General features: G+C 39.9%; 3 protein-coding genes and 1 pseudogene across 6 annotated transcripts; 2 read left to right on the plus strand and 2 right to left on the minus strand.

Moving 5' to 3' along the window:
- Positions 1-46856: 46856 nt before the first annotated feature.
- On the minus strand, positions 46857-137067 carry PLS3 (plastin 3). Of its 3 annotated transcripts, none has more exons than XM_019949484.3 (16): positions 136926-137067; positions 91620-91700; positions 74057-74220; positions 67926-68055; positions 67285-67417; positions 64990-65071; positions 63818-63983; positions 62421-62563; positions 59877-59972; positions 56021-56216; positions 54860-54938; positions 53935-54049; positions 53613-53746; positions 52838-52961; positions 52493-52617; positions 46857-50842 (listed from the first exon to the last, which is right to left on the minus strand). In XM_019949484.3, the coding sequence occupies exons 2-16, from the start codon at positions 91690-91692 to the stop codon at positions 50710-50712; spliced, it is 1893 nt and encodes a 630-aa protein (XP_019805043.1). In that variant the 5' UTR covers positions 91693-91700; positions 136926-137067; the 3' UTR covers positions 46857-50709. The 3 variants fall into 3 exon arrangements, with proteins under 3 accessions (XP_019805043.1, XP_073655224.1, XP_019805042.1); XM_073799123.1 differs by lacking the exon at positions 136926-137067 and adding an exon at positions 136269-136287; XM_019949483.3 differs by lacking the exon at positions 136926-137067 and adding an exon at positions 107118-107235.
- Positions 112034-112501, plus strand: LOC101322004 (ferritin light chain pseudogene; annotated as a pseudogene).
- LOC101321724 (heterogeneous nuclear ribonucleoprotein A3-like) lies at positions 128787-135692 on the minus strand. The gene is made up of 2 exons (XM_033849268.2): positions 135623-135692; positions 128787-130280 (listed from the first exon to the last, which is right to left on the minus strand). The coding sequence occupies exons 1-2, from the start codon at positions 135690-135692 to the stop codon at positions 129169-129171; spliced, it is 1182 nt and encodes a 393-aa protein (XP_033705159.1). The 3' UTR covers positions 128787-129168.
- On the plus strand, positions 135825-218573 carry LOC109552475 (uncharacterized). Of its 2 annotated transcripts, XM_033850177.2 has the most exons (3): positions 135825-136213; positions 217688-217855; positions 218265-218573. In XM_033850177.2, the coding sequence occupies exons 1-2, from the start codon at positions 136053-136055 to the stop codon at positions 217815-217817; spliced, it is 291 nt and encodes a 96-aa protein (XP_033706068.1). In that variant the 5' UTR covers positions 135825-136052; the 3' UTR covers positions 217818-217855; positions 218265-218573. The 2 variants fall into 2 exon arrangements, with proteins under 2 accessions (XP_033706068.1, XP_019805045.1); XM_019949486.3 differs by having other exon boundaries at positions 217688-218573.
- Positions 218574-288358: the final 69785 nt, after the last annotated feature.

The following is a 288358-nucleotide window of genomic DNA, read 5'->3' on the forward strand; positions in this document are numbered from 1 at the left end:
AGCACCCTGCAGACAGCCCGGAGAACGTGTCCTCGTTAGTGCTTGCTCCCAGACGCAGACGAGGAAGAGCAATGCAGGGGCGCTGTGCACGTTCCACCCTCTCGCAGTTGGATCTGGGTTTCGGTTTCTGTACTTCTTGCTCCCGCCATGGAGAGTCCCGATCCCAGGCCCCGCCGCATCCCGTGAGGCCCTTCCTGTGCCGCAGGACACAGGGTACCCAGGACCCACTGGCGATGGGACGCCAAGTGGGCCACGATCGATCGGTACGCAGAGAGGGACGGCACCGGCCGCAGCGAGGGGATCCAGGTCCGTTTTCCGCACCCGAGCTCACCTCGGGAACAGAACTCTGCGGCCGGGGGACGCCCTATTCCTCGGCCTCCCTCCCCCGTGGACGACCCGGGGGTCCTCTCGTTTGGGGAAGACTCCTGGGAGTTTTCACAAGCGGCTCCACGTTCTGCAGGTGCCGCCGTTGGCCCCGGCCAGAGGGGCACGCTGAGAGCACCTGCGGCGGGCCACCAGTCAGAGCGCCTAGCTACCTCAGGACCCTAGCTACCTCAGGACCCGGCCCCAAGGAAAGGCTCTGCCCACGTAAGATAGCCTGACAACGTGTCGGGCGACTCACAGGCGCGAAAGGAGAGGGGCGCGGGGAGGGTTTCGGCGCCCTTCCAGGAGGGGTACGTGTGGAGGGAGGGGAGGGGTCCAGCCTGGAGACTTGCTCCCAGTCGGAAGCCCTCCCCCACACCGCACCCCGCCCCGGGACCGGACCCCCACACACACACCAGCCCACCACGCACCCCCGCCCCGGCAGATAAGAGCTGGGCCAAAGGGCAGGAACGGGCCACCGCACAGCTTGCTCCAGAAGCGGCCTATCGGGTCGGCCGGGGACTCGAAGGCACCGCCGCGTGCCCAGGAGTGTGCACCTCGTTCCCGGCCTTGGCAGACAAGCTGGACGAGTGCTGGTCATGGGGGAGAGGGTGGTCAAGGGGGGCGGGGGAGGCGTTCCTCTCAGTCCATCAGAGGTGAGCTTCAGGCAGCTTCTTCAGACCCCTTCCCCTTGATTCCCTGGCTGGGCTGCAGGTGCAAGCACAGGGCCGAGACCCGGAGGGCCAGGCCGCAATGCAAGCCGGGGCCTTTCCTTCTCATCGCTGAACTGAGGCTCAGGGCCTCGTGGGAGAAAGCTGAAGCCTGCTGCAAATGCACGGCCCGGGGGTCCACTCGGCGGGGCTCTGCTCAGCTCCTCTCCTCTCCTCTCGTGTCCTGCCCTCTCCTCTCCGGGAGCCCCGTCCGGGAGCCCTCGGGACAGGCCAGGTCAGGCCTGGGCCACCATCCCGGAGACCGCGCGAGACGGCAGCGCAGCCACCGACTGACTGGACTCTTCGGCTCAGGTGAAGGCCTCCTCCTGCGGTGGCTCCTGCGTCCCGCGAGCGCCGTCCCCTTCTGGACTCGGACTGCCAGCTCTCGCTGGGCCTCGGCCGCCCTCGGCACCGGGTAGCCAGGCTCCACGTGTCGTCTCTGAGCTGGACACAAGAAGGTCGGTGGGCCCGCCTCGGCCGCTGCCGCCAAGGGCGGCGGGACTCCCGTTGCCCGCGGTGGTCTCTGGCTGGGCCGCACCGCGGCCCAGAGAGGCTTCCGGGGCCCTGGGCCCGCCTAGGCCGAACCTCCTCTGGCGCCGAAGGGAAGGGGGACACGCGGCCAAATGCCCGCAGAACCGCGGCCCGGCCTCCTTCGGAGCAGCTTCCTCCAGTCCCGCCCAGACGTGGCGGCCACCAGGGTCCACCGAGACTCCACTTCCTGTAGCCCCACACGCCAGGCGGCCGGGCTGTGCGCCTTGTGCCACTGCCCGTCTCTGGAGCGTCCACGGCACCGCCGGGCCTTGGGCCACGCTTCCCCCCCCTTCCCAGGCGGAGCCCTTGACTTCCCGGGGCCACTGTCCAGTGTTCCCGACTTCGATCCTTCGTCACTCCTCCCCAGGAAGGGACGGGTACAGGGTTTCGCGGGATCGGCGGACCGTTCCTCTTGATGGCACTACTGCACCACGAATGCCAACCTGCCCTGCCCCTTCCCCTCCCCCAGGCCCTCTCCCTCTGCCCTTTGCCGAGGGAAAAACGAAATGCCAACCTCTGCCCAACCTGCCAAAGGCAGGATGGCTCATCAACCCGGCCACTTCAGAGGGGCGCGCCTCAAACTCTGGCCCTGCATCCTGCGGGGCCTCGTCTCTGTGGGGTCCTCTTAGCCTGCCGTTACGACTCCCCATCCAGGCACCCAGCCGTTGGACCGGCAGCTGTGTCTGTAGCAGCCCACATTTGCCTAACGCCTCGGAAACACTCTGAGCGTGAGCACAGAGATCCAGTCACGTCTGGCCGGTGCCCGGCGAGGCACCTTCTCACCAGTCACCGAGGGGCAAGCAGCCCGAACGAAGCAAAGGGCCGGCAGCCCACAGGCACAGACGCGGTGCGGGACGAGCTCGGCCTCCTAGGCCAAGACGATGGACTTCCCCCGAGGACCTGGCTCTTCTCCCGCGGCGGCCCGGGGGCGGGAGGGTGGCAGTGGGGTTTGGTGTCCGGGCGTGGACGGTGGCACGCACGGGTCCGTCGGGAGGGCCGCCGGGCGCTGCCCCAGAGACGCCGGAGCGGGTCAGTCTCCTGACACCGCCCAGGGGAAGGCCAGGGATGGGAAGACACCCCCGGGTGGGTGTGTGGGTGGGTGTAGGCTCCCGCCAAACTCGCTGTGCTTTACACCTCGGAGCGACTGGGAGCCACCGCGGACTCCTCTTTAGTTTCTTTGCGGTGCACTGGCGAATGTGGTTTAGACACAGGTTCCTGCCCTTAAGCACCCTCTCAGCGCCTGCCTGGTCGCACTGACTTGGGTGGAGGGCGGGGTGGGGCCACTGGGGGCACTGCCGCCACCGTCCCCACCCATGTTGGCTGAAGGAACACACTCTGGATGCCAAGTGCTCCGCGGACACGAGGCCTTGGAAAGAGAAGAGAGCTCTGGTCCACCGCCGCCTCGGGAAGCACCACGCCTCCTCCGTGCTGAAAAGAACCAGAGGGACGGGACGGGACGGGACGGGACGGGATCGCATCTTCTCTCCTTTCCCTGGCTTTTGTCTCAGCACGCCTTCCTCTCTTTCTCTGACTCCGAATCTGCTGCGCCTCCGGGCCTTGGCAATTCTTTCAAGCCGCGGTACTGAGGTGCGTCGAGGAAAGAAAAGCCGCAAGAGCCCCGCCGTGCTGAGTGCACGTCTTCCGGGACCCACGCCCCACGCCGGAGGACTTGACTCGACGCCCAGATATTACCGTGAAGGGCTCTTGGGATGGCCAAACAGGGTCCTCTGGAAGGCAGTGTCACCCCAGAAATGCCACGCTGCCCTTGCTGCTCGAAACCCTGCCTCCGCCCTTCGCTAACCACGGAACGTCAGCCGCGCCGCCGACCCCTCGCTAAACCACGGCGCCACACGCTCACCAGCCCGCCTGGAGAAGCCTTCAATTACTCTGAGCCAGGGTAGGAGGCGTCCCTCCTCCCGGCAAGACTGTTTCAAACAGAAGACAGGAAGGAGAAGGGAGAACAGAGACAGAAAGAAAAACACCTCCGGCTGCCGGTCACGCACCCACTCAGGCGACATGTCCCACACGGAAGAAGGGGACGTACACCTCCCGGAAGGCCCCACACTGTCAAGTTCCTTGGTTTGTCAAGAGGCAGACTTGGGAGTGCAAGGAGCCCTACAGAGGGCTGCCCCGTGCCAAACCTCCACGCCGCCCAGCGGGCGCCCCCTCTTCATCATCCCGCAAGGGCACGTCCCCGAGTCCTTCCTGGCTTGGTGGAGGGCCACGGCGGAGAGAGCCGGGCCCAAGAGCGATCAGGAGAGGACGGGAGGAACGGCTATCACGGGCTCCACTCAGAGCACAGGAGGCAAAAAGCCCACGAGGCCTGGCTCCCCCTCAAAGGGTCTCCCCACCGCCGGCCCCCACGTCGGGCTGGGCTGGCACTGCTGCTTCTCGGGCGTGAGGTGGGGCGCCGAGTGATCACGTCACGGGCGGTTGGCTTCACGGAGGCTGGAGCCCAGACCGGGCCCTGGTGCCGGTGCAAGCGGCCCGGGCCCGATCCCTTTCCACTCTCCCCGCCCCCGCAGGGCACGGACCTCAAATGCTACGTACCGATCACCTAGGGTAACCGTACACAGATGCTCGTCCACGCACCTCTTCCTTCCGGCCCCCCCAGTCAGGATCTGACTCGAGAGCCTTTCCTACCGTGGCCAGGAACTCCGGCACAGTACACCAGTGTCCCGTGCCACGATCCCACCTGGAGTCCTCCTTCTTGAGCCTTGCTGAACTAGCAGAATCACTGACTTTTTCCTCTGATGAAATAGACTATCTCGGACGGGGGAAGGGGAGAGAACAAAAGAGCACGCACTCACCCAGAACACCAGCGCCCTGGAGATGACCGACGTCCCCGGTTTCCCTCTTCCTCCTTTCCTCCCGCTCTGCCTCCTCTGCAACGAGAGAGAACCGAACGCCCATCACTCAGTGTGGGACCACCCACGGTGCCGGTGAACGGGGGGCTGGGGGGGTCCGCGTACACCCCCGCCCGCGCAACCTCGAGAGAGAGTGCCTCCGGTTCCTACTCGAGTGTACCGGCACCCCCGGGCCAACCAAAAACTTCCGAACGAGGCGCAAGCGTGAAGAATCAACTCCACGCGTCCTTCGGAAATGGCACGGATGCCAGCCGGGGCAGGGGGGTCGTTAGACAGACGCAGTTTGTACACAAAGAAGCGCGTCCAGTGAAAACCTTGATCCCGTCATTCCCCCTAAATCTCCTTCCGGCGGGAAGCACAGCCATCACACCCTGGCGTTGACAGGCGCGGAGCTTGTCTCCTCGGCTCTGCACACGTGGGACTATGGCGGGACACCCCAGGTATCTTGGCAAGCCCGCGCGCGTCCTCCACAACTTCCCAGCAGTTCCTAGGACGCGTGGGTAAAGGGGCACCCACTCGTCTCCCCTCTGGCCACACAAAGGTCCACCGCACGTACTTTCCGGGCATAAAGGGCACGTGCTCTGGGACGTGGCCCACGTGAGATCTACCCTGCTCCTCTCCTCTGGGTGGACGCCGACGCCGGAGAACGTACCCTGGTCACGCTCACCCCACACCCTGGTAACGACGGACTCGGTGGCCCGCGCCTCAGAGCCACTTCCGTGGGAGACAGAAGAGGAGAGGAAGGAACAAGGCGGAAGCCTAGCGTCCAAAGAGGAGGAGCCACGTGAGACACCCTACGCTCCTGCCTCCGGGCACAGACAAGGGCAACCCTACCCTGGGCAGCTGTCCGAAAAGAAACGGAGGGGACCTAGCAGGACACGACGTCGACTCCGCACAGACGCGCCGACGCCACGGCACGCCTATAGCACCGTGAGAGCAGCCGAAAAGGCAGAAGACTACCTATCGCTACCTGAGCCTGCTGGGGGCCGGGGAGCAGGCGACATGCACACAGCCCTCTGCGGCCCCGCTGCCCCCACCTGCATTCAACCCCGGGAGCACACATACGCACGCAGAAATGACGCGTGCTTCCCTCCGCAGACGGGGACAACTTGGGAGCGGCCATCGAGCAACGGCCAGGGCTTTGGCTTTGACCGGGAGAAAGTTCTATCCACAGCGGCACCCCCGAGGCGGTTACAGGGAGAAAGTACGAGAGAAGGGACCTTTTGTACACGCTCTATAGGCGCACGTACACGAGCTTACGCACGACGCACACGTGATACGCACGCGCGCCCACGCACACGTTCGTGTACCTGCGTGCTTACGAATGAACGAGTGAGCAGGGAACGAGTGAATGAACCGACGAACGAGTCCGGGGGGGTTTGAGGCGAGAGTACAGACACACTCCCATGGAGAGCTCCCCAGAAGGGTCTACTGAACTGATGGCCCTCCCCAGGGTCATCTGTCTGTGCGGATGGAGGGGAGCCGCTGGGATGTACACCTGTCCCAGCAACTCCAAACCACCTCCCTGCACCCCCGACCCCGGGCACTCCGTGGCAGAGTGACCGCCTGACGCCCCTGGAGGTGAGCAGGGGCAATGTGCCCCAGCTCCCTTGGGTCCCCGTCAGTGCCTCCCGCTGCCACAGTGGCCTAGACCCTCTCGGGCCTGCTCCTGAGCCCTTAAAGCCAGTTCACGTAGCGGGATGAGAACAGCAGAGAGGCAACCACGCGGGAAGACGAGGAACCCAGGTCCCTGTGCCACCTCTGGCTCTGAATCAATGTCCTGAGAGAGCCAGGGTTCTGCCCGACACGACCCAGGTGGATGCCCGTCCCCAGGTGTGCAGACATGACAGGGTCCCGGTCGCCAGGACCTGTGGGCCACGCAACGTGGACTCGAGACCCCTCCCAGAGGGGTGTGGAGATGGACCCACCAAGGCACGGATTCCTTGGGAGGTCTTTACCTGTGCGCTCCTACTGCCAAGGAGAAGCCCCAAAAGGAAGAGACACCGCCTCCCCCAACACCCAGTAGGTCCCCCCCCCACTCGGAAGGCTTGGGTGGCTCTTGGGCCTCCCTGGGCCTTTTTCCCTGGGCCTTTTTTGATCCGCAAAGGGCGGAGGGAGAGGCCACGCTCGCGAAGGCGCTGGGCATTTCTGGAGCAACAGTGCCATCAAGCGGAAGCTTTTTCAGCACGGCCTCCAGCCCCTGCCTGTGCATACCGTGGGGAAGGCCCGTGACGGGGAGGAGGGCTGGCTTCGGAGCACTGGGAGCATTCCCGGGCCGAACCTGGCCGCCCGGCACGCCTCCGCGGTAGGTGTGGAAGCCACACGCGGTGGGGTTCGGGGCCGGGCTCGCCCACCGAGGAGCCCCTGGCTGCCAGGCCCGCCGCGCTCCCCACCCTCGGGGCCGTGGCCTCGGCAGCCGCCATGTTCAGGAACAGGGAGCTGAAGCTCCCACCCCAGGGCATCTGGCCCCTGGATCCTGGCCCTCCCTGCAGGAGCGAGGCCGGCCAGTGGGGTCCCTGGGGTCTCAGGGCCACCGGGGACCCAGGACCCCCTGCCGGTGCCCCGGCGGAGGCCCCGGGCCCAGCCACCGTGGACCACGGGGAAAGGGGAGGAGGTGGCCGCCCGGTCCCCTGTCGGGGGCAGCACCCTGCAGACAGCCCGGAGAACGTGTCCTCGTTAGTGCTTGCTCCCAGACGCAGACGAGGAAGAGCAATGCAGGGGCGCTGTGCACGTTCCACCCTCTCGCAGTTGGATCTGGGTTTCGGTTTCTGTACTTCTTGCTCCCGCCAATGGAGAGTCCCGATCCCAGGCCCCGCCGCATCCCGTGAGGCCCTTCCTGTGCCGCAGGACACAGGGTACCCAGGACCCACTGGCGATGGGACGCCAAGTGGGCCACGATCGATCGGTACGCAGAGAGGGACAGCACCGGCCGCAGCGAGGGGATCCAGGTCCGTTTTCCGCACCCGAGCTCACCTCGGGAACAGAACTCTGCGGCCGGGGGACGCCCTATTCCTCGGCCTCCCTCCCCGTGGACGACCCGGGGGTCCTCTCGTTTGGGGAAGACTCCTGGGAGTTTTCACAAGCGGCTCCACGTTCTGCAGGTGCCGCCGTTGGCCCCGGCCAGAGGGGCACGCTGAGAGCACCTGCGGCGGGCCACCAGTCAGAGCGCCTAGCTACCTCAGGACCCTAGCTACCTCAGGACCCGGCCCCAAGGAAAGGCTCTGCCCACGTAAGATAGCCTGACAACGTGTCGGGCGACTCACAGGCGCGAAAGGAGAGGGGCGCGGGGAGGGTTTCGGCGCCCTTCCAGGAGGGGTACGTGTGGAGGGAGGGAGGGGTCCAGCCTGGAGACTTGCTCCCAGTCGGAAGCCCTCCCCCACACCGCACCCCGCCCCGGGACCGGACCCCCACACACACACCAGCCCACCACGCACCCCCGCCCCGGCAGATAAGAGCTGGGCCAAAGGGCAGGAACGGGCCACCGCACAGCTTGCTCCAGAAGCGGCCTATCGGGTCGGCCGGGGACTCGAAGGCACCGCCGCGTGCCCAGGAGTGTGCACCTCGTTCCCGGCCTTGGCAGACAAGCTGGACGAGTGCTGGTCATGGGGGAGAGGGTGGTCAAGGGGGGCGGGGGAGGCGTTCCTCTCAGTCCATCAGAGGTGAGCTTCAGGCAGCTTCTTCAGACCCCTTCCCCTTGATTCCCTGGCTGGGCTGCAGGTGCAAGCACAGGGCCGAGACCCGGAGGGCCAGGCCGCAATGCAAGCCGGGGCCTTTCCTTCTCATCGCTGAACTGAGGCTCAGGGCCTCGTGGGGAGAAAGCTGAAGCCTGCTGCAAATGCACGGCCCGGGGGTCCACTCGGCGGGGCTCTGCTCAGCTCCTCTCCTCTCCTCTCGTGTCCTGCCCTCTCCTCTCCGGGAGCCCCGTCCGGGAGCCCTCGGGACAGGCCAGGTCAGGCCTGGGCCACCATCCCGGAGACCGCGCGAGACGGCAGCGCAGCCACCGACTGACTGGACTCTTCGGCTCAGGTGAAGGCCTCCTCCTGCGGTGGCTCCTGCGTCCCGCGAGCGCCGTCCCCTTCTGGACTCGGACTGCCAGCTCTCGCTGGGCCTCGGCCGCCCTCGGCACCGGGTAGCCAGGCTCCACGTGTCGTCTCTGAGCTGGACACAAGAAGGTCGGTGGGCCCGCCTCGGCCGCTGCCGCCAAGGGCGGCGGGACTCCCGTTGCCCGCGGTGGTCTCTGGCTGGGCCGCACCGCGGCCCAGAGAGGCTTCCGGGGCCCTGGGCCCGCCTAGGCCGAACCTCCTCTGGCGCCGAAGGGAAGGGGGACACGCGGCCAAATGCCCGCAGAACCGCGGCCCGGCCTCCTTCGGAGCAGCTTCCTCCAGTCCCGCCCAGACGTGGCGGCCACCAGGGTCCACCGAGACTCCACTTCCTGTAGCCCCACACGCCAGGCGGCCGGGCTGTGCGCCTTGTGCCACTGCCCGTCTCTGGAGCGTCCACGGCACCGCCGGGCCTTGGGCCACGCTTCCCCCCCCCTTCCCAGGCGGAGCCCTTGACTTCCCGGGGCCACTGTCCAGTGTTCCCGACTTCGATCCTTCGTCACTCCTCCCCAGGAAGGGACGGGTACAGGGTTCGCGGGATCGGCGGACCCGTTCCTCTTGATGGCACTACTGCACCACGAATGCCAACCTGCCCTGCCCCTTCCCCTCCCCCAGGCCCTCTCCCTCTGCCCTTTGCCGAGGGAAAAACGAAATGCCAACCTCTGCCCAACCTGCCAAAGGCAGGATGGCTCATCAACCCGGCCACTTCAGAGGGGCGCGCCTCAAAGTCTGGCCCTCCATCCTGCGGGGCCCCGTTTCTGTGGCGTCTCTGCGCAGTGTGCTTGGCATCTGGGAATGAGTTCCTCTTGATGGCAGTATTGCACCAGAAATGCCATCCTGCCCTTCCTCACCACTAGTCCCCCATCTCGTAAACCTGTTCTTGTGCCTTTTGTGAGGGGGAAAATACACCAACCCCTGTCCAACCTGCCTCCAACATGGCGGCTCACCATTTTGGCCAAATTTGGGTAGCACTTCCACATGTGGATGAGCAGAGCCTCATCCCTCTTTGGTCCTCTTAGCCCGCCTTCTGGCCAGAAAAGGAAAGGATCCTCATCCAGGTAGCTAGCAGTGGATCTGAACCTATTCCCTATCCGTTCCTGTGTCTTTAGCACTGGAGTAGGGCAAGAGACCTCAGCAGGTGCACCACACGTGGTCCTAGCCCCTGCTTACTAGTGCTAGCTGAGGTACAGTCTAGAGTCACAGAGAGGCCAGCCTGATGGTTTTACACACAGGTCAGTCTAGAGGAGGCAGATTCCATATCAGAGACACCAAAGTAACCAGTGTTGGTGGAGGGTCACTCTGTTTACCACTGTTTAACACAATGCCAGGAATTAAATATAAATTGCTCTAGAACAGTGTATAAAAAGCCCTATCTTCAGGTAATGCCAAGTCTAGCATTTCCTTTTTAAAAACATTTTATGGCTTCCACCACCCACCCATCCAATCACTAATGTAGAGTCTCTGCGTCATAAAAGAACAAATAATATCAGTGGAAGAAGTCTTTCCAGAAGAAAATCATCAGTATTTGGTAACCTTTTGTTTCAATAGAGAAGATGTTTATCCCTTTCACTAGGCAATGCAAAGGAAGGGTAATGCAAATATATTACAGGTGTTTTGTTTTGACCCTTTTAATAATGTCTGGGTCTTAATCTCCAGAGTTTCTTAAGCCCATCTTGTTATGTATTGGGAAGGATGTCTCTACCCTTTCATTATACATTTATTGAGATATTCATCCTCTTCTGGAATCACCAGATCAAAGTCTGTTTTCAATACTTCTTGTCCATAATAATCAACTGAGCCCCTAATTCCTTGTTTCCCATTGATTTCAAGTTCCTCCTGTTTGGAAAGACACCTGGGACCTCAAGCAGACAGGCCTCTTTATATGTCCAGGTGTTAACTTTGGTGAAAAGGGCACAGTTAGGGCTTCCCTGGTGGCGCAGTGGTTGGGAGTCCGCCTGCCGATGCAGGGGACGTGGGTTCGTGCCCCGGTCCGGGAGGATCCCACGTGCCGCGGAGCGGCTGGGCCCGTGGGCCATGGCCGCTGAGCCTGCGCGTCTGGAGCCTGTGCTCCGCAACGGGCAGAGGCCACAGCAGTGAGAGGCCCGCGTACCGCAAAAAAAAAAAAAAAAAGGCCACAGTTATATCACCTTGCTCACAGCCTTGGGTAGGGAGTTTGTGTGGGTCAGGGCCTAGTCACTGGCTTAATAAACAGGAGGATCTCAGCATCCTTTCCACTTAACATTAACTTGCAAAATGTTTAGAAATCTTAGAAGTGTGTAGAAAAAGGGAAATCAAGGGTTTCGGTATCCCTATAACGAGGTGTTTTAAAAAATTAGTGATACTTGACTCTGCAACAGTGCGCGTAAGAGGGAAAACATTTCAGAGATGTTGATTTTTAACTTCTTTTCCCCCGACTTTACCCACCCAGTGCTCAAAAATCCAACACTCGGAGGGGTACGTTTCACAAAGTTCTAACCTTTCGAAGGGTTGATTAGAATATGGAAAATATACCATTCACTGAAACCGAGAAAATTAACGAAAGTCCTGACAATCAAGTGCTTTACGAATGCTTTTTATAAGCCAATTCCATAAATAAATATCCAGTTAGAAACAAAGTTTACAGGATTTTAAATTATCAATGATTAAAGATTATATGCTTAGGGTAATGTTAATACACACATGAAAATCTACAGGAGGAAAGTTAAAAATTCCCGTAGCACAGACAAGTAGACTTAAACAAGATGAAAGATGTACTACATTCTCGGATAAACAGACTTAGACTCAAGAACATAACAATTCTTCATCAGTTAATCAATCAATCCATTCTAATCCCAAAGAAAATCCAAAAGGCTTTTGAACACTTTGTTATTTTCCACTGTTAATAAGGGAAAACAAACAGGCAGAGATATCCAAGAGCGTTATGACAATGAATAGCCATGTTGTGAGAGAACTAGTCATACCACATGTGAAAATATATAGAACACAAAGTTCAAGAATAGACCTGAAGACATACAAGAATTTAGTATACACTGAGGCAGCCTCCCAAATCAATGAGTATAGACAGCCTTGGGACAAAGTGATACCCATCTAGAATAGGCTCATAGTTCCACACCTCTCACAATAAACCACGATGAACTGTACAGGGATCCAAGAATTAAAGGTACAATGCACAGAAGCACACAACTACTAGAAGAAATAACAGGCAAGATTCCTTTATAGCTCGGGAGCAGGAAAAGCCTTTTGTACGTCTGACCCAAAAATCCATTAAAAAAAAAAGAGGATAAATGTGAACACCTAAAATTTACCATGCTAACGAAAAAAGCATAATCGAAGTTAGAAAAGCATTGATAAACGGGAAAAAAATATTTAATTCACAGCAGTAGTCTTCCTAACACAGAGAGCAAGCTTCTAGATATCGTTTAAGAGTAACAACCAAGAGAAAGACATTACTAGTTCACAGAAAAAGAGCCACAAAAGGCCCTTAAATATACAAAAAGATTCCCCAGCCGCACATATAAAGGGAAATACAAACAAAAACTACTACACTACTGTATAATTTCATACAAAGTATGAGTTCCCAACCAAGACCTGCCCTTTCAGAGGGGCCTGTATTACCTACCATTTCCTCACCTCTCGAGTCTGACTTGTCTCAAATCCCCTTTACCCATGAAATGGTTATAATCGCACTGTAAACAAAGTACAGTCCTTTATATGAAAATCCCTAACCCTTTAATTTCGATTGCCCTCTCATGCCATCAAATCTCTACGGAAGTTCTTCGAATTTTTAAATTTTGGTAATAAGGCCAACCTGCTGCCAATTATCAGTAACAAGAAACAGGCATTTGCACGAACCCGCACCCTTAACGGTGTCATAAAAAAAACCTGCGGTTTTTTTCTTTTGGAGTTTTTTGTCCACATACAGCTTGCTCACCTTATTCACATTTTGTATTATTACCATGAACTTTTATCTTTGATAACCTGAAATTATTTCTTTAAAAAGCTTCATTGCTTCTTTCATTAATAAAAGGACTCCTGTTATTGCACAGAACTGTAAATAAATAAAAACATAAAGCACCAGTATTCCTATCACTTGCAGAGAGACCCTGAAAATTTGGGGGTTTATTCTTCCACGTGGTTAAATGCACACGTGAAAATGGAGCTAGAAGCTTTTTAGGTCAAAAATTCATGAAAGGAAATGTTACTTCTCTAGGGATACATTCCGGGGAGCCCAGTCCCTGTCGGCAGCGCACTCAATCCCACCCAACCAAGCCGACCCTCCTGCGGCCGCGTAAATGGGGAGGGAAGGGAGAAGGAGTTGGCGGCCCCGCACTCTCCTCCTGCCCGCCCCGCCCTCTGGCCACAGAGAACCGCTTCCCGAAGGGCTCTACTTGGACGCTCTCCCTACTGGCGCCAGGGCACAGAACTCAGGCGGCGGTACAATCCCGGCGCCCACGCTCAGCCAGCCTCGCCTAAACTCCAGACCCCGGCCGGGCCCACGCGGCGCCCCCTCGGCCCGTCCCCGCCTCCCCGCGAGCCGGCCAGGATGCAGCCACCATTGGCCGACGTCGCACGCCAGGCATAGGCTGCCCAGACGCTAGAGGACGGGGAGGGTCCCCGGGATCAGAAAGGCTGCCGGACGGTGCCCAGCCCCCGGCCCCGCGTCGCCCCGCGTCAGGGAAAGGAAACGAAGGAGGCTGAGGGGACCCACCTGGCTGAGACCACGCTCCAGCGGGAAACACCCGGTCAACTCTGAACTTCGCGCGGGGGCCGGCGGGACTCGACTGCGCCCCACGCCCACCCCTGCCGTAAAGCGGCGCCTGCGTGGCCCCGCGTAGACGACCCCCCGCCCCCTGTCGTCCGCGTCTCCTAGGAGAAGCCCGGGTGGTGGGGCGCGGCGGGAGGGGAGGGGGAGAGGAGGGGTGGGAATACGGGTTCCTCGGTGTTGGCCCCGCCCAGGGGAGGGGTGGGACATCCTCAATTGGTCCCAGGTGGCGAGAGGTGGGAGAGGTGAGCTTGGGAAAGTCTGAGAGGAAACCTCAGGCGTTTTGCTCTCTGCTCGGGAGAACCAACTTGTCCCCCTTGTAGGGTCCCTGCCGCCAACGATGTATGCGAAGGAACAGTAAAACGGAAATTTTACCGTTCAACAGTCGCAAAACTATTTAGAGGAAAGAAGTTTAAGTACACTTGCAAACGACGTGACGAGTTTGTATCCTTCATATGCTTGAGGTTATTAATACTTGAATTGCTCCCTCCTCAGGTGAGGGGCAGAGTCCCAAGAGCAGGCACGCCCTGCGCCCCGTCACCTCCCGCTCTTTGCCAAGGACCTGCTAGGGAGCCAGCGCCTCTGAAGCGGTTTTCCGGGGCTGCTGCTGGTGGTGTCCACACCGCCTAGGTGGGTGGAGATGTGCTGGGTCCGAAGGAGTCGCAACGACTCGCAGGCTTCTCCTGCCTGGCGGGTGCCTTGACTTATTTTTTTCCTGTTGAGAAAAGGAGCACGCTCCTCTAGAGAAATAACGTTCACATCAAGGAGACACACGTAGCATAGAGAGGAAGAGGAAGATGACAGGTGATGCCGCCACTCAGAGATGAGGGGTGTTAAATTGGGGCTTGTATCCACCCAGTACCTTGTTCCCTGCAGAGGGGTGCAGCGGAGGAGAGAGAGCACGGGAGAGAGATTCAAAGAAAGATCTTTAGAAACAATTGTCTCTAGGATCGTGGGTAACCGGCAGCTTTTTGGTGACTAAAACAGTCGAGGCTGTGAAGATGTTTTTGTTAACTCTTTATTTCCGTTGACAAATGTAATTCTTGCTTGGTTATTTCTTAAGAAAAAACATCTCCAGAAATACAGAAGTTTTTCAAGGGAGAACTGAAGTCAGCCCTGCCCAGATCTACTCCCCAGTGTAACCACCCTTCCAAGAAACACTTAAAAGAAATCCATGGGCTCTGCAACGACCCCAGGGCAGCACAACTGGCCTGCTGACTGCCCCTAACTCCTCAGGATTTCCTGCCTCCACTCTGCTCCCCCACCGAGGACCTGCACGGGCCCAGGCCCCCCAAGACAACCTGCTGTCCGGCTAGTCCCAGCCTTGGCTCAGGCTCTGACTCACAGCCCCTCTTCTCACCCATTCCCTGCTGTTTGGGCAGAGCTGGTGGGAATTTCCGGGGCAGAAGGGAGGAGGACAGTGAGGACCCTGAGGTGCCTAGTTCTGGCCAGGCAGCTGCCTTTTTGCATTTCAGGTCAACACAGGGAATCTCACAAAGCGCAGCTGCCTTCAACTCCTAGGGAGTGAGGGGAGGGCTTCATGCTCTGCCGCAACTTGCCCTCCTTCTTGAGGGTGGAAACTGAAGAGAGCTTCCACCTCCTCCCCACGCGGAATTACCTGACCAATCCCTGGGCTCTGGATCTCAGCTGGCCCTCTGGATTCCTCTGTCAGTTTCTTCTCCTTCACTCTGGGGAGCAGTGGCTGTTTCTCCATGCAGAGATGCAAGTCAAAGTCTTTTTTCTGTCTCCATTCCCTGGATGAACACAGATGCAATAACTACTCATTGTGCCAGGAAATCGAGGTCCAAAGAGGCTACGTGGCTTTGCCATTGTGAACCGGGAGTGGTTCACACACACAAGGGGCGGAGGGAGGGAGGGTGGGGATGGGGGGGGTCTTATGCTGCAAATCCATTGCTCTCTCCATGCAAATGGCCACTGAGGGCAAGAGAAGATGTCCAGCGTCATTAGTCATTAGGGAAATCAACATCAATATAACAAGAGACACCACTTCACGTCTACCAGGGCAGCTGTAATTTTAAAAATGGAAAATAAGAAGTGTAATAAGGATGTGCAGGAACTGAACCCCTCATACACTGGCTGGTGGGAATGTAAAATGGTGCGGACATTGTGTAAAGCAGTTCGGCACTTCCACCAACAGTTAAACATAGAGTGACCACATGATCAGCAAGTCCACTCTATCCAGAAAATGGTCAATGTTATGTATTGTAAGAAAGGAAAACGTATTTTTTCATCCTTCCTAGGGTCCCTGTCTAGGTCTGAAAATGAAACTGATAAAAACAGATTAACAGAAGAAAGGTGTACAAATTTATAAGTTTTATGTGACATGGGATCCTTCATGAGCAAATGGTTAGACTTGTGTATCTTATGCTAGGTGTGATGAAGAGTGTACAGTCATGGAGGAATATGATAGATTAAGGAAAATAAGGTAATTGTAGTAAATGGGGAGTCATTTAGCAAGGCCTGTTTGTTTGGATTCTTCTTGGCGTCCCTTCTAATTCGGAGATAAAGAGGCTCCTTTCCTAATTCTTGTATGGACTAGTCAAATTGGAAGAACATAAAAACAGCAGTTGGAATTTTTTAAATGATAAGGATCATTAAATGTTCGATTAAAACAGTTTTTGGGGGTTTTTTTGTGGTATGCGGGCCTCTCACTGCTGTGGCCTCTCCCGTTGCGGAGCACAGGCTCCGGACATGCAGGCTCAGCGGCCATGGCTCACGGGCCCAGCCGCTCCGCGGCATGTGGGATCCTCCCGGACCAGGGCACGAACCCGTGCCCCCTGCATCGGCAGGCGGACTCTCAACCACTACACCACGAGGGAAGCCCAAAACAGTTTTAATTTAACCTCATATCCTCTTCTTTCTCTTTTGCAAAACCTTTTAAATACTGTTTCAATTATACACTACTTTATACTTCTGGACCCAACCCATAACCTCCGAAATTTCTTTTTCCTAATAAAGTAAACTTACTGTGTAATCTACTGTTCCTTCCTCTTCAGCCTTAATACATATTGAAGAAAAACACTAGCCATATTATATTAAAGTGACAAATGAAATGAAGTTAGATTAGATATGATTAGAAGCAATCAACCTCAATACATCCGCACTGGGTTCCTTCAACTTTCACTTCCTTACAGTGAGTAGTTCCTTGGAGATGTGTGAGATGGCTATCTAGTTCTACGTTCTGTGGTCTCTAAAGTCAGCCTTCTCGATAGCAACAAACACCAAGTCCCCCCACGCTCTCTGCTTAAAGTGAGCTCATTCAGCTTCTTCGGATTGTCTACTACACATTTTAAAAAGGATATTGCTAACTCATGTAGATTTGGTGAAAGTTGAGGTTGTCTTTTAATGTTAATGTCTTACACAAATGCTTTTGAGCAATTGCCAGCCTTTTTTTTTTAATTAAGTAATTTATTAATTTATTTTTGGCTGCGTTGGGTCCTCGTGGATGCGCGAGGGGTTTCTTTGTTAGTTGCGGTGAGCGGGGGCTACTCTTCATTGCTGTGCGCGGACCTCTCATTGCGGTGGCCTCTCTCGTCGCGGAGCACCGGCTCTAGAGTGCAGGCTCAGTAGTTGTGGTGCACGGGCCTAGCTGCTCTGCAGCATGTGGGATCTTCCTGAACCAGGGCTCGAACCCGTGCCCCCTGCATTGGCAGGCGGATTCCTAACCACTGCGCCACCAGGGAAGCCCCATTGCCAGCTTTGTAAATACCTAGATTGTCTTTTGCTTGTTTCATGAAAGCACAGCTACAGTTATACTAGGTGCTACCCAAAGTTTCATGCCTTTTCTTTTTACTATACTAAAGATTCATAGGATGTATTTCTTTCCTGTTGGTAGAAGGGAGAAGGATTGAAGCAGAAGCTCAAAACTCTAGTTTTCATCTGTCTGACAAGAAACTAAAGTGCTTTCATATTTCTTCAAAACTGTGTTTTCATGGAGATTAAATTATCCCTTTTCGTCTATCACTCCAGCATCACAGAGCAACACAGAGGTTACTTAAGGGTTTCTGAAGACATGCCTTTGCTTTTTCTGTCACTAGAATAGATTCTAACAACTTGAGCATCACATTTGCATGAAGCTTTCATTTACATTGGTGAAAAAAATGCATGCTTTGTGATTAATAGACCTTTATATATCCAATGTTCTTATTTTAAGTAGCACATTCAACACTCACTTTGAGAATCTTAGAATCCACTTAGTTTTAGGCACTTTGACCAGTCACACAGGACTGGAGCAAATTGTGACAATCTATCTGCGAAAATTTTCTGTAAGGATATATTTTGGGGAAAGGAGCACTGAAAAATAATAACAAAGTCATTGTAGTGTTTGTTTGATGCTTTATTCTCTTCACCAACATTTAGAATGAAACCATGTATGTTCTCCCAATGACTATTTGTATTCCTCTCTTGTTCTGTCATTTAAAGAAGCAATATAAAGCAAAAAAAAAAAAAAAAAAAGAGGGGCTTCCCTGGTGGCGCAGTGGTTGAGAATCTGCCTGCTAATGCAGGGGGCACGGGTTCGAGCCCTGGCCTGGGAAGATCCCACATGCCGCAGAGCAACTAGGCCCGTGAGCCACAACTACTGAGCCTGCGCATCTGGAGCCTGTGCTCCGCAACAAGAGAGGCCACGACAGTGAGAGGCCCGCGCACCGCGATGAAGAGTGGCCCCCGCTTGCCACAACTAGAGAAAGCCCTTGCACAAAAACGAAGACCCAACACAGCCAAAAATAAAAATAAATAAATTAAAAGAAGGCTCAACATTAAACAGAAAAAAAAAGAAAAGAAGTTAGTTATAGAATGATAAGCAGTAAGATCTTATCTCAGCAATGCTACTACCTGGCTGTGGCTTTAAGTAAGTCACATCCTTGCATTTTAGCTTCTTCATCGTTAAAAGTGGAGGATAAGGATCAGTGGACTTCTACGAAGGCTCTTCCCACTCACATATTTCAGACCTGTGTGATTCCGATTCTATGTGTGGTTGATTTTAAATTACAAGCAGAAAGATTGTGTGCCTCTCTGCAAAGGTAGCAATGGAACATTTACATTAGGAAGTTGTGGACAGTGTGCTTGTGTAGGCACTATGCTGAAGAAGCCCACGAGGAGAAGCTAATTTCAGGAGGGAAGATGGGAATGTGGATTCAGAGAAATCATGACACGGAGAGTAGTGAAGCTGAACAAGCTGACTTCTCAGGGAACTAGGAAATCAGATCACTGATTGATCATGAAAGCTCTGGGGAGGGTTTGACATTTAATGAAACTAGAGAAGATTTGGATCAGCCACTTGTGGCACATTTTCCAGGGATTCGGGTATGAATGGATAAAACAATTATTAAGGAGTATTTCAGGTTTGACCCCGTACTGCTCACCCACTCTTTCTTCAGACTTGGATCTGAATGCCTTTTATAATTTCTGAAGTTCAAACATACTCTAAGAATGAACATTTACTAACAGTTAATGTAATTTTTATTGTTCCACATGATCTGTCACTCTTAGAAATAGAAGTAGCATTATTGGGATATGCTCCAGCTTTCTAAAATGACTTGAGGTGACCTTGCAGCAAAGGTGAAATAAGATGTCTTTCCTTAGCTGCACTTAAGAAGTGTTCATGCTAAGTATGCAGGCTTGTTTGGACTTGCTTAGAGGCTTGAATGAGATAGGAGTTTTGGTAGGGCACTGCAGAAGAATGTCCACCATTCAGCTGATGTCTCTGGCTTAACACTGGATTTTAACCTCTCACATTCCATCTCATAACATTTTAGACAAGTGTTTTGATTTGCCATCTCAAGGAGAATGCCGTTACGGCAAATATCCTTCTACTGTCTGATTTCGTGGTGCACATCTTTTAGGAAGCTAGAAAATTAAGAATGAAAAAGAATGATTATAATTTGTGTTAATGTGCATCGATTTGAATGTTCTAGAAGTGTGATCTCTTTTCAAGGTTAAATATATTTAAGAAGTCGAACTGACAGCTTATCCTTAGCCTTCATTTTCCAATTGATTAAACTTAAATACATGGTATATAACATGAAAAAACAGCATAAATTATTAAGATCTAATCTTCATCAGTAAACAATAAAAATGTCCATGATACTTGAAGAAAAACGTGGCCCACCCATTTAAAAATGTTTTATAATTTTTCTTTTCCAGCGCTGAAAATGGTGTTGTTTGCCTTGGGTTGAGGGCATATTTCTGCATTTCTACCACTACCACCACCAGCACTAGCCCCGTCCCCACACAGTGGTTTTAAATTTTCATGAAAATAATCATGAGTGAAAGGCTGGGAATTAAAGAAGCAAAGAATGTTCCATTTACTTTATACGTACTATTGTTTAATGCTTTCAGGAAATTATATGTTATCAAGTGTGTGTTTATGGTGATGATCGTTGCAGATAAATGAAGAATTCAGAGCCTGAACCTAAGCTGAACCCAGGTAATGAAACTAGATATATATTCTATCATGTCAAGATATGATAGAAAATTACCTTTTAAATGGAAGGAAAACATGACCAGTAACAGACTTTCTTTTATATCAACATTTTAGTTTAAATAACTTTACAAATCTGATTTCCTAAGACAGATCATTTCCATGTGTGGAAAGACTCAAGCATTAGTTTTTTTTAATTTGCCTAAATATTTTGTGACAGAATGTATTATACAAGCAAAACTGTTTTTGAGAGGAAACTTTCATTTTAATTTGAAAACTTGCGTCCCGTTTTGTATTACTTTCAGCTCTCCATAGAAAAAGAACCAATAGGATTTTATATATATATATATATATATATATATATATATATATATATATACACATATATATATATATGTATATGTATATATGAGTTGGCTCACATGATTATGGTGGCAGGCAAGTCCCAAGATCTGCAGGGTGAGTTGGCAAGCTGGGGACACAGGAGAGCCTTCGGTGTAGTTCTAGTCTGAATCCAAAGTCCTGAGAACCATGAAAGCCAATGGTTTATAGTTGGAAGGCCAGCACTCTTGAGACCTAGGAAGAGCCAATGTTTCAGTTCGAGTCCTAATGCGAGTCTAGGTATGTGGGCTCAATAGTTGTGGCTTGCAGGCTGTAGAGCGCAGGCTCAGTAATTGTGGCGCTTGGGCTTAGTTGCTCCATGGCATGTGGGATCTTCTCGGGCCAGGGATCGAACCCCTGTCCCCTGCATTGGCAGGTGGATTCCTAACCACTGCACCACCAGGGAAGCCCCCTAATTGCTTTTAGATATGGTAATTGAAACTATCTTTCTGCTGAATATTATTTTACTTAATCATCATCAAATAATATAACAAAATTTACCATTTTAACCAGTTTTTAAGTGTACAGTTCAGTGGCATTGAATACTTTCACAATATTGTGCAACCATCACCACTATCCATTTTCTGAACATGTTCATCATCCTGAACAGAAACTCTTTACTCATTAAACAGTAACTCCCCATTTACTCCTCCCCTCCAGCCCCTGGTAACCACTTTCTGTCTCTATGAATTTGCCTATTCTAAGTACCTCATATAAGTGGAAGCATATAATATTTAATAATGTTTGTCCTTTTTGTCTGGCTTATTTCACTTAGCATAAGTACTTATTCAAGCCCAGATCTAAGTGCTACATGAAGACTGGATATCATCTGGCTCTGAGCCATAACACTAACAAACCAACTTAAAAGTCAACTTCTAGGGGACTTCCCTGGTGGCGCAGTGGTTAAGAATCCACCTGCCAATGCAGGGGACACAGGTTCGAGCCCTGGTCCAGGAAGATCCCACATGCTGCAGAGCAACTGAGCCCGTACGCCACAACTACTGAGCCTGTGCTCTAGAAGCCCCTGAGCCACAACTACTGAGCCCGCGTGCTGCAACTACTGAAACCTGCACACCTAGAGCCCATGCTCCACAACAAGAGAAGCCACTGCAATGAGAAGCCTGCGCACTGCAACGAAGAGTAGCCCCTGCTCACCGCAACTAGAGAAAGCCTGCACGCAGCGATGAAGACCCACCGCAGCCAAAAATAAATAAAATAATTTTAAAAAAGCGTCAACTTCTAGAGGATACAATTAATCAAACAGCCACATGGACCTTCTAAACTAGTAATCAATAAAATGAAACCAGACTACAAGTAATATTTGGCTATGAAGCCAGAGATAGAGAAATCACTTATGGTCAATAGGTTCCAAATAGACAGTGGAAAGACCATATCCAAGATCAAATGTTGTACCAACAAAAGACAGCTTCCTTTGTTTCGAGAGTCTACCAAAGGATATAGGCTTGGTGATAAGGCAATGCTCAAATATAGGAACCCCAAAACAGCAAAAAGTATTCATCTGGAACTTCATGTAGCCATTGGCCTGTACATGCTGGTCAGTGTACGTGTCGAAACAGAAAGGGGGCAATGAATGTGGCCCGTTGAGAGTAGAAACAAACCAAGAGACAAGGTAATGAACGAGGAGTTGCCCTGCATCAGAAGAAAGACTTTCTTGATGAAAGGGACAGCAGTGGACAGTGTGAAAGGTGATATAAGCAAGTGTGCCAGGAAACCAAGGTCCAAAGAGGCTAATTGCTTTTGCCGTTATGAGCCAGGGTTTCACATGACAAATTCACACACACGGGGCTCTCATGCTACAAATCCATTGCTCTCTCCTTGCTATACATGGACTTTCTGATTTCATCTTAGGGTTGTCGGGGAGGAAGACATTTTCTCCTACTCTTCTAGGTTCTTCTGCCTGGTCTAAGAATTAAATTGGCATGAGACAGATTAATAGGAGAAAATCAAACGAAGTTTAATAACGTATTCATTGGAGGGACCCAGGAAAAGTGAGTAATTCACAAAAATGGCTGAAACACTCACCTTTAGTACCATCTTCAGCTAAAGACAAAAGAGGGTATTAGGGGTAGTGGTTTGGAACTTCAAAGGGGAGGAAGGCAATTCACATGGAGATGGAAAAGCAAACGTTTGGTAAACAAATGTATGCTGGGCCAGGCACAGACAGTGGGAGACAGAGAGGAATTGTAACAAACAGACTTTGCTAGGTTCCTCCCTGTCTACACACCTAGTTCATATTATAGTTATCTATGGGGATAGCTCCCTTCCTGGAATAGGTCCTCTATCCACATTCTTTAGGGAAGGTCAAAGCTTCTTCCTGAGTCTTTTCGTCTTGAATATTTTCAGCTCGAGATAATCTGCATGCCAAAGAGACATTTTGGGGTGACAAATTTTGTTCCCCTACAGAGCCAAGAGCAACTTGACCTGCAAACCTTCATAACACTTGATGCTTCTAGACTCCCAGCCTCAGCTCGAGCTCCAACTACCCTTCTCGGGCTGGGCCAGTTTCAATGCCAATGAAGGCGAGCTCAGTATACTCTAATTCCTTTCTCAGCCACAGGCCAGGACCATCACGACCTGCTTTCTGACTTGCTTCTGTTCTCTCCAGTTTTGCCTTGGTTCAGGTTCTTTTTTTTCTTTTTTTTGAAGATAAAAGGAAGCACCAAGTTATTGAAAACCTAATTTACGTACTGTTCTGTATGGCATTCAGATTAATAGGAGAACAATGGATATAATAAGAAAATTATACAAGGATTGAATTTCACATGGATCATTTGATATTCTACCTGTGCTGTGAGCAAGTCATGTTGCATTAGATCACATCCTGATTTTATTACGTTACCGAATATCCCATTGTCGCATCCTCACCTTTTGCCTCTTCATTACAGGGATGTAATCACAGGATGAACCCCTCAGAGCTTGTGTTCAACTGCCTGTGTGTGCCTATTTCACAATCTGCCATTGTTACAAGACACTCTGGTTAATAAGCAGATAATAGGATATGCAAATTGCATGTACCTGATGAGGAAGGAAAAGTGTTGGGCTCAGGTTCTTGAAGATTACTTCCATTCAGTGTCTCCACCCCTGCCTGTGGATGGATTTTGATTTACAAGCTCAATACGAGGCAGGAGATAGATGGGCTCCAGGGTGAGCAGCTGGAATTCGTTCCCTGTGGACTGATACTCCAAGATGAGGAGAGGCTGAGCCCAGATAAGAGATAAAAGACCACGTATTTCTCATTCTCAAAGTCGAGGAGACGTTCCTGACTATGAAGCTCCTTGGAGGTCAAAAGGGGAGTGATGTCAAGCTACCCATAGGCCTCTTCGCTGGAATCCATCTTGGCTAAGAGATGCATGCACACACGGGGGGACCCTGAGATATACCAAATATGGACTCAGAACCAGACAAATCAAAATGATTGGCCAAAGGAAACCCGGAAGAAATACCCCATATAAGTGATTTAAACTACCACGAGGGCACGATTCTCTCTCTCTGAGTCCACCCGTGTGTCTATCCACATGTACAGTACTCTTTTTCCTCCTATTAAACACTTTGTTTCACTACTTCCCATCTTTGTGGGAATTCTTTTCGGCAAAGCCGAAGGGCCAGGGCCTTGTCACTGGCCACTGGTCTAGCGGCTAGGGTTCAGCGCTCTCTGCCGCGGCCCAACCTCAATCTCTGGCTGGGAACCAAAACCCCGCTTCAAGCCGCTGCAGGCTGAGGCCACCCGAGATCAAATACTGAGTGCATCAAGCTCACTCCCTTGGCCCCTACATCTCCTGGAACTCCACAATTCTCTCTGGCCTTCTGGTAAGGCAGGAGAGAGATGGGCTTCAGGTTAGACATTTATAATAAGCCTCCTGTTTATACTTCGAGATAGAAATAACAACAGGAACAGGGTAAGTTAGCTAGACTGTGTCTCCTGTGGACACTTTAAGATAACAGTAATGGCAGGGGCAGAGAGGGGCTAAACCCTGCTTGGGCAAAAGGTCACATACTTCTCATCCTTGGGGTTAGGGAGACCTTGACTGCACATGCACAGAAAGGCTCCTCGGGGATCAAAAAGGGGAGGGGACACCAGATCAATAATAAGTTTTGCTAACTTCCCAAAGGTCCTCGCGCTGAAATCCACCTTGGCTAAAGGATGCACGTGCACATAAGGGAGGGCCCTGAGACAAATCAGCTATTGGGTCAAAACAAGACGAATGGCCAGAGGAAAACAAAGACCTGGAAGACTGCCCCCTTATAAACGATTTAAACTTCCCAAAGGCGTGACTTTCTCTGAGCTCACCTGTGTGTCTGTCAGCATGTACTCTGCTTTTGTAATAAATACCTTACTTTCCTCTCTACCTTCTGTCTCTTTGTAAAAATTTTTTTCAAGGCAGACAAGAACTGGGGCACAGACCCTAGCCCCTGGCCCTGGTGGTCTAGTGATTAGGATTCGGCACTCTCACCATCGCAACTAGAGTTCTATCTCTGGTCAGGGAACTAAGGTCTCACTCCAAGTTGCTGCTCATTGCTGTCTCCCCGAAATCACTGGGATACAAATCCTGGCCCCTTCATGCTTTGCTGCACCCTTGTAGGAAGCAGGGGAGGCCTAGGCTGACAAATACTGTTCCTGAAATCTACGTGCTCACCAATTCTGCTCTCAGAATCCTGCTGCCTGAAATGTATCCCATCACGATTTCAAGACAAATACTCACACACATGGTCATATGTAGTTGGGATTAAAGGGAACCTCAGCTTCAATAACAAGTCAAAATCCTTCCCAGATGAAGACTTTTATCTTCCTACTAAAGGCAGACCATTTCCCCAAAGTTTAAAGCGTTCCTTGCCTTCAGTTCAATTTTAAGTAAGCAAGTTGCATTATGCAATTTAGCCACTAGATGGCAGGACCTCTTCAACCTGAGTGTAACACTAACTGCTCAGAACATCTCCAGGTGGTCACAAGGGAGAGCCCCAGACAAAGCAAGAGGAATTTACTAGGTTTTGGTGAAAGAAGCTCTTTCCAAGCGTATCTTTATCTTGATAATGATGTTAGCAAGTATAATTTTGATCACCTACTTTGTTTCCACATTGATAAATCTCTCCTCTTTACATCCTCTCTCCACATTTAGGAACTCTTTTAAGGAAAACCACTTTAATCAGGAAAGAAAATCTGAGACTTTTTATGGAAATACAGGGCACACACAGAGGCTCCACTTTTGTTGAAAATGTATTTCAGAGGAAGTCCCTAGGGCTCCTCAGCAAGCTTGCTGAGCACAGATCCTTTCAAACACAGAAAAACTGATCCAAATTTCACTCAATTATTCACAGATCTTTAAAATTAGTTTCATGCTAAGTATTTTGAGCTCTTTCCAAGGGTGAAGTAGGTGTGTTGCAAAATTATTTTCCTCTTTTTTAGAAAATAAAGCCAGAGGAGACGAGAGAGTGGGCTGAAGGAAAACTGGAGGCAAGGAGACCAGTTCTGGGTATGTGAGTAGAGGTGAAACTTGAATATATTTTCTCACTCTCCTTGCAAACAACCTGAAGATGGAGGCTGTTGTTTCCAGCATTAAAGAACACTAGAACCATCCATCCCTGGAGTGAAACAAGTGAGATTTATGGCTTATTGAATGAACCATGGATTGTCTCCATAAAAGGTTGAAGAAAGTACTTAACTTGGGGTTTTAATTTGTATTAGGTGGTTTTAGAGAGGGTTTAAAGAATCAGTGCTTTGGTCTAGATTGGATGCTGTGATATAATAAGAAATAAATATTTAGTCTTTGTCCCTGGTTGCTGGCACACAGATTCTAAAACCCTTGGAATCTCCCAGATAATAAGAGTGTGTTTTGTATGCTAATTAGATGACTGATGCCTTAGGGCTGCTCCCAGAAGGACCAAGGCATGATTAAAGGGTTAAACTTTCAGCCCCATCCTCTGACCTTCAGGGAGGGGAAAGGGACTGGAGATTGAGTTCAGTCATCCTCCAGTGTAAGCTGGCATCATCCAATCTGTTGAGGGCCCAAATAGAACAAAAAAGGAAGAGAAATGGTGAATTCTCTCTCTTCTTGAGGTAGGACATCCATCTAATCCTGCCGTCAGACATCAGAGCTCCTGGTTCTTGGGCCTTTGGACTCCAGGACTTACACCAGTAAACCACCTCTCACACTGAAACCGAGCAGGACCCTGTGGGGTCCCGGGCACAAAAATCTTTCTGTGTCCTCCATTTCTTGTTTGTAGGAAATAGGCTTCATTCAGCCTCCATGACCTTCCCTGAGTTCCAAAGGGCAGGTTCAAAGAGTTGCTAATCAGGGAAGGAAGGGGGATGCAGAAACAAGGGAGGAGCAGGCAAGAAACAACAGTGCAGCCTTGGGGCAGGGTCCTGGTTCCTCCTCAAGGGATACACAGAACAGTATCCCTGAGCTCTTCTGCAGAACTAAAAATCCCCACCAAATGGAAGATGTTAACTACTTGATGGAGCATTCTTTATTCCAGAGAGAAGGTCACAGTTCAATAACCTCGATAACCACAGAAGCCCATCACGAGACCATCTGATACCAGATGATCTCTGGATTGAAGAAATGCAGGCCCTGCATGCACCCTGACCCTTATCAGCAACCCAATCCCTTGACTATAAGACTCCTCACGACCCCCCCAGCCCCCACCCCAGGTTGGAACACAGTTTTGAAGGCATTAGCCCACTGTGGCCCCCTTTGCCTGGCAAAGCAATAAAGCTATTCTTTTCTACTGCACCCACACTCTGTCTCCAAGATTCAGTTTGGTGCCGGTGTGCAGAGCATGACTTTCGGTATCAACCCCCACCCTGGTTTCTTAGGCCTTTGGACTAGGAGTTACACTATTGTCTCCCCTGGTCCTCAGGCCTTCAGACTTCGACTGAATTGTACCACCACTGGCTTTCCTGGGTCTCCAGCCTGCAGATGGTAATTAGTGAGATTTCTTGGTCTCCATAATCACATGAGCTACCACCAATTCATCATAATATATATACATATATATATTTCCCATTGGTTCTGTTTCTCTGGAGAACCCTGAGTAATATAATCACCAATGACCAATGACTTAATCAATTGTGCCTACATAATAAAATCTTCATAAAAATCCCTCAACAATGGGGTTCAGAGAGCTTCTGGGTTGGTGAACACATCAGGGTGCTGGGAGGGTGGCATGCCTGGAGAGGTCATGGAAGATTTGCACCTCCCTCCCCACAAATGCATGTCTTCCATTTGGCTATTCCTGAGTTGTATCCTTTATACTAAACTGGTAAGTATAAGCATTTCACAGAGTTCTGTGACCTGTTCTAGTAAATCATCAAACCTGAGGAGGGGGTCATGGGAACCCCTGATTTATAGCCAATTGGTCAAAAGTACCAGTGGCAACCTGGGGCTCGTGACTGGTGTCTGAATTAGGGGCCGTCTTTTACATTAGCATTCTGTAGATTGACAAACTTATAAATACTATTTACAATTTCTAAAACGTGTGTGCTTTCTTATAAAAAATGTAATGTGGCATGCAACATATTTATCAAGAGTCCTAAATATCTTTACTTTCTCTGTAAAAGGAAGCCTATGTTCAGTATTCAATGCTTCAGTATCTTATTTTATTCTGGAATGATCTAGATATTCAATAAACTTCCATCATTTAACTTAATTTAGCAAAACTCTAAAGTTTCAAGTTACTAAAATATCTGGAGAAACTATTTTTAAATAGACATACCAAAAAACATAATTATTCTTAAAGAGTTCACCTAAAAACTCTTATCTCATTTACATTTAATTTACTTATGAAAATATCATACCAAGTTATTTTTCTTGCTGACAAATTACATAATAGAAATAATATCTTATTTGACTTCTATTAAACCTAGGTATAATAAAAGTATTGTATTTAATGTTGATGACTCTAAAGACATGTCTGGGGCTTCCCTGGTGGCGCAGTGGTTGAGAGTCTGCCTGCCGATGCAGGGGACACGGGTTCGTGCCCCGGTCCGCGAGGATCCCACATGCTGTGGAGCGGCTGGGCCTGTGAGCCATGGCCACTGAGCCTGCGTGTCCGGAGCCTGTGCTCCGCAACGGGAGAGGCCGCAGCGGTGAGAGGCCCACATACCGCAAAAAAAAAAAAAAAAAGACATGTCTGTATTAATTAAACCAACAAACTTTAACTAAATTTAATACCAAATATTACTTTAATACTAAATATTTCCAAGATCACGTGAACCTGAAATTCATTTGGGTTAGTTTCTTTTATATTTCTGAGAACTTACTTAAGCACTTAATTTCCTTTAAGCCAATTAAATAGAGCTCATTTACAAATTAATTTTGTCAATACCATTTGGGGATAGAGACACATCATATCTATAATGTACACACAGACATATAGACAGGCACAACTAGAGACCTCATAGCTTTGTTTTGAAACTTAGTCATAAATCAGATATTACAATATAAAACTCACTAGTTTATAAATAACAGTTGAAATAAGTTAAGTTTACTTGCTTGAGTTTAAAGTTTCTCCCTTTTTTCCCCTCAGTCTCAGGAATTAGAGATGGTCTAGATAAGAGTAAGATAAGAGTTCCTGAGAGCCTTGGTAGAACATTTACATCTCAAAGGCACAGGGAGAGAAATTTGAGCTCCTCCTAGAAGAGTTTTGTTCCTTTAGGGTCAGAATTTGGAAAAGATGTTTTATCAAGCTGGCTTTCTCTAATTGCATAAGCAAAAACCAGTTTTGGAATGTCAAAAAAGAGCCTCATCTTGGCCATTTCAGGGCAGAATTTCCTTAGTTCCCAACTAAGTATATACTTGTGGAGGGTGGCCAAGATGGTTGAGTAAAGAACCTGCGCTCACCTCCTCTCACGAGCACACCAAAATCACAACTATCTGCAGAACAACCATCAATGAAAAAGACTGGACCCTACAGGAAAAGAGCTTCTACAACTAAAGACATAGAGAAGGAATCACAGTAAGATGGGTAGGAGGGGTGGACTCACGATGTAATCAAATCCCATACCCACTGTGTGGGGACCCACAAACTGGAGAATAATTATATTGCAGAGGTTCTCCCACAGGAGTGAGAGTTCTGAGCCCCACATCAGGCTCCCCAGCCTGTGGGTCCAGCACGGGGAAGAGGAGCCCCCAGAGCATTTGGCTTTGAAGGCTAGTGGGACTTAATTGCAGGAGCCCCACAGGACTGGGGGAAATAGAGACTTCACTCCTAAAGGGCATACATAAAACCTCATGTGCACCGGGTCCCAGGGCAAAAGCAGTAATTTGATAGGAGCCTGGGGCAGACCTCTCTGCTGGTCTTGGAGACTCTCTTGGAGAGGCAGAGGTGGTGGTGGTGGTGGTGGTGGCTGTGGCTCACAATGGGGACATAGACATGAGTGTCAGACATATTTGGGAACATTCAACTGCATGAACACTCCTGGTTGCTGCCATCTTGGCTCATTAACACCAAGACGTGGCCCCACCCAACAGTCTGAAGGCTCTAGTACTGGGACGCCTCAGGCCAAACAACTAACTGGGAGAGGACATGGCCCCACCCATCAGCAGACAGGCTTCCTAAAGACTTCCTGAGCCCACAGCCACCTCTAGACATGCCCCAAGACATGGCCCTGCCCACCAGAGGGCCAAGACCCAGGTCCACCCACCAGTGGGCAGGCACCGGCCTTTCCCACCATGAAGCCTGTATAAGCCTCTAAACCAGCCTCACCTACCAGGGGGCAGATACCAGAAGCAAGAAAACTATAACCCCACAGACTGTGGAATGAGTCTGCTAACAGCAGGTTAGACCCTACCCTAGGACCAGCTGGGACCTGGTCCTGCCCACTAGCAGGCCAACGCAATTTTTGGGACACCCCATGCCCCATAATCAATTGTGTAAGGAACCGGCCCCCACCCCAACAATCTGAAACAAGCTCTGGGATCTCTGGGCCCTGCAGCCAGACTCCAGGAATCAGCTCTGCCTGCCAGTTATCCAGCACTAACCCCAGGATCTGGCTTTACCTGCTAGTGGGTGGGCAACAGCCCCAGAGTCTTCAGGACCCTGAACCTGACCACCAGTGAGCCAGCTCTAACCCTGGGGTCCCCTAGGGTTCTGCAATCAGCCACCTCCAGACGAGGCCCCACTATACAGCCAGCAGCATCTGCACGAGGCAGAGCCTGGCAACCAACCGGACTAGGGGCCAACCAAGCCTACCAGACCATCCACATGGTCAGCCAGCCACAAGAGAAGGGCCCACGCAGCCCTCTTGGGGGAGTCCCTAGGGCATATGTCTTGGGTGACGAGAGGGAGTGTACTGCTGGAATGCACAGGACATCTCCTACAGAGGGTCACTTCTCCAAGGTCAAGAAATGTAACTAACCTACCACATACATAAAAGTACAAATAGCAACTTAGAAAAAATGAGGCAGCAGAGGAATATGTTCCAGACGAAGGAACAAAACCCCAGAACAACTAAGTGAAGTGGAGATAGGCAGTCTACCCAAGAAAGAGTTCAGAGTAGTGCTCATAAAGATGATCCAAGAAATCGGGAGGAGAATGGATACACAGAGTGAGAAGTTAGAAGTTTTTAACAAAGAGTTAAAGAACAATCAGAGATGAAGAACACAATAACTGAAATAAAAAACACACTACAAGTAATCAAATAGTGGAATAAAAGATACAGAAGAATGGATCAGTGAGCTGGAAGACAGTAGTTGAAATCACTGCCACTGAACACAAAAAAGAAAGAAAAGAAATGAGGATAGTTTAAGAGACCTCTGGGACAACCTCAAGCATAATATTCACATTATGGAGGTCCAAGAAGGAGAAGAGAGAAAGGGCCTGAGAAAATATTTGAATAGATAATAGCTGAAAACTTCCTTAACCTGGGAAGGAGAACAGTCCCACACGTCCAGGAAGCACAGAGAGTCCCATACAGGATTAACCCAAAGAGGAACACGCCAAGATACATTGTAATCAAAATGACAAAATTAAAGATAAAGAGAGAATATTAACTAGTAACTGTAAATATATATACACCCAACATAGGAGCACCACAACATACAAGGCAAATATTAACAGACATAAAAGGAGAAATCAACAGTAACACAATAATAGTGGGGGACTTTAACACCACACTTACATCAATGGACAGATCATCCAGACAGAAAATCAATGAGGAAACACAGGACTTAAATAACACATTAGAACAAATAGATTTAATTGATACTTATAGAGCATTCCACCTGAAAGCAGAAAACACATTCTTCTCAAGTGCACATGGAACATTCTCCAGGATAGATCACATGCTGGGCCACAAAGCAAGCCTCAGTAAATTTAAGAAAATTGAATTCATATCAAGCATCTTTTCAGACCACAACACTATGAGACTAGAAATCAACTACAAGAAAAAAACTGCAAAAAACACAAACACGTGGAGGCTAAACAATATGGTACTAAACAACAGTGGATCACTGAAGAAATCAAAGAGGAAATTTAAAAATGTCTAGAGACAAATGGAAATAAAAAATACCTAGAGACAAATGAAAACACAACAATCCAAAACCTATAGGATGCAGCAAAAGCAGTGCTAAGAGAGAAGTTTATAGCTATGCAAGATTACCTCAGGAAACAAGAAAAATTTCAAATAAACAACCTAACCTTGCATGTGAAGGAGCTAGAGAAAGAAAAACAAACAAAACCTAAAGTTAGTAGAAGGAAAGAAATCATAAAGAGCAGAGAAGAAATAAATGATAGACACTAAAAAAATAATAGAAAAGAACAAGGAAACTAAAACCTGGTTCTTTCAAAAGATAAACAAAATTGATAAACCTTAAGCTACACTCATCAAGAAAAAAAGGGAAAGGGCCAAATCAAAATCAGAAATGAAAATGGAGGAGTTACAACCGACACCACAGAAATACAAAGGATCATAAGAGACTACTATGAGCAACTATATGCCAATAAAATGGACAACCTAGAAGAAATGGACAAATTCTTAGAAAGGTACAATCTCCCAAGACTGAACCAGGAAGAAATAGAAAATATGAACAGACCAATTACCAATACTGAAATCAGTAATTTAAGAACTTCCAACAAACAAAAGTCTAGGACCAGATGGCTTCACAGGTGAATTCTATCAAACACTTAGAGAAGGGTTAACACCTATTCTTCTGAAACTATTCCAAAAAATTTCAGAGAAGGGAACACTTTCAAACTCATTCTATGAGGGCACCATCACCCTGATACCAAAACCAGACAAAGATACCACAAAAAAAGAAAATTACAGGCCAATATTACTGGTGAATATAGATGCAAAACTCCTCAACAAAATACTAGCAAACTGAATCCAACAATACCTTAAAAGGATCACACACAATGATCAAGTGGAATTTTTCCCAGGGATGCAAGGATTTTTTAATAACCACAAATCAATTAATGTGATACACCACATTAACAAATTGAAGAATAAAGAACATGATCATCTCAATAGATGCAGTAAAATCTTTTGATAAACTTCAACATCCATTTATGGTAAAAAACAAAACAAAACAAATAAAACTCTCCAGAAAGTGGGCATAGAGGGAACATACCTCAACATAATAAAGGCCATATATGACATACCCACAGCTAATATCATACTCAAGGGAGAAAGCTGAAAGCATTCGCTCTAAGATCAGAAACAAGACAAGAATTCCCACTCTCTCCACTTTTAATCAACATAGTTTTGGAAGTCCTAGCCACAGCAATCAGAGAAGAAAAAAGAAACAAAAGGAATCAAAATTGGAAAGAAAGTAGTAAAACTGTCACTGTTTGCAGATGACATGATACTACACATAGAAAATCCTAAAGATGCTACCAGACAAGTACTAGAGCTCATCAATGAAACTGGAAAAGTTGCAGGATACAAAATTAATATACAGAAATCTGCAGCATTTCTATACACTAACAACAAACTATCAGAAAGAGAAACTAATGAAACAATCGCATTTACCATCGCATCCAAAAAAATAAAATACCTAGGAATAAACCTACCTAAGGAGGCAAAAGACCTGTACTCTGAAAAATATAAGGTGCTGATAAAAGGCCACACAAACAGATGAAAAGGTATACTGTGTTTTTGGATTGGAAGAATCAATATTGTTAAAATGACTATACCACCCAAGGCAATCTATAGATTCAAAGCAATCCCTATCAAATTACCAATGACAACATTTTTCACAGAACTGGAACAAAATAATTTTTAAAATTTTTTATGGAACCACAAAAGACCACAAATAGCCAAAACAATCTTGAGAAAGAACAGAGCTGGAGAAATCATGTTCCCTGACTTCAGACTATACTACAAAGCTACAGTAATCAAAACAGTACAGTACTGGGGCGTCCCTGGTGGCGCAGTGGTTGAGAGTCTGCCTGCCGATGCAGGGGACATGGGTTCGTGCCCCGGTACGGGAAGATCCCACATGCCGCGGAGTGGCTGGGCCCATGAGCCATGGCTGCTGAGCCTGCACGTCGGGAGCCTGTGCTCCGCAACAGGAGAGGCCACAACAGTGAGAGGCCCGCATACCGCAAAAACAAAACAAAACAAAACAGTATGGTACTGGCACAAAAATAGAACTATAGATCAATGGAACAGAACAGAAATCCCAGAAACAAACTCACACACTTATGGTCAATTAATCTACTGCAAAGGAGGCAGGAATATACAATGGCGAAAAGAATATCTCTGCAATAAGTCGTGCTGGGAAAACTGGACAGCTACATGTAAAAAATGAAATTAGAACATTCTCTAATACCACATACTAAAATAAACTCAAAATGGATTAAAGACCTAAATGTAAGACCAGATACTATAAAATTCCTAGAGCAAAGCATAGGCAGAACAGTCTTTGACATAAATCACAGCAATATTTTTTTGATCCATTTCCTAGAGTAATGGAAACAAAATCAAAAATGAACAAATGGGGTCTAATGAAACTTAAAAGCTTTTGTACAGCAAAGGAAACCATAAATAAAACAAAAAGAAAATCTATGTACTGGGAGAAAATATTTGCAAACAATGCAACTGACAAGGGCTTAATTTCCAAAATATACAAATCACTCCTACAGCTCAACAGCAATAAAACAAACAACCCTATCAAAAAATGAGCAGAAGATCTAAGTAGACACTTCTCCAAAGATGACATACAGATGGTCAACAGGCATATGAAAAGATGTTCAACATCACTAATTATTAGAGAAATGCAAATCAAAACTACAATGAGATATCACCTCACTACAGTCAGAATGGCCATCATCAAAAAGTCTACAAATAGGGCTTCCCTGGTGGCGCAGTGGTTGAGAGTCTGCCTGCTGATGCAGGGGACGTGGGTTTGTGCCCCAGTCTGGGAAGATACCACATGCCGCGGAGCGGCTAGGCCCGTGAGCCATGGCCTCTGGGTCTGTGCGTCCGGAGCCTGTGCTCCGCAACGGGAGAGGCCACAACAGTGAGAGGTCCATGTACCGCAAAAAAAAAAAAAAAAAAAAGTCTACAAATAATAAATGCTGGAGAGGGTGTGGAGAAAGGGGAACCCTTCTACACTGTTGGTGGGAATGTAGATTGGTGCAGCCACTGTGGAGAACAGTATGGAGGTTCCTAAAAAGCTAAAATAGAGTTACCTTCTGATCCAGCAATCCTACTCCTGGGCATATATATGGACAAAACTATAATTCAAATAGATACATGCACCCCAATGTTCATTGCAGCACTATTTACAATAGCCAAGACATGGAAGCAACCTAAATGTCCATTGACAGATGGATGGATAAAGAAGATGTGGTACATATATACAGTGGAATATTACTCAGCCATTAAAAAGAATGAAATAATGCCTTTTGCAGCAACATGGATGGACCTGGAGATTATCAGACTAAGTAAGTCAGAGAAAGATAAACATTATATGATATCACTTGTATGTGGAATCTAAAAGAATGATACAAATGAACTTATTTACAAAACAGAAATAGATTCAAAGACAACAAATTTATGGTTACCAAAGGGGAAAGGGCAAGAGGGATAAATTGGGAATTTGGGATTAACAGATACACACTATTATATATAAAATAGGTAAACAATAAGGACCTACTGTATAGCACATGGAACTATAGCCAATATCTTGTAACAACATATATTGGAAAATTATCTGAAAAAGAATATATGTGTGTGTGTGTGTGTGTATTACTGAATCACTTGCTGTATACCTGAATCATTGTAAATCAACTATACTTCAATTTTTAAATATTAAATTATTAAAAATTTATGCCAGATATAAGGATTAAAAAAAGTGAGAATATTAAAAGCAGCAATGGAAAAGCAACAAATAACATAAAAGGGAACTCCCATAAGGCTGTCAGCTGATTTTTCAGCAGGAACTCAGCAGGCCAGAAGGGAGTGTCATGATATATTTAAAGTGATGAAAGGGAAAAACCTACGACCAAGAATACTCATCCAGCAAGGCTCTCATTCAGATTTGATGAAGAAATCAAAAGCTTTACAGATAAGCAAAAGCTAAAAGAATTCAGCACCACCAAACCAGCTTTACAGTAAATGTTAAAGGAATTGTCTAGGTGAAAAAGAAAAGGCCATAACTAGAAACAAGAAAATTACAAAATGGAAAAGTTCACTGGTAAAGGCAAACATACAGTAAAGGCAGGAAATCATGCACACAAAAACCTAGTATGGAGGATAAAAGACAAAAGTAGTAAAATCATCTGTATCCACAATAAGCAGTTAAGGGATACACAAAACAATTAGATGTATGATTGTATTGTATTTTACATACAATTAGGTGTCTAAAATATGATGTCAAAAACAGTCATCATGAGGGGAGGAGAGTACAAATGCAGGGTATCTAAAATGCATTTGAAATCAAGAGCTCAGCAGCTTAAAACAATAATATTAATATGTATTTATAGACTGCTATAGAAAAACCTCATGGTAATTGTAAACCAAAAATCTATAATAGACATACATGCAAAAAAGAAAAATGAATCCAAACGTAATACTAAAGATAGTTATCAGATCACCAGAGAACAAAAGAAGAAAGGGGGGAAAAAGACCTATAAAAACAAATCCAAAATAATTAACAAAATGGCAATAGGAACATACATATTGATAATTACCTTACATGTAAACGCCGACCAAAGACTGGCTGACTGGATATTAAAAACAAGACCCGTATATATGCTGCCTATGAGAGACTCACTTCAGATCTGGAGACACATACATTCTGAAAATGAGGGGATAGAAAAAGTTATTCCACGCAAATGGAAACCAATTAAGTAAGTACTTGCAAGTATACATTTTGTGTGTACCTAAACCCGGCTGGGGTATTAGTCAGAGGTTATCTGGTGCTCCTTTTACTTCTGTTTGGGAGACTCTAGTATAGTACTCAATTTAAAGTTGTTCTTTTGCTGGGATAAAATCACTGTTGAAAACTGTGTGATGGGTAGATGGGCTGTAGGTAAGATTAACTCTTCTAGGTGTCACGCCGGAGTCGTTTCAGCTCTTTCACATGTCTCAGTTTCTCTCCCCAGCAGCCTAAAACCACCATGGGCACTCAGTGTCTTCCAATTGAGCAAAATCTTCCCAGTGTCTTTCAACCGGAGAATCCCTAAGTATCTTTCAACTGAGCAAAATTTTAGTATCTTTCAACTGACAGATCTGGTTCCTTTTTAATGCACCACCAAATAAAACTCAGGATCATCAACCAAGATGGGTGATCCAAGACCAAGAGAGAGTCACCCAAATTTGTGTGGACTTGCTGGGGAGGAGGATGGGCACAAGGTGCCCTTGCTGGTACCAAGGCTCCAGATCCTCCTAGAATTCAGGCAAAGGAGAGATGTCTGCTCTGGGTTCTCTCGTGGTCACCAAAACTGTCAACTGAAATAAAAAATGCAGAACATGAAAGCTGTGAGTTTCAATTTTATTCAGGGATTTACTGAGGACTAGAGCCCAGGAGACAGCCTTTCAGATAGCTCTTAGGAACTGCTGTGAAGCGGTAGGGGGGCCACCAGGATATATATGAATTTCGGGTGCTGGGGAATACATGTAGTCAAGTATACATCTTGGTAAAAGATTACCACTAATCACAAAAACAGATCTCTCAAGTTAATGATTTTGGTGCTAATCTATGTATGGGAAGATGCAAGAATCTGGGGTCATTAAAATTCTTCCTGAGATATGCATCTTAACTATCTAGGGGCCCATATATCCAAAACACAGATACTTCATCCTGTTTTTCATCCTGAATTCCTTTCAGGGTATGCTGAATGTCAGGGTCTGCAGCAGCTAATGACTTGATCCTTGTAGAACTGGATGTGGGGAAACATTCTTTGTTTTACAATACATACACATACATACACAATACATAGACATACATACACATACAGACAGATGCAAGCAGAGATCTTAGAGCTTTTGTTTAAAAATGTTTAGCCATGAGAAATGTATGATCATATAAAATTCACTAGTTCATGAAAGAACAGTTGGATTGAAATTGTGTTTCCTGCAGATGGAATAAGTTTACCTGCTCAGATGGCTAAAGCTTTTTACTAGTACTCAATATTTGTGAAGAAGACTTTTTTTTAAAATAAATTTTATTTATTTATTTATTGGCTGCATCGGGTCTTCGTTGCGGTGCTCGGGCTTCTCGTTGTGGGGGCTTCTCTTGTTGCGGAGCACGGGCTCTAGTAGTTATAGCACGTGGGCTCAGTAGTCGTGGCTCGCAGGCTCCAGAGCGCAGGCTCAGTAGCTGTGGCACACGGGCTTCGTTGCTACATGGCATGAGGGATCTTCGGACCAGGGCTCGAACCCGTGTCCCCTGCATTAGCAGGCGGATTCTTAACCATTGTGCCACCGGGGAAATCCCTCAAGTACACTTCTTAAATGAATGATCTTGTCTAATTGGAATGTACCACATAATGACCACTGTGATTCTAGATGGTCTTAGTAAGATTTTGCCATTTTTGTAGATATTGACAGCTTCTGGGACCACAGTTCTTAGACACAGAATTAGCAGGTGTGCCACAAGGTGGTGTGCTTAATTCTTTGAAACTTGAGAATCCCGTTTCTTTAGCTAAGTCTTGGGTATCTCAGAGCGAAATTAATACCTAAGAGGAATGTGCCAGTGGGTTGGGGATTTTGTGGTGTTTTACAGCATGCCTGTTTGCATAGAACTCCTCTTTGGTTTTTTTTTGTTTTTTTGCGGTACGAGGGCCTCTCACTGTTGTGGCCTCTCCCGTTGCGGAGCACAGGCTCCGGACGTGCAGGCTCAGCGGCCATGGCTCACGGGCCCAGCCGCTCCGCAGCATGTGGGGTCTTCCCAGACCGGGGCACGAACCCGTGTCCCCTGCATCGGCAGGCGGACTCTCAACCACTGCACCACCAGGGAAGCCCTAGAACTCTTCTTGAGGTTGGCGGGTAAGGTTAGAGTTAGGTGGCAAGCACTCTAACGGCTTTTAAGTGCTTGACCTGTACCCACCAATTTTGTGGCTATGGCTTCTGAGATTCCTGTTAGCAATAGATCTATTATTCCTTTCATGAGAAGGTTTCTTTACAGTGGCAGACATCCTAATGGTTTTTAATAGTCTGACTTGTACCTACTTAGATTTTGATGTGCCATTGGTCAAAACAGTCGAATTTCTTGTCTTAATTTGTTCCCCCAAGTCCCACTCTGGCTTATGCTGTGGACTTACCTTGAGGCTTTGTGACTCCCCTAACAGCTGCCATCTTGCTTTCTTAGATTGAAGAGTACCCATTATTTTCCCCTGTCGAAATAATCCTCCCTAATTCAATGAGACTTACTGTTTCTGGCTGCCTGTGCCCAGTTCTTGAGACCTATGAGGACTTCCTGAAGGCAGCTCACCTTGTAGATGAAGCTGGCAACAAACTCAAATGTTGTGGTGCAGTAAGTCTCACCCAGAACAATCTGGAGTCTTTCACATCCTAATTTTCCACTCAGAAGGATGAGGACAAACAAACTTAAAGAGCTCAGAACACAAAATAAGCAGGGATAAACCCAAGAGAAGCTTACCAGAGATCCCGGAGAGTGGCTGAAGAGGCCGCAAACTAAAAGGGCTCTGTGGGTAACTTCACCTGTGTTTTGAAGCGGTTCATGGGATCTTCAGTAGCTGTCTTCAGGTCCCAACTCATTGCCAAAACCATCAGTTGACAAAACAAAACAACTTAGTAATGAGCTTGATGTCCTTTATTTACAGGAAAACAGTCCACGGATTGGGGGAGTACAATGCCTCACATGTAGTGAAGCGCTCTTCCTAAGGGATTTTGGCAAGAGCGAGTTTTATAGAGTTGAAAGAGGCAGTGCCAAAACAGGGCATGATTGGCTACGAGGTCGGGGATTTCCTTATAAGGCTAGCAAGTCCTGTTTTCTAAGGTAAATTGCTAAAGCTGAGCTGGAGGATAGTGATTGGTGTATGATAAAATTCCTTGACAGGTGTTTCCTATAAGTGCTGGCTGATTTAGGTTTAGGTTTGTGATGTGGGCCCGGCCACCCGGGTGGGCTTCACTATATGGGTCCTGATATCTGAATCACCTTTATCAATAGGTACAGCAATAGTGTTTGCTGTAGCATAACTTCCCCTTTGGCTGGTTAAGAGGGAATTAAGGACTGCATGATTGTCCATAACAATCCTAACTAATGGGTTTAGACTAGTTTGTCTTTCGAAGCTGAATTTGTGTCACTTATGATTTTTGTTAGGGTCTAAGGCAAGTTTTGAGCCGTGTTTGTCAGTGATATTATCCCTAATGGGGGAATTGCCAGTTACATAGTATGCATGAAAACAGAGTTACTTATACCTTCTGGGAGTTTTGTTTTGTTTTGTATTTTGTTTGGTTTTTTTGCAGTACTCGAGCCTCTCACTGTTGTGGCCTCTCCCGTTGCAGAGCACAGGCTCCGGACGCGCAGGCTCAGTGGCCATGGCTCATGGGCCCAGCCGCTCCACGGCATGTGGGATCTTCCCGGATCTGGGTGCGAACCTGTGTCCCCTGCATCGGCAGGCGGACTCTCAACCACTGTGCCACCAGGGAAGCCCTCTGTTTTGTTTTTTAATAAGCTTGGGTGCACTGCATTTTGAAGGTTTCTGGGTTGTATTTTTTCCAGAGAAACAGGATCCACAGGAGGGATGGTACCTCTAAATATGTAAAAGTGTCTCACAATTATCCTGAATACACAGGATAAATCAGTGTGTGGCAGATCGGTGTAAGCCTATCCACATAAAATGGAGTACTCTAGTTGGAAGTAAACTGTACTGGACGTATAAGTATCATTTATCACAACAGGGGTAAGCCAGTTTGGTGTCCTTCGAGGCAGACAAATTTTTGAGTGGAACTACATAGTTCAGCAAAGCAGGGTGTTTTCTGAAGAGGACGAACTGACTGTCGTGGTCAAGAAAGCCTCAATAATGTTGCCTACTCCTGGTTGGCAGGTCTCGCTGATGGTATTATAATAACCTTAGCAAAAGCCTTCTGATAATGTGAGGTCAAGGTCCATTTTTATAAGGCTGAAGGTTGGGATTAATGATATGAGGGAAGCTTAAGTGCCAGAAGGGGCCTATAAAAGGGAATCTGTCTTCCGAGATGTTTAAAGGAAGTGATATTATATTAGTGTCAGCAGGGTCTGGTGGAGGATACTAGATCCAGCAATCAGTTAAATTCAGAGCAGCACCTATGAGTGGGAAAAACATATAGGAGAGTTTTCCCTGAAGTGGCAGAAGAGGGCAATAGGGGTTCAAAAATAATAGGATGAAGATAAGGGAGATCACATATCGTTCTGGAGGGTGTAAAAGTGTCTTAATAGGTAATATTAGAAGGGCAATAGAAGGTAATATTAGAAGGGCAAAGGGACAGAAAAAGAATGTTGAAAAATGAGAAAATTAATCTCACTCTGTCATCTTGGGTGGAACCTATCCCCTTCCGAAGACAGCAGCTTTTGTTGTCTCAGGGAGAAGTTGCCCACTTCCGCTGTTAGAGGCTTCTGGAAGATTCCTAACAATCCTTAGTCTAAGGTCTTCTGATGAAATAGATGTCCAGTAGTGTGGGAGGAAGTGATGTATATCTTTTAAGTTAAACATTTTATATACTGAAAAAAAATCTAAGTATCAATACCTTGGAGTTTTACTGATATATCAGTTGTTAATAGTACCAACAAGAAAGTTTTCACTAAGGGTCAATGGAAGTTTTATTTCTGTTGCCTATTTCAGAAGACCAGACCTCCAGGTGGCAGATCACACGGAGGATGTGGTCATAAAGTTGGAGATATTTTATGAATCTCCTGGAATATTCAGTCACATTAGCTTGTAATAGAGTAGAACCTGGGATTGGAAGTGAAATTCCCAAATGCATGAGGCAGTTTTTTATTAACATATAAGGAGGAAACTTGTGGATCCTTGAGTGGTTTATCATCATCGGGCTAATCGTAGTACTTTGGGCCTGGGAAGTCTGAGGGTTTTTGAGAGCTTTAATAATTAAAATTTTAGAATTCTGTTAATTTTCTTTATTTTTTTCTGAGTTTGAATATGGTATGTACAGAGGAATTTCTGAGTAAAATGTAATATTTTAAAGGATTTTAAAATGGCAATACCAGCAAAATGTGTGTCCCTGTTACTGGAGAGATACCTTGGGATTTCCCATATCAGGAGTGGGAAACCATTTCACTCAGCTCTCCAGCAAGCAGAGGCCTCAACCCACCCTAAGAATACACAACAATAACCAGAACACACTCATTGCCCATTTGGAGATGTTTAAGGGGACCTCGAGGCTCTGGTTCCTATTTCCTACCTTTACAGACTTTCAGGATTTGTGAGATTACAGGTAGGACATGCCTCAGCAATACCTCTTACCATTTCCCCACTACTGTTGGTTCAGTGCTGTGGCCAAACCATCTCTGCTATTAAGGGTGATACCATGAAGTGTTTTTGCTAAAATCTGTTTTTATCATGGTTATCTTAGATAATGGCAAAGCATCTCAAGGTCTTTTAAGTCACCATTTATTTTATAGAGGTTCCTAGAGAGGTCAGGAAATCTTCTTCTAAACCATGAGGACATCATGGAATTAACCTAAAATCACATATTTACTACCAGTATGAAATATCCTCTTTTATATTTTGTCAGTTAGTCTGAGCAAGGGCAATTAAGTTAGCTATCAGAACTGATTTAATTTCTATGAGAAGCTTATATTTCAAGGGGACATTTAAGTCCATAATATCATACCCTATTTAGCAATTTTTTAGTTTTACTTTTCCTGTTTGAACCATTAACAAATACAACTAAATCATAGTTATTTAAGAGTCTCTAGAAGGTCTGTCCAGGGCATAGATAATCTCCTAAAAGGCATAAGCAACCATGGGGGTTTTCTGTTTCAGGTGAAGGAAGGAGTGTGACTTACAGCTTGCAAAGTGGATATGTTTTGGTTATTGGATCTAAGCAATAGGACTTTCATGAGTCCTATGTAACTGAGTCAGTACCTCAAGTGCCTGTCCACAAATATTTTGAACAAAAAAGAAAAATGGTTTGTGAATCCAGAATCCTGGAAAAATGTTTGGAAGAGAGTCATTGCATCAGTCTTTGTGCTTAAATGTATGTTTCTTTTAACTTGAAATGTATTCAATCATTGAAAGATATAATTACCATATTTAATTATGCATAACTAACATAGGAAGATAAACTCTTAATTTGTTAAGTTTATCACCATTATTTTTACAGTTTGAACTTAATTAAAAGGTAGAAAAATTTATTCTTATTGTTCTTTCTTGTATAGAATTGAGAAGCAAATCTTCATATTCCCTAGTGGCCATTTCAGGAAACCCAAAGATAGTTTAGGCATAAAAGACATTTTAATAATTTTATTATTCTGAATTTGGAGCCTAGATTTGGGAGAGGCGAAATCAAGGCTAGCTGTCAGAGGAGATAAGGTGTAAGTCATAAGTATCTAAAGACAAGAAATATTTATAATCAACACTGTAAAACTACACTAGATTATACCAAGGCTAAAGCTGTATTGGGGGAAAAAAGACAGCAGCAGGGCCTCATATAAGCCAGTAGAGGAGGATGTTTGTTCATTTCTGAGATTTGGATGACATTCGTATTTTGTCTGTGTTCAGACATGATTACACAGTGGTCTTGGTTTTGTCTCACTTCGTTACCATCATAGAGGGGCCTTGTCAGACGTTGGTGTGTGAATTTCTCTATGCTCACAGAAGAACAGGCTGAGCCTTGAGTGCCAGGCCAGCTTCCATATGCCAGGGGCTGTTTTCCTCTTTCTCATCAGTGACATAGACTCTGAGAGGACTGTCTTATCTATATTTTAAGTGTCAGCTGTCAAGCCTTACAAGGAGCCCCTTCCATGAAATCTGAGTGTAGCAGTTTTGAAATAAGATTTTGAAACCCGGGAGTAAGTATGGGTCAAATCTGGACCTCAAGAAGAAGCCTGCAGGGTTTTTAAAAACTCATCTGGGCCCCTTTATCTCCAGTCAAATTTGTAAGAAATAAATCAGCAGCTAAAGCATCACTTTGCATTGGGGATTTTGCTGACCACCACGACCCCAACCCACACACATTTTGTTTACTCCCATCCAAATTTACCATTTTGGACTTTGTGCTCCTGATACAAACTTTCATAGACATTTTACTTAGTGATAAGTGTTTACGTCCCAGATCCGCAACTATACAGCTCAAGCAAAAGAACGTCTCTCATTCATCTTATTCAGGCCTTGGACAAAAGCCTGAAATTAAGCAGGTGCTCAATATTGTTTAATCGATTAGTGAATTATTAATGAAAAACATTTAAGCAGAAGACTCAACATAAAATGTAACTTTGAAAACTTCTCTATCCACAGGAAGTATGTTGAGTAAAAAGCAACAAACGAGGAAGACTTAAGTCCGAAGTTCTTCCCTGGGGACATTTCACAAAGTGGACAAAATCTGATCAATTCCTCAGGAGTCGCTGCCAAGTTCCTTTACCTGGTTTTTAATTTTTTAAAAAAAATTATTTATTTATTTTTGGCTGCATTGGGTCTTCGTTGCTGCGCATGGGCTCTCTCCAGTTGTGGCGAGCGGGGTCTACTCTTCGTTGCCATGCATGGGCTTCTCATTGCAGGTGGCTTGTCTTGCTGCAGAGCACAGGCTCCAGGCGCGCAGGTTTCAGTAATTGTGGCTCGCGGGCTCAGTAGTTGTGGCTCGTGGGCTCTAGAGCGCAGGCTCAGTAGTTGTGATGCACGGGCGTAGTTGCTCCATGGCATGTGGGATCCTCCCGGACCAGGGATAGAACCTGTGTCCCCTGCATTGGCAGGCAGACTCTCAGCCACTGCGCCAGCAGGGAAGCCCCAATGGTTTTGTTTAAAAACCTTTCACCAATACTATTTGTTTCCCACTAAGTGGTTGTCATCTCCCATCTTGTTGATCCTTAAAATACACCTTCCCATGAAGTGTTTCTGGGAAGGTATATGAAGGACAGAGGACCACTTCCCATTAAATTCGAAATGATTTGTTTTTATCTTTAAAAACATTTAACAGGGGATCTACCCTCTTAACAAATTTTTGAAGATGACACGATTGTATACGTAGAAAATCCCAAAGAACTTACCCAAAAACTCAAAATAGAATGAAATACTTACATATAAACTTCAAAAACTGTACACATTCTGTATACAAAGAAATTTTAAATGCTGATTAAAGAAATCAGAGAACACCTAAATAAATGAAGAGATACACTATACTCAGGGATTGGAAGAGTTATAATAAAGATGTCAGTTCTCCCCCAAATTGATCTATAGATTTCACACAATTCCCAGCAAAATTCCAGCAAAAAAAATTTTTGGTAGACATAGAAAAGCTTATTCTAAAATGTGTGTGGAGGGACTTCCCTGGCGATCCAGTGGCTAAGACCCTGCACTCCCAATGCAGGGGGCCTGGGTTCAATCTCCAGTCAGGGAACTATATCTCACATGCTGCAACTAAGAGTTCGCATGCCGCAACTAAAGATCCCGTGTGCTGCAACTAGGACCCGGCATAGCCAAATAAATAAATAGAGATTTAAAAAAAAAATAAAATGTGTGTGGAAAAGCAAAGGACCTAGGATGGCTAAAACAATTTTGAAAAAGAAAAATAAAAAATCACTAGACTTGATGTTAAGGCTTATTATGCAGCTATAGTCATAAAGATGGTGTGGTATTTATTGGCAAAGGGCTATATACATAGATCAGTGGAAATTAATAGAGAACCCCCAGATAGACCCCAGGGTTAAGGATGAAGGCTGGTGGGTGTGGCTATTAAAGGGGTAGCACTAAGGAGCATTGATTGTGGTGGTTGTTCCATGACTCTACAAGATACAATTGCACAGAGTTATACATATATACACATACACATACAAATGAGTGCATGTAAAACTGGTGAAATATGAATAAGCTCTATGGATTGTATCAATGCCAATTTCCTGGGTTTTTTTTTTTACTCTTTTTCAGTTCCTGTTTTTTATTCTTTAAATTGCAGTAATAACTGACATATAACATTGTGTTTGTTTTAGGTGTACAGCCTAATGATTCAGTATTCGTATATATTACAAAATAATCTCCACAATAAATCTAATTAACATTTGTCACCACACGTAGTTACAAATCTTTTTCCTGTGATGAGAACTTTTAGGATTTACTCTCTCAGCAATTTTCAAATATACAATACAGTGTTATTAACTATAGTCACTGTGCTGTACATTACATCCCCAGGACATGTTTATTTTGTAACTGGAAGTTTGTACCTTTTGACCCCCTTTACCCATTTCATCCACCTGGTGTTTGATATTGTACTATATACATATACACCTCATTTTATTGCAATTCGCAGATAGTGCATTTTTTACAAATTGAGGGTTTGTGGCAACCCTGCATCAAGCAAGTCTATCAGCACCATTTGTCCAACAGCATTTACTCACTTCAGGTCTGTGTGTCACATTTTGGTAGTTCTCATAATATTTCAAACTTTTTCATTATTATTATATTTGTTATGCTATCTGATCAATGATGTCACTATCGTGACTTGCTGAAGGCTCAGATGATGGTTAGCATTTTTTGGCAATAAAGTATTTTTTAATTAAGGTATGTACAGTTTTTTTTAGACATAATGCTGCTGCAAACTTAACTGACTACAGTATAGTGTAAACATAACTTTTATACATACTGGGAAACCAAAAAGTTCACTTTATTGCGGTGGTCTGGAACTGAACCCACAATCTCTCCAAGGTATGGCTTTATTGCTATATAGGACATTATTACTGGTGAAACTGGACGAAGGGTGCATGGGACCACTTGTTCACTTTTTGACACTTCCTCTTAACTTATAATCATTTCAAAATAAAAATTTTAAGTGACCCCCTCCCCCCAAAAAGCCATGTCACTTATTCAATTGTACCCACCTAAAACAAATGCTACAAACTCATCATAAGCTCATTTATACCAGGTTTTGTAAATATTATTTTGTCTAAATGGCAAATAATTTTTTTCCCTTCTTTTCACAATCAAATTCAGATGTGGGTCATCCTACTACAAAACTGGTCTAAACTCTTAACAAATGTCAATGGCACAAAAGACGAAAAGAGCAACAGATTGTTCCTGTGTCTTACATTTTAAAGGCAGAACAGGGACTTGACAATCAAATGCAATGTGTAAATTTTTATTGTATCCTGGATTAAAAAGAACATCTTTAAAGATACTTTTGCATATAACAAACCCACAGGTATCATCATTCTCAGTGGTCAAAAGCTGAAAGCATTCCCTCTAAGGAACAAGGCAAGGATTCCATTGTCACCACTTTTATTCAACATAGCTTTGGAAGTCCTAGCCACGGCAATCAGAGAAGAAAAAGAAATAAAGGGAATCCAAATTGGAAAAGAAGAAGTAAAACTGTCACTGTTTGCAGATGACATGATACTATACCAAAGAAAATCCTAAAGATGCTACCAGAAAACTACTAGAGCTCATCAATTAATTCGGTAAAGTTGCAGGATACAAAATTAATACACAGAAATCTCTTGCATTCCTATACACTAACAATGAAAGATCAGAAAGAGAAATTAAGGAAACAATCCCATTTACCATCATATCAAAAAGAATAAAATACCTAGGAATAAACCTACCTAAGGTGGCAAAAGACCTGTAGTCTGAACAATATAAGATGCTGACGAAAGAAACCGAAGACCACACAAACAGATGGAAAGATATACTGTGTTCTTGGACTAGAAGAATCAATATTGTTAAAATGACTATACTACCCAAGGCAGTCTATAGATTCAATGCAATCCCTATGAAATTACCAACAGCATTTTTCACAGAACTGGAACATAAAATTTTTTAAATTTTGTATGGAAACAAAAAAGACCTTGAGTAGCCAAAACAATCTTGAGAAAGAACAGAGCTGGAGGATTCACACTCCCTGACTTCAGACTATACTACAAAGCTACAGTAATCAAAACAGTATGGTACTGGCACAAAAGCAGAAATATAGATTAACAGAACAGGACAGAAAGCCCAGAAATAAACTCACGCTATGAACCTAAAATTGCTCTAAAAATAAAGTCTACAGGAATTCCCTGGCTGTCCAGTAGTTAGGACTCCACGTTCTCACTGCTGAGGGCATGGGTTCAATCCCTGGTCAGGGAACTAAAATCCCACAAGCTGTGTGGTGTGGCAAAAAAAAAAAAAAAAAGAAAGTCTACTAAAAAAGGCAATTCTTTGTTGGTTTCATTACTTTTTGAGAATCAGCATTTGCTTTTTATGTTCATTGGTTAATTATAGGTTTTAAGTTGGATATTTACCTCCTTTGCCCATTTTTCTAAAGGAACTTTCTCTTTCATAGATTTGTTAGTGCTTTGAATATATTAGTGATTTTAGCCCTTTATTTGGAGGAAAGAAGAAATGGTGTGTTCAGGCCAATTGCTTTATGTGAACACTTAACAGACCAAAGGTGCATTCCTACAGACTGTGGGCCTTGTGCAGTGAACCACCCAAGAAACCAGCTCTTTTTTTGAATAAAGGACAAGATGGAGTAAGCCTTTTCTCTTGCTTCAAAGGCATTTCAAGGCATTTGGGACGTAGTTACCTACAGAGAAGAACTTTTGTACTTGGAAGGAAACAATGTAGATAAGCATTGGAAATATAAGGTAGAAGATAGGTCGTAAGATACAGTCATCCCATCTCATCAGTTACCCTGGCATATGTTTGCAGAAGACTTGTCTTTTATTTATTCGTAAAAGGTGTCCTTATATTAAGAAAATCCATGATATGGGCACCATAGACCAAATGTTTGGGTCTCCTCCAAAATTCATATATTGAAACCTAATCTCCCAGTGTGATGGTATTAGGAGGTGGGGCCTTAAATTATAAGGGTGAAGTCATGAATGGGATTAGTGCCCTTATTAAAGAGCCTCCAGAGAGCTTCCTTGCCTCTGCCACCATGTGAGGCTACAGCTAAAAGACAGCCATCTACGAACTAGGAAGTGGGCCTTCAGCAGACAGTGAATCTGCCAGTGCCTTGATCTTGGACTTCCAGACTGCCTAACTGTGAGAAATAAATTTCTGTTATTTATGTCACCCAGTCTATGAATGGACTAACATATGGGACTAAACTTTTTTCCTTGGTCATCTATATTTTACTTTATTATATTTATTTATTTATTGCAAAAGCAGAATTGTCACATTTATCATTCTTTCATTTTATGTCTCTGGGGTTTGTATCATACTAAGAGAGGTCTTTCTTATTCTTAAGACTATAAATACAAACTATTTTATAGTATCACCATGCACTTCCTCAAAGGACTACATTTCATATTACTCATTCACACAAAACCTTGAAATGGTACCATGAACAACAGGTTGTCAACTAGGGATGATTTTGCTCCCACCACGGAACATTTGGCCAGGTCTGGAGACATATTTTATCTACACACTGGGGGTGTGCTACTGACATCTGTGGGTAGAGGCCAGGGATAGAGCTAAACCCCTGCAATGCACAGGACAGCTCCCTCCCACCTCCAACAAAGCATTATCCAGCTCAAAATGTCCATATGGTGATGAGGTTGAGAAAACCTAACGTAAACCATCTCTCTTCCCTGGTTGTTCTGATACCCACTGTTTCGATCTTCTGTATAAAATCAAACATTGAAAAGAGTGAATGAGATGGAAGAGAAAGAAAAAGGGAGAAATTGGATAAGGAAATTTTGGTAAGTTGGAGAAAACCATCTCACCCCACTGATCGTATCCTTAACTCAGTCAGCCCCTGTAATTCAGCTGCAAAAGCTTAAATTTAACAAACATCATTATAAAGTACACCAGAAAAAGAGTTAGAATATTGGAGGAAAAAACCTGGCAAACATTACTGGCATACTACTAAGGGACAGAAGCATGAAGAGACTAATTATTATGTAAATGCCTTTATTTGAACTAATACATTGCTACCAGATTACATCACTTTTCAGAGTTAGAGTAACATTGTGATCTTGAAAACTATAGCAAACAGCTTGACAAAGCAAGAGTACATTAAGTCCTACATATATGTTTATTTTTTAGTGACCGCATCTCCTTGTCTTAGGTGTAAAATTAGAAAATTTATTATACACTTAGCATACTTGGCCTACCGTATCCTGCCTAAATTCTGAGCCCACTCTCTCCTCAAAAGTGTCATATTCAACAGCACTTTAAATCTAAAGAGAGAGTTTGATGATACAGGTTTTAAAACAAATAAGCATATATTGAACCAAGTGTTTTAAGACAAAATATGTCAATTGTTTACAGCTTCGGTGTGAGAGGGAAGATGGAAATTCAAGGTACATTTTTCTTCTACCTATAATGTATGTTTTTTACTTACTTGAAGACCCCTTAAAAAAAGTAGCAAAATCAGCAGTCTTATTTAATGTAATCAAAATATTCTTAAATGTACAAAAAAGGATCATGTAGAAAGAATACTGTAAAAAGATACTGATTTTTAAGAATAAACGAATATGAAAAGCTTCTATTACATTCTACACAGCCAGTTACTTCTGTAAATTTTCAGTACTAGAGAGATAAGCGAAGGATACTCATATCCAAATACCCTCTGACCACAGTTCTTGAATAAGAACTAGCATACTGGATGAAAAGCAGAATTATTGTCTAATAATATTCATATCCAATCATCTAAGCAAGTCCCAGGAGGTGGACATTCTAAGAGGGAAACAGAAACAGAGAGAAATACGTACAGCAATGGGAAACGTCAAGGGCAGCGATCTAGGAGGAGCAAGTAAATGATTTGGCTATGACCACATTTCAGGTGGGCATGACAAATCCACCTTGACTACGGGAAAGAGGAGTTGTTATTAAAACTCTTTCCCCTGAGGGCTCCCATGATGAGCTTAGTCTTGTTAAAAGTCCTTTAAATAACCAATGGTTCCTTAAGCCATGAGCACTTCACCTGGAAATTGCTGACCTGCTAATCATGCACTTGGGAGCAAGGTTGTTTTTATTCAAATTGGTTATTTTACACTCTCTTCATTCCCCTGCCCATCAAGCATGCAAACACAGTCATGACCATCTTGGGCTTTACTTCCACAAGGTCTTCCGGGAGAGCGTACACCCTGGCTCCAATTCTTCTAGCCATTGACACTGCGTACCTATTTTTGGAGGAAACAATAATTAAGGTGAAATTCTGGTCAGTCAAGGGCACAACATGAGACATCTATTTCCTCTTATATAATCATTTGTCTAGGACGCAAAACTTCTATAGTGAAAATTCAAATCGGAATGATTTCATTTTTCGTTATTTTGTTTTCTGTTTTATTTTGTTTGCGAGGTCACTTATAAGTGACACCAGATTTTTAAGCTCTACTATTTTGGGCTGATAATATTTATTCACTCTTTTTCTACAATATAAAATGAGAAATAATTTTGGAGCACTGATTTGATATGAAAAAAATAGTTTTCTAGAATATATAATTACCCAGATTGATATTCTCGTTGAGCATGTAATAAGATAATAGTAACTCTCATGAGATCTTAGAGATTTGGGGTGGAAAAAATTATGCCAGACGCAAAATACAAGTTGGTAGATGCAGTGAATACTTCCAAATATTCAAAGGAGGGGAGAGAGCCTACATGGTACATGGCCAGAGTGGCCGAAGCAAGGAATGCAAAGTGTAGAGAAAGGAAGGGAGAAAAGAACATGACATGTCCAGCTGGGGAAATCTGCAGGAGCTTCCCTCAATTAATACACAAGGCATTTCTAGGTGTTCCGTAACAGGAATCTTTAAAGATGATCAAGCATCTGGAAAAAGAAGCCTCAGGAGTTCTCTATAAATTATGGATATTAAATCTTTATCATATTACGCTACAAATATTTTTTTAAGGAGGGCAGAAATGACGTGCTTAACCACGAAGTTTTGCAGTAATGTTTCTTAGCTATCCTGTGAAGCCCAGCTGGGGGCTGATTTTCAGTGTGTACTGGGAAAGTTTTCATGGGTTACCCGTGAAACCAGATCACAGTCTAGGTCTTTGGAGAAGGGAAGAGACAGGTGGAAAAGACCTCAATACTGTTGAAACACAGGAAACTTTCAAGGCACAGTTCCACCTGAGGGTTTAGCATCCTACCCACTTAAGGGACCAAGATAATAAACTCAACATACATAGTAAATTGGTCTATGCAAGTAAGAGAGACATCACTAGATAATGCGTGTTAAAAGAGTGCGACAGAAGAATACTCTTATCAAAGCCATGGTTATTCTTAGCTCATCTTTCACTTGTGAGTTTGCAGCTAAGTTGCATTAAAACATACATTATTTCTGTAATCTACTAAAGCAACGACTGACTGAGCACCTACCTACTAGGTCAGGTGCAACGCTAGGCTCTTACAGATTTTATACATTTCAAAATCTCCAAGGTAAGTATTATTATTATTATTATTATTATTTGCAGTACGCGGGCCTCTCACTGTTGCGGCCTCTCCCGTGCGGAACACAGGCTCCGGACGCGCAGGCTCAGCGGCCATGGCTCACGGGCCTAGCCACTCCGCGGCATGTGGGATCTTCCCAGACCAGGGCAAGAACCCGCGTCCCCTGCATCGGCAGGTGGACTCTCAACCACTGCGCCACCAGGGAAGCCCTCCAAGGTAAGTATGATCGAGCCCATTTTACTGATGAGGAATCTGAGGCTAGAAGAGGTTTCCCCCAGGTGACATCATTCTCAAGTGGCAGAACCTGAATGAGAATGCAGGTCTGCCTGACTATAACGCCTGTGCTCTTGCCAGGATATTATGCAGCATCCCTTACTTGGCATTATTGTGCTTGTCATCTTCTGTTAGATTGCCGCTCTTAACAAGGTCATAGTTTATGCAGCCTGGCTGGATGGCATCAATTAAATCCACAACTGCCAAACTGGAGCTGATCGTCTTGTCCTAGTGTAAAAGGACAATACATCTGAGAATTTCAATGTGTACAAATTAACGTGGATTACCTATATAAAGCTGCCAGAAACAAAGTCCAGTGAATTAAAAAAGAATCACGCCATTGGCCCAACAATGATTCTCACTCGCAAAGAAACCAAAAGTTAGCCTTCCAAATTACAGATACTTTCTAGAGCAAACAGTGTTTAATAGTCAAACATGGAATTCTTACCTTAAAACTCTGAATGGAAGTTGATTTTCCAGCTTCACTCAATGTTCTGTTCACCCAGCTTACAATGATGTCATCATTAGCTTTCTGACCGTCTCCAAGATCTTCCAGGACATTGAGGGTATATCTAAAAGAAGCAGAAGAAAAGGTCCTGATCTACTTCATGAGAAAAAATTCAATTAGAAACATGCTTTATCTTTAATTTCTTCTCTTTAGGTTTAGATTTCATGGAAAGAGAGTTGCACTGTATGAAAAAAAAACAACCAACATTTCAAGTAGTAGTGGCTTGCCATTGAGCTGCCTTTTGCACTGGTGGGGGGAAGATTCTCAGTGCTTTAATGAGTAAGCCCAACAGTCTACTGCAGTCTCATTTTGTACTAGTCCAACCATGGTAAGGACTTAAAATAAGCTGTGCTTTGGCTGGTACCCAGTTATAATGAATGCTTTTCAGCATTACAGTTAAGAGATCTTTCTCAAATGTATACATGGGGTATTCATAATTTTTGCTATTTTTAGTCACCGACACTAAATGAGGCTCAAGTCTGTCTGTCAGGCTTCCTATGCAAAAAGGGAAATAGTCACAGTTCTGCTGCCTCACTTTCAAGAAGCCATCTCTCATTGGCCATCCAACATATATTCATTACTTAAGCTCACTTCAGAGTCTAAACACAGAAATTTCAAAGATGTAGTCCTCGATACATTTGCTTAAAAATAATAAGGACTAGATCACAGACTTGTATTATAGTGAAGCTTAAACAGCTAAAATTGTGTACCATACCTTCTCATCAGCTGCCAGACTAGAGCTAAAGTCAGGGTTTGGTTCCCATCATTCAGGTCTTGCCCTCCAATGCCAACCAGGGAGAATTTGGCAGGATGCTTCCCTAATTCAACAGCATAGTTGCAGTTTTCTAGCTGCAAACACACAAAAGCAAATGCTTAAAAGATTTTTCACTTGTTTAATCTGTATATGGACGTGTGCACAAAACTAAGACACAGTTCCTTTCCTTAAGAAGCTCAGAGCCAACGAGTTTCCCAAACAAAAGAAACAAATTGTGAATTAAAAGTCTGTAAGAAATACGTGCAGCAACCTAATTATCTACCTTTTTCATGTTGGCTCCAAGTTTCGGGTATGGAGGTTTATTCACCTTACTCCAGTCAACAGGAACTTTAATTCGTTCGTATAACTGTAAGATTACCAGGGCATCTTGCAGGTCACTAATGATTTAAAAAGAATTTGATCAATGCTTTCAGACAGCTGGGCCTATGTTTCCTTAAAAACAATAACACTACACTGTCAAACAAGATATATAAAACCATAGATAATACCCAAGACTCCTATTTTTTTAATCAATCTGTGCTGAAAGTAGAGCTAACACCATCCAATTCTCTTAAAAATATTTATTGAGAGCTTATCGTTTGAAAAGTACTGTTCTAGAAGTTGGGCACATAGGACAAAAATCCCTGGCCTTTAAATCAGAGAGAGAGAGAGAGAGAGAGAGAGAGAGAGAGAGGGACAGAGAGAGGGAAGAAACAAGTATATGGATAATATGATTTGGGGTGTATTTAATTGCTATGAAAAAAAAAAAAAGAACGAGGTTAGGGGTTAGGTAGTGGTAGGTGGTGGTCAAGATCTGAATCAGTGGCTTGAATATAGCAAGGGAATAACGCATTAGATGTGGAAAAGAACATTCCGGGCTGAGAGAACAGTGAGTACAAAGCCTTCAAGGCATCATGGATGGTCTGCTTAAGGCACCCTCTGGTCTCTGTTTCAAAATATAAATATCTATTCCCTACGGTGTTAGAAAGACATTTATACATTCTTTCACTTAATGTTAATGATCATGTAAAGAAATAATCTGGGCTTTTGTGTATTTGGAAATGAAAATGGGAGTCACCACTCAACATTTTCCAATATAAGTAATATGCTACAAACTAACATTTAGGAAAGGTTTAGAGCTGTAATTATTTGTGTAGCGTCCATTCATGATGTTCATAACTGTTTACAATAGCAGTAGGAAGGCTTACGCATAGAGATGGTTTACATGGGGATTAACACCGAGAGAGTTCATCCAGTTACGGAAGGTTCTTTCTTCACGAGTTTCTCCTATTAAAAATATTCACAATGTTTATATATTCACTAAATACCTTGTATATGTGCATATAACATCAACCCACATATAAGATTATTTTATTTCTTCTTTACAGATCTAGAGCTTTTTCTCCATTGTGAGTCTCTAAGCAGCCTCTCTAAATACATTCTCTCTAGATACATGCTTCTTTTTTAAACTGGATGAATTTATTTTAAAAGTAAAGAATACAACCTTATTAATAACCAGTTAAGCAATTTAGAGGTGTATGAAGTTTTTAAAATCTCCTCCTCTGTCTAATCCTTCTCCAGTATCTCCCCAAATCCCCATACCTCTAAAGTAACTGATGTTATCAGTTTAGTTTTTATTTTAAAAATTTGCTAGGGTCATATCATATAAACCTCTATACTCATATTAATCTGCATCTTCCCTCTACCCATTTAACAAATACTAAACTACATATATGTACTCCTTTTACATGCCTATATTAGAGCAACAAATTATTTGAAACTTCAAAAGCATAAAATTTAAAGATTTTATAGTAATGATAGTAGACATGCAATGAACTACTATTTACATTTGTTAATTTTTAAGTACTATACTTCATGCATATATAATCTGGCAAAGGTAAACTCTGCCTTTCCTGAACTTAAACGAATAATTACCATGCATTATTATTATTTTTTGAGTAGGTTAAGTGTGAAAGGAACTGGGGCCAGTTTCAGTTAGTCTGACTGGAAGAATGAAACATAAATATTGTAAACTTATAAATTTTGTGCAAATGTGTGTAAATTTTATGCATACAGGCATTTTTCTGGTGAGAGGTTAAAAAAGTGACCTAATTCTAAAATATTAAAATAAAACATTGGTTTACTAAGTGGCCTTAAACTAAGTGACCCTAGGCTAGCTTACTTTAAAAGTTCCCTTGTATCATTCCTTTCTATCAGCTGCCACTTTTTACTCAGCCCTTGGGACTACTTCTAGCAGACGGTTGCTAAAGGGGATAAGGAAACTTATTAAAGTCAAGATTATGAAATCACTGTGGCCTATGTATTTCTACTCTGTAGTCCCAAACATAATTTAAGAAACGTTTAGTTACCTTCTAATAGAGTCCAGTCAATATCCTGGTTCTCTGGCTTAGTTAGTGCCGGGTATTTATTAAACAGGTTAGCCACAAAGGCTAAGTTCAGTTTGGGGTTTCCACTGACGACATCAGCAGGGGTAACAAACTGTCTGCAACCTAATTTGTCTGCTTGTTGAAGCATGCTCTCGGCTCTCTTCAAATCATCTGTTTCCTGTTGAAGTAAAATAAGAAGACATTTTTTAAAAGACCATACTAAAAATATAGAAATGTTTTCCTACAATGGTAGGCTGGGTATACAGTTCTGTTTTCTCTTAGTCAATATATGGTACTTATTGTTTTGAATGCAAAAAAAAAAAAAAAAAAAAGTTGGCTGTGCTGGATATGCAGTACCTTGAAAATACCCTAGATGGCACCAGATCGTATATCTAAGGACAGAATACATTTAACTCAATAGAGATTACATCTCTCATGGCAAAATTCATCAAGAAAAAAGCAAAACCTGTTCAGATTTTTAAATTAAGCCCTAAAGAAGGTGTAAGGCTGAAAAAGATGATGGAATTATGAGAAAATATTTTAAAAATAATAACCAGGGATACCAGGTTCCGATAATTTTATTTCAAGTTTAAATTGCATATTTTAAATCGTTGTTTTTCTCTTCAACTATTTTTTGTTTGTTTTATTTTACTTTTCCACCCGGGAAGCAAAGTTGTCCATTTCTGTAAAAAAAAATACTTACTTTCAACTAATTCCTAGGACTCCTAACTTTTCTTCTTCTCCATTTTGCCTTTCTTTTCTTCTGGAAAGATGCATGCTGATCTCTTGACTAACGTATGGTTTGGTGAAGATTTTTAAGTTATAGATCTGATGATTTCAGACCAATGTAAAAATAGTTTCCCAGGTGCTCACCATTCCCACCTCCCACCAATAAAAGTTCCTCCTCCTGGAGCTGCAGGAGAAACAGTTGCTTTTGGATTATTCCTTTCTAGTGACCTGCCCTCCAGACTGTTCTTGGCAGCTACAACAGACATCTCCACCCCAGTCTACCCCAGGGCAAAAGTAGCTCTTCTGGAAAACAGTGTCATGTGAAAAGAAAAGGGATTTTATAACTGGGAGGAAAAAAGAGAGAAAGGGAACTTGAGGAATGTTACTTCTAAACCAACACGGTGCATGCAGATTGTATAGTTTGAGAGTCTTAACTCTGTCTTTAATGGGTGGTGGTATTTTTAGTTTTTTAATCTCCAGTGAGGTGCCTTGACTGTCTGGGACTCCAGAACAATGTGTATTTATTGTGTTACCCTTCTCTGTTACCATCTGCAGAGCAATCAGTAACCACGAGCAGATGGGCAATTGAGTGGGATTCAGCCTTTCTTCAGGACTCTCTGTGAGCCTAGTGACTTCCTCTCACAGAGCCTATTTTATTTCTTGTAACCTATCAGTTGTTACTTTAATGCCCCTGGTTTATGCTATTTACCATCTTTATTTTAAAATCCCTTATTTATTGATCATCTTGGCATTCCTAAACAAAAAGCATTGATAATATTGGAATAGAAGGAAGCTTTAAAATAGCCCAAAATTTAAAAAATTCAAATAGTTAAATACATTGTAGAATAGTGAAACAAAAAATAATCAAATAAAAAATATACATATGCAAAAAAGAACTTCAGCCCATACCTCACATCATATTCAAAATTAACCCCAAACACACACACACACACACACACACACAAATGTATAAACCCAACACTATAAATCTAAAACCCAAATGTAAAACTAAATGTAAAACCCCAAACTATAAAACCTCTAGGAGAAAACATAAGGAGAAATGCTTGTGACCTTGTGTTAGGCTAAAAGTTTTTAGATACAACACCAAAAGCATGATTCGTAAGAGAAAAAAATAACTAAATCTGACTTTGTCAAAATTAACAACGTCTGTTCTTTGAAAAACACCGGGACTAAATATTTGCAAATCACATATCCAATAAAGGACTTGTATTCAAAATATATAAAACACTCAAAACTTGACAAGAAGAAAACAAACAATGCAATTAAAATGGGTAAAGTGTTTAAACAAAGATATATGGATGGCAAATAACTACGTGAAAAGATGTTCAACATCACTTGTCATTAGGGAAATGCAAATTAAAATCACAATGAGACACCTCTACACCTGTTAAAATGATTCATGTTTAACCACACTAAGGTGTCAGTGAGCATGTGGACGTACTGGTACTTTCACGTCCTGCTGGCGGCAATGTGCGAAGGTACAACTACTTTGGAAAACAACTTGGCAGCTCCTTAAAAAAGTTAAACACACACATACCATACTACCCAGCCATTCCACTCCTAGGTATTTACCCAAGATAAATGAATGCGTATATGCATACAAAGACTTGTATATGAATGTTCAGAGCAGCTGTATTTGTAATAGCCCCAAACTGGAAACAATTCAAATGTTCATCAACAGGTGAATGGGTAACAAATTATAGTATATCCATTCACTGGACTATTATTCAGCAATAAAATAGGAATGAATTTATGATACATGCAACAACATGGATGAATCTCAAAATAATTATGCTGAGTGAAAGAAGCTAGATAAAATAAGAATACATACTGTATGATTCCATAAAATTCTCAAAAATTCAAACTAAACTTAAAGAAAGTAAATCAGTGGTTGCCTGGGATGGAGGAGTATGGGAGTATGGGGGCAGGGAGGAATTACAAAGGATCATGAGGAAACTTGATGTGGTGATGGATGGATATATATATATATATATATATATATATATATATACACACCCCTAAAGAAGATATAAGACTGAAAAAGATGAAGGACACTGAGAAACAAGGGGAAAAGCAAGAGGAAAGGCTCAGAGGTAAAATGAGTGTGTGTGTGGTGGGTACAGAGTAGTGGGAAATTGCACTGGTATAGCAGGGCCTTACATGATCAGCAGAACATTTCGGATTGAACTCTAGAGTCAACGGGGAAACCTTGAAGGATTCTGAGGAGGTAAGAGACAATGAAGGGAGTGCTTTAAGATCAACTAGGGAGGAGTGATAGAGACAGCTCCCTTAGTGCACAAGAGGGCCCCTTGTTCGTGCCAAGAGTGACCTGAACTGAAGAATTTCACAGTTAAAAACAGACAGAAATATAAGCACTACAAAGTCAGTTACAAATTCAGTTCTGATAAGGGCAGCATAAATGGTTTAGCCAGTGTAATCCACTCAATCCTACTGTGAAATATGCTAGAAATGTGGATTTTTAAAAACCAGTAGAATACATTCCACATCTAATGAGTACTAGCAACAACAGGATCCTAGAAAGTTGGGACTAAATAGTCTAGGCCAACTCTTTACTTCATGTATGAACAAAGTGAAATCCAATTTCGGGAAGGAACTTGTCCAAGGTCATTGAACAAATAAGTGATGTAATCAGGGAACATGTTCTGTGACAGTAATTCCCCAAACTGGATTTCAGGGAGCAGCAGTTTGTAAACATATTCACATTACTCTCAACACAGGAATATTACAGATGCATATATGAATATGTAGTCATTAAATCTATCACTGTGATTGTAATCCAAATACTTGGAAAACGTTAGTCTTTAGTGCTTATTTCCCCACACTTGCTTTGAATATTTTATGCCATCCATATGAACCAATGCCACCATAATTACGGAACTCACGAATAAACTGTTAACATAAATCAAAGCATCTTTCTGCCTCTGAATTACACCTACAGTAATAAATTTTAAAATAATGCTTAAAATTGTCAACACCACAACATGCAATTATAAAAATTCTTGTTATTTATAAGAAATTGACAACAACTTTGTAAGCTTGTAGAATTCAAAAGAACACCTATACTTACATTGAAACCTGACATGTTAATATCTATCCGTGGTTCACCTTCCTTTTGTCCTTTTGGTGCAATTTGATTGAGAAGATGAAAATAGGCTTTGGAATCCTACAAATGAATTGAAAATGTCAGTGCGATCACATTTATAAAGAATGAATGTATCCTATTGTCCCATGTTTGGAAGGATACTTGCATCGGATTTTGTGAGAATGTACGACACAAATCTCTATCTTCTAATTTAACAGCTCCTTTCCCCAGAAAAGTCCACTTTTCTGGCCTTAGGTCTGCCTTGAATATGGATGAACTGGATTTTGTCATGACTTTACAATTTATTGAAGTCATCAATACAATAATGCTAGTAAACACGTAACTAGTTCTGTACCTTCACTGAGTTACTGAAGTCAATAAGCTTGATAGATAAAACAAGCAAGAGAAAAAAGTAGGACAGGAGAAATCCAGGAAGCATAGGGAAAGAAAAAATAAACAGGTTACATCATTACAAAGCACAATATGTATATACCATAAGGTATGGAGAAGAGATTAGCTGTGTTAAAGATGTATTTAAGTGACAAAAATTTTAAAACGAGTTAACACTTGAGGTGGTGAAATAACATTAAACCCTTAATTATCTGAATATATTTAACCAAACAAGCTTCTCTTTGTTTTAAGCCCCTGAACTCTTTCATCACTTGAACACTTTCACTTGGAATCCCAATACCTAAAACAAAATGGCATTGCTCATACGGGGTGTGCACTGGGTGCATGCAGGCTGTGTGGACACTGCACAGAACAAAACGTGAAAACCACTGTACCAAGCGCAAACACTTAGGAGGGTCTTCAACACACATGTCAAATTGTACCAGAGGACAGGAACTGGAGTGAAGATTCCTTAATCATGTTATATTTGAAGATCACCTTCCCAGCTATGACAGTTTTCTATTACTAGGCCTTGACAGTCCAGACAGATTATAAAGGAATGTTTCTTGTGGTAAACCCTACGGATTATGTGCATCCTAATCCCCTGGAGAAGTTGTTCAATATGGAGATTGCTGGATCCAACCTCAGACCTACCAAGCACAGATCTCTGGGAGCTGCCCGGAGAGCTGCATCTTAAATGAGCCACCCCAATAAGTTTGATACACTCGCCAGAAACGATTCTAAGATCGGGGAGAATCAGGTGAGTGAAAGTCACTTCAGAGCAATTCATGGAATGCAAACCCAGATCATACCATTAGTGGGCATAGGGGTTATCTCCTTCCAAGGAGTAGTGCATTACAGTTGCACTGCTTTCGCTTACAATTACCTACTAAAGGTGCAGAAACAATTCGTAATCTAACCCTATGTACTTGAGAAAGACAGGTAAAGAGCAGACCCCACAGAGTCTGTACTTACTACCCTGAAAAGGGGCTGTACAGGTGAAAATCTGAACTTGAACATGCATTACCTAACAATCCTCTGCTTTTTAAAAATATTCAAAGCAGAATATTTTTTAAAAAAATATTCATTTGTACATAAGATTCCCTTTTATACATTTAAATTATGTGCTCCGAACATAAAATACATTTATGAATGGTTTTTGGGAACATATCTAATGTGTAAAGCAAAATATAGCTGGCTAAGCATGTTGCATAAATTAAAAGAAGAGGTGGGGTCAGTTGGTTTTATAATTTTGGGGCCATCCTTAATTTTCACTGATGAAATCAGTAATGCAAATATATCCCATTACTTTCTCTCACCACTGAATAAACTGATGTGGTCACAGACTATTTTCACAGCCCTATTGGCCAGTGACATCTGGTGAAGATCCTTGAGTTTGTTCCCTGTGTTCCAACATCCGGATTTTGGAGAGTCGAGTTGGTTAATGAGAATGCCAAGATATCTGCCCTGGTGATTTTGGCCCTGTCTCCCCGAGATGCCAGAGGCAACGTGTGGTAAATGAATGCTACCGATGTCTCCCGCCCTTGCGAGTTTTCCCTAGTGCTCGTGGTGAGCAGTGAGTGCCAAAATTCAACTCAACGCAAGAAATCTTTGTGGGTCTTTTATGTGCCAGGTGTTGTGTTAGAGGTGGGCTTTAGTAGGAGGGCGGTAATGCAAGGGCGGGGGCTGAGGTAGGAGACACAGACATAAATAAAAGTATGTAACTACCCTCAAGAACTCAGTGCCTGAAGGAGGGAGCACATGACAGAAGGAGACAGGGAATCCTGAGGCCCTTTCTCTTCCAGGTCTTTACTAAAAGGTACACTGAGGCCTGGGAAAGGCAGTTAGCAACAGAAGAGTCATGACTGCCTGTCCTTTCGTACTCCATGTTGAACAGTAGGTAGAATAGAAAATGTTAGGACTATAATATAATACTTTTTACCCCTTTCCGCAAAATGAAAGCTAGACTTGGCGCTAGTGCTCCTTACTTGGCTCCATCTCTCTACTGAAATCTACCGTCAGGGCCAAGAGGCAACAAGGCTGGGTGATAAACTCATAGGAATGACCCCCTCCTTTAAGCTGGCATGAAATCTCCCGAGTCATTATATTCCCCCAAAGTGTCGATAACTGCACAGTTACCTTGATGTCAGCACTAAAATTGTTGATTTTCTGCCAGCCTGAGTTTTCCAAATGAAAGTTTGCCCATCTAAGCAGAAGCTCTTCTGGAGATAATTTCATAAGCTCCTCCAAGGTCTCACCGTCTCGAAGTAAAGCAGCCAAGGCTATAAGGAAAAAACCCACAACCAATATATTCCATGTAACAGTTATTACAAGTTTATTGAGTCTTTTGACACTCTATTAAGTAAGTAAGAGAGGTACTAAAAGTACTGTGACCTAGTGCCTGGTTTTCAGGTACTCACAGTCTAATAACAAAGATAAATAAAAGTAGATAATTATGATACAGATAGAAACACTGTATTATGAGAATACACAGCAAATATATATTATAACATATTCTTTATTATTCTTCACATTCCAAATACCAAATGTTCTAGCTTTTAAGTTGAACATTTTCACATTATGTCATATATTTACATAAATTGTTCTTAAATAATATTAAAATCAGAGACTTGGGGGAGTATGTTTAAAATTTTGGAGCCCTTTACTTAACCTTCTGATTAAACGAGTATACAAACCCTAAGGTATTTATATTTAAGTATAACTAATTAACTCTTGAAGTGTTAAACCTACTTTTAAAGGAATAGAATTCAACTTTACATTTTCTATAGCATCTAACATGTAAAGGCTGCTCAATAATTTTTTGTTGTTGAATTGAATGCCTAGAAGAAGCCAAGGGTTTTCTGATAAATATTCCCAGAGGTAAGAGGTAGAAGCTTGGGTGTCTGTACGAAGCACTGTCTAAATTCAAGCACTGTTTTATGAAGAAGTTGTGTAGTCCTTATGCAATAACTACCTCCCATAAGATAAAAGGAGATTTACATTGAACAAGACTGAAACTGCCTGACTTCCAAAGAGGTCTAAGCGATATCTCTAACAGGCAAATTTCATCTTTCATGGACTCTGCTTCATGCCATGTCACTCTGGCACTGAGGGATTTAAGCAAGGGCAGAGGTAACATTCTTACTTGTGCAGAAGCCTCTGCTCAGAAGAGGCCAGCAATTAGAAAAATTTTATTTGTTTAAATATAGGCCCCTTTGAGTGGATTGAAAGTGTAAGTGTAATCAGAGCAGAAAAGAATACATATTAAGTTTGGGGACTTTGGGCAAGTTCCTTAAACTCTCTGGGCTTTCGTGCCTTTATTGTACAATGAATTCTAAAGTGCCAGACAAATGTTAATTACTACTAAAGAAGAAAGTTATAATTAGGCTATTTTCCTGAATAACACTATAACATTACCTTATGTTTAATTCTAGTTATCATCTAATCACCTCAATTAAGTGAAAGCATGACAGTCTGCATGACTAGAAAAAAATAACCAATAAACGACTTTCAAAATTATGACTGTGTTCCATTACCTTCATTCCTGCTTAATTCAATGTCAGCAAACAAACCGATCTTAATGATCTGCCAAAGCAGTCCCAAAACCAGATGAGGTTTCCCAGCCCGCAAATCTTCTGCACCAATATTCACAACGTGACACCCAATGGCAGAAGCAGAGTTCAGTGCCAAGTTCAAGTTTTCCTGCAAGACAGCCAATTTACAACACTTGCTTCTTAACCTTTCTGCGTTTTTGCAGTCTATTTCTCCCTTCACTGAAAATAACACTCAGCAAGGAAATTATGTCTTAATTTTACCCATACGTGATCCACAGAAAGCAATATCCAGGCTTTGGTGTTAAAAGCATAGCTAGGGTCTTCCCTGGTGGTCCAGTGGGTAAGACTCTGCGCTCCCAGTGTAGGGGGCCCGGGTTTGATCCCTGGTTGGGGAACTAGATCCCACATGCATGCCACAACTACGAGTCTGCATGCCACAACTAAGAAACCCACGTGCCACAACTAAACATGCCTCAATGAAGTTCCTACGTGCCGCAACTAAGACCTGGTGCCGCCTAAATAAATAAATATTAAAAAAAAAAGCATAGCTAAAACAAATCTAGCCTCATTGTTATTGTCTTTTTCAGATTTACAGGGGAAGTTAACTCGGTATTTTTATTTGGTCCCTTCTTAAGGACACTGACACTAAAGGGAAAGGCTGAGTTACTAGAGTAAGGATATCCATATGGGTTAAGTGTCATATTTCTAAAAATGCCTAAATGAGAGGTCTATTGAATACACCTCAGAGTTCTAGAAGTTCTCAATCTCCACATCCCGAGATGCTCTTGCCTGAGGGAATTTTGCTATCTAACAGTCTAATACTCACTAAATGGAAAATAAAAGCCCTTTGTTCTTTAAGCATGCTAATTAATTAAGAGCTTATTTCTGTATGTTTGAACACAAAATGCAATGAAAAGAACACAGAACTGCTTCGCAGTTAGACCTGGATTTGAACTTTACTTCCAGCAGCAACGTCAGTACAGCTCAGAAGCCTTTCTGAGTCTCAGTTTCTCTTTTCTATGAAATCTGGAAAACAATCCTCAACTCAGACTTGTTATAAGAATTAAATGAGAAGATGAAAAGTGCAGAGCCTATGGTCTGTAGAACAGTCCTCAAACAGTAGTTTCATGGAAGGAGGGGAGAATGGTGCATACCTGAATGATGAAGGGTGTAAGTTTCTTCTTGTTGATTGCTCTCTCATCAATTGTATCAGGAACTGAAAGGTTGATCATTTTACTGAAACAAATTTTGAAATGAGTTGACTTATTTTAAAATAATCTTTAATATACACAAATACTGTAAGGCTTATTATAACATGTCTCTCATATAATCTGAAAAAATGCAACATATGACTTTTAACATGTTGATCTCAAAAAAACTATACATATAAAAATGCAAATAAAAAAGACCAAAGTATTTACAGTAGTTGAGTATTTCTGAGTTGGGCATTAGGGTATACTGTCTTATTTAATTTTTTGTAACTTCCACATTCTTTTAGAAGAATGAATTACTCGGATATTAAAAAAAACTTTATTGAATAAATATTAAAAACAGATAATATCGCACATTGAAACTGAATCTCTCTTCTAGATTACACAATACACAATTAAAACGACCATTTATCTACAAAGAGGTAAAATTAGTTGAGCATGAGATTCTTTCATTCACCAAATACTTATTGAGTGCCTAGATGATGTACCAGGTACTATATTTGGTGCTGGAAATACAGTGATAATACAGAGAAAAAGAAAAGTTATCTTAATTAGGTTAGAATCTGACTTAGGAAGAATCTCATTTGGTAAAATTTGGAGTTAGACTCTGACATCTTAGATGTTTATAATACTGCCCTAAAACAAGTTATTCTGCATAGGGAAAACCATGCTTCTTTCCATGCAAAATTTAAATATTAAATAAATAGTACCATATGAGTCTCTATATTAAAACATATCGGGAATATCTCTTTACAGCCGATAAGTGGCAAGTAAGGGGATATTTCACATTTTTAAAATCAGCTTTTCAAACAACCAAAATGACCTTATTGAAAGAAAAAAGAATTTTATATATTGTACACTGTCATCAGAAATATACCCATTGCACTGTTCTAAGTGCTCTATATATAGTCACTTAAAGCTCACAACAGCCCTGTGAAGCAAGTACAATAATATGGGGATCATAATGGATGGATCCTGAAATGCAAAGTGATCAAGTACCTTTTATTTATTAAAAAAATTCTTCCCTATTATGGTTTATTACAGGATATTAAATATAGTTCCCTGTGTTATATGGTAGGACCTTATTGTTTATCTATTTTATATATGGTATATTTTATATATAGAGTGTGTCTGCTAATGCAAAACTCCTAATTTATCTCTTTCTCCCCCTTTCCCCTTTGGTAACCATAAGTTTATTTTCTGTCTGTGAGTCTGTTTCTATTTTGTACATAAGTTCATTTGTATCATTTTTTTTAAGATTCCACATATAAGTGATATCATGTGGTATTTTACTTTCTCTGTCTGACTTACTTCACTCAGTATGACAATCTCTAGGTCCATCCACGTTGCTGCAAATGGCATAATTTCATTCTTTTTTATGGCTGAGTAGTACTCCATTGTATATATGTACCATATCTCCTTTATCCATTCAGCTGTCGATGGACACTTAGGTTGCTTCCACAACCTGGCTATTGTAAATAGTGCTGCTGTGAACATTGGGGTGCATGTATCTTTTTGAATTATAGTTTTGTCTGGATATATGCCCAGGAGTGGGACTGCTGGATCATATGGCAACTCTATTTTTAGTTTTTTAAGGAACCTCCATAGTATTTTCCATAGTGGCTGCACCAATTTACATTCCCACCAACAGTGTAGGAAGGTTCAAAGGGGTCAGTATCTTGATTGCAGCTATTGATACATAGCTACTGAGTGGCAGAGCCTGAACAGGAACTAGGCAGACTGATTATGGAGCATGCTCTTAACCACTGTACGCCACTGCCTCAAAAAAGAGTTGCATTCACTGACAAACTGTTGATAATCTTATATCATTTCTGCCAAGACACTGTTGGGTCTGGGGCAGCAGGAGTGACAAATGCATTTTTTCAGAAATAAGTAATTGGAGGGTGAAAAGTGCCAAGTGGCCTGTTTTTCTCTTTTGGAACCTATGGTACTTGAGAATAAAGAGATGCTGACATAAAAAGTTCAACTAAGTTGTATTGTTTAGCTTACTCAGTGGTGAGAAGAAATTGGAAGCTGAGAGCTTCTCTAGGAAGAGGTCTCTGGTCTAAATGACTGAGTTTTAGATTCACCTTTGGTGGTACTTTCACGGACAGGCCTAGAGATGAAATGGGCAGAACCTAGACAAATTTCAATTCTGGCTATTCCCCGAGATGAATCCGTCAAGCATCCAGAAACAACTATGTCAATTACATGGAAGACTATTTTTGGAAATCTTACCAAAGCACAATTCCATCACCAACAGCTTTGAACAGGTCATCGGTATTTGGGTTCATTGGTATGACATGTCGGCAATCTGGATCATTTTCCAAAGCTTTGTTTATCCAGTTAACGAAAGCATATTTTTCTTCCTCTAAAATTATGTAGAATAAGAAGACATTAGTTCATACTCTAGGTTAACTATTTGACTCTAAAGCCAGAAATAGTTGTTCAGGAGAGCTGTACGTTAATGTATCACAAGCCTGTTGTTATCCTCTTTGGAAACCCAGACAAGTGAATGCAACACAGTGGCTATTAGGAGCTATAAAATAAACAAAAAGAATAGAGCAGGGTTAACTGATCCTTGGAAGTTAGTTACAAAATTCTTTAGAAATTCTATTTATATTACTGTAGGGCTCTGCTGTAATAAAGCCTATCTGTGCACGTATTGTATCATGGCTCTTACAAGCTAACGAAACCGTACAATAAATACCTGTAATGCCTTTATGGGAAGTATTAGTCCCAAGTCCAAATATAGGTCACAACGACTTCGACTGTATTCTTAATTAGGAGACAATGTATTTCTAGAGCCCCTCCTTGACATTATAGCAGGCAACCTACTTAGTTCACTGTGGTCACCTAACACATTTGAAACTATTTACCTGAGTAAGAATGCTGCGTTCCTTCACTGGACAGCTCTGAAGTTCCTCCCAGAGCACAGATCCCTTCTTTCCTATTGATTGCTTTGCGGAAGGTTTTGGCAATATCGCTGCTTTTTACCTCTTGGAAAATCTAGTAACGAAAATATGTTGTTGATTCACAATTTTCAATCAGGTACAACCATAAGCATATTTATCTTCTTTTATACTGTGGTAACCTACATTTTCCCCCATAGGTGATGAGTGTTAAAAGATAAGGCAAACTAGGCTTGAGTTTTAAGATGCTAAACAAGTACTTCAATACTGCTACCAAAAATGAAGTGCCAGAGGTCAACTGCACACACTTGTCAAAAACATCAAGTGCCACATGCGCTGAATCCGTTTTAAGCCAAAGACTAGTGTTGTTTAAAGGCACAGGTAAATCTGTTAATTTTCTAGAACAAGGAAGGCTTTGTTCCTTTCCTGGAGAGAAAAGACTGAAGGATTCCCCCTTCTTTAAGCACGATTCATAGTGCAAAGAAAGATGAAAATTTTGGGACCTCCCTGGTGGCGCAGTGGTTAAGAATCCGCCTGCCAGTGCAAGGGGACACGGGCTTGAGCCCTGCTCTGGGAAGATCCCACATGCCGCAGAGCAACTAAGCCCGTGCGCCGCAACGACTGAGCCAGCGCCCTAGAGCCCACAAGCCACAACTACTGAGCCCGAGAGCCACAACTACTGAAGCCTGTGTGCCCAGAGCCCGTGCTCCGCAACGAGAGAAGCCACTGCAATGAGAAGCCCGCGCACTGCAACGAAGAGTAGCCCCTGCTCGCTGCATCTAGAGAAAGCCTGTGCGCAGCAACTAAGACCCAACGCAGACAAAAAAAAAAAAAAAAAAAGAATAAACCCAGAAAAGAGGCTTTTCAGTGATCAAGCTTCTCTTCACAATAAGGCACATGGCTAATGAAATTAACCTGCACATTCTAATTGTACAAAAGCAGGCTGTAACGGAACAAATTTCATACCCTACTCTAACCGCTTGACTGAATGACCGGACATTCCAAAGGTCTGCCTATACATGTCTGAAATACTGGAACTTACCTAATCTCCAATTTGTTCCTGAGCTACCAATGTGCATGGCTAAATTAGCCACTGCCAGAAAAACAAGAGCAAGATGTAGCATTTTCATAAAAACTTCTTTAAAACATGTTTAGAACACAATAGACTTATCGAAAGAAACTTACGGCCCTAATGGAAAAGTTGCTGAGCAAACAGAAGATAACCCAAAGGCCTTTAACATTACTGACAAGTACATACTCACAAACACACCTCAGGAGGGGTAGCCTATGTTTGAAGGTCATAGAACAGGGTCACCGTATTTAGCAGTTCAGGCTGTGTCTATGAGAGCAGGCATGAGTAGAAGCTGAAATCCAGCCCATGCTCCCCTAAGCAGGCCTGGTGTCTAGTGCAAGACTGTGGCAGGCAGAAAGAGGAGTGCCTTTTTACATTTAGTCTCTCCAGGAGAGCATCTTTTTGTAATTAATCAACTGAGACAGACTCTTTCTAACTGGTAGGAAAGTTGCTGTAGCCCCATCACAAAGTCATCTTTTCCTGTTACCGTCCTGAAATCCTGGCCTTCCTTGGACTTATAAACCCAATTTTATTTAGGAAAATAGTTAGTAAGCAGTAAGTTTTACAAAATCAAGCTTACTCAATTTCCATAGCTGTGATTTTGTGCTATACCTGTAATTTCAGAGGTAGACTCAGAATGTGTGCGCGCGCGTCTATGTCTGTATATGTATATAGACACACACACACTGACTACTCTAAATATTACACACAGCCAATGAAATCACTCTTCCTCCTCTCTGGCCATTATACTGACTCCTGTTAAGTATCCATAATGTGGAACTGACTCATGTACTCTGGGTAATTTCAAATTATTAAAATTATTTTTACTCACACTGATTCCACCTGTAATTTCATTTAATTTACCTTACCTTCCAAGCCAAGATTAGACAACAAAATGGTTACTTGGGAATGTAGCAATCTTAACTGTGATGCATTCTGTTCCCACAGCTCCCTCTTTGATAACTATACGTATCTGCTCAGTGGAAAAACAATATTTACTATTCTACCTCATTCTGAACTTTACTTCATTTAGTATAACACTGTGTAGTAAATTAAAATATAAAATGTGTGCTTCTCCTGACTGAGATACCATAAATCACTGGAACGACAAAAATCTCCAAAATGTGATTGCCTCGAAGCTACTACCCTCAGAATGACATATGAAAAGTTATTTTTCTTATCACGACTATTTTTGCCTTAAGGATCATTAGCTTCTAAAAATTAGGTTGTTTCCATGATCACTATTTCAGCTGAAAAACTTTGTAAACATCATGGAAAAGAGGAACAACACAAATAACTTTTAAAGAAGAATGTCTACTGTACAATATTCTAATGCAATTACTTACATAGCTCTACTTAAACTCCTGATGCTTGGGAACAACATGTTGAATACAAAGTTGCAATTAAATGAGTTAATTTTCAATTGTCTTACAAAAGTTACATGACCTTCCTTCTCTAAATATTTTAAAATAAATTCTTCTAGCCAGGCTCAAATTTTCAGTTTCATAGTATTTTCCTCTGTTCTTTAGGTTTAAAAAAATATTAAAAGATAAGTGATAGTTGAAGATTTATGTATCTGTTAAATTGATTCACTACGTGAGAATTTGCATTTTATTTTCTACTTTAGTAAAGGAATCAGTCGAGTGGATGATAAAGCAATTTGAGTATAAGCCTTGGCTTTACAAGAATCTCTGAAATCAGAGACAGCACCAGGCCAACTACTGTGCTGGAGAGTTGTCAATGAATCTTTTCAAAGCTGCCCGTGGTGATACTAATGAGCTCACTGTTTCATGCTGTTTTCCCTCCATGAGGAGGGACTTGCTTTATCATGTGTGAACAAACTCCTGGTGTACACTGCTCACTCTGGTTCTATATATCTTTTCCAGTCTCTTTTATGAAACGTATATGTTTCTTATTCCTTTCAAAAGTGTCATCACCTTCCTAGATCAGCACTAGTGGCCAAACCAAAGCAATGCAGAGGCACAGGACTTAAGAAGGAAAGATTTTAGAATGAATTGCAAAAAAATACTGACTGGCTTCCAGTGTTTGAGGCTTGTTTCCAACGCAGCAGGTTTGAATTTTTACTTTTCGGGGAATCTGTTGTAGGCCTAAACTTAGTAATAATAGGAAAAGAACACTGCCTTTTTAATAAATAGAAATAACTACCAACAACTAACACCTGTATAGCATTTGCTATATACCGGGTATGGTTCTAAGCACTTTACATATATGAAGCTACTTAATCCTATGAGGTCGGTAATATTAGTAAAAGTTCTAAAACAGGTCAATAACTTATTACCATTATGTAAGAGCAAGGTTCTCACTGTGAAAATAAGAGTTCAATGCAGATTTCTCTGCTGAAAGAACTTATCGCCATACCAGTCTTTTTACAGATGAAGTAAAAAACCCCACTATTGGGATTCCCTGGTGGCGCAGTGGTTGGGAGTCCGCCTGCCGATGCGGGGGACGTGGGTTCGTGCCCCGGTCCGGGAGGATCCCACGTGCCGCGGAGCGGCTGGGCCCACGAGCCATGGCTGCTGAGCCTGCGCGTCCGGAGCCTGTGCTCCGCAAGGGGAGAGGCCGCAACAGTGAGAGGCCCGCGTACCGCAAAAAACAAAACAAAACAAACAAAAACCCCACTATTACCTCGGAAGTATAAAAATCCAGTAATTTAGTTTTGAAATACTTAGAAGAAATAAGATCAGTTAATATATTTAATTTTAACACGTGAAGTTTATATATGATTTGGGGGCTCTTTTCTGCCATATATATATATATTCTTCTCCAAAATTAATATAAACATGTTGTTTGTAGCCTGGTTTGCAATTAACACCTCTTAGGTAGCAATTTAAAATAAAAACCAAAAATCTAACATGCAAGAACATGTTTACTTCTACTTCCTATGTTAATCCCTGACAGGAATAATGTGCTTCCTCTTGCTCAGGTAATTAGGATCTACCCATACTTTGTCTGACAATTTGTAAGATGTTTCATTGATGACAAGGCAGATGGGAGTGGACAGACATTTGGTTGGTTACATACCCATCTTTCTTTCAGTACAGTCACGGTGGTATCATTCTGAAACTTCATGTGGGTTATTTTACTGTCCTTCAGATTTCAAATTTCTTGAATAGAAGGGAGGTAACTGGAAAAAGCCACTAGTCCCCTGTGTAATGTTGGGCAAGTCACTTCCTTTTTCAGGAACCCAGGTTTTTTTAATTTGAAAAATGAAGGAGTATAAACATATTGATTTCTTCCAATTCTAAAATATACATTTTAACCAACAAGGTCCTCATTAGTATTTTATTTTTTAAAAAAATCCCTGGTGATGCCAAAATTATTATGCCTGTTATTCACTTTTTAAGAAAATACTAGGGTAATCACAGCCTTCACTTAAGAGCCACAAACAGCTGTGTGGAATCAGCAACGTTTCAAAATATACAAAATTAAATATTTCCCTAAGATGATTTTTCTCAAAGACAATTTCATAACTGTGTCCTTCAAAATACTGGCACACTCTTGATTATTTAAGTCTGTTTATTTTAGTAGATTAAAAAATTCTGAGCAGAAAATTATATCAAAAATAAGTGATCATAGTTATCTACTGCTCTAAGCTGCTTTAAACTCACAATTAAACATGCAGTTACAAGGGAGGCAAGTTATACATCAGAGGACATGCAAGCGCTCATATTGCAAGTCAATTGCAACTTACTATTGAACATAGGATTCGAAACAAAAGGCTTTGGCAATAACTGGAGACAAAAAATGGTGGGGAGGAGATCAGTATTTCAAAAGGAGATGGCAAGAACTATAGCATTATAGTTATGAAATATGTCTGCATTTTAAAAAAAAGTAACACTCCCCTCCTCCCAGCCACGCCCTGCCCTGCCCCACCCCCAGGCAAATGCTATCAGTTGAGTAGACACCACTACTTAGTCAATTTGCTTCTGGAACTCTCAAGGTGTTCTAAAGGGGTTAATTCTAGTTGGAAAAAACATATCAGAATTTCACCTCCTTTACTGAGCTATGGTTACTGATGGGAGTATATGCTATCATTTCAGGTGTCTTGGGGCAAAAACAAACGTGGAAAAGGATAGGAGTGCTAGAAAGTTTGTGATAAGTATTAGGCACTAATTACCTATCTGCAATATATATAAGGAATGCCAAATTCGATCTAGTCAAACTCAGCCTTAAATGAATAATAAATAAAAACAATAAAATCTTAAGTGTCCTTAACTGAGGGGAGAGGCAACAGCTATTCTTTAATGTATATCTCAAATACCTTGTTAATGAATATGGATGGAAAATGCCCTATGTCTAGAAAAACCTTGACCCTGCTAGTTAGCAGCTAAAAGCATTAGGCTTCAATAGTGAGTACCACACATACACTCTCTATGCACTGAGTATGGAACACTAGGTGCTTGGGGGTAGAGGAATTAAGAAATCAGCCCCTAACCTTGAAGAGTATTTGATGATACTAGAGAAGAAAACAAGAATTTTAAGTGCCTCTTCCAATGGACCGAAAAGATGTGCTTCTAACTTTTAATTATCAAAATCATCATCCTAGGGAAAACGGTACAGTTAAATACTACTACCACAAGAGTAGCAAACATCTTTTTAATCAGAAAGTTCAACTCAGGAAGCATCCAAGACTGTGAGTCAGGGTGTATCGTTAAAATTTGGGAGTACACTGTTCCCGACAGAAAAAGCACTTGGAGGATGTCATTTCACACCTTGAAAAATGCCCTTTAAATGATGCCCCCAAAGGAGACTGTTCACCTTACACAGTGAGCAGACGCATTATATCTTTGATTCTGTAAGTGTTCTTTTCTTGATTCTTTTGTTAAGATATTCTAATGGCTAAAAGAATGAACTAAATGTAGTGGGTGGGATGAGAGAAATTTTATTAGTTATAACAGTACTACTATGATATATTTAGGAACTTAATAGGACTTACTACTAAAAGACCCCACAAGACAAAGGAGCAATCATCACTTCTAATAATGGTAGGTTTTCACATACTTACATAAACAAATTCGTCAAAACTTATCTTCCCATCTTTATTCCTGTCACCATCCAGCATGAGTTTTTGAATAATTTCTCTCACTTTATATCCCGGTAATGGCATATTAGCTTCCTTGAAAAGCTCATGAAGTTCATAGTCACAGATGAATCCATTGCTGTTGAGATCTTTGTAAAAAGGGAGACCAAGCAAAAAACGGAAACAAATTAACCTATTAGAGTATTTTTCTTCATTTTAGGCTCAGTTCATAAGCTCGCCTAAATACAATGTTTTTCTTTCTTATTGTTTGGTACCAAAGGCTGTTTGAAAGGGAAATGCAAATTTTAACTGAAAGGGCATGGTTTACATCATGTTTTTAATGTTTTAAACAGTGTATAAGTAGCTTTACTTAAAAATAGCATCCCTAATTTTAAGAAAACATAGCTGCTGAATAAAATTATTATTAAATCATAAAGCTGACAGGACTTTAAAAATTAAACAATTAATATATTATACACCAATAAAACACTGCCATGGTATAAAACAATTTCTACTGTAGCTATTTAGAAGATTTATGCCCCTTATTCTCCCCTTAGTCTAATAGAACAGTTTATGAATTAATGCTGATTATATTACATAGTACGTCTGAAATTACAATACCATCTTCAGTGCCAATTTTTTCAAGAGTTAATGTAAATAAACGTTTAGCCAAAACAAATATAGAGTTCATAAAAATAAATGCAGTCATGAGTAATCCAAATGTATAAATAACTTTTAAATTTTTGTGCTTTCATAACTTAACACTGTATCTAAGTGCTAATGAGCTTTATTCTGAAACTGTTAAAAATGGGGGAAAAAAACTGATCAATGACAAAAAGTTAATTTATCGGAAAAGAGGGCTAATGTCCTGAGGGTTATAATCACTTGGGTATATTTTTTTAGTAAAGACAGTTGGACTTTCAACAGCAATTTCAAATACTTATTGTTCAAAAATGCTTTTTATTCCTTAGGTCCTCCACTGATTTTCATATATAAATTTAATTATAATAAAGAGAAGCAATCTGAATAGAGAAATGACTCAAGATGAACACAACACCATTCAAGAAAATGTACTATGAAGTTAATCTATTTGATATATTACTGCTTAAAAACTGTACCAGATACTGTTCCTGGGATCGGGGATACTGCAATCAATGAAAGAAAGTCTTGCTGTACAAAAGCTCACATTCTAATGACAACTAATAAGCAAATAACATATAACATAAGGCATGATTATAAACATAATGTAATATGGCGTAAGTGCTATGAAGAAAAATAAAGGGGTTAGGGGTTAGACTAGGGGCTATTTTGCCCCTCAGGGAATATTCAGAAATGTCTGGAGACATTTTTGATTAGCACACACAGCTGGGGGTGGGGAAGATGCTCCCCGCATCCAGTACATAGATGCCAGGGATGCTGCTAAATATCCTACAATGCATATGACCCTCCTTCCACAGAACTGTGTGGCCCAATATGTCAACGTTGAAGTTGAGGAACCCTGCGTTATAGTGACAGGTGGGGATGTGGGTGGTGGTGGGGGTGCTATTTAGATAGAAGGTTCAAGGACAGCCACTTTGATGAGGTTATATTTGAACGAAGACTTATGTGAGGAAAGAACACATCATATGGCTATCGGGGGGGGGGGAATTTTAGATAGAGGAAATAGCAAATGCCAAGTCTCTGATGTGGAAGAGTGTCTGGTGTGTTTTGGGGACAGCAAAGATCCAGTATGACTTCAGCAGAGTGAGCAAAGGAGAAAATGAGAGATGAGGTCAGGGAACTGATCATAAAAGCTCTTATTAAAATATTAAATCCCCTGTATGAAACCAATACATTGAAAGCTGATGATATTGTTACGTTTACTTTTAATGAAGTATATGATTTTAGAGTCAAATATTCTTAAACATAGATTACCATATTTTTAATCTATCAATTAAAATATCTATACTTTTAAAGCATCATCACCAAACTACCCAACACTTCTGAAAACCACTAACATTTCCTTTGAGGTAAAGCACTTGATTCCCCTAGGGCACATCTTCAAGTTTTTTTGCTTTGAACTTATAAAAGGCCATACATCAAACACTTGATTAGTAAAGTGTTTATATGCAGAAATCAATCCAGCAACAACATCTGCAGCTGCTAAAAGGAACAAAGTAATCCACGTGGCACTGTGGCAGGATTTTAGCTATTTTTAATGAGTGAAATTCGTGGGTTTCAATACACCTTCTCCTATGCATATACCAGTCTATTTCTCCCATTTTCTTTAAAAAGTTAAATGAGAGGTCAGTACTAGAGAGTTAAGTGTGACAAAGTGAAAGAAACACAGCATAGATGAAGGGACACAACAAGAGAGAGTAATAGGACACCGGATCTAATTTCATCTTGGCTACTAATTTGCCCAAGTCATCTCTCCAGATCTTAGTTTTCTCATCTGTAAAAGGAGGACTTTAGATCAAATGATCTCTAACGTCCCCTTTTAGCTCAAAAAACTGGAGATAGGGCTTCCCTGGTGGCGCAGTGGTTGAGAGTCCACCTGCCGAAGCAGGGGACACGGGTTCGTGCCCTGGTCCGGGAAGATCCCACATGCCGCAGAGCGGCTGGGCCCGTGAGCCATGGCCGCTGAGCCTGTGCGTCCGGAGCCTGTGCTCCGCAATGGGAGAGGCCACAACAGTGAGAGGCCCGCGTATGGCAAAAAAAAAAAAAAAAAAAAAAAAACCAACTGGAGATAAAAACCATCATACACAGGAAAAACAAATATAGAGTAATAACATTCTGATCACTACTATACCTCAGTATCTAAATACTATATTCCTTCATTTTACGATATCTTTAGAGAAGGAGATAGCTTATTCCTTGCAACTATCAAAACTCTTTCCAAGAGACCTTCAAGATGGCAGAAGAGTAAGCCATGGAGATCACCTTCCTCTCCACAAATACATCAGAAATACACCTACATGTGGAACAACGCCTACAGAACACCTACTGAATGCTGGAAGAAGCCCTCAGACCTCCCAAAAGCAAGAAACTCCCCACGTACCTGGGTAGGGCAAAAGAAAAAAGAAAAAACAGAGACAAAAGAATAGGGATGGGACCTGTACCAGTGGGAGGGAGCTGTGAAGGAGGAAAGGTTTACACACACTAGGAAGCCCCTTCGCGGGCAGAGACCGCGGGTGGCGGAGGGGGGAAGCTTCGGAGCCACGGAGGAGAGCACAGCAACAGGGGGGCGGAGGGCAAAGCGGAGAGATTCCTGCACAGAATATCGGTGCCCACCAGCACTCACCAGCCCGAGAGGCTTGTCTGCTCACCTGCCGGGGCGGGCGGGGCTGGGAGCTGAGGTTCGGGTTTTGGAGGTCAGATCCCAGGGAGCAGACTGGGGTTGGCTGCGTGAACACAGCCTGAAGGGTGCTAGTGCGCCACAGCTAGCCGGGAGGGAGTCCGGGAAAAAGTCTGGACCTGCCTAAGAGGCAAGAGACCACTGTGTTGGGATGCGCGAGGAGAGGGGATTCATAGCGCCACCAAAATGAGCTGCAGAGATGGGTGCGAGCCACGGCTATCAGCTTGGACCCCAGAGGCGGGCATGAGACGCTAAGGCTGCTGCTGCCGCCACCAAGAAGCCTGTGTGCGAGCACAGGTCACTGTCCCAACATCTACTCCGGGGAGCCTGTGCAGCCCGCCACTGCCAGGGTCCCGGGATCCAGGGACAACTTCCCCGGGAGAACAAACCGCATGCTTCAGGCTGTTGCAATGTCACGCTGGCCTCTGCCTCCGCAGGCTCTCCCCGCATTCCCTACACCTCCCTTCCCTAGGCCTGAGTGAGCCAGAGCCCCCTAATCAGCTGCTACTTTAACCCCGTCCTGTCTGAATGGAGAACAGATGCCCTCAGGCGACCTACATGCAGAGGCAGGGCCAAATCCAAAGCTGAATCTCAGGAGCAAACAAAGAAGAAAAAGGGAGATCTCTCCCAGCAGCCTCAGGAGCAGTGGATTAAATCTCCACAATCAACCTGATGTACCTGCATCTGTAGCATACCTGAATACACAACGAATCATCCCAAAATTGAGGCAGTAGACTTTGGGAACAATGAAATATATATATTTCTTTATTGATTTGGTTGCTCTCTTCCTTTACATATATATATGTGTATATTTATATTTTCTCTTTTTGTGAGTGTGTATGTGTATGCTTCTTTGTGTGACTTTGTCTGTATAGCTTTGCTTTTACCATTTGTCCTAGGGTACTGTATGTCCGTTTTGTTTTTTATTTAAGTATAGTTTTTAGCACTTGTTATCATTGGTGGATTTGTTTTTTGGTTTGGTTGCTCTCTTCTTTCTTTCATTTTATTCCTTTTTTTATTACTTTTAAATTTCTTAATTTTTTTTTTATTTTAATAACTTATTTTTCTCTTTCTTTCTTTCTTTTTTTCTCCCTTTTTTTCTGAGCCGTGTGGCTGACAGGGTCTTGGTGCTCCAACCAGGTGTCAGGCCTGTGCCTCTGAGGTGGGAGAGCCGAGTTCAGGCCATGGGTCCACCAGAGACCTCCTGGCTCCACGTAATACGAATCAGCAAAACTTCTCCCAGAGATCTCCATCTCAATGCTAAGACCCAGCTCCACTCGACAACCAGTAAGCTACAGTGCTGGACACCCTATGCCAAACAACTAACAAGACAGGAACACAACCTCACCCATTAGCAGAGAGGCTGCCTAAAATCATATTAAGGTCACAGACACCCCAAAACACACCAGCAAACGCGGTCCTGCCCACCAGAAACACAAGGTCCAGCCTCATCCACCAGAACACAGGCACTAGTCCCCTCCACCAGGAAGCCTACACCACAACCCACTGAACCAACCTTAGCCACTGGGGACAGACACCAAAAACAATGGGAACTACAAACCTGCAGTCTGCGAAAAGGAGACCCCAAACAGTAAGTTAAGCAAAATGAGAAGACAGAGAAACACACAGCAGATGAAGAAGCAAGGAGCAAGGTAAAAACCCACCAGATCAAACTAATGAAGAGGAAATAGGCAGTCTACCTGAAAAAGAATTCAGAGTAATGATAGTAAAGATGATCCAAAATCCTGGAAATAGAATAGACAAAATATAAGAAACATTTAACAAGGAACTAGAAGAACTAAAGAGGAAACAAGCAAAGATGAACAACACAATAAATGAAATTAAAAATACTCTAGAAGGGATTAATAGCAGAATAACTGAGGCAGAAGAATGGGTAAGTGACCTGGAAGATAAAATAGTGGAAATAACTACTGCAGAGCAGAATAAAGCAAAAAAAAAATGAAAAGAACTGAGGACAGTCTCAGAGACCTCTGGGACAACATTAAACGCACCAACATTCGAATTATAGGGGTCCCAGAAGAAGAAGAGAAAAAGAAAGGGACTGAGAAAATATTTGAAGAGATTATATTGAAAATTTCCCTAATATGGGAAAGAAATAGTTAATCAAGTCCAGGAAGAGCAGAGAGTCCCATACAGGATAAATCCAAGGAAAAACACGCCAAGACACATATTAATTAAACTACAAAAAATTCAATACAAAGAAAAAATATTCAAAGTAGCAAGGGAAAAACAACAAATAACATACAAGGGGATCCCCATAAGGTTAACAGCTGATCTTTCAGCAGAAACTCTGCAAGCCAGAAAGGAGTGGCAGGACATATTTAAAGTGATGAAAGGGAAAAACCTACAACCAAGATTACTCTACCCAGAAAGGATCTCATTCAGATTCGATGGAGAAATTAAAACCTTTACAGACAAGCAAAAACTAAGAGAATTCAGCACCACCAAACCAGCTTTACAACAAATGCTAAAGGAATTTCTCTAGGCAGGAAACACAAGAGAAGGAAAAGACCTACAGTAACAAACCCAAAACAATTAAGAAAATGGTAATAGGAACATATGTATTGATAATTACCTTAAATGTAAATGGATTAAATGCTCCAACCAAAAGACATAGACTGGCTGAATGGATACAAAAACAAGACCCATATATATGCTGTCTACAAGAGACCCACTTCAAACCTAGGGACACATACAGACTGAAAGTGAGGGAATGGAAAAAGATATTCCATGCAAATGGAAATCAAAAGGAAGCTGGAGTAGCAATTTTCATATCAGACAAAATAGACTTTAAAATAAAGACTATTACAAGAGACAAAGAAGGACATTACATAATGATCAAGGGATCGATCCAAGAAGAAGATATAACAATTGTAAATATTTATGCACCCAACATAGGAGCATCTCAATACATAAGGCAAATACTAACAGCCATAAAAGGGGAAATCGACAGTAACACAATCATAGTGGGGGACTTTTAACACCCCACTTTCACCCATGGACAGATCATCCAAAATGAAAATAAATAAGGAAACACAAGCTTTAAATGGTACATTAAACAAGATGGACTTAACTGTTATTTATAGGACATTCCATCCAAAAACAACAGAATACACTTTCTTCTCAAGTGCTCAGGAAACATTCGCCAGGATAGATCATACCTTGGGTCACAAATCAAGTCTTGGTAAATTTAAGAAAACGAAATCGTATCAAGCATCATTTCCAACCACAATGCTATGAGGCTAGATATCAATTGCAGGAAAAAATCTGTAAAAAATACAAACACATGGAAGCTAAACAATACACCTCTTAATAACCAAGAGATCACTGAAGAAATCAAGGAGGAAATCAAGAAACACCTAGAAACAAAAGACAATGAAAACACGACAGCCCAAAACCTATGGGATGCAGCAAAAGCAATTCTAAGAGGGAAGGTTATAGCAATACAATCCTACTTCGAAACAAAAAACATCTCAAATAAAAAACCTAACCTTACAACTAAAGCAATTAGAGAAAGAAGAACAAAAAAATACGAAAGTTAGCAGAAGGAAAGAAATCATAAAGATCAGATCAGATAAATGAAAAAGAAATGAAGGAAACAATAGCAAAGATCAATAAACTAAAAGCCAGTTCTTTGAGAAGATAAACAAAACTGATAAACCATTAGCCAGACTCATCAAGAAAAAAAGGGAGAAGACTCAAATCAATAGAATTAGAAATGAAAACGGGGACGTAAAAACTGACACTGCAGAAATACAAAGGATCATGAGAGATTACTAACAGCAACTCTATGCCAATAAAATGGACAACCTGGAAGAAATGGACAAATTCTTAGAAAAGCACAACCTTCTGAGACTGAATCAGAAAGAAATAGAAAATATGAACAGACCAATCACAAGCACTGAAATTGAGACTGTGATTAAAAATCTTCCAAAAGGGCTTCCCTGGTGGTGCAGTGATTGAGAGTCCGCCTGCAGATGCAGGGGACACGGGTTCATGCCCCGGTCCGGGAGGATCCCACATGCCGTGGAGTGGCTGGGCCCGTGAGCAATGGCCGCTGAGCCTGCACGTCCGGAGCCTGTGCTCAGCAGCGGGAGAGGCCACAACAGTGAGAGGCCTGCGTACCGCAAAAAAAAAAAAAAAAAAAAAAAAAATCTTCCAAACAAAAGCCCAGGACCAGACGGCTTCACAGGCGAATTCTATCAAACATTTAGAGAAGAGCTAACACCTATCCTTCTCAAACTCGGCCAAAATATAGCAGAGGGAGGAACACTCCCAAACTCATTCTACGAGGCCACCATCAGTCTGATACCAAAACCAGACAAAGATGTCACAAAGAAAGACAACTACAGGCCAATATCACTGTTGAACACAGATGCAAAAATCCTCAACAAAATACTAGCAAACAGAATCCAACAGCACATTAAAAGGATCATACACCATGATCAAGTGGGGTTTATTCCAGGAATGCAAGGATTCTTCAATATACACAAATCAATCAATGTGATACACCATCTTAATAAATTTAAGGATAAAAAGCTATGATCATCTCAATAGATGCAGAAAAAGCTTTTGACAAAATTCAACACCCATTTATGATAAAAACCCTCCAGAAAGTAGGCATAGAGGAACTTTCCTCAACATAATAAAGGGCATATATGACAAACCCACAGCCAACATCATTCTCAATGGTGAAAAACTGAAACCATTTCCACTGAGATCAGGAAGAAGACAAGGTTGCCCACTCTCACCACTATTATTCAACATAGTTTTGGAAGTTTTAGCCACAGCAATCAGAGAAGAAGAAGAAATAAAGGGAATCCAAATCAGAAAAGAAGAAGTAAAGCTGTCACTGTTTGCAGATAACATGATAGTATACATAGAGAATCCTAAAGATGCTACCAGAAAACTACTAGAGCAAATCAATGAATTTGGTAAAGTAGCAGGATACAAAATTAAGGCAGAGAAATCTCTTGCATTCCTATACCCTAACGATGAAAAATCTGAAAGAGAAATTAAGGAAACACTGCCATTTACCACTGCAACAAAAAGAATAAAATACCTAGGAATAAACCTACCTAAGGAGACAAAAGACCTGTATGCAGAAAACTATAAGACACTGATGAAAGAAATTAAAGATGATACAAACAGATGGAGAGATACACCATGTTCTTGGATTGGAAGAATCAACATTGTGAAAATGACTATACTACCCAAAGCATCTACAGATTCTATGCAATCCCTATCAAACTACCAATGGCATTTTTCACAGAACTAGAAGAAAAAAATCACACAATTTGTATGGAAACACAAAAGAGCCCAAATAGACAAAGCAATCTTGAGAAAGAAAAACGGAGCTGGAGGAATCAGGCTTCCGGACTTCAGACTATACTACAAAGCTACAGTAATCAAGACAGTATGGTACTGGCACAAAAACAGAAATGTAGATCAATGGAACAGGGTAGAAAGCCCAGAGATAAACCCATGCACAGATGGTCATCTTATCTTTGATAAAGGAGGCAAGAATATACAATGGAGAAAAGACAGCCTCTTCAATAAGTGGTGCTGGGAAAACTGGACAGCTACTTGTAAAAGAATGAAATTAGAACACTCCCTAACACCACACACAAAAATAAACTCAAAATGGATTAAAGACCTAAATGTAAGGCCAGACACTATCAAACTCTCAGAGGAAAATATAGGCAGAACACTCTATGACGTAAATCACAGCAAGATCCTTTTTGACCCACCTCCTAGAGAAATGGAAATAAAAACAAAAATAAACCAACGAGACCTAATGAAACTTCAAAGCTTTTGCACAGCAAAGGAAACCATAAACAAGACCAAAAGACAACCCTCAGAATGGGAGAAAATATTTGTAAATGAAGCAACTGACAAAGGATTAATCTCCAAAATTTACAAGCAGCTCATGCAGCTCAATAACAAAAAAACAAACAACCCAATCCAAAAATGGGCAGAAGACCTAAATAGACATTTCTCCAAAGAAGATATACAGATTGCCAACAAACACATGAAAAAATGGTCAACATCATTAATCATTAGAGAAATGCAAATCAAAACTACAATGCGATATCATCTCACAGCAGTCAGAATGGCCATCATCAAAAAATTTAGAAACAATAAATGCTGGAGAGGGTGTGGAGAAAAGGGAACACTCTTGCACTGCTGGTGGGAATGTGAATTGGTACAGCCACTATGGAGAACAGTATGGAGGTTCCTTAAAAAACTACAAATAGAACTACCATATGACCCAGCAATCCCACTACTGGGCATATACCCTGAGAAAACCATAATTCAAAAAGAGTCATGTACCAAAATGTTCATTGCAGCTCTATTTACAATAGCCAGGAGATGGAAACAACCTAAGTGTCCATCAACAGGTGAATGGATAAAGAAGATGTGGCATATATATACAATGGAATATTACTCAGCCATAAAAAGAAACGAAATTGAGTTATTTGCAGTGAGGTGGATGGACGTAGAGACTGTCATACTGAGTGAAGTACGTCAGAAAGAGAAAAACAAGTACTATATGCTAACACATATATATGGAATCTAAAAAAAAAAAAAAAAAAGGTTTTGAAGAACCTAGGGGCAGGACAGGAATAAAGACACAGACATAGAGAATGGACTTGAGGACACGGGGAGGGTGAATGGTAATCCGGGATGAAGTTAGAGAGTGGCACGGACTTATATATAGTACCAAATGTAAAACAGATAGCTAGAGGGAAGCAGCCGCATAACACAGGGAGATCAGCTCGGTGCTTTGCGACCATCTAGAGGGGTGGCATCGGGAGGGGGAAGGGAAATGCAAGAAGTAGGAGATATGGGGATATATGTATATGTATAGCTGATTCACTTTGTTATAAAGCAGAAACAACGCACCATTTGTAAAGCAATTATACTCCAATAAAGATGTTTAAAAAAATGAGTTACCAAGAAGAAAATTAAATATAAAAAAAACCTGTTTCCCCGCTAGCAATTTCTGATAGAACGATATTTTTAAATGTATTCTACTTTTCTCTGACTTCTGAAATGACATATCTGAACAAAATTTAAGCATGTTATTTAATCCAGTTTAGAGCTAGAGTGTTGTTCTTTTTGTGTTCTTAGGGATACAACAGCAGTGGAAGGTAGAGATGTTTAAAAATAAATACTGGAGAACTATAATGAATTCAGGGCTACATGAAACTGACAAAGGCCCTGAGAGTCTAGTCTATCTGGCAGTTTCTTCGCTTTAGGTAGAAGAGAGGTGCAGGCAATGGGGGAACTACCACTTGTGCGCACCCTCTCTGAAATAACCTCTCTTGAGCATTAATTAGAAGCTCACTGATGTGATTAAAAGATGCCAGGAAGTAACCACCCTAAAATATAACTAACATAAAATAGCCACATGTGGAAATACCATTTTGAAGTAAGTGTAGTAATAACAGATGCTTTTAGTAATGGACAGGAACGTTTTAAAGGGCGGTTGGAGGAATAAGAATTTGTCATTACCTGACAGTCTTATGAGACTGTAAATCTCTTGATGAAGATTCTTCTAAACCTTTTTATCTCCCACCCCAATATGTAGCACAGTACCTTGCATAGAATAAGCAGAGGGAAAAGTAATTTTTGTGGAATCATTGATCCTCAAGTATTTTTTAGTTAATTTTTATTGGAGTACAGTTGCTTTACAATGTTGTTAGTTTCTGCTGTACAGCAAAGTGAATCAGTTATACATATACATATATCCACCCTTTTATAGATTCTGTTCCCATGTAGGTCCCAGTACTCATTACAGAGTATTGAGAAGAGTTCCCTGTGCCATACAGTAGGTTCTTATTAGGATCCTCAAGTATTAAACCAGGAAAAGAATGCTCTGATCTAATGAGCATTTAAAAAACAGAACTAAGCAAACAACAATGACCAAAAAATGCAGAAATAGCACTGAAAAACTGAATGGCAATTCATCAGGAAACCCTGAGGACAGAAATATCCCTTAAATAACATTCAATCTCATTCCCTTTGTTCTAATTCTGTCCCCACCCAGCAGCCTTCAGATCTGTAATTTGGTTTTCTAACTGAACACACCCACCAAGGAGTCTCCAAGTAGACTACCAGTGATGGCTGTCAGGTCAGGACCTCTCTCTCATTCTAAATGTAGAAACCTGCTTTGACTTTATTAAGAAATACCTGTGCATTTGTATAGCAGGAGTCAACCTCCAGAGCAAACTGAGTACCTACTCTGTGGCAGGCACAGCGCTAGACACCAAAGATACAGAATTAATCAGACAGAATCTGTGGCTCTTTCTTGAAACTGTGGCTTCAAAATACTTATAAAAATTTGGAGTCACTTTGAATCTCTTTCCTGTATCCTTCCTGATATGGGAAAAGAATCACTGACCATGTGTCATCTACTTTTACATATTTGTAAAGTTTTATCTACTCTGTTTCTCCATATTTTAACAGCAGATCTGGCTTGTACTACCTCCCGAGATCAAAGGCATTTTAGTGTTAGTACTAGTAAATTACTGCAAGGTTTTCTTAGAGTCCCCAAATCATACCTTTTGAAGAAAACAATTTTAATTTCAATAAGGCAGAGGGAGCCTAAAAAGGCAGCTTGCAATTAATTTTGGAAAATCTCCCAGCTGCTAAAGTACTTGAAAGACAAAACAGGGTGCAATTATTTTAAAAGAGTTTTATGCTAATTTTATTTCCAATCCCCAGCCAAAACACACATACACACACACACACACACCCTTAAACAATATCAGAGATCTAATGTGCTGCACTTTGGAAGGCTAGAATATGGGACAGCACAAAGGCATTTTAGAGAGCTTCTCCCTCTTCAGTGACGTTATTAACCAGGAGCTCGAGACTATGTTTGATGGTGAACTTTTCGTATTCTGAGTTTTGACATAAACATGAGAATTTAATAACAAATGGACCCCAAAACACAGCTCTAGACTGAAAGCAGTTTTAACAACTGGAAATCACAACCTCCTGGCAGGATGGCAGTCCTTTATTTACTCATTAAAGCTGCCAATATTCTGAAGGCCCTTTCTGGCTCATTTGCCCCTTCCTCATTAACTACAGATTGGTGTGGGGTGGAACAGGTTCTGCATTTCGAAGACTCTTCCGTTCCAGCATCATATTTTCGACCACCCGATAAAGTAGATATTATCATACAGCCTGTATTATCTACAGTGTTCTCAATGTTTCTGCAAACACAGGTCTCAACTGTTCGGTTCAGAAAATATGGCCAGTGTGGGCAGACACTGACGGGCTGCAGGGAAAAAGAAGAAACTCCACCTACTCAATGAACAAAGTTCCCGCATGGAGTCCAGAGCTGAACTTCAAGAAATGGATCAAGTGTTCTATTTTTAAAGAAAGATCGCTAGACTTGAAAAAAAAAATCACTAAGACACTCCCAGTGCTGTACCAGAGAGGCCAGTGTCTCAGTGTCTTTCAAACTGGCTGCTGAATTCATCAGAGAGGAACCAAATGTTTTTAACAATAGATCCTCTCTGTCTGTCTGTCTGTCTCTATGATGACACGTGTAGATTCACATCTGCATTGTTTTGAAAGAAACCTCATTATGCTCTCTTACCAAGTATTATTTCAGATGCCAGTTAACTCTCCCAAAACCCTCCCCCAAGTAACCTTAAAGTAAATAAACTTATTATACAGCCATGTTCCTGCAGAAGTTTGAATCACACCAAGAATGCATATCCTTAAAAGGAAATGTTTTCCCTCCCCTTGCATCCTGTTATTTAAGCTATTTTAAGTACTTGTCTGGCGAAAGCTGAGCCAGAATTCAAGTAGTTTTGATTTTACCTCTGTTTTACACTGCCCATGTCCAGGTGGTATGTGGTACAATCTATCACTTCAAATGCATCTTTTGGGGTGCTACTTTGTCTTATAAATCTGACAGTGAGAGAGAATGGGATTTCCCTTGACCCCTGGGTTTTGTGTGTATCTGTGTGTTGCTTTATTCATCCTTGAATCTGTTAAATCTAGTGTCTTTCTTTATAAACAGGTCACGTATGTGTGTCCTCATCTGCAATACATATGCAACCTCTTTACAAACCCACTACGGACAGTACTCATTAGGACTTAAAGAAGAAAACCAATCAAGTGCAGATGCACATCCTTTCAGAAAAGCTGTGTTTAAAAGTTCCATTTAGTTTAACCAATATATTCCACAAATTTTTTGCACTAAAAAAATGACAAAAGGAATCTATATATCTAACAATAATGGATTTAAACACACACACACACGATCCTGATTGCCTATGAAAGCACACAAAATATTAATTTAAAAGACTCAGCCAAAAGACTTGTGCAGAAGAATTTAGATTATATTCCACCCTCAGATCTAAGCAATAAAGTTGAGCTTTCATTAGGCATTAAAACTTTAGAAAAGGCAGCTGCTAAACATCTCCAGATGCTTAAACACGGGTTTTGCCTTTCACAGCTTATACCTTTTGAGGTAGCTCATTCCAGCGAATACATATAAGAGGCAGTTTAATGAGTCCCAGCTAAGGATAGAATAGAGGTCGCTACCAAAGAGTTCATCCTAATAGTGGATCCCCAAAGGTGGAGGTCAATTACAGCTGAAGGCTGGACAGGGTTAGAGGGCTGAGACCAGGCAATCAAAAATGCTGTCTATCAACTGTTTTCCAACTCAAAATTTCCAGCAGTTTGGCTATCATTTTCCACCTGCTACCGCTTTCCCACTTAAAAAATACACATACACACACACACACACACACACACACACACACACACACACACACACACACACACATGAGCGCATTCTCGCACACCCCCAATCTGTGTTCCTATCTTCCACACAGTCAAAACATGGTTTTCAGACTATCCTGAGACCTTCATTTCTAATATTCCATCGATAATTAACCAGATGGCACAGTGAAAGAGCACTGGTTTATTTATTTATTTTGGTTGGGCTGTAGTTTTAATTTTTTAAGCCATAATTAAACAAATATGCACTGGTGTCATCTTATTGAATACTAAAAGTAAATTAAAAGAAACCACCATGCTTTTTGCGGCATCATCCTGATGTGGTTTTTATATACTAGAGAATATCAAGTAATTTGAAATAACTCAACTTCCTGAGATGAGAAAATCTGGTACAGCTACAATCACCATAACCAAAAATTGTTGTCTTAGTTTGGTGGGCAGCCTCAAAGGAATAAACCCACATTCTTCCTAGTCATTTATGAAACCCCATGATTTTATTTCAGAAGTGTTGAATTCCTGTTTGGAAAAAAAACCTGAGCGGCTATTGCTCAGGAGAGAAAAAAGCGTTTGCAGGACTAAAGCCAATCTGAGAAGATCTACAATACATGAATTTATCTTTATGACAAGGCATCATTCAAATGACCTTTAGCTTCTATAACAAGATTAAAGTCCCAGAGTGTAAAAGACATTTTCTCCTTGGTAAAATATTTACTTCCTATGTGTTCTGAAAAGTTTTATTTATTCTTCTTTAGAATGAACTTATACAGCATTGCAGCATTTTAAATTAAAACAGAAACATTATGAAGTAGGAAAAAATGAGAGCCAAGGATTCTGCTATCCCAGTGGAAAATACTAGAAACAAATGTTGAGAAAACGAAAATAATTAAATGAAAATATACTGCTTGGAACTTAACACTAAGCAGGTGCAGAAAGTGAGTGAAAGGAGAATGTAAATCTTAATACTCGATTTTTATTGCTAGTAAAGAGAGTTTCAAAGCACTATTAATTGATTGAACAAAACCCATGATTAGTGGTAATTACAGAGATTTTCTCCACACACTATTATTTTGCTGAATTTCTAAAGAGATAATCAAGGCTATTATTTTTAATAGACGGGAAAAATCATATAATGATTTCCATATTGTGTCACAATTGAACTGAGACAAAGTAGTCTTCCCTCCCCTCCCCTCCCCATAAGAAAGAATTGTCAGGAAAATAGGTTATAGAGCTTGTTTTTAAAATCAAGTTTCCCTGAATGAAAAAAAAAAAGGATTTCCATAACACCTTTGACAGTTGCCTAAGGGCTCTGCAAATAAGAATAACTAAAAACTACAAATATTTTAAGGGAAAATCAAAAGATTCAGCTGGGTCTTTAAACACTTTTCTAAAAGACAGACTATACACAAGCATATTAAAAATATGCTGAAAAATATAAATTTTATGTGTTACATTGTAATGGCCAAAGCCTTCAGAATAAATTCCGCCATGATGAAAATCTTCATAACAAAGACCGCTTGTGATAATGACAAAGTCCCAGTACATGAAAAGACTACCTATAATTCCTTGGAATTCAATCAATTAACTATTTATGTATTGAAAACCTAACATGTGCAACAGTGAGCTAGATACTGAGGGGGAATAGAAAATAATAATATGTGGAACAGGCAGAAATTTTGGACTCCAGAATTCCTATTTACAGCATATAGAGTAATAAGAGTCTACATATCATAGAAGTACATGCCTCGTAGGGCTTCAATAAGACACACGGCTCAATCTCCCACCTTTGGGAAGGTGTTTGCCTACCCTAAACCCTCCAAGATGTATGATTTAAAGTAAGACAGTAGTTCCACAATGACCCTTTCTTGCAGTCCAAGCTCTAATTGATCTCTCAGACCAATTTAGCCCTGTTTCCTCCTTGGAGATAACTGGTCAACCCTCTTTATATCATTAAGCTTTAAAAGAGCAATTAAGCTCTTTTACTGATAAAAGTATCCCAGTGCCATCAGGTAAACCATATTCAAATTAGCTTTAATTTTTAAAAAATATTGCACACAAATATTTCCAAGATGCTGCACATGAGGATAAGGCTTGTATTCAACAATAAACATTGATTTGAGGAGGTGAGGCCTTGAAGATTAAGCAATAGCAATAAGGTCCCCACCCCCAAATCCTATTCGTAAAAAAAACAAATCAGGCTGTCCCAAACACTGAAAGATGAATATAAATAAAACAGAAGGTTTGAAGGAAACAATTATGATAAGAACAATTTCTACAGAATAATGCGATTTAAAAAGTCTTGCAGCCAAGAATTCACCTGCTGTTTTTCATAATCAATCTATATTAAACTGAGTAGTACACTTCTTCCAGTAAGTGGTATCTATGGCAAGTTAATTGACTGCCTTTTTTTCATACACACACACACACACACACACACAAAAGTGTTAGATCCAGGACTTATTTTTTCCTAGTTAGAATTCTGATGGGATTATGAATAGTCACGCTGGCTGGGGGAGTCATTATTTTTCCCAAGGCATGTTGTTATTACTAAATGACTTCATAGAAAATGTTGCTCATAAATGTATGGGAATAGGGATGTGTATTTCCTCACTTTTCACTGATGGGGTTCCCAACACAGGTCAAAGAGTAGATTCTGATTTAAATAACAAATCATTTTGATTTAACTTCATACCCTTTAATCAAGGAGATACCAAATAGTATTAGTCTTCCTCGCAAAGCACATGTTGACTCATGTGAGCACACACATCAATAATCAGGTCTTACCCTGTTTTCTCATTATCTTCACTGACTTGACCTGAGCACTGAAATTTGGAATGTAAATACTATAAATTGCTTCCAATTCAGCTGCTGAATTCGAAGACATGTTATATGATGTTTAAGGATAAACCAAGTGGCAGGCTAATCCTTCCCATCTTATACTGATGCTAATTCAATTTAAGAAGGTCGAACAGTGTGCATTCTCCAAAGGCACATAAGATCCATGAAAAAGGCAGGAAAGCCACGCTGATTAGGGAAAGGTAAAAACATCATCTAATGGTTCTTAACATCTTCAGGGGTCACCTGGCCCTTTAAGAATATGGTGAAAGCTCCAAATCCTCTCCTCAGAAAAATATGATAAACAAAATACGATAACAACACAAAATTTGTCTAAAAATTTCAGGAGCCACAGCAGCCCCCAGTTAAAGACTGGGATCCTGGACTAAAAACCTTTGACCATATTAGACACTAGATATAATTAGCAATAACACAGTTTAAAGTGTAGCTTCTAAAACTTTATTCCACTGGTTCTAACCATCTTGCCCTAAGTTTCATGATTAACCATTCATATAATTTTTCAGAGAAATAACTTTGATTAGTACCAAATAAAGTTTGCTTTACTATAGTTACTCTACAAAAAACACTTACCGACTTTTGCAAAGGCCTCTTTGAGTTCATCAAGCTCATCTTTGGAAATCTGAGTGGTAGCCATCTCATCCATTTAAAGATCTAAAGAGAAACCAGAAGGGTTTAAGACTTTAAACAGAAACAGAGTCATAGATACAGAGAACAAACAGGTAGTTGCCAGAGGGGAGGGTGGAGGGGGAGGAAAGAAATGTGAGGGAGCTTAAGAGGTACAAACTTCCAATTATAAATTGGAAAATAAATAAGTCACAGGTATGAAATGTACAGTGTGGGGAACACAGTTAATAACTATGTAATATCTTTGTGTGGTGACACATAACAACTAGACTTATCATGGTGATCAGTTTGAAATGTACAGAAATATCGAATCACTATGTTGAGTAACAGGAACTAACAGTGTTGTGGGTCAATTATACTTCAAAAACAAACTCACAGAAAAAGAGATCAGATTTGCGGTTACCAGAGGCAGAGGTAAGGGGAGGGGGAATTGGATGAAGGTGATCAAAAGGTACAAACTTCCAGCGATAAGATAAATAAGCACTAGGGATGTAATGTACAACACGATAAATATAATTAAAACTGCTGTGTGTTATATATGAAAGTTGTTAAGAGAGGAAATCCTGAGTTCTCATCACAAGGAAAACAATTTTTTTCTATTTCTTTTATTTTGTATCTATATGAGATAATGCATGCTTACTAAATTTATTATGATAATTATTTCATGATGTATAGAAATCAAATCATTTTGCTGTTCACCTTAAACTTATACAGTGCTGTATGTCAATTATATCTCAATGAAACCGGAAGAAAAAAATTTTTTAAGACTTAAAAAAATTTTGTGATGATTATAAGCGCTCCTGCAAACTCTCATTTTAGGGATAATTTAGACTTTCTAGAAATGCAAACTACTAAAACCATCTGAATAGGTCCTCATATTTCTAGCTACAGCCATAATAAAGAAAACAAACAAATGAGAAGTTATCATTTACCAAAAGTTATTCAGAAAAAAATACTTGTGAATCTTCCTTTCAAGGACAAAATCTTACGTTACGTTCAAAGAATGTAAGGAAGGGGAAGGTACCAAGTAATGACAGAAATTCTTGGTTACATGTGCCAAAACTAAGTCAAAATTATGTGACCAAAGATTCGTGTAAAATATAACTTTTTTGGGACTTCCCTGGCGGTCCAGTAGTTAGGACTCCAAGCTTCCACTTCAGGGGGCACGGGTTCAATCCCTGACTGGGGAACTAATATCCCGAATGCCATGTGGCATGGCCAATAAATAAATAAATGAATGAATAAGTGTTAAAAAAAATAACGTTTTCATTTAGCATTTACATATCTATCTATCTTACTGGCTATTTCCATTTTTCCCATCTTTATTGAGATATGTGACATATGATACTGTGTGAGTTTAAGGTGTATATCATAATGATTTGATACACATATATATTGCAAAATGATTACCACAATAAAAGTTAACACATCTATCACCTCACATAGTTATCACCATTTTTTCCATTTATATATCACCATTTCCATATATCACCATTTTTTTTCCATTAAGCCATTTAAAAATCTTTCACTGTGAAAAAACTGATTTTCAGGTAGTATAAAAACAGCTATCAATCATTCCCATTAAAGGAGGAGTCAACTGGGCTTCCCTGGTGGCGCAGTGGTTGAGCGTCTGCCTGCCGATGCAGGGGACACGAGTTCGTGCCCCGGTCTGGGAGGATCCCGCATGCCGCGGAGCGGCTGGGCCCGTGGGCTATGGCCGCTGAGCCTGCGCGTCCGGAGCCTGTGCTCCGCAACGGGAGAGGCCACAACAGTGAGAGGACTGCGTACCGCAAAAAAAAAAAAAAAAAAAAAAGGAGAAGTCAACTAAAACAAATTATTTTTGGCTTTGATACAGAAACACACACAAGAGCAGGCTAATTAACACATCTTTGTGTACACAACTTATTAATATTATTTGAGTTTATACTCTTTCTGATTTGGCCCTATTTTACCTATTTAACCAATAGTCAGGGCTTGGCAAACTATGGCCTGTGGGCCAAATCTGGCCCACTGCTTATTTCTGTATGGTCCCCAAGCTAAGTATGGTTTTTACAGATAAACATTTGCTGTCAAATGTTTGAACCTCAGTTAAGTGAAATGTTACCCCAGGGGGCGAAAAAAATTCCATTCTTCTCATCAGTTGAGTTGTATTACCAAAAAAGGTACTCAAATATTTATTATATTTTGACTTTTGTCAGTAAAAATCTGTGGAAATAATATTTAAACCCTTGATATTAATAATATAATATTCTTATTTTGCCTCTTGGCGTACAATATACATGATGTGGACCTTTACAGAAAAACTTGACTGAGCCCTGCAACAGAGAAAGGAGGTCTGTACCACAATGGAAAATTCCCACATACCAACCTATTAACAATTTTTAGACAGAAGGAAATGAAAATGATTATGTGTTGTCCTTTTTTGTTTTGGCTTTGTTGTTTTCTGTCTTTTTTATCTTTTTAAAGAACTTTACTCTTTAGAACAGTTCATGGCAAAATTGAGCAAAAAGCACAGAGAATTCAGTTCCCATATACCCCCTGCCCTCACACTCGCACAACCTCCCTCATTATGAACATCTTCCATCAGAGGGGTACATTTGTTACAACTGATGAACCTTCTTTGATACAGCATTGTCACCTAAAGTCCATAGTTTACATTAGGCTCACTCTTGGCATTGTAATACATATTACGCATTTTGACACCATGATAGTATCATACAGAATAGCTTCACTGTTCTAAATGTGTTGCCTTTCCAAAAAAGTGTAAAATTTCACAAACTGTGAAATGCCAATTTGAGATCTTATATTTACCCCTTTTAGACATTTCAAAAATAATTTTTGAATAGCCTTTCATATGTATTTGTGGGATTTATTTATTTACTTATGGCCGCACCGCGGCATGTGGGATCTTAGTTTCCAGACCAAGAATTGAACCCATGCCCCCTGCAGTGGAAGCATGGAGCCCTAACCACTGGACCACCAAGGAATTCCCCCTTTTAGACATCTTTATTAAGAGTTAAAAAATTACTCGCCAACTCATCTTTTTTGCCATGATGACTAATACTTAGTACAGAGACGCTCAAGAGAGAGCTGGGCCACATCTGTCTTTTGCACACCCATAGCTGTCACTTCTAGAACTTATCACAGTCCCAGGCAGGTAGTAAGGCACTCAATAAAATCGTATTTTCATAAATTCATCCATTCAACAACTTGCGTCAAGGCCTACATTAGACAAATTCATATTCCTACTAATTCCCTGAATGCTCATAACAGCCTTTTGAGGTAAATATTCCTACTCCCTTTTTTCTTATTAGAGATAACCTAGGCTCAGAGAGACCATGGACCTGGAATTCAAACTCAGGTTTCTCAAATCCCTGGGAAGTTTTAGCTAAGTTTCCACCATAATGTAACACATTTATAATGACTCATTTATTTAAAAAATTAAATAAAAACAGACTTTTAAAAAACATAAAACAGAACTTGCCGGTTCATAAACTTTTCTTACCTATGGTGTTAAAATGTCACTAAAGAGGGACAACTTCTCAGTAGAAAGTTGGGTAAATACACCTTTCAGAGCAGTCTCGGGATCTATAAGGTGAAGACCTTCAGTTGGACACGAAGGCAGACATTTTAAAGATTAAGAGTAAAAAGTGATTTTGCATACGTTAAGCTGCAAAGTGATAACAGTACTTTTAAAAAGTATTGTAGGGACTTCCCTGGAGGTCCAGTGGTTAAGACTCTGCGCTTCCACGGCAGGGGCTGCAGGTTTGATCCCTGGTTGGGGAACTAAGATCCCACATGCCCCGTGGCGTGACCCAAAAAAAATATTCTATATTTTATTCACATGGTGTTCAAGACCTCTCATTACAAAAATACTATATAGGATTTACTCCAATTTTCTTCATGTATATTTTAAGTAATGATGTTTTCAATATAAAATTATTGCCCATCTCAGAACAATGGCACAGAAAGTTTGAAAGTGAGACTGTCTCAGAAAATCCAAAACATGTGGCCTCTCCTTTACTTCTTTTCTTTAAAAAATAAATTTATTTATTTATTTATTTTTGGCTGCGTCGGGTCTTCGTTGCTGTGTGCGGACTTCCTCTCATTGCGGAGATCGGGGGCCACTCTTTGTTGTAGTGCACGGGCTTCTCATTGCGGTAACTTCTCTTATTGCAGTGGCTTCTCTTGTTGCAGAGCACGGGCTCTAGGCTCGCGAGATTCAGTAGCTGAGGCTCGAAGGCTCTAGAGTGCAGGCTCAGTAGTTGTGGCGCACGGCTTTAGTTGCTCTGCGGCATATGGGATCTTCCCAGACCAGGTCTCAAACCCGTGTCTCCTGCATTAGCAGGCAGATTCTTAACCACTGCACCACCAGGGAAGCCCCTCTCCTTTACTTCTAAAGGTCTTTTCTAGTTTGGGCAATTCGTGAGTCAATAATAATGTAAAGTAGTTAGTCTTTTTTTTTTTTTAAAGACGATTTTATTCTCATACTACTATATCACTTCTATAAAAGAGAAAATTAGACAAAGATGGTTCTGGACATACCCCCCGCCCCACCTCACCCTTTATCCCTGCTGAACAGTGGGTTCTGACTCAATCCTTCCCTCCCACTTCTCCCCTTTGCAAGCAGAGGGTCTGAACAGGGTAGAAATCTCTTTCCTCTTTTTATACACCTCCCCCAACACACACCTCTACCCTCACACAATTTACCAAGGCGTCTGTTATATGCCTAGTTCCTGCCCTCAAGGAATCTACAATCTGGGGAAGACAAAAAAATGTAGATAATTATAATTTGACACAAAGTGAATTAGTGGTTGTAATAAAAGGTAGAGAAGGAGAAAGACTCTGGAGACCTTAAGGATTATTAATTCCATCTCAGGCAGGCCAAGAAAGTAGTACTTTTGTTCTTTGTGCAAAATTAGGAAATACATAGATCTCATAGAAATGATTTCGAGGCACTTGTTTACTTAAAAAAATATTAACACAATGCAGCATTTAAAAAACCCAAAATATACTTTCTGTTCTTTCTTTCTTTCTTTATATGGCTGCACTGGGTCTTAGTTGTGGCACATGGGCTCTAGTTCCCCGACCAGGGATCAAACCTGGGCCCACTGCATTGGGAGCGTGGAGTCTTAACCACTGGACCACTAGGGAAGTCCCCAAAATAAAGTTTTCTAATTTCTTATTCCTGTCTAATTATCATAATGAAAGCTTAAAGTGTCCCCTTTTACACCTATAACTCAGATTTTTCATCTACAGAAGACATGAAGAGGCACAACTGAGTAAGAGTAAAAAGAACTGCAATACACATATATTCCCAAAACAACATTTGTTTGATCCAGGATAACAAAATAGCTTAATTTAGGAGTCTCTCACTTGAATAAATTCAATTTCATTTATTTACAATTATTTGAAAGTAAATAAATAAATGCTACCCTGAAGCACCTGAGCTAAAAACTAAGAAATCCAACATAAAGTTTAAAAGGCTTACAATATACACTTCAGTTGACAAAAATCACAATATTTAAATTAGCTACTTAATGCAGACTTTTTTTTCCCACTATGAATAAAAAAAGTTTGTCCTTAAGACTACTCAAAGGTACTTGATGGAATCTTTAAGGAAATCAAGCAATGAAATACTATCTTGGGAGAAAATATCACATTTAAATAATTCAGGGAAGACAGGAACATCAGATTTTTAGAAAACCTTGCGAATTTACTGAAAGCTCTATCCCTCTTCATTGGGCATTCATTGAATTTTTTCTCTCAAAGCAAGTAAAACATCCCAGACTGGGGTTTAGGAAGCAAAATAGATGATGATATCATTATTGCCCTATAGACACGTTGATTCAATCCTGAACACTTGCGGCAAACTGTTGTTCCCCACCCAAGAATGCAGTATGTTATGATAGGAAGATTGTGAGATGTGGAATCAGAAGACATCAATTAATGCCCCGGCTCTGCTACTTCCTAGCAGTGTGTCTATGAGCGAGTTTATTTAATCCTGCTAAGGCTCAGTTTCCTCTTTTGAAAACAGCGATAATAACTACTTCCCCAGGGTCCTTGTGAAGATTAAAGATGGCATGTGAAAGCACACTGTAAACTATAAAGTATTATACAGCAACTTCAAATCCTTAATGAAAGAAAACGGTGAACAAATCAATGCCTAAGTAATTGTAAGAGGCTATATAAATATAAGGCATGAGTTCTACTAAGAACCTTTTAAATGGAATGTACGAAAAGTTATGTCATTTGCCCTATAATTATTGACTACAGAGTATAATAGATCTCCTTCACATATAAAAATTATAAGCCTTTAAGTCGAAATAATTTAAGAAGGATGGGACTAACAAAAATCTGTCAGCCATTTTTTACCCATGACTCAGTTTCGCTCCTGCATAAGACCAGTTTCTAAACACAACTTGAAGAACGGCCAGGAGATTTTTTTTTTAAATACAATTTTTACTTTATATCAGGACCACTTAAAAAAATAGCTAACAGCTTGTCAATATTGTCACATTCCTCCTACATTGCACATTTTTTTCATAAGCAATGCAAAATAAAAGGTGAAGAGGTAAAAAGTAAATATTATTGCTGAATAAAAGTTTAACCTCAATTTCACAGTATGTGATTGGTAAGTAAAAAGAAAGTCTGACTTTTGAAATATGTTGAAATGTGTCCTTTTCCCCAGTCTGTCTTCCCACAAAAGTGAACTTTATTTACATGGAGAGAGCAGGCGCCGATATTAAAGAAAGAAAGAAAGAAAGAAAGAAAGAAAAGAAAAGAAAAGAAAAGAAATATATTTTCCCTCCATTTAAATTTAGCCAAATGAAATACCATCAAAAGTAAAAGCTTCCAGGGTCTCTGCATTTTTCTGAATTCTCTCATCTGCAGAGCACTTTGATCTGTCCCCAATTCTGTTTCCTCCCTAGCTCCTATGCCTGCCTTCGCTATAAAGGGAAAGCATCAGGAGAAAAGCAAACCCTCTCCCTAAACATCTGAGACACAGGAAAACAGATTTTCAAATAAGGGAATGAAAGGAAAGCAAACAAAACCTTGTTTGTTTGTTTTGTCATAAAAGGATATGGTGTACAACTGGGTCTGAATTCAGGGCGTCACCCATAGAGGAATCTTATGCCTATGAAGTCATCCCTAATTACAGAGTTTGACTAACAATACAGCAATTATGAAACCACTCCACTGGCTCCTTTAACTATACTTAAACCCTCAACACAAATCTTTGCTGAGAAAGGTGTACCTACAACTACCTACCTGAAACTATTACTCAAATTCTAAAAGGTATTTGATGGAGATGAGGAAAGGGGGGGTGGTGCCTGTTTTCATCCCCTAAGGTGATTCACGTTAGGAATGCTGCTGACTAAATAATCTACTTACTAATCTGTGTCATTCAGAACCATTCGGGTCAGGAAGCAGGGCACACAATGGGAAACTTAACCATAGATAATCAAGAGTTGATTACGAATTTTATATTTTTTTCTTGAAGTTGAGAGGAACTAAAAGATAAAAGCAGGGCATATTCACCATAGACATTATCCAGCCACTTGTATGCCAGGTAAACAGAATTGGTAAAGTGAGGCTGATGACTTAAAATCAGAGATTTGGCCACACACACTTAAGCTGGTAAGCTCGAATCATGAAGAAGAGAGGGTGGACAAAACATGGAAGAATACATTATTTGTAGTTGTGTATCTGTCGCCTTCCTCTGTCCAAAACAGGCAGCACTTTGGAGCAGCCATACTTCACATACCTACCTGTACCAACAGAAACCGCCACCCTGCCTCCTCACTAGTAGGTAAGTCAACAGCACTAGTCTCCAGGTCAGATGGGCGTGCAACACTCTCAGCTAAAGCTCACCCACTCTCACTATGATTACTCAAGCTCTAGTGCCGCATTTCCAAATGACTTGAGAAAATTTCAACTTGAATGTCTATCATATTCACCCACTTATTCATTTATATTCAAGCCTTAATTGAAGGCTTAATATGTACCAGGCACTGTGTTGGGTGCTGCAGATATAGAGATTTAGGACCCAAAGCCTCCTCTCAAAGACCTTACTGTCCAGCGGGGAGAAAGATGGAAAAACAAAGACATAATATTAATGCCATCATCCTATTCACTGAGTGGTGGGGTGACAGTGGTGGGCTTCAGGAAAAGTTTTCCAGAGAAGGCGACTTTTGAACTTTATCTTAAAACATAAGTAGGGCTTCCTCAGACAGATATCACTGGTAAAGGCATTCCAGGCAGAGAGAAGATAATATTCTAGAGCTGTAGAAAGATAGTGTGGTTGGAGCACTGTGCCTAGGGTTTGAGAGAGACACAATTGGAGCAGAAGGTCAGGGTCTAATTTAGAAAGGCCACACTTAAAATCTGGACTTGACCCTCTGGTCAAGGGAGAAGCAAGGTCAGTGAGGAAAATTCCAGTCAGGAGAGTCTAAGTGTCTACATTTGAACTTACTGCCACATTATTTCTCCCCTTTTCAAATATCTCTCCTGTCAAATCAGGTCTCCTTTTCAACTTCCCTACTTTCCTCAGTCTCCAGGTTTACAAATTTGAGAAGTTTGGCCACAAGAAACCACTGGAGATTGAAGTAAATCACTAAGCTCTCTGGATTCTTCCATCATACCCCTTTATCACCTCATGTCTGGCCTTTTCCAAAGGCCTTTTAGCTGATCTATCTATGGTCCTGTCTCCCTCCAATGTAATCTCTACGCTGCTAACTTCCTGAAGAGCAGATCTAAGGTATGTTTCCTACAAAAGCAAGTCCTAACTTTTTTTTTTTTTTCTTTTTGCGGTATGTGGGCCTCTCACTGTTGTGGCCTCTCCCGTTGCGGAGCACAGGCTCCGGACGCGCAGGCTCAGCGGCCATGGCTCACGGGCCCAGCCGCTCCGCGGCATGTGGGATCTTCCCGGACCAGGGCACGAACCCGTGTCCCCTGCATCGGCAGGTGGACTCTCAACCACTGCGCCACCAGGGAAGCCCAAGTCCCAACTTTTAAGCACAACATCCTAAGCCCTACACTCTTCTGTATTGATACCTGTCTATCTTTCCAATGTTTCTTCCGATTACACACACTGCACACCCTGGAATCACACTCTCTTCACACCCTATTCCCCAAACAGGCCATGTATTTTCCCACCTCTGTTCCTTCTCCTCTGTGCTTCTCTCTAGTGGAATGCTGTTCACCTGTCTCCTATGTACTTTTCAAAAGCATCTTTGAGAAAGTCTCTTTGGAGTGTCCCCACCTGAGAGAAAAATTCTCTGTTCCCAGGACTCTCACAGAACTGCATGCTTTCTTCTGTTACAGCCAGTGCTGGATCCTTCCAGACAGCTCCAATTTTAAATATCTTACTGTCAGACCATATGTACTAATTTTTGAATGGGAAAATATAGTCACCACAAGGATAGCATTTAATACTACTATACATAAGCTCTCTGATGGGATGGAAGGGACCGTTTCCCATTCATCTTCATATTCCCAGCCCCTCTCACTGTGCCTACAGAGTAGGTAATATAAATAATTAATATAATAACATATCATTGTAAGTTTATACTATAGCAGCTAACATTCTTGGAGGACTAATTGTTTATATGGACTGTGTTAAATGCTTTATATATATTATGTAAGTTATTTCTCAGCAAAACTCTATGAACCACGTAGTATTGTTATTTCCATTTTACGGAAAAGCAAACAGGATTAGAGAAGTTGAGTAACTTGCCCAAAGTCACATGGCTAGAGAGAGGCAGAGCCAGGTCTCAAACCCAACTCCACCCGACACCAAAGTCAGCATTCTCAATCGTTATGCTGTACTGCATAGCTTCCTCAACCACGGCTTAGTGAATGAATTTATCTCCCCACAGACTATAAACTTATTAAAGTAGAAACACAGCTTACTCATCTCTGTATTCACCACAGCACTCTACGCAGAGACACAATGCATTATCAGTAAATATCTTGAATCAAAAAAGGTCCACATCTAGTACCCACAACAATTTTGATCATGTCAGTCCCATTTCAGGAAGCTATAATTTCTTATGCCTAAACAGCTGGTCTAAACTTTGCCTGGTATTCCTGGTCCTCTAGTGTTCCTACGAGTCACATCTAACCAGTTTAACCTTTCAACAACACTCAAAATTAGCTTTTTGATCACAACCATCCTCCTGAACGATACCCGTCCTATTAACTCTTACATCAGCATCTTTTATCCTGCCGCCACTACCTCCTGCCCTCCCTGCTAGTAAGAACTCCCTCTCTCTGTATCTACCTTTCACACTTATAATGCCCTCCTCTTTATTCCTCTTATCTTCTTATCCAAATCCTACTCATCCTTCAAGTCTCGGCAGAAGCCTCATCCGCTCCCAAACCACATTTCCCAGTGACTCCACACCCCTGCTGACCTTTCTCTTCAACTCCCACAGGATCTAGAATCTTGCCACAAAATTTAGCAGTTTAATTATAGACTTCCTCCTATAGTTATATAAGTGGATGTGAGTACAGTCTGGCTGGGACATCCATCATCCTACTAGATTCAGTTCATCTGCCTCCTCCACACTGATCCTCAAACTTGGTCCAAGAGAATAGTCTTCCCCAATCAAAGACAACCATTCTTTCACCAAGAGCACACAAATACTTGTCTAATTAGTTGCTCTGCAAGTCTTATTTCAAGATTGTTTGTTTCTCAAGAACAGAGTCTAAACTTCATCTTCCTCTCGGATACTCCCACAATGATAATCCACTGCTGGATGCTGGGTACAGAGGTATGGCTCAAAAACGATTCCAGTTGACTGCAATGTTTTGAGGGTGGTGCTAATCTGCAACATGCCCAATATTCAATGATTACTGAAATTATATTAGGGAAGAAACAAGAGCCTAGGGTAGTTGAGTGACTTTGCCCAAGACACAGAGCTGTGCAGCAAATGTAAAATTTAAAAAAAAAAAGAGTATGTGAGAGAGAAGGTAATTAACTACTCGTACCGTAAAAATAAAAACAAAGAGGCTACACACTGCTTTGTGGAAAGAAGGCTCATGCCTATTATACCCTATGGAAGATAATTTAAAAACTCCTAACCAGGAATTCCCTGGCAGTCCAGTGGTTAGGACTCTGTGCTTCCACTGCAGGGGGCACCGGTTGGATCCCTAATCAGGGAACTAAGATCCCCCATGCTGCATGGCACGGCCAAAAAACAAAACAAAAACAAAAAAAACCTCCTAACAAATGTGACCATCATATTGAGAAATATGAACGGTTGCCAGAAAATGCAGTTCCTTTCAGCTAATTCGTTTTTATTACTTGAAGGAGGGATTCACTTAATCCTTGAACTGAAATCACCAAAACTCTAACTGTGTAAAATATATAGAATATTGGCAACGGGTTCAGTAGATACTATATATTATAGAGTTCTAAAATTTCTTTATTCAAAATACTGGTGTTAAATAAACAATAAACAGGCCATACTTTTTAAAAAGAAGGACATGAATGCTGACCTTCTCTTGTGGCACATTCATTCCTATATATGACATGTTTCTGCTTCCCTGTATTTAATATCCCTTAATTTCAGCCACTTACATGCTAACTACTGTAAACAACCATTCCCATTGTACCAGTGCTAATAACTTAGTACAAATGTAAGCAAACACTCAAGTATCAATGTGACGATTTGATTTTGAGTTTAGGATTTCTTTTTTCATACATAAGCCATCACTGTGGTACTCCTAGTTTTTTTAGTGATTAGTTTTTTACCTTACCGCTGATTTTTCTCCAGGGGCAAGCGGCATGGAGTTTTGTTTGCTTACTTTTAGAAAACTTTAATGGAATCTTGGTAAAGGAGCAACTGTAATAATTTAAGAGGTTATATGCCTCTTTCTCAATTTAATGATCTGTTGCTCTGAAAGTCACAAGTGAGTCAAACTCTAACTGGTCTCACCTGTGTCACAGGTTTCTAGTCCTGAAACTTTAGGAAAGGTAAAAGCAGACAGAAGAAGTGGTGAAGGATTTTACTGTTTATTATTCCAGCACCTCAGCATTATTAAAAATTGTTCGTTATAGTCAACGTGGAGAGCAGACTTCTGTGATGAAAGCAACATTCAACATGTAGAACATACTTTACTTAACGAGGTTGTTTTTCAGGCCTAGACCCTCTGGTAATTCTACTTGACATTTCAGCTGCAAATTGGTAAAACTACACAGAGGACATTGATAGATAACCCCCAATAGAACAGACAGTATTTTCCCATGAGGCACTGTTATATATGCTGTTAGGCTGTACAGGATTCGGGACTAGAGAATAAAGCAGCTGGCTGATGGAACACACATCTGGATACATTTAGCAACTATGCTTCTACAATTCATTTAGATTAAAATAATAGGAACACAAAAACATATCATTTTGGTAACATAGCACACTATTTCAGGGACATTTGTGAAATGACCTAAAAAGCCTTACTTACTATTTACATGACAAAATACGTTTCAAATTCCAAATCAATTGAGCAATGAACTCTGGAAGGTTCTATCAGGGACTGAAGGCTAACTCTCCCTTTTATCCAACCTCAAGTAGCTGCCTGCCTATAAGTGCAATTTTGCTTTGGATGTACCCAAAAACATTAAGGAGACTGAAACATTAGCTCACTATATTTAATGTGAAGAAGTGCGTGTATGCTGCTCCAACAATGCCCATGGATGCATGAGAGAGGGTGAAGGTTTATTAAGAAGGGCAAGGGAGCAGAGGCGGCTGTTATTTGCCAAGTAATGCGCACAGAGTTAAACTAGCCCTCTTCCTACTTCCCTAATACCTACAACCAATTAAGCCACCTCAAATGTTCTGTCTGTGTTGTTTTAAAGGAGATGCAGCATAGGGTTCTGGTTGCTAACCAGTGACACCCCTTCCCCAATTACAGGAGCTCCCCACCCCCCAGCGTGTCCCACCATCTACTTCTCTATCTCCTCCGCTAGGCTGTGAGCTCCCTGAAAGCAGGGCTGGTACCTCATTTGACTTTGTATCTTGGCTCACAATAAGCCCCTACTAAATGTTTGTTGAATGAACTGATGTTCGAAAGTAGGGAAAGTGAACAGACTTAAACATACTGCAGGCTAAGTAGTTGTCACGCGTGGTTTTCAACATGCATACTCTATAGAGAAAGCTGGGAACAAAATAGTCAAGACATAATAATGTTCCCACATTCTTCACAGGCACTTGGCCTGTTAGCATGCTTTAACTATCTACTGGTCTTTAATACTTCAAGATACTACAAAACTCTTCAAGATGTTTGCAACCTGTTCTTTGAATTTAGCTGAAAGTCAAACAAAGGTTTTTTTTTCTTTCAGAAACAGTTTTTACTTGGCAACAATTTTGGCAATCAAGCAGCACATTTCACCTTTACAATAATATACATCACGCACACATCATGTTTTGACAAACGTGAAATTTATAGATAAATGTATCATTTAGAAATAAATGTAAATTGCTGCAAACTAAAGCTGTACTTAAAAATTTTATTATGAAAATTTTCAATGTATACAAAAGAGAAAATGTACAGCAAACACCCATAATCCCATCATCCAGATTCTACATTTATCAGATTTATCAGGATTTCCACACTGATTCTCTCTTCCTGTCCTCTTCTTTTCCCTTGCTTCCTCCCTCCCTCCCTTCTCGACCCCCCTTCCCTATCTCCCCCTCCCCTACCCTCTCTCTCTCCCCCACCTCCTGAATTACTGTAAAGCAAACCCCAGACATCCCATGAGTGATTTCACCCTACTTAGCTATTAAATGAGTTCATTTCCTGGAAACACCTCTATTCTGTTCTAGGATCTAGCATAAGCTAGATTCTAATTGATCTTTTTTTCAAGTACCAATATCTGTGAGTCACTTAAACCCCAAAGGGTGCCCAATCCTGTGTCATTTCCTGGAGGAATATCAACTACTTCCATTTTAAGTAAAAGTTTACTTTCCTCTTTTTGTCTTAATAAAGATAAGATCTTTAAGCAATGGCTATTTTAAAATAAGTTAATAATTTTTCCCATAGAAACATTCACATCAATTAAGTCAGATTGAAGACATTCTTTAAATTCTTGCTAGACAAGAGTTTTGTAGATATTTAATATACATCTTAACCGTATTCTAAAAGCCCCCTTTCCTATTATGAAGAATACTATATCAAACCCAAAGACACAACAAAGTTATACCTCTACTTCCCCATCTTTACAAAGCTAAGAAGTATTAACTCCTTGGATTGAAATAGCACATTCTTCTTTTAAAAGGTCCAATCCCTTTATTTCCTAAGTAAACTCTGACATTTTCCAAAAATATCTGAATAATTTATGAAAAAAACATATCTGCTGCTAATGAAATTAATTAACCATCACACTTGAGGAGTAGTTCCATTCTCCTTTCCTGTGAAAAATAACACGGAAGCCAAGGGCAACCTTCAGGTATATATCTCTCAGAAGGCAAGATCAGACCAGTTAACTCAAGACAAAATATTATGATGTACAACTCAGAAATCACTAGAGATAAAATTTCAGCTTAGACTTTGAGCTAAGCTGGAAGTTTATCTATTAGTCACTAAAATGGCCTCTTGCAGTGTAACATACCCTGCTTATATGTTCTCAAATATGGTACTTGTTAATTGAGAAAACTAGACTCTTTTGTTTCATACTTCACTTTTTACCTCATACGGGTGTAGTTAAGTACAACTAATTTGAGAGGTTACCCTTGATTCGGAGTCGAGATTTATACAACCAGCTATATTGAAATAGGAGAAATAAAACATATGATCACTATGTGATAGAAAACTCTGGTGAGTTTGTGAGCATCAGAAATCACTATCACTACCATATTATAGTAACACCACCAAAATCTCATCACCAATGATTTTCATGTATTTTGGCAAGTATGAATAAACACCAGTACAACTGTTTGTCATAAGTTATTTTGTAAGAGTAGAATATCAATCTGTTTGCCATATTCTGTCATGACAGCTACCCTCAACTTCTATTTCACAGAATTTTGAAAAACCATTTAACAGTGATCAAAAGTATTTGAAATTCCATTCCCCTTCGCCCCACCCCCAAGATATAAAGTAAGAGTTTCTGTCATTTAAACCTTTGGCATCTGACTTGATAGATACAGCTATATAATTAGGATTACAAAACCAATTTTTAAAAAGTACAAAGTCCCTAAAATATTCCCCAAATAAAGAAAAGACAATATATAGAGAGAGAACAAGTCAGATTCTAAACTTCAAATTTTTCTCTTAAAACAAATTTGCTTCTACTTGAATACATAAGATTTAGAAAGCGTCTCCAAATGTGTAACTACCCAAACACATAATAAGGATTTCGAGATGTTTAAAGTAAATTTCTGCTTAAATATTCCATAATATAAAAGTTAGAGCCTAACGAAATAATATTAAAATTGTTACCCTTCCGGGATGAGAGCAAACCTGTTGTTTCTTTCTCGCAGCACTAAACAGAAGGAACCTCCCACGCCCAGAACGCCAATCTGGAAACCCAACATTCTTCTCACAATTGCAACTTTAGAGAGCAAGTCATAACACTTCCTGCTAGAGAGAGAGAGCACCCTGACAAAGCTATGATACAATACTTACGAATCCCCTTCCTGTCAGCCTCACAGTATTTTGCCAAGTATTAACAAATTGGAACTTCACAACATTTAGAGAAAAGTGAATTTTTTCATTGCAGCTCCACTGAAATCATGCAAGAACACAAGGGAATTTAAAGTTGGTTCAGGTCGAATAGCTACAACCCACATACCTATTTAAAGTTTGAACATTAGCCAAGTAACCTGCTTATTTTAGAACACATGGAACCAGCTTCTCCCCAGAGGCCAAGTCACTCGTCCATAGGAAAGTGCATTACTTAGAAAGGCAAATGAACTGTCCCAGACCACTTACGTTCTATTATTCATCTCGATCCATACTTACGTCTTTATACAACACTTACACTCCATATGCTAGGTGTCAGAGCATTAACTGCGAGTATCTATATCTTGTTTTCGGTTGAACACATAAGCTGTTAAGCGTAGGAACTATATTTTCTACCAGCCTAGCATACAGGAACGAAACCAATACTTGACGAACTGAATTTTCTATTGAGAGGCAGTACTGCTGAGTAGTTTAGAGTTCTGGAGCCAGACTGGGTTCAGATCCTGTCTCCACAATTTTCTAGGTTGTCTTTGGACAAACTGCTTAAGCTCTTGTGCCTGTTTTCTCATCCAGGGATGATAATAGTAACTACATCACATAATGATAACTATTTTGTACATTGTTGTGATGCTCAAATGATTTAATGTGCGTTCAAATTTTAGATCATAGCCTGGTAAATTGTAAACACTAGGTATGTGATAACTGCTATATTCTTATTATTGCAATTTGTTTTTTTAACTGGTCTAGCAATTCTAATCAGTGAATTGTTAAATGAAGCAACTGGTTAGCTATGAGTTCTCACCCTTTATGGGAGAGAACAATAAATCAATAGGAGTACTGTGCTAGGTTCAGGAGACCATTTCTAATACTGACATAGGGCAAGTCAATCATTTGAAAGGAAATGGAGTGCAATGGGAGCATCAGGGCCTTAGGAATCAGACTGACTTCAACTCTGTGTGACCATGAACACATCACTTAGCTTCTCTGAGCCCCAGGTTCCTATCTATAAAAATGCAACTAATTCCATGAACTTCAGAGGGTTGCGATGATGATTAAGTGAGATAAATGCATAAGGGGGTCTGGCTCCAGCAAGGTGCTCAGTAAGTGGCGGCCATCGTTATAATCTGTCTGGGATATAATATGCATGATACCATCTGCTCTACCTACCTAATCTGCTCTACCTACCTAATAAGTATGAAAGTGAGATAATAGATCCTTCAGTCCTTTATAAATAATATAAAACAAAGTGAAGCGTTTTATGCTAACATTGAAATCTCAGAATAAGGAGGCGACTCACATTGCAGTCACTTGTAAAAAGCATCAGGACAGCCCACATCAGGAGGCAGAGTGTTCTCCTGTCCTCATCACTAACCACCATTAGCAGACACTGGATTACATTTTGTCTCCTTAATGGAAGCACTTTATTTCATCGATCACAAAAACTGCATGAACTATCAAAAGGCAACGCAATCCCGAACAGAAGGAATAGAGCGTCAGGAGTCAGAGGACGTGTTTTTCCACCTGTTTTCATTGCTGACTCACTATATGAAGTCTCTTCAACTTTCCTGAGTCTCAGTTTCACCATCTTTGAAACAAGCATAGCACTAGCTGCCTGTAGCCAGTCAGGGAATATGTGGGGTAGTAAGGAATGCTCAAGCACCTTGAGCTAACTGGAAGAAAGGGTATACGTGTATGTATTATCATGCATTTCCAGGGAAAACTGGGGCACAGGCAATTGCCTCCGGTAAGAAGACAGTATCAGTGACAGGCCAGCAATGTTGGGTTTCCCCAGCCTTACTTTTCTTTAGCCACACTTGTCACTTCACAACACTTATATGGGTCTGTCCCAAGTGCTATTAAATTAACTTCCTCGGGCTTCCCTGGTGGCGCAGTGGTTAAGAATCCACCTGCCAATGCAGGGGGCACGGGTTTGAGCCCTGCTCCGGGAAGTTCTCACATGCCATGGAGCAACTAAGCCCGTGTGCCACAACTATGAGCCTGCACTCTAGAGCCCGCGAGCCACAACTACTGAGCCCGCGTGCCACAACTACTGAAGCCTGCGTGCCTAGAGCCTGTGCTCCGCAACAAGAGAAGCCACGGCAATGAGAAGCCCATACACCGCAACAAAGGGTAGCCCCCGCTCGCCGCAATGAAGACCCAATGCAGCCAAAAATTAAAAAAAAATAACTTCCTCAATGATCACGCTACCCAGAAACAGCTTCCTTGTCTTTCCCTTTCTTGGTCATCTGGAATGTATATGCTTTCTAGCTTTCTGAACTCTAAGGCTAATCTTTGATCACAGTGAAATCTGTCAACACCCAGTTGTTGATTTTAAAGTCTATTCACCATAACATGATAGAATTCACTTCAACTGCAAAATATTGTGGTGAAAGTTCTAGGAATGGATACTCCCTTTAAAAATGGACATCTTCTACTTAGTAAATACCAGGACATTTCCTGAAAGACTGCTGTATCACATCAGTAGTTCAGCCAGTTTTGGCCTGCAGCCCATGCTGTAACCTTCTAAATGTCTCATCATATGACGTATGTGCAGGTGTGCGGGCCAAGGGGGGGTATTGGCGTTTGTGTATGTGTGTGAGTATGTGTGTGAACAGCATCTCTGTTTTTACTATGGGTAATGAAAATTGCTCTGGGAACAGAAGATGGTGGCAAGGGTTATGTAATCCATTGCACATTTTTATAAGCAGGCCACAGAATGAAAACAACTTTTACATTTCCAAATTCATCATGATGAATGCTGGGGAAAGTCAACAGAAACCAACCTATGTTTTATCTGTACATGTAAAGTGCACAAGCTCTCACTCTCTCTCAAATGTTACAAACAAATCCATAAAGTTAAAAGTTCACACATGCACCTATGGACACATACACCCTTCAGGGTGGAAAGGAAGGAAAGAGGCACACCCAAAGCTGCATGAGCATTTCATAGACGTATCAGTGTAATCTGCAGTTAGGACACAAGACCTAGACACAGTATTTTTAAAGTCTCTTCCAACTTTCATTCAAACATCATCCTCTCCCCACCACACCCAGTACGGGTTATATTCTTTCCATGTGTGACACGTACAATGGAGGCCTCTCCCACTGTGCTTAATGCCACACCTCAGTAACAGTGATCTATCGTCCTTTAATGGAACAGGATTTTACCCATCTTCATGACTTATAAAGTAAACAAACAAATAACACTCACAGTGAGTGAAACATCAAAGCAAAGGGATCTAACGTAAAACAGGTACCAAATTAACACGGAGGATATTGCTACTGTAATTTTGGGCTATATTGGAAAGTTTAGGAAATTTATGCCAGGAACAGTATTAGGTACACAAACTTCCTGTTGCTTGGCTGTGTCAGTTTTAACAATCAGGTAGATCTGGTTTACGTCATGATTGGGCGGGGGTTAAATAAGCCACAAGAACATCTTAATTTCAATATTCCAAGGGCTGTCTCCCCAACAGTAAATATTTGTGAGCTCTGTTTTTGCATAACAAAGTAATCAACCTTTTAAAACAGGATGTCTTATTATATATTAAATTATATACCTTGCCCTAATGCCCTAAAACAAAAGGCTGAAATAGGGCTTCCCTGGTGGCGCAATGGTTGAGAGTCCGCCTGCCGATGCAGGGGACGCGGGTTCGTGCTCCGGTCCAGGAAGATCCCACATGCCGCGGAGCGGCTGGGCTCGTGATCCATGGCCGCTGAGCCTGCGCGTCCGGAGCCTGTGCTCCGCAACGGGAGAGGCCACAACAGTGAGAGGCCCGCGTACCGCAAAAAAAAAAGGCTGAAATAAATAGAAGGATTTAAAGCATGGGTCCTCCAAAAATTATCAGTTGAACTACACATGGGATAAGGAAGTGATTTGGAAGACATCTGTGGTGACTATATACAGTTAACAACACTGAACTGCATATTTCAAAGTTGCTAAGAGAGTAAATCTTAAAAGTTCTCATCACAAGAATAAAAAAGTAACTGTGGGGTGGTGGATGTTAACTAGACTCATTGTAGTAATCATTTCACAATATATACATATATTAAATCATTTCGTTGTACACCTTAAACTAATACAATGTTATATGTCAATTATATTTCAATGAAACTGGGGGGGACATTGTGTTCTGTTCATAGCTAATAAAATCATACAAAGAAATAACTCATATGCTCTACACCTTCCTATCCTGAGAGTCTCTCATTCAAAAAAAGGATAGGGAAGGAAAAGAAACAAAAAAACCCAACTAACCGAGCAGCTCCTAAACTTTTTGGCCTCAGGACCTGAGGACCCCAAAGAGCTTTTTGATATATGGGTTAGATCAGTGTCTTTATCATATTAGAAGTTACAACTAAGAAAGTTTAAAGATATTTATTTAAAAAAAATTAAACCCACCTCATGCTAATATAAATAACATTTTAAAATGAAAACTATATTTTTAAAAAATGTAGTGGGAAGAGGCAGGGCATGCCTCGCTCCTGCGGATGTCTCTTGCTTCAACACTGTTTGAATGGAACAGACCCAGGGACGCCCCCTTTTCCAGCCTCCAATCACCCTGGAACCTCTTTTCCAGTCACACCCTTAGGAACCAACCACTATGCCGTCCTCAGCCTCCGGAACCAGCCAGCACCGTTTTTTTTGGAGCTTAGCTCCTTACTGCTGATCAACCATGAGCTCCCAGATTTGTCAGAATTATTCCACCCAGGTGGAAGCAGCCGTCAACCACAGGGGTCAACGTGCATCTGGGTCCTCCTACACCTACCTCTCTCTGGGCTTCTATTTCTACCGCGATGATGTGGCTCTGGAGGACGTGGGCCAGTTCTTTGCTGAGTCCACCATTGAGAAGGGCAAGGGCGCCCAGCATCTCTTGAAGATGCAAAACCAGCACAGTGGCTGTGCCCTCTTCCAGGAGCACAGAAGCCGTCCCAAAATGAATGGGGTAAAACTCTGGACAATAAGGAAGCTGCCACAGCCCTGGAGAAGAACCTGAGCCAGGCCCTTGTGGACCTGCACCCCTGGGCTCTGGCCGCGCAGACACCCACCCGTGACTTCCTGGAGAGCCGCTTCCTGGAGGAGCAGCTGAAACTCATCAAGCAGATGGCGACCACCTGACTAACCTCACCTCCCACTAGCGCAGGCTGCCGCCGGGGTTGGAGTGCCGGGGGGAGGGGGGGTGCTGAGCCAGTAGCCCTTCCAAAGGCTCACCCTCAAGTACGACAGGGGCCTCTGCAGCCCAACGGTCTTTGAGGGGCCCCTCTGCATCCCTCTGGTGTCAGGGCTTCTGCCTAAGCCCCTCTCTGCAGCCCTAGGCAGCTTTTTGACCACCCTGGGGCCCTCACCTAAGCCGTGGGCCAAATGGAAACAAAGGTTTTTGCAGGAAAAAAAAATAGAAGAGTATATTGTTTACATCTTTGTTTAACTAAATACAGTGACAGCTGGATTTTCATATCTGCTTCTGCATTGTCTGTTGCAATATGTTGTTTTGATTCAAGTATATGAAGAAAACAGGGCCTCCCACAGATACGTTGTTTGGAAAAAGGAAGTATTTTAGGAGCCTTTTCGGATAATTATGGATATTCTTCTTTATAATACCACGCCAAAACTGGGTAAGTGCTAGTTTCTTAAATAGTTGTTGCAGTGTGGAATCTGATATCAGATCAATGACGTTATCATACTCTGTTAACGTTAAAATCCATTGGTCTATCTTGCACTTTATTTTTTTGTACTTTTTTTTTTTTTTTGCGGTACGCGGGCCTCTCACTGTTGTGGCCTCTCCGTTGCGGAGCACAGGCTCCGGACGCGCAGGCTCAGCGGCCATGGCTCATGGGCCCAGCTGCTCTGCGGCATGTGGGATCTTCCTGGAACGGGGCACGAACCCGTGCCCCTATCTTGCACTTTAAATGGACCTTTTACCCACGCTTGATTTCAGAACATCATGCACTGATCATATGGAACAATACTGTCTGACTAGTACAGATGTGTTGTCACACTTCATTTTACAATATCTAACAAATCACTTCCATTAAAAACACCACCAACCTCATTAGAAAAGTCTAAGTATTGATGTATGGTGGCTGACGCAAGTTTTCAAGAATTTGAATTTTTGCTTGAAATCTCTAACTTTATCATTGGCAACAAATACTCCCAGCCGTTTTCCTTGCAGTGACTAGCACACTTGATTCACTTTTGATAACATATCTGCCAAATATTCAGGTCTGAATTATCAGTTAATGCGTCATTCGCTCTTTCGAGTAAAAATGGTTTTCTGTTTTCTAAAAGTGCAGCTAGTTTAGCTTGCAAATCAAAAAACTGCACAAGTGCTTTTCCTCAAGACAATCATTGTAAATCCATATGCAGCAGAAATGTTTTTATGTACTTCCCATTTCATCACACAGAATATTGAAAAGATGTATACCCAAGAGTTGAGATTTAATAAAATTAATTTTTCCTGCTTAATCAAGGACATTCATTAATGAACTGCATGTTATAGGTATGTTTCTAACAGGAAGGGTATGGTGTTGAATACAAAGACTACTCATACAGTGTGGGGCTAAGGCACTAGCAGTTTTACCCACCATTGCTTCTGTCAGTATAGTGAAAAAGCAAAGAACATCTTAGTGTTATTATACAAGTAATTTTGATCTCCAAGGGACTCTGTGGCATACTTTTCTATTGAGAACTGGTGCTTTATTTGGTAATATTTATGATGGAGTCATCTAATTTTAGAGACAAAAAACATAAGGTCCATAGGTTTTTAACAAGAAATTTCAAAACTGAGAATGCAATTACCAGAATAGGTTTTAACGCGAGTTCTGTTCTGTTGAACTGTGAAAAGAAGAATTCATTGATTAATATCAATTCTGAGGGGACCAATCTATAGCTTATTTACTCCAAAGAATATTTTGCAGAATCAGGTTCATGTCCATGAGATGGGAATTTATCACGATAGTGTAGTTTTTAGAAACTTTTAATACATTTTTTAAAAGATTAAGAAAGACAATATGTTATAAAACTACTTAAAAATATCCAGTTCATATGTAGCAAATCAGATTTTTCTTCTGATAATCAGTAACAGTTTCTTTCTCTGATACTAGAAAAGAAAGGCTTTGAAAGTTAGACTCTGTATGAAATGCAGAATTATAACTTTTAAAATATTAAAAATGAAGTGAACTATAGTATTTATGTGTAAAATAATATGCAGGTTATTTGAAAGCAAATCCCAAACAACAAAAAAGGGGAGAGAAAAGATGAAATATAAGAACATCAAATATTGATAAACTGTTGAAACTGTGGGGGGGTTCCTTATGCTATTTTACTTTGTATGTTTGAAATTTTCCATAAAAGTAAGCTTTTAAAAATTCCATGAGCTTATAAAAAAGTATTTTGTATTTTGGAAAGCAAAAATAAAATTCCTGACTCATATTCATTCGTTACCACGAACACTGAATGAACATCCACTCTGTAAAAGGCACTGTACTTAGATGGCATCAGGAAATAGAAAGATTTATGAAATATGTCTTTTACATTCAAGGAACTCAGAGTGTCTGTGTCCATATATGTAATTGATTCCCTAAAATGGGTATAATGCCTCCACTATGACCATTCTAAGGGGTACTTATACTATTACAAAGCACAGCTTGAGCCAACTGAACTGCAAATCAGGATAATGCAATTTTAAGGGGAAAAAAAAGGAAACTGGCATGAAAAGAAAATACAAAAAGGAAACTTAAAAAATAAGAAATGAGACTCTCTTTGGTTTTCCTCTATAAAAGGAAACCAACAAGAGATGTGAGCAAATATGGGCATGACCACATCATTTTTCCACCACAACCCCATCATCTTATTTTACTTCAGGACAGGAACCATCATGTCATCTCCTTTGAGTCAGCTCTTGTACTACTCACATAGGCAAAAATAACTGAGCAATACATTCACTTCCCATGGTGAACATTAAATACATTAAGTATTCTATAATTCTTCCAATGAAAGAAGACAGCAGTTACAGATTCCATATTTTAATTTTCAGGGCTACTATGTCCATTCACACCGCCCGCCCCCCCCATATAAATTAAGACCATCCTAAAGAATAAATCCACAAGTTAAATCAATAACATTCCTCAGTTACTCAAGGGGTCTAATTTTAACACTGATAAATGAAAAATAAAAGTGAGAATCAAAAAAATCAAACATTTACTTTAACTATCATCTTCCAGCTTATTGCCATATATTCCAAACAAATTATCAATTTTTCCCTATTCAAACTTCAGGTAAAATGTGCAAGAGTTCTCAAAACTCATTCAATGTAGGTCTTTAAAAGCTGAGTGATAGATTAAAGGATTTAAAATTGCTCCACTGTTTTCATCTTTAATATTTATTAAGCTCTATGAGGGCAGTGATTTGTCTTTTCACCAATCTATCTCAAGCATCTAGAACAGTGCCTGGCACACAGTAGGCACGCAATAAGTATCTGTTAAGGAGGGTGGGGGTGGGGGGATTGGATGAAAGCAATCAAAAGGTACAAACTTCCAGCTGTAAGATAAATAAGTACTAGGGATGTAATGTACAATATGAGAAATTAACACTGCTGTATGTTATATATGAAAGTTAACAGAGCAAATCCTAAGAGTCCTCATTACAAGGAAGAAAAATTTTTTCTTTCTCTTTTATTTTGTATCTATATGAGATGATATTCACTAAACTTACTGTGATAATCATTTCATGATGTATGTAAGTCAAATCATTATACTGTACACCTTAAGGCTGTACGTCAATTATGTCTCAACAAAATGAAGAAAAAAATTCAGGAACAAATATTTACTTTCAAATGAAAAAAAGTATCTGTTAAATAAATTTGTGATAATAACATTGCATGCTAAAGGAATTAAACTCACTGTCATGTGCTATAGTGGTGTATTACATAATAAAGAATAAACTTTTAGCACTTTTAATGCAAATCACATAAATAAACATAAAAGACATCTACTCTTGTCCCATTGGGTAACCCTACAAAACAGGGTGATTCCTAAGAAGTAATCCAGCCAAAGAAACGGTAGGTTACATCTTTCCAGTGGCACCGAATCCATGATCATATTTGGCAGCTGAATGATTTTCTAATTCTCCACTTTTCGAAAATAAAGGCATTTCAGAGAAAAGTGGAATGGAAGGTATAAAGAACTCTGAATTTTATCAAGTTTTCCTTCAAAATTGCCACACACACAAAAAAGAAAAATCGCACTTAAGCTGTCAAGATCTCAATGCTTTAGCTTTCTTAACTTTAAAACGACTACTTTTTGACCTCACAAGGAATCACAAAACCTTCAAAAGAAACAGCCGCTTCAGCATTTCCTGCCTGTCTGCCCTAGTCCAAGATTAACCTTGTCAGTTTTTAGGAAGACTTATAAAACTCCTTTAAATGACTAATTCAGATGAAGTGGTAACATGAAACCACAGTTTATAAGACGCTGGTTTCTACTTGTTACCAGATGTTGCCATCACTTCAAAGTGTTAAATGCATTCATGAAGAGGTTCAGATATATTTGCATGTGGAATATTTTCTGACTTCTGCTATTATTGTGAAGACAGAGGAAAACTGTTGCCTTGTTGTCTAATAAAACATCTTTAAGGTTGCCAATATTCACATCAAGAATCACCAAGTACTCTGTCGGTCTAATTCCTCCGTGTAATTCTTGCAAGCACATATATATATAAACACTTTAAAAACACACCACAGGGACTTCCCTGGTGGCGCAGTGGTTAAGAATCTGCCTGCCAATGCAGGGGACACAGGTTCGAGCCCTCGTCCGGGAAGATCCTACCTGCCACAGAGCAACTAAGCCCGTGCGCCACAACTACTGAGCCCTCGCTCTAGAGCCCGCGAGCCACAACTACTGAGCCCGCCAGCCACAACTACTGAAGCCCACGCGCCTACAGCCCATGCTCCCCAACAAGAGAAGCCACCACAATGAGAAGCCCGTGCACCACGACAAAGAGTAGCCCCCGCTCGCCGCAACTAGAGAAAGCCCATGTGCAGCAACGAAGACCCAACGCAGCCAAAAATAAATAAATAAATTAAACAAAACAAAAACACACCACAAATTAATTCCATTTCTTTGGGAGCTTGTCATGAAACAGCCCGCTTAAAGATCTAGCTGAAAAATCCAAATGTGTGTGTGTTTGTGTGTATGTGTATACTTTTGGAGTTGCTTTTTTAGACAAAACAGTAAACAGTCACTAGCTTCACATAGTTCAGGGTTCATTTGCCAGGATAACTCAACAATTGCACTAGGTTTTCTGCTTCTACACATTCTTCTCTTGTTATGTTAATTTCTTTGGTTATGTTGCCATTGGGGTTTTATTAGGTTAATTAAAAATGTTTTTTAATCTCCAGAGAGAGTTTAAGGCAACAACAATGGTTGCTATTTTCTACACATAATGGTCATTGTTAAGTTTTGGCCCAACACAGCATCCTGAATACAATGTAGATTTATCCTTAAGATTGGCTGCAAAAATACTGTGGTCTCACACAGTGTTATGTTCCCTTTCTATTCAAATGTCTGGGAGATACCCCATAACTCTTATTTTATTTTTGCTGATACCCCGACTGCATTTCTTTGAGGATGGAGTTGAATCCATAAACATAACACTAATGCTGGCTCAGATTTCTAGACACTGAATTATAACTGACCAGTTTTGCTTGCTCAGTATTTTATTTGGCAATCTGTTAACCTGGTACAGCTAAAAAGTCTCATAATTAATTCTGCCACAAATCAAACAACTTTTGTGGCCTTTGCTTGCTAAAAATCATATTGTTAGCAAAAAGTCATCCATGCAAGAGCAACTTCTTCCTTCTCCCAGTTTATCCCTCTCCCTGGTACTCTTACCTCAGAAATTGGCTAAGCCATTAGCAGGGTTCTTTTGATGGGGTAGACTATGGTAGGCTCGCTGGCTCTGAGAATTCGCTGCTTTAGAGAATGAGCTTTTAAAGGTCTCTCATTAGACCAAATACAAAAATGCAGATAAGCGATATGTGAAGAAAGAAGTTGGAATATCTGTTTGATGAGTACCATTATACTGCATTCTTCCTTAAATTACACTTTTTTTCCATCACAGGATAGGTTTTGCTGTAGCTGTGACTATTAACCTAAACAAAGTTAGGAGTAGATGGGGAAGAAACAAATCACTGATATTAGTGGTAGTAAATTTTTTTCAGTATTAATTCTGTATTTAAATGGATTCAATGATCATCATACATCCTTTTACCAAAACTCCTCTATTCTTAAAATCTTAATTTTGCCCTATTTTTTAATTGGCTGAATTTCACTTTCGAGTATTTCTCTTTTCTACGAGTTCTTTTATATTCATGGGAACTGCCTAGTACCTTTATTTTTGAATGACATCTTGGCTTACTATTCTTGGATCGCATTTTTGTCCTTTCAGAACTCTGTACACAATGCTTAGTGGTAGTAAATTTCACTGTAATAATTATACTAAAACTATATGAGCCACATGCTATAACTTAGGTAAGTTTTCCTTATTGAGAAGTAATTCTGTTAATTGTGTTTAAGGTAGTATATCTGGACTGTGATTTTCAAATTCCTGCTTTCTGAGTATAACCACTTAATGCCATATTCATAATGTTATAGGCTGCCAGTGACATATTTATTAAAACAATAAAAGCCAATTTAAAACAGGATGGGAAAGAGAGCCAAGTTTTTTTGGTGCTTCCACCCTGAATCATGAAGCAGAAAGAAGGGTGGAAAAGCTTTATCTTGAGAAAGCAAGACAGAAATGAAAGCATGATCTCATTCACTTTTCCCGCACCCAAACAAGGTGACATTTTCTGTTCCTTTCTTCTTCAGCCCTAATCAGTTTAACAGTCCTCTTTTTTTAATCCCTAATAGTAAGTTTCCAAGTGCCCTTTTTTTTTTTGCGGTACGCGGGCCTCTCACTGTTGTGGCCTCTCCCCTTGTGGAGCACAGGCTCCGGACGCGCAGGCTCAGTGACCATGGCTCACGGGCCCAGCCGCTCCGTGGTATGTGGGATCTTCCTGGACCGGGGCACGAACCCGTGTCCCCTGCATCTGCAGGCGGACTCTCAACCACTGCGCCACCAGGGAAGCCCTCTTTTTGTAATTTTTAAGATTTTATTTTTCAGAATCAAAGATCAAAGCATGAGTATGCACAAAAGTTTTCATTTAAAATGTTTTGATTTACTATTCATGACTAACAAACACATCCTAAACTCCAATACCCTAAATCCCAATGATTTAGTGGCATATTCTGTTTTGCTATGTGGTTAATGCATTTGTTTGAAACAAAAGAAGAGGTAAACCATACTTAAGGCAGTAGGTTTAGGAGTCTTGCAAAGAGAAATCTAAGGTGGGGGCAGGAGTCTTTAAAAATTCTGGAAAGAACTCTTCAAATAATTTTAAAATTCAAAAACATATCAGTGATTTAGAACTTGAAAGTTATATACCTAAATCAAGAATGTGTCATTCCTTTGAAAAAGTTTCAATATTGGCAATTAAAAAAAAAGATATCCAAGTTATATCTGAAGAGAAATGACCAATTAATATTTGTTCAGTGATTTAAAAATCATAAAAGTAGGCACCACTTTAGAAAATAAGACCTAGCATGAGACTATAGAAGAAATTAAATTGTCTTCCTTAATGGAATTGCCATTTTTAACTTAATTAACATTACATATGCAATCTCAAAATTCTAATTTATTAATGTAACTCCTATTGACAGCACAGTTTTTTGTGGTCATAGACCAGCTTATTCTAAAAATTTATGTGGAAAAGAAACAGGTCTTAGAACAGGTAAACTTTATTGAAAAATAGACTGGGTGGACTCACTCTGCCTGGTGTTAAGTCATTCCTTGTAGCTACAGCAATCAAGATAGTGTGGTTACAGAGCAACACATGCAGAACAATGGAACAGGCCAGAGAACTCTGAAATAGACCTACACGAATAAGCTCAACTGATTTTTGACAAGGGTGCAAAAGCTCATCAGTGGAGGAATGGTGCTACAGCAACTGGACAACCATAGGGGAAAAAAATAAGAACTCTGACCTAGACCTCATTTTGTGTAATATTGTGTAAAGATTTACACCAAAATTAACTCAAAATGGGCCACAGACTTAAATGTGAAACATAACACCATAAAACTTTAGAAAAAATTTTTTGAAAAATTCATCAGGAACCATGTTTGGTGAAGAGGGCTTGGACATAACATCAAAAAGACAATCCATAAAAGGAAACATTGATCAACTTGGCCTTGTCAAAATAATACTTTTGTTCTGTGAAAGACCTTGCTTGGAGGATGGAAAGACAAGCTACAGACTAGGAGAAAATAGCTGTATACCACATATCTGACAAAGGATTGTTATCTAGAATATATAAAGACCTCTCAAAACTCAACATTAAAAAACAATCCAATTGGAAAATAGGCAAAAGACACGAACAGATATTTCACCAAAGAGGATATACAGATGGGAAACAAACACATAAAAAGATGCTCAGCATCATTAACCACTGGGAAATGCAAAATGAAACAAAAATGGGATATCACTACACACCTATCAGAATAGCTAAAATAAAAGTGTGACAATACTAAGTGCTAGCAAGGATGTAGAAAAACTGGGTCACTCATACATTGCTGGTAGGAGATTAAATGGTACAAGTCACTACAGAAAAACATTTTGATAGTTTCTTATAAAATTAAACATGCAGCTCTCATATGACCCAGAGATTGCATTCTTTGGGAATTAATCCCAGAGAAATGAAAATTTACAATCACAGAAAAGCCTGTACACAAATATTTGTAGCAGCCAATACTAGAAATGGCCCAGATGTCCTTCAATGTGTGAATGGTTAAAAACACTATGGTACATTTACACCATGGAATACTACTCAGCAACAAAAAGGAGGAAGGTATTGATATACACAACTTGGATGAATCTCTAGAGAATTATGCTGAATGAAAAAAGCCAAAAGATTGCATACTCTGATTTCATTTACATAATATTTTTGAAATGACAAAATTATAGAAATGGGAAACAGATTAGTGGTTTTCAGGGGTAGAGATGGGGCAGGTGCAGGGGAGGGTGGAAGGAAGTGCATGCTGTTACAAAAGGGTAACAAAAGGGATTCTAGTGGTGACGGAACTGTTCGGCATCTTGACTGTATTAATGTCAACATCTTGGCTTGGGTATATTGTACTATGGTCTTGAAGAGGTTACTACTGGGGGAAACTGAGTAAAGGGCACACAGGATCTCTTTGTTATTTCTTACAAGTACATGTCTACAATTTCTGCAAAGTAAAAAGTTCAATTAAAAAATCCAACTCAGAATTAAACACAGAATATAGTATATATTATATATATATATATATATATACTATATACACAGTATATAGTATATAGTGGATAGGAAAAGGGAAGAAAACTTATATGCAATAATTTCATATCCTATTTTAAACATTATTGCCACGAATTTTTCCAAAATACTATAGACATAACTACTGACACTATAGTCTTAGCATATATGGTCAATTCATGACTCCACTAGAGTATTTGATCTGGGTAAACGATATTTTTTCTGTTCAATACCAAAATAACAAGCTGATATAAAGGAGAATTTCAGGGCAAGAACCCACCAATGCATGACAATTTTGGTATCTGTTATTAGAAATATTTACTTAAGTGACACTTCTCCCCAGATAGTCACTCCTTGATCTCCTTCATGTCTTGCATCAAATATCTTCCTTTCAGTGAGGCCTCCTGTGACCACATGATTTGAAATGGCAATGCACTCTTCCCACTCCCTATACCCTCAACTTTAATTTTCTCCATAATACATTACCATCGAATATACTATATCGTTGTTCATTTTGTATCTTCCCCTAGTAGGATGTAAGCTTCATAAGGATGGTAATTTTCATTTGTTTCAGTCACAGGTATAATCCCCAGTGCCTAGAAAATAACTTGACCTATAGAGGCACTCAGTAAATATCTGAATAAGTGAATGAATCAATGAATAAAATGGAATTTTTTTTCTTGGTGAGGAGTGTACAAAAGGGGAAATGCTCTCTGAGAGAGAAAATCCAGTTTGGAAGAAACCAAGAGTGATAAATCCAGGAATTCTCTGGAGGTCCAGTGGTTAGGACTCTGCACTTCCATTGCAGGGGGCACGGGTTCAATCCCTGGTCGGGGAACTAAGATCCTGCAAGCCACGCGGTATGGCAAAAAAAAAAAAAAAAAGAGTGATAAATCCTACAATGTATATCCAATATATTGGCATTAGAGTTTTCAAAATCCTTTGGATGGGGGCTTCCCTGGTGGCGCAGTGGTTGGGTGTCCGCCTGCCATGCAGGGGACGCGGGTTCATGCCCTTGTCCGGGAAGATCCCACATGCTGCGGAGCAACTAAGCCCATGAGCCACAACTACTGAGCCTGCACTCTAGAGCCCGCAAGCCGCAACTACTGAGCCCGTGTGCTGCAACTACTGAAGCCCGCATGCCCAGAGCCTGTGGTCCACAACAAGAGAAGCCACCGCAATGAGAAGCCTGTGCACCGTAATAATGAGTAGCCCCTGCTCGCCGCAACTAGAGAAAGCCCACGCACAGCAACGGAGACCCAACACAGCCAAAAATAAATAATAATAATAATAAGTGAAATTTTAAAAAATAAATTAATTAAAAAAGAAAGAATCAGGAAAAAATTAGCTACACTTAGATGTAGAAATCACTATTGTTCAGAGTCAAAGCAAGTATCTACATTAACAGCAGACCAGTGATAAATGAAATGTTATCTTGTCAGTACCATTTCTAACTCATTAGCTGACCCATGGTTAGACATTTAATATTAACATATCCCATTATTCATAACAGCCAAAATGTGGAAACAACCCAAATGTCTATCAATGGATGAATGGATAAACAAAATGTGGCATATCCATACAATGGACTATTATTCAGCCATAAAAAGGAATGAAGTACTGATACATGCTATAATGTGAATGAACCTTGAAAACAATATGCTTAAGTGAAAGAAGTCAGTTACAAAAGACCGTATGTTCCATTTATACATAAAAGTCCAGAACTGGGAAATCTATAGAGACAGAAAGTAGATTAGTGATTGCTTAGGGATGGGGAGGTGGTGGGCTGGGGAGAGGCATAGCTTAAAACTCTGGAGTTTTAAGCCTCCTTCATCCTTCCAAGGCGATGAAAATATTCAAAACTTGCTGATGGTTGTGCGTATCTGTGAATATACTAAAATCCGCTGAACTGTACAATTTACATGGTTGGTACACAATGTGAATTCTCTCTCAATAACACTGCTTTAAAAAGTGAAAAAATATTAATATGTCCCAATATCCTCGTTGATTCTAAAGTTAAGCAGTTCTCACAATGAAAGTGCCATCCGTGTGTAACATTCACTCCTGACCATTCACTTAAGACAAGTAAAGGAGGAAGAAAACCAAGCAAGCCATTTGCTTAGTTTTCTGACAGGTTCACATCAATATGTATTTTATTCAATATGATTCATAAGTTACCCATTTGCTGATTAGGTTTTCACAATTTAATCTTTATCAGCAAGGGCCATCCATGGCCATTTATACCCTCTTTCAAATGTATTGTATTTATGGAGACCTGCTGTGTGCCAGGTGTACTGTGAAAGAACCAGGAGAATGGGTTTATTTTCTTTTCTCCCTAGAAGAACAGTGTTTTCCATGGTACATGGCAGGAATTTAGTACCGTCTTTGAAGAAAACCATGTACAGCAGACAGTACATCCAGATATACTGCATTCATTTGATCCCCTCCCACCAAATGAAATGATGACCAGATTTGGAATCCTGGGTTTTCCAGCTCATTTTAAAGTCTGGGACAATCAAGAAGTTCAAGGCAGAAAATTAAGGTGTCAGCTATACCTGTAGTTACTCGCTATTATCCTTGAGTCAGATAAAACTTAACAGAATGCTGTACTACAGAAAGTATGAGAGCTGCATGTGCAAGTAATGGCGAATCAATGTTTTTTAGGGCTTCTACATGCATGGATATTTCCACAGCTGCAGAACCAACTACTGCAGAAGTACACGCTGTGCACAACATCTACAATTTAGTAAAGCTGGAAAGAATTTTATTTTTGTAAAAACTAAATGGGGTGTGGCTCATTTTCTTGCCAAAGGGCTATTTTATTCCAAGACACTGGTGTCTGCTGACCTTCATTTATAGGCTGAGCAATGTTCTATTTAAGTAAAATTAACTCATGGTCGGCACTTTTTTTTAGGATGCAATAATTATTGCAAAGAAATAACAATGTTTAAATTTGATTTGTTCTTAGTTTAGATTTGATTATATTGGGTTATACATGAATGTCTTTGTTCACACAAGGTTTAAATTTAGAAATTATTTTATGTTGAGAAAAAAGGCCATATTTAAGTTCCTTTTCTACATGTAAGAATATTTTTAGGTTTCATGAAATCCAATATTACGTTTTTTTCTTCCAGACTGCAGGAGTATCTTACCATCTTTGTAGCCCTAGCACCTAACAGTCTTCACTAAACTTATTTTAGTTGAATGATGAAGCCATTCCACAGATAGACTAATTAAGGCATTGTCCATGTTACTATCTTTGGCTATTACTCCATCTACAGTTTGTACTATCTCAATATATACTTGAGAACTCTGGGCACATTTTAAAGTTTTCCTGAGGGTTACATCTCTTTATAAATGCCTTATAGGCCGCCTTTTATATAATCTTTACACATTTCAAGGTACTTGACACAGCAATCAATCCTCCCTTCATCTTTACACAAACCTTCTCTGGTTAGGGAAGTTTGCCACCTTCTGCTTGCACCTATCAATATATTCTAGTTTGCTTTTATTTTTCGCGGGGCTGGGGGCCCAACTAATGCTGGAAAACTTTGATTTAGGATAAGATACCAAATGTATGGGTTGGCTTATACCTTTAAACATGTAAATCTATCAGTATTACTTTTTGGTTATCTATACTGCATGGTAATTTGGCTATATTTGTTTTTTAATTATCATAAGACAAAATATAAAATTTTAATTATTCATAACCACTTGCAAAACTGATTCAACTGCAGCTTTAAACTGGAGACCCACAAACTGCTCAAAATATTTGTTGAATGTGTCAATGTCCTTCATCATTTCCTGATTTTTGCTTTTGAAAACTTCCACTAGAGGAAATAATGGGCATCGTAAATTTTAAATTAATGTTTTGGATTCACCCATGTCTAAAGGCTACATGTCATCTTGGAAAGATACTGATTTAATTTATAACTCTGCCTTCCCCAGCATTTTAAGTTTTCACTAACTTATTTTCTCTTTTCTCCTATTTTTTCAAAGGTAAACTTCTAAACATTCATGTTTATACTATTTCTACTATTGTAGAAACACTGAAGAACTTGAAGCTTTTTTTCCCTCCCCCCCAAAACAGGCATCAACATTACCTATTACCTTTCACCCTGCTCTAAGCTAAATTTGTTAGTGGCAGTGACTTTATAATGGTGTCCGTAATGTATTAAAAGAGTCACGTTTCCAATTTTCCTTTGAGGGTGAATTTAGACTGTTGGATGGCATATCCTCATAAAAGGATAAATTAATGGTAAAGGGGTTTCTTAGATAAGCCAAAAGGCTTCTTCAACCTGGAACATTGTTAAAATCCTCCACATTTGTAATGAAAAGCATTGGAAAGTCATATTTTCACAATACCATTAAATAAAACAGAAAAAATAAACTATCTTATTTATCTTCAATGGTGATACTTAAGGAAAAAAACGTTTAAATTAGAGGAAAATGAAGAGGTAGCTACAGAGACCTGATAAAGATCACCTAAGGCAACATTAATTGACCTGTAAATGGGAACACTGATTGAGCACCTAATATATGCCAGTTTCTTTATAAATGTTCTCCTTTAATTTTAAAGACAAGACTGAAAACAAGTGATATTATCCCCATTTTATAGATAGTGAAATTGAGTTTTAGAGGAATTAAGGAACTTCCCCAATGTCACAGAGATATAAAATAGCAAAACCATGGGAACCCATATTTTATGCTAAAATCCATTCTGACTATGAAATATAGCGTGTACATGATCCCTCTGAGAACAAAAAAAGGAGGTGGTAAGAACGAGTTGTCCAGTCAGACAAAACTTTCCACATCACTTCCGGGTCATCATGGGATGCCCGGACCAACATGGTCCTTAGTGCCACCAGTGAACTGGGGTAAGGAGACAGACATCCAGGAAGGGTCTGTGAAGCAGCATGGGATAAGTTTAGGGAGAGATATGCAGTGTACAATGAGCCATTTAAATATACAAAATATTTGTTAAGTCAAGTGTTGTAATTTGGGGATTCACCATATACTGAAACAAGGCACAAATTAACTGGTGGCGCCAGTTTTACCACTATTGGATCTCCGTTTAGTTATTTAAGCAACCCGAATGAAACATAAAACTTTGAGTTTATTGAGCATTGTCAACGTATAGGTACACATCATTTTATTGCACTTTCCAGATATTGTACTTTCTACAAATTGAAGGTTCGTGCTAACGCTGCATCAAGTGAGTCTATTGGCACCATTTTCCAATAGCATTTTCTCACTCTGTGTCTGTGTCACATTTTGGTAATTCTCACCACATTTGAAACTTTTTCATTATCATTATATTTGTTATAACGATTGGTGATCAGTGATCTTCGACGTTACTAGGACACACTGAAGCCTCAGATGAAAATTGGCATTTTTTAAACAATAAAGTATTTAAAATTATGTACATTTTTTTAGCTGTAATGCTATCACACACTTAATAGACTACAGTATAGTGTAAACATAACTTTTATATGCACTGGGAAGCCAAAAAAATTGATGTGACTCTATTGCGATAGTCTGGAACCAACTGAAGTATCTCTGAGGAGTGGCTGTACTTCAAGAGGCTGACAGCCTGAGATAAAGAAGCCTATCAACAAACACAGCCATTTCTATGTCTGTGAGTCTACTTCTGTTTTGTAAATAAATTCATTCGTATCATTTTTTTAGATTGCACATATAAGTGATATATGATATTTGTCTTTGTCTGACTTACTTCACTCAGCATGATAACCTCTAGGTCCATCCATATTGCTGCAAATGGCATTATTTCATTCCTTTTTATGGCTGAGTAATATTCCCTTGTGTATATGTACCACATCTTCTTTATCCATTCATCTGTCGATGGACATTTAGGTAGCTTCCATGCCTTGGCTATTGTATATAGAGCTGCTATGAACATTGGGGTACATGTATCTTTTCAAATTAGGGTTTTCATCTTTTCTGGCTATATGCCCAGGAGTGGGATTGCTGGCTAATATGGTAACTCCACAGATATAGAAAACAAATTTATGGTTACCAAAGGGGAAGGGGGGTTAAATTAGAAGCTTGGGATTAACATATATACACTCTATATATAAAATAGATAACCAACAAGGACCTACTGTATAGCACAGGGAACTACACTCAATATCTTGTAATAACCTATAATGGCAAAGAAGCTGAAAAAGAATATACAAATATATATCTTTATATATATACAGCCATTTAACCAACTTCAGGATTAAAAGTCTCTTCATGATACTGAAAGTTTATGGTCACAAGTAAGCTTTCTGTACTTGAACTGAGTTTTACAGCAATCTGAAATCTAAAGGCTAATTAAATACAAACCTGTCTCCCTTCCCCAATTAACAGTTCTGTTTCAAAAAATAGAACTTCCTATGATTGTACACCCCACAGGATTCTACTTCATCCTCCTTTGCACCTGCTAACTAGATCAGAGGAAACCAAAATATTTCCAAGACATATACTTTACCTAAACCAGCTCCATACGAAACACTATATAAAGAATGGCTTTTTTTTTTGAGAGCCGCTGTTTGAAATCAAGGCTCTTTTTGCTTACACCAATGTTTAAATTTCAGAGATTGTCAAAGGAATTCATCTTTAAAACAAAAATCTTTGCAATTTCTCTTTATCTCGAAGAGATATTTATCTCAAAGAAATAATCAGAGTCATGAAATGGTTTTTGCCCCAGGGTGTTTGCTGAAGCATTATCTATAAGATATGGAAAGAACAAAAACTTCCAACAACCTGGAATTAGCGAAATAAATTATGAAATATCCATTATATAGAATATCATGCAGTAATTTTAAATATTTTCAAAAATATCTGATTACATGAAAACATATTTATAATACAAGTTAAAAGAATTGGATACAGACAGTATATACAGTATGATCCCAATTTTTAAAATATCTAATGTTCTACACAGGAAACAGATGAAAAATATGAACAGGTGGTACAATTATGAGTAATTTTTATTTTTCTTCTTTATAAACCCTTTTGTTTTCTTCTCATATATTTTTTTTGAAAAGTTAAAAGTTCCTTAATTTTTTATTCCTGGTACCACTACCACAATTTACAGGGCAATATACCTGATGTAATAAAAAGAAAAAGACAAAGCTACAACAGATAAAAGACCTCAGGAATGTACATGTAATTGACACTACATTGCATTAATCAATAGCTGCACTTTTTGCAAACTGTGGCTATGACAGTCCTGAACAAGAAGGGTTTCCTGTTTAAGCTGCAGTAACTTTTCTGACTATGGATCATCGTTCCTTCTGTGGCAGATTTTTACGGTTCCTCTAATGCATTTGGGACGACTGTCTCAAAGTAACCTGCAGCTTTCCTGACAACTCCTCACTCTCTCCCCTGCTAAGAACTGTAGCCCTTTTCTTCTGAGTTTTTAGAACCTTCTGCTACCATATCCACCACTTCCACCACCAGATCCATAACCACCACCACAGGGACTTCCCGAGCTTCTTCCACCAAAACTGCCCCCCTTCATGGGTCCATAATTTGATTGCTGTTGTCCACTATAATTTCCAAAATCATTATAGCTCCCACCACCACCATAGTTACCTCCAAAATTTCCTCCTTCATTGTAACCATCATATCCTCCACCACCGCCACCACATCCACCACCTTGGTTTCCATATCCTGGTCCACCACCACCACAGCCTCCTCTACTACTGTAACCAGGACCACCGCCATAGTTACCACCATTGCCTCCAAATCCATTATATCCACCATCACCTCCTCCATAACTACCTCTGCTGCCACCACCTCCCCCACCATAGCCTCCTCTTCCACCAAAGTTTCCACCACGGCCCAAGTTACCTCCACCACCTCCAAAGTTTCCTCCACGACCCATAAAGTTGCCAGATACACCTCCACGACCTCTTTGTGATCCAGCAGATTGCATTTCTTGTTTAGAAAGGGCCTTTTTCACTTTACACTTATGCCCATTAAGAGTGTGGTATTTTTGAACAACAATTTTATCACCTGTATCATGATCATCAAAAGTTACAAAAGCAAATCCTCTCTTTTTTCCACTCTGCCTGTCTTCCATAACCTCTATGGTTTCAATCTTGCCATACTTTTCAAAGTAGTCTCTCAAATTATATTCTTCTGTATCTTCTTTAATACCACCAACAAAAATTTTCTTCACTGTTAGATGGGCACCAGGCTTTACAGAATCCTCTCTAGAAACAGCTCTCTTTGGTTCCACTACACTCCCATCAACCTTGTGTGGTCGAGCACACATTGCTGCATCCACCTCTTCAACACAAGAGTAAGTCACAAAACCAAAGCCCCTGGAACGTTTTATTTGGGGGTCTCTCATCACCACACAAACTGTAAGTGTGCCCCATTTCTCACAATGTTCTCTTAAGCTATCATCTGTAGGTTCAAAGCTCAGACCACCAAGAAACAGTTTTCTCAACTGTTCTGGTTCCTTTGAATCATGGCTCTCCTCCCCCCGGCGGCGGCGGCGGCGGCGGCGGCGATGGCTGGAGTCTTCTCATATTTTTAAAGTGGTCTTGTATTTTTTTAATCCAAAGTAAACTGATTAAAAAATATCCTAAGTACACACTACTTAAGACACTTTTCCAGCAGATTAACTAAATATACCTATTGACTATAATAGCAATAGGATATACCCTAGGAATCATGTCTCATCATTTTCACCTCTGAGAAAACAATCTTAAATGGTAATTCTCCCCCACCTGATATACAAGCACCAAGATGTCAAAAACAACAATAAGAAATGGCAAAAATGGGAATATGCAAGCAAGTAAAGAAATACAGGAAAAAAAGCTTAAAAATTACATTCGTCTATAAAGGACAATGTATTATTCAGTGTCAATAGCAGAATGTCAATCTGAGAGCAACACTATGTAATTAGAGCATATAATGTAGAACGCAATAATATGAATATTCAAAGCTATTATGCTGCCCTCTCAAATTCTATTTTATAGAAAGTAAAAATTTTATATATATACTTTTTATGTAAACAAGTATTCTGTATGCATATAAATTTAAAACAGCTTAAGAGAATCAGAGTTGTATTTTCAATATATGGGTTACAAGATTACAAAAAAATGATTTCCTATTTAATCTTCTAAAACAGAGATGGTAGAAATAAGAGGTCAGATTTTATAAAAGAAAATGATTTCTTTTAACAAAGAGAAACTTCTCTTCAGAACTAGCCATAGGATATCAGGTTATTTCAAAAGTCCTTTAACTCAAGGCTTTCTGCTTATTCCATTTTCATGAAGTGCTATCACTTCACAAGTGCTATTTTAACAAATGTTAGCAAACATAATTTTAACAAAATAAAAATGCATAATAACACAAAGAATGACAGAGTTAAAGAACTATCATGTAATCGGCAAGATGACAATACACAGTGAAAATTAATTCCAAGTTAATAGTTTTGAGGGTGGGGGTTGAAAATAACCCCTAAGGGGCTTCCCTGGTGGCGCAGTGGTTAAGAATCCGCCTGCCAATGCAGGGGACACAGGTTTGAGCCCTGGTCCGGGAAGATCCCACATGCCACGGAGCAACTGAGCCCGTGTGCCACAACTACTGAGCCTGCACTCTACAGCCTGTGAGCCACCACTACTGAGCCTGCGTGCCACAACTACTGAAGCCTGCACTGCAACAAAGAGTAACCCCTGCTCGCAGCAACTGGAGAAAGTCCACGCACAGCAACAAAGACCCCATCTAGCCCAACATGTTTGTTTTTCAAATGAAGACCTGCATTAACTTCTCACCTTTTCTGTGTTAATGATGGCACACCACTTAAACATAAGTTTATCTCCTCCATTATGCACTTTTCCATACCTGCATGTGCAATTTAGAGTGCAATTATAAGGAGAAACATTTGATTTTTCATGCGTAATTTTACACAAAACCTCCTATTACGGGCAATCACAAAACTAAGAATGAAGTATGATAAGCCAAAGTATTTTGTAACCATTACCAATGAACGCCAAAATACTGCTCAGTAGTTACTTGGGAAAGGTTAAAAAAAAAAAACACCACCACATTAATGGCTTTTACAGGCTACTTGGCACAATATTTGAGGGAAAAAAATTATAAGAAAGTATTACACATATAGGTTTTTATTCTCTTGTTATCAACCATTTCTCTTATTTTTCATTACATTATGTCTGGCTTTATTTCTTCTTAGCTTGTAAAAGTGGATGGCTGGAGAACATTTACAGACAAGTAAAAATGTGGCAAGGCTTAAGTGATGAGAATTCTACCATTTCTGTAAACTCTTATTAAAGCTTTAGTGTTTCTATGATATACTACTACAGTACTTTGAATTTATATAGCACCTGTCTGCTGAAGAACCAAGACTTACATAGCTCATTTATCCTTTCAGCATGCCTGTGAAATACACAGATTGAAAACAGATGGCTTACAAATAAAGTAAAATCCAGATATGAAAACAGAGAACTTCCATGATTTACTGAAGATGGCCTGTCTGTGCAAACTGTAGTAGCCTAAAAGATCCTGGAGTCCACACTCAATGCCTTTTCCAATAAACAACACTACCTCCTTATCATCAAACAAATTTCTAGACCGTTAAGAGAAATTAAGCTTTGTCATAATATAAAATCAGTAAGTTTAATGTGCCAAAAATCCTTGATAAGGAATGATATAAATGGTACCTCTATATTTTAAAGAAATAACATTAGTCACAGAATAAGCCACTGGTGACCGGAGAGTCACCAATTTGCCTACAAGGTATTTAGCTTGGTTCAATATAATTGCATTAAAATTGGGAAAAAAATCAACTGATAAATATAACTGAAATAAGCCAGACTATATCTATATAAAAGATATATCTTATAAAAGAAAAAAAAATCCCAGCAAGCCAAAATCCTTGAGCCATGCCCTCATTTTATAATTGAGAAAATGCATGGTGTCTGGCACACGTATGTACTCAATGTTAATTATCAATATAATAATCTTAAGTGACTTTCTCAAGGTCAAACTATGAGTCAGTGGCAGAGCCATGTCTAGAATCTAGTTCTTCTGAAGCAAGTCCAACATACGTCCCCCTTAGCATTGTAATTTTCATTTAACAGCAATGCTTTTTCATCCCTAAAACAGTTTATACTCACCAATATTTATCTTTCAAGTGCTAAGAATAGAGCAAATTCAATGTTATTAAGCATATTGAATTTTTGGAAACTGTCTCACCTCCATAACTACCATTGGCCCAAGTATTATCAGATCTTCTCCTGAGACTGACATTTCATGATCAGACAGTTTTTTATATTTCTAGCCCATAATTTTAACCAAAGCTCTCATCACTAAAAACAGCTAGTCGTGACCACTGGTATCTAAAAGACCTTCCAACAGTATAATGTATCCAAAAAACTTTTGAAACCTCCAACACAATGAACATACATCATATGGTGTGTCACTCTCTAGAATAATTACAGACTCAAAACATGATCTAGCTGTTTTCTTCTAAACTGAGTTTTATTATTTTCACAGATTAAACTTTCCCCCTCTGGATTACTTTTCACCAAAAGAGCATGAGCAAGTACAAAATGATTCCAAAAACAGTTACCCAAGTTTTCATGTATTGATAGATGTTCATTTTCAATTTTATACCAGCTACTTTTGGAATCTGTACTAAACAGCAAAAACAAACAGTTTGGCATATTCATTCCACCTAGATTATAGCAATAGCAAATTCATGAATTTATCTTATGTGCTAAGAATATTATGTCAGTAAATTTCTTGGAAAGGCAAGTAGAAATGCTTAAAACAGAATATGGAAAAATGGCAAGTGAATTTTCTTCCTTTTGTCATCAGTTTCACCATACAGAATCTCCTTAGTGCTCAGGCACCACTACCAAGTTACTACCCCCTTCTTTTCTGTAACAGTCACGCTGTTTGCCTAGGAGCAAAATTTCATGGGGTTCCTAATAGTGCCCTGGATATTGACATTCTGCCAGTATAAACAGTCACAGTCAAGTCTAATGTGCTTGTAACCATTGGTAGAAGAGACTTAATCTCAACCCAAATATTACTCACTAGTTATAATTAATCCTTCTACCCAAAATGCATTGAGCCTAGACATTTTTAGCAATTGACTCTAAATGATGGCATCAGACTAGACTAGAGACCTTGGACCTCAGTGTTGATTGTCTGTGTTAAATCAAGGCAGAGCATAATTTATTTGGCTCTCCCACCCCAGGTAAAGAGTCTGATAACTTTCTAGATCTAATTGTAGAAACTAAGAATTAGACTCATAATCCTCTAATTTTAATGAAAGCCTGGGTTCATTAGATCATATGACTAAAAAATGAAGTCAGTAGTTGTAAATGAGTGGACACACCGAGACAATGAAAGACTGGTTGGAGAGCCTAGAGAGGATCCTGTTTTGACATGAGTTAATACTATTTTAAAAAGAACTTATCTCCCTACCACTTTAACCTAGTTGGATAGTTGTGCTCTTCTTTTTTTAAGGTTAAATATTTGTTAGGAGTTCCATCTAAAATTATATTATCACCTCTCTTCCACTAGGGGGGTCTATCTCCCAGTGTAGTTAACTCCAATTAACTCAGGTGCAGTTTGAGTCCACTTCCAGCTAATCTGTGCCGCAAGGCTAGCCTTGTGGTCAGAACTATGTGCTTTAAAGTTGTTCTAGTTTTTAGGCTCAGAAACCCATGCACAGCATGAAAATGTAGTGCTCAAGTCATTCAGAGGTTGCTGCAGTAAGGAGACAAGGATTTTTGGCTGAAGCATACAAAGCCAAAATCTCTTAAATATTCCCAGTTTCATTTTTAGCTGCCCTAGTTGTTTTCAGACTGAATACGTATCAACTGGATCCATTTTTGTAAATAAGTAAAGCTTTTAAACTCTCAACCTCAGAGATTCCTCTGCCCATTTCTACACTCTGCAATATATAATCTGAATAGCAAAAACTGCCATGTTTTTCCAACAGCAACCTTAACTTGGGCCACTTGGGTGGGTATTGGTCATTATGGGAGTTGCTTCTGTGGCCTCTCATTATTCTACTAAAGTACTGACAGGTAAAAACCCAACTAGCTCGATTTCTTAAATTTAGTGTCCACTGTTTCCCTGCCTGATTTCTGATCCAATTAATTCCAAACCACAATAACTGATGGTTAATTTTAGCCAAGAGATTATCCACCACCTTCAAGCAGATGCCTAATATAGAGAACAGTTCAACTGGAATATAGGCCAGACCCAGGGACATGGACAAAGCCTAATTTTTTAAAAAACACTATCTTATGGGATATGGCTTCAAATCTATCATTTAGGAATGAAATAGGGCATGAATAAATGGACGATTTTTCTAGAAAATAATTAGTAAGATATTTTTAAAATTTAGAAAAGCCATAACTAGATTGAAGGGCCACAGGGGAGATATATATCCCAGCACAAACATATTTCAAGCACTTATTTTAAAAACAGCTTCCGTTTTTTATTTTGGATAAAATCTGAGCATCCAATTTCCCTTTCTGTTCCCCTCATCCAAATCCAAGTAGAACTCCCTTGAGTAGAGGCTAGTTCACACCGCCCCCTCCCCTTTTTTGTCACGGTAGTTTTGGGAAAATGAACTTCAGCCATTACATTCCAGTTTTAAAGTCAAAAGAAGTCATGTGACCATTACCCTAGGGGCATCAGAGACTTGGGGCACGTGATGCCAATTGACATATGTGGGGCTTCGGCCACTATGTTGGAATTCACTGTAAATTGGATCTTCAGGATCAAGTTTAAGCTCCCAAATACACTGTGACATCCTGTAAAATGGAGTGTGCGCTTACGTCTCAGTAGTTTTTAATTTCACCTAGGTTTTCTACCTACTGTGCAGTCAGCCAGGCTCTCTTCCCCACCCCCCATCCCCGGTAACAGGTCGGGCACCCCGAGCATCCCGTCTATCTGATCCTAAACGGCGAGGCTCTCCAACCCAGTTAGTTCTAAACTCAACCTTGAGTACCACCCGGCATGTTGTGCAGATAGGGTGTGGAGCAAGAATTTGCGTCGCGTACAGGAAACGTCAGAAAGCATTAAGCCCACTCCACCTCCCAGGTTGGGATCTTCTGCCCTGGAGCCTGGCCGTCGGAGCCGCCAGCACTTTAGAGCAAGTAGCAGCAGCGGCGGCGGCAACTCTGGGACTGGCGAGAAGCCCGGGCGGGGGTGGTCGGCGTCCCCCGGCCTCTCATTAGACCGCTAAGTACTGCGAGTCGGGAAATGTAAACACCGGCAAGTGCAGCTCTGTGGGAGGAGGGGATGTTGCCCTCGCCCCCCGCCCCTTCGGCTCTGCCTCCAGAGGAGCCCCGGGAGGTGCCGGGCGGCCGCTGCCCCGACCACGCGCTCGAGGCTGCAGAGCCAAAGGAGCTGAGAAGGGAGCAGACGGGCGGCTCGGGATCTGAGGAGAGGAGAACGGAAAGGTACTGCCCTAATGGCCCGGAGATGTCCTGCTACAGAAAGGAAAAAAGTGCTTACTCATAGGGAGACGCGGTGCGATAGCGATTCGCTCGCTAATGGTAAGGGAAGCAGGCGGCAGGCAGGCAACCGGAGCCTCGTTCCTTCCCTGGGCCACCGCACCCCGTGGAGCCCGGGGGCCGGGGTGAGCCCGTGAGGTCACCCGAGGAGGGCGAGCGGGGGCTGGAGGCGTCGCCGGCGACCGGCTCCGGGATTTCCTGAGTCCGGAGCCGGCGGAGGAGGGGGGGAGGAGGGTGGCAGTAGCTGAAGAAGGACGACAGAGGGAAGTTAGGCGCTTGGTTTCCACTTCGGGGCCGCCGCCACGGAAGGGGAGAAGGGCAAGGGCTGGCGTCAAGGACTCCAGCCCAAGTTTGGCAACAAGTTAAGAGCAACTAGTGAGAAAGCACCATCTCTCCAGTGAAAAGCAGAAAACGTGTTTGCGGCGGGCGGTGGTCGTGGGGAACACTCGGTCACTCCCACCCGTTCTTGATGCGAACGACCGCTTTGGCGCCCAAGGTCTAGGACAGAAATTTCTGCAGCCTCCCTCTCAGTCCCCCGCCTCCCGTGCCAGGCACGTTCCTGCCGAGGTTCCCGGAGATGCTCTCTCCTGGACCCACTCATGCCCACGCCCAGGGATCCCGCTCCCCTAGTGCCCTCCCGCGCCTGCAGAGCACTTACATAAAGTCGCAGAGTACCGGATCTGGCCAGACAGCCTCCAACCGACGCACTCCGACAACTTCTGCCGCTCGGAATTTTTGCGGCTGTGGTTCTAAAGCCAGCGCTCCCTCCCCTCCTGCCAGCCCCCTCCGCCCCTCGGCCGCCGCCATTGGCTCCGGTGGTGCTAGCAGTCAGCTGGGAACCAGGAAGGGGATTGGGCCACGAGCCTGTCACATCAACTGGGTGGGGAGTTGGGAGAATAGGCACCGGGATGGGCGCCCTGGAGGGATGGGGACTAACTCTGCGGCTGGGAGCGGAGATTGGTCCTCCGCTCTTGTTACTTCCCCTCCCTGGCTATGAAGAGATTAGAAGTCCTCAGAGCCTGGCTCGGGGACCACGTTCCAAAAAATCGTATGGAATAAACGAAGAGATGAGAATGTTGGAGCGAGAGTTTGAACGTCACCAAGCCCCTATTTAAGTCTCTGGAGAGTACAGTTTCAACACAGAATCGTAAAGAGAATCTCGGCATGGGAAGGGACTAGTAATACTAGTACTTAGTTTCTTCTGCTCCAATCAGCCTGCGTGCGGAACAACGCAGAGGGAAAACCTCAGCAATCTTCCCTTTCCAGCGAGGTCTAGGGAGCAGATATATGGACAGGACGAGGCTCTCATGTTTTTGGCTTCGTGCCCAAGTAAATTGTTGACCCAAATCACCTGTCTGGTCTGTTTGTCCATGCGGAAAGGAATGAGAGGTGGAGGTGGGAAAGGAAGGTGGAAATAACGTGGTTCCCACTCGTTTGACTGGAAATGGATGTCAATTTTCATCAGTCTCCTTTCACCAGAGAAAACTTGGAGACATGCTCCTGGTTCCCAGAGGACCCTTTCTTCTTCTTGGCCTCTGTGTCATAATTGACCTCTTTCATTAATACACGTGGAGGTTTCCCCTCCTTATTGTGCATTCCAATCCTTTGGCTCACTCCAGGTCCAAAATCAGCTCCAAGGACCAGAGTTTGACGGATTCTCCAGGGTCAGGTCAAGAGCTTGTGGCACAGCTGTAGAAGAGAAAGGCTAAGCCCTTTCCTGTTTCAGTCACAACCATTTTGTTCAGGAAATGTGTGCTTGGAAAGTTTTTTAAGAATTAAAAATTGGTTCACTTACTTCTCATTTTATATTCACTACGAAAATTGCTAAATTAAGAGTGGCCTGGGACTTCCCTGGCAGTCCAGTGGTTAAGACTTCCAATGCAGGAGGTATGTGTTCCATTCCTGGTCAGGGAACTAAGATCCCGCATGCCTCAGGGCGCGGCCAAAAAAAAAGAGTGGCCTGAAAATCGAATGATCTTGTCAAGGAACCCTCACTTCATCTGCTATTATGAATTTCCTTAGAGAAATTAACCTATAGTGAGTGCTGGCGCTTCTTGAATGGGCAGAAGAGGGGAGTTCATATACTGCCTAAAGGCTACACTAGCAGAGAAGGAATTGGCACTGGGAAAAAGGCTCATTAAATATTAATTAATGATTAACCAACTGGAAGAACATATGAAAGGCACAGAAAGGTGAAAAAGAAATGAGAGAGCAATCTGGCTATCGGAAATATTAAATTTCTGGTATGAGAGATTTTGTATTGGGTCAGGTTTGGGTCAGCACAAAAATACTGATTTCAACATGTTCGTGTTGTGTGGACTGTGAAGTGTACCGCCACACACATTTACGAGAGGATCCACAATGAGATTTCTGGCTTTCAATAATTGGCCCAAGGTTTGGTATGGTTTCTGGAATTCTTTACACAAAATTTCTAGATACACTAATACAGTACTTCAGTTTTCTACATTTTATGGCGTCTGTTAAGTCACCACTGAAGAGCTTCCACCTGCTTTAAAACTTAAATTTACAGACTTAGAATGTCTGTATGAAGGGACTGTGCAAGCTAAATTTTTGAGTATGGATATATTTGTCTCAATTACTTAACTTAGTATTCTATTTTAGTTTATTTTTCAAGTGTTAGAATTTAGAATAAGTCAAAATAGGAAGAATCCTATGCATATGCTATTTACACTTTCCTGGTTTTTTCTTTTCAAAAAAGCTTACATAGAAGCTTTACTTTATTTACTAACACTGATGTCAGAATTCAGTAAGAGTTTGTGGTCAAGAAATGTCACTTTAATGGAAGTACAGTGGTCACAGTTTCAAAGCCACAGGGTGCCCAGGTAATGGCACTGTGTCTCAGTGCCTCGGTAGTTTCCAACAGATAAAACTTGCCCTATTTGGATGCTGGTTGAGATTCCTGTTTAACAAGCTCAACAAAGTAGAACTCCATTTTAATGAATACTGCTATGATAGCCATCTTGATGTAACTAAGCTACTTTCGTGTTACGCAAAATCTAAAAGTCCTTTTCAGAGGCTAACATTTTGCTCTAAGAAAGGAGCCTCAGACTCAAAGCTCTATTCAAACTGCATTTCTTTCTGATCTATCACACCATCAATTTAAGCCATATAGGATCATTCACAAAGTAACCCAAAGTTGGTAGTTTTCCTATCTATATAAAGAGGCTTGCAGGGACTTCCCTGGTGGTCCAGTGGGTAGGACTCTGCGCTCCCAACGCAGGGGACCCGGTTTGATCCCTGGTAGGGGAACTGGATCCTGCATGTATGCCACAGCTAGGAGTTTACATGCCGCAACTAAGAAGGCTGCATGCAGCAACTAAAAGATCCTGTATGCCAGAACTAAAAGATCCCGCGTGCCTCAACTAAGACCCAGCGCAGCTAAAATAAATAAATAAATATTAAAAAAAAAAAGAGGCTTGCACATCTGGTCTTCAGGGTTCCTTTCAGAAGCTCAAAGGCAGATTGTAGGGCCTAATTCATCTTTTAAAAACTGAGTTATAATTAACATACAATATTATATTAGTTTCACGTGTACATGTTGATTTGATACTTTTATATGAGATGATCATCACAATAAGTCCACTTACCATCAACCACTATACAAGTTGTTATAATATTATTGACTATATTCCGTACGTGTACATTACATTCCTGTGACATTTATTTTATAGCTGGAAGTTTGTACCTTTTATTCCCCTTCACCTATTTCACTCATTCCCCCATGCCTCCTCCATTCTGGCAACTACCAGTTTGTTCTCTGTATCTCTGAGTCTGTTTCTGTTTTGTTTTGTTTGTTCGTTTGTTCTGCTTTTTAGATTCCACATATAAGTGAAGTCATACGGTATTTGTTTTTCTCTATCTGGCTTATTTCTCTTAGCATAATACCCTCCAGGTCCATCCATGTTGCCACAGATGGCAAGATTTCACTCTTCTTTATGGCTGAGTAATATTCCACTGTATGTACATACATCACATCTTCTTTATCCATCCCTCTATTAATGGGTACTTGGGTTGCTTCCATATCTTGGCTATTGTAAATAATGCTGCAGTAAACATAGGAATGCATATGTCTTTTCAAATTAGTATTTTTGTTTTCTTTGGATAAATACCCAGAAGTGGAATTGCTGGATTGTATGTTAGTTCTATTTTTAGCTTTTTGAGGCACCTCCATATTGTTTTCCATAGTGGCTGTATCAATTTACATTCCCACCAACAGTGCAAGAGGGTTCCCTTTTCTCCACACCCTCTCCAGCATTTATTGTTTCTAGATTTTTTGATGATGGCCATTCTGACTGGTGTGAGGTGATACCTCACTGTAGTTTTGATTTGCATTTCTCTAATGATTAGTGATGTTGAGCATTCTTTCATGTGTTTGTTGGCAATCTGTATATCTTCTTTGGAGAAATGTCTATTTAGGTCCTCTGCTCATTTTTGGATTGGGTTGTTTGTTTTTTTGATATTGAGCTGCATGAGCTGCTTGTATATTTTGGAGATTAATCCTTTGCCAGTTGCTTCATTTGCAAATATTTTCTCCCATTCTGAGGGTTGTCCTTTCATCTTTTTTATGGTTTCCTTTGCTATGCAAAAGCTTTTAAGTTTCATTAAGTCCCATTTGTTTATTTTTATTTCCATTTCTCTAGGAGGTGGGTCAAAAAGGATCTTGCTGTGATTTATGTCATAGAGTGCTCTGCCTAGGTTTTCCTCTAAGAGTTTTATAGTGTCTGGCCTTACATTTAGGTCTTTAATCTATTTTGAGTTTATTTTTGTGTATGGTGTTAGGGAGTGTTCTAATTTCATTCTTTTACATGTAGCTGTCCAGTTTTCCCAACACCACTTATTGAAGAGGCTATCCTTTCTCCACTGTACATTCCTGCCACCTTTATCAAAGATAAGGTGACCATATGTGCGTGGGTTTATCTCTGGGCTTTCTACCCTGTTCCATTGATCTATATTTCTGTTTTAGTGCCAGTACCATATTGTTTTGATTACTGTAGCTTTGTAGTATAGTCTGAAGTCCAGGAGCCTGATTACTCCAGCTCCGTTTTTCTTTCTCAAGATTGTTTTGGCTATTTGGGGTCTTTTATGTTTCCATACAAACTGTGCAATTTTTTGTTCTAGTTCTGTGAAAAATGCCAGTGGTGGTTTGATAGGGATTGCATTGAATCTATAGATTGCTTTGGGTAGTACAGCTAGTCATTTTCACAATGTTGATTCTTCCCATCCAAGAACATGGTATATCTCTCCATCTGTTTGTATCTTTAATTTCTTTCATCAGTGTCTTATAGTTTTCTGCATACAGGTCTTTTGTCTCCTTAGGTAGGTTTATTCCTAGGTATTTTATTCTTTAATTGCAGTGGTAAATGGAAGTGTTTCCTTAATTTCTCTTTCAGATTTTTTATCATTAGTGTATAGGAATGCAAGAGATTTCTGTGCATTAATTTTGTGTCCTGTTACTCTACCAAATTCATTGATTAGCTCTAGAAGTTTTCTGGTAGCATCTTTAGAATTCTCTATGTATAGTATCATGTCATCTGCAAACGGTGACAGTTTTACTTCTTCTTTTCTGATTTGGATTCCTTTTATTTCTTTTTCTTCTCTGATTGCTGTGGCTAAAACTTCCAAAACTATGTTGAATAATAGTTAGCCTATTATTCTTGATTGTTTGATTCTCAAATATTTTAGGCCAGATATTAGTGAATTTAAAAGTGTCTGTGTGCATAAGAGCATGTGTGTGTGTGTGTGTGTGTGAGAGAGAGAGAGAGAGAGAGAGAGAGACAGAGAGAGAATATAATATGATTTTTAAATGATATTAGTATTTGAAGGCAGATGGATGGATCAAGAGACTGAAAAAGGAGCTTTCACCACATAGGTCATTGGTTAAATACCATAAATATATGAGTCTGTGTCTACTAAACAAACAAAATGTGACTTTAAAAAGAGATTGACAGAGTTATAACATAGATGAACTTTGAAAATATTATGCTAAGTGAAAGGAGCCAGTTACAAAAGACCACATATTGTATGATTCTATTTATCTGAAATGTACAAAAAGGGAATATCCATAGAGACAGAAAGTAGATTCATTGTTGCTGGGAGCTGGGGTGGGGAGGGGTGGATGTGAAGGAAAATGGGGAGTTACTGCTGATGGGGTTCCCTTTTGGGGCCATGAAAATGTTCTAAAATAAACTGATGGTTGCACAACTCTGTAAATACACTAAAAACCATTGAATTGTACCATTTAAGCAGGTGAATTGTATGGTGTTGTGAATTATATCTCAATAAAGCTGGTATTAAAAAAGAGACTGACACAATTAGGCTGCTTAAGCACAGGAAAACCACACTAGTGAAGATATGGCATGTGACGGCAGGAAACAAGTATAGAAAGGATCGGTATTGCAAGAGACAAACTAAACTCAGAAATCAAAAGGGCCTTGGGAGATAAAGTCATCTACCTCTTGTTCAGCATGATCCCTTGTTTGCTACTGTCATTGCAAGAAGGACAAAGTGCTTCAATTTACCACAAAAGAGATTTCAACACTGCAAAAACATTTGATTTCAACAAATCAAATAAGCCAGAAACAGAAGCTGGATAGCAAAAAAAAAAAAAAAAAAAAAAGATATATTTCTTCTCTGATACTTTTAGAAAGGTTTAAGTAATCATGTGACTATACTGGTTTAGGGATTATATCATGCCAATGTTTTCATAACTAATTGCAGTCAGAAAGATAATTGGACATTTGGTCTAAATAACCAAGAGTTTCCTTATAAAATGTCACAGAAGGGCTGAGGACAAGAAGTTTCATTTTGAACCAACAAACATCTCTTTGATAATTCAGAACCAAGAATGCATCCACTGGTTTGTTTCTTCGTCAATGTCATAGGGTCACCTGAACAAGTGTGTAAATAGAGTGTAAACCTGTCCATTCAGAGAGGATTCCCTTTCACACACTGGCACCATTATAGTAAGATACATCTCATCTAGTGGATGGAATGGAGTAGGCCTAGAAGTAACTAAGCTTAAGTAAACTTTGAATTTTTTTAAAATATTTGGGAGTCTTCAGGAAAGTACACCATGTGAAATGAGATCAGACTCGTAGGAATATTCTAAGTCAGGAGTCAAAAACATTGTCTACATAGGGCCAGATAGTAAATATCTTTGGCACACAGGCCATATAGTCTCTGGTACAACTACTCAACTTGGCTGTCAAGAGTACAGAAGCAGCCACAGACAATAAGTAAACAAATGGCCTTGGTGATGTGCCAATAAAGCTTTATTTACAAAAACAAGCAGCAACAGGCTGGGCCTGGAGCAGCTTAGTTTGCTGACTCCATCTGGGTTCCTGTGCTTGCCCCAATTTGGACTTGGTATCCGGGTGGAGTTGTGTTCTTAAAGGGGTATATTTACGTTAGAATTGGTTCATGACTGAAGATATGAAACAGATTAAGATAGAAATTAGCTCCTTTGCACATTACAATCTTAGGTCTTTACAATCTTTAATACCAAGCAACTGATGGATAGCTGTATTCTACTCTCATTTCTTTATCACTATTCAAATTTGAATGTAATCACAATTGCGGAATTCCACGGGGGTGGGGGGAATGACAACTACAGCTACCTCTTATTGAGCTCCTGCTATGTGGCAGGACTTGTACTAGGAACTTTATGTATATTATCTCATTTAAGGCTAATAACTATTCCATGAATGGAAGTGTTATTATCCCCATATTCAAATGAGAAAATAAGGCTTATAGAATTAATTAGTAACTTTTGCCCAAGATCATTTGGCTTGTAATGTAGAAGCTGGAAGGTACAGGAGTGGGGAGGAGATATTCCATCTCATATCTGACTCTACAGCCTGTGAATAGAACCATAGGATATTACAGGAAATGTTCACTGTACTTTATCCCAAAAAATAAAGCATGGGGGCTTCCCTGGTGGTGCAGTGGTTGAGCGTCCGCCTGCCGATGCAGGGGATGCGGGTTCTTGCCCTGGTCTGGGAAGATCCCACATGCCGCGGAGTGGCTAGGCCCGTGAGCCATGGCCGCTGAGCCTGGGCGTCCGGAGCCTGTGCTCCGCAACGGGAGAGGCCACAACAGTGAGAGACCCACGTACCGCAAATAAATAAATAAATAAATAAAGCATGGGAATGCAGCTGATGATTTTACCTTTCTTCTCAATTCCATGGAAAATTGGTTAGCCCACTAGTGGTAAATCTCATTGATAAGCAGGCATGTTTATTACACTTATGCCTAATCTAATGTTGATGGTGTATAGTAGCATGTATTTATTTTTATAATTCTACACATCGTGCTTTCTTTCCACCAAATGACACTGTCACCTTTGAAGAGTAAGTCAGTGGATCCGTGAAATAGAAATTCATGCCAATGGCAGCAGGAAAAATATAATTCTGTTTTCCTCTTAAGCAATATTTTAGGTGATGTCCAGGATTAATAACATAGATATTTTAGGACTCTGAAGACTGGAAATAAAGAGAGTTTATTTTCAGGCTATATTCTACAGGATATTAAAATATAGGATAGCTTAGTCAAACCAGTTATTTGTTACAAACAGGAAACAACAGATATTCAGTTTATCCTCTAGGCAGGATATAGACAGAGGCCTAATTTATCAAATTTTCCAGAAAATATACTATTATAGCCCAACTTGTCCTACCTGATGAACCCTGAATTACGAGTCACATAAATCGTGTGTCGGAGGGAGGTAGTTTTAAACAAATGAAATATATTTCAACATAAATGTGTTGATAACAAAACACCCATAGCATATGGCCGACATTTTCTTTAATTTGTTTAATATAGGGTCTCCTGAAGCATCACATTTAAAAACTAAAATAGAGATTGGGATTGACATATATACACTAATATGTATAAAATGGATAACTAATAAGAACTTGCTGTATAAAAAAATAAATAAAATTCAAAAAAATAAAATAATTTGAGAATGAAAATCATAGAATTTTTGTGTTAGAAGGAACATTATAGACCATCTCCCTCACTTTACTGATTAGTAAAACAGAGGCCCACAGGAGCAAAATGACTTGCCGTAATCTTTTGGTTCTTTCAAAGTCCTTTTATAGTTACCTTACCAGATGGCATTTTCAGGATTATAATCTTCTTTCTATGTAATTCAATTTTAAGTGTGGATTTGCAAATATGCTAGATAATGATGTATTCCAGTGACCCTGCCTTAACTCAGGCCATGTAGCAGGATAGAGTCCCTTCCAGCTGTCAGTTTCCTGGAGAAGGGAAGTCAACAATAAGGTACTACCTGAGTGTACCCAAATAGCAGGTAGGGTGTAAGTGGGTCTCCAAAACCTTGCACTTACAGAGCAAAAGTAGGGCCGGGACTGACCAAGATCAGGAACCCTGTCAACCAAAAGAAATGCAAAATCCAAGTTTTAAGGACCCAGTCCAAGATGAGGGCTTGACAAGGAGGCAAGGGGAGGCAAGTGAAGACAAGGAAAACCTGAATAGCAGCTCAGCATAGAGATGATTTGCTGGTTTTGAGACAGTGCCCCCTACAGGTCACACGATGCAAAGATCCCTTGTTCCGACTACTTTTTTAAGTCGGCTCTCTGATTAATTAGTCTGATTCTAAGAGGCATGAAAGTCAGTACATTATTCCTGGGGAAGCTGGAGTAAATTATTCACAACAGGAGGAACAATTCAATGTCTGCAAAGAGGTCACTTGACAGGTCATTCTGCGCCACAATGGAAAGACTTCACCTAGTTTGCCTCTTTAATTCTCATTTCCCCCTTTCCTTATTGTTGAGTATACAAAAGTCCTTCTCTTCTGTTAAAGGAGGGCAAGCCCTTTCTCTTCAAATCTGAGAAACAGATTCTAGGCTTATTTATCCTTTCCAGTTTCTTTGTTACCTTGTCTGAAGCAGGTACTTCTCAGTCAAGTACATGACTTAATCATTCTGGATCAGTGTAAATTTCAAGAGCAGAAAACCCACCAAGGAGAGAGGCATAGGTTAACAGATTGCAAAGGGTTGGCAGTACTTCCTTTAAACCCAGATATGAATACCAGCCTCTCCTACCTCCCAGTGACATATGATTATGCGTTAGAGCTCCCCAGATGAACAGAACGGATGGATGTGCCAGACTAGAAGCAGTCGTTCGGGAGTCTTTCGTCTTTAAAATTTAACTTGAAATATTTAAAATAGTAATAGATATCATTCTTTTTACCAGAAATGATTCAGAACATTAAGGTCTTTTCTCAATCTTACTTTCCGTTTTGAAGTAAATATAAATTTCTCAAAAATGAACCAATACTTCCATTAGTATTTTTTTTTTTTTTTTTTTTGTGGAGGAAAGAAAATCCTCTGAAGGTTTGGAACAGCTCAGCCTCCAAAGTTCAGGCCAGAAAAGTGGACTAATTGAATGCTTACCGGTAGTAGTATAATTTTTTCCAAATGTCTCATAGAGTTTTGGGGTTTTTTTAAATATATTTATTTATTTATTTATGTCTGCATTGGGTCTTTGTTGCTGTGTGCGGGCTTCCTCTAGTTGTGGCGAAGGGGGCTACTCTTTGTTGCAGTGTGTGGGCTTCTCATTGCGGTGGCTTCTCTTGTTGCGGACCACAGGCTCTAGGCGTGCGGGTTTCCGTAGTTGTGGCACGCGGGCTCAGTAGTTGTGGCTCGCGGGCTTAGTTGCTCCGTGGCATGTGGGATCTTCCGGACTTTCCGGACCAGGAATCAGACCCGTGTCCCCTGTATTGGCAGGCAGATTCTTAACCACTGTGCCACCAGGGAAGTCCCTCATAGAGCTTTATAAATAATTAGAAGTACGGTGCTTTGTGACCACCTAGAGGGGTGGGATAGGGAGGGTGGGAGGGAGGCTCAAGAGGGAGGGGATATGAGGATATATGTATACATATAGCTGATTCACTTTGTTATACAGCAGAAACTAACATAACATTGTAAAGCAATTATACTCCAATAAAGATGTTTAAAAAATTCTGTTTCTAAAAGGGAAATTGATATATAAATTACAAAACTGTGTATGAAAGGATAAAGTATTATCGAAATCCAAAAAATGCATAACCATTAGTAGGTTTTTTTTCAATTACTTAAAATTTTAAAATGAAAGTGCCATGCTCAGAGCTAATTTCTGTGTTTTCAGTTATTCCTATTAAAAGCCATTAAATTAATTATAATGCTTTGATGCTTCATGGAAGCTAAATATTTGCTTAAACATTAACATCTACAATCTTAAAACCGACATCTTAAATCTCAGTACAGGGGACAATTCTTTCCCATGATCACTAAGATAGGTCATTTCAATTACTGCCCTGAAGGCTTAATAGAAATCCTATGAAACTGGTGGCTTGCACCACACAACAACTTAATCTTTATTGCAAAACACTTTCTTTTGTAACACTTCTTAATACATTTATAGATCATTTAATGAGATTTAATTTTATAAGTAATGAATTTTCAAGGTGTATGCACAATTTGGCAATGGTTTTTGGAAAATGAAAACATGAGATTATATAAATACAATATAGTTATGATGCAACATGAAGGTTGTGGTTTTTATTTGGTATCCTCATATTTGCTTCAGACAGCTGTTCCCTGCTCCTCGGTTGGGTTCGGGCATATTGTCTGGAAAGCTGGGTGATAAATATTCATGGTGTTTTAACGTAATTGTAAGTAAAAAATGGTTGCATTGAGAATCAATTTTAATTCTTTCTTGGTTTGTTTTCCTCTCAACATTGCGGGGTCATAAGTTTCTAAAAACTTTAAAAAGTTATTATTATACCTGTTCCAGGATCTTCTTGAAAAGGCACAAAAAGGAATTATTTCTCCTTTTCTAAAATTGAATGCAAATGATCAGATATATAAACCTTAACATGCAAATTAGTGAAACATTCCACAGATTGTCTGCCGCCACTTCTCACCCCACCCACGCATTCCCTCATATTCTAGCTAAACCAACTATTTCATCATTTCCCAAATATGCCTGTATACCTATATAATCCACTTTTGACAGTGGAATAGAAAACGTGTATTTAAGGAGAGTCAGAACTTGGTTTGAATCTGTCCCTTGCTATCTGTGTGGCTTTGAGAAAGTTATTTAGTCTCTGTCTGCCTTGGTATACTCATAAGAAAATTCAGAGGATTAACACTTGAGCACAGTGCCAGGTATATAGCATGTGCTCAATTAGTTGTTATTGAATGAAGGATCAAATATAACATAAATAAAGTATCGGTACGTAGTACATCTATCATTTACCCTCTGTTCCTCTGTGAGGTCTGCTTTCATGTTCCTTTTTAACCTAGCAGGTCCCTAACCATCCTTCAAGTCCTGTATCAAATGACATCTTTGGAGATGACTTCTCCAGCCCCTCCAAGGCAGAGCTAATGGTTCTATCTCTGCACTCTCACAACATCTCATACTTAGCTCCCAGAGCATGGTGCTGTCATTGTTGTCTATGTCTCCGACCAGGTATAGGGAGCTCTTTGAGGGCAGTGATTCCACCTTATTGGGCTTTGTGTCCCTAGTTTCTAAGTCCCAGGTACATAATAGAGCAAATAAATGTTTGATGAAAGATGAAGAAGAGGCTGAGTTGTCTGCCAAAGCTTTTTACTAGAATGTAAGATTGGACTAAACTTCTGAATTCACATATTCCCCACATCCCCAGTAGACCATGAAATCTAAGGGAAGGCCCCTTGCTTTGTATTTGCAGTGCTGACACAGTATCTGGCTCAATAAATGTCTGTTGAATTAATGTAGGCAAAATCCATCTTTAGAGCTCTTTCACCCATTCTTTTCCATTATTTGAGTAACTCTCTTCCCCCACTTCATAGGATCCCTACAATATCTGCCTTTGCTTGTGTGCTCTCAGTCTCTGATTTCTTTCCCTAAGTACCAATGGATAGGTTTGAATTAGATAAACTCATCACTGTTAATGTGTTATTAGCTAACTCCTTGCCATCCCTCCCAATCAGTAAATGTCCTGGCGAATGGTAGTATATCAGGACAGCCAGTTTCAAGGGGTTAGGGGAGGGGAGATTTGGATGCATAATCCTTAAAATATCTTTCAAATTACACTGTATACAGTGACTACTCAGTGTGTTAATTGGCATGTCTAGCCCTGGACAGAGGTTCGATAAATTAGATATCGAACTGAAATCCCTCAGTTCTGAACCTATCCTTTTAAACATGAAGAATTAAACTCCCTTTTAAACATGGAGAATTAAACTCACCAAGTCTAATTCCCCACTTTGAGTTTGGGAATGCTCAAGTAGTGACCTCCTGTGGAGCTGGGAGAAAAATCTTGGCTCTAACTCCCTTCCAGATTACCTGAAGTGACCCCCACTTAGTTTTCATTTGCCCAGTAACCAAGAAGGGACCATTTTCCATGCTGATTTTAATATGAAGAAATTTGGGCTCTGGGTGGGTATTCAGCTAGCAAGTAGTGTACCAGAATTATCTCTGTCCCATCAGTCTATCAAGCATGATACAAACAAAATTAATATGGATGCCTAAGATTCTTTGGTATTTTCTCCTGCAAAGTTGGTCTTTGATGGGTCGGGTCAAGTATCCCAGCCTGTGTCATCTTCCTTTTCAGTCTTTTACTTACCAAAACTAACCCCTGTCCAACCATTCAACTGTCAAGGAAGGAATACGACATTTCTCTTATGATTACAATTTAAATATCTTGAAGGAAAGTCTTTTCTGTTAAAAAAAAAAAAGAACAACAAAAAACTCAGAAGTGTTAATGGTGTTACGTTGGTCAATTCGGGTACCGGATTGTACAAGGAGAAGTGTTTTGGTCTAAGACTCCTAAATTAGAATATAGTTAGACAAGGATTGTTAGTAAAAATTTCCTTTTGCTTTATCCTGATAACTGTTTTATTTTCCTTCAGACATCTGTTCCCAGAGACTGTTGCCTTGAGTCCATATCCCCCTCTTTCAATTAAGGAGACAGATAAGCAGTTGTCTTCAGAATATAAGGTCACTGGCATTCCATAAATGGATTCCAGTGCCTGCTATAGAAACAAGTGGTGAATGTTCTCTGTCACTTGCAAACTATAAATTAATTAAGTTGACAACTTTTCCTTCTTTATGTTATGCTTTCAGAGGGACTTTTGAAATACCATTTGTTGCATTTTCTGATTATAAAAGTAATGTATGGTCATTGTAGAGAACTGATAGTACAGAAAAGTACTAAGAGGAGAATAAAAATCTCAACACCCAGATATAACAGCTGTTAGCATTTTGATGTAGTTATTTACAGCTTTTTAATGTGCATATAAAATATTTTAAAAGAAAATTGGGATCATATTATATATACAATGCTATATCTTGGCTTTTCAAAGTGTCCTTACATCTGAAACATTTTCAAGAACCATTAAGTATTTGAAAACACCAGTTTAAATTGTTATATAACATTTTGTCATATGAATATACCACGGGCTGTTTATTAAAAATAACATGCTTTTATGGTTGGACATTCAGTGTGAGTCCAATTTTTCCATCTTAAAAATAATTCTGTAATCTTTGAATTTCTGATTGTTTCATTAGAGTGGAATCCTACAAAGGAACTTACTGGGTCTAAGTGTGTGATTTTTTTTCAAAAAGCATTCACGATAAGAATTTTAAAAGTATCTTTAAAAAGTTTGTACCAATTTACCCAGCCACCAGCAGTGTTTGAGCATGCCTGTCCTTTTCACTGAACTCTCTCAAATAATCATTTAAAAGTTCTTAATTTGATTGACAAAAGTGGTATTTTAAAATATTGAGCATCTAAAAAAATATATCCATTAGGTTCTTGAACTTGCCTCATGTGTATTTATCTCTTTTCTTGTGCTTTACCCATTTTCCATTTTGATTTTTGTGAGCTTTTTAGTATTTTAAATCGATCATCCCTTTTTAATGTTCGTTGCAAATATTTTTCCCAGTTTGTGGCTTGTCTTCTAAGTTTTCTTATTTAGTAATGGCTTTTGAGCTTCAAGTTTTTCCATTTTTGTGTAGTCCAAATCTATTGGTTTTTCCATTTGCAGTTTCTTCCATTGCTTATGTGCTTAAAAATTCCATTCTTATTGAGTAGAGTTTTTGGTTAGTTTTAATTAGTCAGATTTATAATTTTGAAGGCAATGGATTTGTTCTACACGACTGCAAATATAGCTATAGCTGCACTTTGTTCATCTTAAATATTTTATAGACAGATTTGGAAGTGTTAGTTACAAAAGTAGGAGCAGCTGTAATTCCTTTTAAACAGGACCGTGTATAGAGAGAGTGATTCTTAAGAAGTCTTTTGAAGAAAAGACTTGAAATGTTGACATTTTACTGCGGTGAACAACTGTGTTGATTGAATGTTCCACATTATTCACTTCACATTGTGTAAGAGCTCTGTAACTCAAGGCAACACAACACTCAAACTGAAGAATCCCCCAGCAGTTTTCACTTTGAGGATTATCTGATTGTAGCCTTATTTCAGAATAGTTAAAACAGCATTTCTCAAAGGGTGGTCTTTGGACTCCCTTCCATCATAATCACTTAGAGTAATTGTTAAAATGGAGATTCCTGCATCCTCCCTTCAAACATACTAAATCACATCCCTTGGGGTTGAGGCCTCAGAAGCCACATTCTAACAAGCATCCCGGATGATTCTGGTCCACTGTAAAGTTTGAGAATCTCTGGGCTAGAGAGGAAAATGAGAAGTGGACCCCCAGAGGCAAAAAACAAAAAGCAAGCATTTGCGAACTTGAAGTCAAAAATAGATCTGAAATCAGTATATCGGCCAATGGGCAGAAAGGATAGTCAGAATGCAACAGGGCAGAGATGAAAGAGCACTGGCCAGGAAATCAGAAAAAGGAGCTCTGCTACCTAATATCCTTGTGTCCCAGGGCGAGTCAAAACTCTTCAGGCTTCTTATCCTTAAAATGAAGATAAGAAATGCACGTACCAAAGCATACAGGATTGTGAGGACCGGGTGAAATAAACAAATGTAACAATGCTTTGTAAAGTTCATAGGTTTTATTGTTTATGATAGACTCAAAAAGGAAGTGCTGGTGGTGGTCAGCATCTGGAAGATGTGGCACTGGGTACCAGTGATTCATTAGAGTCATTAGAGTTCAAGGTCAAGAAATCCAGTCCCTGGAAGGACTTGAAGTTGGGGGCAGGGATGTGAGGGGAGAGAGAAGGCAGGACAACATTTGAAGGGCTATAGTAGGAGTGCAAGTTATTGGCAGACCTACATCAGAGAAGGAACAAAGCCTTCAGTGGCTCTTTCAGTGGTCACAGTCTCATCGAGTGATGTGAATAATAGCCACCAAGTTCTTTTATCAGGCTTCACACCACCCCGCAACCCCATTTAGAATCAGGATTGGGCCAGGGTATGAGGTGAGGGCACCCCTGTAAGAGGTGACTAAGTTAAACTGTTCCGTAAATTAGAGGATTGAGGGCTACATTGGTTAAGGGGAGGTGAAAGGAGCCCAAGTATGAACTTTTTCTGTTGTTGCAACCTCAGGAAATGGGACATTTGCTTTCTGAACAATCTAATTTCCCTTTTGACTTCTCTCCTCTGAAGGACTTTATTTACTGCAAAATTAAATATATTCCAGTGTTATTAAAATCTCAGGGGGTAACAAATAGACTATATAGCAGTCAATATAGATATACATAGTTATTTGAACCCTCCCGATGCAAACTCTATTCATTAAGTATAGTGGAAAGAGCATGGGCTTCTGCCTTTCAGGAATCACCTGAATTACCCCTGAGGTTTCCGGAATTCCCTCTCAATTTCTTACTATCTGTGAGATCTTGAATATGATTGTATATGAGCTACCGTTTTTTAAATCTGGAAAATGGAGATTAAAATGTCTACTTGAATAGTTATTTGAGGGTTAAATCAGATATCCTGGCAAAAGAAACTGGTACAATGACTGGTACATAGTAAGTACCTGGTATCCTTGTTTAATTGATTAATCAACTTTCAACAATTCTTATCTGATTTTCTAATAGAGTACCTAAACTCATTCCTTTAGCCCTGATCCTATGGGATCCACAATTCTTCCTCCCCAGTTTTAGCTTGGTCCATCTCTACTCTTTCTCTTTTATGTTTTCTCCCTCCCTCCCACGTTTATTTCTAAGGAATCCAAGTTCTTGTGTTCTGGAATCTAGGACCACTTCTCTCTAGATGAAAAATTCTCTCCTTAGCCTCCTGAATATTGAATATATTTCCCTGATTTTCTACTCAGAGAAAACTAGCCGCCCACTTTTTTCGTGGCCACTTTCTTATTTTGCGTGATTTATCCTGCTATTGTATCAAAGACTTAAAAAAAAAAATCTCCCCTCCCCTTATGCCAGAATAACTTTTCTAGCCCTTCAGTGTTTTTCATCCTCTTCTGGCCACATTCAAGTCTTCCTACAGATATGCAAAAACATGCTGACCTAAAACCCAACTAATTATGGATGAGATCCCAACCAGGCTGGAGTTTTCACCGCTTAGCTTTCAGAGGATAAGAGGCCTGTTTTAAGACTCTAGACTACACTGTACTCACAGTCAATACTAACTTCAGCTAAACCTCTCTACTTACCCACAGGGGCCCAGGAGTCTAGTTGCTGAGCGTTACTTACATTTTAGACTGTCAGTGAGAAAAATGCCAAAATCTTTCTGCTCTCTCTTTCTGCATCCAAGTAGTTTCGGATAACAGAACTGCAAAGTCTTTTATTTTGAGTTAATAAAAGGGAAGAAACTCCTTTCTGAGATGTTTGCCTGGAAGTCCCACACATCTGGGTATGATCATTCTATAGCTGTAGTTAGTACAAAATAAAAACAGTCCACACATTCATTCATTCAACAAATATTTTTCAAGAATTTACAATATGCAATGTAAAGTTCTGGATGAGGGCATTAAGATGAGTAAACATGGGCCCTGCTGAGATCTCACAGTTTATCATTGAATAGGGGAGATAAGCCACAAAAAACTACAATACACTGCATAAAGGGATAAACACTGTACAAATGAAAGAGAATGTATCTTCAGAGAAGGCAGAGGTTCCTCCAGGCTGAAAACCTCATGTGATTAGCTTCCCTCAGTGACTGACCAAATGATATGACAGTCTCATGAAGCCAGATTCAGCAAGACTTAAAATATTTCAACTTAATATAAGGAAACAAATGAAATTCAATTGTCTCAACAATGAGCATAGTGTCATTGGATGAGGACACCCTGTGGGCACCAGAAGACCCTGACAATTGCAGTGCTCCATCTGTAAAGCTGTCTTTCTTTTCCTCAGGTTGTGGAAATAAGATAAAACAGTCTTCAAAAAGAGCAAAGTGGAGAATTTCCAGTTTTGTCCTTTAATAAATGGTTTGTTGGCACTGAATAGAATGAAAATAATGATAGGTCTTTTGCCACCAAATCATAATGACCCTTGTGGCCTTTCTCCTCACTCTGTACCCTGTACTTTAGATGGTAAACAGCAATTTGAGTGGCGATATCGAAAAAGATTTTAACCCTCTGTTGCTCAGCAAGCATGAAGCAGACACAGAGGCCACATTGTACGCACTGAGCCAGGACTAATAGCAAAGGGGTGTTCCTGGGTTTTCCCCCTTCCCCCAGCTCAGAAAGGGCGGTATTGATATAGGGTCCTGACTGAGAAGGCAGAGGATCCATGGATGGTCAGAAAACTTATAAACCTAAAACTTACTCTTACATTGATGTTGACACTGCGTAGGAACTTAGAGTCTAAATTCTGTAGATGAAACTATTACCATCCTAAACCTTTAGAAAAGTAATGGAACAGTCAGATTTCACAGTTTTTTTTTTACAGTTAAGGAAAAACACTTTTTTCCCCCACATAGCAGTGTAAGAACTCTTCGACTGTTCTTTTTTTTTTTTCAGTCATTTAGCAAATATTTATTGAATACCATTGACTGGGGTATTAAACCAAGCTTCTCCAAAACTACAATGTCCTATGAAAATGCAGAGAATTATCAAAAGCACTGAATAAATAGTTGATATTCTGTACAGTCATTATCAACTCAAGTATGCTGAGGAATAACTTTTTTGGACGACATTTTTATTGAGATAGAATTGACATAGAATATCATATTGGTTTCAGGTGTACAACGTAATGATTTGATATTTTGATTGTTCTTTAAAGAATGCTAAATTAGAAAACCTGGCTGAATTTTAAATGCCACAGATGTGATAAGTAGCACCTTAATAGGGTTGCCAGATATAGCAAATAAAATTATAGGGTGCCCAGTTAAATTTGAATCTGAGATAACAAAATAATTCTTTAGTATAACTATGACCCACACAACACCTGGCAACTCTAACCTTAGAGGCGTTGCTTGATTATATAATATTCCAGTGGGCTGGTTAATTTTTAGGAGGCCTGTTTGCTTTTAGTCTCCGGCTTTTCAACTTTCCCCATTCCTGCATGTCTCCACAGCATACAAGATGAATGACTGGAAAAATCTTCAGTGAAGAAGACTATTCATTTCATAAATGAATTATTTTAAAGCCCTGCATCCCTCTGCAAAAAAAAGTGAACAGAAAGCCCCCTTTTGGTTCCCTTTTTGTGCTGTCCCAGTTGCTCTTCACGGTTGATCTGGGTTGAACCATCCAGATATGTGTCTCAACTTTAAGTGCCTTAACTCTACTCTTTTTGGTATGAAGTCTCAACCAGAATGAGGTGGGGATGGGGCGGGGAAGGGAGGAGGCTAGGAGCCAAGTCAAAAAAGTAGAAATATTTTAAATGAGAATTTGGAGAGCGCCCGAAATGCATATGTAGTGAGCCAGAATGTAGACCTCATTTAGAATTTTTCTTTAATTAAAGCATCTCACCTCCCCGACTAAAACTCAGATGGTTTACCTGTTCTGATCATTTCAATGAACATTCAATTCACACTTCTATCGGAAGGTTAAAAAACGTCTGAAAAGTTGATGGTTCCGCATTTAGTTCTTAACAAATTACAAGGAAAAATACACTCTCTTCACATTTGAATACCTTGATGTCAGCTTCCAGGATTACTTACTTACTCCTTATCTCAAAAAAAAGATTGGTTCCCTCCACCTCAGGCTATTTCTGAAGACAGATTCTAAGTATGACAAATAGTACAAATGAATCTTAGTAACATGGGCTGTTCCCTAAGTTTATAACAATTTTGAGAGGGGCATCAAATTATGCAAACAAAAACTTGTAAGAAAGAAATATTACAGATTTTCAGTTGTTAATTTACTGTATCATAAGAAAACCTTCTTATGAAACCCTGAGACAGCTTATCAAAGTTTTAACTATATTATGACAGATAACCTTCATGATGAAATAACCTTAAACATCATATTCAAATTTTTTAATTAGTGCTTTTCAAACATTTCTTATAAATCTTTAATCTTTTAATTTTAAAATGGGATAGGGCTTCCCTGGTGGCGCAGTGGTTGAGAGTCCGCCTGCCGATGCTAGGGTACACGGGTTCGTGCACCGGTCCGGGAAGATCCCACATGCCGTGGAGTGGCTGGGCCCGTGAGCCATGGCCGCTGGGCCTGCGCGTCTGGAGCCTGTGCTCCGCAACGGGAGAGACCACAACAGTGAGAGGCCCGCGTACCGCAAAACCGCAAAAAAAAAAACAAAGTGATTTACATATTCCTGTCTTTTGTTTATATGTTTTGTTAAAACATACAGTATGTTTGTATGTATACTATACTTACTTGAAACCTCATGAATTATTGAGTTATGTAGGTAATATTACTTTATTTTACTGATGAAAAATCTTGAGATTTAGAGAGGTTAAGTGTTTTGCAGAAGGACACACAGCGATAAGTACCTGAGCTGCCTCTAGAAACGAGTTAGAACTCTATTTAGGCAATTTTACATACACTGTCTGCCCTCGTCAGGAATCTTTTAATGGAAAAATGTTGGTGTGCTTCTGTTTATGATGATTATTAAATCTTTTGTTCAGCCCCCAAAACACTCCACAGGCTTAAAAAGGTATCATGTCCTCAAGATGCAAAAGCACAACTTCAGATCAAGCTTCAAGGTTGATTAAAATATATTTTTCTGTATGTGACTTTATACCATATACATTATACAGTATGTCTTTTGTCCAAGGGAGCTTCACTTATAATAACTAAATTTAAATAGATGCCTACATGCAGATAAAAAGATATTTTAAGGATAATTTTAAAATTTCCCACACTATGAAATATATATATATTTGACAATAATACTGGCATTTAAATAAGTATGTACTATAAAACTACAGTAACTAAGATTCTAATAACATAAAATACATGATAAATTAGTTATAGGCTAGCCCTAAGTATATAGTTCCACTATCATTTAAAAAAATGTGCCAAGCAAATTAAATCAGGTCCACAATCCTTAACACAGGTACTCTGAGAACTTTTCAAGCAGGTACACACACACACACACATATATACATAGACTATATATTAATATGCTGATTGTAAAACATTCTTTTTAATAAAGAATGTCTTGACAGAGCCTTGCAATGAAAAGCTTATTAGCTTAGTTTAACTTAATGTACATTCTTAAACATAAAAACCTCATATTTTAACATACTGGAAGTTCTAACCAGAACAATTGGGCAACAAAAGGAAATAAAAGGCATCTAAGTTAGAAAGAAAGAAGTAAAGACAACATCATTAATCATTAGAGAAATGCAAATCAAAACTACAATGAGATATCATCTCACACCAGTTAGAATGGCCATCATCAAAAAATCTAGAAACAATAAATGCTGGAGAGGGTGTGGAGAAAAGGGAACACTCATGCACTGCTGGTGGGAATGTGAATTGGTACAGCCACTGTGGAGAACAGTATGGAGGTTCCTTAAAAAACTACAAATAGAACTACCATATGACCCAGCAATCCCACTACTGGGTATATACCCTGAGAAAACCATAATTCAAAAAGAGTCATGGACCACAATGTTCATTGCAGCTCTATTTACAATAGCCTGGAGATGGAAACAACCTAAGTGCCCATCATCAGATGAATGGATAAAGAAGATGTGGCACATACATACAATGGAATGTTACTCAGCCATAAAAAGAAACGAAATTGAGCTATTGGTAATGAGGTGGATAGACCTAGAGTCTGTCATACAGAGTGAAGTAAGTCAGAAAGAGAAAGACAAATACTGTATGCTAACACATATATATGGAATTTAAGAAAAAAATGTCATGAAGAACCTAAGGGTAACACAGGAATAAAGATACAGACCTACTAGAGAACGGACTTGAGGATATGGGGAGGGGGAAGGGTGAGCTGTGACAAAGCGAGAGAGAGGCATGGACATATATACACTACCAAATGTAAGGTAGATAGCTAGTGGGAAGCAGCCGCATAGCACAGGGAGATCAACTCGGTGCTTTGTGACCGCCTGGAGGAGTGGGATAGGGAGGGTGGGAGGGAGGGAGACGCAAGAGGGAAGAGATATGGGAACATATGTCTATGTATAACTGATTCACTTTGTTATAAAGCAGAAACTAACACATCATTGTAAAGCAATTATACCCCAATAAAGATGTTAAAAAAAAAGGAGTAAAGATATCTCTGTTTGCAGATGAAGTGATCATATATGTAGAAAATCCTGAAAGAATCCACAAAAAATTACAGCTAATAAATGAATTCAGCAAACTTACAGGATATAAGATCAACATGCCAAAATTAGTTGTATTCCTATACACTAGCAATAAACAATCCAAAAAGGAAATTAAGAAAACAATTCCATTTATAATAGCATCAAAATGAATAAAATACTTAGGAATAAATTTAACCAAGGAGGTGAAAGACTTCTACATAGAAAACTATAAAACATTTCTGAAAGACATTGAAGAAGCTCTAAATAAGTGAAAAGAGAGCCTATGTTCATAGTTTGGAACACAATATTGTTAAGATGGCAGTTCTCTCCAAAATGATCTACAGATTCCATGCAATCCCTACCAAAATCTCAATGGCCTTTTTCCGGATATGTAAAAACCAATTTTCAAATTCATATGAATTTGCAAGAGGTTCTAAATAGCCAAAACAATCTTGAAAAAGAACAATGTTGAAGGACTCACACTTCCAGATTTTAAAACTTATTACAAAGCTACATTAATCAAAAGACATATAGATCAATGGCAGAGAATACAGTGTCCAGAAATAAAACCTCACATTTATGATCAATTTATTTTTCCCCAAGAACATTCAATGGAGAAAGAATAGTCCTTTGAACAAATGGTGCTGGGGCAACTAGATATCCACATGTAAAAGAATGAAATTGGACACTTACCTCACATATATTAAAAAATCAACTAAAAATGGACCAAAGATCTATACATAAAAGATAAAATTAAGGACTTTTAGAAGAAAACAAATAAGCCACATCTTCATGATTTTGGATTTGGCAATGCCTTCTTAAATATGACACCAAAAGCACAAGAAACAAAAGAAAAAGTATATAAATTGGACTTCATCAAAGCTAAAATCTTTCATGCATCAAAGAGCATTATTAAGAGAGTGAAAAGACAAGCCACAGAATGGGAGGAAATATTTGCAATCACATTTCTGATAAGGGTCCAGTATTCAGAAATTTCAAAGACCTCTTACAACTCAACAACGAAAAGGTTCATTTCTTGTAAAACTCTCAAAATACTAGAAATAGAAACCTTTCTCAATTTGAAAACGTTCTCATCTATGAAAACTCTGCAGATAACATCACACTTAATGGTAAAGAACTGAATGCTTTACTCTTAAGATCAGGAACAAGAGGAGGAGGTTTGCTCTTTCCACTTCTATTCAGCATTGTACTGGATGTTCTAGTAAGTGTAATAAGGCAAGAAATAAAAGGCATTTGGATTGGGAGGAAAGAAGTAAGACTGTCTTTATTCATGCACCACATGATCATCTATATAGAGGATCTTAAATCTACAAAAAAGCTACTAGATATAAAAAAATGAGTTAACAAAGTTTCAGGATACAATATAAAAATAGAAAGATTGATGTTTTTTCTATATACTAGAAACTGGCAATTGGAAATTGTATTTAATACCATTGACAAGAGCATAAAATACCATTGACAAGAGCATAAAAAGACATGAAATACATAGGTGTAAATCTAAAAAAAGCTGTAAAAGACTAGTATACTGAAAACTACAAAACACTACTGAGAGAAGTTAAAGAAATTATAAATAGAGGGCTTCCGTGGTGGCTCAGTGGTTAAGAATCCGCCTACCAATGCAGGGGACATGGGTTCGAGCCCTGGCCCGGGAAGATCCCGCATGCCACGGAGCAACTAAGCCGTGCGCCACAACTACTGAGCCTGCACTCTAGAGCCCACGTGCCACAACTACTGAAGCCCGTGCACCTAGAGCCCGTGCTCTGCAACAAGAGAAGCCACCACAATGAGAAGCCTGTGCACGGCAATGAAGAGTAGCCCCCGCTCCCTGCAACTAAAAGAAAGCCCGCGTGCAGCAACGGGGACCCAACGCAGCCAAAATAAATAAATTTATTTTAAAAAATTATAAATAGAGAGATATATGGTGTTCATTGATCAGAAGACTCATTTTTGTCATTTTGTCAATTTTCTCCAAATTGTTGTATAGATCCATATATACTCAAATTCATCTGGAAATACAAAGGATCTAGACTAGCTAAAACACCTTTGAAAAAAAAGTACAAAGTTGGAGGAGTAAGAGTATCTGTTTTCAAAACTCACTATAAATCTACAGTAATCAAAACGTTATGGTACTAGTGTCTTTACACTAGTTTATCTTTATAAACATGTAGGTCAGTGGAACAGAATAGAGTTCAGAAATAAGCCCCCACATATATAGACTGCTGATTTTCAACAATGGCTCAAATGCAATTCAATGGAGAAAGAATAGTCTTATCCACCAATTTTGCTGGAACAAACATCTATACACAAAAGCATTAATGCAGGTCCACACCTTCATTATAAAAGAAAATTTACCCACAGTGGGTCATAAACCTAAATGTAGAACCTCAATATATAAAACCTCTAGAAGAAAATATAAGAGAAAATTTTTGCATCCTTGGATTAGGCAAAGATTTCTTAGATATGACACCAGAAGTACAATCCATAAAAGCCAAAAGTTGATAAAATGAGCTTCATCAAAATTTTTAAATTCTGCTCTTTGAAAGACACTGTTAAAAGAATGTAAAGACAAGCCACTGACTGGGTGAACATTTTGTATGTAGGTGATAAAGACTTGCATGCAGAATAACAAACAACCCAATTTAAATGTGGGTAAGATTTGAGTAGACACTTCACCAAAGAAAATATGTGAATGGCAAATAGACACATGAAAATATACTCATCATTAGTCATCGAAGAAATGAAAATTAAAGCAAAATAAGGTACCAGCACACATTGATGGGCATACCTCACTTTATTGTGCTTCATTTTATTGCACTTTGTAGATATTGCTCTTTTTACAAATTGAAGGTTTGCGGTAACCCTGCATCTAGCAAGTCTACTGACGCCATTTTTCCAATAGTATTTGCTCACGTCATGTCTCTGTGTCTCATTTTGGTAAGTCTTAAAATATTTCAAACTTGCTTATTATTATTATATTTGCTATGGTGATCTGTGATTAGTGATCTTTGATGTTATTACTGTAATTTTTGGGGGGTGCCACAAACAGTGCCCATATAAGATGGTGAACTTAATCAATAAAGGTTTTGTGTGTTCTAACTGCTCCACCGACCAAATGTTCCCCCATCTCTCTCCCTCTTCTTGGGCCTCCTCATTCCCTCAAACACAACAGTATTGAAACTAGGCCAATGAACAGCCCTACAGTGACCTCTAAGCATTCAAGTGAAAGAGTAAATCAAAACAACAAGGTCCTACTGTATAGCACAGAGAACTATATTCAGTATCCTATGATAAACCATAATGGAAAAGAATATTAAAAAAAGAATGTATATATATGTATAACAGAATCACTTTGCTATACAGCAGAAACACATTGTAAATCAACTGTACTTCAATAAAGAGTCAATTCCGCAAACTTCATTTAATCCTTTTTTTTTAAAGAAATTTCCACAGCCACCCCAGTCTTCAGCAGCTACCATCCTGATCAGTCGGCAGCCATCAACGTGAGGCAAGACCCTCCCCCAGCAAAAATATTAGGACTCACTGAAGGCTCAGATGATGGTTAGCATTTTTTTGCAATAAAGTATTTTGAGTTTTGTATATATACATATTTTAAGACATAATGCTGTTAAAGACTTAGTAAACTATAGTATAGAGTAAACATAACTTTTATATGCGCTGGGAAACCAAAAAATTCATGTGACTTATTATGATATTCACTTTATTGATGTAGTCTGGAACTGAACCCTCAATATCTCTGAGGTATGCCTGTATTAGAATGACTAAAATGAAAATGACTGACCATACTAAGTGTTGGCGAGGATGTGGAGGAACCAGAACACTCATATACTGCTTGTAGGAATGTAAAATGTACAGCCACTTTGGAAACCAGTTTGGCAGCTTCTTAAAATGTTAAACATATACTTAACATATGATATACCTATTCAACTCCTAAGCAATTATTTAAGAAAAATTAAAGCATATGTCCATGCAAATTCTTTTACACAAATGTTCATAGTATTTTTATTTGTAGAACAGCCCCAAACAGGAAACATCCCAAATATCCTTCAACAAGTGAAGGGATAAACAAAGTGATATATCTATACAGTGGAATACTACTCAGTACTAAAAAGAAATTAACTTTTGATACATGCAAAAACTTGAATGAAACTCAAAATAATTATGCTGAGTGAAATGAGCTAGCTAAAAAAAGAGTTCAGACTGTATGATTCCATGTTTATATAAAATATTAGAACATGAAAATGAGTCTGCAGTGAACAAAAGCAGATCAGTGGTTGCCTGGGAACGTGGAAGGTAGGGATTGAGTGTGAAGAAAGGATTACAAAGGGGCGCCAAGGGAACTTTTCGGGGGTGGTATATTTGTCCACTATGTTGATTATGGTGATGAGTTCATGTGTATATGCACGTGTCAGAACTTACCAATTGTACAATTTAATTATATTCAGTTTATGGAATGTAAAATTATATCCTAATAAAGCTGTTAAAAATTAAATATTAGCTTATAATACTTTTTTCCTGAAAAGCTTTCATAGTGAATGTCATATAAGCGTCTTGCTGGCATTTCTATGTTAACTTAGAGCCAAATGACAGGCCTCCTCTGAATGAACGCATTGTACTTTCCTGAATTATCATCTCATCTTAAAAATGAGAGCAGAATGGCCTAGCAACTGTTCCGAAAAACTGGAATAATTGAGGCCAAGAAAACAGTGTTATCAGATAGAAGTGATTTTACTTAGCTGGCAAAAGAAGTTAAATATTGTCTGAAGTGAAAGATGGAGAGATATACCGTGTTCATTGTTCGGAAGACACAGTATTGTCAATGACGTCAATTCTTCCAAATAATATAAGGTGGCTAACACAGAGAGGGGGCATCTACCAGGTGGTCAGTGAATCGTTACTCTTGTTATCACTTTAAAATAAGAAAGTTCTATAAAACAGAAATCATTATAGACTTTTGGTGGTAACCAATTAAAACTTGAGACAGTCTCTTGAAGTCACAAGTACACTACAATGGAAAACTGGAGACCTAGTTGTATTCCCACTGTGCCAGCATTTACTTTTGTAATATCAGGCACATCGTTTCACCTCTCTAGGCTTGAGTTCCTCTCTTATGAAATCAGGTGGTTAATATATATACATTCTTGGGCTACCCTGGTGGCGCAGTGGTTGAGAGTCCGCCTGCTGATGCAGGGGACACGGGTTTGTGCCCTGGTCCGGGAAGATCCCACATGCCGTGGAGAGGCTGGGCCCATGAGCCATGGCCGCTGAGCCTGCGCGTCTGGAGCCTGTGCTCCGCAACGGGAGAGGCCACAACAGTGAGAGGCCCGTGTACCACGCAAAAAAAAAAAAAAAATATATATATATATATATACACATACATTCTTTTTAAAAAATACTCTTTTCCATTATGGTTTATCATAGGATATTGAATATAGTTCTCTGTGCTATGCAGTAGGACCTTGTTGTCTATCCATTCCATATATAATAGCTTATATCTGCTAAACTCAACCTCCCACTCCATCTCTCCCCCAAACCTCTTCCCCTTGGCAACCACCAGTCTGTTCTCTGTGTCCATGATTCTGTTTCTGTTTCATAGATAGGTTCATTTGTGTCATATTTTAGGTTCCACATATAAGTGATATCATATGCTATTTGTCTTTCTCTGTCTGGCTTACTTAGTATGATAATCTCTAGATTCACCCATGTTGCTGCAAATGGCATTATTTCATTTTTTATGGCTGAGTAATATTCCATTATATATACATCTTCTTCATTCATCTGTTGATGGACATTTACGTTGTTTCCATGTCTTGGCTATTGTGAATAGTGCTGCTATGAACAAAGGGGTGCGTGTATCTTTCTGAATTATAGTTTTGTGTGGATACATGCCCAGGAGTGGGATTGTTGGATCATATGGTAATTCTATTTTTAGTTTTCTGAGGAACCTCCATACTGTTTTCCACAGTGGCTGCACCAACTTACATCTCCAATCAGGTGATTAGTAGATGCTTACTCCTGTCCCGCTTCTAATACTTATTATCTAAGACATAGTGAGTTTAACATCAAATTTATTACCATCAACAATTTTAAGACACCGCCTCACTGCTGCACCTTGAGCATTGACGAGCAGAGAAAAATGCTTTATAAATGCAGGCGAGAGCGAGCTTTTTGCCTGGCTCATTTCAGATAATTGATTACTTATCAATTGGCATGAAAGATCCATCCACAGTGTGCTAGTAATATAAAAAAAAATCAAATCAAATCCCCAGAATTTTGTACTTTCCCAAATCAGATGATTAGGAACAAGCAAACAACAAGGTTTTTTTATGGTCTTATGATTTAGACTTTCAAGGCATTCACAGGGCAGACTACAAATAATTACAAAGCCCTTAACGTAACATTTTTTTAAAAAGTACCAGCAGTTTTGTTCTTACGCTATATATTTGGGCCCCGTTTGGAGGACACATAAAGCTTTATACTCAAACAAGTAGATAGCCAAGTTGTCAGGTTACACGCCTTACCAACAATGTTATTTTTATTTCCCTGCTATGTTTTCTTTAACACATTCAGATGTTATAGTCACTTTCTTTGAATATATTGTTTTCAAAAGAACTAAAAGTGATGTATGCATCGTTCTATATAGAATACGAACCTTAGAATTGGTGATGTGCTACACAATTGTCTTTTTCTTCCTTCTTTAGAATCAGCCTCTTTTCCTGCTCGCTGATACCAGTTCATTTGTTCCATTCACCTACTCATATCCAGTAGTAAAGTTTGGTTTATATTTATTAGATTGCTAAGTGATTTCATATTCATAGACATCTATAGATAGGGAGATTGTCTGAGAGTTCAAAGCCTTTTGAACAGTTCAACTTTCAAGAAATATGAAATGTCTTGCTTCATTTGCATGTTTTTCATGATTTGAATATTTCACTAAAGTTGAAAGCCTTGGTCTCTGCAGAGTTTTTCAATGGGTAACAAACTTCATTTTATATAGTATATATTTTTTCTTCTTTAGAGTTTCTACAGTGGCACATTTAAATTATGAGCCAAGGTTGTTTCTGCATTCCAATTTGATAATGAGCCTTCACCGTGTATCATTTCATTCCATTAAAAGAGAAAAAAAAATACTTACTTGCAAAGCAAATGGCTCATAAAGTAATCTGAGTGATGGAGAAAGAACAGCTTCCAGCATGAAATGAAAATATCTTTCACCAAGAATGAAGTAGAATTCTAGAAGTCCTCCAGCTGTAGCTGCTTTCGACAGTTGATGATCTTAGATAAAATTCTCCTTGGGTCCCTTGTACTGTCTTTGACTACTAATGTTTTAGAGCCTGAAACATGATTAATTACCTTCAACCTCATAAAATTCTTTACAAATTTACCTTATAAACTTTTAGATTTTTTTTCAAATAAAAAATTTTCTAAATATACCATTTGTTTTGTGATGTCAATATTGTGGGATCGTTGGATCATATGGTAATTCTATTTTTAGCATGAAATAAGGAGCCAGACTTTGGTTCTAATAGCAGCTTCATTGCACAATTACTATGTAGTATTGGAAAACTCCATTCACCTTTCTCATCAGAGTTATTGTGACGGTTAAGGGCAAATATATGCGAAAGATCCTTTAAACTATAAAGCACTATACAAATATGAAGTGTTTTCTCCGAAAAGCCACCCAAATTAACGTTGCCAACAACTTATCTCCATTCAAATTGGTTTTTCAAATTACATCTATATTTCCACCTTTCCAATCTCCTCACTTCTCCATCTCTTCAAGCATGTTTTAACATGATGAGTTCTGACCTATTGCATCCTAGGAAAGGGAGCCAAAAGTCTTTATAGCTTGTTCCCTGAAGACAGCTGCCCAAATGTTGCTTTGGCTAAAATAATCAGAAAAAAGTTGAATATCATTAAGAAAAATAGGAGAAAAAAAACCAGTAAGTAGTCATCCTACTTTTTCATAAATCCTTGGGGTGTCTGCACCTGGGCCTTTTTTTTTTTTTTTTTTTTGTAGTCCTGGTTTGTGTACAAGACAGGAATAATAGTGTTGGAGTAGATGCAGAGAAAAGCAACTCAAATGATGAAGAGGATTACAGAAAGCAAGGCAGGTGGGGGGATAGGGATAAGGCTACATATATAGTCGGGTCCTCCGTATCCGTGGGTTCTTCATCCTCAGATTCAACCAATCATGGATCAAAAATATGCAAAAAAAATGCCAGCGAGTTCCAAAAAGCAAAACTTGAATTTTCCAGACACATGCAACTACTTACAGAGAATGTACATTGTATTTACAGCTATATACATAGCACTGACATTATATTAGGTATTATAAATAATCTAGAGATGATTTAAAGTATACGGGAGGATGTGCCTAGTTTATATGCAAATACTATGCCATTTTATATAAGGAAATTCAGCATCCATGGATTTTGGTATCCGCGGGGGTTGTGGAACCAATCCCCCCTGGATACCAAGGGAAAACTGTATATAAAATGACAACTCTTTTTTTTTTTTTTTTTTTGCGGTATGTGGGCCTCTCACTGTTGTGGCCTCTCCCTTTGCGGAGCACAGGCTCCGGACACGCAGGCTTAGCGGCCATGGCTCACGGGCCCAGCTGCTCCGCAGCATGTGGGATCTTCCCAGACCGGGGCACGAACCTGTGTCCCCTACATCAGCAGGCGGACTCTCAACCACTGCGCCACCAGGGAAGCACATGACAACTCTTCTTAATGAAACTGGGTAAGGGTAAGCATCATCAGAGAGCCATATGGCTGGCAGTCTTTGTTACTGGTGTCTTGCCAGAGCATGCGAGCTAAACAGATTCTCCTCCAAATGGCCTCGACCTTGGGGCTGAAGTTTTGCTCTTCCATTTTCTCTATGTTCTTTCAGTTGACACTTCCTTAGTCCAATACATCCTCACTTAGAAGGAGCTTCTCATTACAGTATGGGGAATGTCAGGATGTCCTTATATTCTGCCAAAGGGCAGGTGAACAGTCTTATTTAATGAGTTTGAAAGCCGGTTCATAAAGGTTCTGGTTTGAATCCCCCTCCAGGCCAACTGACTTACTCTTTAGGTTCCATGTGTCTCAACCAAATTGTGTACATCAGAATCACCTAGGGGAACTGTGGTGCTATAAATCATTCAGCACTTGATTTACCTATTGTGTAAATTCGTAATGTCATATGTGTGTTTCTTCAATATAGAACATAACTAAACAATGAAAACGCATTGGTAAATAGAAAACTGCTTTTAGTTTTATGTTGTATTTGTTTCTCAAATAGAAAGGCATGCAACGTTGAACACGCTCAGAAGCCAAGGTTGGCTTTAGTTAGTTGCCAAGAGCAGAGGCAAATAATCACTTACATAAGCATCTCCATTAGGCCAGGCCAAGTCCTGTTCTCTACAATTCAGTTTCTATGGCCCTCTACAACATCTACCTTAGTTAGACCATTTTCACAGTAACCTTATCAGCCTGTCCTGAAGGAGGCTTGGGGTAGACAGAAGTTGAAGTAAAATGTGGGCCCAGACAAGTTATATAATTTATAGACTATTAGCTTGCAATACCCTTGTAAGGCAACGTATCAATCCTACTTCTTCAGGTCTCTAACAAAGCACCTGGCTGAGCTAGAGGACTCTGCTACACAAAACTATCTCTTACTTAAAGAATAGCACCTCGGTGTCATTTTACTGTTTAATAAAAACTTACTTTCGGGCTTCCCTGGTGGCGCAGTGGTTGAGAATCTGCCTGCTAATGCAGGGGACACGGGTTCGAGCCCTGGTCTGGGAGGATCCCACATGCCGCGGAGCAACTAGGCCCGTGAGCCACAACTACTGAGCCTGCGCGTCTGGAGCCTGTGCTCGGCAATAAGAGAGGCCGCGATAGTGAGAGGCCCGCGCACCGCGATGAAGAGTGGCCCCCGCTTGCCGCAACTAGAGAAAGCCCTCGCACAGAAACAAAGACCCAACACAGCCAAAAATAAATAAATGTATTAATAAACTCCTACCCGCAACATCTTCTAAAAAAAACCCCAAAACTTATTTTCACCACTTTTAGCTATAATTCAAAGAAGGAAGCTTCAATCCCTTCCTCATTTGGTCTTTTTATTTAGGGTATTTTATTTTTTGTTATTAAAAATTTTTTATTGGAGTATAGTTGATTTACAATGTTGTGTTAGTTTCATGTGTACAGCAAAGTGAATCAGTTATACGTGCACCTCATTTGGTCTTAAAACTGGTCATATTGTTTCTGTCCTTTGTCCCTTTACAGTCTATACTCTACGCTGCAGCCAGAGTGACCCTTTTAATGAGTTATTCTTTTGCTCAAAAATCTCCAGCAGCTAATACTCATAGTAAAAGACCAGGTCCTTACATTATCCAATCAGGCCCCATAGGAAGGCTCTGCATCTCCCTCCCTTATTCCTCTCCTACTAGTTCCACTGGGCTTCAGCCACATTGACCTCCTTGCTTCTCCTAGACAAACCTGGGCTTTTACATAGATGTTCTCTTTGCTGGAATACTTTTACACCAGATAGAAGCATGACCCTTTTCCTCGCCTATTTAAGGTCTCTGCTCAAATGTCACTGTCAGTGAGGCTTTCTCTGGGTACTCTAAGTTTCTCCCATCCACGTTTCCTATCTTCCTTCCTTGCTTCATTTTTCTCCATAGCACTGATCAAGTGATATACTGTATGCTTTCCTTATTGATTTGTACACCCTGTGTATCCCTGTTCCCCAACTGAAATGTAAAGTTCTTGGGGCTAGGAGCTTTTCTCTGTACCTTGAATGGTGCCTCTTGAACAGAGTGTGGCACATATTAGGTGCTCAATAATTTTTGTTCAAATTAAGGAATTAAAACTTCTTTCTTAGCAGCCATCTGCCTAACTCTCAAACTTTTACCTTCCTGTGGAATCCTTCTGGCTACTCCTTATCAAATATTTCTTCTCAAAGACCTATCTGCCTGAATGTGTTTTCCTAAGTGGCAATCTCTTACTTCTGTTACTGTACAACTTTTGGGCACCTCTTGCAGCCCATTCCAGTAGCACCCAGTTAAATATTGCATGGAACATACTTATACTAAGTATTATTTGTTGTATTTCTGAAATTCTGATTTACTGAGGCATTATGTATTTTATCTGGCAACCCTACCTATGATGGACATAGATATTGTTGAAAGGGCATTTTCAACTTGATTATTTTCTAGAAAAACTGTATGTAAAAGGAATAGATTATCAGAGTCTACAAATAAGATATACCTGGACTATTTCACTGTATTCAAAAATACCAGAAATAGGGAGTACTCCCTTGAAATTTAAGGAAGTGATTTTGAATTTTAAAAAATTGAAATGCTTAATGCAGTAATAAACATATGGAATTTATTACCTCCAGGAAAAGATCCAGCCAGAACATTTTTGAAAAAAATGTTTTAGAAGTTCTAGAAATATTCATGTATAAAAATGTAAATCAAATAAAGATGATAAAACACCTTCTGTATTTTGGGCACTCATGATCCAGACTTGAGGACACTGTCCCAGTACTTAGAGTAATACAGATATAGTCCAAAATAACAATATAGTGTTAGGAGAAAAACGGAAGTAAATAATAAAGTGCAACTGTAGTAAGAAAGAAAGTAGTTGATTATCTCTAGTGGGGGGAAGATGAGAGTAAGGGCAAAGCTCTCTAATAGATGACCCTTGAATTTGACTTTTAAAATCCATTTTATTGGGGTATAGTTTACATACGATAAAAATTTAGCCATATATCCATTTAAAATCAATTTGATGAGTTTTAATTTATTTTATTTTTATAGGTTTATTGAGGGAAAATTTACATAAACTTTAACCTTTTTAGGTGTACAGTTCTATGCATTTCGACAAACTTACTCAGTCGTGTAACTACCACCACAATCAAGATATAGAGTATTTGAAAGTGCTAAGAGAGTAGATCTTAAAAGTTCTCACCACAAAACAAAAGGTAACTATGTAAGGTGATGGATAAGTTAACTAACCTTATTGTGATAATCATCTCGCAATCTATACGTATTATCAAATCTCCATGTTGTACACTTGAAACTTACACGTTATATGTCAATTATATCTCAATAAAGCTGGAAAAAAAAGTCTAAAACAAAAGATACGGTATTTCCTCTACCTAAAAGACTTCCTTCATGCCCTATTGTATTAGTTTTCTATTGCTGCCAAAACAAATTATGACAAACTTAGTGGTTTAAAACAACACCCACTTATCTCACAATTCTGTATCTCAGAAGTCCAGGCACAGTGTGTTGGGTTCTCTGCTCAAGGTCTCACAAGGCTGAAATCAAAGTGTTGCCCAGATCTCCTTTTGGAGATCTGAGTGAAAATCTGCTTTCAAGCTCATTCACGTGGTTGGTATAATTCAGTTCTGTGTGGCTGTAGGACTGAGGTTCCCCATTTTTTTGACATTTGGCCCCTCCATCCTCAAGCCAGCAACGGCCAAGTTGAATCCTTCTTGGGCCTCATACCTCTCTGCCTGCCTCTTCTGCTTCAAGAGCTCATGTGATTACATTGGGCCTACCTAGATAATCCAGGTTGATCTTGTCATTTTAAGGTTAACTGACTAATAACCTTAATTATATCTACAAAGTTCCTTTTGCCACGTAACATATTATAACATATTCATGGGCATAAAACCAGGGTTGAAGGTCACAGGGGTCAAAATTCTGCTACCCTTACCTTTTGTATCAATCCCTTTGCTCCATTCTAGCTTCTGGCAACCTCTGATCTGATTTCTGCCCCTATAGGTTGTTTTTTCTAGAGTGTCATATAAATAGGATTATACAGTATATAGTCTTTGAGTCTGGCTATCCACACATTGCATGGATAAATAGTTCCTTTCTATTGTGGGGTAGGTAGCATTTCATTGTATGGTTATATCATAGTTTGTTTCACCTGATGAGATGGTCCAGTCACAAATGTAATCTAAGAATATGAGTAGTGGTCACATTCAGTTTAAGGGAACAGGGAGAGGACAAAGGTTAGGAATCCCTTAGTGATCTAAAGTTACAGGTAGATTCACATATTCAGGGGATGACCTGGTTCTAGGAGATCATCTATATGCGCCATTTTTTCAAATAAGAAAAGAGAAGCTCCAAGGGTTTATCTAATTAGCTAAAATCACACCGCTGGTCAGTGCCTGAGTTAAGACTTAAACCTATATCTGTCTGACAAGAATTACATTGATGATTCCTAACTTTTGATATGATAAAAGTTATGGATCTTCTCTCCAGAAAAATTAATTATGCAAATACATACCAGCCCCAGTTTAAGAACCGCTGTGCCGTGGTGCTGTTCTTCAGCATGAGCTACGGCTCTGTGGGTAATTTGGGTTGATGATTTCTCCCCAGATACAAGACTAGATCTTCAGATTCCTTATGGTTCTAAAGGCTGGGGTGGGGGTGGGGTGGCAGGGAATTTCATTTACTAATGAAGGCATCTCCTGAACCTATAGGACATTTTGATGGGTCAGCAGGGGTTCCCTAACTTTTTTGTTAAAGGGCCAGAAAATAAATATTTTAGGCTTGCAGGAATATAGTCTCTGTGACAACTACTCATCTCTGCAGTTGTAGACTATATGTAAGTGAATGAATGAGCACAGCTGCGTTCCAATAACACTTCATCTACAAAACCAGGCTGTGGGCCTTCAGGTCATAATTTGCTGACCCCAGGTCAGAGTGGCCACAGTCTGTTGTAAAGATATAATGCTATAGAGTCGAATGTGTGCATTTGTATCCCTTTATACACTTATCCCTAATCCCCTAGGGCGAAATACATTACTCCTTGTGATAAAAATGCAGAATATTACTGCAGGTAGGGACAATTGGAGTAGGAAGACCCGGTTTCAAATTCTGTCATTTACTGTCTGTGTGACCTTGATCCTGTTACTTTGAGCATCAGTAAAACAGTATAAGACCAGGAAAATGAGTGTAATAATGCCAGCCTTGCACGGTTGTTGTGAAGCACACAGTGGGTATCCGGTGATGCCTGATAAACTGAACCACTCAATGAATTTCACCTCCCTGTCCCTATTTCCTTTCTTCTGACCATCCCATCATAATAAAGAACCCCATCATCAACTTTAGTGGCGGTTACTCTAAAAGTCAGGTGCGACTGGTTAGTCACATCAGGAGGTTTGATAAGACATGAGCATCAAGAAACCTTCTGGGAGGGACTTCCCTGGAGGTTCAGTGGTTAAGACTCCGTGCTTCCACTGCAGGGAGCACGGGTTGGATCCCTGGCTCGGGGAATTAAGATCCCATATGCCCCACGGTGCAGCCAAAAAAAGAAAAAAAAAAAAGAAACCTCTTGGGAAATAAATCATCCAAAGTTAAAGGGTGACACATAACTTGATTCAAGGGTAGTTGGGCTCATGTTAGGAGCTTGGCTAGATTATGAGCCCAGCACAGTGTCTGTCACAGATACCATCTGGCCCAGCCCCCTTGAACCCGGGCCCGAATCTAACGTCAAAGGATCTCCAATAGAAGAACAAATGTAAAGGAAAAGCGCTTTACTGTAATATGTCAGCATCCTCAGTGCTAGCTTTTGTGGCACCCTGGGAGGCTGTAGCACTGGCTTCTGCAGCGTTGGAAGATAGCACCTTCCTTATTGGGCACTGACAGCCTGGACATGGATACTCCTGGCCACCAGTCTTGCCCTTGGCAGGCACCAGTAGAGGTCTTGCTTTTGATGGCCATTGGCCAAGACAGTATATGTACCCAGAGCAAGTCCCAGAAGAAAAGAAGAGAAATGGGAGATACATGGTGGCCATGAGTACCAGTTCCCAGAGAACTTGTGAGATATTGTCTTGGTTTGACAGAGGTGGGTTTTTTTTTCCTTTTTTTTGGCGGGGAGGGGGTGGGGAGGGCGGTGGGGAAGGGTGAGAGAGAGGATATATGGGAATGTACGTGTACGGAATGGGGAGTGAAGCTCCTAGAGATTACATAGGAATGGAGCCAGAAAAACACTGACTTGTGATTTCCCCCTTTCTTGCAAACCTAGTGCGATCATGGAAACTCAGGTGCAAAGTAGTAATGTTTACTCTTCCTGAAGATTGTGTACTTCATAACCCTCTTTTTCTTTTTTTAAGTTATTTATTTATTTATTTTTGGCTGCATCGGGTCTTCGTTGCTGCGCGTGGGCTTTTCTCTAGTTGCGGGGAGCGGGGACTACTCTTCGTTGCCGTGCGCGGGCTTCTCATTGCGGTGGCTTCTCTTGTTGCAGAGTTCGTGCTCTAGGCACGTGGGCTTCAGTAGTTGTGGCTCGCGGGCTCTAGAGCACAGGCTCTAGAGCGCAGGCTCAGTAGTTGTGGCGCACGGGCTTAGTTGCTCTGCGGCATGTGGGATCTTCTGGGACCAGGGCTCAAACCCGTGTCTCCTGCATTGGCAGGCGGATTCTTAACCACTGTGCCACCAGGAAAGCCCTTTTTCTTTCTTTACTTGAAGTACAGTTGATTTACAATGTTGTGTTAATTTCTGCTATATAGCAAAGTGATTCATAACCCTCTGACCTTTGCATGTGGGTTTTTTCCTCTAGTACTATCTCTTCTCTTGTGGTTTTCCTCCCTGAAGCCTCCTCTTCATGTCTTTTGATCATCCCAAGGTTCACTTTTAGTCCAATTTTCTTCTAAGGTATAGTATGGTGGATTCAGGCACAGGCTATGCTTTACTAGGGAAGTCATTCTCAAACTTGCTCAAGTGTTAGAGTACTTGAAACGCATGGTGCTCTTTGTGGGACTTTAACAAATGATATTTTTTTCATTTGGTTCCATGAGAATGAAGTAATAGCTGTATCACAGCACCTGTCATTGGCAGCACTTACTATGTACCAAGCACTCTGCAAACCTCTGTACGTGCATGACCTTATTTGCCTGTGACTATAACCATGTGCGCTGTGTGCCATGTGAAGATGTAGGCTCAGAGATATTCAGACACTTGCCCCGGGTCACACGACCAGGAAGTGACAACCAGGATTTGCACTCTGGACTTCAAAGTTTGTGATTGTAACTTTTGCTAATAGAAAACATGCCTATGTGACAAGTGGGCAATATTAAATACGGCCTCTAGAATATGGATTTGAGCACAGAAAATAAGCTGATGAATACGTGCATTCCCCCGAATAGTCCATGAATATTCTTTTGCACACCATAGTAACATGGTCTCTTTTGTCCCTCGGGATGATTTATAGTAATTAGCTGCACTTCTTTCTCTCCCTGAGGTTCATTTAAAAGCATCAGTTGATGATATTCCCATCATAGAACTACTGTGAGAACTTATACACTATCAGCAGTGACATTGCAAAGACTCTCTAAGGTACTTCAGAGGCTTGGGGACATGTGAAGATAGGCCAGTCTGCCATCCAGTCTGCCATCCATACTACCATTTTAGTGATATCTGGAATGGATAGGACACATGGAGAACAGAGCATGAATGTCTCTAATCTTGCTTCAAAATCGATATTCTGAAATGCTTATACGAGAAAGTTAAAAACCTTTCCTTTCATCTTGCCACTGTGTCAATTCTGGTTTACCTCACATATGTTTCTCTGGGATGACTTTTCTTCCCGCTTTAGTTCCTTACTAGATGTCTTAGAGCTTCAGCCTTCACCCGGCTCCAGGTTTAGCAGATCAAGTACTCGAAATTAGTATAGATCTTAGACATCCACTAGGGAGGAATGCTGACACATTTTGGGATTAAGTGGTTTGTTTAACAGAAAAGGAGATTGCCTAGAAAGTAGGCAGTAAAATTTTAAAATTTGGGGTCAACTATGACTATAAACCCCAATACTTTTGTGGGGAATCACTGAATACTTAAATGCCCTTAACACCACCCTAATACTGATTGCCCACCCCACTGTAAGCAATGAGTAAGAGGTAGCTATTACTTTTGTGATGATGAGGATGATGTTAATGATGGATAGATGGCCAATTGGAGTGTTCTCAAAGATTATTCAGATTTTTTAAGGTACATAAAAAAAATCAAAAGGGGAAAGTCAAACTGGAAAAATGTTTGTATCTGTTTACTCTGGATACATAAAATGAGTGATATCTGTGATTTCTATTTGTCCCTCAATATTCATTCTTCCCTTCTTTCTATTAGTAACAGAACTACCTGAGTTTGACTCAGCCAAAGACTACGTATCCCAATCTGCTTTGCAGCTAGGTTTGGCCATGCCACCATCTGGCACGTGTAAGTGGCAAGTGCAGCCTCCAGGTCACATACTTGAAAGGAAACTCCTTGCCCTTCACTTCCTTGTTCCTTTTCTCATGAGAATTGAGTGAGTGTCAATCATGTGAGCAAGGAAAACAAAGATAGAAGAACGCCAAGGACTTGGATGACCTTGTGGAGCAAAGCCATCTACCTCCAGACTGTTACACGGGAGCCACTAATTTCTATTTTGTTTCAGCCACTCTGTTTCTGAGTCTCTTCATTATTTATAGCAAGTTAGCCTAATACGTGAAATAAAATGCCTGGTACAATGCCCGTCAACTATAAAAGAAAATGACACATTTTAAAAAGAAGCACAAATGAGAGCGTGGCATGGACATATATACACTACCAAACGTAAAATCAATAGCCAGTGGGAAGCAGCCGCATAGCACAGGGAGATCAGCTCGGTGCTCTGTGACCACCTAGAGGGGTGGATAGGGAGGGTGGGAGGGAGACGCAAGAGGGAGGAGATATGGGGATGTATGTATATGTATAGCTGATTCACCTTGTTATACAGCAGCAACCAATACAACATTGTAAATCAACTATACTCCAATAAAGATGTTAAAAAAAAGAAAAAGATGCAATTAAAACAAAATACAGTTGACCCTCGAACAACTTTCTAGAGAGTTTTAATCATAAATGGGTGTTGAATTTTGTCGAAAGCTTTTTCTGCATCTATTGAGATTGTCATACACTACCAAATGTAAAATAGCTAGTGGGAAGCAGCCGCATAGCACAGGGAGACCACCTCATGCTTTGTGACCGCCTGGAGGGGTGGGATAGGGAGGGTGGGAGGGAGGCCCAAGAGGGAGGGGATATGGGTACATATGTATACGTATAGCTGTTTCACTTTGTTATACAGCAGAAACTAACACACCATTGTAAAGCAATTATACTCCAATAAAGATGGTAAGTAAATAAATAAATAAAAAGCAGCACAAATAATGAAAATACATCATTAAAGATGATATATCTAAAACTGTGGGGGGAAAAGCATCAGTTGATACCAAATGATGCATTATTTGCTATCAGCACCTAATACAAGAAAGGAAAGAGAATCGCTGGTCTTCAGGATGTACTTTTGATTACTTCCAGAAACTGTTCTTTGAAAAACAAATGTATTTTAATCATTCTGTTTTCAATTTCCTTCACAAAACTTGAGATCTCCACAGTTTTAAAAGAGCAGAGTGTTGGAGATGTTCACTAGAAAAGTGTCTGAGACTTTTCTTTTAACACACTTTCTCTGGCCAAAAATGTCAGGACTACTCAAGTAACAGAACATTCGCCATTATTGTCATCGGCTTCCCATCCCCATTCCTCAGAGGATGAAGATATTCTCCTTTTGGATGTCAGTACCCCCTCAGAATTGACCTTTACGCCCCACCATGAAGGATGCATGAACAGCCACACCGTGAAAAACCTCAGGTTCCAAACCATACCCAGGAAAACAAATGATAATTGCCTAGATAAGGCTTGAGCCAAGACTACATTTGTCTTCTTAGTTTCAGCCTCCTTCATCTTTACGCCAACCAGGACAACTATTAAGCCCATGGTAACTACAGAAAAATAGGTCTTTGTGACTGGACTTTAGGCATAAGCCTAAGATTCTAGACCAATGATAAAATAGCAATTGCCCTGACAGCCCAGATGGACCACTCTCCTTCAAATCCCCTGAATAAAACCTTAGCTTGGACACTTGACCTAGGTCAGGTTACACGAGCTGTTCATGAATCAGTCACCCAGTTTCTGTATCTTACTTTTTCTCTAGTCTGTTCTTCTTGTCACTTCAGTCCTTTCTCTTCTTGTCATCATATGGTTTATATTCGACTCAGAGTCATCTTAAATTCTCGGTTGTCTGCACATTTGTATTTTCTCTCTCATGAGCCAGCATCCATGCTGCCTGAATTTTCTTCAACATACATAACATTGCTTTTCTTAAAATAAAATGGAGCTACATAGATAATACAGATGGTTCTTGGGAGGCGTGTGTCATCATATCTTCAGTACATAATGTAATTGGTGCATAATATCAAAGAAACACGCCTCCAAGGTCTCAGACCATTATATGTATACCAAAACCCAGAGAGGAGAGGAGGACTCTTACAGGAAATGTCTGTTTTTTTAAAAAAATATATTTTATTTATTTATTTATTTTGGCTGCACCTGGTCTTAGTTGTGGCACGTGGGCTCTTCATTGCAGCATGTTTAGTTGTGGCATACGGGATCTTTAGTTGCGGCATGTGGGACCTAGTTCCCCGACTAGGGACCAAACCCAGGCCCCCTGCATTGGGAGCATGGAGTCTTACCCACTGGATCACCACGGAAGTCCACAGGAAATGTCTGTTTTTTAACTCAGCCTTAAAAGCAGCATTAAAAAAAAAATCTCAAGCAGTGAACTGAAGATCTTATTTTTCAGTGCAAAGATTCAGGAGCAGCTGGTTCATAAAGTATCAGTTCAGATCTCTTTTGGGGAACCTAAGTTGCCAAAAAATATGTGAAAACCCACAAGCTAATTGAAACGCAAAGTTCTCCCAAGGTAAAAGTTAAATACCAATGATATCTTATCTTGATGGTTCCAATGTTCTTAAAGCTGCTGCCTGGTGAGAATAACTTTGTTCCACAATAACTTGCTACACAGAAGCATCTTTTGTTAAATTGTGAGTCCTTGACCAAAAAGTTTTCTTTAAATAAAATTTCTAAAAGATCATGCAGAAGAAAGAGCAGCTAGACACTTGTGTTTAGCAATTTTCTTTTTAGATTTTTAAAACCATGATCAGATGGCTAGGCTTTGTGCCAAATTATGAAGACTGAGCTTATGTGAATGACATTGTAACCATAGAAACCTACTCCCTAATATACATGTTTGGCCCTGACCTCTCACCTTTTTTTGGCCACACCTATGTTTTCAGCTATCTATAGTTATCTTCATTTGAGTTTCTCAAATTTGGGTCTCCTCAAACCCTTTATTTAAAAATAAACTCATGATTTCCCCAGCTTTCTGTTTCTCTTGTTATTGTTCATCTATGCTTCCAACCTAGAAATCTTGGTGTCACCTTGAATACCCACCTTTCCTCCATTAACAGACATTTATTGAGCATCTACTGTGAGCCAGGTCCCATGCAAAGTGCTGGGGTATGGTGTCAGCTCTCAAGTTCTATTTTCAGATTTTAACTGAGTTGAATTGTTACCTGATTTACACGAAGGCATATAGAAAACAATGAATGTTGGCTGCTCTTATTTTAATATTGCCAGTGTTGTTTTTTTAATGTGTTGGATTCATCCTCTTCTCTCCTTTTCCCATCAATTCTTTTTAATTGTCTTTGATTTTTTTCCATTAATTCTTTTAGTTCTCTCCTCTTCTCTCCTTCTTACTATCTAAATCCTAACTCTTAAAACCTGATGCTTAAAATATTGCAGCAGTTTTTCCTTGTCTTCAAAGAGTATTCATGGTTACATGTGATCATTTTAGTCTTGTTATTTAGTCTACCCGCTGAATTTGCTGTGTTTAGGCCTAACATTACAGTCTTTTATGAATATTCTCAGCCCCATCCGTCTTGTGTCAGATTCTGCAGAAGCAGGGATTTGGTTGTAAATAATATGTTGAGGGAATGCTCTTTAGGAAACACCTATCAGTGAGTGAGAGAAGCATGATAAAAGGGAAAAGAACCAGGAAAAGCTGTGGTCTCAGATTAAAGTCAAACCTTGATCTGATCCATGGGATTAGGATTCTGGAGCATAAACCACACTGCAGAGTTGTTCCCATTTTTGTCAAGAAGTCAGCCTTTCACACCTCTATCAGTGGTTCAGAAGTTATGGGCCACCCCCAACCTGGGGCACAACTGCCCGGGAGAGGCGGCTCTGACAGCTGAGGGCAATTCCCCTGAGAAAGGGGGACAACTGTGAGACTTTAGCAGCTGCTTGGTGGGTGCACTGGTGAGATCTGGGCAGGACACTAACAGAGCTGGCTATATCACTTGTTTTCTTTTTTTTAATTAAAATTTTTTTATTTTATATTGGAGTATAGTTGATTAACAGTGTTGTTAGTTGCAGGTGTACAGCAAAGGGATTCAGTTATATGTATACAAGTATCTATTCTTTTCATATTCTTTTCCCATTTAGGTTATTACAGAATATTGAGCAGAATTCCCTGTGCTATACAGTACGTCCTTGTTGGTTATCTATTTTAAATATAGCAGTGTGTACATGTCAATTCCCAAACTCCCTAACTATCCCTCGCCCCCACCCTTCCCCCCTGGTAACCATAAATTCTGTTCTCTAAGTCTGTGAGTCTGTTTCTCTTCTGTAAAGAAGTTCATTTGTATCATTTTTTAAGATTCCGCATATAAGCGATATCATACGTATAGCGGTTGTTTTCAAATTTTAGTATAAACCAGGATTACCTGGTGGGCTTGTTAAAAAAGATTGCTGGGCCCCAAGCTCAGAGTTTCTGATTCATTTGTTTTGCCTGAGGTAAACCCAGGAATTTGCATTCATAACAAGTTCCCAGGTAATGCTGAGGTTGCTGGTTTCAGGATCATACTTTGAGAACCAGTGCTTTATACAGAATAACATCTCATCATAGATATTCAATCAACCTTGATGAATTTAATTGAATCCTGCATAGGACTGCCAGATAAAATATAGGATGCCCAGTTAAATTTGAATTTCATGTAAGCCACAGATCATTTTTAGTATAAATACAACTATTCTATCATATACTCCATATACAAATATATGTTTATATGTAATATAAATATAAACGCAAAGCATAAATATGTCCCAAATATTGCATGGGGCATATTTATACAAAAAATTGTTGTTTCTCTGAAATTCCCATTTAAATTTAAATGTATTAGCTAAAGCTGGCAACTCTAATCCTGCATCATCATGAGTACAAATGTAGAGAATGTGTTGTGTCACGAGATCAGTGTATTCATGACGAAAATAAAAGTAGAGAATAAAAAAATTGAAATTGGTGGGAAATGACCAGTATTTGATGGACTAACTCCTTCTGTGACAGAAACAACTGTGAATGACAAATAGCAAATAATGACAGATATAAAAAGTTCTGTGCCTTTGCAATCCACGATAATCAGGGAGAGGACATGGAAATCTATTGAGGAAATGGAAAGCTTTTGAATGTGGTACTGAGGGCCCAGCATCAGTGTCCTATGCCTATTAGGGTACTATTAATTTAGAAGGCTAGTTTAGAAGTTCAAAACCTCAAAAGCTAAGCCCGATAAACATGCTGTGAATGAAGATATTTTGCATTAATTTAATATGATGACCCTTTTTATTTAATACTGCAGCCTCTTTCTCTCACCTCTCTCCCTGCTCTATCTTTTCTTTTTCTACAGCAGTTATTTCCTTCCAATATATAATTTACCTATGTACTATGCTTACTGCCTGTTTCCCCCCTGCTAAAATGTAAGCTCCATGAGGGCAAGGATCTTTATTTGGTTCACTGATACACCTATCCTGAGAACCTAGAACAGTCTCTGACACGTACTAAGTACTCAATATGTATTTCTGAATGAATGAAGAGATGAATGAATGCTTCACAAGCAATGGCTTATTCCCTATGCTCTAGGTTCCCCGAGTTCAGGGTCATTTGAATCTAGTCAGGAAATTGAGATCAGGTGGTGAAAGTTTAATGATTGCTACAGGATTCTCTATGACACCAGTTACTGTGCAAGATAGGGGCTGGTGTTGGGAGCGGGTATTTACCTGAACAGATTTTCAGTATATTCGAAACTGGTCTGTTTGGAGGAAGAGATGCTTGATAGATCAGATCAACAAGGAGGAGACGGGTGTGCTTGGTTCTAGAGCTGGAAAGGACAGCCCCACACTGATTGATTGATGGCAGAAACTGCACAGCAGTGCTGCTCCTTGGTGACCAGCCTTTTGTAGCTCTTATCACTCAATCTCTGGTTATCTGGCCCTTCCAGACTGGAGTGTACCCTTCTTAGTGGGCAGCTCCTATCAGCCCAGGCCAGTTCTCCAGAGAAGAGGGGCAACTGTGAGCCCTCAGCAGCCGACAGACACTCATAGCAGCTGCTCGTAAATGTTTCCAGGGACTGTAACCTTAAAACTCTCCCTTTGGACTTCTGTACACATCGACTTATATATAGCTCTTTTGAATTTATCCTCTCCTTAATTGTAGGAGTATTTGTATTTAGGCAATGGGAGGAGAGAGGCCCTGGTGGAAGAGTTTGAGTTGGGAGAGAGAGGCCAGGATAGCTAAGAGAGGGCTGAATGGGAGTGAAGGCACAAGGTTGGGGGGCGGGCTGGCAGGGCAGCAGGGAGGGGGATTCAAGGTAGAGACATTGGAAACGTAAGTGGGAAAGATGGTCCTGTGTCTGGCTTGGGAAGATTCTCTGTCTCTGGCTTGCAAAGGGAATACATCTGTGACACAATGGCTCCACGTTGCTTCATTCTTGGCAACTCTCGGGACCAAAAAACCCCACACTGCAGGTGCATGAAAACGGCCCCTACCTAATTCTCCACCTATGACAGTCACCTTCAAGCGTTTTTACTTGCATAGCCTCTAAAAGAATTTTGGAAAAACTATATGCCCCATAACATATCTTAAAGTTGACGCCTACCAACTTTTTATGGAGGGATTTATGAAAGTTTACATACTGCCAATAATGCGATTTCTGGCATATTGCAAATATTGATATTCAAAAAGAAACTGCTGCATCCCTCTTTTAGGTGGAACCAAATCCCATCGCGTTTAATATCCACAATTATCCATTCAAAAGATACATGAACAAACTCCTTCTGCATAGTCAGAAATTGTATACCTTTTTCTCTTGAACTCTTATTTTCATTCTACTCACTCCACAGAATTGTATCCTTATGTAATATATTTTTAGTCATGAAAGTCTTTGATCATCGCATCCTAATCTCTGTTATAGAAACATACATAAACTTACATTGTAAAAAAAATACTTATTTCCTGTGACTGTAAGGCTCTGAGTCTTTGGGACTGTTTTCATTATAATCATTAGTACATAATTAAAATAACACAAATACATGATAAAACTTTATAATTAATAAACATAAAATAGACTATTATTGGGGATATATCTCGATATGCTGGAAGGGGATTTTTATTTTATTTTATTTTATTTTATTGCCTCACCGTGCAGCACGCAGGATCTTATTTCCCGACCAGGGATCAAACCCACGCCCCCTGCAGTGGAAGGGTGGAGTCTTAACCACTGGACCACCAGGGATGTCCCCGAAAGGGATTTTTTTAAAAAGTAGCTCTTTTCTCTGTGGATGAATGTTACTTACTGTTAGAATGAGACCAAGCTCAGCATTTTCAATACATTTAAGTGTTGAGAAATCTTGTTTACATAAGTAAGTGGATGGGAATGAACAGAGTTTAGTTAAAACAATATCGTGGGCTTCCCTGGTGGCGCAGTGGTTGAGAGTCCGCCTGCCAATGCAGGGGACACGGGTTTGTGCCCCAGTCCGGGAAGATCCCACATGCCGCGGAGCGGCTGGGCCCGTGAGCCATGGTCGCTGAGCCTGCGCGTCCGGAGCCTGTGATCCGCAACAGGAGAGGCCACAACAGTGAGAAGCCCGCGTACCGCAAAAAAAAATAATAATAAAAAAAATAATATCGTTCAGTTGAGCACTATCTGAATACTACCTCAAAAAATTACATAATGATCTATCATCAAAATTATATGTAATGACCTATCAAATGACAACATAGTTAGACTCTCCTCTGATTTTGCTGAAAGCAAGGCATTAAAAACTACAGTCAGCCCTCCATATCCTGCGGGTTCCGCATCTGTGGCTAGAGAGGGCCAGCTATACTTGGTTTACAAAAGGATTTGTTATTGCATCTTTAAAGTAATATATTTTCTCAATATCAACACCAATATTTTCAATGGTCTCTTTGTTTGGTGTCCAGGAGGTTTTTATACCTTGGGACCAGGCACCAAGGTAAGCCTTGACCTGAGTTAGAGACATGCTGTTCTCTTATAAAGTGGGAAAAGGGAAGGTGGGGAAGTAGGACCATCAGGTATGTTCTCATGCAGATGAAGTTCAGGAAAGAGTACACATGGAAGTTGAAAATCTGGAAATTGGTTAAAAACAAACAGAGACGCAAACAAAACCTGCCTACGTAGTTCTTTAAAGTCTTCATGTATCCTAGAAGTATGTGTACCCAGTTGGAACAACATTGACCCACAGAACAGAATAATGTGAAAAGCAGGGGATTGGAGTAAGGAGGAAGGCAGTATCCCTACTGACTCCATCAAGACACTATAATATGATTTTTTAAAGAAGTCAGTCTTGAGTCATTGCGATAGGGGACCCCAAAACTCATATACTCAATCTAGAACACAACATGCACGCATTGCTCATGTCCTTGGGACTAGGATTCATTTACTTATATTCAGACTCAAGTATAGAAGATGGTACAGAGGTGGGAGGGGGAGATGGTTGCAGAAATGCCATTGGCCCTTTGGACCAAGGAGCTCAGTATAGAAAAGGGAGGGTGAGAACAACAAATAAAGTTACCCATTTACCTGGTTTCACAGATTCTCCTTAACTGCACGGGTTAAATAAATCTCTTTGAAATGCTTTAGGTAGTATATGGCACACAGCTTAGATTCAGGGAACAACCGACCTATCAGAGGCAGCTCATGTAATTTCTCTTTAAGTGATCTAACGATCCACTTCTAGCCTGGCTTAGTGATTTGGACTTGAGTAGATAAAGTTCTACCCCAGCATGTTTTCAACTGTGTTCCAAGGGACCCTCAGGGCAGAGTGCTCCAGAGTTCTGCAAACAATGGCATATTTTGCCAAAATATTTAAACTTCCTGAGGAATTGTTTCATCACTTCTATTTTAAACATTAAGGTTTAGAGAAAGATTTCGTTGGGAAAAAGTGTTCTGTTGCTGAAAACACATACACACACACACACACACACACACACACACACACACATACATGCACCCAAGCCATTCACTGAACATGCAATTACTTTCATTCCTTATTTGTGTCCTAGCACATGTTATTTCTTCTGCCTGGATAACCAAAGCTCATCTTCTCACCCAACCCTTCCAGACAAAAGACGTTTTCTTTCTCTTTTAGATAGTCTTTTGTATTTACTATTCTTACAGCACTTCCCATACTGTACCATAACTCTATTATTACATGTACTGGCAATTCAACTTTCTAAATATCTCTTGAATATGTCCTCTCTTCTCCATTCCCTCTACCAATGCTTTAGTTCAGTTTATCATCATCTCTCATCTCGATCATGGCAACAGCATCCGGTCGTGACTCTTCCTATCTATTTTTCCATACTGCCACAAAGGTGACCCATCTAAGACCATATTCTGATCATATCATGCCCCTACTTACAACATTTTGCATATCTTATTGCCCTAAATGACAGAGCCCATGATTCTGAGTCTAGCTAACTTGTCTTTTTTTCCTCCTCAGTCTTCTTTCACTATTCTCCTTACCTTACCTGTGAATCCTAAGTTGTAGTCATGCAGAATTACTGATGATTCAACCAGAAAGCCATGTTTTTCTCAAGGTTTTGTGCCTTTATAAACACTGCCCTCTCTACCTGAGATAGCTATTCTCTAGTATTTAGTGAGCTTAATTCCTGCAGATCCTTTATATTCCCACTTAGACGTTACTTCTTCTGGGAAGCTTTTCTGACACTAAAGGTATTTTCTTTTGTGATCACATAGTTCTCCTCCACCCTTATTTACCACATTTCAAAGTAATTGTCTGTGTTTGTGTTTGTCTCTACCATAAGACTCTTAAGTCTTTTTTGAGGGGGTATACAGTTTTCATGTTTTATTGTACTTACATTTAAATTTCACCGTTAAATACGTGCATAAGTATATGCTGGCCTTATGTCCAGATTTTTGAGGTATAAAGATAATTGGATGGATGGCTTTAAGGATGTAATATATTAGACACTGCAGAATACATTAAACAATTAGAGAATCCAGGGGGTGGTAAATTTCTGCCTATATACATTTACACATTTAGCGGCACTAGTAAACACTACCGGGACAAGAAGACATGTAAAACTTTGGGTTGCAATTAGAGGAAAAATCCATTCAGGACTGAACTGAGAGGTCCTTGGTTGCTGAGAGAATCTCCTCTTGACTTCACACTTTAGACAAACTAAGAAGTCTTTGTCAGTATACACAAACCACTGATTTGTACAAAATCCCTGTTTGTCAGGAGAGACATTAGCAACAGGACAGATTAAGGAATTCGCTCATGCCAGTTCGGATTGTGGCGGCCGGCCACAAAGTGAGCACGGCTGGCTGGAGGCTGGAAATCCAGCTGGATGTTGTAGCTCAAGTCTGGGGTCTGTAGATTCAAATAGCAGGCTGGAAACTCAGTCTAGAGACAGAGCTGGTTAGTGCATTCCTCAAAAATCATTGTTTTCCAAACAAGTTCCTAGGATGCTTTCCTCAAGCAGAGCATAAGTCTTGTCAGTCTTAAGGGCAGGGACTGTATCTTCATTATCTCTGTTGCTCCATTTCCTAGTATAACGCCTTGCACAAAGTAGTTTTCAATAACTAGTTTTTTTTTTTTTTGCGGTACGCGGGCCTCTCACTGTTGTGGCCTCTCCCATTGCGGAGCACAGGCTCTGGACATGCAGGCTCAGCGGCCATGGCTCACGGGTCCAGCCGCTCCACGGTATGCGGGATCTTCCCGGACTGGGGCACGAACCCGCGTCCCCTGCATCGGCAGGCGGACTCTCAACCACTGCGCCACCAGGGAAGCCCAATCACTAGTTTTTGAACAACAAATGAGGGATGAATGTTTGGGAGGAGAATGTATGTCTGGCCTAGGGTAGGCTTAGGGTATCTATTTTACTTTGGGGTCCTGGGTCATTCTCAACGAAGAGGCCATGGGTCTTTAGAGCATGATGTAGGGAGCCAGGGGTTTTCTAGGCTATGTCCAGAAAGGGTTAGCTTCCATATAATCTACACAAATTTATGTAGTTATTTGCATTAAAACTAGATTAAATAGAGCTTCAGAGTCTAATAGCCACTGCAGTACACACTGCAGCATAATCAATAGCAGTAAATGAAGACATTAGGAAAATGAGGTTGCTGAAAGACTAAAGGAGAAAGGAATCTGGGTGCTATAGAGACCAAACAGTAGTCACAGCTGTTGACTCTACGGGACAACAGAACAAGAGGGGGATAAAAAGAGCAATAAAAGGCCATTGAAAGCACACCTGTTATAGTAGGAGACAGGCCTTGGACAGTATCCGGTTACATGCCTAGGACAATTTGCCTCTTATTTATTTTAAACTCTGAGCAATCTAGGGATAAAATTGGACTAAGATGGGGCATTGTTCTAACATTTCCTATTGGCAATATCCTTTCTGTATTACTGAACAAAGAAATATATATATATAAACACAAAGCAAAGGCAATTTATCTTTTAAAATACATGTGTAAAATGTAAACAATATAAGAAAAAGAAAATTATTGAGCCACTAACCATCCAACTCAAATGTGATCTCACTGTTAACCTTTTCTGATGTCCTATCTTGCCACTAAATAGAATTTGGGGAAATCTTATTATCCAGATGTTATTGTTAAAATAATTCTTTCATCTTTAGCCTCACAGATGGTTTAGATCCACAGGAATCTAGTTTGATAATGTAAGTACCATATTCTAAAGATTTCTGAGAGTAAGCGGATAGTTTAATAAAGCAGATAATATATACAGACAACCACAAATATTTAGATAAAAAGGGAAACATTCAGTCAAAAATCTGGATTTATGTCTACATGATGACAGAATAAAATTTCCATTTTTCACGCAACATTTTTGCTGTAACCATGTGGACGCTGCAAAAACATCTTTTTAAAGTTATTAATTTCTTTGTATAGAAGAGATTATTGCTGTACCAACAAGAGCAACAAGCCAAGTTTGACAATATTAATTCATACTAAGTCAGGCCCTAACAGGAAGAAGAACTTCCTATAGCGCTTCTATATTTTTCTGTTTGATGTGTTTGCTATTAGGTGAACCAAAGATTTCCTAATTGCCAACATTCATAGTTTACATAGTATCAATTCTAGTGGCATTCATTCCTTCATTTGTTCATTTGAAAATTAAACTGGGAGTAGAAGGAGAGGGTGTTGAAGGATATTCCAAAAAGAACAGCACGTGCAGAGGATCTGACTTGGTAAGGAACTTGGCACGTTGAAGGATGTAAAAGAAGGCCAGAATAGTTCAAGGATAGTGAGTAAAGGCTCTTGGGCTTTACCCTAAGAGTCATAGGAAATCACTGAATGGTTTTCATGTTCAAGAATGACACAATCTTATTTATGTGTTTAAAAGGTCACTAGGTGGATGGATAGTGTGCAAAATGGATCAGAGAGCTAGGCAAGGCTAGAGGTAGGCGCAGTGATACCTGTTGGTTTGCCCTACAGTCCTGGCAATGGAGATGGAGAGAAGTGGACAGATTTGAGGGAGACGTCGGAGGCAGAATCAATAGGATATGGTTATTAACTAATGGCAGAAGAAAGACTGTGAGTTTGAAATTGACTCCTGGTTTTCTGACTTGAGTAACTGGGCAATAGTGGTGCCTTTGTGAAATGCAAAGCTCTGAAGCAAGAACAGGGAAGGAGGTATAAATCTTCAATAAACTTTTTGTCCTGATGAATTTTTGGTGCCTATCAGATACGTGCAGTAGGCAGGTTTCAGGTTCAGTATGAAAATCTAGGATGGTGTCACTGGTATATAACTGAAACCCTGGGAAAGCATGAAATCAACTAAGGAGAAAAGGCCGTACCCCAAGGAACTCCAACATTTAAAGTTTGGTCAAAAATGGAAGAACCAACAAAGATGCCAGAGGAATAGCCAGATAAAAGGAAGAAAAGTAGAAGAGGGTGACGTCATAGAAATCAAGGGAACACTGTTTCAAGGAGGGTGTGATCTTCTAAGACAAAGACTGAAAGAATGCCACATGTAAGATTCTCTCTAGTCAGGGTCCCATCATGCCCTCACACTTCTACCTGAATTATATGGTGTAAATACACTGACAAGGTGGCTCCACTAAATCTATAGGACTGGGGCATATGGAGAAAAATGATTCTCCTCTTGAATCTAATAAAGCTTATGGAGAAGTGCCCTGGGTGTTTTTCCACAGGCATGTGACAAACTACCTTCCTTTCTTAGACAGGAGAATCAGACTTCCTACTTATGATTTATTAGGACACACATGTGCCAAACACACTGGAACGCAACAAAAAAGAATTAGATTATTTCCTAAGGGAGAAAGAAATACACTTCTCAGGGGGAAATGTCCACAGGGACACAGATTATTATGTCAGTGTTTGTCAAACAGGCACAGGACACAGATCAAAGAGCAGAAAACACTGAAAAATGGTTCTTGAGCTAAAACTCCCTAAAGTTTGTGGATTTCTGGGAGTATGAAGCCCTTTGAGTGAAGAGTTTAAGCTGTACACAAAGTTGGAGTTCACTTAGGATCAGATATCAAAGATGATCTTGCTTACTTCAAATGATTTAACTGGATACGGGCTGAAGAGAGCTTAAGCTAAAAAGGAATTAGTAATGTTGTGACTAAGATTCTGACAGATGTGAATAACAGGAAGAAGAACTCTGAGGCAATCCAGAAAGGAAAAAAATGGAAAAGAGGCTGAATAGATACAAACTGCTGATTACTTTGACTGAAGTTTATCCCAACTATGAATTCAAATAATAGATATATCATTTCAGAAAAACAAATCTCTTGTAGTGAAGAAAAACTGCACAGTGTTCAATTTCTAAGCCCGTGACATTAATAAAAGCTTTTAGAGAGAGAACAAGGGTGGGGGGAGGGAGGGAGGGGGAGAGAGGGAGAGAGGGGGGAGGGAGAGAGAGAGGCGGGGGGAGAGAGAGAGAGAGAGAGAGAGAGAGAGAGAGAGAGAGAGAGAGAGAGAGAGAGAGATTGATTCTGAGAAATTGACTGTGTGTCTGCCTGATTTGGACGAAATCACAAAGAAAACACTGGCAAGAGATCAGGCCTCCTGGAATCCATTAACTACAAAGAAGGAGAAAAATATCTAAATGTTGGTTGCAGATCAGCATGATATATTCAAAGATTTGAGCAGAACTATTTAAGGGTGAGCAGACCTAGCAATAAAATTTCATAATCAGCACTCATAAAAATAAGAACAGAAATTTGCTAGGTTAGAGAGCAACTACTACTACTACATATGTTGGATCCCATACATGGTTCTTAACCAGAAACAACGATCTTGGTGGGCCATTTATTCCTGATTTCTTTTCTCGCCTCCACTAGTTGCTATAGTCACAATTATAGTTTTTGAAGGTGTGCTCAGAATAAAGACTAATCTTCCGACCAACTAAACCACAGACTCAGAATAGAAATGAGGGCTAATCTAGGCTGGGAGATGATCACTGCGACAGTCATGTCCCACACCCATACCTCCTTTGATTGATAAATCCAATAGACAAGAGCTGTGTGGTAGAATGTATTTGACTTGAAAGTGTAGTTTGCTTTAATGAGAAGTATCAGAAAGAAATTAGAGATCAGATAGGCAAGATGCCAAGGACAGGGAAGTCAGCTAACACAGGATAGAACAGGTTAGTACTGGAGGCTTAAACAGCCTAGAACAATCATTTCTGACCTTTTAGAAAATGGAGACTGCTCATTACTAATAAGACAATAACTAACTGTCCTGTTGAAAAGTTGAAAAGCAATAATTTTTCATTCTAGAAAAATTTTAATAAACAAATATAAACAAAAAGAAGAAAAAAATGCACACAATACCACCTCCAGAGATAGCCACAATTAGCTCCTTGGTGTACATCCCATAAAATCTTTTTTCTATGCATATACAGATGTGTGTGTGTGTGTGTGTGTGTGTGTGTGTGTGTGTGTGTGTGTGTGTGTGTATGCTGTTACTGAATTTTTTTGTGTGTGTGGTACTCAGGCCTCTCACTGTTACGGCCTCTCCCGTTGTGGAGCACAGGCTCTGGACGCACAGGCCCAGCAGCCATGGCTCACGGGCCCAGCTGCTCCGCGGCATGTGGGATCTTCCCGGACTGGGGCTCGAACCCGTGTCCCCTGCATCGGCAGACGGACTCTCAACCACTGTGCCACCAGGGAAGCCCTGCTGTTACTGAATTTTAATCAGAATTTTCACTTAATGATATTTTTATGAACAACTTTCTATTAGAATAAATATTTATCCACAATACTATTTTTTCTACGTAATATTACATCATAAGGGTCTATCACAATTTATTTTACTAATTTATTGTTGAACAAGTTTGATGTTTCTAGTTTTTTGCTACTATGAAGAATACTACAGTGAATATCACTGAACACATTCTTTCTTTAAGGATCCCTTTCTAATGTCAAACATATAAAACTGGGACAACTGTATATCCACGTGCAAAAGACAGATCTTGTACCCCTACCACACACTAGATACTAAAATTAACTCTAAATGGATCTAAGAGCTAGAACTACACAGCTTTTAGAAGACAACAGAGAGGTAAAACTTCATAACCTTGGATTTGGCTATGATTTCTTAGATATAACCCCAGAAGCACAATCAACAGAAGAAAAAGAAAATGGACTTCATCAAAATTAAAAATTTTTCTGCATCCAAGAACAGTATCAAGATAGTGAAAAGGCAATCCACAGAATGGGAGGATAGTGATGCAAATCACATATCTGATTAGAGTCTAGTATCCAGATTATTTAAAACCTCCTATAATTCAACACCTAAAAAGAAAACAACCCAATGAAAATTTGGGCATAAGACCTGAATAGATGTTTCTCCAAAGAAGATATACAAATGTCCAATAAGCACATGAAAAGATGCTCAACATCACTAACCATTAGGGAAATGCAAATCAAAACATGATGAGATACCAATTCACACTCATTAGGATGGCTACTATATATTAATTTTGTATCCTAGGTATTTTATTCTTTTTGATGTGAAGGATGGCTACTATAAAAAAAAAACCCAGAAAATAATAAGTGTTGGCTAGGATGTGGAGAAATGGACTCTGGTACATTGCTGGTGGGAATGTAAAATGGTGCAGACACTGTGGAAAACAGCTTGACAGTTTCTTAATAAGTTAAACATAGCATTACCAAATCAGCAATTCTATTCCTGGACAAATACCCACAAAGAATTGAGGGCAGGTGTTCAAACAAAGACATAAATACCCATGTTCATAGTGACACTATTCAAATTCACTAGTCAAAACACGGATGCAACGCAACCGTCCATCAGTGTATGAGTGGATAAACAAAATGTGTATATCCATATATTGGGCTATTATTCAGCCATGAAAAGGAATGAAGTACTGATGCATGCTGCAACATGGATGAACCTTGAAAACATGCTAAATAAAAGAAACTGGGCACTAAAGGAAACATATTATATAATTCCCTTTAAATGAAATATCCAGAATAAGCAAATCCTTAGAAACAGAAGGCAGATTGGGGGTTTCTAGGAGCTGGAGGGAGGGGGTATTATGGAGTTATTGCTTAATGTGTAAGGGGTTTCCTTTTGGAGTGATAAAATTCTGGAACTAGACAGTGGTGATTGTTACACTATATTTTAAATGTACTTAATGTCACTGAATTATACATTTTAAAATAGTTTAAATTGTAAATTTTGTATGTTCATTTTACCACAATAAAAATTAAATAAAAATGTATTTGTGGGCTTCCCTGGTGGCGCAGTGGTTGAGAGTCCACCTGCCGATGCAGGGGACACGGGTTCGTGCCCCGGTCTGATCTCACATGCCGTGGAGCGGCTGGGCCCGTGAGCCATGGCTGCTGAGCCTGCACGTCTGGAGCCTGTGCTCCGCAACGGGAGAGGCCACAACAGTGAGAGGCCTGTGTACCACAAAAAAATAAAAAAAGTATTTGTATAATACATTTGATACATCATTAATTAAAGTCCAAAAAGAAGGCATTTCCACTAAGATCAGGAACAAGACAAGGTTGCCCACTCTCACCACTATTATTCAACATAGTTTTGGAAGTTTTAGCCACAGCAATCAGAGAAGAAAAGGAAATAAAAGGAATCCAAATCGGAAAAGAAGAAGTAAAGATGTCACTGTTTGCAGATGACACGATACTATACATAGAGAATCCTAAAGATGCTACCAGAAAACTACTAGAGCTAATCAATGAATTTGGTAAAGTAGCAGGATACAAAATTAATGCACAGAAATCTCTGGCGTTCCTATACACTAATGATGAAAAATCTGAAAGTGAAATCAAGAAAACACTCCCATTTACCATTGCAACAAAAAGAATAAAATATCTAGGAATAAACCTACCTAAGGAGATAAAAGATGTGTATGCAGAAAATTATAAGACACTGATGAAAGAAATTAAAGATGATACAAATAGATGGAGAGATATACCATGTTCTTGGATTGGAAGAATCAACATTGTGAAAATGACTCTACTACCCAAAGCAAACTACAGATTCAATGCAATCCCTATCAAACTACCACTGGCATTTTTCACAGAACTAGAACAAAAATTTTCACAATTTGTATAGAAACAGAAAAGACCCCGAATAGCCAAAGCAATCATGAGAACCAAAAACGGAGCTGGAGGAATCAGACTCCCTGACTTCAGACTATACTACAAAGCTACACTAATCAAGACAGCATGGTACTGGCACAAAAACAGAAATAAAGATCAATGGAAGAGGATAGAAAGCCCAGAGATAAACCCACTCACATATGGTCACCTTATCTTTGATAAAGGAGACAGGAACGTACAGTGAAGAAAGGATAGCCTCTTCAATAAGTGGTGCTGGGAAAACTGGACAGGTACATGTCAAAGTATGAGATTAGATCACTCCCTAACACCATACACAAAAATAAGCTCAAAATGGATTAAAGACCTAAATGTAAGGCCAGACACTATCAAACTCTTAGAGGAAAACATAGGCAGAACACTCTATGTCATAAATCACAGCAAGATCCTTTTTGACCCACCTCCTAGAGAAATGGAAATAAAACCAAAAATAAACAAGTGGGACCTAATGAAACTTCAAAGGTTTTGCACAGCAAAGGAAACCATAAACAAGACCAAAAGACAACCCTCAGAATGGGAGAAAATATTTGCAAATGAAGCAACTGACAAAGGATTAATCTCCAAAATTTACAAGCAGCTCATGCAGCTCAATAACAAAAAAACAAACAACCCAATCCAAAAATGGGCAGAAGACCTAAATAGACATTTCTCCAAAGAAGATATACAGACTGCCAACAAACACATGAAAGAATGCTCAACATCATTAATCATTAGAGAAATGCAAATCAAAACTACAATGAGATTATCATCTCACAGCAGTCAGAATGGCCATCATCAAAAAATCTACAAACAGTAAATGCTGGAGAGGGTGTGGAGAAAAGGGAGCACTCTTGCACTGCTGATGGGAATGTGAATTGGTACAGCCACTATGGAGAACAGTATGGAGGTTCCTTAAAAAACTACAAATAGAGCTACCATATGACCCAGCAATCCCACTACTGGGCATATACCCTGAGAAAACCATAATTCAAAAAGTCACGTACCAAAATGTTCATTGCAGCTCTGTTTACAATAGCCAGGAGATGGAAACAACCTAAGTGTCCATCAACAGATGAATGGATAAAGAAGATGGGGCACATATATACAATGGAATATTACTCAGCCATAAAAAGAAACGAAATTGAGCTATTTGTAATGAGGTGGATGGACCTAGAGACTGTCATACAGAGTGAAGTAAGTCAGAAAGAGAAAGACAAATACCGTATGCTAACACATATATATGCAATTTAAGAAAAAAAATGTCATGAAGAACCTAGGGGTAAGACAGGAATAAAGACACAGACCTACTAGAGAATGGACTTGAGGATATGGGGAGGGGGAAGGGTAAGCTGTGACAAAGCGAGAACGTGGCATTGACATATATACACTACCGAACGTAAAATAGATAGCTAATGGGAAGCAGCCACATAGCACAGGGAGGTCAGCTCGGTGCTTTATGACCACCTAGAGGGGTGTGGTAGGGAGGGTGGGAGGGAGACGCAAGAGGGAAGAGATATGGAAACATATGTATATGTATAACTGATACACTTTGTTATAAAGCAGAAACTAACACACCATTGTAAAGCGATTATACTCCAATAAAGAATTAAAAAAAAAAGTCCATAGTCTACATGAAAATTCACTCTTTGTGTTTTACAGTTCTATGAGTTTTTGCCAAATGTGTATCATGTATCCACCATTACAGTATCGTATAGAATAGTTTCACTGCCCTGAAACGCCCCTGTGCTTTACCTATTTATCTCCCCCTGCCCCTGAACACCTGGCAACCACTGATCTTTTTACTGTCTCTACAGTTTTGACTTTCTCCGGAATGTCATACAACTGGAAGCACAGAATATGCAGTCTTTCCACACTGTCTTCTTTCCCTTAGCAATGTGTATTTAAGGTTCCTCCAGGTCTTTTCAGGGTTTGATGGCTCTTTTCTTTTTTTGTGTGAATTCATATTTTATATTTCCCTTCAACGAATATTTACTGAGCTTCTCTATCAGTGTCACTGTGGTTTTGACTTGCATTTCCCTTATGAATAATGATGTTGAGCATATTACCACATGCTTACTGGCCATTTACATATCTCCTTTGGAGAAATTTCATTCAGGTCCTTTGTCCTTTTAAAAATTGGGTCACTGGTCTTTTTACTTTTTACAACATTGAGTTGTAATAGTTCTTTATATATTCTAGATACAAGTTTCTTATCAGATATATGGTTTGCAAATATTTTCTCCCACTCTGTGGATTGTCTTTTCACTTTCATGGTGGTTTTAGCAGTACATTTTTGGGTGCCTGTCCCTAGAACACTGAGCTACTTTGATACATGAGGTTCAAGATGAAAGCTGAGACTGCTTTTCTTTGTAAACAAATATGTCAGCGTTTACATACCCCGAAATGGTGTTTTTCACGTGCAATTTGTTGTCTTGGTAGGATTTATTTATTTATTTATTCATTCATTCATTCCAGATATAATACTACCATTGTTTACATAGTTTATTGAAAACACAAGAGCTCAGTTACATTCTAGAATAGTGTTTCTCAAACTTTAGCATGCTTCAGAATCACCTGGAGCACTTGTTATAATGCAGACTTGCCGGCCTCACCCTCACAGTTTCTGATTTAGTAGGTTTGAAGTGGAGCCCGGTAATTTGAATTTCTAACAAGTCTGCAGGTGAGGCTGACGCTGCTGGTGTGTGAGCCACATTTTGAGAACCACTGTCAGAGCAGCATTTCCCAAAATTTCTATCGGATATTAATAGCTGTTACGTGGTGGAAGGATTTTATTGTTATATAACTTTGAGAAAAGTTGGGTTAAGGAGATTTGTTTACTGCAAGCCTTCTCTGAATTTCCAATCTGTGAGTGTGCATTTTCAACCACCGAGGGTGGAAACATTGCAAACATTGTATGTTATTTCTAAACTTTTTGACTATGGGATGCTTTTTCAAAACCACTTTATTGAAGTATAATCAAAATATTTATATATTTATTTTATAACTGCACATGTTGACAGCGTACAGTTTTATATGTTTTGACATACGTACATATCCGTGAAACCATCACCACCACCACATCACCTGCTGAGGTAATGAATCCTGATTAGTCTAAGTCAATCATAATAATCTCTTTCCCTTGCCAGTGTTTGAAGTATGGACATATAACAATTTTCAGCAAAGAGATATGAGGGGATGTTTTGGTGGGGTTTTCTGGAAATAGTTTCCTCACTTTTAAAAAGATATGCACAGTAAGATATGGTCTCTGCTTCTACTAGTCATGGTTATGTCTAGATGTTATGGCTGCAACTACAGCAATCATCTTACGACTGTGAGTAGAATAAGTCTGAGGACAAAACTGACACTTTGAGGATGGCAGAGCAGAAAGATGGAATGAAGCTTGTCCTTGAATTCTTCTTTGAAGACACTGAAGACAAGACAAAACAGAACCCTGGAGCCACATGACCTTGACACTTCTTGTTATGTTATGTGAATTAAGACATTATCTTTACAGAGAAAGACAAATATGATATCGCTTATATGTGGAATCTAAAAAAGGGTACAAATGAACTTATCTACAAAACAGAAATAGAGTTACAGATGTAGAAAACAAACTTATGGTTACCAGGAGGTAAAGGGGGAGGGATAAATTGGGAGATTGTGATTGACATATACACACTACTATATGTAAAATAGATAACTAATAAGGACCTACTCTATAGCATAAGGAACTCTACTCAATACTCTGTAATGGCCTATATGGGAAAAGAATCTAAAAAAGAATATATGTATATGTATAACTGGTTCACTTTGCTGTACACCTAAAACTGACACAGCTTGGTGCCTTACGAGTTGCAGAGTGCAACTTTATGTACCTCTCCTCATTTATGTGCCATCACATCTCTGGTCTTTGATTGCTAGAACTGTGCTCCATCTTTCAATACTTGATTTTGGCCCTTCTTTGACTTTTGCGATTTAGCTTTACAGTCAACTTTCAGCTTCCATTGACCCCCTAAATGAAGCTGCTCTCACAGTTTAATAGAAGCCCCCCCTCACCCTGCCCAAGCCACTAATCCCAGTCCAGTAATTCTCAGCACCTTCTCTCATAACTGGCTCCTCTTCCTTTATTTCCCATTTGAAAGTATGATACCCCCTTCCATGCAGATGCCCAAGCTAGAAATTATCCTAGCTTCTTCCTTTTTTTCTCATCCTAACATCCTAAAAAAATGTCACTGGAGACCTACTTTTTAAAAAAATTTTTATTGGAGTATAGTTGATTTACAATGCTGTGTTATTTTCTGCTGCACTGCAATGATGTTAGACCTTTTGCCTGGAATCCACGATTCTTGAGGAATGCTACCACTCACCCAGAGACAGAAGATGAGGTGTTAGGCACTGAAGGAATCTAGTAGTGTGAGGCCAAAACTGAGTCATACAGAACAAGCTGGCTGTACTTACCAGTCAGTTGGCAGAAGAGAGATTATTGCTTAGCCTGTACTCACACATCTATCAATCAAATACCACCTTCTCCATCATCAACCTTGTACTTGGTGATATTCAAATAGGTTCCTAATTATTGTTCTTGCTGCAAATGGAGCTTTTAATGGGTTTCCAAGGCTTTGAATTAAAAGAAAAATCCAAGATAGTGTGATTTCTCCACTCACTGTACAATGGTGTCACGAGAGACCCTCTCTATCCTCTGTAACTCTTTCAATGGCTCCATCACAACTACTGCTTTGCATGGTAGGAAAGTCCCCTTCCGCATCCCGATGTAATTAAGAGTAGGAAATCCTCATATCCAAGTGAGTGCTGTGATATGTTCTAAGACATCTTCTAACTTAATCAGTGCATCCTTCGTCCCACTCAACTGTCAAACTGGACCACACTCACTACCGTGCAGGTGGACATTAAGAAAATACACCACGGGCTTATGGGCCTGATGACTGGTAGCATCCCTATCAAAGGGCTCATGCTGTTCACCTCTCACTGCCTACTCTTCCCCTTTTTTCTCAGCTTCTTGTCTTTGCAATCTCATTCTCCTTGGAATCCCATTCTGTTATTTCCTTTACCTTACTTCCAAGATATTCGTTTGTTGTTTTAAAATCAGCATTGTTGTTCCTAGAATCCCAGATAAGTATGCCACATTACAGAATGTGAGTGGTTGTCTACTGGGGGTTTTTAAGCCACAAACAATTTATCCAACAAAATGTATTGAGCACTTATTATGTGCTCAGCTCTATTCTAGGTCCCATAGATACCATGAACAGATCAGGCAAAATTGCTGCCTCATGAACTTACATTATAGTTGGGGGGAGAGGACAGACATTTAACAACCTAAATAAGTAAAATATATGTTAAATGGTGATAAAGAAAAAATACATCAGAAAATGTTTGATTGAAAGTGTGACTATCCTATTTAGATAGGACAATCAGAGAAAGCAGCATTGAAAGATTTGAATGAAGTGAGGGAGTGAGTCACATGGATATCTGTGGGCAGAATATTACAAGTAGAGAGAACAGCAAGTGAAGAGGATCTGAAGGAGGAAAAATGACTGGAGGGTTTCAGAAATAAAAGGCCAGTGTGGCTGACCTGAAGTGAGTATGGGGATGAGTGACTGGAAACGAATTCAGAGAGGAAACATAGATTTAGATCAGGTAGGGCCTTATGAGTCATTGCAACAGCTTTGGATTTTACTCTGAGAAATTTGGTGTTTGAGAAAACAAGTTATGTGATCTGACTTACATTTAACAGGATTGCTCTGGCTGCTTTGCTGAGGGTAGACGCTGCAGGAAGGTGAGCAAAAGTGGAAACAGGGAGACCAGTGAGACAATTGTAGTAATCCAGAAAAAATAATAACAGTTTGGACCAGGACAGTGGCAGTGGAAGTGGTAAGAAGTGGTTGCATTCTAGATATGTTTTGAAAGTATTGTTGACAGGACTTGCAGGTGAATAACGTGTGGGTCATGGGGAAAGGAGAAGAATAAGGTTGACAGATTTTTAGTTTGGACAATTAGAAAGATGGAGTTGCTCTTTACTAAGATAAGGAAAAAATGTGGGAAGAACAGGTTTGAGGGGCAATGACAGGAATTTGATTTCGGGTCTGTTAATGGTGTGAAGCCTATCAGACATCCAAATAGAGATGGTCGGTAAACAGTTGTATGTGTGAGTCTAGCATTCAGGGGAGAAGTCCAATTATATGTATTTGGAAGTCATCAGCATACAGATACTATTTAAATAATGGATGAGATTACCAAAGACTGCCTCAGGGTTCGTAAGGTTGGAACTGAGAATTGAACGTTGGATTTATCAACGTACAGGCCATTGGTGATCCTGAAAGAACTGTTTTTGTGGAACAATCATGTCAAAAGCCTGACTGCGATGGGCTCAACAGAGAATGGCAGTATGGACAGTTTTTAATTTTGAGGTGTTTTGCTATAAAGTAGAGAATAAAAATGAGGGGAGGAGTTGCTAGAGGGAGATATGGAATAAAGACTTTTTTCCACATGAGAGAAATAACAGTATTTCTTAAATGTGTATGGCAACGATTCAATAGAAAGTAGAAAATGGGTGATGTAAGAGAGAGGGGGATGAATTGCAGGGGTGATGTCCTCCAGTAGGTGAGTGGGGATGGGATCTAGTGGACAAGTGGAAGGGTTGGCGTTAGATAAGAATATGGGCAAACAGGCACAGTTCCACAGCATGTAGTTGGGTCTATGAGGTGGTAGGAATTGTGGGAGTTCTTTTCTATTTTACATTTTCTTTCAGGTGAGGGTAACAATGGGAGGAGGAAATGTTCAAAGTTTGAGGAGAGTAGAAACATGAAATGGTAATTTATGAGAGTGGGAGAATGAATGGACTAGGAAAATGTAGTATGATTCTTGAACAGCATTAAGGGTCTATTTGAAGTGGGTGTCTTTTTCCTCCATCTACATTCAGCAGCAGGGATGCAGATGTGGAATGGATAGAAAGTTAGATTTAACTGGAGTTGGGACTTTTCCAAGTGTGTAAGATGAAACAAGGGGTAGTTGAGCTTGAATGTGAGAGCGTGATTATAATGACTGGCCACTGTGATGGATAATTTGGGAAGTGGGACTATGAGCAGTTGATGGAATGTGAAGGTTGAAAGGCTGCCTCTGACTTGGGGTAGACAACAAATTTGACAGAGCATGGTACACTTACTGCCTGAGACCCATATTATTAATAAAAATTATATTATTACAGACAAATGGATGAATTCCCACAGTGACTACTTTGCCTATAACGACACTTACTTGAAAATATAAGTTCTGGCATGTGTGTTGAAAAAAAAAATCTAGTCACATTACTAAAGTAGTGTACTAGTCTCACCTCATTTATTCATTACTTTACCTCTGAAGGGCTTTAGCTGCTGAACAAGAATCTGTCAAACACTAAACATGCCTCAGAGGCTGTAAGTCCTAGAAGAATGAGGGTTTGAGTGAAAGCAGATGAAAGTCTAGAGATAGTAGGAAAGGGGATGAAGAGAAAGGTGGACTAGAAAGGAAGCAGCAGTCCTCGAAGATAAAAATGCCATTGGCAAATCAAACTAGGCAAGAAATAATACATTAAAAAAACTAAGAGGATGAACAAGAATAATAAGGGGGCAGTGCAGAAAGAAGCATGAAAGATACGGCAAGTATGGTAAAAGGATACAACAATATTACTGAGATTCTTCAGTGATGCTTCTGATAAAGTTGAATTTTCTTATAAATAAGGAATTTGAAAAGGATATTTATTAATGCTTAGTACGTGCCAAGCATTTTACACGCATTTATTTATATTACACTCTTGAGGTCTAAAAGATAGATACCATTATTATCCCCATTTAACAGATGAAGAAACAGAGGAATAGAGATGTTAAATCACTTACCAGAGCCCCACAGCTCATCTCTCTGATTTCAAAGCCAGCACCCCTTCCATCTTATCAAAACCATCGCCAGGTGATTGAGACACTTTATATAAAAGTGTCCTTTTAAAAAAATTCTTTGAATCCATATTTATTTTTAATTTGCACAATAACTTATAATTACCAAATAGAACAGTATGTTTGCAATTGTGTCCATAAAGATAAGTACACTAACTGAAAGCCACAAAACAACTGAAGAGATTGATGGGAAATCCAAACACAAGTGAAAATGTTCCTCTGAGTTCACGCATTTTAGTGAGCATCAAACTCCACTAATTACTTCTATTTGTGTATATTATTCGTTATCTATGTTAATTAATTTCATCTGGATGGATCCTTTAATTTTATTTCATTTTCTATGTGGCCTTCTCCATAGATTTTAACATATCATTCATTGGCTGCTGCTCTGGGATTGGATATCTACTAGTCAGCATGCAGGACCTCCCACTCTCTTCTCCCACATCATACCCTTCAATTTATTTTTCCAGATTGTAAAAGTTTACTGAATGGTCAAAAAGCCAGCCATTTGATTATACTTGCTACTACATTATGCCATGTGAATGATATTTTAAAATAAAAAATGAATGATATCTGAAACATTATTAGAAAAGTAAATAGTCAATTTAAGGCATTTTAGATGAAAACTAATTTCAAAAATCTATGCAAAAGTAACATTGTTTTAAATGTAGCAAGTCTACCTTCCACAGATTTTAGCCAAAACTTTCCTTTCCTCCTTATAGAAGGGGAATTAGGTCTTAAAGATGTAGGAGACAAATCAAGTGTAAAGACTTTTATTCTTTCATTTTTTATGACAAGTTATTTTGTGATATACAGATTAAATGGAATTAGTATTTCCCTGGTCAGAGTGCTACAAGTCAGGTCATCCTGATACAAGTCTTAACCATAGGAATCAGAGCATAAATGTATTTTGTCTGAGGCAAGTTCAAGAACAGAAGAAAAGATGATGAAAAGCCATTGAGATCTATTACTTCACCACTATGTGGCATGTCGACATGTTTCAATCCCAGACAAAGGTCTGTGGATGCCCTTCTCTGGCATCTCTTGACTGGTTTCACAACAGAAAGTGGGGCATGACACGCAGCCTAATGATTTTCCCTGTTGCAAACCATGCAAGGAAAAGCACTAGGTCACTTAAACATTTAAGCCAAGCAATAAACTATTCACTAATAAGTTAGAAAGGTCAAAGCAAGCTTCTTCAAAGCAATTCACTGGAAAAATAAAGACCCCAATGTTCCTAACTTTAGGAATGAAAAAATAACCCCCCATATCATTTACAACTTATCAATTATAAACATCTACATATTCATTTAGAATTACAAATACACAGAACAAGAAGATCAATTTTACTGTATCATCTCATCATTCTTTGGATAAATGCTAAGGATTTGTTGGCCCTTTTCCACATTAGGGTACTTAGTATTCAAAATAACCAAGAAAGTAATGTAGAAAAGGGCCCATACACAGAATGCCACCAGGATGGGGATATAAATCCTTCTTCGACCTCCTCAAATACGGAATATAAAGACCTCACACAGGTGAGAAAAGTTTAAAAATTGGAAGCCTTATGCCTTAGTTCGAGCTGCCATAACAAAGTGCCATAGACTTGGTGGCTTAAACAACAGAAAATTTTTTCTCATTGTTCTGGAGGCTGGGAAGTCTACCATCAAGATACTGGCAAGGAAGCTTTTGTTCTGAGGCCTCTCCTCTTGGTCTGTAGGTGGCTACCCTCTCACTGTGTGCTCACATGACCTCTTTCTGTAAGAGTGGTATGGTGGAGGGGAGAGCAAGTTCTCTGGTGTCTCTTCTTATAAGGGCACTAATCCCATCAGACCAGGGCCCTACCTTCATGACCTCATCTAACCCTAATTACCTCCTAAAAGCCCCATCTCTAAATACCATTACAGTGGGGGTTAGGGCTTCAACATATGAATTTTTAAGGGACACAAATATTCGGTCCAGAATACTTTACAAACAGATATGACATGGCTTTCAATGCCAGTGTTCATGAAACTATTTGTTTTCTCCTGGGTACTAGGTGTGTAAATCAGATGTGCTGTCATAGGAGAGGTGATGGGGCCTTGGTTACGGCTTCATTGTTTACTCAGCTAAGCTTCCCATTAGTTTGGTGTATTAGTCAAGGTTCTCCAGAGAAAAAGAACCAATAGGATATATATAGATATACAGAATGAGATTTATTATGAGGAATTGGCTCACATGATTATGGAGACTGAGAAGTCCCACAGTCTGCTGTCTGCAAGCCAGAGACCCAGGAAAGCCAGTGGTGTAATTCAGTCTGAGTCTGAAGGCTTGAGAATCAGGTGAGCTGACGGTGTAATTATTAGTCTGAGAGCAGAAGACCCATATTTCAGCTTATGCAATCAGACAGAGATGGGGCAAATTCTTCTTTCCTATGTCTTTTGTTTTATTTAGGCCCTCAACAGATTGGATGATGCCCACCCATGTTAGGGAGGGCAATCTGCTTTACTCATTCTATCAGTTCAAAGGCTAATCTCACCTGGAAACACCCTCACAGACACACCCAGAAACAATGTTTAACCAGAAATCTGGGTACCCGGCAACCCCATCAAGTTGACACATAAAATTAACCATCACGTTTGGTTATTAGAGATAAGGTGAGGAAAATATTTGTCTATTGGTTGTTGACAGCTGGCATTGTATCTTATTGGTCAGTGTCCACGCTGTACAACTTGTTAAATATTTTGAGTATCACTACTGGTTATACATATTTTCTTATTAAATAAAATATATTCTTCATTAAAGCATATAACTAAATCAAGGCATAAAGAAATAGAAAGATTTAAAAATAATTAGCCACTGTTCTCATTAATCTTTAAATATTATTTTCTGACATTTTTAAAATCTTTATTGGGGTATAATTGCTTTACAATGGTGTGTTAATTTCTGCTTTATAACAAAGTGAATCAGTTATACATATACATATGTTCCCATATCTCTTCCCTCTTGCGTCTCCCTCCCTCCCACCCTCCCTATCCCACCCCTCTAGGTGGTCACAAAGCACCGAGCTGATCTCCCTGTGCTATGTGGCTGCTTCCCACTAGCTATCTACCTTACGTTTGGTAGTGTATATATGTCCATGCCTCTCTCTCGCTTTGTCACAGCTCACCCTTCCCCCTCCCCATATCCTCAAGTCCGTTCTCCAGTAGGTCTGCGTCTTTATTCCTGTCTTACCCCTAGGTTCTTCATGACATTTTTTTTTCTTAAATTCCATATATATGTGTTACCATACGGTATTTGTCTTTCTCTTTCTGACTTACTTCACTCTGTATGACAGACTCTAGGTCTATCCACCTCATTACAAATAGCTCAATTTCGTTTCTTTTTATGGCTGAGTAATATTTTCTGACTTTTGATGTAACTCAAACTTTAAAAGAACGAAGTGACCGTGAATATTGAAAGTTAGAGTTCGAGTTCCTATGATTTGAGTAAAACTTAAATTTTTTTATTGAGATGAAATTCACATAACATTAACCATTTTAAAGTGAACAGTTCAGAGGTTCACAATATGCTACACCCATTATCATTATCTAGTTCCAAAAGTTTTTCATCACCCCAAAAGGAAACCCCATACCCATGAAGCACTTGCTCCCAAATTCCCCTCCCCCAGCCCCTGGTTTCTGTCCATATGGATTTGCCTATTCTAGATATTTCATATAAACGGAATCATACAATATGTGACCTTTTGTGTCTGGCTTCTTTTACTAAACAATATTTTCAAGGTTCATCCAGGTTGTAGTATGTATCAGTACTTCATTCCTTTCTTAATGTCTGAATAATATTTCATTGTATGTATATATCATAATTTGTTTATTCATTTATTGATAAATACTTGAGCTGTTTTCACCTTTCGGCTATTTAGTTAGACTTCTAACAGTTCCATCCAGAGTCAGACCCCAGTGTTATCTCCCCACCTTCCACATTATAAACTTAACTACCCTAGAAGGATTTTGACTGCTTTATGTATCTTGTGGCACTTGGCTCTGTTTCCTGGACTGTTCAGTCTTTCCCTACTTGAAAGCTTAAGGAAGAATCTGTCTCATTCACCCAGCCTCCACAATAGAAAAAATGATCAGTTCCTGCAACACCAACTGCTCCTTCACTTCCTTCACCTCCCTGCTGACCAGTTCTTTCCTAAACAGAGTGCCTTTCAATCTCTTCTCTTGCTTTCCTGCTCTTCCCCATCTGTAATTGGCCATCCATGCACTGGCTCTTCTGTGAGTGATCTGACACATGTAAGAGTATTTCTTTTCTGATCTAGACCATCCTCTAAAAATAGTTTGATATTATAAAACTCAGCTACACCTAAGCATAACTTTAAAAAACACATTGAAACAGAATTAAACATGAACCATGTTCCAGCTTTCCCTTCCTCTACTCCCCATCCCTGCTCCATTACCATTGACCAGTCTTGCAGATACAGCTAAATTGATTTTGGCTGGGTGGCAAAAGACTGTATCTTAGTTAAATAAACCAATTCCTACAGATGTTATTCCTCTGACATAACAGAATGCCTCGATCCAGATAAGCTATTCATTTCTCCTTAAGAAGAGCCATGAGGATTGAGTACATGGTGAGAAATACAGGTCAGTGAAATCAGATTGCCCCAAGGTGCTCCTCAAATCACACTATGTCAGCACCTGGCTTCTCTGGATCTCAGAAGGCCTGTACCGGTAGCCAGTATAAGAGCTGTATCTATCACACGTCTGCTCAAAGCAAACTTATTTTCGGATGTTCCTCAGCCTTGAATTGCACTAAAGAAATACTGCTGTATTTCTTAGAGTGCTGGTTTACCCAATAGACAGTCTGAGCACAAGCTTACAAACCTGGGACACAAAGGTTTTTCGGGGTGGGAGAATTTGGTCTTTATTACTCTATACAAAACATGAAGATATGGGGCTTCCCTGGTGGCACAGTGGTTGAGAGTCCGCCTGCCGATGCAGGGGACACGGGTTCGTGCCCCGGCGCGGGAAGATCCCACGTGCCGCGGAGCGGCTGGGCCCGTGAGCCATGGCCACTGGGCCTGTGCGTCCGTAGCCTGTGCTCCGCAATGGGAGAGGCCACAACAGTGAGAGGCCCACGTACCACAAAAACAAAACAAAACAAAAAAACAACATGAAGAGAGTCATTATGGGAAAAATAGAATGTCTTAAGAGTGCTGTATACTTAGTTAACAGTACATAATTCATTATTTTTCAAGTTATCATGTAGTAAAATTGACTTTAATATACAGTTCTATGAATTGTAGTATGTCTTTTAAATTTTAAATTATATATAAAGTGGAGGCACTGTAATCTTTTCAGGGCTAAATGCCTCTAAAGGGCTTAATCCAGCCCTGTACTCCAGAAATTTACAGGTTAAAATAAGTATGGAAGTTGGAGAACACTCAAAATACCTCTCTACCATCCTTCACTTTACGTTAAAAAAAAGTTAGAAATTGAGCATTGAACTGTGAGCCTCCTTTTTCCTTCTTGTGTCACAAGGTAACTTATGGTAATAAGCCCATTACATGATCAATGAAAAAAGAAATAATTTCTACAGTTTTCAAAGATAACTGGCTCTGAAATGTGGAAGATTTCCTATTTGTCTTTAATCTGAGAAAACTTTTTTAAAATGGTAGAGGTGAAAAAACATAGTTTGGTGATGCAGTGATATCTTAAGATATATCTTACTTGAAACCTTGTATCTTAAGTACTTATCACCTTATTTTTCGATTTCTATTTTAGTGCAGCAGTTTGCACGTAGGGCTAAATTGATCTTGTTTTTCAATGTTATTTTGACTTAGCACTTGAAATTAATGTTTACCAGCCTACTGCATTCCACATACCCTATAGCAAGTCTGTATTGAACACAGAATATTTATCCCAAGGTGGAATTTGAATTTGTGACTTCTACTTTGGAAAACTACATTATATTCAATTTCATAAATATCTACAAAGTATCTGTTATGTACAAGACATTGTTAGGCACTGAGACAGAGGTAAAGAGGAATAAGATGATATGTTCCTAAGCATATTGTATTTTATCATGTATCCCATTTATTATATTTGTTAGTTTATGTTTTGTTTTGTTTTGTTTGTGGTACGCGGGCCTCTCACTGCTGTGGCCTCTCCCGTTGCGGAGCACAGGCTACGGACATGCAGGCTCAGTGGCCATGGCTCACGGGCCCAGCCGCTCCATGGCATGTGGGATCTTCCCGGATCTGGGCACGAACCCGTGTCCCCTGCATCGGCAGGCGGACTCTCAACCACTGCGCCACCAGGGATGCCCAGTTCATGTGTTTTTTTCACCCCTTATGGCAGGAAATGTACCTTATTTGACTTTGTATACAAGTGTTAAAATTATTTGTTGAACTATGGTTTTGGTTAACCCAGATTTAGATAGAACTATGTCGCTCTGATCTGTAATACTGGAGATAGACCCTCGTGGAACTTGACTATGAGTCCAAGACTCTCAGTGGCTAGATCTGGCATCAAAAATCCCTACTACCATATTTCTACTACAAGTTTTACCAATGAAATCTTCTGATCAGATCTTTAGATTTGTTTGCTTATTTTCTTTTCCTTTTTGATATAAGGTTTCCTTTCCTTTTGTACTTGAGTGAATGAATGGACTTATAGTTGACTAGAACAAGTATGTTACATACATTTAAAAAAAACCCCAAACTATAGTACAAGGTAGGGGACAGCAGAAACACAGGTATTAAGGCAGAAAAACACAGGGAATAACCACCAAAGGGGAGTAGTCCAATTTGACCGGAGTAGAATATGGGATGCCAGAAGGGAGTAATGTAAGATAATGCAGGAAATATTTGTTCACTTAGGTACACACACAGTGGAGCTAATAATGGTGTTACTGTCAATACTTGGCTGAGCTCTTGAGCCTTATTGATACAGATAAAGTCTTTGTTCCATGGCCCTAGATCGCATCCAGAATCTGCCAACTTTCTCTCCAAGGTGTTCCAGAGTAAGTGCATGGATTAATTCAGTTCATCACACCTACTCCATAAACAATAGGGAGTACCACTTAAAATGGTCCTACTGATTAAGGGACACAAACTGCTTCAAGTGCAAGAGTACGCAGTTATATAGTACTAAGTGAGGATAATAAATTGAGGCTTGAGTCTGTTTAAATAACCAATAATCTCTGTGAGTCTAATTTTCCAAAAGAGTAATTATGTCTTCTCTTTCTGGGATTCTTCTGAACAAAAGAAATTTAAACCTCTCTCCAGCCTTGCCAAAATAAGGGTGTTTGGATATTCTGACACCAATAATAGGCATTATACCAACCTTATGTCTTGTTACTAAAGAGGAACCAAGCTTAAGTGATTGCATGTAGGATGAAACTGAAACACAAGTGAGTTAAATTGTGGAATGGCAAAAGTCACTTAGGGAATCAACTTTTCCAGACATCTTTAAAATTTGATTGTCATATGTTCAACTGTTTGAGATATTTTATGTCTAGCACAGTCTGGAAGCAAAATTTCTATACAAGCTGATTGCATTTGAGTATCTAGTTTAATTCATTTATACATTGAGTAAATATCAGCTGAGTACCCACTATATGGCAGTCCCTCTTCTAAGCTTCAGGGGTAAGGAGTGAATAAAACCAAGTCCCTGCCCTCATGGAGCTTGCAATCTGGTGAAGGATAGATAATAAATTAATCAATAAATAGGTATTCTATCATCACACAATGATAATTATTGGCAGGAAAGTTAAAGCAGGATGAGGTGATATAGAGTAAATGGGGGTAGATTTTATATCAGGGGCAGCCACTCTTAGGTGGTGATGTTTGAATAAAGACAATTAATATAGTGAGGGAGTAAACTATGGGAAAGTCTAGGGGATGAGCATTCCAAGCCACAAGGGCAGCAAATCTGAAGGTTCTAAGGTGAGAATGAGTTTGGCATGTTCTAGAAGCAGCAAGGAGAATGTGGCTGGAGTAGGGTGTTCAAAGCAGTGAGACCTGAGGTCAGAGAGGTGGACAGAATAAAAAAACATGTAGGGCCATATTGGCCCATGATTAGGATTTCAGATTTGATTCTAAAAGTGATTGGAAGCCATTGAAAATGTTGAACAGCAGGTTAGCATGATCTGATTTACAATTTAAAAGTCCTCTGCTTGCTTGTGTCTGTGTATAAGCTAAAATTGCCCTGATTCCTGATGAGTAGACATGGGCTCCTAAAAAGACCAAATCTTTTTATTCGGGGCAAAGTGAAATTTACCTTAAGTGCAGACCCCACGAAAACGCTGTAGTATTCCAGTTCTCTGGCTTTAGTATGTCAGTTTTCATGTCTTCCTCTCTGGTGGACATGGTCCAAGGCCCCTCATCAGTGACTGGCTGAAAGTAGCCTACTCAGCTTTAAGGACACCAGACCATTTTGGAACTCAGTTGTCCTTGTCCCTAAGCCTGTGGGTAGGATAGATGTGTTACTATATCACTGTTAACCTAGTGGCATTTCATTACTTGGGCTCTCCAAAATAATTACTGGCCCAATAGTGAGGCTCCTGGTGTGCTGAGACTTGTCCTATTGCCCTGCTCTGACACCTCCGTGTCAAAGCATATTTGCAAATAACCCCCCAGGGAATACGGTAAAAGCCTCATTTTCTTCCAAAAGGATCAGCACATACCTGGATATGCTTATAACACAATTCAGAACTTAGAGTCCTCTAATCACCATATTATTCTAGGAATAGCTTTCATTCTTTTTTTTTTTTCCTCACACAGAGAAAAACTGAGAAGTGAAGTTCTTTACTACCAAATGGCAGAACCAGGTATAGAACTGAGTAAGAGCTATCTGTGAAATGTATGAAACTACATCATTATACGTTGCTCTGTTGCTAAAGATACACTAATTTGCCATTTAAAATTTCCCTCTCCTCAGTGGCCATACTATAAACCTTGTTGGCATTTATTTTGATTCCGTTTTTAAAAAGAAGCTTCCCCCTACCGCGTTTATTTGAAAATATATTTCAAGCCTGCAACTTATTGGGAAAAATACGGAGAGTGCTTTATTTTTGTTGTAGGCATAATAAAACTAAATAACCAAGACTAACATTAGTTTGAACTTTATCTTGGAATATGTCCATGAAGAACAAAGAAAGCCAGACTAATCTTTTTGACTTTCTCTCCTCCAGATTCTTATATCAAAGACCCTTTGACACATGTAAGTTATAGCTTTTGAATTACTTATTGTAGCATGACTCCATCTTGAGGTTTTGCATACTCAGAACGGAGATTTTGCCCCGATTCCTGTCTTCTGTCTGTTTTTTCAGCCACTATTTTACTGCATTCGGATTCCTTATCTTTCAAACCACATTATTTGGGAGGATGAGCTATGGGTTGAATCAGACTGTCAATTCTGATTTGGGAGGAAGTTTTATGAAACTCAGCAGTGCTGGAGCTCATTGCTCGGTATTCCAAGAAATATCATTGCTATGATTCTCGAAGTTTTCGAAACCTTACAAAGAATGTGGGACGGCTAATGTGTTTCAGCCATATTATTTCAGAGCAAATCTCCTAAGGGATTGGTAGACTCCTGCAAAGCTGACTTTGGCTGTACTAAGGTTTATTTAAGTAAAATAATGAAATAAAGGCAGCTAACTTCAGATTAGCCTCCACATGCCTTTGTTGTAATGCAAAGTCTACAATCACCCCAAATTCAAAATTTGGCAAACTTTCCAACATAGGGTGCCACATTGCTGACTTCTATTGTTTTGGAAAGGGAATAAGCATGGGCAAGTAAACAAGGAAGACTCTTCCTCTGCTCAGAAATTTTCTTCCAGGCAATCAACAAATGGAGTTAATATGGCCATCTTTTTAAAAGAAAATATCCCATGGATAAGGTTAAATATATTGTCTTTGATTTTAGGTGGCCAGTGAGGGATTGGCACACTCTTTCTGTAAAGGTCCAGATAGTAAGTATTTTAGTCTTTGTGGGCCATGTGGTCTCTGTCACAACTCCTCAACTCTTGCTTGTTGTAGTGTGAAAGCAGCCATAGCAACACATAGCTGAATGGGGATGGCTATGTTTCAATAAAACTTTACTTACAAAAACACAGCAGCCCAGGGACTTCCCTGGTGGCGCAGTGGATGAGAATCCGCCTGCCAGTGCAGGGGACAGGGGTTCGATCCCTGGTCCGGGAAGATCCCACATGTTGCGGAGCAGCTAAGCCTGTGCACCACAGCTAGTGAGCCTGCGCTCTAGAGCCCACACACCACAACTACTGAAGCCTGTGTGCCTAGAGCCTGTGCTCCACAAGAGAAGCCACCGCAGTGAGAAGCCCGCGCACCGCAATGAAGAGTAGCCCCCGCTCGCCACAATTAGAGAAAGCCCGCGCTCAGCAATGAAGACCCAGTGCAGCCCAAACTAAATAAAATTAAATCTTTAAAAGCAACAACAGCAAAACAAACAAAAAGCCCCCACGGCAGCCCAAATTTGACCCATGTGCCATAGTGTGCCGACCCCTAGGTTATAACAATTATAGTAGCATGTAGGTTTCTTTGCAGAATTATTTCAACACAAAGGACATCATGAAATTTTTGGGCAACTGAGAGAATGCCTTGAGTTGGGTGGCTACTTTCTAATTTGGCCGTCTAGCCTAGTGTCTTCATTCTACTAAGAGTCACCTCATCTGCTGCCTTTGGACTTGAGCTGATGTTTTATTCTGGCTAAAAGTGTAGAAACCGCTGATATTTTACATTAATCTCCTCATAATTCCCTTAGAAATAGCAACATCTGGCATTTTTAAACAGCAATAGAATTTCTGGCTGTCTCACTTATAGCAAATTTCATAAAGCAACTAGTGACTTTAAAAATGATTTTTATAGGAGAAGTTTAAAGTAGAATAAGTAGAATTTATTTCAATGTATCTATCTTACTCTAGCTATAATTTTGCATTTGGCCAAACATCACTTTACATTGTTTTGCTCTGTTCAAAGCCTTTCAGAACTCATCTAAATAGTTTTGTGCACGTATTAAGGCATGCATGTGTTTATTACTTTATATCATAATAACCATGTATAACTTATTCTGCATTTCCATTGTAACCTAGAGAGTGAATACCCTTCAATGAACACTTTCACATGTTTTCTCATTTAATATAATTTAATTATTTTTACAGATGAATCATGGGGAAGATAAAGTTACTTGCCCAAGGTCACCCAACTAGTTAAGATTGCAGCCATGCTTCACAAACAGGTCTGTCCAACTGCAGAGGCTCTGCTTTTTCCACTACATCACAATGCCTACAGGAAGCTACTTGCAATTCTTGGCAGGCTTTGTCTTTTTTTTTTTAAACCTGAGCTGTTTTCAAGTAAATCATAGAAGAAATGAGTAGCATAGTATTCTTTTCATTTATTTTGGAAGTACATATTTTCAAAAGGAGATATGGTAGATGGTTTTGTTTAAACAACCATGGTTCTATGACTTGAATATTTCCAAATAAGGGTGACTTCCAAAAATTATTTGCTTTCTTGGCAGTCTCCATACATTCTTTGTCAATGCAACTACATTTCCCATCTTCCTTGTTTAGCAAAAAAATCATATGTTAATAACATTTTTGAAAGGTGTGGCTTGGTGATATTCTTTTCAGATTTGAAATAACTAGACTTCCTGGCATCATAACTTCAAATTGTGGTGGAACCATCTGATAATAAGTTGAACATTCTGAAACTGACTTTTGTTTGGGTATAGCTTTGTGTCACTCTGAATGTTGATATGAGTTAGGGGTAAAAGCTAATGCCAAAATCTTAAGATACAGATATGCAAGCCTTTTTATAAGTATGAGATAAATTCCCTTCTGTCAGAATGTGTCTTTTTTTTTTCTTGGCCAGAGCAGAAAACATCAAAGTGAATCCTTGCATTATAAAAAAGTTTGGTTAGGAGAATTGACCCTTAAAGTTCTTCCAGCATGTATGACTCTCAGACCTCAATCACTGTTGTGCAAAAATATAATGATTTTTTAATAACATCTATATTTCAGACATTGAGCCCCAAGGGCTCAGTGGTGGGGGACTGGTGGGAAAAAAACTAACCTCAGTCACTTCTTAGGGTCTTCTCCCCAAGACTGTCAACATCATACTGTCAGCATCTTATGTGGTGCCCGGGTGTTGGGGGGAATTGGAGTGAGTAGCAGTGATGAGAGGACAAGCACACAGTTATTAGTTATTAATCAGAGGTCTATATAGATTAGTGCTGAGGTGTTCCCTTTCCTGGCCTATGTAGTCCGTTCAAATCAGAGGTCCTTGGCTGCTGTCCCACTGTTCTTGGGGCTCAGGAATCTTTGCCAACTCTGCATACAGACCTGCCTGCCAAGAAACACCTCACAGCCATTGCTTTCTAGGGTCTTAATGCTTCCCTGCTAGAACTGCTGTGAAATGAAGTAAAAGATCCTTGATTCTATTCAAGAGTCTTATATTTTGTTTCCACTCTTCTCCCCCAGCTTGGAAGAATCCATTTCTAGTGTGAGGAAAAGCCTTCTCCCTTTCTATATTTTGAGGGTCCTCTCTGCCTGTGGAATTCCTTCCTCTATGAGCTTAAAGCTTTTTGAATGACTAAACTCGCAAGCCCCTTCTGTCTTTTTTGCTGAGGTGCTCTAACTCTTTCCTGCAAGGCCAGGAGAACAGAGCCCGGTACCCACTTGGACGGAGGGAAAAGAAAGTGGAGAATATACTGAGAAAAACATTACTTAAAACATTAAAACATTACTTAAATCCATTACAACCAATAAATTGCTTTTCTGTGAAGTTGTCTCAGTACCTAATGAACTCTGATTTGGAATCCAGAAAGAACTGTGATATGTTGACTTAAATTTAAAAAAATCTGCGTAACCCTGTAAAAGCAAGTCCTTAAAAGCCTCACAATGAAAAGTGGGGTCATGGCGCTGAAGAAAAGAATGCTCTTGTGAGAGTTTCAACTTCTCATTCTCACCAGAGAACAGCTTCATGGAAGCCTCCTTTGCCTGCCAACCTCAGCAGCTGGGTTGTTCTCTCTCTTTTGGCTCTCCTCAAGCTCTCCCTTCCTGTGGATCCCTGCTGACAGTTCTGCAGCTCTAGGGAGCTACCAGCTCTCCTGAGCTAGCTGTTTGGTTGCGACCTGCAGCGCCAGGGGCCATGTCAACAGAGAGCCACAGAATCACTCATTTTCAGATGGATTTGGTTTTTTCTAATTATCATTGATACTGATTACAAAGCAGTTGACTGGACCACAACAAAGTAAATCATTTTCAGACATAAGACCAGCAAAATGGCCAGACCTGTTGTACTGAAAAGAATGTGGCTCAGAAACGGAGACGTGGGGAAGTTAAAGGGCTTGTCTATGTTCATACAGCAGCAAGTTCGTGAATGGAAGAATGCGATCAAAAGCCACTTCTGTGGACTATGTTAAGTGCAGAGTTGTGACAACATTCAAATACACTGTGAAAGACTCAACAGCTGTTTAACTCTAATAAAACAGTAGCACTGATTGATAATACAGTGTCATATCATAATTGTCAGCATGGTCCTGACTGCCTTAGTTCCACCACATATAAACTGTGAAACCTGGGCCATGTCATTTTTCTTCTCTGTGTCTCAGTTTCCTCATCTATACAATAGGGATAATAATAGTACCTACCTCATGGGGTTGTTAGGAAGCTTGAATGAATTAATATATGTAAAGCACTTGGGATAGTGCTTAGCTCATAGTAGGTATTATATATTGGTTGTCACTATGAAATAACCATTACTTTGGGGAAATATCCCAGTGATATTTTCAGAGAAGATAAATGTGTATGTGAAGATTAAAGGACATCAAAACAAAGCCTGGTGGGACTTCCCTGGTGGTGCAGTGGTTGAGAATCTGCCTGCCAATGCAGGGGACATGGGTTCGATCCCTGGTCCGGGAAGATCCAACATGCTGTGGAGCAACTAAGTCCGTGCGTCACAACTACTTAGCCTGTGCTCTAGAGCCCATGAACCACAACTACTGAGCCCGTGTGCCACAACTACTGAAGCCCACACACCTAGAGCCCGTGCCCTGCAGCAAGAGAAGCCACCACAGTGAGAAGTGCATGCACCACAATGATGAGAAGCCCACGCACCACAACGAACAGTTGCCCCCTCTCGCTGCAACTAGAGACAGCCCGTGCACAGCAATGAAGATCCAACACAGCCAAAAATAAGTTAATTAATTAATTAAAACAAAAGAAAACAAAAACAAAGCCTGGTGGTTGCCAGAGGGGAGGGAGTTTGGGGGAGGAAAGAAAAGGGTGAGGGAGATTAAGAGGTACAGACTTCCAGTTGCAAAATAAATGTGTCACAGGTATGAAACGTACAGTGTGGGGAATATAGTCAATAATTATGGAATACCTTTGGATGGTGACATATTATAACTAGACTTATCCTGGTTATCAGTTTGAAATGTATAGAAATATTGAATCACTATGTTGAGTAACAGGAACTGACAGTGTTAATTATACTCCAAAAACATACAAACAAATCCATAGAAAAAGAGATCAGATTTGTGGTTACCAGAGGCAGGGTGTGGAGGGAGGGGGAATTGGATGAAGCAAAAGGTACAAACTCCCAGTTATAAGTAAGTACGAGGGATGTAATGTACAGCATGATAAAGATAATTAACATGGCTTTCTGTTATTCATGAAAGTTGCTAAGAGATTAAATCCTAAGAGTTCTCATCACAAGGAAAAATTTTTCTCTATTTTTAAAATTTTGTATCTATGAGATGATGGATGTTTACTAAACTTATTATGATAATCATTTCATGATGTATGTAAGTCACCTCATGGTCACAAGGTGGCTGCTCCACATCCATCCTCACAAGCATGCTCCAGGCCAGAAAAAGAAAAAGGGAATAGCAAAGGGAACCTCCTACTGCCTATTTCAAGCAAGCAAAATGTTGCCAGAACCTCCAGTAAACTTTTCCTTACATCTCATTCATCCAGACTGTCACATGGATACACTTAACTTTAAGCAACACTGGGAAACATTGGTTTTCAGCTGGAAACGCTGCTATATTGGACAGGATTGGATTTCTTTAATAAGGAAGATGGGGAAAGTGCATATTTAACCACCAGCAGGATGTGTTATATCTATCCTAATATAGCAAAATATAGTAAAAAACAAAAACAAAATAAAAACATTATAAAAGGTTGAAAAACGAAATACATCTAACTGTACTGACATATAGGGACTTCGCTGGTGTAAAGATGCCTAACACGCTGAAGAATGCAAGATAACATTTTATGCATAAAAAGCTACTGTTGGGGTGGTTCTGGGGAAAAAAAATGTTTCAACTAAAAACACTGAACTTTTAGCATTTCTGCCAAACTAGTTTTTTTTCTTTTCTTTTTTGCCTTTTGTAAGGCAACAAAGTAAAACAAGCAGCTTCTGCTACCAAGACTGGACATTCTCCTTTTGGCAGCTCTCTTTGTACTTCTGATTTATGTGGTTTGTTTAATTAAAAATATGAAGAATTTTCCTTCTCAAATTCTTTCCCACATTCTGATTCCCAATATCTGGGCCCCAAGGATTTCTCTATCTGCTTTTTCTAATCTCCCAGAGCAATCTAAAAGAGGCCACCTTAACTTCTTCGTCCTCTAATGCTAGCCTGCCATGTGAGAGTGAGGAAAAAGTCTATTGTTTCCGCTTCTGTTTTCTTCTCTGGCTACCTCGGGATCAGATATGAAAATTATCAATATACATGCAAAGTGCTTGGTAAGTCATTGAAGATATGGGCAATGAAGCATAAATTGTCCTAACGTTACAGCTGTACACATTCTTTTGGAAATCATCTCGGGGGTTCTGGGGCTGAAGTCAGTACTGAAATGGCTTGCCTTTAGATTCAATAATAGGAATGAAAATTTCACAACATGGAGTGGAAGCACCAGCAAGGTGGATGTTTCTCTTTCCCTCTTGCAGGGCATATGCCGAGGACCTGCTCTTCTTCTACGACCACCTCAGAAAGGTCATTGGGGTCATTGGAATGGAGCTTCTCTACTGCTACCACTGGTACATGGCCACACACTTCGTCCTCCAGGCCACCATCTAGACCCACCGCATCTGGAAGAAAAGGTCCTCCCACACTGGGTAACCTTCACCAATTGGAAAGCAGCCAAGCAGGGGTGCCAGGCTGTATGGCTGGTGGACTCACAGCCACCAACTGATGCAAGGTTGTTGTGTTTTGTGACATCAATGAGAGCAACACTGAGAAGGGCTTCTACTGCTAGGGGACTCTCAGGAAAGGTCCAACCCTGGGGTTCTTATCTTAGCGCCCTTCGTCATCTGCGTGAAGCTGGACCTGCGGTGGGGGGAGGTCAGGGGGAGGAGCGATTGAGGACAGCCTGACAACCTGAGGCCCCTGCATCAGCAGGAGGGTGGGGACTTCCTTTACTTCAGGGGACAGACCCACGGCAGCCACTCCCAGGCAAGGATCCAGACACCACTCTGCGATGCATCTCACCTCCCTGCTGTCTGATCAGTTTTTTGTAACTTCTAGGTGTGATGCACCACTCCACAACCTTCACCTTCTGAAGTGCTCTGGCTTCCTGGAACTGAACTGGCGGGTACGACAGTGGAAATCTTGTGTGTGCAGTCCTGCAGGAGATGAGCCTTGTCCACCAGCATGGTGGTAGATGTCAGGGGCTGACCCTGGACACAAGCTGCCTGGTCGTCTTGAACCTCACACCCAGGCTGCGTGACCTCAGCCAGTCTCCACTAGTTTTACTCATTTAAAATGGAAAATTGCCTGTTTATTTCAGGAGGGAGGCATGTTTTCAGCCTTGAATGAAATAAAATTTAATCTATAAAGTTTTAAAAAAAACTAATGTCGTTTAGTAAAACTGGCTTCTTAACCTTTAAAAATGTATTTCGTGAAACTTTTCACCCATTGAAACCCAGCAATCTCCATTTTATGTTTCCTAAAAGAACAGCACTATGAATGTTTTCATAGGTTGTCAAACAAATAGGAGACCAGTTTATGGCAGCATTCAGAAACCAGGGCAAGCCAAGCAGTGAAATCACATCCTGTGTCATTTGGGATGCTGGTATACCTGACTTGTTAAACCAAACTGCACAACTGTTCTCGTAAGCTCCTTACTGGCTTTTGAGTAACCATCTTCCTTCTTACTCCATGTTGCTTTCTGACATGTTTGAATAATTATCATTTTCAGACATTTGGACAAAGGAGAAAATGCCTTGGCTCCACTATCAGGTCCCTTCATAGCACTGAACATGTGATCACTCTAGAGCCTTGGTTCTCCTTTTCTCCCTGAGGACTTGAATAGGTATTGTCCTCCCTGAGGACTTGAATAGGTATCAAAACCAATAGGTATTGAAAAGAGAATTGGCTCAAGCTAACTGGTTGCTAATGTGATATGATTAGCAAGACAGGTTGGGTATGATGTTGTGGCTGTGTGGCCACAGAATTTTGATTTATTCCATAGGCTCTTTTGCTATTTTATTACTTTCCCCACTCAGGTCCATTTTTTTAACTTGTGAGAAAAAAATGTTACAGTTAGGTTATGGCTATATGGCACTACTACATTAGCCATTTTCTATTCAATTTTAATTTTTGACTGTCATAAAGTCTAAGCTTTAAAGCACTGATATGAATCATTCCGAGTTGTTTTGCTCCTTAAGACAATATAATAGGCAGGTCTGAAAGTTCCCAGTCTGGTTATGAATGTAATTCAACCAGCCAGGCAGTGATCCAGTCCATTGCTCAGCCATCGAACCCCAACAAAAAGGTAGTTTCGTCAGTTACAGCAATCTTGTCTAAAGGTTTATAATTTGACTAATGCTCTTTTAACAGACTGGTTTTCCAGAGTGCATCTGGAAAGTGTGTCTGGAAAATAGACATGCTATGGAAAATAGAGAAATAAAAGTAGGGAAGAGGGGGATCATCTTTAGATGTGTTCACCATGTTTCCCTCCAGTTCTGTTTTTAGCATTTGACTACAGTCTGTTCAAAGTCCAGATAAATTTTTGCTTCCCACAGATCATCATTCTTTCCATTCATCCCCAAACCATTCATCATCATCTCCAAAGTATGTTCTGACTTATGCCGCACTTTGAAAGGATACACCCAAGGTTGGACATGAAATATTATCAGACACTAGGACTACAAAAATTAAATGTTTAGCTTTGTCCATGCATGCTCCCCAAGTTTGGTATGTACATTCATGCTTCTGCCACATGCCATCCTATACCTTTTGTATAAAATACCCCTTGATTCCCTCGCACAACTGGTTAATTCTTCAAGGTCCTTTACCAGTCAAATCAAGTGTCACTTCTTCTAGAATGTCTTCCTTTACCTCTCCCCAGAGGTAATCAATGATTCAATAACAACTTCCATTTTTCAGTACTTCCTATAGACAGAAAATATACTTTTTTGAAGTCTTTATCCCTCATGACTATCCCTAAGTCATTATTTAACTCCCACAACTATATTATGGGGTGGATATTACCCAGTCAGCGGAAGAGGAAACTGCAACATAAAGAGGTGAAGTGACATTCTTATGGCTACACAGCTAGTACATGGTAGAGGTAAGATTTGAACCCCAGTTCTGTGGTCTATATTCTAAGCCACTATAGCATTGTTTCCCAAAGACTGACACATAAACCACTGCTGAGAGATGATTTGAGATAGAAAATGATATAAAGATATTCTGCACTATTTATTCATTTTTTGTAAAACATACAGAGAATAAGAAAACAAATCAATTCTCAGCATTTTGCCAAATTTGCTTCATATTTTTATTTTGAAGGAATCAAACATTATATATATACAGTTGAAGACCTCTTTATTGCCCTCCCAGATCTCATTCTTCAACCCTCCTCAGAGGTAAGGACCATCCTAAATTTAGTGGTTACCATTCCTTTGCAAGTTTTTAAACAACTACTGGTAAGAACACATTTATCAATAAATATGTAGTGTTGTTTTGCTTGTGTTCAAACTTTATATAAATAGCACACCACATGTATTATTTTGCAGCTTGTTTTGTTCACTCAACATTGTTCTTGATATTGATTTTTTTGATACACATGGTTTTTATTCTTCCATTTTAACTACTGTAGACCAACCCATTATATCAATATATCAGATTTATTTATACATGCTCCTCTTGACTGACATATAAATTACTTCCACTGTTTGATATTACAAATAATGCTGCACTTAGCGTTCATGTGCATGTCTCATTGTGTACATGTACTGGATTTTCTCTAGGATACAAACCAAAAAGCAGGTATCTTCAACTTTAAAAACTATTACAAAGTTGCTCTCCAAAATGTATCAATTTACACATCCATCAGCAGTTTATGAGTTCCCTTTTCTGAAAATCATCAACAGACTTCTTAGTTTTTGCCAACCTTGCAAGTGGGAAATTTTATTTCATAGGGTTTTTTATTTGCATTTCCTGACATTAGTAAGATTGAAGATCTTTTCATAGATTTATTGGCCATTTGGATTTCTTCATTTGTGACTCGCCCATTTTCCCTTTTAGAAATTATTTTTAAAACTTCTGTCTAGGAAAATTCATTCTTCTTGATGTGCAGTTCAATCAGTTTTGACAAATGCATGGAGTTGCATAATCAACATCAAAACAGAAGATATGGGACATGATCCCCCTTTGTAGTCAATCCCCCTCTGTATCCAAGATCCCCGTTAAGTTATTTTCCATACCAATAGTTTTGTCTTATTCAGAATGTCATATAAATGGAACTATACCGTATGTAGATCTTTGACGTTTGGCTTCTTTCACTAAGCATGTGTTTAAGATTCATTCATGTTGTTCCTTTCTGTTGCTGAGTGGCATTCCATTATATGAATGTACTACAGTGTGTTTCTCCATTTACCAGTTGAAGGATTGTTTCTAAATTTGGGTAGTTATGAATAAAGCTGCTGTGAAATTTTTCCATATAGGTTTTTGTGAGGCATCCTCACCAGCACTCGGCATTATCAGAGATTTTTTTGAGGTTGGCCATTAGAATATAGAGGTACCTCATTGTGGTCTCAATTTGCATTCAACTAATTATTAATAATGTTGAGTACCTTTTCATGTGCATATTTGTTATCCATACATCTTCTTTGGTGAAGCATCTGTTCAAATTTTGTCCATTTTACAAACTGGGTCATTTGTTTCCTTATTGTTGATAAAATAATACTGTTAATACAAGTCCATTATCAGAAATATGATTTGCAATATTTTCTTCCAGTCTGTGGTGAGCTCCCCTTCCCATCTCTGATCTATCAGTGAAGAAGTTTTAAGCATCTGCATGTTAATTGGCAAGATGGCATTAAATCACCTTCTCAGGTAAATTTTCCTCACACTGGGCAGGATCCAACTTTTTATGGTTAAAACCAAAGGATGTCAACAAGTCAGAATTTTCTTTTTTGCTTAAAATTTCTCTGTTTTAATATTTTTAAGCTTTTTATTTTGGAATAATTATACTTTGACAGAGAGTTGCAAAGAAAATGTACAGGAAGTCCAGTGCTTAGCATCCTGAATAACTGTACGGTAACGTCAAACCCAGAAACTGACAATGGTACAATCCACAGAGCTTATTCAGATTTCACCACTTTTCCATGCACTCATTTATTTGTGTGTGTGTGTGTGTGTAGTCCTATGCAACTATACCCCACATGTGGATTTGCATGACTACCACCACAGTCAAGATACAGAACTGTTCCCAGAGCCCTCTCGTGGGATCTCTTTATACCCATATCTACCACTCCCTTAACCTCTATCCCTAACCCCTAGAAATCACTAACCTGGCCTCCATTTCTAATTTTGTGATCTCGATATTATTATTTAAATGTGTTCACCTGGAGATTGATTCAGGTTGTTGTGGGTATCGATAGTTCATTCCTTTTTACTGCTGAGTGTCATCTTGTGGCATGGATGCACCACAACGTAACCATTCACCTGTTGAAGGACACCTAGATTGTTTCCAGTTTTTAGCTATTATGAAGAAAGCTGCTATGAATATTAATGCACAGGTTTTTGTGTGCACGTAAGTTTTCATTTCTCTGGAAAAAAGGACAGTTCGGTTGGGTTTCTTTTCTTATACATTAGTATTAAAACTTAGCAAATGTTTTTCTGAAATGCTTCACATAAACAATTTTTCTCCTTTAGTCTATTAATATGGAGAATTACATCGATATATTTTCTGTTTTTAAACTATAGTAGAAAGGTAAGTTGCATCTCTATTGTGTCATGAGTAAGGAATTTGTGCTTTATAAAATGATATGGAACAATAAAATATTTATAAAGAAAAGTAATACTTTTATGTAGACAAATCTGGCCAAAGAGCGTAGGATTGACTGAAGTGGGGAGAGACAGAAAATAGATGATAGGGCCAGGTGAAAAAAATAATAATAATTTTATAATGAAAGGATTGGGGGCATGAGAACTAGGTGATTCCTATTCTAATCCCACTTATGTCACTAGTTACATACACAACCTTCAGGAAGTCATTGACTTTTTCTTGACTTCAGTTACCTCATATGTAAGAGCGATTTGGCCTGGATCTGCAACATCATTATTGTTTTCAAGCGTGCAACTCTATAATTCTAAACAATGAGAGAATGGTCAGGTTTTTGAGTGTGAAAGAAAAACAGAAGATGGATATGATCGGCGTCTTGAAGGTAAAAATCAATTTGGCTCAGCCACTGATTGAATGTAGAGCACAAGAAGAGTTGTCAAAAAGACTTCGAAACTTCAAAGCTAAGTGACAGAGAAAAGGCAATGCTATTAGTTCAATGGAAATGGAACTCAGCAAGATAAGGTCATTTCGGTGGAAGGACTTGGTAAGTTTAATTTTGGATGTGTTTTGCCTGCGGACAAGGTAGGTGTGTTGTACAACACCAAGAGACATATGGTAGTCTGTGTAAATGGCCCCCTTCACTCCAGAAATTGTATAGTATACAGTCTGCATAGCCATACACAACAGTCTTAACTCTGGACATCCAGGTGGAAATGCCCAAAAGACAGCTGGATAGGAGTCTGGAATTTGGGAAGGAGGATGCCTGGGAAATGTTCGCTTGGAGTTAAGTGGTTAGAGGTGGATAATACATAGACACTGTACATTGAGAAAGAAATGCATCCTGTGAGTAGAACCAAACACTCAGCTGTAATCAAATGTATGATTCAGTTGGATTCTTTCCATATACGTATACTCGAGCATTACAAATGTTTGTTTTGTAGTAGTTAGGGTATTCTCTATCTCATTCTGTGCATAACGTTGCATAAAAATAATCTGTACTCAAATTTTTATAGCCTAATTACAGATTACTCACTCCTCTAACAATCAGATGGTTCTAAAATTAGCAAGAAGTAATATGTCTAGGATCAAGCATTTGGTTGAAAATGAAAAAAGAAATTTATTGCCCAACAGATGCATCCAAAAGTTTTATTCTTACCAAAAGAGATTAGGTTATAAAAATGGGCAAACATTCAGAGGTTCTTATCTTCCTTCAGATAAAATGAAGAACTCCTCCTAAATTGTATTTATTTTTATGTATTCAGTCTGCACATTGCTGTCATGAATCTTTCTGGTTGATGATTAGTCTGTTTTAAGAAAGTTTTATCTCTAGGGAGGATGCCAGGCTGAGGCTGAATTATGAAACATAAAATTGAAGCTTACTATTGAGAGGACCACCCCTGTTACTTTTGAGTTAATCCAACTGATCTTTGTGAACTCTTGCTAGGGAATACATAGTGTGGCTAAGTAACTCAACAAAACAGATATTCCTGACCTATATTTTCTAATGTGTGTTGACCTTCAAAGTCAAAATGATTATTTTGGGAGCTTTATTTACATACTCATTAATTTATGAAGTCTTTAGGTACTGAGCCAGGCAAGGAAATAAATTTGCTATGTTATAAACATAAAATTTCTGCTCAAATTGTATTACCCAGCTTAATCACATTTAAATCAATAAAATGACTTTTGCCAGTTTCCAAAAGTCAATCCCTCTCAAAGAACTAAAATTTACCACTATTGAGAAGAATCAAAACAATGATCCGTAGTCTGTGAAGACATTCCTGAAGACAAGTCCCACAGATTTTTCAAATAATAAGTGCAACAGAGTTGGCCAAGATGACTCCTTTAAAGGACTGTTATATTTATAAATAAATTCAGTCACATTGTTTGATTATAATAGTTGTATGGTTTTGCGGAGAGAACATGGATTTTGTTATCAGGCATATCTGACTTCGATTATTGATTTTACCTCTTAAACAGATGTATGGCTATGGGCCACTTTTTTTCAGGTTTTTTCCAATTTTTTATTGTGACAAAATATATATAACAGAAAATTTACTATCGTCACCATTTTTAAGTGTACAGTTTCATAGTACTAAGTACATTTATATGGTCGTGCAACCATCACCACCATCCATCTCTAGAACACTTTTCATCTTGCAAAACTGAAACTCTACACCTATTAAACAATAACTCCCATGACTTCCCTTTCCCCAACCTCTGATAACCACCATTCTACTCTGTTAGTATGAATTAGGCTTTTTCCTCCCTTGGATTCTACATAAAAGTGAGATCATGCAATATTTGTCTTTCTCTGTCTGGCTTATTTCACTTAGCATACTGTCCTCCAGGTTCATCATGTTGTTGCAAATGGCAGGATTTCCTTCTTTTTAAAGGCTGAATAACATTCCACTATATATATAATACCACAATTTTGTTATCCATTCATTCATCGATGGACATTTAGGTTGTTTCTATGTCTTGGCTACTGTGAATAATGCTGCAATGAACATGAGAGTGCAGATTCTCTCTTTGATATAGTGATTTTATTTCCTTTGGATATATACTCAGAAATAGGATAGCTGGATCATATGATTGTTCTTTTAATTTTTGAGGAACTTCTATACTGTTTTCCATAATGGCTATCCCAATTTACTTTCCCACCAACAGTACATAAGAATTTACATGGGCCACTTGCTTATCATCTCTAAGACTGTTTCATCATCTGATAAAATGGAGATAATATCTATATCATAAATGTATTGTGAGCATCAAATAAATGAAAAGTATTTAGTACTAAGTATGCACCATTTGAAAACCAGATTATTCTGCAGCAGTCCTATCAGAGAGTTGGTGTGTTCCTGGAGACCTCCCACTGATGCAAAGGACAGCTTCTTTTAAGAAAGATAGAAGCACTGGCAAGGGGAAGCTTATCACACAGTAACTCAGACCTCATGAATGGTTCTTAGCAATGATGAAGGCTAAGTGTCATCCACGAGGTAAAAATCAATCCCTAGTAGTTCAGCAAGTCAAGAAACTTAGTTTTATTTTGTATTTAATTCCAAAATGGTGTTTTAAAGAAACATTTATATTGCTAATGAAGACAGGTGCTGTCTAAATCTTGTTCACTGAATTACCATGTGATGAGATCATTGCTTAGAATTCTGAATAATCCATCAGGTCAGTCAATTCCTCTTGCCTGCTTTATAATGATAAATAGCCCATGAAGTGTTCCTTCTGGCAATGCCCTTCCTCATTTATAATGTCTTATACAATCAAAGAGGAAATATCTCATCTTGTATATAAATTTGATACTAATTATGTGGTCAGCCGAAGCCTTCCTGTCCCTGGCCCTTTTTCCCAAGCGGTCTTCCTGCATAGTGGTTCAGGACTCAAGTGCTGAGCAGACCTACTGGAACTCACTTCGGAAGGGTTATTAGTCCCCTTGGAATCATCCCTTTGAGCTCTCTTCTCTCTCATATTCAGATTGGACTGCATATTCTGCACTGCTTTGTCAGAGAGAGAGAAGTTATATAAAGATGAGAGAATAGGAGTTGGCATAGAAAGGAATCTGAATTACTGTCCTTGCCAGAAGTTTAAGTGAATGGTTTATAACACTTTGGGGGTCAAGGACCCTCTCTAAAATTCTGTGGAAGCTATAGCTCTTCTCCCAAGAAATCTGCTCATGTTCATATACACAGAAAATTTCACACTCCATTTCCAAGAGTTTATGTACCTCTTCAAGTACATCCATAAGCCCCAGGTCAGTAGTCTATAATAATGACCACCACATCATGAAATTCAGACTATCTGCAATTCATATGGCAAAGATATGAGAATCATTACGTTAAAATGTCTGATACTTTACAGTTAGTTGATTTTCTAGTGTTCCACTTGGGACTTTCCTCTGTCCCCACTTTCTCTGGAGAGTCTCATCCATTCCCCAAGCTTCAACTGCCCTCTCTGAGTGGTTAACCTTTTTTTCTCCCCATTTGGAAAACTCATGAAAGTTACAAAACCTCTATCCAGAAACACACACATACATGTATATCCTCTCAGTTTTGCACCCAACCTTCAATGCATTCATGCGCTACTTATAGCCCATCCATGGACCCAGGATTAGTAACCCCTGGATTAGAAGGAACCAGATCTCCATGTATTAAGTAGATTCAGACATTTAGCATTTCTACTTGTTTTTTAAATCTATTTTAGTAATTAATAGAATCAAAGTTTAAGAGCTGTACAATCCACTCTCAGATCTTCCTGCTTTTAGCTTCAGTATGGAAATCCTAATCAAGTCCCAAATGCCAAAAATGTTGATGGCTCACATAGAACTCTGCAGAGCCTAATCTCATTCCCCAGACTCTGCTACAGCCCTTCCTGGCACTGTGAATAAGCAGCCAGGTACAGGCCTTGGTCAACTGTGCTCATTTGGGGATTAAGTCAACTTGTTTTATTATTATACAAAACCATGAAGGAAACTCAGTCTCTTTCCATTAAAAATAGTACCTTGTGCAAATAATAAATGCTGGAAAGGGTGTGGAGAAAAAGTTACCCTCCTACACTGTTGGTGGGAATGTTAATTGGTGCAGCCACTACGTGGAACAGTATGGAGGTTCCTTAAAAAACTGAAAACAGAGCTACCATATGCTCCAGCAATCCCACTCCTGGGCATATATCCAGAGAAAATCATAATTCAAAAAGACACATGCACCCCAATATTCATTGCAGCACTGTATACAATAGCCAGGTCATGGAAGCAACCTAAATGTCCATCAACAGAGGAATGGATAAAGAAGATGTGGTACATATATACAATGGAATATTACTCGGCCATAAAAAGGAATGAAATTGGGTCATTTGTAGAGACATGGATGGATCTAGAGACTGTCATACAGAGTGAAGTAAGTCAGAAAGAGAAAAACAAATATCGTATATTAATGCATATATGTGGAATCTAGAAAAATGGTACAGAGGAGTGAAATAAGTCAGACAAAGCCAAATATCATATGATATCACTTATATGGGGAATGTAAAAAACTAATATAAATGAACTTATTTACAAAACAAATAGATTCACAGACATACAAAACAAACTTATGGTTACCAAAGGGGATAGTGGTGGCAGGGGGGCGGGTGGGGATAAATTAGGAATTTTGGATTAACATATACACACTACTATATATAAAATAGATAAACAACAAGGACCTGCTGTACAGCACAGGGAAGTAAATTCAAGGTCTTGTAATAATCTATAATGGAAAAGAACCTGAAAAGGAATATGTATACACAACTGAATCACTTTGCTGTATCTGAAGCTGACACAACCTTGTAAATTAACTCTACTTCCAAAAAAAAAGACAAAAAATAAGAATTAAGGAATAAAAAAAAGGTATCTTGTGGGTTAATGCAGTCCCTTTAGATAATTCTCAGTGTTTCAGAGTTTCAACCCTCCCCCGCCCACCAACCCCCAACACACCAGCCACCTCTATGTCCTTCCTCTCTCAGATGGCGACTGAGAGGGAGCAACCCGTAGACATAGGTATCCTTGTGTGGCTCCTCACTGGCCTCTACAGTAATGCCCTCAGCAATGCTCTCTCCCCCCACAACATTGGGCACACTGTTGGCATTTAATGATGAAGTCTGGGGCTTGTGGAATATAGCATCTATGGTCGCAGCCCATGTAGGCCCAGGGTTTTTCATCACCTTGCTGTCTTGGTCCCACTTCTCCCCCTACCTGCCTTTCAGATCTTCTGAATCTCAGCCACATTCTCCACCCAGCCCTTAGATGAGGCTGTCTAACTGCAATCTCTGCCATGTGGTCACTTTGCTCCTCATGGCACTGGCCCCATGGCAGACATGCTGGCTTTCAACATTCAGTTATTTTCCACGTCCTCCACTGGGAACATGTAGAAGCTTCTGGATCAGTGTATGCCAGGTAGGAGCTGAGGTAGACATGACTCTCCCTCTGCCTAGATATGTCATGTATCCATTTCTTTTCTGTTATCATCACGCCTTGTTAGTGAGGGGGCACAGAAAGGTGGTGTCTCTGAGTTCCAAAGACCAAATTGGGCATAATTCCACCTATTTTCAATTTTCCCCCAAACTTGGTTAGAAAAATGTTTGTCAAACCTTCACTTACCCCCTCAGGTTCCACTCTTACGCTGGTGAGATGGAGCGGGGAGGAGGAACACTGGTGTCTGGCCTCTTATACTCTGCCTTCTTTCTCTCTCCCTCCCACCTCTCAGAATGCTCCACTTTTGTTCCTGGAAAGTGTACCCTTCACTTGAATCATATACGGAGTTCTCCCAATCTAGTAAAGCTCTAGAAAGTCAGACCTGCCTCTTAAAAAAAAAAACCAAAAAACAAAACAGCTTCATTGAGGTATAATTTACATACCATGTGATGACTTTTTAGTAAAGTCATCGAGTTATATAACTATCACTATATTTCCAGTTTTAGAATATTTTCATTATCCCAATAAAATAATTCATGCTCATGTACAGTTAATCTGCTTTTCTAGGCTCCAGGCAACTACTAATCTGCTTTCTGCCTCTATGGATTTGCCTATCCTGGACATTTCATACAAATGGAATCATATGATATGTGGCCTTCTGTGTCTGGCTGCTTTTACTTAGCATATTGTTTTGGAGGGTAATTCATGTTGTAGCATGTATTAGCACATCATTCCTTTGTAAGCATGAAAAATATTCCGCTGTATGGATATACCACATTTTATTTATTCATTAACCTGTTGATAGAAATTTGGATTATTTCCACTGTTTGCCTATTGTGAATAGTGCCGCTTTGAACATTGATGTATGGTGAAAGGAGGAGGTGCTTAGGTGTAAAGCCTGACTCTACCGTTTAGTAGCTATATAATGTTAAGCAAGGTGTTCGTCCTCCCTAAGCCTCAGGATCCTCAACTGTAAAATGAACTCAGTATCCTCATTTGCTTCACAGGGTTGTTGAGTGATCAAATTATATAGCATCTGTAAAGCATCTAGCACATGGCAGGTACTCAGCATATGATAGCTCTTATTATTGTGTATAACAGCATGTTTTTTAAACGGAGATGACATGTTAGAAACTGGATGCCATTCACTGGCATTCATGAATGTAGATTTCATAAAGTTAGCAGGACACTTATACTTAAGACGAGCTGTGTGCCTCATCCAGAAGATGACTAGTAGACTTGAGCTTGAGATATGGCAAAAAATGCTCATGGAAGGAGGTAGGAAGGATATTTACCACAGGTAAATAAAGAAAAGCTATTTGATCCCCAGCAAATCACAACTTTCTCTTCAAGCCATGGTGGGACATATAAAAGGTACTGTGCAAACTGCATGTTGGCCTTACATGGTGCCCTCTTCCCATTCCTTTACAGGCACACTGACTGCTGTCATTTAAACATCCTCAGCCTGCTCTCAACTCAGGGAGGGTTCACTTGCTGGTCTCTTCACCTGAAACTATCTTCCCTGGGATACTGTGTGACTTACAACCTCAATTCCTTCAGATTTTTCCTTAAATGTCACCTTTTCAGTGATGTTTTCCCTAATCACCCAATTTTTTTTGAATTTTATTTATTTTTTTATACAGCAGGTTCTTATTAGTTATCCATTTAATACATGTTAGTGTATATATGTCAATCCCAATCACACAATTCATCCCACCACAACCACCACCACCCCCGCCAGTTTTCCCCCTTGGTGTCCATACCTGTGTGTCTCAATTTCTGCCCTGCAAACCGATTCATCGATACCATTTTTCTAGGTTCCACATATATGCGTTAATACACGATACTTGTTTTTCTCTTTCTGACTTACTTCACGCTGTATGACAGTCTCTAGATCCATCCACGTCTCAACAAATGACCCAATACCGTTCCTTTTTATGGCTGAGTAATATTCCATTGTATATATGTACCACATCTTCTTCATCCATTCGTCTGTCAACGGGCATTTAGGTTGTTTCCATGACCTGGCTATTGTAAACAGTGCTGCAATGAACATTGGGGTGCATGTGTCTTTTTGAATTATGGTTTTCTCCGGGTATATGCCCAGTAGTGGGATTGCTGGGTCATATGATAATTCTATTTTTAGATTTTTAAGGAAACTCCATACTGTTCTCCATAGTGGCTGTATCAATTTACATTCCCACCAACAGTGCAAGAGGGTTCCCTTTTCTCCACACCCTCTCCAGCATTTGTTGTTTGTAGATTTTCTGATGATGCGCATTCTAACTGGTGTGAGGTGATATCTCATTGTAGTTTTCATTTGCATTTCTCTAATGATTAGTGATGTTGAGCAGCTTTTCATGTGCTTCGTGGTCATCTGTATGTCTTCTTTGGAGAAATGTCTATTTAGGTCTTCTGCCCATTTTTGGATTGGGTTGTTTTTTTAATATTGAGCTGCATGAGCTGTTTATATATTTTGGAGATTAATCCTTTGTCCACTGATTAGTTTGCAACTATTTTCTCCCATTTTGAGGGTTGTCTTTTCATCTTGTTTATGGTTTCCTTTACTGTGCAAAAGCTTTTAAGTTTGATTAGGTCTCATTTGTTTATTTTTTATTTTATTTCCATTACTCTAGGAGGTGGGTCAAAAAAGATCTTGCTGCGATTTATGTCAAAGAGTGATCTTCCTATGTTTTCTTCTAAGAATTTTATAGTGTCGGGTCTTATATTTAGTTCTCTAATCTATTTTGAGTTTATTTCTGTGTATGGTGTTAGGGAGTGTTCTAATTTCATTCTTTTACATGTAGCTGTCCAGTTTTCCCAGCACCACTTATTGGAGAGACTGCCTTTCCTCCATTTTATGTCCTTGCCTCCTTTGTCATAGATCAGTTGACCACAGGTGCATGGTTTTACCTCTGGGCTTTCTATCTTGTTCCATTGATCTATATTTCTGTTTTTGTGCCAGTACTATATTGTCTTGATTACTGTAGCTTTGTAGTACAGTCTGAAGCCAGGAAGTCTGATTCCTGCCAGTTCCATTTTTTTCCCTCCAGACTGCTTTGGCTATATGGGGTCTTTTTTGTCTCCATAGAAATTTTAAGATTTTTTGTTTTAGTTCTGTAAAAAATGCCATTGGTAATTTGAAATGGATTGCATTGAAACTGTAGATTGCTTTGGGTAGTATACTCATTTTCAAAATATTGATTCTTCCAAACCAAGAACATGGTAGATCTCTCCATCTGTTGGTATCATCTTTAATTTCTTTCATCAGTGTCTTACAGTTTTCTGCATACAGATCTTTTGTCTCCCTAGGTAGGTTTATTCCTAGGTACTTTATTCTTTTTTTTTAACATCTTTATTGGAGTATAATTGCTTTACAATGGTGTATTAGTTTCTGCTTTACAACAAAATGAATCAGTTATATATATACATATGTTCACATATCTCTTCCCTCTTGCATCTCCCTCCCTCCCACCCTCCCTATCCCACCCCTCCAGGTGATCACAAAGCATCGAGCTGATCTCCCTGTGCTATGTGGCTGCTTCTCACTAGCTATCTACCTTACGTTTGGTAGTGTATATATGTCCATGCCTCTCTCTCGCTTTGTCACACCTTACCCTTCCCCCTCCCCATATCCTCAAGTTCATTCTCTAGTAGGTCTGTGTCTTTATTCCTCTCTTACCCCTAGGTTCTTCATAACATTTTTTTTTTGCTTAAATTCCATATATATGTGTTAGCATACGGTATTTGTCTCTCTCTTTCTGACTTACTTCACTCTGTATGACAGACTCTAGGTCTATCCACCTCATTAGATATAGCTCAATTTCGTTTCTTTTTATGGCTGAGTAATATTCCATTGTATATATGTGCCACATCTTCTTTATCCATTCATCCGATGGTGGACACTTAGGCATTTCTCTAATGATTAGTGACGTTGAGCATTCTTTCATGTGTTTGTTGGCAGTCTGTATATCTTCTTTGGAGAAATGTCTATTTAGGTCTTCTGCCCATTTTTGGATTGGGTTGTTTGTTTTTTTGTTATTGAGCTGCATGTGCTGCTTGTAAATTTTGGAAATTAATCCTTTGTCAGTTGCTTCATTTGCAAATATTTTCTCCTATTCTGAGGGTTGTCTTTTGGTCTTGTTTATGGTTTCCTTTGCTGTGCAAAAGCTTTGAAGTTTCATTAGGTCCCATTTGTTTATTTTTATTACCATTTCTCTAGGAGGTGGGTCAGAAAGGATCTTGCTGTGATTTATGACATAGATTGTTCTGCCTAGGTTTTCCTCTAAGAGTTTGATAGTTTCTGGCCTTACATTTAGGTCTTTAATCCATTTTGAGCTTATTTTTGTGTATGGTGTTAGGGAGTGATCTAATCTCATACTTTTACATGTACCTGTCCAGTTTTCCCAGCACCACTTATTGAAGAGGCTATCCTTTCTCCACTGTACATTCCTGCCTCCTTTATCAAAGATAAGGTGACCATATGTGCGTGGGTTTATCTCTGGGTTTTCTATCCTGTTCCACTGATCTATCTTTCTGTTTTTGTGCCAGTACCATACTGTCTTGATTACTGTAGCTTTGTAGTATAATCTGAAGTCAGGGAGCCTGATTCCTCCAGCTCTGTTTTTCGTTCTCAAGATTACTTTGGCTAATCGGGGTCTTTTGTGTTTCCATACAAATTGTGAAAGTTTTTGTTCTAGCTCAGTGAAAAATGCCAGTGGTAGTTTGATAGGGATGGCTTTGGATCTGTAGATTGCTTTGGGTAGTGGAGTCATTTTCACAATGTTGATTCTTCCAATCCAAGAACATGGTATATCTCTCCATCTATTTGTATCATCTTTAATTTCTTTCATCAGTGTCTTATAATTTTCTGCATACACATCTTTTATCTCCTTAGGTAGGTTTATTCCTAGATATTTTATTCTTTTTGTTGCAATGGTAAATGGGAGTGTTTTCTTGATTTCACTTTCAGATTTTTCATCATTAGTGTATAGGAACGCCAGAGATTTCTGTGCATTAATTTTGTATCCTGCTACTTTACCAAATTCATTGATTAGCTCTAGTAGTTTTCTGGTAGCATCTTTAGGATTCTCTATGTATAGTATCATGTCATCTGCAAACAGTGACAGCTTTACTTCTTCTTTTCCGATTTGGATTCCTTTTATTTCCTTTTCTTCTCTGATTGCTGTGGCTAAATCTTCCAAAACTATGTTAAATAAGAGTGGTGAGAGTGGGCAACCTTGTCTTGTTCCTGATCTTAGTGGAAATGCTTTCAGTTTTTCACCATTGAGGATGAAGTTGGCTGTGGGTTTGTCATATATGGCCTTTATTATGTTGAGGAAAGTTCCCTCTATGCCTACTTTCTGCAGGGTTTTTATCATAAGTGGGTGTTGAATTTTGTCAAAAGCTTTCTCTGCATCTATTGAGATGATCATATGGTTTTTCTCCTTCAATTTGTTAATGTGGTGTATCACGTTGATTGATTTGCATATATTGAAGAATCCTTGCATCCCTGGAATAAACCCCACTTGATCATGGTGTATGATCCATTTAATGTGCTGTTGGATTCTGTTTGCTAGTATTTCGTTGAGGATTTTTGCGTCTATATTCATTAGTGGTATTGGCCTGTAGTTTTCTTTCTTTGTGACATCCTTGTCTGGTTTTGGTATCAGGGTGATGGTGGCCTCGTAGAATGAGTTTGGGAGTGTTCCTCCCTCTGCTCTATTTTGGAAGAGTTTGAGAAGGATAGGTGTTAGCTCTTCTCTAAATGTTTGATAGAATTTGCCTGTGAAGCCATCTGGTCCTGGGCTTTTGTTTGTTGGAAGATTTTAAATCACAGTTTCAATTTCAGTGCTTGTGATTGGTCTGTTCATATTTTCTATTTCTTCCTGGTTCAGTCTCGGAAGGTTGTGCATTTCTAAGAATTTGTCCATTTCTTCCAGGTTGTCCATTTTATTGGCATAGAGTTGCTTGCAGTAATCTCTCATGATCTTTTGTTTTTCTGCAGTGTCAGTTGTTACTTCTCCTTTTTCATTTCTAATTCTATTGATTTGAGTCTTCTCCCTTTTTTTTGTGATGAGTCTGGCTAATGGTTTATCAATTTTATTTATCTTCTCAAAGAACCAGCTTTTAGTTTTATTGATCTTTGCTATTGTTTTCTTTGCTTCTATTTCATTTACTTCTGCTCTGACTTTCATGATTTCTTTCCTCTGTTAACTTTGGGTTTTGTTTGTTCTTCTTTCTCTAGTTCCTTTAGGTGTAAGGTTAAGTTGTTTATTTGAGATTTTTCTTGTTTCTTGAGGTAGGGTTGTATAGCTATAAACTTCCCTCTTAGAACTGCTTTTGCTGCATCCCATGGGTTTTGGATCATCGTGTTTTCATTGTCATTTGTCTCTAGGTATGTTTCAATTTCCTCTTTGATTTCTTCAGTGATCTCTTGGTTATTTAGTAACGTATTGTTTAGCCTCCCTGTGTTTGTGTTTTTTATGGTTTTTCCCTGTCATTGATTTCTAATCTCATAGTGTTGTGGTCAGAAAAGATTCTTGATATGATTTCAATTTTCTTGAATTTACTGAGGCTTGATTTGTGACCCAAGATGTGATCTATCCTGGACAATGTTCCGTACACACTTGAGAAGAAAGTGTAATCTGCTGTTTTTGGATGGAATGTCCTATAAATATCAATTAAATCTATCCGGTCTATCGTGTCATTTAAAGCTTCTGTTTCCTTATTTATTTTCATTTTGGATGATCTGTCCATTGGTGTAAGTGAGGTGTTAAAGTCCCCCACTATTATTGTGTTACTGTCGATTTCCTCTTTTAGAGCTGTTAGCAGTTTCCTTATGTATTGAGGTGCTCCTATGTTGGGTGCGTATATATTTATAATTGTTATATCTTCTTCTTGGATTGATCCCCTGATCATTATGTAGTGTCTTTCCTTGTCTCTTGTAACATTCTTTATTTTAAAGTCTATTTTATCTGATATGAGGATAGCTACTCCAGCTTTCTTTTGATTTCAATTTGCATGGAATATCTTTTTCCATCACTTCACTTTCAGTTTGTATGTGTCCCTAGGTCTGAAGTGGGTCTCTTGTAGACAGCGTATATATGGGTCTTGTTTTTGTATCCATTCAGCAAACCTGTGTCTTTTGGTTGGAGCATTTAATCCATTCACGTTTAACATAATTATCAATATGTGTGTTCCTATGACGATTTTCTTAATTGTTTTGGGTTTGTTTGTGTAGGTCCTTTTCTTCTCTTGTGTTTCCTGCCTAGAGAAGTTCCTTTAGCATTTGTTGTAAAGCTGGTTTGGTGGTGCTGAATTCTCTTAGCTTTTCCTTGTCTGTAAAGCTTTTGATTTCTCCATCAAATCTCAATGAGATCCTTGCTAGGTAGAGTAATCTTAGTTGTAGTTTCTTCCCTTTCATCACTTTAAGTATATCATGCCACTCCCTTCTGGCTTGCAGAGTTTCTGCTGAGAATTCAGCTGTTAACCTTATGGGAGTTCCCTTGTATGTTATTTGTCATTTTTCCTTTGCTGCCTTCAATAATTTTTCTTTGTCTTTAATTTTTGCCAATTTGATTACTGTGTGTCTCGGTGTGTTTCTCCTTGGGTTTATCCTGTATGGGACTCTCTGCTTCCTGGACTTGGGTGGCTATTTCCTTTCCCACGTTAGGGAAGTTTTCGACTGTAATCTCTTCAAATATTTTCTCGGGTCCTTTCTCTCTCTCTTCTCCTTCTGGGACCCCTATAATGTGAATGTTGTTGCGTTTAATGTTGTCCCAGAGGTCTCTTAGGCTCTCTTCATTTCTTTTCATTCTTTTTTCTTTATTCTGTTCCCTGGCAGTGAATTCCACCATTCTGTCTTCCAGGTCACTCATCCGTTCTTCTGCCTCAGTTTTTCTGCTATTGATTCCTTCTAGTGCATTTTTCATTTCAGTTATTGCATTGTTCACCGCTGTTTGTTTGTTCTTTAATTCTTCTAGATCTTTGTGAAACATTTCTTGCATCTTCTCAATCTTTGCCTCTATTCTTTTTCCGAGGTCCTGGATCATCTTCACTATCATTATTCTGAATTCTTTTTTCTGGAAGGTTGCCTATCTCCACTTCATTTAGTTGTTTTTCTGGGGTTTTATCTTATTCCTTCATCTTGTACATAGCCCTGTGCCTTTTCATCTTGTCTTTTTTTCTGTGAATGTGGTTTTTGTTCCACGGGCTGCAGAATTGTAGTTCTTCTTGCTTCTGCTGTCTGCCCTCTCCCTAATCACCCAATTTAAAGTAGCCCCTTAGCACTCCTTACTCCACTTTCTTGCTTGTGTTATTTTCTCCATATCACTTTTCACCATCTAATATACTGTCTAATGGCAGCTCCAGGAGGGTAGGGTTTTTACCATTATTGTTCAGTTCTACATCCCCAGTTCTCAAAACGGTATCTGGCATATTGCAGGTGCTGAAAAAAAATTGTTTTTTCAAAGAACAACTGATTTTACTCAATGTCAGTACATTCACATGCCCAGGATAAATGGTCAAAGAAACTACGACAAAGGGGATGGGGACGAGAAATGAATGTGAAGTGAGGAGTGAGGCAGACTCTCATAGAGCTCCTTCCTCTATGCATTATTCTAGAGGCCTGCTGATAAGGTCTACAGATCAGTGGAAATATGTAAAAGAACAATTGATTTCCAGTTACAAGAGGCAAAAATCAGGGAGTCTGGGTCACATTTGAGATCCTGTTTACTTTGGCTTATACTCCAAGTAGATCGGCAGCTCAAAGGATACAAATGAGTTAAAGATACCAGGGTTGACTTTTCTGCCCATGGTCTCCCTTGCATGTCTCAGAGGCATGCCCTAAGTTCTGTAGACTAGGCATCCCACACAGAGGGAAACACCCACCAGGTTAGGAGAGGAGTGAACTTTGAGCCTGCTGTATTTTACACCTTCCTTCCCCCCATATTCAGCACCCAGAGATAACTCATACTGCTATAGAAGGCAGTAATTCCTCTATTCAGGAAGTCATAGCACCCAAGCCCAATTTTGGCGCTGGGGCCTTAAAGTCTTTCCTGTACCAGCACTGGGGCAATCTCTGATTTTCTGTGCCTATACTACAGGATCTAAGAGTTTTCCATTTTTGTCCTCACTAGGGCCTCCTTTGGTCATGTCCAGCCATGGCAAATTACACCAGGTGCAGCTGATGTGTGATAGCATATTGGCAAGAGCAAAAGAAGAAAGGCAGATGCATTCACAATATATAAAGAGCATGCTTAAGAGGCAGGAGCCGACATTGGTGAAAGAAAGCATAAAGCTATAAATATGGTGGCTCAAGTGAGAAGTGTCGTTGTGGGAGATGGAAAGGTGGAAGAAGAGCCAGAGTTCTTGACTATTGTTTTTGGGGAAATATGATAATAAAAGAAATTGGTTCGTGGGAATAAAGACATCAGAAAATGAAAGGACCATGTGGAGTTTGGGGAGTTTTTCAGTAAGAAATTATAGGACTCATCAAGAAATTTCTGGTGCCAGTTCCCTGTTCACTGCATGGCTCCCTTCACAGTATTACGTCTGCTGGTGGGGACCTTTGGCATGACCCTCAGGAATTATAGTGAGAAGGCAGGTTGTCACCAGAGAAAGAAAGGTTGGATGTGATCAGTAAAGGATTCTGTGACTTCTGAGCTTTAGTGCTTCAAGTTTAAGAAAGTAGAAAACAGTAATTGGAGGCTAGCTTCCAATTTGCCAGTCCATGTAGAACATAGGCTCAGAAAATGTCACACAAGAACTTTTCAGCCAATATTATGAGAGAAAAAAAATAGCAAGTTAATGGCCATAAAGAGTTTATGGGGTCCTGTTAAACAGAGTGGAGTTATGAGGGTCAAAGACAAAAAAATCGTAATTTGAGTGACGAAAGAGTTGAGCACCTGAACAGGTGACTCACATCCCGGAAATAATGATAAATAAGGATAACAATGGGTACTATAGAGTACTGAGTTCATGAGGAATCTATAAATACTCCCTATGAGCTTATTATTGAATTTGCTCATGGGAAATTTATAAATATAAAATGTTTATAATAAAGGAAAAGACTGCCCTTTCTTTAGTCAGTTCCAAGCAGTGAACAAGGAACCATGGGGACTTCCCTGGCGGTCCAGTGGTTAAGACTCTGTGCTTCCAGTGCATGGGGCATGGGTTCAATCCCTAGTCAGGGAACTAAGATCCCACATGCCACACGGCGTGGCAAAAAACCAAAACAAAACAAGGAACAATGGAAATGATTTTAAGGCACTGGTCCCATGGAAAGCAGTGCCAAGTTGGGAGATGAAGCTGGTTATATTCACATTATTCTTGGTTTCTTCCATATTTTCCTATGATTTAGTGGTGCCAAAAGGGACATAAGGGGGCAATGCGAGGAGGAGGGCTCCTCTAGATACCTAAGTAGGGAAGATCCAGTGCCTCAGATTAATTTCATATGTAGAACTTTTTCCAAATCGGTCAGAATGTACTGAAGTACAGAGAAAATTGTTAATCTGCAATCAAAAATAAATAGAGTAATTTTTAAAAGCAACATTGTTTTCAACAATAACAATATGGTGTGTGGAAAGAACATGAGTCTAAGAATCCACACCAGTTCTATTCCTAAGTCTGCCCCTGCCAGGCACAGCAGACAACCAACATGTGCTGCTCCCTCCTAAGCCTAAATGGCCAATTAATTGGGCATGACAAGATCAAAATAAGGAAAAGTCTACATTTCCACAGAATCCAAGGAAGGGAGCCCTCCAAATGACAAAGACTTTGCATGATTCCTGCACCCATATCCTACTTCTTGCCTAGTGATATTATGGATGAAGTGTTCTTATTCCCACTTTATTAGGAATCTTACACTATTATCTATTTTTCTTCTTTATCTTCAATTTCCTGTGATCTTTTGGCTCATTCCCATTGCCATTTAAATAGAGTCTAGTTTCTCCCATCTTGATAAACACTGCTGGGACCCTACATACCCCTTCCATATTGCTGAAATGTTCATTCAGGGTGAAAGAAGGTACAGATGTAAAATAAATCTAATATAAATGAGGTTAAGTAAAAACGTTGTAGTCCTAAGTCTGAACATGGATATTGTTTGAAAGCAATGAAAGCAGTATCAGAGTTGGAAGATGAAGCTGGTTAGACTGGCACTATCCTTGGTGTCCTCCGTATTTTCCCATGTTTCTTTTGTGTCTCAGAGTATCATTCCTTTGCTCTGTGATTAATAATTGTGTGGTTCATGGGAATATAAATTAATGAGACTCATTTTCCCATGCAACAAATATATTCACTAAGGAATTTATACATTTTGTCCTGAGGTAATTTTTTTTCCTGAGGTGATTTTTTTTTTTCCTGAGGTAATTTTTGTACAACAAAAGGCCTGGAGTGGTTCCCAAAGTATCAATTTGTTAGTCTGTGCCAAATAAGATATCGGAATAAACATAAAAAAGTAATCCAAAAGAGCCAATTTGATGGCATGTCCTCGTTGTGGAGAATAACAGGTGACTGTAAACCCACACTTCTGTTTGAAAATCAAAAGTATGGGCTATGTCTAGATACTTGATTTTTAGAACTGCATCCAAGTTAGGTCTTTAATAATGGACACTAAGTCCTTATGTCATGCAATCTCCACCCTCAAGTGTCACTGAATTGCAGACAACGAAGATTTCTCATAATTAACCACATTTGAAATTCCTGGCACAAATTTCCTCTTGATGAAAGGTGGGGTACCAAACTTAGGTCGGAAATACACATTCCTGTTAGGAGATGTAAACTATTATATAGAGAATGGATAAACAACAAGGTCCTTCTGTATAGCACAGGGAACTATATTCAATATCCTGTGATAAACAATAATGGAAAAAATATTAAAAAAGAATGTCTGTATGTGTATAACTGAGTCACTTTGCTGCACAGCAGAGATTACCATAACACTGTAAATCAGCTATACTTCAATTAAAAAAATAAAATAAAAAAAAGAAATATACATTCCCAGATGTCATCCCCCAAAATACACGAACTCATAAGGGAGAGATATCGGTACAGTTTTTTCCCAATTGCCTTTGCAAAGGATGTATGATATATTGATGAAAAGTTGAAACGTAGCATCATCTACATTATAATGTTTAGTTTCATCTTGAAGTGGTTTATACACTGGCAAGTGAGGATAGCCATCTATCATAGTATAGAATTCGGTACATGTGAAAAAGAATTATAAGAAATATTAAAGCTATGTGACTGAATCACATCACATATTCCATTAAATTGTGGAACAGTTTTAATTAATCAAGAATGAGCCAAAACCATGAAAAATGAACTCAAGAGACTTGAAAGTTAGAATTGTAAAGACCAAAACTAAATATTTTTTATTGTGCCTTGAGATAGTTACTAAGAGTTTTACTGTGGATAATTTTTATGTCCATGTTGAACACTCATTGTGGCAGAAAGAAATTTACTTCTCAACACTTGTACTTTCTAAAGGATAGAACAAGACAAAGAGATTGCACCATCTTGGTTTGGGGTTATAATGAAGGCTATTTAAAAACAGTCTTTGGATGATTACTATTTTTCATCTTCTTTTCCCACATGCCTCTCTGTTAATATGATACTAACTGCCTCAGTGAGGCTTGGTGAGATTGGCCAGGTCAGCAAGGCCTAGAAATGGGCCAACCGCAGGAGGCTGATTCAGGTAGGTAGAGGGTTGACCTCAGGAAGATCACAGGAACCCGGCCATAAGCACTAGGGTTAATATACAGCCCTCCGATCTCCAAGAGCACTTTGGGTTGATGGTCATGGCCAGCCACCAGTTCTGTAGGAACTGAGTGCCAAGCAGAAACTCAGACATACAAGAAAGTATGTCTGTAAGAACTGGAGGGCAACTCAAGTGGCTTTACCAACAAGAACCACGTCAGAGACCTATGATGAGAACAAAGTGTAGAAATAGAGCAGGACCCTCCAACAGATCGACTTTATAACTGGACAGTATGTAGAGTTTCTTATATTCTCCTTGTCTGTGGCCTGATTTTCACCAGAGCTTTGGAGCACGGTTAATCCTATCAGTGGGATTTTGCAGCCCTGATTGTGATGTTGAAGCCTGCTAGGCAGAATTAGGTAGGGCATTGCTCACTAAATAAGCAAGTTCTTTTAGTACAGGAGTTGCAAACTATGGCCTGCTGCCTGTTTTGCTGTGGTCCACAAGCTAAGAATAAGTTTTATATTTTTAAGTTGAAAAAAATCAAAAGTATATTTTTATGACACATGAAAATTTATGAAATTCAAATTCCAAGGTCCATAAATGAAGATTTATGGGAATGGAGCCACACCCATTTGTTTACATATCGTCTATGGCTGCTTTTATGCTACAATGACAGAGCTGAGAACTCAAGACAGATACCATATGGCCTGCAAAGCCTCAGACGTGTGCTATCTGGACCTTTTTAGAAAAAGTTTGCCAACCCTGGTTTAGTGTATAAACTCCACTGATATACAGAAATCTCATAGCCCAATATTTAGGGCCAGATCATGTTTAATTCCTTAAGAAGCTGCAGTCAATTCTGGTGGAAGTTAGCAGTCAATGGGTATGATATTTTTGCTACTATTTAAGCACTGGCAAATAGAGGAGTTGAATGAAACAAAGTATATGAAGTAGCCTTCTGTTAAACCCTGCCTTTCCTAGCTCTGCTCTGACAGAGGCTAGGAATATTCTACCTCCTACATCTAGTGAGCCAAATCCTGCCTAAGAGAGCAGGATATTAGGCATCCCATGCTGCCAGTAGGAATAATAGAATAGACATTGCTACCCAAGGTCTCTATGTCTGATGTGTGCTCACTGAATTGCCTCCTCTTCCCTGACACAGTAGTGTTGGGCTAACCTCTGCGGTTTGGCTTTTGGCCCTGGTTCTCTGATTAGAGCTATAATTCTCAGCTTGAGGCTAGACCTTCCCCTGAGTTCCCTGCTGACTGGCTAGGGCACTGATTCTCAAAGAAATCCTTTCTACTGTCTTGCCCCTGGGAGCCGGATCCTGCTCTGCATGGCGTCCTCTTTTAGCTGGTCTCCTTCTGTAATCCTAATAGATGATCTGATACCAGTCTTGCCATCAAATGTTTAGTCCTGCTGCTTTCTCTTACCCCAACTCCATGACCTGATCATGCCTTTAATAAAGTGTGCCTCAACCTTTGAATCCTGATTTGATGTACTAAACTCAATCTTGAGGGTATAGTCCTACAACCAAGTTAGTCCATGTAATTTCAGTTAGGCCCTCTCCAAGATTCTTTCCTACCCCTTTCCTCTTGTTCCTTTTCCTGAGGTCTCAGCATGCATCATGGTCCAGTCTATATTACTTATTCAATACAATAGGCAATGGATCAGAGACAATTAGAGCTGGAAGGACTCTTACAAGTTACTTACAGATGAGAAGATCAATTAGGAGGTCCACAAAAGGGAATACCCATATTAATTCAGTCTAAGAACTAAGGAATAAGGAGCCCCATATCCTCCAAGAGTTGTCTTGGAAATAAAAACTAAATCAAATGTAGTAAACTGTCTTTAATGAGTCAAAATAAATTCTGAATTTATTTTTTTTGGCCCATAATAAAAAAGCCAAATAAACAAAAGTGAGGAGAAATCAAAATGAGTGTAATAAGTCTGCCCCCAAGAAGAATGAAACCCATAATTTGAGGCCAATATGCAAATAGGATTAGTTTTGCTAAGATACCTCATGGCCTACCACTTCAGTTCCCTTTTTAATTTTTGACAGTTGTCTCATGAATTAAATGACCACTTTAATGCCTAAATCTTTACAAGGAAAATCTCCAAATAAAATCTCAAATTGTACTTGCTCACTTGCATTCCAATTTAACGACCAGAACAGCAGAAGAACTGACCAAATCAGAAAGGATTCCAGCTTCCAATTAGTCCCGCTCTATCTACAGAGGCTAAGTGAAAGGAGAACTGAGACATTTATGGCAATTGCCCATGGAAATTAGGCAAAAATTCCCCGCTATCATGGGAAAGTGGTGGTGGAGGTAGAGTGGGAATAGAGATTTGCATAGAATCCACCTCCCCAGGCTAATTATTCAGAACTGTTTCCCTGTAGGGACACAGTCCATATCTTTTGTGTGATTGCTGAACCAGACCACAGCATAGCAGGTCCAATCAGTTAAGCAATCATAAAGATCAGCTGATGCATCTTCCCTCTGGGTTCATGCTGCTGTGAATGGTCACAAGATCATGAAGATGGTTGAATTATTTGATTAATCATGCCTCAATGTTCAATGTAGCTACCACGTGTAGATTATATATAATTACATTTATTGTAACAGTTCATGCTCTGCCCTAACACTTCTAATATTTGAAAAGTTTAATAGCTCTTGGCTGGCTATGGCCAAGCACATAGTAGGCAGAATAAATATCTGTTGACTGGCATTTAATGACTAACTGTACAAAGTGTAATAGTATAATGTAGACATTCTCTTGAAAGTAGAAGTATGCCTTGGATTAGGCCAGTGGTTCTTAACAAGGGATGATTTTGCCACCCACTCCCGGGGGCATTGGACAATGTCTTGAGACATTTGGGGCTGGCCCAGCTGAGAACGGCAGTGCTTCTGGCATTATTGGGTAGAGGCCAGGGATGCTGCTAAACAAGCCACAGTGCACAAGATATGCCCTTGAAAAAATTTATCTGATCCAAAATGTTAAGAGTCCCCGGCTGAGAAATTCCAGATTAGGCAGATAAGAGATATGGAATAGGGCTTCCCTGGTGGCGCAGTGGTTAAGAATCCGCCTGCCAATGCAGGGGACACAGGTTCGATCCCTGGTCCAGGAAGATCCCACATGCTGCGGAGCAACTAAGCCTGTGCACCACAACTACTGAGCCTGCGAGCCACAACTACTGGGCCCATGTGCCACAACTACTGAAGCCCACACACCTAGAGCCCGTGCTCTGCAACCAGAGAAGCCACCGCAATGAGAAGCCCACAATGAAGAGTAGCCCTCACTCGCCACAGCTAGAGAGGGCCCGCGCACAGCAATGAAGACCCAATGCAGCCAAAAATGAATAAATAAAATAAATAAATTTATAAAAATAAATAAATAAAAGAGGAGGCTAGAACCCAGGGTGACGTATCAGAAAACTAAAAAACACAATGCCCTGAACTCAATAATTATTTTAAAAAAAAGAGAGATATGGAATAATTTAGCTTTTAAAAAGTAGATAAGGAGGGATGAATAGGTAGAACACAAAGGATTTTTAGGGCAGAGAAACTGCTATGCACGATACTATAATGGTGGATACATGCCATCGTACCTTTGTCAAAACCCATAGAATTCTCAATACCCAGAGTGAATCCTAGTAATATAAACTACGGACTTTGGGTGATAAAGATGCGTCAGTGTAGGTTCATTGACTGCAACAAATGGTGCAGGATGTTGACAGTGGGGGAGGCTATGTGTGTGTAGGCAGCGGGTGCATGGGAACTCTCTGTACTTTCTGCTCAGTTTTGCTGTGAACCTAAAAATGCTGTAAAAAATAGTCCATTTTTCAACAAGTAGATGAGTAGCTGGGAAGAGAATTTTGGTTTTCAAAAATTAGTCAGGTTGTCATTATTCTAAAATATTTTGGAGGAAACCGAAGATTTATAAGATTTACTTTATGCTTCAAAGTGACAAATATTGTCATGTAACATATTTTTCTTGTTTCTTTCCACGTAGTTTGTAGGGTTTTTTTAAAGGAAATTATTTCCATTAGCCACCTTAATTAACACCAGTTTCAAATGGCACTTGTGGTACTCTCAAATGTATGTTTTTCCCCAGCCCAGGGCCTGATCCCATAACTGGTTTCTGAAGTTGAGTTTCTGAATCAGTTTAGGAAAACCTATTTGTAATTTTCCTTCTTTATTACTAGCAATGAAGAGCTGAAAAGGAGCTTCCAGTACGCTGCTTTTTGCAATGCACACGAGAGCAATTATAAATTCACCTAAATCCAGTATCAGGATCTAAAATTTTTTGTGATGCAAGAGGAGGAAAAAAGAGTGCTGGTGAAAGAAACTTCAGTCTGCAGCCTGCTAGACTTATTAGGAAAGATAGTACTATCTCCCATATCTAAAATCCCATTCACAAATAATAGCATGATCTACAAAAGTTATTTCCAGTAGGCTCATGGCTATAAGAAAATCTCTCAATAAATCCTATTTTTCAGTAGACACTTCTTGAATTACTGAAATATGAACATTGAGGACTTTTAACATTTGCTGGTATTTTCATTATTTTTTCTTTTTTAAGACTTCAGTAATTAAATGTCAAGCACTGTAATAACAAAGTGATAAGATTATAAATTTAAACTCATGAAAATGCAGGAAATATGCAGAACTCTCTAAGAGTAACAGGACACGTCCCAAGCTGTGTGTCTGACTATTAAACTTATAGGAAATAGTTCGTTCAAGAATCAACATTATTTACCACAATAGCATTTGGAATTTTATGCTATGATCATGGCCTATATATCATTGTGACTTTTATGAAAAATTTTTAGCTTTTCTTTTTGCCAAGTTCAAACACCTAACCTAATATTTCATTTCCACGCATTTTTTTCAGTACTTAGAACCATAGTCTATTATCACAGATATAGTTTATGAATAAGTAAAGCTTCCTACTTCCTCTACTGAACTCCTCAAGGTCAGGAACCATGTCTTATTCATCTAATAGCATGATGTCTATCTAGCATACTTCCTGGCATCAGAGGTTACCAATGAATATTTATTGAATTTTATTGACTATACAAATATTAACTGCTTCTAATTGTTCATATGTGAAAATAAAACTTCAGGTAATTACACTGCATTAAGCCCTATCCTTTGTTCATTTAAACTTCATGTGTTTAGTTTAGATTTTCAGGAAATGGTAAATGGTTTTCTCATATATGAGTAAAGTTCCTAAACTATGTTCTGCAGATATCATTTTTATTTGAAAACAATTACGATAAAGAAGTGACCTAACATTTTTACCTCATGAATTATTAGATAGCTAATATACCAGTAACTCCATCAATGTAAAACATACAAGATTTATAATTTCATACTCTATTTACCAAATACTCCCCTAAATTGGTTCTATATGATTCTTAAGATTTAGCCCATTGCCAGCCACCCGTCAAATGTTGATCCAATTTATTCAGTTACTTCTGGTAATAAGATCACCAAGATCAGCTAGAATTGCTGACTAGAGAAGGATTTTTCCATAATGATAGTCAAAGGATTCATTCAGCCCCCAAAACCCAATAGTACTGATTGATCTACTGTTTGAATATTATACAGAATTTGTTTTTTGTTCTTCTTCTTTTTGGGTAGGCATAATATGAGGGAGAGATTTAATTCCTAAAATGATAGAGGAAGAAGAGATTTTTCTTTATAGAGGTAGAATGTGATATATGGTTATCTTTGCTTTTCTTTTAGGAAATTGGTACCACAGACTGATGTACAATTTAAAATCTTGATGACAACTGATAAAAAGCCACTCAAGACAGAATTGTAACTTCTAACTTCATTCACAGTTCTAACTTGCTGTATGATGTTGAATCTTGTTTTTCTTCCCTTAGCTGTGGAAGGAAGAAAAACTTGAACTATTTTTTTTCTTTTAACTAATGCCTTCAAAAGTGAGAGTGATAACAACTCTGACTTTACTTAGTAGGGAATAGAATATTAGTGGTTCCTGTGTTTTCATTATTCCTCCCAGAGGTCTAAAAGAAACTTGATCTGAAAACTGAAAGTAGATACTTGAAGAAAGATTTACCAAAAACTTAAATACCCAAAGTACAACAACAATAGCAACAGAAAAAAAAAAAGAAGTTGAATATTATTCACTTGAGAGTAGTTACAACCTCTCCCTGAGTGGAAACATTTGCAGTTAGATCTCATGAAGACAGTGCAAAGTTTATATCTTTGAATTCAGTGATCCTCAAACTTTAGTTGTGCATAGCAATCACACAGGAAATTGTCATAGTGCAGATTCCAGATCCTCACTTCTGGAGATTTTGATGCAAAAGCAGTGTTTGAAATGGGATCTAGCTCTGTCCTCAATAGGGGGTTTTCTGAGGGTTTTTTTTTTAATAATTATTTTTTATATTTTGGCCACACCTCACAGCATGCAGGATCTTGGTTCCCTGATCAGGGATCAAACCCGGGCCCGCTGCAGTGGAAGCACGGAATCTTAACCACTGGACCACCAGGGAAGTCCCTAAGTTTTTTTTTTAATTGAGATATAATTTACATACTATACAAATTCACCAATTAAAAATGTACAATTCAAAGGGTTTTTTTTTTTAGTATATTCAGAGTTGTGCAACCATCAGTCCAATTTCATTTGAATATTTTCATCACCCTGAAAGAATACCCATTACCTATTAGTAGTCAGGTCCTGACAAACACTAATCTACTTTCTCTTTAACTTGCCTATTCTGTACATTTCATATGTGTCATTTGTGTCTGGCTTCTGTCACTTAGCATTATGTATTCAAGGTTCATCCATGTTGTAGCGTCTATCAGTACTTCATTCTTTTAATGCCAAGTAATATTCCATTGTGTGGATATACCACATTTTGTTTATCAGTTCATCAACTGATGGATATTTGGGTTGTTTCCATTTCTTGGGTATTATGAATAATGCTGCTATGAACATTCATGTTCAAGTTTCTGTATGATCATCACTTCTAAGTGTTTTCTTTTTTAAACTAGAAAGCTTTATTAAATTGGGGAAACATTTCTAGTCAAATACTCTTGTAACTAGCTACTGCTGGGCCATAAGAAAATGATGACCCATTAAAGCATTGGCTAGTGACTAGTGAGGGTTAATGGCTTTCGGAGGAACTTTCTTTTTTTTTTAACATCTTTATTGGAGTATCATTGCTTTACAATGGTGTGTTAGTTTCTGCTTTATAACAAAGTGAATCAGCTATACATATATATATATCCCCATATCTCCTCCCTCTTGCGTCTCCCTCCCATCCTCCCTATCCCACCCCTCTAGGTGGTCACAAAGCACTGAGCTGACCTCCCTGTGCTATGCAGCTGCTTCCCACTAGCTATCTTACATTTGGTAGTGTATATATGTCCATGCCACTCTCTCACTTTGTCCCAGCTTACCCTTCCCCCTCCCCGTGTCCTCAAATCCATTCTCTATGTCTGTGTCTTTATTCCTGTCCTGCCCCTAGGTTCTTCAGAACCTTATTTTTTTTTTTTTGGATTCCATATATATGTGTTAGCATACAGTATTTGTTTTTCTCTTTCTGACTTACTTCACTCTGTATGACAGTCTCTAGGTCCATCCACCTCACTACAAATAACTCAATTTCATTTCTTTTTATGGCTGAGTAATATTCCATTGTATACATGTGCCACATCTTCTTTATCCATTCATCTGTCAATGGACACTAGGTTGCTTCCATGTCCTGGCTATTGTAAATAGAGCTGCAATGAACATTGTGGTACATGACTCTTTGAATTATGGTTTTCTCAGGGTATATACCCAGTAGTGGGATTGCTGGGTCATATGGTAGTTCTATTTTTAGTTTTTTAAGGAACCTCCATACTGTTCACCATAGTGGCTGTATCAATTTACATTCCCACCAACAGTGCAGAAGGGTTCCTTTTTCACCACACCCTTTCCAGCATTTATTGTTTCTAGATTTTTTGGTGATGGCCATTCTTTCAGAGGAACTTTGATAGAATAGTTCACATTCTGTGGTAGCTGGGAAAGACAAAACAGAGACCAAAGAAAGAATGCAACTTTTTACCCTCATTAATATAAAAAAATATAGAAATGAGTGATTGCAAGAAGCAAACCAGACCTCCATAAAATGTCTGATCTCATCTGCCTTCTGACATAGTCAATAGCATAGTTTATTACAGTGGTTTTAAAGCAATAGTAGGAAAATTCAAATGCAGTTAACTTAACCAGTTCATTGTGTTAGAAAAATATCAAAATGCTTAAGAGGAAACTGATCCGTTAGAATAAGAAATGAACCTGAAAATAAAGAAATAAGAGAAGAGAATTGCTGTTATTTTTTCCCTCTTGCCCATCCTGAAAATACAGTATGCAATTCACACCAGCTCTAAGCTACACTGCTTTTTACCAATCTGCCCTCCAGCTCTTCCTTGTGTCAGCTGTGGAACCTATGCATACTTCTGTGGGTCAAATCAGGCCTAGTTATTCAACCTTCTAAACATCCCCTTAAATGCATGAATGGACTAAATCTATGATGGGAGTCCAAATCTCATCAACATAGATTTTAATCCTAGAAGGATCTAATCACCAGGAATTTAGGCTTTATTATTTCTACTATCATTAAACAATGATAATAAGTTTAATTTATTAGGGCCTTGTTCAACCATGTTTCATAAGTAACCGCAAAAGTCAACCATTTTAAATTTACTTTCTCCCAGTTTCTTTAACCTATTGCAAGACAGCCAGCTAGATTAACTGCGAACAAACTCCAATTTGGTTGTTTAAAAAATTAATTTTTAAAACTCTATCATTTTGAGTAATATTGACCAATCTTTAGGTTTTTTCACAAACCAAGTTATAGAGTTCTTTTATAGGCAAAAGTAGGCTGTGGGGATCTAAGTTTTTTTCAACTTATGAGAAATTAGAAATAAGGAAGAAAATAGCCCTGTTGATCTATCAGTCTAATAATCATCAGCACTATACCAAAGGATACTAAGACATGCTCCTTGCCCCAAAGAGCTAATATGTTCCTGCTAAGGAAAGCAAGACAGATGCATGAAGGAATTCAAGAATTCCATAATGTATTATATTATCTCTGCTAAAGGAATTCAGACACAGAAGAGATAAACATGGGCTCAAATAGTTAAAGATGACATCATGAATAAAGTAAGACTTAAGCTGGGTCTGTAGTTTGGGGAGGATCTGATCAAAATAAGGGAAGAGTAATACTAGAATGAGCAACAGTGTGAACAAAGGCTGAGTTGAAATATTTAACATAATGTGGAGTGGAGGACACTTGCTTAGAAACAAATGAAATTAGGCAGACATCCAGAAGCTGCTTCAGCCGAAACTAGGAGTGTCTCACCATAGCTGGGTGTGTCTAACTGGGTTTTATTCAAAGAGAGCTGTGTGACTGACCATTAAAGAAGTAGAGACCAGGAGTGGGGATATAGGGAATAGGGTGGGTAAGAAGCTTGCAGATGTGGCCAAGTCAATTCAAACAATAATTACCAAGTGCCTACTGTGCACATTCCAGGCACTGGTTCAGATGCTTTAGGGGTTATAAGGATGAATAGGAGTTCCTGATCTCATGGAGTTTACATGCACATTACTATGACACCAGGAAGAAAGTAATGTTTCAAATACAAACAAAGAACAACAGGGCACAGAATAAACTTAATTCTACCAGTGTAAGAGAAAAAGTGACATTTAAATTTGACATTAAAAATATTAGGCTTTTGGCATTGATTAGGGGAATGTGTTTTTTCAAGGTAGAGGAGCCAACGGGGCAATGGAGTAAAGTAGGATATGTTTTGGGAAAGGCAAGAAGTTCAGCAAGTCAGGAAAGCAGGGTGCATAGAAGAACAGTGTAGGGATGTGTCAAAGCTGAAATGGTTGGTTAGGGCCATAGGGATGGGAAAAAAGAAAGGAATTTAGACTTAGCAGATGATTTGTAGCCACTGTAAGTTCTTGAGGGGAGACTGAATTGGTGTTCTCATATTTACTGTGTCTACCATATGAAAATCCATGAAAAGAGTGTGTACGAGTGGGTACTCTGGTAGCAGTATACAAAACAAATCTGAAAGCGGAAGAAGACTATTTATAGGAAGGAAGGAGGAAGAAGAAGAAGACTATTATAGTAATCTAAAGGTAAAGAGATGAGGGAAGAATAATGGAAGGGGAAAAAAGAGATAGGAATCAATACATCAGACACATCTCAAAGAAAACTGTGTAATACTTGCTGGCTAATAGTGCATGTGGATGGTATAAAGTAGATGCAGGAGCTATAGATACCTGATGTATGGAACCCTAGTGATTAGGAAACTTGGTTTTAACTGGCAAATACAGAAATTATATTGCAAGAATAAACTGAATCGTGGTGGTTGAATGCCATGGTTTTTATTTATAGTTCATTTGAGCTATTAGGTGACCAGTACTCCATTGGCTTACTCAGATTGAAACATGGATTTGGGAGATAATTGAAGCCATGAGATTAAGTGAGCTTATGGAGAATGGGGGAAGGAAGGAAATAAACATTTTTTGAATGCCTACTGTGTTCCAAACAATGAATGAGAAGAGAAAAGAAGAGTGAAGAAGAGAGTCTTGGGGAAAAGTCCAAAGTTAAAGGTCAGAAAAGGGGTCAGCAAACAAGAAGGACTAAAAATTCTCAAAAGTGTAGAAAGGTAATATAATATGCACACAATGCTGCCTCTGAAAACAAAGAAGAACAATTTTAAGAAAACAGGGAAGGATTAAATAGTTTGAGTATTCAGAAAGATGGAAAATGGAAATAAAAGCTTTGCGTTTTGTGAGGATCCTTGGTGACATTTAATTCACTTGTATTCCACAAATATTTCTTGTGCATCTACTATGTACTTAGCACCAGAGGCCTGGAAACAGCCTCATGGAGATTGTAGTCTGGAAGAAGATAAGTAAACTGTCAATTACAAGGCAATCTGTTATGTTCAACATAGGGGAGACATAGGGTACTAATGTAGCACATAAGGAGGGCCACCTATCCCAGACCTGAGGATTCTGGAAGACTTTTTAAGAGGAAGTGATGTTTAAACTGGTACCTACAGGACAAGTTGGAATTAGCTAAATGAGAAGGAAGGGTGTGATCCAAGAAAGAAAAACCTGATGTGGTAATCCAGAGAGAAAAGAAAGTATGACCACTCAAGCAACTGAAAGAAGTAGTGGTCCAAGTGGGTGATTTTGTAAAACTATTGTTGAAGAGGTTAGCAGGGGCCAGATAATGAAGGATGTTATAGAGCCATGTCAAAGACTTTAAATTCAATCCAAATTGGTACTGGGAAGGTGCTGAAGGGTTTAAGCAGGAGAATGATATAATCAAATTTGAGTTTTAGAAAGATCCCTCTGACTGAATGTGCACAGTGGCAAGTTCAAGGTCAGGTTGACCAATTATGAGTCTGTTGTAACAGTTTGAGAGTTGATTCACTTTGTTATAAAGCAGAAACTAACACACTATTGTAAAGCAATTATACTCCAATAAAGATGTTTAAAAAAAGAGAGAGAGAGTTGATGGTGTCAGTAGAGATGGAGAGGAGTAGGTAGACTCAATAAATATGTAGGAGGTAGAATTGACAGTTCTTGGTAATTAGTTGGTAGTGGGAGGTTTTAGGAGAGCGAAGAGCCAAGGATGACATCAAAATTTTTGGCTTGGACAACTGAGTAAATGCTGATATAGGAAACACTTGTGGAGGAGTAGTTTTGAGAATAGAATATAATGAATTCAGTTTTGTTCATGTTGATTTTGAGGTACTCACTAGACATCCTGGTGGAAGTATATAGTAGGCGGTTGGCTAAATGTATCTCAAGTTCAGGAGAGATTTAATTCAGAGAGAGAGAGAGAGATTTTAGGGACAACAACAAGTAGTTGTTAGTTGAATCCATGAGAGAAAATGAAGTTTCCCTGGGTGAGGGTAGGGCAGGTTGCTGTTGAGTGTTGAGAAGAGAAGATGTCTGAGGACAAAACACTGAGCAATGTAAAGGTTTAAGGGGTGGGCAAGCAAAGAAGGTCCGATAAAAGAAACTGAGAAGGAAGTGTGTGGGAGGCTCAGCAAAGAAATAAGACTGCAATTTCAGAAGGCAGTAGCTTTTCTAATGGAGGAAACCTATTTTATTTGATGATGGAGGGAAAAGGAGCCAATGGAGAGGAATAAAGTAAAGATGTGGCTAAAGAGAAGATAAATGCTAGAACACAGTCTTTCCGGAAACAGTAGCAGAGGAGTGAAGACTCATAGAGGAAAGAAACTTCTTTTAATTTTTTTTGTGTGTGTGTGGCTGTGTTGGTTCTTCGTTGCTGCGGGCAGGCTTTCTCTAGTTGTGGTGAGCAGGAGCTACTCTTCACTGTGGTGCGCGGGCTTCTCACTGCGGTGGCTTCTCTTGTTGCAGAGCACGGGCTACAGTAGTTGCGGTGTGTGGGCTCAGTAGCTGTGGCTTGTGGGCTCTAGAGCGCAGGCTCAGTAGTTGTGGCACACAGGTTTAAGTTGCTCCACAGCATGTGGGATCTTCCCGGGCCAGGGCTTGAACCTGTGTCCCCTGCATTGGCAGGTGGATTCTTAACCACTGTGCCACCAGGGAAGTCTCCCCTTCTTCTTTTAGTAAGAACAAGAATGACAGGAAAAAGAGTTGAGAAAGGAGATGGGCTATTGGTAGCAAAGGAGGCATATATCAGATTGCCATAATTTATCAGTGAAGTAGGATTGAGGTTTCTGCAGAGCATATGTGTCATGAGAGGGGAAATAAATTAGATGGAAGAAAGGATTGTGCCTTACATGCCTTAAAGTTGCAAATTTCACCATTCCTGACAAATATTCACTTATAATGTAGCTATTTTTAAGTAGTTTGTGAATGTTTAAATGGTTGAATAACACATCGATAAATCTAAAAGATCTTAGACTTGCAGGATGACTAGATGCAAGAGATGTGAGGCCGGAAAGTGATATTTTCCAATATTTCTCTTAGCGGAGCAAGACTGGCTTACACAGCCTAAAAGAATAAGCCTGAGAGAATATTCTCAGATAGAATTAAATATACTGGCTCACTTTTAAGGTTCAGCATTAATAATAAGAATTCTAACTTTGATATAGTATTAACAATTATAATATTGTAGCTACCACTTAATGAGTGCCTACTGTATTCCAGGTCTGACACTTATCACTTTATATTGAGTGATTCTCAACCAGGGGCATGTATTCTCCACTCCCTGCTCCCCCACCACTGCCCTGGCTCCATCCTGGGGACACCTGGCAATGTCTGGAGACATTTTTGGTTGTCAAGACTTGGAGGGGTAGCTGTGAGTAGAGACCAGCAATGCTGCTGCGTATGCTACAATGCTCAGGACAGGCTCCCACAACAAAGCATTTTGCTGCCCAAAATGTCAATAGTGCCAAGGTTGAGAAACTCTGCTTTATATTTATTATTTTGTGTAATTCTCACAACAATCCAAAGAGAGAGGTATACTTTTCTCTAATATATATATTAGAGAATATATATATATATATATATATATATAACAGAGAATTGGGGAGGTTAAGTAAGTCGCCCAAGGTCATGTCACAATGCCCTAAGAAGCAAGACTAGATTTTGAACCCATCTGCCTGATTCCAAAGTCAATTTTTAACCACTATAAACTTTGCCACTTTGTACTCAAGATGCACAGACTAACACAAAACTCTTATATTCCTTACAAATAATTTTTTCTAAAAATGCATTTGTTAGTACACTAAAATCTGCATTCCTCTTAAATTTACCAAGGGTCCATCTGTCAACTTGAACCTTTTCCACCTGAGAACAACAGAACAGCTTCATCCTATAGAAAAGAGACGAGCCAGGCACATCAGACGTGTAGACACCAACATGAAATGTTTTGCCTCTTGTGGGAATCTTCTAACTAAAAAGAGTTTTCATATGATGGCCAGTTGCAGATCCATTCTCAAATTCTACTCAACAGACCCATGGGGAGATGGATTTTTTCTGAGCTTTGGATTACAACTGGAATTCTGCACTGATACCATCCATCATGCAAACTACTCAAGTACCTCCTGAGAATCACTAGGCAGGAACCAAACCCCAAGCAAGGTACATAAATCCAGGTTAAGAAGTCCTTTAGTGGCTGTGGAGCTTTGGTGGTTGTCTTCGGTTTGTTTTGTTTTTGCTACCTTTGAGCCATTGTAACAGTGAATTTCTCCTTCGTAAGACTGTGCCAACTAAATAAAACAGAATAAATTCAATTCATCCTAGAAAGGTGTAGATTTTTACAAATAGCTTGGCCTCCATGTTGAACATTCCCCCGATTCGTGTTTCTCAGAATATGTGTGCACAAATAACTGTATGGTTCATATACTTTTCTCTTTTTAGCGTGTCCTTCTCATCCTGGTTATCGCAGTATTGCTCAGTTTTGAAACTGAAATCCTATATCCTGGGAATCCCTTCAGTCCCAGGCAACTGTTATCTTGGTTGCCCTAGATATATCCAAAGTTTAGTCATTTATGCTAGAGAATAAAACAAAATTGCTAATACCATTAGTTGAGGTTCAATCAGAAGAGGGTTTGGTATCATGATTCAGCTCGGTTAATACTGATCATCATTTTTGGCTCTCACCTGCTTTTTCTCACATGATTTTTGAAAGAGGAAAATTCAACTACACCCTGATATTATGTCAATAGGTTGCTGGTGAGATTGTTCACAGGATGCCATTTGTCAATAAGCAGAGACTATCACACTATAACGCAACTGTTGTCACTTATGGTTACATATTAACATCACCTTGGGTGAGATGGGGAAATTGGTTCAAGATGGCAGAGTAGAAGGACGTGAGCTCATTCCCTCTTGTGAGAGCACCAAAATCACAACTAAATGCTGAACAATCATTGACAGGAAGACACTGGAACTCACCATAAATGATACCCCACATCCAAAGACAAAGGAGAAGCCCCAATGAGAAGGCAGGAGGGGCACAATCACAATAAAATCAAATCCCATAACCACTGGGTGGGTGACTCACAAACTGGAGAACAATTATACCACAGAAATCCACCCACTGGAGTGAAGGTACTGAGCCCCATGTCAGGCTTCCCAACCTGGGGGTAGGCAATGGGAGGAGGAATTCCCAGAGAATCAGACTTTGAAGCTAGTGGAATTTGATTGTAGGACTTCGACAGAACTGGGGGAAAAAGAGACTCCACTCTTGGATGGCACACAGAAAGTAGTGTGCACGTCAGGACCCAGCAGGAAGGAGCAGTGGCCCCATAGGAGAGTGAACCAGACCTACCTACTAGTGTTGGAGGGTCTCCTGCAGAGGCGGGGCATAGCTGTGGCTCACCATGGGGACAAGGACACTGTCAGCAGAAGTTCTGGGAAGGACTCCTTGGCATGAGCCCTCCCAGACACCACCATCAGCCCCACCAAAGAGCCTGTAGCTCCCAGAGCTGGGTTGCCTCAGGCCAAACAACCAACAGGGAGGGAACTCAGCCCCACTCATCAGCAGACAAGTGGATTAAAGTTTTACTGAGCTCTCCCCACCAGAGCAACACCCAGCTCTACCTACCACCAGTCCCTCCCATCTGGAAACTTGTACAAGCCTCTTAGATAGCCTCATCCACCAGAGGGCAGACAGCAGAAGCAAGAAGAACTACAGTCCTGCAGCCTGTGGAACGAAGACCACATTCAAAGAAAGACAGACAAAATGAAAAGGCAGAGGACTATGTACCAGATGAAGGAACAAGATAAAACCCCAGAAAAACAACTAAGTGAAGTGGAGAGAGGCAACCTTCCAGAAAAAGAATTCAAAATAATGATAATGAAGATGATCCAGGACCTTAGGAAAAGAAAGGAGGCAAGTATCGAGAAGATGAAAGAAATGCTTAACAAACACCTAGAAGAATTAAAGAACAAACAGAGATGAACAATACAATAACTGAAATGAAAACTACACTAGAAGGAATCAATAGTAGAATAACTGAGGCAGAAGAACGGATAAGTGACCTGGAAGACAGAATGGTGGAATTCACTGCCAGGGAACAGAATAAAGAAAAAAGAATGAAAAGAAATGAAGAGAGCCTAAGAGACCTCTGGGACAACATTAAACGCAACAACATTCACATTATAGGGGTCCCAGAAGGAGAAGAGAGAGAGAAAGGACCCGAGAAAATATTTGAAGAGATTACAGTCGAAAACTTCCCTAACATGGGAAAGGAAATAGCTACCCAAGTCCAGGAAGCAGAGAGTCCCATACAGGATAAACCCAAGGAGAAACACACCGAGACACACAGTAATCAAATTGGCAAAAATTAAAGACAAAGAAAAATTATTGAAGGCAGCAAGGGAAAAATGACAAATAACATACAAGGGAATTCCCATAAGGTTAACAGCTGAATTCTCAGCAGAAACTCTGCAAGCCAGAAAGGAGTGGCATGATATACTTAAAGTGATGAAAGGGAAGAAACTACAACCAAGATTACGCTACCTAGCAAGGATCTCATTGAGATTTGATGGAAAAATCAAAAGCTTTGCAGACAAGCAAAAGCTAAGAGAATTCAGCACCACCAAACCAGCTCTACAACAAATGCTAAAGGAACTTCTCTAGGCAGGAAACACAAGAGAAGAAAAGGACCTACACAAACAAACCCAAAACAATTAAGAAAATCGTCATAGGAACACACATATCGATAATTACGTTAAATGTGAATGGATTAAATGCTCCAACCAAAAGACACAGGTTTGCTGAATGGATACAAAAACAAGACCCATATATACGCTGTCTACAAGAGACCCACTTCAGACCTAGGGACACATACAAACTGAAAGTGAAGTGATGGAAAAAGATATTCCATGCAAATTGAAATCAAAACAAAGCTGTAGTAGCAATACTCGTATCAGATAAAATAGACTTTAAAATAAAGAATGTGGGACTTCCCTGGTGGCACAGTGGTTGGGAATCCACCTGCCAATGCAGGGGACACAGATTCGAACCTTGGTCCGGGAAGATCCCACATGCCGCAGAGCAACTAAGCTTGTGTGCCACAACTACTGAGCCTGCACTCTAGAGCCCATGAGCCACAACTACAGAGCCCATGTGCCACAACTACTGAAGCCCTTGTGCCTAGAGTCCGTGCTCCATAACGAGAAGCCACTGCAATGAAAATCCCATGCACCGCAACAAAGAGTATCCCCCACTTGCTGGAACTAGAGAAAGCCCAGATGCAGCAAAGCCACAATGCAGCCAAAAATAAAAATTTTAAAAATAAATTAATTAAAAAAATAAAAAATAAAATAATATTACAAGAGACAAGGAAGGACACTACATAATGATAAAGGGATCAATCCCAGAAGAAAATATAACAATTATAAATATATATGCACCCAACATAGGAGCACCTCAATGCATAAGGCAAATGCTAACAGGTATAAAAGAGGAAATGGGCAGTAACACAATAATAGTGGGAGATGTGAACACCTCACACCAATGGGCAGATTATCCAAGCAGAAAATTAATAAGGAAACACAAGCGTTAAATGACACAATAGACCAGATACATTTAATTGATATTTATAGGACATTCCATCCAAAAACAGTTTCTTCTCACTTTCTGCACTTCTGCACTTTCTTCTCAAGTGCACAGGGAACATTCTCCAGCACAGATCACATCCTGGGTCACAAATCAAGCCTCAGTAAATTTAAGAAAATTGAAATCATATCAAGCATCTTTTCCAACCACAACGCTATGAGATTAGAAATAAATTACAGGGAAAAAAACACAAACACATGGAGGCTAAACAATACATTCCTAAATAACCAAGAAAACACTGAAGAAATCAAAGGGGAAATCAAAAAATACCCAGAGACAAATGACAGCGAGAACATGATGATCCAAAACCTATGGGATGCAGCAAAAGCAGTTCTAAGAGGGAAGTTTATAGCAATACAATCCTACCTCAAGAAACAAGAAAAATCTCAAACAATCTAACCTTACACCTAAAGGAATGAGAGAAAGAACAAACAAAACCCAAAGTTAGTAGAAGGAAAGAAATCATAAAGATCAGAGCAGAAATAAATGAAATAGAAACAAAGAAAACAATAACGAAGATCAATAAAACTAAAAGCTGGTACTTTGTGAATACAAACAAAATTGATAAACCATTAGCCAGACTCATCAAGAAAAAGAGGGAGAGGACTCAAGTTAATAAAATTAGAAATGAAAAAGGAGAAGTTACAGTGGACACTGTAGAAATACAGAGCATAGTAAAAGACTACTACAAGCAACACTACACCAATAAAATGGACAACCTGGAAGAAAAGGACAAATTCTTAGAAAGGTATATCCTTCCAAGACTGAACCAGGAAGAAATAGAAAATATGAACAGACCAATCACAAGTAATGAAATTAAAACTGTGGTTAAAAAAATCTTCCAACAAACAATAGTCCAGGACCAGATGGCTTCACAGGTGAATTCTATCAAACATTTAGAGAAGAGCTAACACCCATCCTTCTCAAACTCTTCCAAAAAATAGCAGAGGAAGGAACATTCCCAAACTCATTCTACGAGGCCACCATCACCCTGATACCAAAACCAGACATATTATAAAAAAAGAAAATTAAAGACCAATATTACTGATGAATATAGATGCAAAATCCTCAACAAAATACTAGCATACAGAATCCGACAACAATTTAAAAGGATCAGACACCATGATCAAGTGGGATTTATAACAGGAATGCAAGGATTCTTCAATATATGCAAATCAATCAATGTGATACACCGTATTAACAAACTGAAGAAGAAAAACCATATGATCATCTCAATAGATGCAGAAAAAGCTTTTGACAAAATTCAGCACCCATTTATGATAAAACCTCTGCAGAAAGTGGGCATAGAGGGAAACTACCTCAATATAATAAAGGCCATATATGACAATCCCACAGCAAACATCATTCTCAATGGTGAAAAACAGAAACCATTTCCTCTAACATCAGGAACAAGACAAGGATGTCCACTCTCACCACTATTATTCAACATAGTTTTGGAAGTCCTAGCCACGGCAATCAGAGAAGACAAAGAAATTAAAGGAATACAAACTGGAAAAGAGGTAAAACTGTCACTGTTTGCAGATGACATGATACTATACATAGATAATCCTAAAGATGCCATTAGAAAACTAATAGAGCTAATTGATGAATTTGGTAAAGATGCAGGATGCAAAATTAATACACAGAAATCTCTTGCATGCCTATACACTAACAACGAAAAATCAGAAGGAGAAATTAAGGAAACAATCCCATTCACCAGTGCAACAAAAAGAATAAAATATCTAGGAATAAACCTACCTAAGGAGGTAAAAGACCTGTACTCAGAAAACTATAAGACACTGATGAAAGAAATCAAAGATGTCACAAACAGATGGAGAGATATAACATGTTCTTGGATTGGAAGAATCAACATTGTGAAAATGACTATACTACCCAAAGCAATCTACAGATTTAATGCAATCCCTATCAAACTACCAATGGCATTTTTTACAGAACTAGAACAAAAACTCTTAAAATTTCTATGGAGACACAAAAGACCCTGAATAGCTAAAGCAATCTTGAGGGAAAAAAATGCAGCTGGAGAAATCAGACTCCTTGACTTCAGACTATACTACAAAGCTACAGTAATCAAAGCAGTATGGTACTGGCACAAAAACAGAAATATCGATCAGTGGAACAGGATAGAAAGCCCAGAGATAAACCCATGCACCTATGGTCAACTAATCTATGACAAAGGAGGCAAGGATATACAATGTAGAAAAGACAGTCTTTTCAATAAATGGTGCTGGGAAAACCAGACAGCTACATGTAAAAGAATGAAATTAGAGCACTCCCTAACACCATACACAAAATAAACTCAAAATGGATTAAAGACATAAATGTAAGACTGGATACTATAAAACTCTTAGAGGAAAACACAGGAAGAACACTCTTTGACATAAATCACAGCAAGATCTTTTTTGACCCACCTCCTAGAGTAATGGAAATAAAACCAAAAATAAACAAATGGGACCTAATGAAAGTGAAGTAAGTCAGAAAGAGAAAGACAAATACCATATGCTAACACATATATATGGAATTTAAGAAAAAAATGTCATGAAGAACCTAGGGGTAAGACAGGAATAAAGACACAGACCTACTAGAGAATGGACTTCATATGGGGAGGGGGAAGGGTAAGCTGTGACAAAGCGAGAGAGTGGCATGGACATATATACACTACCAAACGTAAAATAGATAGCTAGTGGGAAGCAGCCGTATAGCACAGGGAGATCAGCTCGGTGCTTTGTGACCACCTAGAGGGGTGGGATAGGGAGGGTGGGAGGGAGGGAGACGCAAGAGGGAAGAGATATGGGAACATATGTATATGTATAACTGATTCACTTTGTTATAAAGCAGAAACTAACACACCATTGTAAAGCAATTATACTCCAATAAAGATGCAAAAAAAGAAACAAAAAACCAAACAAACAACCCAATCCAAAAATGAGCAGATGACCTAAATAGACATTTCTCCAAAGAAGACATACAGATGGCCAACAGACACATGAAAAGCTGCCCAACATCACTAATTATTAGAGAAATGCAAATCAAAACTAACTCACACTGGTTAGAATGGGCATCATCAGAAAATCTACAAACAACAAATGCTGGAGAGGGTGTGGAGCAAAGGGAACCCTCTTGCACTGTTGGTGGGAATGTAAATTGATACAGCCACTATGGAGAACAGTATGGAGGTTCCTTCAAAAAGTAAAAATAGAATTACCATATGACCCAGCAATCCCACTACTGGGCACATACCCAGCGAAAACCATAATTCAGAAAGACACATTGGGCTTCCCTGGTGGCGCAGGGGTTAAGAATCCACCCGCCAATGCAGGGGACACAGGTTCAAGCCCTGGTCCCAGAAGATCCCACATGCCGCAGAGCAACTAAGCCCGTGCACCACAACTACTGAGCCTGCACTCTAGAGCCCGTGAGCTGCAACTACTGAGCCTGTGTGCCGCAACTACTGAAGCCCGTGTGCCTAGAGCCCATGCGCCACAACAAGAGAAGACACAGCAATGAGAAGCCCATGCACCACAACGAAGAGTAGCCCCCGCTCTCTGCAACTAGAGAAAGCCCATGTACAGCAATGGAGACCCAGTGCAGCCAAAAATAAACAAATAAAAAAAATAAATAAATTTATAAAAAACAAACAAAAAAAGAAAACAAAAAGACACATGCACCCCAATGTTCATTGCAGCACTATTTACAATAGCTAGGTCATGGAAGCAACCTAAGTGCCCACTGACAGATGAATGGATAAAGAAGATGTGGTACATATATAGAATGGACTATTATTCAGCCATATAAAAGAACGAAATTGGGTCATTTGTAGAGACGTGGATGGACCTAGAGACTGTCATGCAGAGTGTAGTAAGTCAGAAAGAGGAAAACAAATATCGTATGTTATCACATATATGTAGAATCTAGAAAAATGGTACAGACGAATCGGTTTGCAAAGCAGAAGCAGAGACACAGATGTATACAACAAACGTATGGACACCAAGGGAGAAAGTGGCAGGGGGGCGGAGGGGGTAGGGATGAATTGGGAGATTGGGATTGACATGTATACACTAATATGTATAAAATGGATGACTAATAAGAACGTGCTGTATACAAAAAATAAAATAAAATTCAAAAAATAAATAAATAAAATCACCTTGGGGCTTCAAAAATCTGGCTGCCCAGGATGCACACAAGACCAATTAAATCAAAATCTCTTGGGGTGGGACCCAGGCATCAGTGTTTTTAAAATACCTCCAGTGATTACAATATACAGTCAAGGCTGAGAACTCCTGCTATAGCATGATGCTTCCCTTTTCTTCATTGTGAGTATGGCTGGGCTTCTGAGAAGATGCATGTATTAGTTGTCTGTGTTGTATGACTGAAGGAGCCTAAGAGGGACTCTGCTGTCCCTCCTTCTCCATCACATGTTACGTTATCCAAAATGCCACCATTGAAGACCAAAAATCTTCCTCTTGAGACATACTAAAAAAGCAGTCAGGAGCAGAAAACAGTGACTATTGAGTTTTAGAAGGATTTTCTGTCTTCAAGAGGCCTTAATTCAACAGTTTGGAAAGGCTTACCTACCCTTATTTGCGTCTGTTCCATAAAATGAAAGATGACATAAGGAGAAGCATTGTAAATTACAAAGTGTTACCATGGCAGGCCTAATACCTAAAGTAAAGGTGCTTTTATAAGTGGGTTGAATCAGACCAAGGCCCCAAGACAATTAGGCCCTTGGGGTTGAGAGAGTTAAGAGGAAGAGGATTGGTACTGCATAGGAAGACAAGAGGGGAACAACCAAAAGCCTCATCTATGTCACAAGGGTTATTAAAATGTGAGACTTGGCAATGAGGTCAGGCCATAAACATAATCTAAAAGATCGAGCTGCTTTTCCAGAGGAGTTTGTAAGGCCAATTATTCCCAGGTGGCCTGTTAGAGAGTGCAAAACTAGGTTTATGTTCACTTCTTCAATAACATTAGAATGAATGGAACTGGAATAGAAAGGGGAGGGCTCCCCAAAATTCATCTCTTGAAGCAAATTGAACTCATATTGACTTGTCTGAATCATAAGATATGGCAAGGAATGGTTTTCCACTCTTTGCCTCTCAAATTCAGTAAGGTTTGAGTAGTGATTGTAGCCAGCGAGTTCTGCTTATCACCTTACAGATGACAGCACTGAGAAGGTCACGGTACCTTAGAAAGCCATCCCCAAACTACCTTCCCCAACAGTGGTCAAGGTGCCTGAATCCTGCACCTTCCTTCAAGTATTGAAAACTGGTTGGTATATTAAAGAAGTTCTTGTTAACTGACATAGGTAACACCTTAGGCTAGGAATTCCCAGCCAGAAAACAATAACTTGGCTTCATTTTCTAGATCTCTAAGATGGTTGCCTCAGCCATGCCCCACTATTTTCCACTTTCTAGGTTCTCACACTTCCCTTCCTCTCTCTCTCCTTCCCCTTTATCTGTCTCTCTCTTTCACACTGACACACACAACTGTTGGAAACCCTTGGTTTAAGCGTTATCAGCGAAGACCTTGCCAGTGATCACTTGACAGCTAGCTGAGAGCAAGATAGGTATTAGGGAGGAGGGGGCAGATACTATGAAAGAAAAACTATTTAGGGAATGGAACTAAGTAACGTTGACTATATCCTGGGCCATTGATTTTTCCAATGGAAGAGACAGGTTAGGAATCAAGGGTTACATACACAAATAAAGATCAGTTAGGGAGCCATGTATAACCTTTGGCTTCAAGAACAAAAGTCTTTTAATTGAATTTCTTGTGTGTGCGTGTGTTGAAGGGTGGGGGAGGTCACCTGAAGTGTATCGTGTGATTGAGCTATTCCATACCTCTTTACCCAAGAGGCAATAATCAGATCTCAAGAATACCACTGAGTTGTCTGTGCGATTAAACTAAAGGAAAATTCCATTTTTATCATTTCTGAATGATAAAGCTCAACATTCCTAAAATAGTTAGCTTAAAGCAGCAAAAGACTAAACCTTTCTCAAATTCATAAAGCAAATAAAATTAGAAACATATACAGTATCATTTGAGCATTTTGATGGATTTGAAGCTATGCAAGATATAATCCAGGAAGAGGTAAAAAACAAAAGTTGGACTTTAAAATATTTCACTTTTATGGAAATCTTACTGATAATATTAGAACAGACGTGTCATAAAATATGGTGCATTCATCTTTAAAATAGAACAGAAAAATATATAGAATCCAAGTAAACAGTGACCATTTTGGAATATTGGTAGTTTTAAGGAATGTAAAGTAATAGCATAAATATTTTTGGTGCTGGAACAAGAAGTAGGGAGAAGACCAACTTCGTATCTAGCCCCAAATAATTCATTTGGTTTCATTGGTTTTATCAGGAATGTTGGTTAGTAAGCGTGCTGGGAGTGAGGATTTAGAGAAAAAATGTGCTGTGTCTATAGAGAGTAAAATGCTGAGTGGGTTTGATTCAAAATTCACCACAGGCCAGGAAAAAGATTTTGCAAAACTCTGGTCCCTGTTGCTCACACACGGCCTAGGCTGTGTGTAAGCCTCACATTCAGTAGCTGCATTTGGTTTTCAAAGAACAGGGTCATTTTCTCAGCCTACACTTCTCATTAAGTTCCAAACACTTCCCTGGGATATGAAACCTCCCCTTTCTCTTTCACCACTCCTAGTAAAGCTGGCTTGTTCAGACAATACTGAAAGGGGCTGCTCTTTGGTGCTCAAACAGGATGCTCCATTGATATATATTGCTGGGACAGCCCATAAGCATTCGCCTGTTGGTGTCTCATACAAATGTCAACTGTTTCGACCCAGACTGAATTAAATGTTATATATAAAAACTGTGATGTTTTCAGCGTTCACTCAAGAAGAATTTATTGAATATGTAGTCTGTGAAAGGTACTAGGCTAAGCCCTGGAACAGGAAGGGGGGGAGGAGGGAAAGAGGAGAGGCTAGAGGAAGAATTGGAGAGATAAAAAGATGAACAAGCTGTAGCATCTGCCTTTAATAATAATAGCTAATATTTATTGTGTAGTTATTCTTGCCAGGCAGTGTGCTAATGGCTTTACATGAATTAGATAATTGAAAATTTACAACAGTACTGTATACCCCCCCTTTCATAGATGAGGAAACTGAGGCTCAAAGAGGTTAAGCCCAAATTCACATAGCTAGTGATGGAATTAAGGCTTGAGCCTGGTCTATTTGACTCCAAACCCAGAGTGTGTAACCACTATGCTCTAGTGCCTTCAAGGACTTAGCACCTGGTAAGAGGAAGAAGCAAACACAATGACCTCTAATAAAAGGCACAATATGATAAGTGCCACAAAAGATTAAGGAAACTGCTATGGGAGTACAGAGTCAGGAGTAATTGATTTCTGGGAAGAACTGAACTGGGCCTTAAATAAAAATTAGTATTTTGGTTGGTGGAGATAAGGGTAAGGGTGTTTCAGGTAAAGGAGTTAAATCGCAGAATGACAAGTACAGTGTAACTGGAGCATTACATGCATCACAGAATAAAGGGTCACAATTAAAAGACTGTAAAGATCGGCACCCCCATTGTCATGTACCTTGAATACCAAGTCAAGAGGTCAGAATTTTATTATTTCTATAGCAGGCAATGGAAAGTCAATAACGGTTTTTGCACAGGCAAGGGATATGATCAGATATGTGATTTGGAAAGAGAGTTTTGGTGGCACATTTAGTAATGGAAGGGGTTTCAAATGAATTAGAGGCCAAAGACCAGTTGTGTGACTAGAGATATTAACTAGGTGAGGGATGGGTAAAAGTCAGAGCCAGGGTGTTTTCATGGGGAATGAGGTAGAAGCAGCTAACATGAAAAACAGCTAGTAATCTTGGGAATTGGTAACTGAGGATGAGGGAGAGGGATAATTTAAAGAGGATACTAATATTTCCAGCTTGACTGACTAGGTAGCTTGCTGTATCCCTGGCTAAGACAGGAGGCGCAGGACAGAATAAATTTGGAGGGGCAAGGAGACCATGAATTAGGTGATTCATATGGGGCTATAGGAAGCTCAGGGAAAAGGCAAGAATATAGATTTGAGAGTCACCCAGAGAGAGAATAGAGTCCAAAGAGAGGATGAGACTACCTGGAGAGAATGTTGTTAAAAAAGACAATAATTTCTGTTTCTGACAATAGGATAAGTGTGTAGAGAAATCCCTCCCAATAAAGAAATACTTAGAACAGCGCCTGACACAGCAAGCACAATGCAGGGGAGAGGGGAACCTGGCTTAAGAAGCTGGAAAAAAATATTTTAAGTGCTGTTATTTTAAAGTGAAGCTGACCTGCAGTTAAGTAAAGGAAAGAATCCAGCCCGATATTCTAGAGGTAATGAAGCCAGAGTTTGTCTTTGGAGTATCTGCTTATCCCTGGTGGCCTAGAGTTGGTATTAAAGGACTGTGTGGTAGGACTAGAGACAGGAGATAAAGACTGAGACCCAAGCAAGGTAGTCAGGCTGGCTGGAGACCCTCATAAAGCTAAAATCCCCTAAGGGTCACTCCATAAGTGAGTGACCTATAAAATACCTCTTTCTCTACATAAAGATACTTACCTAACCTAGGGAATTGGCGGGGGTGGGGGGGTTGGAGAAAATTATTTCTCCTAAGAATTCCTAATCACATGTCCACACTCAAGCACTTTTGGGAGCAGAATACTATGTCTGTGTCTGTAAAACCACCAAACAGAAACATTAGTTTATAGCAGTCCTTGGTTGATGGTGCCTCTAGGCACCACATTGCAGTGGTAAATAAAAATGTTCTCTGGAAGAATTTTAAAGTAGTCTCAAAAGAATTCCCACAGATAAAATTCCAAAGAGCATGAGCTCACAATGAAAAAAATATCACGAAACCTACAAAGACACAAGCCATTCTGAGTGGAAGTCTGCAGAAACAGACTCACAAAGACTAAAGTTATAAAAATTAACAGATGCTGAATATAAAATAAGAATGTTTGATATGCTAAAAGAAAAAGGAATTTGAAGATGATTGAGAAATAAACTATGGAAACTGAGCAGAATATTTTCAAAAAAGAACCAAATGGAATTTGAGAAATAAAAAATATAATAAATTAAGTACAAAATAAAAGCTCCTTTGATGGATTAAACAGAGAGCCAAAGAGAATTTGTGAATTGGAAAACAGGTCAGATGATATCACCCAGTAAGAAGCACAAAGAGGCAAATATATGAAAAAGTCTGAAGGAGGTTAAGACATTGAAGATGGCATAAGAAAGTTGAAATACATCGTAATGAAGTTTGAGCAGGCAAGAGTAGAATGTTAATAATTTTTGGAGATTAAATAAAAATGAAAGAGAAAAAAAGAACAGTATCTTGAAGAACTGAAAGGGCAGTCGGAGGGAAGAGAAATCAGTAAAGAAAACTGAGGGCTTCCCTGGTGGTGCAGTGGTTGAGAGTCCGCCTGCCGTTGCAGGGGACACAGGTTCGTGCCCCAGTCCGGGAAGATCCCACATGCTGCGGAGCGGCTGGGCCCGTGAGCCATGGCCACTGAGCCTGCGTGTCCGGAGCCTGTGCTCCGCAACGGGAGAGGCCACAGCAGTGAGAGGCCCGCGTGCCAAAAAAAAAAAAAAAATCCCTTTAAATACAGATGATTGTCAGTTCTGTCTCCCTACTTACCTACGTCATTTGGGGGCATGTAATATTCAAGAAAATTCCAGTATCTGGTATGAGCATGAATGGCACACCTTTAAATAATATTTAACAACCTGTTCTCAGAGTCTGGGTCAAATAGTGCTTTTTCTCCTTCCCATTATCCCTGCCCTCAGCTCAGTTCAGGATCTCATCACATTCACCTGGGCTTTTCATAGTCTCCATATTTCAGCTCTGATAATTATATTCCCAGCTCAAACCCTCATTCATCTTAATACAACCCTGTTCATAACACTGACTACATAGTGGAGACATTCAATAAATAAGAGTTGAAATGAAAGAATGTTTGATATAAAGTTAAACAGAAGTATATCCCCATTGTCATGAGAATAATTTTATTTTCCAAATCAAGTAAAGAATATGTTATTTAAAGGCATATTTTATCTATTGGGTTGCTTGTATTTTGCCCAAACTTCATTCCAAAAACTACTGTAGTCAGTGGTTAAATGTGTGTGTCTACATATATCCGTGTAAGGAGAAGTTATGTTCTTATTGCAAGTTTATATTTAACTCAACAAGGATTTACTAAATGTCTACTATGTGTGTTTCTGCTATTTATTGCAGAAAATTCAAAGAAATGTATGACACGAATATGAGCATGAATACCTATCACACAGAATTGTGTGTGTATATATATGTATATATATACACACACACATACATACATACATATATATTCCACAAGACATCCAGATAAAGTGCGCCAGAGATGGGTCAAAAGAGGGAAATAGCACATCTATATTGGGAGGGGATAAAATAAAATCCCTAAAAGTGGCTGTTGTTTGCACCGAGTCTTCAATGATGAATAAGATTTGGTAAGCAGAGATTTAGGGGAAAAGATGGTGAGAAGGAAGGGAGACATCTCAAGCACGGACGCAGCTAAGGAGAAGAGAACAGAACTTGTTGAGGTGGATCAGTTCAGCATTGCATTAATCTGTGAGTAAAAAAAAAAAAATTTGATCACAGTGGCTGAAACACATGAGGGTTTATTTGTCTCATGTAACGAGAAGTCCAAAGGTAGGCGGTTGCTGGTGTTGGTTTAGAGGCTCAAGAATGTCAGGGCTGTTTGTAATTCTCTTGACCTTTCCCTCATGGTCCCAGGATGTCTGCCAGAACTTTAAGCATCACAGTCAAATACCAGGCAGTGGGTAGAAGGGAGCGTCAAAGGCAAAAAGGGCTTCCCAGAAGCCCCACCCCATGATTTCTGCTTGTATCTCACTGTCCACCTCTACTTGCTAGACACTAGGAAGCACAGATATTTTCAGCTGGGCACATTAATACAGTGAGAGGCAGGGGAGAACATATATTGAGTAGGCAGTTAGCAGTCTCTGGAACAAAAAGAAGTCAAGTTTGTCTTGAGCATAAAAAGTGGAGATACCATTTCTTAACTATGAACCAACTGATTTGGGAAGAAGGAATGTATATATATTTTTGTGCCTGGCATCAGTTTTGCATTTCAGTAGTTTTCCACTTACTTGCCTGTAAAGAAATCAATGATAAGGGTGTAAGGTGCTACAGGAGAACAGAGGAGGAACACCTTTAGTTGCTCAGGGAAGAACGAGCTAATAAGCCTGGTAGATGGATATGGTCTAAGGCTGGTGGGTGAAGGGTAGCCTGGGCAAGGGCCCAGAGGTAAAAAGATGGAGAGTTCTGGGAACTGCAAGCATTTCATGCTAGCTGGTGCAGAGTATAATACAGATATGATGAGAAAAGAGGATGGAGAGATAGGTAGGGGCCAGGTCATGAAAACTTATAAGCCATGGGAAGGGATTTGGACTATATCACTAGCTTTTACCAAAAATATTTTCTCGACTACTTGCCTAATCTCTGCTGTCTTTCCTGATAAATTTCATAAGGGCATCTTGTTTGTGACTGTATTCCTAGAGCCTAGCACTGTGCCTGGCCCCTGAGGCTTACCCAGTCAATCTACATTCTTCATGCAAGGAAATGTGAAAACCACCGGACTCAATCTCAAATGAAACCTTTGTCACTGCAACTTTCTATCCTTTAAGTTGAGGTCCCTTAAACCACACATGTAGGTGACCCCCTGTGTTGGTCCAGGTCATTCAAGAAGGAGATAAAAAGATAGAAGTAAAAGCACAAGAAATTTACTAGGGGCAACCCCAGTGATTAAAAAAAATGGGAAGGGAACAAGGAAAGCCTGGGAGAGCCACCAGTATGCACCGCAATGAAATGCAAGTCTGACCCTGAGTGAAGGAGAGAGAAGGGAGGGAGGGAGGGAGGGAAGGAAGGAAGGAAGGAAGGAAGGAGGGAAAGAAGGAAGGAGGGAAAGAAGGAAGGAAGGAAGGAAGTTAGTCAGAGGGAAGTGTCTTAACCTGGGTGCAGTTCTAAGGAAAGTTTAGCATCACCATCAGGTAGTCCTTAAGACAAAGTCAGCAGCCAAAGGAGTCCAGTGTCACGGAAAACAGTATGTAGTTTCCCCAAAACTATAAATAGAGCTACCATTTGATCCAAAGATACATGCACCCCAATGTTCATAGCAGCACTATTTACAATAGCCAAGACATGGAAACAACCCAAGTGCCCACGAAAAGATGATTGGATTAAGAAGATGTGGTATATAGGGCTTCCCTGGTGGTGCAGTGGTTGAGAATCTGCCTGCTAATGCAGGGGACACGGGTTTGAGCCCTGGTCTGGGAAGATCCCACATGCCACAGAGCAACTAGGCCCGTGAGCCACAACTACTGAGCCTGCACGTCTGGAGCCTGTGCTCTGCGACAAGAGAGGCCGTGATAGTGAGAGGCCCGCGCACCACAATGAAGAGTGGCCCCCGCTTGCCACAACTAGAGAAAGCCGTCGCACAGAAACGAAGACCCAACACAGCAAAAATTAATTAATTAATTAACTCCTACCCCTCCAACATCTAAAAAAAAAAAGATCCTTTTTTTAAAAAAAAAAGATGTGGTATATAGATACAGTGGAGTGTTACTCAGCCTTAAAAAAGAATGAAATAATGCCATTTGCAGCAACATGGATGGACCTAGAGATTGTCATACTGAGTGAAGTAAGTCAGACAGAGAAAGAGAAATATTGTATGATATCGCTTATATGCGGAATCTAAAAAATAATACAAATGAATCTACGTACAAAATGGAAACAGACTCAGACATAGAAAACAAACTCATGGTTACCAAAGGGGACAGAAATTGGGGAGGGATAAATTAGGAGTATGGGATTAACAGATACAAACTACTATACATCAAATAGATAAGCAACAAGGATTTACTGTATAGCGCAGGGAATTATAGCCATTATCTTGTAATAACCTATAATGGAATACGATCTGCCAAAAAAAAACCCCCAAAACCTGAATCACTATGCTGTACACCTGAAAGCAACACAGTAATGTGAATCAACTACACTTCAATTAAAAAAAGGACTCCAGTGTCTTCCATGAACAGGCCTACCTAGTGTCCCTGCTGGGGTCATCCACTGACCAGGAACAGCCCATAGGAAGTGTGGCCTTGATGCAAATACAGTGACGATTTCAGAGTGTAGCAGCAGCCTGGTCAGTCTCCCAGCTGTCAGAGATCTGAGAGGCACATTTTTATGGCTGCCATATGCCTGCCAACCACAGCATTGCCAGCAGGGCTCCTGTTCTGCTTTGTAGCTTCCTCATGTTCTGAGTTACTACCTAGAATATAGGCAGTACACCTGTAGATTATTTTTTACCACTACCCCGTCTCCAAGGTCTACTTTATACCCTTCCTCCATAAACTCAGCCATGTTTTTCATCTGGGACTGAGGTCTGCTTTGCTCTCCAAGTCCTTTTATGGATTAGGAATCTGGCTCTGAATCAGAGCCCTCATGGCTAGCTCCCCCATCCCAATGGGCCAACGTCTTTTACCCCAGCTATCCACATGCCTATTGCCTGCCCCCACCATAGGATATTTTTAAGGGTAAAATTCTATCTTTTTAGCTTATCACAACCTCCTGGCCTTCTGGAACCGCAACAGATCAACACAGATGTCCTGCTAGCCATCTGTGCTGCTCAAGTGCTACATACCTATGTGCATCCATGATCACCATGCTCTAGAGTTAACTTAGGAGGTTTCATAACTTACCTAAACCACACAAGAAATAAATGGCAAGGCTGGAGTTTAAACCAGATCAATCTGATTTCTAAGGTGTCCTTTCTAAACCACTGTCTGATACTGCATCTCCTTCACAAAACTGGACATACTGTATTACGACCAGCTGTTTACTTGTCCATCCACCCCGGCCCTCAAGATGAGAGTTCCTCAGGATAGAAAGCCCAGAGAAAAACCCACGCACATATGGTCACCTTATCTTTGATAAAGGAGGCAGGAATGTACAGTGGAGAAAGGACAGCCTCTTCAATAAGTGGTGCTGGGAAAACTGGACAGGTACACGTCAAAGTATGAGATTAGATCACTCCCTAACACCATACACAAAAATAAGCTCAAAATGGATTAAAGACCTAAATGTAAGGCCAGAAACTATCAAACTCTTAGAGGAAAACATAGGCAGAAGACTCTATGACATAAATCACAGCAAGATCCTTTTTGACCCACATCCTAGAGAAATGGAAATAAAAACAAAAATAAGCAAGTGGAACCTAATGAAACTTCAAAGCTTTTGCACAGCAAAGGAGACCATAAACAAGACCAAAAGACAACCCTCAGAATGGGAGCAAATATTTGCAAATGAAGCAACTGACAAAGGATTAATTTCCAAAATTTACAAGCAGCTCATGCATCTCAATAACAAAAAAACAAACAACCCAATCCAAAAATGGGCAGAAGACCTAAATAGACATTTCTCCAAAGAAGATATACAGATTGCCAACAAACACATGAAAGAATGCTCAACATCATTAATCATTAGAGAAATGCAAATCAAAACTACAATGAGATATCATCTCACACCAGTCAGAATGGCCATCATCAAAAAATCTAGAAACAATAAATGCTGGAGAGGGTGTGGAGAAAAGGGAGCACTCTTGCACTGCTGATGGGAATGTGAATTGGTACAGCCACTATGGAGAACAGTGTGGAGGTTCCTTAAAAAACTACAAATAGAACTACCATATGACCCAGCAATCCCACTACTGGGCATATACCCTGAGAAAACCATAATTCAAAAAGAGTCATGTACCAAAATGTTCATCGCAGCTCTATTTACAATAGCCCGGAGATGGAAACAACCTAAGTGCCCATCATCGGATGAATGGATAAAGAAGATGTGGCACATATATACAATGGAATATTACTCAGCCATAAAAAGAAACGAAATTGAGCTATTTGTAATGAGGTGGATAGACCTAGAGTCTGTCATACACAGTGAAGTAAGTCAGAAAGAAAAAGACAAATACAGTATGCTAACACATATATATGGAATTTAAGAAAAAAAAATGTCATGAAGAACCTAGGGGTAAGGCAGGAATAAAGACGCAGACCTCCTAGAGAACGGACTTGAGGTTATGGGGAGGGGGAAGGGTGAGCTGTGACGGGGCGAGAGAGAGTCATGGACATATACACACTAACAAACGTAGTAAGGTAGATAGCTAGTGGGAAGCAGCCGCATGGCACAGGGATATTGGCTCGGTGCTTTGTGACAGCCTGGAGGGGTGGGATAGGGAGGGTGGGAGGGAGGGAGACGCAAGAGGGAAGAGATATGGGAACATATGTATATGTATAACTGATTCACTTTGTTATAAAGCAGAAACTAACACACCATTGTAAAGTAATTATACCCCAATAAAGATGTTAAAAAAAAATAAAGAATATAAGATTTTACACAAACATTTCATTCAATTCGTATCCCAGAGCATTCCATTTTCCTGGAAAAAAAAAAAAAAAACAAGTGGAACCTAATGAAACTTCAAAGCTTTTGCACAGCAAAGGAGACCATAAACAAGACCAAAAGACAACCCTCAGAATGGGCAAATATTTGCAAATGAAGCAACTGACAAAGGATTAATTTCCAAAATTTACAAGCAGCTCATGCATCTCAATAACAAAAAAACAAACAACCCAATCCAAAAATGGGCAGAAGACCTAAATAGACATTTCTCCAAAGAAGATATACAGATTGCCAACAAACACATGAAAGAATGCTCAACATCATTAATCATTAGAGAAATGCAAATCAAAACTACAATGAGATATCATCTCACACCAGTCAGAATGGCCATCATCAAAAAATCTAGAAACAATAAATGCTGGAGAGGGTGTGGAGAAAAGGGAGCACTCTTGCACTGCTGATGGGAATGTGAATTGGTACAGCCACTATGGAGAACAGTGTGGAGGTTCCTTAAAAAACTACAAATAGAACTACCATATGACCCAGCAATCCCACTACTGGGCATATACCCTGAGAAAACCATAATTCAAAAAGAGTCATGCACCAAAATGTTCATTGCAGCACTATTTACAATAGCCCGGAGATGGAAGCAACCTAAGTGTCCATCGACAGATGAATGGATAAGGAAGATGTGGCACATATATACAATGGAATATTACTCAGCCATAAAAAGAAACGAAATTGAGTTATTTGTAATGAGGTGGATAGACCTAGAGTCTGTCATACAGAGTGAAGTAAGTCAGAATGAGAAAGGCAAATACCATATGCTAATACATATATATGGAATTTAAGAAAAAAAATGTCATGAAGAACCTAGGGGTAAGACAGGAATAAAGACACAGACCTACTAGAGAACGGACTTGAGGATATGGGGAGGGGGAAGGGTGAACTGTGACAAAGCGAGAGAGAGGCATGGACATATATACACTACTAAACTTAAGGTAGATAGCTAGTGGGAAGCAGCCGCATAGCACAGGAAGATCAGCTCGGTGCTTTGTGACCCCCTGGAGGGGTGGGATAGGGAGGGTGGGAGGGAGGGAGACGCAAGAGGGAAGAGATATGGGAACATATGTATAACTGATTCACTTTGTTATAAAGCAGAAACTAACACACCATTGTAAAGCAATTATACCCCAATAAAGATGTTTAAAAATAAATAAATAAATAAATAAATAAATAAATAAATAAATATGAGAGTTCCTGAGGCTGGGGCGAAGGCACTGATATCTAGAAGGCATTTAAGAAATGTTTCTGGAATAAAGGCATAAAGGGAGGAAATACACAAACAGCTCGTAAAACTCAATATGAAAATCAAACCCAATCAAAAATTGGGCAGAAGACCTAAATAGACATTTTTCTAAAGAAGACATACAGATGTCCAATGGGCACATGAAAGGATGCTCAACATTGCTATTAGAGAAATGCAAATCAAAACCACAGTGAGGTATCACCTCACACCAGTCAGAATGGCCATCATGAAAAATTTACAAATAACAAACTTTGGCAAGGATGTGGAGGAAAGGGAATCCTTGTACACTGATGGTGGGAATGTAAATTGCTGCAGCCACTATGGAAAACAGTATGGAGGGTCCTTAAACTGAAAAATAGAGTTACCATATGATCCAGCAATTCCACTCCTGGGCATATATCCAAAGAAAACAAAAACACTAATTCGAAAAGATACATGCACCCCAATGTTCATAGCAACACTATTTACAATAGCCAAGACCTGGAAGCAACTCAAGTGCCCATCAATAGATGATTGGATTACGAAAATATACATGTATATATGTGATATATATATCACATGGAATGGACAGTGGACTATTACTCAGCCATAAAAAGTGAAATATTGCCATTTGCAGCAATATGGATGGACCTAGAGAATATTATGCTTAGTGAAATAAGACACAGAAAGACAAATACTGTATGATATCACTTATACATGGAATCTAAAAGATAATACAAATGAATCTATATACAAAACAGAAGCAGACTCACAGACATAGAAAACAAACTTATGGTTACCAAAGGGGAAAGGGATGGGAGTAAGGATAAATTAGGAGTGTAGGATTAACAGATACAAACTACTATACGTAAAATAGATTAGCAATAAGGATTTACTGTATAGCAAGGGAATTATACTCAATATCTTATAATAACCTATAATGGAATATAATCAGAAAAATAATAACTGAATCACTATGCTTACACCTGAAACTAACACAATATTGTAACTCAATTATACTTCAGTTAATAACAGTAAAGGGAGGAATGAATGAACAAATGAACATTTAACAACCAAGTTGCAGTCATTCCAGCCTGGCCTCCAATTCTTCGGTTTCTGAGGGCTTTGCAGGTCTAAGAGGTTCTAATCCTATGAATCCATATGTCTTCCAACGCAACCACAAAATAATGACACCAGAGCTACCAGGATAGCACTTTCTATTTACTCCAAACCCCATACTAGCTGATCCGATAAAGAATTTGAATAGTTGAAGCTCTGGAAATGTAAGAAATATGATGCTTTCTGCCTAACAAGGAAGAAAAAGTCAAACAAGGGGAATTTTCAGATATATTTCATCTTGGTGAGTTGGGGGTTGCACAAGGGGCCAGCATGGTCATACTGCCTGGAGGCAGCTTGCAGTGTCTCCAGACAGAAAAGGAAATGACAACAGCTTTTGACGAGAATAGAAGGACAAATAAAGATCTTATTGAGAAGCAGGTAAATTGGCTGGGCTCAGGAAGCCTGTAATGACTCAGAGCTGGCAAGGGTCCTGTCTGGCAGCCCACCTCTCCCTTACAGCTGAGCTCAGTGGATTCCACGTTGCTTCCTTACCCTGGACCTTCACGTGCAGCATGGGCTTGGGATTGAGCCTGAACATGAAGGGCCTCTTTGTTCTACCACTTTCTCCTCTACGTAGGCCACATGGCCTTAGGAAGCATTGATGACCCGACAGCAAAACAAGGCTTCAGTTCTGTGTATTTTTAAAGTTCAAGAAAACAATATTGAAACCAATGCAACACCACGCATATCTAAACCTGCTTTTCTATTTGCACATCACAGCTTTAGTGACATAAATAAATCATACTGGGAAGAAGTCTTCAAGATATTAAGGAAGCTCAGAGAGAGAAAAATATTATCGGGTTGGCCAAAAAGTTCGTTCAGGTTTTCTATAAGATGTTACAGAAAAACCCAAACTAACTTTTTGGCCAGCCCAATATTTTGAACTCCCTTGTTTCTACTCCTCATTCTGATAATAAATGGGCATGAAGTTACAGTAAAGACTTAGAAGTAAAGGACATGGTTTCTTTATTTTTTTTATTTTTAAATAAAAGTTTCATGAATCAATATTTAAGAGATACAAACATGACGTTTCGGTATACATATACATAGTGAAATGGTTACTACAGTCAAGCTCATTAAGAGAAAATGGTTTCTGAGTCTGATAGCTCTGCATGCAGAGTAACAGCTTCGCTACTTACTAGCTGTGTAACCCTGGGCAAGCCACTTAAACTCTCCAAACCTCAGTCTACTCATATCTAAAATGGGGTTTGACCAGATATTATGTATTTTGAGTGTCTAGCAGAGTCCTGACACGTAGTAAGCATTTGGAAATGTTTGTTAAAAGAATTAAGGTACTATCACAGAGTCCTCTAGTTGTATGCAAGGCATTAAGACCATGTCAACAATGGACCCCTATTCCTGCTTCAGTGGCATAACCAGGCTTTTTACCCTCTGTGTTTCGAAGGGCACCAAGGAGAATTGGTTAGTCAACATTCACTACGAGCCAGTGTGCGGGGGAGGGAAAAGCCGAAACAAATACAAAAGAAAGATCTGATGCTGTGTGTCCTCAAGGATGCTTTTAAAGACTCAGAGCTGCAAAGCAAGACATTTTTATTTCTTAGGACAGCTTCTCTGATTCTTTGCCATTATTTCCACTTGTGCTAATACCACAGCCTCTTTTCCAGACATGCTCCCCCTAGAGAACACAGCAGTAGACATTTGTGTATTACAAAACTATTCTACTTTAGTGGTAAGAACTTCTTAGGGAATAAACTCTTGTAGTATCTGCAATTATAGGTTCAGAAAAATGGACAAAATAATTGGACTATAATAAGATCTCCTATTTATAGACTACTTATTGTGTCAGGCTCCATGCTAAGTTCTTTACATATATTATTTCATTTATCTTCACATTATCACCACTTTACAGATGGCATTTAGACTCAGAGAGGTTATTTCTCTAAGGACATCACATGGCTAGGAAATAGAGCCAAGATTCACATTCATGAAGGTCTGACTTCACTTTTGTGCTCTATTATTTTTTAGCCTTTATTATTATTTTTTAAATTGTTTATTTATTCATTTATTTAATTTTTGGCTGCATTGGGTCTTCGCTGCTACACACAGGTTTTCTCTAGTTGCCGAGAGCGGGGGCTACTCTTTGTTGTGGTGCGCGGGCTTCTCATTGTAGCGGCTTCTCTTGTTGAGGAGCACGGGCTCTAGGCTCACGGGCTTCAGTAGTTGTGACACACGGGCTTAGTTGCTCTGCGGCATGTGGGATCTTTCAGGACCAGGGCTCGAACCCGTGTCCCCTGCATTGGCAGGCAGAGTCTTAACCACTGCGCCATCAGGGAAGCCCTAGCCTTTATTATTTATAAAAATGTTCAGACATAAAAAAGTAGATAATATAGTGTAATGAATCACCATGTGTTCATCACCCAGCCTCAACAATTACCAACTCATAGCCAATCTTGTTTCATCCATACCCTACCCAGCCCCTATCCAACACACACACAGAATTTCATCTTTTCATTTGTAAACATTTCAATATATATCTTCAAAAGAAATGGACTCTTTTTAGAAAAATAACAATACCTATAACAATCATTTCTTAGCACCATCAAATGTCCTGTCCATGTTCATATTTCCCCAATTGTCTCATAATTTTTTTCCCACAGTACGTTATTTGAACCATGACCCAAATAAGATCTATGTCAGAAACTGGCATTTGGTTAATACATCTCTTAAGTCTCTTTTTTAATCTGTAGGTTTCTCCTCTCTTTTTTTCTTGCCATTTGTAAAAAGAAATTGAAAGCCTCTGCTCTTAATCACATAATGTAGCACCTTATGTCCATTTTTGCAGCTATGCGTTTGGAGGGAATGCCCTTCTCCCAAACATATTTCCTGTATTTAAGTGTGACTCCCTCTTTTCCTGTACAATAGAAGGTAATCAAAAGTTTAAAATGGATCTTAGAATTGTTTCAATATTCATTGGAAACACTGATCAAAAAACCACTTGTTTTGAGATGTCCCCGGTGGTCCAATGGTTAAGACTCCATGCTCCCAATGCAGGGGGCCCAGGTTCGATCCCTGGTCAGGGAACTAGATCCGCATGCCGCAACTAAAGATCCCGCAAGCCACAAAGAAGATCCCGCATGCCGCAACTAAGACCCAGCACAGCCAAATAAATAAATAAGTATTAAAAACTTTTTAAAAAACCCACTTGTTTTGTAGGTGTTTATTAAATTATATAGCCTGAGGGCAGAAAAGCCAGCTCTCAAAAAATAACTCCTGTCCCACCTCCCACAGGGCTTGAACTACCATCAGTAAAGATGTCCCTTCTCTTCAACAAGTGGTGCTGGGAAAACTGGACAGCCACATGTAAAACAATGAAATTAGAACATTCCCTCATACCATATACAAAAATAAACTCAAAATGGTTTAAAGACCTAAATGTAGGACACGAAACCATAAAATTCCTAGAAGAGGATGCAGCCAAAACACTCTTTGACATACATTGTAGCAATATTTTCTTGGATCAATTCCCTAAGGCAAAAGAAACAAAAACAAAAATAAACAAATGGGACATAAGTAAACTTGAAAGCTTTTGTACAGCAAAGGAAACAATCAACAAAATGAAAAGATAACCTATGGAATGGGAGGAAATATTTGCAAATGACATGACCAGCAAGGGGTTAATATCTAAAACATACAAACAGCTCATACAACTCAATATCAAAAAACCCAATAAAAAATGGGCAGAAGACTTGAATAGACATTTCTCCAAAGAAGACATATACATGGCTAACAGGTACATGAAAAGATGTTCAACATCACTAATTATTAGAGAAATGCAAATCAAAACCACGATGAGGTATCACCTCACACTGGTCAGAATGGCTATCATCAAAAAGTCTACAAATAATAAATGCTAGAGAGGGTGTGGAGAAAAGGGAACCCTCCTACACTGTTGGTGGGAATGTAAATTGCTGCAGCCACTATGGGAAACAGTATGGAGTTTCCTCAAAAAAAAAAAAAAACAACTAAAATTAGAGCTTCCATATGATCTAGCAATTCCATTTCTGGGTATATATACAAAGAAAACAAAAACATTAAATTCGGAAAGATACATGCACCCCAATGTTCATAGCAGCACTATTTACAACAGCCTAGACATGGAAGCAACTCAAGGGCCCATCAATAGTCGATTGCATTAAGAAGATGTGGTATATGTGTACACAGTGGAATATTACTCAGCCATAAAAGTGAATGAAATACTGCCATTTGCAGCAACGTGGATGGAGCTAGAGAATATTATGTTTATTGAAATAAGTCAGACAGGGAAAGACAAATACTGTATGATATCATATACGTGGAATCTAAATACAAATGAATGTATATGCAAAGTAGAAACAGACTCACAGACATAGAAACCAAACTTATGGTTACCAAAGGGGAAAAGGAAAGGGGAGGGACAAATTAGGAGTATAAGATTAACAGATACAAACTAGTATACATTAAATAGATAAGCAACAAGGATTTACTGTGTAGCACAGGGAATTATAGCCATTATCTTGTAATAACCTATAATGGAATATAATATGCAAAAATACTGAATCACTATGCTGTACACCTGAAACTAACACAGTTCTGTAAATCAACTATACTTCAAAAGAAAATTAAATTTAAAAAATTAAAGCAAAAAATATCAGTAGGATTAGATTACATTGAACGGAGTGATGGGAAATCTTTTCCACAGTCAGGATACTTCTACTCAAATAATTAAGCATTTGTAGACTTTGTTCATATAAAGAGCTCAAGAAAGTGACAATAAAGAGAAAAGTCATAATGCTAAAAAGAGAGAATACATTTTTTGAAAAAGTGGTCCCTAAGACCTGGTATCTTTAAACACCATAAGTAACACTCACCAGTCACTAACAGTTTCAAAAGTCAGCCTCTGACAGCTTAAATAAGTGTGTACGGTACAAGGAAGAGAAGAAAACCCTGAGGAGATCTAGCCCAGATATTACCCTGAAGTGAAGTGAAGTGAAGGATACTGTCGGGGGTAAGGGGTGGCAGGGACCATGAGGAAGCAGATACCTATTCAGGGGATGGAGCCCCCACTGTGGGGGAAAAGACAAGTGATAGGATCTACTTCACAGTTGTGCTGTTGGCTTGTCTTTATTATAAGTCTGGATGATATTAGAAATATTTAAGAAGCGGTATGATATATTGTGGCTAAACTCAAGGGGAGAGCTGGCCAGCAGTGGACAAACACCTTGTTGGCAGGGAAGGCGCAGCTGAGAAATGCACATTTGTACTATAAGGTGCCAGTCCTGCTGCTCGGGGTACTGTTTCCCATCTAATTGGTGCTATCTCAGCTCTGGTCATCTGGATGCATACAGATGGGAGCCTGCACAAGGGAGCTGGCAGGCACCAGGGCAGCCACATCCCAGAGGAACTCCCCCATGCTGGTGCAACCTGGGAAACCATTGGAAGGGCTCAAGGCAGCAGCTCTTTACCAACCAGTGCATCAGTATTTCAAGCTTTTAACAACTACTGTTGTCTAATCTAAGGCTGCATGAAAGCTCTGTCATAAGCAACATCTCTGCTTTTCTGAAAAAAGATTGGCAGTGCTACGTTCCACAGAAAACTGAGTCTCGGCTTAACCACCAACTTGGGCAAGTCACTCAACCTCTTTGAGCCTCAGTTGCATCCAAAATGGGGAGAAAACTCTCTGTCTACTTCCCAGGCCTTGTGTTAAACATGTATAGATATGAAAGCTAAGAAAGTAAATCATAAGAGTTCTCATCACAAGGGAAAATTATTTTTTTTATTTTGTATTTATGAGATGATAGATACGTTATTATGGTAACAATTTCATGATGTGTATACAAATCAACTAATTATGCTGTACACCTTAAACTTATACAGTGCTGTATGTCAATTATATCAATAAAACTGGAAGAAAAAATGTTTCTAAACAAAAAGAAAAAATAAACAAGAACATGTATGTGCAAGGGTTGCATAACCGATCACACCTTAGACTTGCAAAGTGTTATATCATTAATAATTTATTATTATTTTTTATTATTAAAGCCCTAACTATAACATGGCAACGAATGCACAAAGGGAGCTGATGGGTTTTTAATTTCCCTTTTCTTGGACAAAATATCATGGTAATTAAATCACCCCAGGACAATTTGAGCAAACATGAGGTTAACACGACAACTAGTGCCAGAAGTAAACAAAAGCGCAACGTGGAGAAACGGATATACTTCGAAAAGTCTAACCTGGTCCCAGAGTCTTGCAGTTGATGTTTTCCTACTCCACTGTTTAACTTGAACAGTGTGGCTGAACTTTCCCATTCTGACTAGAGCTTCCTCAGGCCAGAAACAAAGGCAAGTCAGTTCTGAGGCTGAGATTCAAATAAACATATCACGGGACAGCTGCAAACTGGAAAGCAAATGAGACAGCTACCGGAGTAACCAGACATTAAATAAAGGCCCTCCCCACAAACACCCTAGAGGCCAAGAGTAAGAAAGCCTCTTCCTTTTTGGAAAACAGTTCCTGGTGAACAACTGGAAGGAGGCGGCTCTGTTTATGACTCCCTTTGAACTCCTGTTTTTCCCCCCCGAGTAGTCACTGATTAAGGAGGAGGGGAATTTTTTAAAAAGCTAAAAGAATGTTTCTGTTGTTTTTTTGACAAGGCTGTCACACATAATGATGATTATTCAAAATGAACAGAGATTTACATTCTTTTCATAAACAAGACCCATTCCCCAAACATTCTTGTTAAAGAACTGGAATCGACTTCCGAGATTTTTAATGGGAGGAGGTGACTGCTATGGGGCTAAGACTGGAGTTAAACAGCGGCTCCCAATTCCCTTCCCTGTCGGCACTATTTCCTTAGATTCTCAGGGGAAGGAGAGCTTGAGATATCAAGAGATGGCCCAGCTGTGGAAATGGAGTTAGTCTGGACTCTGTAGACCGTAATTAGTTTTTTACCCCTACTTAGTAGGGTAAACAAATAAATATCAACCCAACAGGAGACATAGAAGTTGTCCTGTCTTTAAAGCCGTTCAAACGAAGGGATAAAGTCATAGGCACTTGATCAGCTTGGTGAGTTTCATGGTTTTTAGAGCTGGGAAGGGCACTAGGGATCTTATCCAACTCTCCTCTTTCACAGATAAGGCAAGGGGAATTGACTTGCCTAAATTTACACAGTGAATGAATGGATTAACTTTTGCTCACCTAAACTACAGCATCCTGGGGATTAGGTGAGCAATGGATTGTCAATGTCCACACTCCCTCTTCTTCCTCGAATGGGCTCTCAAATTCCTCACCATTCACATATTCTCCTCTACTATAGTTGCCCACACCGCTCACCCGTCCACTGTCCAGTCTTTTCTTAATATCTCCAATTACAACTCTGCTACTCTTTCCACCACTGTACTCACTGTCAACTTTTCTAAGAGGAAAGAGTCTTTTGCCCACTGGTGTTGCATGTGTTTTCTTAGGTTCTCCAAAGGTATGTGATTCTTTTTTTTTTTTTTTTGGCTGCATTGGGTCTCGTTGCTGCACGCAGGCTTTCTCTAGTTGTGGCCAGCAGGGGTTACTCTTCGTTGCGGTGCGCGGGCTTCTCATTGCGGTGGCTTCCCTTGTTGCGGAACTTGGGCTCTAGCTGCACGGGCTTCAGTAGTTGTGGCTCACGGGCTCTAGAGTGCAGGCTCAGTAGTGGCGCACGGGCTTAGGTGCTCCGCAGCACGTGGGATCTTCCTGGACCAGGGCTTGAACCTGTGTCCCCTGCATTGGCAGGTAGATTCTTAACCACTGCACCACCAGTGAAGACCCTGATACGTGATTCTCATATAGTTCCATCAGGCATGGAACCCGGGAGAACCATCCTGGGGCTGGGCCAAAAAGGAAGGGTCAGCAAACTACAACTTGTGGACCAAGTCTGGCCTACTGTGTTTTTATACAGCACACAATCCAAGTATGTTTTCTTTTATTTTTAATTGTGGTTAAAAAAAAACATGACATAAAATTTACCATCTTAACCATTTTCAAGTGTGCAGTTCAGTAGTGTTGAGCATATTCATATTGTTGTGCAACAGATGTCCAGAATTTTTTCGTCTTGAAAAACTGAACTCTATACCCATTAAACAACTCTCCATTTCCCCTTTCACCCAGCTCCTAGTAACCACCATTCTACTTTGTATGAATTTGACTACTTCATATACCTCATAAGTAGAATCATTAACTGTCCTTTTGTGACTGGCGTATTTCACTTAGCATACTGTCCTCAATTTTCATCCATGTTGTACATGACAGGATTTCCTTCCTTTTAAAAAGGTGAATAATATTCCGTTGCATGTATACACCAAACCTTTTATCCATTCATTCATCCATGGACATTTGGGTTGCTTCCACTACTTGGCTATTGTGAATAATGCTGCTATGAACATGGGTGTGCAACTATCTCTTTGAGACTCTGATTTCAATTATTTTGGGAATGTACCCAGATGTGGGATTGCTAGATCATATGGTAGTTCTATTTTTAATTTTTTGAGGAACCACCATACTGTTTTCCATAGTAGTTGCACCATTTTACATTCCCATCAGCAGTGCACAATGATTATAATTCCTCCACATCCTGGTCAACATATTATTTTCTGGGTTTTTTTTTTCTTCTGATAGTAGCCATCCTAATAGATGTGAGGTGATATCATGGTTTTGGTTTGCATTTATCTAATGATTAGTGGTGTTGTACATCTTTTCACATGCTTGTTACCCATTTGTATATCATCTTTGGAGAAATGTCTACTCAAGTCTGCTGCCCATTTTTTAATTGGTTTTTTTGTTGTTGTTGAGTTGTTGACACTTTTTACATTTTCTGGATATTAACCCCTTATCATATATGATTTGCAAATATTTTCTCCCATTCCATAGGTTGCCTTTTCACCCTGTTGATTGTGTCCTTTGATGCACAGAAATTTAGTTTGATGTAGTCCTATTTGCCTATATACATATACTTTTGCTGCCTGCCCTTTTGGTGTCATGTCTAAGAAATCACTGTCAACTTCAATGTCATAAACTTTTCCATTATGTTTTCTTCTAGTAAGGTTTTAAATATTTTTAAATGGTTGAAAATCAAAGAAATATTTCCTGACATGTAAAAATTTTGAAATTTAAATTTCAATGCCCATAAATAAAATTATACTAGAACACAGGCACACTCATTTGTGCATTGTCTATGGTTGCTTTCGAGCTATAACAGCAGAGCTGAGTAGTTGCAACAAAGACCAAATGTGGTTCTCTCACCTCTGCACACTGTTGCTTAGTGCACTATAAATCCTATAAATCACAGTGACACATTTATAACTCTATGGCACTTAAAGCGTTATGCCTATCTTCATACTGCACCTTGTAAAAAAATTACCAAGGGAATTCTACTTCACATCGTTGTACAGTAGAAACTAACACAACATTGTAAAACAACTATATCCCAATTAAAAAGAAAAAGAAAAAAGATTACCAGTGCATACTCATGTCAAAATGAGAAAAGGAAAGTGATCTTTTTTTTTTAACTTTTAAATATTTATTTATTTGGCTGTGTCGGGTCTTACTTGCAGCATGAGTGTGCTCTAGTTGCCCCATAGCAGGTGGGATCTTAATTCCCTGACCAGGGGAAGCTGCAGCCCCTGCATTGGAAGGTGGATTCTTAACCACTGGACCACTAGGGAAGTCCAAGGAAAGTGATCTGATTGTTATGGTCTTAAGGCACACTGGAGTTATCTAGTTAGATGGTGTATCAGTCAGCTCGGGCTACCATAACAAAACATGATAAGATGTGTGGCTTAAACAAGAAAAATTAATTTCTCACAGCTCTGGAGGCTGGAAAGCCCAGGATTAAGGTGCCAGCAGGGTCAGTGTCTGCTGCGAGCTTTCCTTGGGTTGCAGATGGCTGCCTTCCATGTCTTCACATGGCCTTTACTCTATGTATGCATGTGAAGAGAAAGAGCTCCCTCTCAGTTCTTCTTAGAAGGCCAACAATCTTATAGGATTAGGACCTCACCTTTATAACCTCCTTAATTGCCTCCTAAAAGCCCGGATCTCCAAATACAATCACATTAGGGGTTAGAGATGCAATATATGAATTTTGGAGCAATGCAATACAGTCCATAGTGGATAGCAAAGTATTGTATTTATTGTGCATTGACACTAGAGCTGTGCTAAAAGAATAAAACATGTCATCATTACCAGACTAAACACTCATTACAATATTCCCAACTCACAGGAAAGCAATGGTCAGAAAAATTGGAACATTTAAAATGGAATATCTCATCACAGCAGAATTTCTTCACAAAAATAATAAATAAAAACAAGGCTGCCAAAGTAAGTTGCCAAGTGGCTCACTTCTTAGCCAAGCAAAGAAAGCCATTTACTGATGGTGGCTTAATTAAATGTTTGATTGCAGTAGCTAAAGAAATGTGTCTAGAGAAAATAAACTTGTTTAAAACTATTAGCCTTTTGGTGAGAACAGATGCTCAGAGTTGAGGACAGTGGGAGCAACACCAATAGTCAATTAAAAACAAGCAAATGATTTTGAGTGGTTTTCCTTGGTTCTTGATGAGTTGACAGATGTCATCAATACTGCTTAATTGTTCATTTGAGGAGGCTAAGTTTGAAATGTTTGAAGAATTAGGCCCTATGAATAGTCTGCGTGGAACAGCTACAGAAGAGTATTTTCAAAGAGTATTTCTCAAAGTTGAGAAAACACTAATTCAGTACAACTTGAAGTAGAATATGCTAAGATGTGTTACAACTGATAAAGATACATGTGAAACAGAAAAAACAGCTTAGTTGAAATTTTCAAGACTTATGAAAATGTAAGGTGCTTATAGCCTATGGTCATTCATTGCATTATTTATCAGAAGGTACTTTGCGGAAAATATGCAAGTCTAATCATGTGTTATTGAACCAGTAGTGTCAGTGGTGAACTTCCTCTCCTGGACTTAGCCATTGACAATACCATGAATTTTTTTCAAAAGTAGAAACAATATCCTGACTGCCCTATGACACTGAAGTTCTATGGCTTGACAGTGGTAAAGTTTTATTGAAATGTTTGAGTTTGGGCCAAGATTGGAATTTTTCTGAATGAGAAGATCTGCCCTCAGTCACTATTATTGAATACTGAATGTGTGAAAATTTGTTCTTTATTATAA

Source organism: Tursiops truncatus, chromosome X, assembly GCF_011762595.2.
Source record: "Tursiops truncatus isolate mTurTru1 chromosome X, mTurTru1.mat.Y, whole genome shotgun sequence".
Lineage (NCBI taxonomy): Eukaryota > Metazoa > Chordata > Mammalia > Artiodactyla > Delphinidae > Tursiops > Tursiops truncatus.

Excerpts from the sequence above, each read along its gene's own strand:
- PLS3 (XM_019949484.3), bottom strand. The coding sequence starts at position 91,692 with ATGGATGAGATGGCTACCACTCAGATTTCCAAAGATGAGCTTGATGAA. Across the intron at positions 62,564-63,817 it reads TGAATTAAGCAGGAATGAAG|CCTTGGCTGCTTTACTTCGA; the intron begins GTAATGGAACAC and ends TTTTCCTTATAG. Across the intron at positions 53,747-53,934 it reads TTGGAGCCAACATGAAAAAG|CTAGAAAACTGCAACTATGC; the intron begins GTAGATAATTAG and ends GTGTGTTTGCAG.
- LOC101321724 (XM_033849268.2), bottom strand. The coding sequence starts at position 135,692 with ATGCTCGGGGTGCCCGACCTGTTACCGGGGATGGGGGGTGGGGAAGAG. Across the intron at positions 130,281-135,622 it reads CCTGGCTGACTGCACAGTAG|ACTCCAGCCATCGCCGCCGC; the intron begins GTAGAAAACCTA and ends AAATATGAGAAG.
- LOC109552475 (XM_019949486.3), top strand. The coding sequence starts at position 136,053 with ATGTTGCCCTCGCCCCCCGCCCCTTCGGCTCTGCCTCCAGAGGAGCCC. Across the intron at positions 136,214-217,687 it reads GAGGAGAGGAGAACGGAAAG|GGCATATGCCGAGGACCTGC; the intron begins GTACTGCCCTAA and ends TCCCTCTTGCAG.